General features: G+C 44.5%; 22 protein-coding genes and 2 long non-coding RNA genes across 41 annotated transcripts in view; 14 read left to right on the top strand and 10 right to left on the bottom strand.

Annotated features, from left to right (window-relative positions):
• Nucleotides 1-7,151, bottom strand: part of SLC17A2 (solute carrier family 17 member 2) — a 15,138-nt gene extending 7,987 nt beyond the window's left edge. For both annotated transcript variants that reach the window (XM_045800346.2, XM_087857906.1), the window contains exons 1-3: nucleotides 6,949-7,151; nucleotides 2,305-2,412; nucleotides 1,872-2,083 (exon numbers count right to left, since the gene is read on the bottom strand). In XM_045800346.2, coding sequence (XP_045656302.2) covers nucleotides 1,872-2,083; nucleotides 2,305-2,332 — 240 coding nt within the window. In that variant the 5' untranslated portion in view covers nucleotides 2,333-2,412; nucleotides 6,949-7,151. The remainder of the gene's footprint in view (nucleotides 1-1,871; nucleotides 2,084-2,304; nucleotides 2,413-6,948) is intronic.
• A 12,779-nt stretch (nucleotides 7,152-19,930) lies between these two features.
• Nucleotides 19,931-37,577, top strand: TRIM38 (tripartite motif containing 38). Its single transcript, XM_045800466.2, has 7 exons — nucleotides 19,931-20,131; nucleotides 21,387-21,926; nucleotides 23,829-23,924; nucleotides 25,826-26,056; nucleotides 27,068-27,090; nucleotides 27,187-27,299; nucleotides 34,746-37,577. The coding sequence occupies exons 2-7, from the start codon at nucleotides 21,522-21,524 to the stop codon at nucleotides 35,267-35,269; spliced, it is 1,392 nt and encodes a 463-aa protein (XP_045656422.1). The 5' UTR covers nucleotides 19,931-20,131; nucleotides 21,387-21,521; the 3' UTR covers nucleotides 35,270-37,577.
• A 1,517-nt stretch (nucleotides 37,578-39,094) lies between these two features.
• On the top strand, nucleotides 39,095-60,090 carry LOC123794238 (uncharacterized). 8 transcript variants are annotated; one of them, XR_015722537.1, is made up of 6 exons: nucleotides 39,095-39,340; nucleotides 39,536-39,660; nucleotides 53,293-53,444; nucleotides 57,234-57,309; nucleotides 58,162-58,280; nucleotides 59,300-60,090. It is a non-coding gene; the product is annotated as an uncharacterized LOC123794238 (long non-coding RNA). The 8 variants fall into 8 exon arrangements; XR_015722536.1 differs by having other exon boundaries at nucleotides 53,538-57,309; XR_015722533.1 differs by adding an exon at nucleotides 51,325-51,611 and having other exon boundaries at nucleotides 53,538-58,280.
• Nucleotides 60,091-63,454: 3,364 nt separating this feature from the next.
• On the bottom strand, nucleotides 63,455-64,938 carry H1-1 (H1.1 linker histone, cluster member). The gene has a single exon (XM_045800345.2). It carries the CDS (start codon nucleotides 64,896-64,898, stop codon nucleotides 64,251-64,253), a length of 648 nt encoding a protein of 215 aa, XP_045656301.1. The 5' UTR covers nucleotides 64,899-64,938; the 3' UTR covers nucleotides 63,455-64,250.
• Nucleotides 64,939-67,367: 2,429 nt separating this feature from the next.
• H3C1 (H3 clustered histone 1) lies at nucleotides 67,368-67,855 on the top strand. The gene has a single exon (XM_087858231.1). It carries the CDS (start codon nucleotides 67,388-67,390, stop codon nucleotides 67,796-67,798), a length of 411 nt encoding a protein of 136 aa, XP_087714357.1. The 5' UTR covers nucleotides 67,368-67,387; the 3' UTR covers nucleotides 67,799-67,855.
• A 717-nt stretch (nucleotides 67,856-68,572) lies between these two features.
• Nucleotides 68,573-68,949, top strand: H4C1 (H4 clustered histone 1). The gene has a single exon (XM_087857890.1). It carries the CDS (start codon nucleotides 68,597-68,599, stop codon nucleotides 68,906-68,908), a length of 312 nt encoding a protein of 103 aa, XP_087714016.1. The 5' UTR covers nucleotides 68,573-68,596; the 3' UTR covers nucleotides 68,909-68,949.
• Nucleotides 68,950-73,532: 4,583 nt separating this feature from the next.
• On the bottom strand, nucleotides 73,533-75,058 carry H4C2 (H4 clustered histone 2). The gene has a single exon (XM_045800463.2). The coding sequence runs from the start codon at nucleotides 75,027-75,029 to the stop codon at nucleotides 74,718-74,720; it is 312 nt and encodes a 103-aa protein (XP_045656419.1). The 5' UTR covers nucleotides 75,030-75,058; the 3' UTR covers nucleotides 73,533-74,717.
• A 2,913-nt stretch (nucleotides 75,059-77,971) lies between these two features.
• Nucleotides 77,972-80,493, bottom strand: LOC123794213 (histone H3.1). The gene has a single exon (XM_087858108.1). It carries the CDS (start codon nucleotides 80,344-80,346, stop codon nucleotides 79,936-79,938), a length of 411 nt encoding a protein of 136 aa, XP_087714234.1. The 5' UTR covers nucleotides 80,347-80,493; the 3' UTR covers nucleotides 77,972-79,935.
• Nucleotides 80,494-81,201: 708 nt separating this feature from the next.
• LOC123794219 (histone H2A type 1-B) lies at nucleotides 81,202-81,800 on the bottom strand. The gene has a single exon (XM_045800449.2). It carries the CDS (start codon nucleotides 81,730-81,732, stop codon nucleotides 81,340-81,342), a length of 393 nt encoding a protein of 130 aa, XP_045656405.1. The 5' UTR covers nucleotides 81,733-81,800; the 3' UTR covers nucleotides 81,202-81,339.
• Nucleotides 81,801-81,927: 127 nt separating this feature from the next.
• On the bottom strand, nucleotides 81,928-92,120 carry H2BC3 (H2B clustered histone 3). 2 transcript variants are annotated; one of them, XM_087858107.1, is made up of 2 exons: nucleotides 91,702-92,120; nucleotides 81,928-83,292 (listed from the first exon to the last, which is right to left on the bottom strand). In XM_087858107.1, the coding sequence occupies exons 1-2, from the start codon at nucleotides 92,076-92,078 to the stop codon at nucleotides 83,157-83,159; spliced, it is 513 nt and encodes a 170-aa protein (XP_087714233.1). In that variant the 5' UTR covers nucleotides 92,079-92,120; the 3' UTR covers nucleotides 81,928-83,156. The 2 variants fall into 2 exon arrangements, with proteins under 2 accessions (XP_087714233.1, XP_045656416.1); XM_045800460.2 differs by lacking the exon at nucleotides 81,928-83,292 and having other exon boundaries at nucleotides 90,056-92,120.
• Nucleotides 92,121-92,545: 425 nt separating this feature from the next.
• Nucleotides 92,546-102,152, bottom strand: LOC123794210 (histone H1.4). The gene is made up of 2 exons (XM_045800440.2): nucleotides 101,451-102,152; nucleotides 92,546-92,774 (listed from the first exon to the last, which is right to left on the bottom strand). Exons 1-2 carry the CDS (start codon nucleotides 102,086-102,088, stop codon nucleotides 92,546-92,548), a joined length of 867 nt encoding a protein of 288 aa, XP_045656396.2. The 5' UTR covers nucleotides 102,089-102,152.
• H3C3 (H3 clustered histone 3) lies at nucleotides 93,605-94,446 on the top strand. The gene has a single exon (XM_087858110.1). It carries the CDS (start codon nucleotides 93,767-93,769, stop codon nucleotides 94,175-94,177), a length of 411 nt encoding a protein of 136 aa, XP_087714236.1. The 5' UTR covers nucleotides 93,605-93,766; the 3' UTR covers nucleotides 94,178-94,446.
• A 2,425-nt stretch (nucleotides 102,153-104,577) lies between the features above and the next one.
• Nucleotides 104,578-106,936, top strand: LOC123794237 (uncharacterized). The gene is made up of 2 exons (XR_006780150.2): nucleotides 104,578-104,701; nucleotides 105,445-106,936. It is a non-coding gene; the product is annotated as an uncharacterized LOC123794237 (long non-coding RNA).
• An 11,371-nt stretch (nucleotides 106,937-118,307) lies between these two features.
• HFE (homeostatic iron regulator) lies at nucleotides 118,308-126,404 on the top strand. 3 transcript variants are annotated; one of them, XM_045800431.2, is made up of 6 exons: nucleotides 118,312-118,618; nucleotides 121,387-121,650; nucleotides 121,824-122,123; nucleotides 122,918-123,193; nucleotides 123,322-123,435; nucleotides 124,378-126,404. In XM_045800431.2, the coding sequence occupies exons 1-6, from the start codon at nucleotides 118,546-118,548 to the stop codon at nucleotides 124,416-124,418; spliced, it is 1,068 nt and encodes a 355-aa protein (XP_045656387.1). In that variant the 5' UTR covers nucleotides 118,312-118,545; the 3' UTR covers nucleotides 124,419-126,404. The 3 variants fall into 3 exon arrangements, with proteins under 3 accessions (XP_045656389.1, XP_045656388.1, XP_045656387.1); XM_045800433.2 differs by lacking the exon at nucleotides 121,824-122,123 and having other exon boundaries at nucleotides 118,308-118,618; XM_045800432.2 differs by lacking the exon at nucleotides 123,322-123,435 and having other exon boundaries at nucleotides 118,311-118,618.
• Nucleotides 121,606-156,140, bottom strand: LOC123794222 (histone H2B type 1-C/E/F/G/I). 4 transcript variants are annotated; one of them, XM_045800453.2, is made up of 2 exons: nucleotides 155,705-156,140; nucleotides 121,606-121,745 (listed from the first exon to the last, which is right to left on the bottom strand). In XM_045800453.2, exon 1 carries the CDS (start codon nucleotides 156,092-156,094, stop codon nucleotides 155,714-155,716), a length of 381 nt encoding a protein of 126 aa, XP_045656409.1. In that variant the 5' UTR covers nucleotides 156,095-156,140; the 3' UTR covers nucleotides 121,606-121,745; nucleotides 155,705-155,713. The 4 variants fall into 4 exon arrangements, with proteins under 4 accessions (XP_045656409.1, XP_045656410.1, XP_045656408.1 ...); XM_045800454.2 differs by lacking the exon at nucleotides 121,606-121,745 and adding an exon at nucleotides 135,258-135,276; XM_045800452.2 differs by lacking the exon at nucleotides 121,606-121,745 and adding an exon at nucleotides 140,192-140,425.
• Nucleotides 130,606-131,005, top strand: LOC123794231 (histone H4). The gene has a single exon (XM_045800462.2). The coding sequence runs from the start codon at nucleotides 130,635-130,637 to the stop codon at nucleotides 130,944-130,946; it is 312 nt and encodes a 103-aa protein (XP_045656418.1). The 5' UTR covers nucleotides 130,606-130,634; the 3' UTR covers nucleotides 130,947-131,005.
• H1-6 (H1.6 linker histone, cluster member) lies at nucleotides 131,128-135,131 on the bottom strand. The gene has a single exon (XM_045800441.2). It carries the CDS (start codon nucleotides 133,796-133,798, stop codon nucleotides 133,160-133,162), a length of 639 nt encoding a protein of 212 aa, XP_045656397.2. The 5' UTR covers nucleotides 133,799-135,131; the 3' UTR covers nucleotides 131,128-133,159.
• A 216-nt stretch (nucleotides 156,141-156,356) lies between the features above and the next one.
• On the top strand, nucleotides 156,357-162,118 carry LOC123794217 (histone H2A type 1-C). Its single transcript, XM_045800447.2, has one exon. It carries the CDS (start codon nucleotides 156,434-156,436, stop codon nucleotides 156,824-156,826), a length of 393 nt encoding a protein of 130 aa, XP_045656403.1. The 5' UTR covers nucleotides 156,357-156,433; the 3' UTR covers nucleotides 156,827-162,118.
• A 19,151-nt stretch (nucleotides 162,119-181,269) lies between these two features.
• H1-4 (H1.4 linker histone, cluster member) lies at nucleotides 181,270-182,123 on the top strand. The gene has a single exon (XM_045800438.2). It carries the CDS (start codon nucleotides 181,320-181,322, stop codon nucleotides 181,977-181,979), a length of 660 nt encoding a protein of 219 aa, XP_045656394.2. The 5' UTR covers nucleotides 181,270-181,319; the 3' UTR covers nucleotides 181,980-182,123.
• Nucleotides 182,124-182,746: 623 nt separating this feature from the next.
• On the top strand, nucleotides 182,747-191,370 carry LOC123794225 (histone H2B type 1-M). 2 transcript variants are annotated; one of them, XR_015722670.1, is made up of 3 exons: nucleotides 182,747-183,296; nucleotides 188,782-189,124; nucleotides 191,007-191,370. XR_015722670.1 is itself a non-coding variant. In XM_045800456.2 (2 exons), the coding sequence occupies exon 1, from the start codon at nucleotides 182,907-182,909 to the stop codon at nucleotides 183,285-183,287; it is 381 nt and encodes a 126-aa protein (XP_045656412.2). In that variant the 5' UTR covers nucleotides 182,747-182,906; the 3' UTR covers nucleotides 183,288-183,296; nucleotides 188,782-189,612. The 2 variants fall into 2 exon arrangements, 1 of the variants encoding a protein (XP_045656412.2); XM_045800456.2 differs by lacking the exon at nucleotides 191,007-191,370 and having other exon boundaries at nucleotides 188,782-189,612.
• Nucleotides 191,371-202,210: 10,840 nt separating this feature from the next.
• LOC123794230 (histone H2B type 1-L) lies at nucleotides 202,211-202,651 on the top strand. Its single transcript, XM_045800461.2, has one exon. The coding sequence runs from the start codon at nucleotides 202,225-202,227 to the stop codon at nucleotides 202,603-202,605; it is 381 nt and encodes a 126-aa protein (XP_045656417.1). The 5' UTR covers nucleotides 202,211-202,224; the 3' UTR covers nucleotides 202,606-202,651.
• Nucleotides 202,652-207,568: 4,917 nt separating this feature from the next.
• LOC123794233 (histone H4) lies at nucleotides 207,569-208,135 on the bottom strand. Its single transcript, XM_045800464.2, has one exon. It carries the CDS (start codon nucleotides 208,088-208,090, stop codon nucleotides 207,779-207,781), a length of 312 nt encoding a protein of 103 aa, XP_045656420.1. The 5' UTR covers nucleotides 208,091-208,135; the 3' UTR covers nucleotides 207,569-207,778.
• A 3,582-nt stretch (nucleotides 208,136-211,717) lies between these two features.
• LOC123794209 (histone H1.3-like) lies at nucleotides 211,718-213,195 on the top strand. 2 transcript variants are annotated; one of them, XM_087858037.1, is made up of 2 exons: nucleotides 211,718-212,435; nucleotides 213,012-213,195. In XM_087858037.1, exons 1-2 carry the CDS (start codon nucleotides 211,792-211,794, stop codon nucleotides 213,193-213,195), a joined length of 828 nt encoding a protein of 275 aa, XP_087714163.1. In that variant the 5' UTR covers nucleotides 211,718-211,791. The 2 variants fall into 2 exon arrangements, with proteins under 2 accessions (XP_087714163.1, XP_087714164.1); XM_087858038.1 differs by having other exon boundaries at nucleotides 211,718-212,443; nucleotides 213,012-213,148.
• A 288-nt stretch (nucleotides 213,196-213,483) lies between these two features.
• LOC123794223 (histone H2B type 1-C/E/F/G/I) lies at nucleotides 213,484-221,681 on the top strand. 2 transcript variants are annotated; one of them, XR_006780149.2, is made up of 3 exons: nucleotides 213,484-213,873; nucleotides 219,303-219,645; nucleotides 221,543-221,681. XR_006780149.2 is itself a non-coding variant. In XM_045800455.2 (2 exons), exon 1 carries the CDS (start codon nucleotides 213,484-213,486, stop codon nucleotides 213,862-213,864), a length of 381 nt encoding a protein of 126 aa, XP_045656411.1. In that variant the 3' UTR covers nucleotides 213,865-213,873; nucleotides 219,303-220,073. The 2 variants fall into 2 exon arrangements, 1 of the variants encoding a protein (XP_045656411.1); XM_045800455.2 differs by lacking the exon at nucleotides 221,543-221,681 and having other exon boundaries at nucleotides 219,303-220,073.
• Nucleotides 221,682-225,565: the final 3,884 nt, after the last annotated feature.

The raw sequence follows: 225,565 nt of genomic DNA, 5'->3' as shown, positions 1-225,565 counted from the left end.
TTGCTAAGGAGTTCTGTTATGAAAAGCTACTTTAAAACCAGTGTTGCTTGGGGGTGATGGGATTCTAGTACAAAAATCCATTTTTCTATATTTGTTTTGTTTTTTTAAAGATTTTATTTATTTTCCTTATATTTTTTAATTTAAATTCAATTAAACTAAAAGATACTGTATTATTAGTTTCAGAGATAATATAGTGATTCATCAGTTGTATTTTTTTACCTAACAAATATCCCACCTCTCCCAAACAAACAACCAATTATACTCCTAATCTGCTCCTTTCAAAGGGGGAGTAAAAACAAGAAATAAAGAAGGAAAGAGATAAATAAATGAATACACGATAGGAAGATGAAAATGAAAAAAAGCCATTGAGAGATATTTCATCTGAGAAAGAGCTTCCTTTAACTATCTGCTTCCGGAAAAAGTTGGGTGACATGTTGACTCTCATTTCAAAAATTAGAAAAACACAACTTTACTGAACTCTCATCAAAACCAGTCCTTAAAATCAAGTTTAGGAATTACGGTCTGCCTTGGCCAAGATGACTTCCTAAAACACATACTGCATATTAATAAGGTCACATTCTTCTCATGATGTAAGCCAATAAATAATTTTTGGTAGCCTACTAGATATGTGGCATCATGTTATAAATTGAAGTAAAGAAGCAAAAGAATACATATGAAATATGAACTATTTTTAACCATTTTATGATAACTATAAATAATGCAAGATATATGATTCAGGTCAGAATTCAAGTTTAAGCATAAACATCAGTAAAATGGGGACTTTGAAAAGAGGGAAGAACGATTTGCAAAGGTCCCAGGAAGGAAGCAATACTTGAACCATCCTTTGAAGAATGATGATGATTTGCGCAAAGAGAAATCGGAAAATTCATCTTTATTGAAGAGCAAAAGTGAACTTGTAGCATTTGAAATGATACCAAATGATGAGAAACTAACCAGGACTCTGATTTGCTCAGAGCCTGGGCCACTGACAGCAGATCTGAGCATGCTGAGAAGTGGGGCTGGATTTTGGAGGAACACAGCACGTCAAGAGAAGTTTGGCGACCTGAAGGTATCCTGGAATCTTGAGCACGAGAATGTGAATGCGTAGAATGAATGACGGAGAAAAGACTGGAGGCAGAGAGGTCATTATAAATAAGCTGGGTCCAAGGTAATAAAATCATGAAACACAAGGGTGACATTAGGAATGTACAGTAAATGGTAGTTTAAAGGAAAAATTTAAAAATAGGGTATAATCATGATTTTCATACAATATTGTGATAAAGATTTTATTTAACTCCTTGATTAGTGAGGGAATTGGTAAGATATTACAACTGGTCCAAAGAGAATTCAAAGACCCATAAGTAGGAAGTAATGCTGAATTAGATTTTAAATATATGGCAAAATTGGCTTATTCCACTGAGGGGCAAGCTGAGGAGAGTATCAATTGATTTTCCACAGGACAAATTTCATTTCCAGAACCATGGGCAAAAATCCCTTGCATTACTATTTGTTATATAGAGCTTACAGAGCTGCAGAATGGCCCCAAGACAATGAAAGGTGCAGAGATCTACATAGAATCTGAAAGAAGGATGTGCTCTGTGCCAAGTTTTTCATGGAAGACACCTCGTATTCTGTTCCTTTGTGGAAGTTTTCACAATTTTTTCTATAGTCCCCCCACCTTGTAATAATAACAATCTCAATCAAGGATTATTTTTATCACAGAGGTAAGCAATATCTCAAAAACAAAGTTCCAGTCTTTTTTTCAGTTGGTCATTGAAAATTCATGCTTTTATACTTCACAGAATCAAGATTCTTCCTTTCAAACTGGGTTTTCCCTCTCACCAAAGAGCATCGTTCTCCATGATACTTACCCCTGTATTAAATTCCTTCATGGATCTGCTGGGGTTGTTGAGGGTGTCTGCAAGAGGTCCTTCTGTGGAGGTGTTGGGCAGACCGTGCTGCTGAGTGCTGTTCACCATGGCAATGATTGCAATGCTCAGACTCACGCGCTGGGTTATCATGGTGAAGTTTGAGAAGTGCATGATGAGAGCCAGTCCATAGCGTAACGAACAGAACTCTGGACCTAGAGGGCAATATGGAAGTACGCAATGAGCATCCTGACTGAGGCCACCATCTTTCCACTTCTCCCGCGGCTAAACCTGAAAAAAACATCAGAGACCTCACTCAGCCCCACAGCATGCAGAAGAAACAAAACTCGAAGGAGAAAGCAAGGAAAAGAACAACCTTGGAGAGGAGTGCCCACTCTTCCCTAAAGGAGCCTGTGAACAAGAGGGGAGGGTTTACCTTTCCTGGTGGAAGACTTCTTGTCCATTTGGCTTCTCTGGGACGTGGTGGCACAGTCTGTGGACTTTCCCTCTGTCCCGAGTGTCTTTCACCACCACTGGTTTTTATCTATGGGATAAACAACAATCCAAAACACAAGACACAAGTAACTTTTCATGTGACTGTGGCCTTCTCTCAGCATCAAAGTTTTGATCCGACTCAGCGATGCGATTTACATCTTGCAGGACGCTCTTGTTAGGCTAACAGAGGACTCGGTGTTTATAAGAAAATCGGGCTATATGACTCAGAACTAGTCTTTTAAACTCTGCAACTATGCCTTCCTTCCTCTGTTCATTAAGAATCAGCCTTTTTCCGAGTGCCACAAGAGCTAAATGAGAAAATTACAAACCACGGAGAACTGTGCAAAGGCGAGGGGCACTGTGGCTTGAGGTGGGTCAGAGGACAGGAAAGTTAAATAAGCTCAGGAGCTGAGGAGAAAGTTCCAGAACACCCTTTCTTTCCTTCTGACTGTGTTTCTGTCCCCCAGCCAGAACAGTGCTGCACTGGGTCTTCTCTGAACAGGAAGGATGACACTGCAGAACGCTTACGTGTATTACATTTGAGGCTCGGAAATGTTTATTGCTGTCTTTGCAACACACAACTTGCACACTTTATTGGACTGAATAGTTCTTCAGACCATCTGTAAAACCACACTGAGTGGCGCTTTCTACTACAATTATAAACAAATCCAGTCGTTTTGACAGGAAAAAAGAATTCATGATCCCCAAGAGGACATGTTTAATTTGAAATTTGTATACCAGTCAAACTCTCTTTGCGGATACATAACACTTATTTCTTTTAGGAACCATCCTTTATCCTCAGAATACTGTCAGTTTCGCAGCCATCCCTAAACCGAAGTGTCCATGACTTTACGAATGCATGTATCGTGCTTAGAGTTCCTCACTCTCTTTACGAATGCATGAATCGTGCTTAGAGTTCCTCACTCTTTACGAATGCATGTATCGTGCTTAGAGTTCCTCACTCTTTACGAATGCATGTATCGTGCTTAGAGTTCCTCACTCTTTACGAATGCATGAATCGTGCTTAGAGTTCCTCACTCTTTACGAATGCATGTATCGTGCTTAGAGTTCCTCACTCTTTACGAATGCATGTATCGTGCTTAGAGTTCCTCACTCTTTACGAATGCATGAATCGTGCTTAGAGTTCCTCACTCTTTACGAATGCATGAATCGTGCTTAGAGTTCATCACTCAAAACTTTGCATTCTTTCTGCACATCAATTTTACGAGAATTATCTGCACCCTTAGGGACATTCATATTCTATGACTTTAGGATAGAGACTCATAAGGAACGATAAGATGAAGAGTTTTGTCCAAAAAATTCTTTGCAGTAGTGGTTATTACAGCATAATATTGGAGACAAATTAACCTAACCAAAAGGTTTTTAGTGAGTCAATTTTAATAGATTCTTATGACGGGCTTTATTAAAATAATGTCCCCAAGATATTGACAGGGAATAAGAAAAAGAAGCAGATTCACCCAAGTGCCAGCCGGGGCTAATTCTGGGTTATAAAACATGGTGGTCACACTATTCTTTATGATTTTCCAGATCCATCTAGTGATTTTTTTTTTTTATAAATCATGGATACTCATTTTATACCCAGAGGAAGCTAATTTGAAAGAATGATAATTAAGCTTCATTAATATAGACGGGATAGCCTTCTGCTTGCCAAAGTCTCCAGAATTCTAAGAGTAAGATCTCCCCCTTTAGGGTTTGAAATTTTCTCATTTGTTTACCTGGACCTAAATAGATGCCCAGTGGCTAAACAAGACAAGGTCAGCACCAGGAAACATGTTGTCTTTTGTCCCGCTGTGGAAGGCTTTCGAGTCTTGCTAACATCTGGATGATACCAGGAGCCCCGTTCAGTGCTTTTCACTCAGATCCTAGCTGAAGCACAGTGAAAAGGACACCGAATTTACCTGGAGTTTGGACCACTTTCTAGCTGGTTTCCCTTGTTAGGTACGTTCCCCAGACTTGCCTAAAGGGAACTTCTTCAACATACAGGCAACTACTATCATTCGTACTCCACTGAAAACTTTCCCACCAACCTCGCCAATCAGTCTGAACTCTAGAGCTGAAAGGCGCTTGGAGATCCTCTGACCCAATTACTCATTTTACCGGTGAGAACACTGGTGTGCCAGAAGTCTGAGAGGTTGACACCCAGTCACACAGTTTACAGAGCCAGCACCAGCTCTCCCGAGAGCCAGACTGTTGCTTAGTCTATCTGTTAATACTACTTCCCCTTTATGTTCATATTTTAAGCTCAGCTTAGGACACAATAGAGTAGCTTCCTTTTGAGGTATTCTACAGGGGAATTTGTATGGCTTTAAATGGTTTAATCATTTATCCCAGAAGGAAATTTGAAGACGAAAATACCTTCAAGTGGAGCTTTGAATATTTAAGAGAATAAAAATGACTAGTTTATCTTACCTTTTTTGTTTTTGTTGTTAGTGGAATTATATCACAAACCTGTCACTTCAGCTGTCCTTCCCCTTCCACCTGTTGCCATCCCTACCTTAGTTCTCACCGTTGCACATACTGTTTTGAATTTTGTCTCAACAACTGATTCCACTTGTTAATTTCCTATTCCCTTTGCATGAGACAAAGAGAGAAACTGGGCAGACATCCCAAACTACTCTAAACTAGGGCCTCTCGGTGATGTAATAACGAAAACTATTTTCCCAAAATAATCACAGAAGCATATGAAATGATGGGGTCTGAGCCTTGTCATGACTGATATGCACTCAGAGACAGTGGGTTGAGTCTTAGTCCAGTCGTAAACACTGTTAAGGACCTTCCCATTCAGGGATGACACTTCTAGAAACTAGTAAATCCTAGCACCAAAGCTGTAAGTAAATATAGAAAAATTGAATAGACAGTGAACGAAAATTCTACCTTTTAAAAATAACTTGATGATACAGTATAGAGTTGTAGATAAAAAAAAATAATAAAGTAGACAAGATGGTTTAGGCAGAAGCAAAAGAGTAGTATTTTTTCCGATTTTTCTCAGTCTGGAACCCACTACTTTGTTATAGTCGTCTTTTTATTGCTCTTAGATTTCTGCTAATCCTCAGCCTGTCTTGCATCATCTCTGTTAGTCGAGCCCCCAGTTTACTCAGAGCAAATGTTGCATGTGGGTGAAGAGTATGAAGCGCAGTTCAAAGGGCATCCAGGGACTAAGCCCTTCGGTGCCGTTTACAATCCAAGTAAACCGGAGCAGCTTTCAGAAGCTACCAGAGCTTTAATTGAACAGGAAATAGAATAAAACAGGAAATATGGGGGTGATATTACCTCACAGGACAGTTGTGAGTGGAAAAAAAAGGTATGAGGCGTGCTTTCTAAATGTAAAGTGTGCTTGGTAAACCGTGACCGATCCAACAGCAGCCATAATAATCATGAGTCACAGGATTGGCCCTCGGGCCCTCTCAGCTGAATAAGTACAGATTTAGAGCAAATAAAATACATTTCTGTAGAAGTGCTTTTGATTGGTTGTTAAATTGGTTTTCAACATTTCCTTTTCAAAGAGGGTTCTTCTGAACTAGAAGCCACGAGATGGGAGAAGAAGGGACGCATCTTGCTACAAACATCAGAGAATATGGGAAGAAGCAATGTCTTCTGAGTTAGTAAAACTGAGGCCCCTTTTTATAACCTGTCCACCCTTCTGAAGGCAGTGCTGAAATAAAACTGTTATTCCAATATGTCATGTATGTCATGCTATCAATTTATGTATGGATTTAATCATGAAAACAGAAAAAGAAGACTTGTATCAAGCACCAATAGTGGGAGGCCCTAGAAAGCAGGGTTAAGGCCCAAATCAAGTGCAGTTCGGTCACCACCTTGGGGGACTCCCAGCTCGGCTCACCGGGAGATCCACAGGAGTGGCTGTGCGCCTTTGCTCCAAGTGACAATGTCAGGCTTATCTTCCAGGCCCGTGAGAACCCAGCTGGGCTTGGGACTAGGGACCTTCTCCGGCAGATGGGGAGAAGGCGGCTGCACCGAGCTGTCACCTAGGGCTTCCCGCCAGAGCACCGTAATCACAGTCTCTCTGGGCACCTTTGCTGAGCTGTCCGATGAGGACGACTAACCAGGTGAGCTCTACAAGCATACGTGTTCTTGCCTTTAATCTTATTCACAACTTCGTGTTCTCCTTTTCTTGAGACAATTTCAAATATACATAGAAATCTGAAAAGACTCATTTGCCACAATCCCCAACCCCAAAACCTGGTTAGTTCTGGTCCAGTGTTTTATCCCACAGTGAAACCCACCCACTTCATCGAGGCGTCACAGCTAATACGGAATCCTCAGAGAAGGGATCATTGCCCAGTGTCCATTGGCACTGGAGGGCTCTCAAGCCTTGTTCGATTGAATCGATTGAATTGATCAAATTGATTGAATCGATTGAACCGATTGCATGCTTTAGAAAGTCTCTTCTTCATTCTGGAAGCAGAAACCATTCCCAGGCAGGACTCCTGAGGCTGCTGGTAACAGTTTTCCTCTGACTTCCCCTCAAACTGTTCCCTCCCTTTAATGGATTTCTGATTCATTAGTAATTACCCTCCAACCCAAAAAGAAGAAAAGCACGTACCTTCACCATTAAACCAGTATTTTAAGCCCTAGACTATAAGGCTCCCTGAAGAAGTTTCCATCCTTTCTTCCCTTTCAAATAATTCCACAGAGTTTCACAGGGATAAATAACGAGCCACGTGGCAGTCAGACAGCATCAGGTTTGGCCCTACATTTTCAGAGCAGAGTGCCTGGGTTTGACTCTGCTGCTTAATTTTTAACTTCATTTTCAAGTTCTCACTGATAAAATGAGTATCTCAGAAGTTGACATCATGTTTTTCTGCTTTGAACTGTGCATACAACCAAAAAGTCAACAAGCATTTTTCCTGAAAGGAAGGTGGTGTGGTGTAGATGAAAAACCAAGGCTCCTGGGATGGGAGAGATGAGGTGAAACCCACCTTCACTTCCCACTGTTTTCTGTGGCCTTGGCCAAGTCACTTAACCTCTGTGAATTTCATCAGTAAAGCAAGGATTATAACACCCAACTCATGGGGTTATTATGCAAATTAAATGAAATACCTACACTAACTGGTAGTCGGTCTTCAATAAATGAGGTGTTTCCACTAAGAGCTTCTGCTAAATGGTCTAGACTTTCCTTAAGCTTTTGGTGCCCACATTCTAATAAACTTGGGCTAATCCGAGATCCTTTCATGGAGCTACCCTGTGTTAGGGAACATCATCAAAAACATGTGGCCACGGACTGACCCATGAGCTAGGCATGGGCACTCAGGGGCTCCTCAGCCTCTCCCCTGTCCTGGGAATGTGGGTCCCGCTTGCCTTTTCTGCTCCCAGAGGCTGCTCCAAGGACATCACTTGGAGATGGGGATGTGGTGCTGAGAACACGTGTAGGATATGTGACTGAGCCCAGTTAGGGACTTTTTATAAGCTTTTAAAATCTGGAAGGTGGGTGTGGAGAGCCACTGCTGCCCCCCATGATTACGGTCATTCCCTTTGCTATTACTAAAACGCCACCTGCCAGCCGGGAGTGGCCGTCTGTGTCTTCAGTCTCTCCCTGTCCTCTGAGACCAGGGGACAGTTTCCGATTATACTCCGGATGCTCCCAAGAGGGGGGCAAACCACCCCCCTGTACCCTTCCCTCCTGTTTCTTATCTGAGCATTTCATACTCCAATCTCTGCTTGACTCCTGATTCTTGGATTAAGTCTCATTTAGGAATTTTATTTTTTGGTCTGTGGTTGCTACTGGATATTTCCAGCTTGACTCTGGACCTTTATAGAATGAGGTGGGGCCCGCCCTCTCTCACTTTCTCAGCTTCAAACCGCCTTCACAGAGCTTCCCTGTGGCTCGGCCTCATCACACTCCCCCAGAGAGCCTCCCGGAGCCAGCACCCTCGTTCAGCTACCCCATTTCTTTGTATGAGCTTCCTGTCCCTGCTGTAATAAATTAACACAAACTTAGTCACTTCAAACAACACGTATTTACTCTCGCGGCTCTGGAGGTCAAACGTCCAAAATGGGTTTCACTGGGCCGAAAATCAGGGTCCGCAGGGCCCCACTCTCCCTGGAGGCTCTAGGGGAGAACCCGTTTCCTCACCTTTTCCAGCTGCTAGACGTCACCGGCTTTCCTTGGCTCACAGCCCCTTCCTACATTTTTAAATCTTTCTCCCTAACTCGGACCCTCCTGCCTCCCTCTTTATAAGGACCCTTGTACTTATACTGGACTCACTTGGAAAATCCAGGAGAGTCTTCCCATCTCAAAATCCCTAACTTAATCACACATGGAACGTGCCCTTTGCCACAGAAACTAACATATTCACAGACTCCAGGGACTAGGATAGAGAAGTCTTTGAGCAGCATTATTCAGTCCACTTTTAAATCACGGAGGAGTAGAAGGGAGAATTGAAATGATAGTTCCTTCCTCCCTTTAATGAAAATTCTGGTGATTGAGTTATTGTAAAGTTATCGAGTACCTGATCAGTCAACGAAAATGGTTAAAAGATGACAAATGAGGATTTTTTTTTTTTGGTCTAGTCTGCTGAAGGTGTGATATTTTCTAATTTGCTTGAAGGCACAGCATGACTTGGCAGTAGTCCTGGTAGAAAAAGTAGCCAAGGGGCACCTGTGTGGCTCAGTGGGTTAGGTATCTGCCTTTGGCTCAGGTCATGATCCCAGGGTTCTGGGATCAAGCCCCACAAAAAGCCCTACATGAGCCCTGCATTGAGCCCCACATCAGGCTCCTTGCTCAGCGGGGAGCCTGCTTCTCCCTCTGCCTGCCACTCCCCCTGCTTGTGCTCTCTCTCTCTGTCAAATAAATAAATAAAATCTTAAAAAGGAAAGAAAAGAAAAAAAAAAAAAAAAGAAAAGAAAAAGTAGCCAGGAGCGGATTCCCCCAAAATAGGAGTAAATATACTAAAGGAAAATCCATAGTGTCCAATGCCAAAAGTAAAATTCAAACTATATTCTTTAAGCTGCATATTTTGTTTAAATAGTGTAATCGTGTAGTTGAGTTTTGCAAGCTCCCGTGAAGGGATCCCATGTGTTTTAAAAATTGCTATATTCACAGTTCCTGGCACAGTATTTGTCCTATAGTATGTGTTCATTAAACGTTAATTTATGGGTGGATGAATTCTTGAGTCACACCAATAAGAATCAAGATTTCTTCTGGTCCAAGCCCTTCACCCTCCATCACAATTTTCATGGAACAAAGTGTTGTTAAATCAACTCCGGGAGCTATGTCCGAAAAGAACAGGTATCTGTAACTTACGTATAAATATCGAGAGTAATGTAGCAGGAAAGATCAGAGGTCCTTAGAAAGTTAGGTCTTTCTGGCCTGGTATTAGCTGTTTCCAATCAGAGCAGTTTAATGCCACACTCTTATTGAGAATGTACTGTGTTCCTGACATGGTGCCAGCTTCTGAGAACACCGATTTGTTTAAATCTGACCCAGGACTGCACAGAGGTCAGAGTCCACTGAGAGAGCCTATACACAGACAGACAACTGGGGTGAAAAGTGAAGAAAACAAACAAGACACTCATGAATGGAGATACCAGGAGAGAGCAGCTGAGGACCCCGCCAACACAGGGGTGTCAGGGGAAGGCTTCCAGGAGGAGGCACGGCTGTGGTCAGTCTTCCCAGGAGGTGTGGGTGAGTCAGTGACGTAGGGGAAGGACCTTCCGGAAAGAGCCAAGGCACAGAGGCGTGGTGTGGGGAACTGCAATCGTTCAACACGACCAGGGATTAAAGTGCAAAGGCAGGAAGGGGATTTGGAGACCTGACTGCAAACATGGGAAAGATTTTTTTCTTTTAATCAATTGCTTTCCGCAGTAGTAGAAATAACTGGCCAGGAACTGAAATAGAAAGGCGTATTTAATGTTCTCTAGCAACAAAAACTGGAAAATTTTTCAGAATCGTTTGAACAGGAAAAGTGTGACTCAAAGAAAGAAAACAGTAAAATGTTATTAAAAGACATAAAACAAGACCTGGCTAAATGGAACTATGTACTATATTGCTGGTGGGAGCACTTAATATAAAAATGTTGATCCTCTTGGAATTAATAAATATATTCAGTTAAAATCCAATTCAAAAAAGGAAAACTGGGTCAGGATGCCTGGGTGGCTAGGTCGGTGAAGCGTCTGCCTTCGGCTCAGGTCATGGTCCCCGGGCCCTGGTGTCGAGTCCTGTGTCGGGCTCTCTGCTCATGGGGAGCCTGCTTCTCCCTCTCCTCCCAGCTCAGTGCTCTCTCTCACTATCTCTCTCTCTCTCTCAAATAAATAAATAAATAAAATCTTTAAAAAAAAAAAGCAAACTGGAAAGAGCCTAAAGCCCGTCAATGGGAGACTAACTGAACAGATTGCGATACGTCTTTATACAAAAAACACTGAGCAGCAGCTTAAAAGAATGAGTTGCGTCTGTGCCATTTGACTTGGATGCTTTTGTAGAACGCCATAGAATTTAAGTGAATAAAACAGATGCAGAGGACCCCATTTTTTAAAAAATATTTACACCCAAAAACCCGGCATCTGCGGCGCCTGGGTGGCACAGCGGTTAAGCGTCTGCCTTCGGCTCAGAGCGTGATCCCAGCGATCTGGGATCGAGCCCCACATCAGGCTCCTCCACTGGGAGCCTGCTTCTTCCTCTCCCACTCCTCCTGCTTGTGTTCCCTCTCTCGCTGGCTGTCTCTATCTCTGTCAAATGAATAAATAAAATAAAAAAAAAAAAAACCCGGCATCTATGTATCTTTGTTTGTATGAGATTCTGTGAGTCAGACTTGGCTGTTAACTTTGGTTATCTGGTTCGGGTAACTAAGGAGTTGGTAAAAAAAACTATAAAACTACACAAAAAGGTGACTACAAAAAAATCAGCATTTACAGCCTATGCCTATAGAACTGTGTGTGTGTGTGTGTGTGCATAAATACACGTGTGCATGTATGTGTGTGTGCGTGTGTGTATACAGGTATAGGCATGTGTCTATGCATACATGTACACACACACACACACACACACACACACACACAGACGGAAAGAGAGAGAGTCGCAGACAGTATAATAAGTAAGACGATTAGCTCTGTGGAAAGGGAGAAGCCTGACTTTCTTACTTAGGTTTTTCCTATCTTGTTTAAAGTTTTATACAAAGAGCGTTTATTTATTCTGAAAAAAAGAAAAGCCCATTTTGATTTTAGGAAAACCTGAAGCACCCGGGTCATACACTCCAAGTCAGGGAACGGTGGGAAATCTGGGGGAGAAATCAGCAAGACCAGGTCACAAAGGCCTTTTATGCAGTATTCGGGAGCACGAATTTTATCTTGTGGTTCCTACACTTCCTCAACCCTCAACACAAAAGTATGTGGACACAGAAATAGGAATGCACCAGACAGCGCAGTCAATGAAAATGGTTAAAGAGAAGACGAATGAGGACTTTTTTTTTTTTTTTTGCCTAATCTGCCCAGAAGGCAGGAAAAACACAAAACATTTTTTCTGAAGTGCTAATTTTATGCAATACTTTGAGGAACATGTTTTTATTTGTTTTATTTATTTTATTATTTTTTAAAAAGATTTTATTTATTTATTTATTTGTCAGAGAGAGACAGAGCACGAGCAGGGGAAGCTGCAGGGAGAGGGGGAAGCAGGCTCCCCGCTGGGCAAGGAGCCCGATGCGGGGACTCAGTCCCAGGACCCTGGGATCACGACCTGAGCTGAAGGCAGACACTAAACCGACTGAGCCACCCAGGCACCCGTTTTTATTTGTTTTAAACAATTTCGGTCAAATGTAAAATTTGCATGAATTCTACAAGGAAAAATAAAGAGACATGAAAAAAAACCCATGCCAGCCTTTCTTCTGTTACACACCCAGATCCACTCTGTGGTTGAATATCACCTAGTGAAAAACGCCAAAGTGAGTGGAAATGATTAAAACGTTGTAAGCTAGTGTGGGGCATGATCAGGTTTATACTTTCCGGAAGTCCGGTCGGGTGGTTATGTCTGACGAGTGAGAGTATGGACGTCCCCAACCGAAAAGTACTACTAAGTGAGGAACTTCGAGCGGGAGAAACAGAATGAAACCAGACTTTTGTTTCCAAGCAGGAGGCAGAGGCAGGTACGCAGTGATGAGGACAGACAAGGAGTGGCCCTCAGGAGCTTCGCGTTATGTCATTCCACGTCCCTGCCTTAAGTGCCCATCCTACAACTTACTCCAATTCTGGCTGCAAAATGACACTGAAGTGGAAAGATGTTGATAAATAGAGAGGCCTCCAGATCAAGGTCCCCAAGGATTTGAGCAGTCACCAGCATCAGCCTCAAGTCCACAAAGAAGATATCCCCAGGTGCTCTTCAAGTAAACAAAGATGAATTGTTTCTATAAGGCCATAGGCCTTTGGTGGGGGCCTTGACCTCGAACGTGGTGTGCACCACATGGAAAAGACTGATCTACCTCGTTGTCCCGGGAGAAAAGGGACAAAACCTGCAACCTTTCCCTAAACCTGCAACCAAATCACAGCCTTTAAGACCTACAGCCCCAGATGGCAAGAAGAGACAAAGAGGGATCCACCCAAGGGCACCAAGAAAAGAGCAGCTTTTGCTAGAGTTTTAAGATAAAGAGAGACTCTTAAAAGCTACCATGGAAAGCTAACATATTATCTATGAAAGGAACAACTTTTTTTTCCAAACAACAGATGGGACAGTGGAGGAACAGCTCAATAATAAAGTAGAATTGGGCAAAAGAGAGGCATAAATCACCCGTATTTGTTCTGCTCAGGACCTGTGGTGTACTTATGATCTGAGAAATCCATGTCCTTGATTCTGAAAAGTCTGACTACTGTCTCTCCAGATACTTCTGTTCTGCTCTTCTGGATTGACCTCTTATAGGTCTACCTGACCCCTTGTCCATCTTTGACTCTTAACTGCATCTTCGTATGTTTTTCTTGTCTTTCTGTTCTGTTCTGCATTCTGAGCAAATTCCTCAAAATTTTCTTCTACTGCCCTAAGGCAGCACAGCTGGAATTTAACGTGCCCATGAATTACCTGGGGAGTTTATGAGAATGTAAAGTATCTCCGTGGGTCTGGGGCGGGCCCGAAGTTTCGTGTTTCTCTGAAGCTTCCAGAACGATGCTGATCCTGAAGCTATTAGCCCACTGCTACTTTGTGTAGAAATGCTCTTATACTCTCTTCCACTATATTTTGTCTGTAACTCAGTCTGGGAATAATATTTAGCCTAAGATTTATTTCAGCAATAAGGTTTCTTCTTTCAAGGCCTATATTTTTTTCTAGTATTTCTAAACTTTTAAAATAGTCAATTTTTCTTATTTAATTTTGACCTATTTCAGTTTCATAATTTCCTGGGGTTTTTTTTGTTTTGTTTTGTTTTGTTTTTAGAGATCTTATGTATTTATTTAACAGAGAGACAGCCAGCGAGAGAGGGAACACAGCACGGGGAGTGGGAGAGGAAGAAGCAGGCTCCCAGCGGGGCAGGGAGCCCGACGCGGGGCTCGATCACACCCTGAGCCGAAGGCAGACGCTTAACAACTGAGCCAACCAGGCGCCCCACCTTCCTGGTGTTTTTAAGTAGAAGTGAATCTTTCATTTATTTCCTTGAGCATCCCAAACACAGTTATCTTTGTCTGACTTTAAAATTATTTTCATCTGGAGTAAGTTCGTATGCCATTGGTTGATTTTGATCACTGTCTTTTGGGTTCATGAATTTTGAAATTTTGGTGTGCAGACCAAATTTCAGTGTTATTACTTGTCTGTCTCTGAATCTCTCTCCTCCTTCTTCTCTCTCTCCCTCAGGGCTTACCTTGCTCTGTCTAGGACTTTTTTGTGTTGCCTTCACCTGCATTTTAAGGTTCACATTCCAGAACCATCCCAGGTCTTATCCTATCATTCGAGGTCTCCCACTTTGCGATGACATTCCAGCCGTCACAAATCTGGTCTCTGATCCTGTAGGCAGCTTGCCTGAGATGCTAGCTGCCAGCGTTAGTCTATTTGCCTCCCTGCCTCTTCAGGACTACATCTTGCTAAGGCCCAGAGCCCTGGACGTACGGGACTACAGATTGGTCTGCAGTCTCCTTCATGATGTGATAGACCGAGTCAAAGATGCCTCCATGATCCCTGTCTCCTCAAGTCCATGTCTGTGTTTGTGTCCTTGAGTACGGATGTGACCTGTGATTTGCTTCTAACCAATGGAATATGACAAAGGCTGTCATCTCCACGATTATATTGTATTATGTTATATTAGCCTCTGTCTTGTTAACAGATTTGCCTCCCTGTCTCTCCTTCGCAGGCTCTGAGGAAACCAGTGATTGTATTTAGGAACCCCCACGTGGGACGACACTGCAGGCAACCTCTCCCAAGAAATTTAACCTTTCAGTTCTGCAGCTGTAAGGAACTGGTTTTGGCAACGACCTGAGTGAGCTTGGACGTGCCTATTTCCCCCGTTGTGCTTTCGATGAGACCTCAGCGTCGGTCAATACCTAGATTGCAGTCAGGTGAGGCCCTGAAGCAGAGAACCCAGCTAAGCCATGCCTCAATTTCAGATTTATAGATGCTGGGTAAAAATAAATATTTTAAAGCCCGTTTTAAAGGTTCAACGAATTGTTTGAAGTCAGTAGGACAATTTTGAAAACTCTAACATTTAGGTCATCAGAGCCTTTCAAGTACAGGAGAAATAGCACAGAGTGGAAAAAAAATATTTGAACCAATATTGAGTGAAAACATCTCAAATACATTGAAAGACATAGATGTACAGGGTCAAGATAATCAGAAAACTCCAAACAGGATAAAACAAAACAAAAAAATCCATGCTCAGGATGGACTGGAAGTACAGCAGGTGGGTCTGGAAGTTCTCCTCTCAGTTGCAGAAAGAGAAAAAGATCGAAAATAAACAAGACAACAAAACAAACAAACAAACCATCACAACACAAAGCCATTGGGGTAGAGGGAGGTGTAGACCAGACCAGGGGAGTGACAGTGGGATTTGATTGATAGTGAGATTCAGAGGGGTGTGTGTGTGAGAGAGAGACAGAGTCCTAGTCCCGAAGGGAAGAACCAAGCAGCCTGTCTCCTCCTTAGGATCCCTTCATCTCAAAGCCTAGAAGGCACAGAGTCCCTACTGAACCTGGACCCTGGTGATATGGGTCAAAGGTCATAGGACTTGTGGTTTTTAAAAAATTATTTTGAAACAATTTCAAACTTTTAGAAAAATTGCAAGATAAATGCAAAGAATTCTCCTATACCCTTGACCTAGGTTCAGCAATTGTTAATATCATGTCACGTTTGCTTTCTCTCCACACATGTATCTATTTATAGATCTGTGTCTCTCTCTATACATAATTGCTGAAACATTTGAGGTTAAATTGCAGATATCATCCTCTATGCTTAAATATTTTATCTCTAAATTTGAATTTCACTAGCTGTCTTTTATTATTATTATTATTATTATTATTATTATTATTTGTCAGAGAGAGAAAAAGAGCACAAGTGGGGGGAGCGTCAGGCAGAGGAAGAAGCAGGCTCCCCGCTGAGCAAGGAGCCCTTGGGATCATGGCCTGAGCTGAAGGTAGGTGCTTAACTGACTGAGCCATCCAGGCATCCCATCACTAGCTGTCTTAATGATGTCTCTCCTAACACCCCCCCCCCCAAATCTGGGATCACACATTGCATTTAGTTGTCATGTTTCTTTAGTCTCTTTTACTGTGGAACAGCTCCTCAGCCTCTTACTCTTTCACGACTATGAGTTCTTAAAGGGTATAGCCTAGGTGTTTTGTAGATTCATTGAACTTTTAAACCTTACTGCAAAGTGCCCTTGGGGTCCAAAGATGTCTTGGCAGCAGAGTTCAAAACAGGTGCAAGATCATAGGAGCCAGAGAAAGGGTCTGATCCAAGGGCTATGGCCTTCTCCTCCCTGTGCTGCTGTATCAGGCATAGAGCCGAGGACAGGGCAGCACCTCCATGACCCTGAATGGTGTTGACGATGTTGAGGAGTCTTATGGGTAAGAGACTCATGGAAAGGGAGGCTGGTCTGAGATTGAATTTAGCTGTACTAAGAGTTGGGGGACGGTTTTAGTCCATCTTGAGGTAGAATCCCCCTCAGGGCAGATTCTGTATGCAGGTAATGGGGTCCCTGGGGCCTGAATTTAGACTGTCTGGGCCCCTTCAAAGGGAGAGGATTTGGTGGGGAAGGGGAAGAGCCTAGCTTGGAATGAGCAAACCAAGCAGATTCATTCTCCACCTTCCCCCAGCACCCCAGCTCAGTGGTGGTTATGAATTTCCCCTCCATGTAAACATCCTATAAGGGAATATGCAGGGAAGGGGGAGGAAGGAGATACGAGTTCTGCTAGTTGCCTGCTAGTTGCCACACTATGTTGGTCCCGGATTTATTTGAAACTGATCCTCCTCGTGGGCTCCTTGCTCTTGGTTCTGGAACTTCACTGTATTCACAGACCATGGAATACTTCTAATGACTCGACCTTTTCACATACAGTCTTTCTGTAATTCCTGGCCCCCTCCTTCCCCTGGTGAACTTTCGCTTCTCCTTCAGAATATAACTCAGAGTTATCAATTGTGCAAAAGTATCCAGATTCTGCCAGGACTTACATGCTTCTTTATTTTTTTTCTCAGCTTCGACGCTTTTTATTCCCTTGTATAGCATGTAGGATATAGTTTTTTTTACATGTTTTAGCTTTCTGGAAACTTTCACAGGAAATAAATTATCTCTAATATAATTGGTATATCTCCAGGGTCCAGCCTAGTGTCTGCCATAGAAAAGCTATTCAATAAATGTTTATTGTGTGAATAAATACATTTAAAAATGACCGTTTGGGTGTAAATGCCATTGTTAGCCATTTGAAGTCATCCATAAGAACAGATTAAATTTACAATTGTTTTTAATATTAATTAAAGAAGTAGTTATGCTTTCTTAAAGGCAAAACCATATGGACAGAAGACACCAAAAATGCAAGAGTGCCACCTATTGATCAACATGTCAGCAAAGAGGGCACGAAGGTGCCATGTAAAATACATGTAGTTTCAATAACGTGCCCCTTATGTAGGTTATATAAAATGTGAAAGAAAAATGGAAACAAAATTAAGAGATGTTACTGTGATATTTCCGTGGAAAATGTTTTCTAATAATTCATGCAAAATGTAATAATTTTATTTTTTGTAATGATAGTTTAAAATGCAATAACAATATATCAAGAAACATTATATTTAGTGATAAATTATTAAAAGCTTTTGCACTTCTGCCCTCCCCCCTGGATTAAGAATGAAACTAGAATGCCAGTTCTCACAGCTTATGTTCAATATTGTCTGGGAGATTCCAGCCAGTATAGTATGGGAAGAAAAGTAAAGGTTTATGTTAAATGTTAATGGTCTAAATACTCGAATTAAAAAGCAAAGATTGTTAGAATCCATTAAAAAATAGAAGAACATGTGTTTGCTAGACGAGAACCTTCTGAAATATAAAAAGACAGATAAGTTTAAAATAAATGTATAGAAAAAAATGTACTATGTAACCAGTAACCATAAAAAGACTGGAGTGTCTATATTAATAACAGATAGAGTTGAAGACAGAGAGTATTTCCAGCGATAAAATGATATTTTGTATTGGTAAAAGGGTCAGTTCATCAGGACGATATAACAATCATAAATGTGTCTGAGCTTAACAACAGAGCTCCACGGTACATGGAGTAAAAAATGGAAAGAATTCAAGGGAAAATAAACAACTCTACAATCACAGCTGGGGATTTTAATACCCTTCTTTCAGTAATGATGGATTAACTAGATAAAATATCAGTAAAGACATAGGAAATCTGAAAAAACCCTATCCACCACCTGGAACAAACTGATATTTATAAAACATTATACTGAATATCTGCACCCAAGTTCTTTTCAAGTACACATGGTTATATTCATTATGATAGGCCCTATTCTGCACCATAATACAAGTTAATAAACTTCAAGGGATTTATTTTTTTCTTTTAAGATTTATTTATTTATTTGAGAGAGACAGAGAGTGAGGAGAAAGCACAAGCAGGAGGGGCAGGGAGAGGAAGAGAGATTCTCGGGCTAAGCGTAGAGCCTGACGTGGGGCTCAATCTCACAACCCTGAAATCACGACCTAAACCAAAACCAAGAGCCAGTTGCTAACAATAGAGCACTGTAAGAGGGATCAGGAATGGGGAGGGGTGTAACTATAAATAGTGGTCAGAATGAGCCTGGTTGAGAAGGGATACCTAAAGGAGTTGAGGGAAGGCATTCTGGGGTTGCACCAAGGACAACTATTCCCCAAAGTGGCAACACTCAGAGTGCATGCCTTTTAAAGGAGACTCCAGTCCCTTTTCTGCATTCCTGCATCCCAGACTCACAGGATTAGGCTTAGCCTCACTTATTGGAGGAAATGCATTTCCCCCTGCGGCAGCTCCTATCGGGCTCTCTCTAGGCCTGCATTTAGGGGACCTATCTCTGAAGGCTCATCTGTATCCCCCTTCTCTGCTAAGACTGCAGCTCTCTGCATGAACTAGTCCCTCCTACATGCAACAGGACCACAGATGCAAGTTGGGCAGCTGTCTGTCGCAAGACAGACCCTGCCATGAGTCTGTTGCTTTTCTCTTGCTGTTATTTGTAGTGGTGGCAGTTGGTTTTCTTTTTGGCATTCATTGGCTTCCTTTTCCTGATCCTTTGACAGGACAAGTTTGGGATGAGCTCTGCCTGGGTCCAGAGTCACACCCATGACAGTGAAAGTCCTGGGAATCTGCAAGGATGCATCACCGAATGAGGGGTTCGGGGCCTCATTCTCTGTCTTCTGTCCGTGTGCTGGTTGCCTCAGGAGTAGCTACGTCCTGTGCTGGGCCCAGGGCTTGCCACCACCCGACATGCCAGCAGGGCGCGATGAGCCCCTGGGTGGCAAAATGGCAGAAGTCTCCGCGAGCAGCCCAGAGAGCACAGTCCTTACGCGAGAGCCCTGTCTGGGAAGGGAAGAGAGGCACGCGTTCCTCAGTTGGGACCGGCAGGACCTTGGCTGGGCGAGGTCCCCGGCCCCAGAGCTGGGCTCCATCGCGCGGGCACCGTGACGGCCGCAGCTGAAGCCGCTCGCGGCGGGGCCAGCGCGGGCTCGGGTTTGCAGTCCTGGGCCGCCGCCTGCGGCCGTGGGGAAGCCCCGCGTTTCCGCGGAGGAGGGAAAGGAGCCACAGCGGGGGACAGAGAAGTGGGGCTGGCGTGGGCCGACTTCGGGACACCCCGAACTCTGCTCCTGCCCCCCTTCTCCCCACGCCGTTCAGCAGCCAGAGAAGCGCACCCAGAAACAGCCCAGCACAGCCGTCGGCCCCGAGGGCGACGAGCTCAAAGGGGGTTGGTGGCAAAAGTGGAAAGGTCTTGACTCTCTGCGGGCTTCCGGTTTGGGGATACTCTCCGCTAAGGTCACAAATGGTTGACGGGGCTAGTCATTTGTCCCGTCTCATTACTGCTGTGAGAGAAGGGTACTTCTTCCGCCGTCTCCCCTTCCTTCCGACGAGCTGAGCGCGAAGCGGGCGCCTCCGCCCAGACTTCGCCGTGCTTCCTCCGCGAGCTCGCGGGCGCCTCCTCCCGGGCCCTCGCGCGCCGCCCACCGCAGTTTCGCTTCCGAGTTTGTGGTCGGCGACACAGCCCGGCCGGCCTCGGGACGCGGCGGCGACGGCCCCAAGCGTGCGGGTCCGCGGCGGCGGAGGGCGGTGCGCAAGGCGTCGTCGCGGAGGCCTGAGATGCACGCGTGGCGAGGGTGAGTGTGCGGGTCCGCGCGCGGACGCCCGCGCCGCCGGAACCCTGCCGACCGGCCGGGCTGCTGTTCCGCTTCCTCTGGCCGCGGAGTCCGGGCCGGGCCTGGGGAGCCGCGGGCTGGCGGTGAGGGAGGGCGCACGCCCCGCGCGCCGGGCCTCTGGAGGGGAGCGCCGCAGCCCGGCGCGGGGGAGCGCGCTGTGCGCCCGGGGAGAAGCCACCTGCCGGGGAAGAGAGGGCTCCAGAGGAAATCCTCGGTGACCGCGGGACTCGGAGCCGCAGCCCTGTTTTTATGTTTGGCGCTGTCAGTGCAAAGGAGAGGTCACTCTCTGAGCTGCTCCTGGCACCTCGGCGCCCCTGCCCGCCGAGGCGCAGGCGTGGGGTGGGGGGACAGGGCGAAGTTCCTCAAGCAGCTTCCTGCCTCAGCGGGTGCCTCTGGTCAGGCCTGCCTCCCTGTCACCGGTCGTGGGGTCCTCGCCGCGGCCTGCCCCCTCTGCTTCCCGCCTCCCCCACACCCTGGCTCCTGCAAACCCCCGGTGCTCCTTCACCCCGGGAGCCACGCCCTGGCCTGGAGGAGAGCCGGTCCCCTCGCTCATTCTGCGGGATCTCTGTTCCCAGGGACAACCCTTCTTTTCCCAGCTCTTTCCAGATCTTTCCCTCAGTCTGGGAGGACGACAGCAAAGACAACATTGGTTCTTCTGGTTGCTTTATTTACTTTCATCATCATCATCCGGGTTGGGGCTCCGTTGAGACTTTCTTAAGCTGGTGTCTTTTGCTCCCTGTGGGGTGGGAGTGGGGTCGGAGAGAGCTGGCAGTGGGGTCCCAGCAGAGTCAAATTTGATGATCTCCGCGGAATCCTTCATCGGCCACCCAGTTTCTTCGGGGTTACTAGCAGTCTCGAAGAAACAGTTCTGGTACAAAGGATTCTTGATGTTTATTAGAGGAGGAAAGAGTTTCACACTCCCTCCCTGAGTTCTCTCCTTCTACCACTTGGTGAGGAAGCCTTCCTTGTTCTGTCAGTGCTTGGTCTGAGAAAACTTTCCGCAGCCCTGGAGTGTTGGATATGGGCTGTCATGTGGCCACCAGTGAACGCAGCTATGAAGCAATTGAAATATGGCTAGAGGGATGGAGAAACTGAATTTTAAGTTTTATTTAATTTTAATTAAATATAAGAGGCCACTTGTGATCGTCACTACCATTTTCCACAACACAGCCTCATTTTATGTACCGTCTAAATCCCAGTCCTTTTCTTTCTCTAGAGAGAAGACCCCAAGGCCTGTGGAGGCCAGTGGCAGCCAGTGCATCGCACGGAGGCTCAGGTGAGGTGTATTTCCATACCTGTGGATTTTCACCTCTGCCTCTAGATCCGATATTGGAACTTGTCAGGAAAAGCCATGGCCTCAGCCACCAAGAAGATGAAGGAGGAAGCCACGTGTGCCATCTGCCTGTTCCTAATGACTGAGCCTGTGAGCATCAGCTGTGGACACAGCTACTGCAAACTCTGCATCATGAACTTCCTTGAGAACCTGGGCCCTGCGGAAACACCATCAAATATGTTCGCCTGTCCCCAGTGCCGGGCTCCATTTCAGCTGGCCAGCCTCCGGCCCAACAAGCAGCTGGGAAGTCTCATTGAAGCCATCAAGGAGATGGAGCACGAGATGTCATGTGAGGAGCACGGAGAGCACCTCCACCTATTCTGCGAAGACGAGAGCCAGCTCATCTGCTGGCGCTGTGAGCGGTCACCGCGGCACAAAGGGCACCGCACAGCTCTCATCGAGGAAGTATGCCAAGACTACAAGGTGAGCGTGTGGGTTGGAAGGCTTGGCAAGTACCGGTCCCTTGCTGCTCCTTGGGGACTGAGGTTCTTTAGCCTATAACCTGAGAAAATGGTCCTGAAATACAGCTGTCATCATGTCACCCTTCATGTCACGTCTTTTATGATACGAGAAATAGTTTATCACGGGTCCTCATTGAGTCAAGTCCCGACTGTCCATCCTGACCTTCAACAGATTGGTCACACCCTTGTCCCTCTCCATTCTTGCTACGATGAACATCTCCCTGCTCCAGAATGCAATGTGCTCAAACCCAGACCTGCATGTGTTATTGCTTCGCACCCTGAAACCACAATGTGCAAGACCATATGGTGCACTCTGAAAACACAGGAGATGAAGATACGCCACCTTTTAGGTATCCTACAGTCTAGTGGGAAAGACACATCAGCAAGAGACTGCCCAGAATCAACTGGTTGGGTGGTGGTGAGGAGGGTCACCAAGGGGTGGGGAGTGGCGTCTGAGGAGCCTTCTCAGAAGTGACTCCTGAAGAACACATAACAGTTAACCATAGATAGAGGCATGGAGAAAAGAGAGGGCATTCCAGACAGAGCAGACCATATGTGCAAGGGCATAGCCAGGGCAGGGGTCATAGGGAAAGGCAGGTGATGGTGGGAAAGGAGGTTGGCCCGGAACTGTGGTATCGACTCAGAGTCTAAATCCTAGCCCAGAGTAGTACTGGCCACTGGGGGGGGGGGTTATTTGCAGATTGAAGAATCAGGGTGACATTGAAAGGGGCCTTCTGGCCTTTCACTGAAAGTAAAAGGAGTTTCAAGGAGTAAAATTCAGCTTATTCCTATAAGAAGGGGGAAAGGGGCAGTTTCAACAAGATTCAGGAAGGGGAGCTAAAGGATTTGAAAATGATTGTTTATGGAGGATGAAGTGGAGGGCGAGGCTTGGGGCAACTCCTGTTTCTCACTCCGAAGCAGTGAAGGAAGGCAGCCCTTTGCTGTAGGGAATGAAGAAAAGGGCACAGTCCTGCTACGTTATTCTGTCTCTACCCCGCCTAAATGTCCCCAGCGTGGGACTCCTTGTTCCTGCCCCCATGAGGTGGGGGTGGGCTTCTAGTAAGGTTCTGGGTCCCCTGGATAGCAAGGGCAATACAGTCCTTGTCTGACAAGTTTCATAGAGCCTTTTCTTGAGAGATACTCAGGAATTAATGAGTATCCTTATTGAGTTTATGGAAGACAGGAGCTGATCCTTTTAGCATTGGTCACAAGTAGCAATTCAGGTCAGCTGAAAATTGCTTTCCATGGAAATGTGAGAAACTATTTTGAAAAACAACCTAAAAGCTTGATATAGATACAAAATCATTTTAGATTGGCTTCACGAATTATCACTCTTCAAAGAGACCAGAGCTCCCCTCCTCCATTAACCATGTCTAATAACTTTAGCTGACACCCTGATCTTTCCTTCCCGACTCACCATAATGCATTCAACGTTCCGTGTGTATCACTCTGGCATTGGTTATGTTTGGTTCAACAGATTATTTTATAGAATCTTTTAGATGATGATTAGCTTGTTCTGTGTGAAGTGTTTCCCTGGCAAGACTGTAGCAGTTGAGGTTGGAATCACAGCTGAGCTCAGCCATTCAGAACCATCTATCAGTGGGAACCAGTTATAGCACCTTGGGCTCTTTAATCCCTTCCTAAGCACAGAAATGATGTGAAAAATCCTAGTGACTGCTCAGTGCTGCCGGGGAATCAAATGTGTGATTGCACATACGGCCCTCAGTGTGCTTCCTAAACTACGGTCACGACTCCGTGTATATTCAGTGATATTCCGATAGTCTTGGAGGGCTGGGGTTCCCCTCACGGGCCTAATGAAGACTTAGTAATTGATGACACTTCATTCACCCAATTTTTCCTTCAGGAAAAGCTCCAGAATGCCGTGACAAATCTGAGGCAACTGGAAGAGGAATGTATGAACCTGAAGGTGTTCACCACGAAGCAGATAAGCGAGTGGAATGTAAGAACTTGGCGTTTATTGATCTCAAGCTATCTTCCATCCTAGAGTGTAGGCATAGGAAATGACTGGCAAAACACAGTGATAATTTATTTTTACTAAACCAGACCAAATGAAACCAGAGGAAACCCCAAAAAGAAACCATTATTTGTTTTTTGCCCCTAGTTGTCTACATCTGTGAGAATGTATTTCCAATCCCTTCAACTTTTCAGTGGTAATTGGCTAGGATTCCTGACGCCTCAGGAGAAGCAGAATTGGTATGTCTATTTAAGTTAGAGCCGTCCTTGACTAGCTTTCCAATTTTGAATACCTCAGAGTCCCTTCCTGGTCTGAAGGCCTCACCTTTATTGCTTCGGCACACTCACCACAGCCTCCCAGGTTCAGAAATCAATCTTTGTGAACATTAAGGAAACAGAATCACTCCAGGTTGAGATTCGTATTCCTCAAGCTCATGAGGCTGGTAAAAGAAGTCTATTTGATTTATAAGGAGGGTCATAACTGCGGCAAAAACCTATGCGCTTAAACTGCAGACTTAGAGTCTCTAAGATGATCCCCATGGCTGACGAGCTCCCCATGATCAGAGATGCATTCCTTTATGGAAATATTTGTGTAATCCATCGACTTGTAGCCAAATCTCTCAGGCTGGTGGACCATTTTGCCTCTCTCAGAGGTCTCTTCCATCCTCTGCCCTGATTCTTGGTGTGTGGATGCTAAACTCTCAGAGGACTCCCTCACTTCCCTCTTTTCTGGGATCTTGGGCCGTGGGGAGGGTCTTGATTATAGCTAATATATACAGAAACCCCATCCATGACCCTTCAAGCACATCCTCTCAGTCGTCAAAACACTGTCTGAATTGGGGAAGCATTAGCGCAAATTGCAATTCTGTATCTCCCCAAATGAAAGCTGGGCCCCCAAAGATGTATCACTTGGCTTCTGTCAGTCTTAAACATAAGGATGATTACTTGGACCCCGGGCTGGTGGTGAATATTTCTCAGTTAGCTATGATGAAAGCCTGCCACCCAGACCTCCCCCTGATGAGACCATGGGCTTCCCTACTAGCCTGGTTGTCCTAGAGTCCAGTCTCGGTGATGTTTATTACAAGCTTTTGCTTCAAGAAATTTCCTCAGGCTCAGAAATACCTCCTTACGTCCCACACAAAAACTAAATTTTTTTCTGTGTAACTGATAGAGTGTTTGACCTCAGCCCTAGTTGCATGATTAAATTATCTGGCACTACTGCCCCTCCTTCCTCCTGGATCTTGGCTGAAGAAGAAGGCAATCAATCAGGTGACTATAGAGAATCATGGCGGCTCTTCCACATCTGAGTGCCAGCCTCCTAGGCATGACTCTGTAGCAGAGAATTTGTGACATTCTTCCAGCTCCGATGACTCAGTAGCTGAGAAAACTTTCTTCTGCGTATGTTAAAATACACATAACATAAAATTTACCATTTTAGTCATTTGTAAATACAGTTCATTGGCATTAAGTACTTTCTCATCATTGTACAACCATCACCATATCTATTAGTGAGAACTAATAGTGGGAACTAATCTCAGAACTTTTTCATCATCCCAAACTGAAACTCTGTACCCATTAAACACTAACTCCCCATTCCTTTCTCCTCTCAGCTTCTGGTAACCACTATTCCACTTTCTGTCTCTATGAATCTGACTAGCATAGGAACCGCATATAAGTGGAATCATATGATATTTGTCCTTTTGTTTCTGGCTTATTTCACTTAGCATAATGTCTTCAAGAGTCATCCGTGTGATAGCATACATCAGAATTTCATTCCTTTTTAAGTCTTAATAGTATTCCATTATCTATATAACACATTTTATCAATTCATTCATTGATGGACGTTTGGCTTGTTTCTACCTTCTGAGCATACTTTCTTGACTCTAGGAGAAGATAGAGATTCAGAAACGAAAAATCCAGTCTGACTTTAAGAATCTTCAGAGCTTCCTGCAAGAAGAGGAGAAGTCTCATCTGTGGAGACTGGAGAAAGAGAAAGAGCAGACTCTAAAAAGACTGAGAGCTGATGAGGCCACTCTGGAACAGAAGAGCCAGGAATTCAAGAGTCACATCTTGGAACTAGAGGAGAAATGTCAGGGCTCAGCCCAGAAGTTGCTGCAGGTGGGGCTGTGCACTTGGGGGAAGGAACTCTTGGGCTGCTATTAAGAGAAGAAGGGTGAGGGAACATGGGCAGATTGGTGAGGCCTCCCTGCCTCACTCAAAAGTGGCACATTGCTATGGGGACTTTAAAGAAATGTTTCATTTAGATACACCTCAGTAGAGAGCCTTCACTAGTCTATAGTGAATCACAAAAATCTATTTACCTGAATCATGAAAATATAGCCCTTTTGGTGGATGTGGTTGGGTCCTTGGCTAAATGGAATCATGGGGTAACTTTTGCTACCATTTGCCTCTGTTCCATGTGTACAGAACCCTGACTGTCAAACTGCCTCCTGAAATACTCCACCAGGTGACTGGTGGGTGATAAAATCGGGCAGCCAACATGAGTGACAGTCTTCTCCCTAATTTGCTTGTTGAGCCCTCCACAGCTCTTATGGGGCCTTCTTTCAGCTGTATGAAAGAGCCAGCGCATTAAGATAAACTGTGGCTGGAGCTATTCTAGTTTCCACTAATAGGACTCGGGTAACACCATAAGTGTGAGACTATAGCATGAGGGCTGCACCATCACGTGATACCTGCTACCACCATCTTAGTGGCCCATTCTCAGGGGCTATGCGTGGATTCACCTCTAAGGACCTTAGTGACAGGTGGTCTTTAATATGGGCTCACTGTGAAAGGATTAGGTCACTGAAAGCTAGTCTTGCCAGGGGAAGCATGGGCAAAGCTCCTAGGCCTCTTCCCTAAGCATCCCACAGGCTGTGACTGCAGACACCACAGCTTTCCACAGATCTTGGCAAGAAAGAGAAGAGACTCAGAGGTTGATAAACGTCCTGCCATGCCAAATATACCAGGCGGCTGGGGTGGGAATGATTCTGAGTATCCATCAATATCTAAAGCTACAGTCACTCTCTTAACTTCTTTGGAAGGAGCATTTGTAGAGAACAGCCCCATGTGCCAAGCCTCATGAAATACTGATGTTTCCACTTACCTTTTGTCTTCGTTTTTCTGTAGGATGTGAAAGACACTTTGCGCAGGTAAGTCCTATGTGAATGCACGAGGGAGGGGGTACGGGTATATAAAGGTGAATGGAATGTATCACTGAACAAGTCCTTGGCCTCTGCTTGTTCTAGGAGTTGGGCTATGACGTTGGAAAGACAAGAGGCCCACTCTTTGGAGCTTCATACTGTGTGCAATGTTTCTGAGCTTTATTTTGATGTGAAGAAAATGTTAAGGAGCTATCAAGGTATGTGAAGAATCCTTGAATGCTATGGATGGAAGGGACCTTAAGTCATAACGACATTCACCACCTGTCCCTGGGCCGGCTCCCAGCCAGAGAGGTCGTTTAGTGATTTTCGTTGGCTCTGTCTTGTCCTCCCTTGTTAGCATGCTATAGTGCTTAGACAAGGACATAGCGTACTGGTTATCTGTGCAGACCCTTCACATTCCTTTTTTTTTTTTTTTTTTAAAGATTTTATTTATTTATTTGACAGAGATAGAGACAGCCAGCGAGAGAGGGAACACAAGCAGGGGGAGTGGGAGAGGAAGAAGCAGGCTCACAGCAGAGGAGCCTGATGTGGGGCTCGATCCCATAACGCCGGGATCACGCCCTGAGCTGAAGGCAGACGCTTAACCGCTGTGCCACCCAGGCGCCCTGACCCTTCACATTCCTGATCCCCCATTTATTAGATGTGTTACCCCAGGCAAATAACTTCCTCAGTTTCCCCAGCTGAAAAATGAAGGTATGAACAATTCCCACTTCATTGGGTTGTCATGAAAAGTCAATGTGTCAATGTGTGTGAAGTGCTTACTGCAATGTGTCTGGGACATAGTGTTTGGTCAACATTTTAATCAAATCTCAGAGCAATGTAAGAAAGATCAGTGAGTATTATGGACTTTGATTCAAATGGTTTCAGGACCTTGACCCAGACAACACAGATGGTAAATACTAGAACCGTAATGAAAACCGAATTTTACCAATTGCAAAGCCTGAGCTTCCTGCTTCATTGATTCTCTTAATCAGGGCTTTCTATATTTCCACCATATGTTATTTATAATTATAAAATTTAAAAAGGTCTGAAAGCTGAAAGTTCTTAAAAATTTGTTTGGCTACAAAATCAGACCTAACCTAAAATGATTTGGTGACTGTATTCTCTCTTCCAGTAAACAAATTCAGCAGCTTAAAACAACACACACATACTATCTCACAAGTTTCGTGGGTCAGACATCTGGGCACAGCTTAGTTGGTCCTTTGCTTAGTGTCCCCCAAAGCTGCATATTAAGGTGTTGGCCAGGCTGGGTTTGCATCTGAAGACTAGACAGGGGAAGAACTCTCTTCTAAGCTCACTCAGGTCGTTGGCAGAATTTATTTCTTTATGATTATAGGGCATAGGGCCCTGGCTTTTTGTGAGCTGTTGGCTGGAGGCTGGCCTCAGCTTCTAGAAGGCACCCCTCATCCTCCTGTACATGGACTTCTCAACATGGCCAATTACTTCTTCAAAGTAAGCTCAGGAGAGTGTCTCTAGAGCATGTCTTTTAGTAAGATGGAGTCCCATATAATGAAATGTAATCTTAGGAGTCACATCCCATCATTTTTGCCATATTCTATTGGTCAGAGGTGATCACAGGCCCTGCCCACACTCAATTGGAAGGACTTGCATAAGAGCAAGAATACCAGAAGTCAGGGACTATGGAAGGCCAAACCAAATAGAACAATACATTAAAAAAAAGTCATTCGCCATGATCAAGTGGGCATTCCTGGGATGCAAGGGTGGTTCAATATTGGCAAATCAACAATGTGATACATCACAACAACAAGAGGAAGGCTAAAAACCATATGATCATTTCAATAGATGCAGAAAAAACATTTGACGAATTATAATATCAATTCATGATAAAAACCCTCAACAAAGTATGTTTAGAGGGAAGTTACCTCAACATAATAAAGGCCATATATTAAAAACCCACCACTAATGTACTACTCAATGGTGAAAAACAGAACTTTACCCCTAAGGTCAGGAACAAGACAAGGGTGTCCACTCTCACCACAGTTATTCAACATGTTACTGGAAGTCCTAGCCCTAGCAATCAAACAAGAAAAATAAATAAAAGGCATACAGATTGATAAGGAAGAAGTAAGACTTTCACTATTTGTAGATGACACGATGCCTTATATGGAAAGCCCTAAAGATACCATCAAAAAACTACTAGAACTGGGGCGCCTGCGTGGCACAGCGGTTAAGCGTCTGCCTTCGGCTCAGGGCGTGATCCCGGCAATCTGGGATCGAGCCCCACATCAGGCTCCTCCGCTATGAGCCTGCTTCTTCCTCTCCCACTCCCCCTGCTTGTGTTCCCTCTCTCGCTGGCTGTCTCTATCTCTGTCAAATAAATAAATAAAATCTTAAAAAAAAAAAAAACTACTAGAACTAAATTTAGTAAAGATGCAGGATACAAAATCAATATACAGAAATCTGTTGCATTTCTATATACTAATAACGAAGTAGCAGAAAGAGAAATTAAAGAAACAATCCCATTTACAATTGCACCAAAAATAATAAAATACCTAGGAATAAACTTAATCAGGAGGTGAAAAACCTGTACTCTGAAAACTATAAAACATTGATGAAAGAAACTGAAGACAGTACTAACAAATGGAAACATATTTCAGGCTCATGGATTGGAAGACCAAATATTGTTAAAAATGTCCGTACTACCCAAACAACCTACAGATTTAATGCAATCCTTATCAAAATACCAACTGCATTTTTCACAGAAGTAGAACAACGACAAAAAAATTCTGAATCCAAAACCCATTTTGCCCCCGGGGGCTCAGATAAGGTTTATGGACCTGTATTTATTTTCCCCCCAAGTTAACAACAACAAACAACAATGAGAACAACAACAAAACAAAGTAAGTCTGTATCTGATCCTAGAAAGATTCAGGAAAGGAAAAAATAGGACTCCATGCAAATCACCTCCAGATTTCACTGAGCCGATTGGTCTACTCTTGGCTTTTACAGAAGGATTACAACATTGTGCAAGTCAATCTCTTTCTAAAATGGGCTCATCTTTTAACGAGATAATTCCCTTTCTTTTTTAGAACCCTCATTATTAAAACTTTTCTTACTTCAAAAGTAATACAAATAAATTATAATCAGTTGAATGATAGCGATAGATATGAAGAAAAATTCAAGGTTTCTCCCACCCCTCTCCAATCCTCCTTCTCCAGGTAACAAGCTCTGTTTTTCTCTGTTGTTGTTGTTGTTGTTTAACAAACATTTAGCATATAGAATGTCACTCATCACTTTTTAAAGCTAATATTCCATGAGTATATCATAATTGCACGTAACCATATCCCCACCATTGGAGCTTCAGGCTGCTTCCAGCACTTGGGTATTGCAACACTGATGCAAGAACTGCCTGGGCCATGCAACCTTCCATCCTCCTGTTTCCATACCCGTAGAGCATATACCCAGCACTGGGGTTGCTGGGCTTGTTAATCTTAATGCATATCACGTGTGCCAGTGTGGCAACATACAGCCTCGCCAGCACCGAGAAAAGCAACGTACATATACAAAGCACTCTTTCCATGGCAGATGAGGAAAGCTTCACATGTGTTACCTGTTTTATACCGGCCCTCTCTGTAGGAAGCACTTTTCACTTTATAGATGAAGAAACTAAGACACAGAGAGGCAACCAGTAAGTGGTAACGCATGGTAGCATCTCTCTTAAGAACACTCTCTTAATCAGTCTGCAATGTGGCAAAAAAAATGAATCTGTTGTGTTTTTTTAATCCATTGTTTTATGGAGTGGGCACTGAAGTTTACGCATAGTTGGTTTTGTTTGTTGCTGGGGCACACCACGCCACTGTGACCATTCTCTTCCATGTGTCCTTGTGTGCTGTGAACGGTTTCCTCTGAGGATATGCCTTGAATTGAAAATGCTGCTGTGTAGGGATGCACATCTTAATTTGACCAAATACTGCGGATCGTGAAATTCTATCAGTTTATATCCTGCCGACAACATAAGAGCTCACACTGTTCCGTATGTCCTTGAGTCTTTGCTTATAATTTATAATTTTTGACAATCTGATGGATCTGAAATGCTACCTAATTGTGGACTTGATTTGTGTTCTATGATTTCACTAGAAAGGTTGAGCCTCTTGTAAGTCCATTAGCCTTTTAGTCTTCTTCTGTGATTTACCCATGATTTGCACTTATTGAAGCATTTTTCTATTGGGTTCTTTCTCTTATTGACTCATGGGAGTTTATTATAGCTAGTATCTCTGGTATATGTATGGCCTTTTACATTTTCATTCTATCTTTTAATATATAGGGGTTCAAAACACGTTTTCCTTCAAAGTCTGTGGCTATTATTTCCAAAGACCTCTGTCATCGTCAATGGGCATTGAATTTATCAATGAGTTAGTTGTATGAATTGATAGGATCATGTGGTTTCTCTCCTTCAATCTATTAATGTGGTGATTATGATCATTTATTTTCTAATGTTAAACCATAGTTGCATTCTCAGAAAAAAGCTAAATTTTGATACATATACGGTATATATAACATGGGTTTGATAGCCAAATAGGAATTTGTCACGAAGATCATTATTGTGCTGCACTTACGTTGCTACAGAAAGGTTAGTTGCATAGAGCAGTGAAACAAATAGGCCATTGGGCAAAGAGGAATCCTGACATTAGAAAGTAAAGAAAGTTTAGCTGTTGCCTATACCCTGATAGCATGATGACTATGATGAAGTGCTGATGGAGACAGTTGCTAGGAATGTCAGGAGAGGCTGCTTACACATCAGACCTGCTCACATATAAAGTGAGTCATGTGTTTTCCTGGTAAGTATGCCTCTGCAAACACCTTCCTTCCTCATTACTATAACTAATACTCTACCAGCTCTGTTAATGACAACATTGTATGTTGGCTCCTCACCTTGACTCCTTGACTCTGTCTAGTTGGTAATAAAAACATCCCAGTCTTTTCATACAACTATACACACAAACAGAATAGTATATATCTAATAATATATATTAAAACATTTGACATATAATATATGGAGATTATATTTTTGATGTAATATATATTCTGTGTGACATATAGTATATATTGATATATATCAGATGACTAATAATTATAATGTAATTATATAATTAATATGTATAATTAATAATATAACATAATTATTTAATACTGTAAAAATATATAATATGTATGATAAACACATTAAATACACAAAGTATACATTTATACATATATAAAATGTAAATTAAATATATGTATATATAAAATATAATTATATATATACACATGTAAAATTTGACTTATTATTTATATTATTTTTTTTAGGATTTTTGTGTCTATGTCTGTAAGTTACAGGGCTCTGTAATTCCCTATTCTTTGGAAGATTTGATATGAGATTGTCATTATCTATTCCTTGAGTGGTAGAATTTCTTCAAAAACTGACCAGGTCTCTTTTTATGTGGTGTATGTGCATGTTTTATTATCTGTGGGTAAATTCTAAATTCCTTATTATATTTTTTAATGTTAGGTCTGCTCATGTTTTCTTTTTTCTTTTGAATGAGTTTTACTAAGAACCATTTTTCTAGAAGGTTATTCCTGTTGTTATTTTCAACTTTATTAGTAGCATAAAGTTTATCATAAATTCTCAATTTTTAAATTTCTATATTCATTCCAGTTTTGTCTTCCTTTTTTCTCCTTTGATGAATCTTCTTAGAGGTATGTCTATTGCATTAATCTTTTCATGAAAGCTACTGTTGGCTTTTCCCTCTCCATTGCATTCTTATTTTCTTTCATTTCATTGGTTTATTGTTTAAACATTATTTTCCTTTAAAAAAAAAATCTGAGTTTCTCTGTTCTTTCTCTTTTTTTTTAAAGATCATTTTTTTTATTTAGAAAGCACGTGAGTGGGGGGAGGGGCAGAGGGAGAGGGAGAGAGCATCTCAAGCAGACTCTCCACTGAGTGTGGAGACCCATGTGGGGCTCAATCTCACGACTCTAAGATCATGACCAGAGCCTACACCAAGAGTTGGACCCTCAACCGAATGAGCCACCCAAGCGCCCCATTCTCTGTTCTTTTTGTATTTTAAGCTGGATTGTTCGCTTCTTAATTTCCAGCTTTTTTCTTTTTCTAAAATAAGCACTTAAAGGCTATAAATTTTCCCAAAAATTCCACCTTAGCTTCATTGTATAAATTTTTATTTGTAGCACTTTATTATTACTCAAGTCTGTGTATCATCATATTATAATTTAGAAACATTTACATTTCCTAATATTGAGAATTGTTTTATTGATCTTTTTAAATTAGTTTCTAACCTAATTGTATTGAGGTGAGAGAACATGGTCCAGGCAATATAGATTCATTGGAATTTGTTCAAACTTGCTTTCTGACTAGACTTTACTCAATACATATGCCGTCTATACTGGAGGAAAGTGCATATTCTCTGTTTATTAATTGCTGAGCTTTACATATATTTATTAGATTGGGCTTGTTGGGTTGTTCAAATCTTCCATATCTTCCCTTTTTTGCCTGCTTGATCCATCAATTATGGAAAAAAAGAATGTTAAAATATCTCATGATGATTGTGGAATTGTCAGTTTCTCCTCGTGATTCTGTAGTTCTTACTTCGTATATTTTGAGACTATATTATCAGTGCATGCTTGTTTGGAATTAGGATATCTCCCTAGTGAATTATATATTTTTCTTTGTTAGGTAACCCTTTCCATCCTTAATAATACTTTGACTTAATATCATTTGATATAATTATATAACTGTAGCAGCTATATAACTATATTATCCATCCTTTAACTGTCAACCTATGTCTTTTTGTTGTGTCACCTACAAGCAATATGAGGTAGAATTTTAAAAATTCAATTTGATATCTTCTTCAAGTGGTATTGCCAACCTGTAAGCATTATAATTTAACTTGGGTTTTCCTGAATCATTAAGATAACATAAATTGAAACCCCAAACTTTTTTGAGTCAGGCTCATGATAAGAACTTAATAGAATTTAATAAAGGGGTTAGCTACAAAGATGAGGATTAGGGTCATTAACAAGGAACAGTGAAGCAGCCAGGGCTAGGAATAGGTAGGCAGCCGTCACCTCCCTGGGGCCTCAGTAGCAGGTGGAGGCGTTGTAACTGTGGGAGAGCGTGACCAGAGGCAGAGGAAGGCAGACCCTCCAAGTGATAGGCAGTGGGGAGGGACTGGATGCTAAATACTCTGGACTCCGCTCCTTTGTGCTCTGTGGTCTCCTCTAGTCCTTCCCATTGGCTCTGGAGAGAATAGTAACCATGTCAACTCTGGTTCGTTCTGGTCCTTGGCTCCTCTGAGTCTCTAAGATGGTGATGATGATGAAGATGATAGTATTATTATTACTGCCACTTCCTGGGCACTTACCATATTCCAGGAATTTTACTGAGCACTGAGCATACATTAACTCATTCAATTCTCCCACCATTCTTTGTGACAGTTATGACAATTTCTACTTCATATGTAACAAATCTGAGTCTTGGAGAGTGACTTGCCTAAGCTGTCACAGCTAGTAAGAGACGATGCCTGGGTTTGAGCACAGGCTGGTTTTGTTTAAATTAAACTGTGCTCTTGGCAACAAAAAAAAATGTGCCTTATGTATTTATTTACTTACTTATTTATTTTTTTCAGTCAATGTGACTCTGGATCCAGATACAGCTCACCGTGAGCTGATTCTGTCCGAGGATCGGAGACAAGTGACTCGTGGATGCCTCCAGGAGAATCTGGACAACTCTTCCAAGAGATTTAGTATCTTACCCTGTATTCTGGGCTGTGAGGGCTTCACTTCAGGAAGACATTACTTTGAGGTGGATGTGGGAGAAGGAACTGGGTGGGACTTAGGAGTCTGTCTGGACAACGTTCACAGGGACGTTGGTGTGATACAGAAGCCGCAGTCTGGATTTTGGGCCATTAGACTATGCAAAAAGAAAGGCTACTTAGCACTCACCTCTCCCATAACTTCCCTTTATCTGGGGGAGCAGCCCCTGGTTGTGGGGATTTTTCTGGACTGTGATGTTGGAGTTGTATCGTTTTACAACATGACCACTGGATCCCACATCTTTACCTTCCCAAAGGCCTCCTTCTCTGATACTCTCCGGCCCTATTTCCGGGTTTATCAACATTCTCCTTTGTTCCTGCCTCCCCCAGACGAGTAAGGAAACAAGTAAAATCTCCTTGGTTTAACTGGCATAGAAAATATAATGTCAGTCCCGTGAGGGCAGAAATTTGGTCTGTTTTCTTCACTTCTTGTACTTAGAACAGTGCTGGGCTTTTAGTGCTACTTAATAAATCTGCTTCGAATGAATGGAGAGAAACTGCAAGAATACCACAGATGGTCAGCCTGAGCTGGGGAAAGCCAGACAGTAGCAATGATCATACATTGTTTTCTCCATCCCCCCTCAGTGGGTTCAGAGCCTTGATTTCCAAGAGTCTTTGGGTGACCTGCAGGTGACCCAGAGGTCAGGAGGTCTGAGTTCTCCCAGTTTGTTCGATGCCATAGGAACTCATGGGTGGGGGGTGAGGGAAAGCTGCAATTGTCTCTGCCAGCTGCAAGAAAGAGCAGGAAAACCAACATAGTGACTCTTCTCAGCACTGACATTTGATCATGCATCCGAACCGTACCCCTGGAGGATGCAGTGAGCACAGATGCCTCCCAGACCTAGGGAGCACTGCCTGGGCAGTAACACGTGCAGTATGAACGAAGAGTTAAAATCGGCCTACAGTGATACATTTCAAATGGGAAGGAGATTAAGAATAAAAACAAGTTTTCTTGGGGGACTCAGTACTGGAAAAGAAGTTGATATTTTCCAGACTACTAAGCCAGCTATTTTGAAATAGCTTAAGATCTCAGCAAATAGTTACCACTGGCATGATTGTTGGCAGACTTTGTTATGATTCTTCTATGATCAAATAGACCTTAGCTATACCTGGGTCTGTTTTGAAGAGAACATTCCTTCTCAAACCTAAATTATCATGGCTGAGCTGCCTAATGGCAAAATCACGGAGAAGTCAGCCAAGCCACAAACGACATAAATGACACAGGTGTGATGCCTGGGGCTTTAGAAACTCTTAGATCCTAGGGATGGTGGAAGTGTGGCTAGAAGGAAGCTGCCAGATTTGTGGAGGTGCCATACCGGCCCTGGACTCTCTGGATTTCCTGGACTTTCTACATTTTCTGGACTGTCTACATGGGAGAGACATGAACTTGCTTCAGCCGCTACCATTTCGGGTTTTCTATTCAGTGGAACTTAATTTAATCTTCCAGGGCGCAGTGAGTTGCTGTACCTTTAAAAAAAAAAAAGTGGCCATAAAATCATCTACTCCCTCTATGTTTTGTTTCCATGTATTTAATTGGAATTCTGTAGCTTTCTGAATTTAATTTGTAGCTTTGAGTTTGTTTAGATTTTCATTCCCCTTCTTGAGTCAGTCAGGTCATTTTGCTTTTGAAAAGCAATTTATCAAAGTTTTCTAATGTATTTGCACATAATTCTTCAAATTACTCTCAAAACCATTATTTCCTGTATATGCTCTTTCAGGTTTCCATTTTATTTCTTGTTTTCTTTTTTAAAAACCTTTATTAGGGTAGCTAATGGTTTGTCTAATAGCGTAGCATTTCTTCCCCTTCAGAACTAGCAGAACTTATTTTTTGTTCTATAATTTGCCTGCACCCCAGTTTCTCATTTTATCTTTATTATCCTTATGGTTTCCAAAGGTTTATTTTGTTAATTAAAAAAAAATTTTTTAGTTGAATGTTTATCATCATTCTTTCTTGTTCAGCAATCTAAGTGTTTAAGGGTATAGACTTTTTTTCTGAGCAGGGTACTCAGCTCCAGGAACTGCCAACATTAGGAGGCCATCCTCACCGGGCAAGACCACATTCCAAGCTGTCGGATGGAGAAAGGGACATAGAAGTGAGCAAAGGGCCCACGGGCAACAGCTAATTTTTATGCCCCTTCCTAAAACCTACCGTACGGCTTCCTGCTTGCACTGCATTAGCCAGAACCAACGGGCAGAGGCGGTATCCTGTACGTATTTACTCGGAAAAGAAGAGGGCCCCCCTGGTGCCCCTTCCTCAGACCCTCTAGACAACGTCGCCCACTGCAGTTGCATGCAAGGTCAGGTGCGTGTGGTGTTCGTGGTGCTGCAGCAGGGGACCAGAGACAGAGCACAGCAGGAAGGAGAGGACAGCGACTGAGGGAGCCAGAGGACTGTAGATGATCAACCGACCCGGAGTCCGTGCTGAAGTAAAACCTCGCTCCTCAGCATGGCCTAGAAGGCAAATTCTGGCCCCACAGGCCTTGCCTTCCTGGATTAATAATCTACTTTTCCTGCCTCTGACCTTCCATAAATAGTGGTCTTCTCTTTGGTCCTCGACAGTGCCAAGGTTGTGGATTCCTTTGCTGTTCTGTTTCTATCAGGTTTCTGTAATAATAATAAAGTTTTCTTTCCTTTTTGAAACCGAAACGTGGCTGTTGTGAATCTTTTGTTCAGAACACACGCCCGCTTGTTAACACCAGCCTGAAGTGGGAGTCTGTACTTGTTCTCGGGGCTCCCAGGGAAGGGAAAGAATTACCAGCATCTGGAATTGGAAATGCAGGAAACTCCTCAGGCCCTTCACCCCAAATTCTCTTCTTCACCAGGAATAAAGAAGACAAAGATTGTTGTTCAGGAAGGTGTTTGATTATCATGTTAATGAGCATGTGGCCGCGAGAATCCGCTACACTCCTTGAGCTTATACTGAATTCGTCTGGACAAGTGAAAGTGATCCAACCTGTCTATTCTAGAATCAGGTGTCTCATCACTCCAGTCCAAAGGCAGGGCCTGCAGTCTTCAGAGCTCATTCTCCTCCCCACCTGCCTTGCATCGCAGCCACCCAACCCTCTGTCTTTCTCCAGTGCCTAGTCTCTGTGAGGAGGACAGGACTGCTTTTGTTTGTTTTACATCTTGGTGCCAATCCGAAGTGCCTGCTTTAGTTTGTTGGACACCTGGATCCATTAAAGATCGTACGTGAAGCTTAAAAGTGTTCACCTTTCTATGGTACAGCCAGATCTATGATTTCTGATTTTATTTATAAGTGGGTGACACCACCCTTCTGGGCTGTTTCCTCAAGTGTAACACTGGGGCAGTAATCCCAGGCTCAGGTACAAAGCACCAGGTACGTAACACAATAAATAGGCCTTTTCTGTTAATTGATGTAACGATTGCAAAGCACTTTCATATACATGACCTGCTAAAGAGGACTTCTTGGGCCGCCATCATGTAATCTCTGTGGGATCCTGGGTAATTCAACCCCTTCTCCGGGCCTCCATCACTCCAGAAAAATATTAGCCCAATCTCAGTGATGACAAAGAAAAACATGCACCACTGTGGGACGCGGCCCAGATCAGTGGTACTTAACTTCGGCAGCCCACTGTGGTTATCTGGAGAGCTTCTCACTAACACACCGAGGCCGGCCTGCCCCAGACAAACTAAAAAGGGATGTGAGCCAGGGGAGCCCGGGCAGAAGGGTGACATCCTGAGCTTCTGCAGGGACACTGAAGGGACCTCTCCCCGGGGGCGTCACTTCTTTGGCCTTACCCAGATCCCCCCAGCCCATGAGCGTCAAGAATGACAGGGCACCCCCTTCTCTCCCGAGGCGGGTCCCGGGGGCGTTCAGGGTTCCACCTCCACCGGAGCCTCTCCTCTCGGGCACGGGCCGCCGGGAAGGGACCGAAGGCTGCGCGCCCCCAGGGGCTGCAGGGCTCGTGGGACCTCCCAGTCCACGCCGGGGACCCTCTGCGCAGGCTCCTCCACCGACCGGAGTGGGCGGGGGGCCATGGGCGGGGGGAGGAGGCGACCTCGCGAGACCGGATCTGGCGTCACCGTCCACGGAGCAGCGTCCTCCCTTCCGAGCCCAGCCCCGGAGCCCGGGAACGTTCCGGCGTCTCCGGCCGCAGGAGCCCCGCCCCCAGCGCCGGCCCCGCCCCCCCAGCCTCCAGAAGCCGTGCATGCGCCGCAGCCCCGACTCGTTTTCCCGAGTCTCTGATTGATTGTCCCCTCCTTTCGCGCAGACCCAGCGCCCTTCCACTTAGTACGTCAGCACGCGCTGGGGAGCCCCACTGCTCCCCGCTGAGGATTTTCTCGTTTCCTTCTACGGGCGAGAGCCCTGGCAAAGGAGCTGATCGTGGTGGACTCGGCAGGCCAGGAGGATGGAGACCCCACGTCTGAGTCGGGCAGAAAGGAACGAGGTGAGTCCAGTAGACACCCCGCAGGGTGGGTGGTCCGGAAACCACCGACCCCTCCTAGCCTGGTGCTTGTGTGCTGTAGCTACTGGGCTTTCCTCAGAGAGGCTTCAAATGGAAAAGTACACAAAAATAATGTAATGAAAACCTGCATCTCCAACCCCCAGATCTTTAGTGAACATTTGTCTGTGTTTGCTCCAGATGGTGTTGAGAGAAATGGGGCAAGCGGAAGGAAGAACTCACAGCCTCTCCCTCTGAGAGTCAGCAGTGCTTCTGCAAATGGGGTGTAGTCTCCCAGGAGCCGTTTTTATTAAAAATATCAGAAGGTACTTTCCGAAATACTAGACGCAGTAAGATATCATTTAACTGAATTTTTAAGGAGGGGCAAAACAGCATCACGTGCTGTCTCGCTGCACTGACCATTTGTCTAACCTTTTGTCACTTGTTTTTTTCCCGCGGGGTATTGATTTTTGTTATCTATGTAGATATCTGCAGTGGAGTCCATTCCATGGAAAGAGTAGATCATAATTAATTCCTTTGCTCCTGTCTTGATGAACATTTGGGGATATTGGTGGAGAGCTGGCCGACTCTGACGCTGGGATTTGCTGTTTCTGAGATGCTTCTCTGCCGCTGTGTTTCTCACGTATCTGAATCCTAAACTCTGCAGTGTGTGCATGCTTTTCACCCTACCAGTGAAAGACTCCCAAGTTCCAACAGTTACTAAGTGCTGCCCGATACTCCTCCTAATGGCCTCAGCTCTAGAATCCTGCGTCAGTGCGCGAGTTTTTATGTCCCATGAACTCGTCTGTGTCTAGCTTTCTAGTTTGTGCCAGGCAAACAGGGAGTCAAGTGGCCTCATTGTTTTGTTTGTCCATTTGGGGAGCTGAGTTGTAAATCTCTTTAGATGATTTGTAGCATTGTAGTTTCTCATCTGCGTACTGCCAGATGATATCCTTTGTCGATTTTTCTATCAAGTTAGTTACATTTTTTGTTGATTTTTCAGATGTTGATATAGTTTAGCTATTAATCTTTTGTTGGTTTTTGGTATTTCAAGTATCTCCTCACAAACACGGTAACTTTGTTATAGGTCCTTAATTGAACAGAAAAGCTTAATTCTAACCTAATCAAAATTCTTAATTTAATTATGACTTGTGCCTATGGGATTTACATCAAGTTCTCATTTATTTATTTATTTACTTACTTACTTATTCACAAACTTTAGAGTTTACCCTACGCTCTTAGGCATTTAATTCATTTGGATTCCACCTTTGTAGGCGATGGAGGGTTGGGATCCAGTTTAATTTTCATCATTCAGTGAGCTAGTTTTCAGGGCACCATCTACCAACGATCTGTTCTTTCCCCATGGATGTGCTCTGCCTCATTTTCATATGCTCAATCCCTGTATCACAGGTCAGTCTCTGAACTCTCGGTTATCTTCCAGCGTCTTGTGTTTTCCTCCCTTGCAAACATGCTGCACCTTACATTCTAGTACAGATCTCTGTGCATATGTACGAGAGTTTTTCCAGGGTGTAGACCAAGAAAGAAAATTGTGTGTTAGGGCCTGCACACTTTCAACGCAACTCCAGCCTGCCAAGTTGGCATCCTTTTTTTCCCCTGCATTCCTGCCCCTGAGGGTTTGAAATGGTATCTCACTGTTGTTTTGATTTGCATTTCCTTGCCTTTTGCAAGTTATTGGTCATTTTGTAGTTTCCTCTTCTGCCAGTTGTCTGTTCAGTATTCTTCTGGGTTGTTTTTCTTTGATTGATATTTAAGAGGCGTTTATGAATTTCGGATTCTGATTCTTAGTGACGTAACAAATAGTGTCTACAAGTATATTGTTTGTCCTTTGTGATTCAAATGGATCTTGTTATATAGAAAATGTTAATTTTGGGGGCGCCTGGGTGGCACAGCGGTTAAGCGTCTGCCTTCGGCTCAGGGTGTGATCCCGGCGTTCTGGGATCGAGCCCCACATCAGGCTCTTCTGTTATGAGCCTGCTCCTTTCTCTCCCACTCCCCCTGCTTGTGTTCCCTCTCTCGCTGGCTGTCTCTATCTCTGTCAAATAAACAAATAAAATCTTAAAAAAAAAAAAAAAAAAAAAGAAAATGTTAATTTTGGATTGTTCCAGTTGAATACTATATTCCTTAATCATTTTTGGTTTTGTATCTGATTTAAGAAATTCTGCCCTTCCCTGAGGTCATAAATATTCTCCTTATTTTCTTCTAAAGTTTTAAAAGATTTTCTTTTCTAGTCTCTGTCTTTATTAGATCTGGAACTTCTCGTGAGAGGTAGAACTATAATTTTCTTTTGATTCTGTTTGAAAGGCAGTTACTCAGCCTGAGTTCTCAGCCCTCCTCCCCCAACTTTTAGTACTGCTGCTCCTGTATGGTCTGCATTGGTGCTGTTTCTAGGCTTTCTCTTTTATTGTACTGATTTCCTCATTTATTTCTGAATCAGGGCTCTCCTGTGTTGAGGAAATAAAACAGTTCTGCCAACAAAAGACCCGTCTGATCCTCATAACCACATCATCGACAGGGAAGGCTGATGTGCTATAGCCAGAGATTGGACATCCTGTGACATAACCCAGGACTCAGCTAGTGGAGGGTTTATACCCAGTTGTTCAGCTCCTTGGTGGGAGCCCAGTATGTGTGTGGTGGGGAGAGGGAGGATGTGAAGGGAGAATCCTAATCTCCAGATCTTCCATTCACTTGTTCTAGTATCATTAAGTGTTGATGTTTTTAGTTTTGTTTAATCAGTATCTTCTTTAGAAATTAAAGTGTCATTAAGGCTTAACATGTAGTGTTTATATCGCCATAGGAGTGAGTTTATGTGATACCTTTTTAGTGATAGATAAGCCAGGACCTTTTGAAATAACCAGAATGATGAAATATGGAAGGTTTGAGTGGCAGCTTTTAAAAAACTATAGACTAAAATAAAATTTAGAGGTTTTTAATTTTAATTAATCATGCCATTATTTCTCCTCTTTAATTTCCATATATATTTATGAGTTGATTATAGTGTTTTTAAGTTTTTAATTATCCTGATGATAATTGTCACCTGCCCCCATTCCAGCCAATAATATACTTAATAAAAAATCAGCTTTATTGAGGAATAATTTATACACAACAAAATGCACTTGTATTCATTGTATGATATAATGAATTTTATATATCCATGTAGTTACCACCATAATCAAGATACAGAAGAACATTTCCATCAACTTAGATAGCTTCGCTGTGCCCCTTTGTACAGTCCCGCATCCGCCAGACCCAGACCCTGGGCCCTAGCCAACCACTGATCTGCTATCTGTTATTATATCTTAGTTTCCCCATTCCGCGGATTTCATATGAATGGGATTTATATCACGTATCCTTGAATCCGGTTTATTTTTCTCGAAATGTTTTTGGGATTCACCCATGTCATTGCACGTGTCCCATTTTGTTCCCTTTTATTGCTGTCTTTCATTATATGGATATATTACATTTTGTCTATCCATTCACCTGTTGATGGACTTTGGGCTGTTTCTGACTTATGGCATTGTGAAAAAACTGAAAGAGACATTTGTATACAAGTCATGGTGTGGACATGTTTTCATTTCTCTTGGGTGGAATTGCTGGGCTGTGTAATTGTTTGTTTAATTTTATGAGAAACAACCAAACTCTTTTTCCAGCGTGGTTCTAACATTGTCCACTTCCTTCCACAGCGTGAGAGGACTGGTTCCTCCAGACCCTTGCTAACACCAGGGTTTTAATTTTAGGCATTCTTTTAGATGTGAAGTGGTATCTCATGGTTTTGATTTGCATTTCCGTAATTAATAATGCTTGGTATCTTTTCATGTACTTTCTATTTGTACATCTTTTGTGATATGTCTGTTGAAAACTTAAACTTTTTTTTTTCTGTGTGGTTTTTTATTTTGTTTTGTTTTTTTTATCTGTGGTTTCTCTTTTCATTGTCTTACCTGTTTTTGAAGGACAGAGATTTTTACTTTTGGTGAGCTAATTTGTCATTTTATCATTTATAGTTCATGGTTTTTGTGTATTTTTAATAAATCTTTGCCTGTCCTGAGGTATTGAAGATTTTCTGTGATTTTAGTTTTTTTTAATATTTAAGTTTGTGATCCATTTGGAGTTAATTTTTGTGTAAGACTTGAAGTTCTTTTTTTTCCCCCATGAAGGATATCTAGTTGTTGGAGAACCATCTGTTGAAAAGATTGTTTTCCCTATTGACTAGCTAGCCTTGGCACGTTTCTCAAAATTAATTGACTGTAGATGTTTGGATCTATTTCTGGGTATTCTCTTCTGTTCCATTGATCTTTCTGTCTATCCTTATACCAGTATATACTGACATACAGTCTTGATTACTATAGCTTTTTAATGAAGTCTTAAAATTAGATGGTAATAAGTCCTTTGACTTTTTTTCTTTTTTGAAAGATTGATTTGGCTCTCTCTAGCCCTTCACGTTTCATGTAAATTTAGAGCCAGATTGCCAGGTTTGACACCCCCCCCCCAAAAAAAAGCTCCAGCTGTATGTTTTCACTGGGATTGTATTAAAGCTATTCTATCATTTGGAGAGAATTGACATCTTGACAGTTTTTTAATTTTTATGTTTATTTAAATTCAAGTTAGTTAACATATAATGTATTATTAGTTTCAGGGGTAGAGTTTAGTGATTCATCAGTTGCATATAACACCCAGTGCTCATTACATCACGTGCCCTCCTTAATGCCTGTCACCCAGTTATCCCGTCCCCCCACCCAAACCTCAGTTGTTCCCTCCAGCAACCCTCAGTTTGTTCCCCATAGTTAAAAGTCTCCTATGGTTTGCTTCTCTCTCTGTTCTTATTTTATTTTTCCTTCCCTTTCTCTGTGTTCATCTGTTTTGTTTTTTAAATTCCACAGATGAGTGAAATCATATGGTATTTGTCTTTCTCTGACTGAGTTATTTCACTTAGCATAATATACTCTGATTCCATCCAGGTCATTGCAAATGACAAGATTTCATTCTTTTTGATAGCTGAGTAATATTCCAATTTGTATATATACCACATCTTCTTTATCTGTTCATCAGTTGATGGACATCTGGGCTATTTCCATATTTTGGCTATTGTGGATAATGCTGCTATAAGCATTGGGGTGCAGGTGCCCCTTCGAATCACTATTTTTAAATTTTTTTTTTAAAGATTTCATTTACTTATTTGACAGAGAGAGACAGCCAGCGAGAGAGGGAACACGAGCAGGGGGAGTGGGAGAGGAAGAAGCAGGTTCCCAGCGGAGAAGCCTGATGTGGGGCTCAATCCCAGAACGCCGGGATCACGCCCTGAGCCAAAGGCAGACGCTTAACGACTGCGCCACCCAGGCGCCCCTGAGTACAGATCTTTTACCTTTTTGGGTTGGTTTATTCCTAGGTATCTTACGGGTTTTAGTGCAATTATAAATGGAATCGATTCCTTGAATTTCTCTTTCTGCTGCTTTATTGTCTGTATAGCAATGCAACAGACGGTTTTGCATTGATTTTATATCCTGCAACTTTGCTGAATTCCTGTATCAGTTCTAGCAATTTTTTTGGTGGAATTTTTCAGGTTTTCTATGTAGAGTATCATGTCGTCTATGTAGAGTGAAGGTTTGAGTTCTTCTTTGCTTATTTGGATGCCTTTTATTTCTTTTTGTTGTCGGATTGCTGAGACTAGTACTTCCAGTACTATGTTGAACACCAGTGGTGAGAGTGGACATCCCTGTTGTGCTCCTGAAAAGCTTATAGTTTTTCCCCATTGAGGACGATATTAGCTGTGAGTCTTTCGTATATGGCCTTTATGATGTTGAGGTATGTTCCCTCTGTCCCTACTTTGCTGAGGGTTTTTACCAAGAAAGAGTGCTGCATTTTGTCAAATGCTTTTTCTGCATCTGTGGAGAGGATCATGTAGCTCGTCCCCTTTCTTTTTATTCCTGTAGGTATCATGTTGATTGATTTGCGGATGTGGAACCACACTTGCAGTCCAGGAATAGACCTGACTTGATCGTGGTGAATAATCCTTTTAATGTACTACTGGATCTGATTAGTTAGTAATCTTTTGAGAGTTTTTGCATTCATATTCATCAGGGATATTGGTCTGTAATTCTCCTTTTTAGTGGGGTCCTTGTCTGGTTTTGGGATCAAGGTAATGCTGGCCTCATAGAATGAATTTGGAAGTTTTCCTTCTATTTCTATTTTTTTTTGAAACAGTTTCAAAAGCATAGGTATTAATTCTTTAAGTCTTTGGTAGAATTCCCCTGGGAAGCCATCCAGCCACAGAGTCTTGTTTGTTGGGCAATTTTTTGATTACTGATTCAGTTTCTTTGCTTGTTATGGGTCTGTTCAGATTTTTTATTTCTTCCTCTTTCAATTTTGGTGTTTCTGTGTTTCTGGGAATGCATCCATTTCTTCCAGATTACCTAATTTGTTGGCATATAATTGCACATAATTGTTTGTATTTCTTCAGCGTTGGTTGTGATCTCTCCTCTTTCATTCATGATTTTATTTGTGTCCTTTCTCTTTTCTTTTTGATAAGTCTGGCTAGGGGTTTATCAATCTTGTTAATTCTTTCAAAGAACTAGATCCTAATATTGTTGTGATTTGTTCTACTGTTTTTTTTTTTTTTCTATGTCATTGATTTCTGCTCTAATTATTATTTCCCTTGTGCTGAATTTAGGCTTTATTTGCTATTGTTTTTCCAGGTCCTTTAATTGTAAGGTTAGGTTGTGTATTTGAGACTTTTCTTGCTTTTTGAGAAAGGCCTGTGTTGCTGTATACTTCCCTCTTAGGATTGCTCTTGCTGCATCCCAAAGGTTTTGAACTGTTGTATTTTCATTTTCATCTGCTTCCATGTATTTTTAAAATTTTTTTAATGTCCTGGTTAACCTGCTCATTCTTTAGTAGAATGTGCTTTAACATCCGTGTATTTGTGGTCCTTCTGCATTTTTTCTTGTGGTCGGTACCAAGTTTCATAACACTGTGGTCTGAAAATATGCATGGTATGATCTCAGTCTTTGTACTGGTTGTGTCCTGATGTGTGACCCAGTGTGTGATCTATTCTGGAGAATGTTCCATGTGCACTAGAGAAGAATGTGTATTCTGTTGTTTTAAGGTAGAATGCTCTGCATATATCTGTGAAGTCCATCTGGTCCAGTGTGTTCTTCAAAGCCCTTGGTTCCTTGTTGATCTTCTGCTTAGATGATCTGTCTATTGCTGTGAGTGGGGTGTTAAAGTCCCCTACTATATTTTTTAAAGATTTTATTTGAGAGAGCAAGCACGTGTGAGCGGAGGGAGGGGTAGAGGGACACAGAGAGAGAAAATCTCAGGTGGACTCCCCACTGAGCATGGAGTGGGATGCAGGCTTGATCTCACAACCCTGAAATCATGACCTGAGCTGAAACCAGAAGTTGGGTGCTCACCAGACTGAGCCACCTGGATGCCTTTAAAGTCCCCTACTATTATTGTATTATTATCTATGAGTTTCCTTAAGTTAGTTATTAATTGATTTGTATATTTGGCTCCTCCCAAGTTAGGAGCATTAATATTTACAGTTGTTTGATCTTCTTGTTGGGTAGACCCCTTAATGAGGATATTGTGCCCTTCCTCATCTCTTATTACAGTCTTTGGTTTAAAATCTAGTTTGTCTGATATAAGGATGGCTACTCCAGCTTTCTTTTGATGTCCATTAGAATGGTAGATGGTTCTCCACCCCCTTACTTTCAGTCTGGAGGTGTCTTTGGGTCTAAAGTGAGTCTCTTGTAAGCAGCATATCGATGGGTCTTGTGTTTTTCATCCATTCTGATACCCTGTGTCTTTTGATTGGAGCATTTAGTCCATTTGCACTCAGAGTAATTATTGAAAGATTTGAATTGAGTGCCATTGTCTTACCTATAAAGTCCCTGTTCCTGTAGATTGTCTCTGTTTCTTTCTAGTCTTTGGTACTTTTGGGGTCTTACTCTGCTTAAAGGGTCCGCTTTAATATTTCTTGCAGGCCTGGTTTAGTATTCATCATGAACTCCTTTATTTTTTGTCTTGGAAGCTCTTTGTCTCTCCGTGCATTCTGAATGACAGCCTTGCTGGATAAAGTATTATTGGCTGCATATTTTTTCCATTTAGCCCCTTGAATATATCCTGCCAGTGCTTTCTGGTCTGCCTGGTCTCTATGGACAGGTCTGCTGCCAATCTAATGTGTCTGCCCTTGTACATTACAAACCGCTTGTCCCGAGCTGCTTTCAGAATTGTCTTTACCTTAGTATTTTGCAGTCTTCACTATGGTATGTCATGCTGTTCAACTGTTTTTGTTGATTTTCAGGGGAGTTCTCTGTGCCTCTTGGACTTGAATGCCTGTTTCCTTCCCCAGATTAGGGAAGTTCTCAGCTATAATTTGTTCAAATAAACCTTCTACCCCTTTCTTCCCCACTCTTCTCCTGAGATGCCTGTGCTTTCTTCCCCACTCTTCTCCTGAGATGCCTGTGATATGGATATTATTTCACTTTATGGAATTGCTGAGTTCCCTGAGTCTCCCTTCATGATCTAATAGTTTTCTTTCCCTCTTCTTTTCAGCTTCCTTATTTTCCATAATTTTATCTTCTGTATTACTGATCCACTCCTCTATTTTGTCCATCCTCACCTTTATGGCCTCCACTTGGGGACTGCATCTTGGTTATGGCATTTTTAAATTCAGCCTGACTAGATTTTAGTTCCTTTATCTCTATAGTAAGGGATTCTCTAGTGTCTTCTAGGCTTTTTTCAAGCCCAGCAGGTACCCTTATAATTGTTTTATTATCTTTTAAGATTTTATTTATTTGTTTGTCAGAGAGAGAGAGAGAGAGCACAAGTGAGGGGAGCTGCAGGCAGAGGGACAAGCAGGTTCCCCACTGAGCAGGGAGCCCAATGCAGGACTCAGTCCCAGGACCCTGGAATCATGACCTGAGCCGAAGGCAGATGCTTAAGTGACTGAGCCACTCAGGTGTCCCTTATAATCATTTTAAATTCTAGTTCAGACATCTTACTTATATCAGTATTGATTAAATCCCTGGCAGTGAGTGCTACCTCCTGTTCTTTCTTTTGGGATGAATTTCTCCATCTTGTCATTTTGTCCAGAAAAGAAAAGAGGAAAGAAAAAGATAAAAAACCCAACAATAACAACACCACCACCAAAACAAAACTAGATCCTGAGTGTGTTTTGGTATGCTTGTTAAAAGAAACTAGATCCCAAAATAAGAAAGAAAGAAAAAAAATTATATATATATAAATGAAATAAAATACAATGAAAGGAAAGAAAAATAGATATGTAAAGACAATAATTTAGAAAAATAGGAAACTAAATGAAAAAATTTTATTTATTTATTTATTTTAAGAGAGAGTGAGTGTGAACCAGGGAGAGTCAGAGGGAGAGGGAGGGAAAGAACCTCAAACAGCCTCCATGCCCAGTGCGGAGCCCGATGCGGGGCGTGATCTCATGACCCTGAGAGCATGACCTGAGCTGAAATCAAGCTCAACCGACAGAGTCACCCAGGTGTCTTGACAGTTGTAAGCCTTCCAGTCCATAAATACAGTACGTCTCTCCCATTTATTTAGGTCTTACTAAATTGACCTCAGAGGAGCCTAAAGGAACTTTTTGGAGTGATGGAAATATTCTGTGTCTTGGTTAGGGTGGGAGTAACATGGAAACACAATTGTCAAAACTCACCAAGGTGTACATTTAGATTCTGTGTAGTCGACGGTATATAAGAGACTGCAGTGAAGTTTGTCTAAAAAGTAGTAACAAAAATTACCTCAGTTATTACATTTCTTGCACTGACATGCTTCCTAATCATCAGAATCATTTGACTTGCACATGATTTTAACAGTTGGTTCAATGCTGAAGTTGCTGCATTGGTTCATTACTGTCTTAATAACGCAACACCAACCCAGTCCAGAGATGGATGCTGGCCCCGGAGACATGGCGGGAAGGGGAAATGGGCCAGGCGTAGTGATAGTCAGCAAAGCGTCCGTGTCAGAGACGATTACAGGTTTACTACAATCTCTTTCCTCTTTTCCCTGGAGTCGAGGTCAGACTCTTGGTAAGGTCTGCCGGTCGGTGTGTATGGCCGAGAGACTGAGTTCTGTTTTGTAGAAGGTGAACAAAAGTGTTGTGTGCGCTTCCAGACTTGACGCATAAGCACCGATCACTTCGCAGTACTTCACACCCTTCTCCTCTTCAGACTCTTGATTAGAGACCAACCGCAGGGTGCTGTTGGCAGCTGTAACCTATAGATGGATGAGCCACGGGTTGGAAGGAGCCGTGTCTCCCAGACACCACTGGAGAGCAGTCACCCCGACTGGATTTGGAGAGGAGTCTTCGCTAATATCCTCCTTTCAGTCCCAGTTGTGATCTGCTTCTTCGATTCTCTCGCACTCCGTGTGCTCTAGGGGATATTCTAGATTCTCGTATCCTGGTTGTGGATAATAGGGAAAAGGTCTTTACACACATACACATGAGCAGAGCAGATCAGGACCACAGAGCAGGCCAAGAGCAGTAAGACTCCACGGGGAAAGGAAGGCCTTGCGGAAGGGGGTGGGTAGAGAGGCAGGCAGCTGAGGGAGATGGGTACTGGAGTCAGGATGGGGCCTCGGCATGCCAGCACCCACCAGAGCCTGGCAAAGCTATTTAAAGAAATTGAGAAAAAGCTACACCTACCAGAGGCGCAGAGGATCGGGCTGAGGATGATGGGTAAATCGGGGGTTAACATCTCCATTTTATTGATGAGGAAATTGTTTTATCGAGATTAAAATATTTGTCTTTGTATCTGGTACAGTACTTAGTTCGTAATAGATGCACAGTAAATATTTGTTGAATGAATGAATGATTTACTAGTGTAACACCTTTAATGCCGAAGCCTTCTACCAGGGACTGAGAACTTGTCATTTGGTGGTGTATAGAGGGGTATGGCGCTGGTACCAGGACGGACACGGTTGTGTTTGCACACAGTGTTCGAAAAAATTGGAATGTTAGTGTGCTCCCTGCTTTGCCCTAGGCCCTACCATTCCCAGTTGCCTTATAACTCACCCAGTTTCCACGTTGATGTCACCCATCTGTCCCTGGGGACTTGGTTGCGTGGAATCCCCTCTTCCACGTTCCCGTTCACAAGTATCCTTCTAGACGGAGCTCATCCCTAGCCTGTTGTTTTGCCTTCTCCCATCTCTTTCCTGTCATTGCCTTCCCATCCTTCCTCTCCCCTTCTCTGTCCACATATGTCCTCTGGATTTTCTCATGCTTTTTAATGTTATTAGCAGGAATTCTTAGGCCGCGACATCTAATATGATGAGCTAGGAAACCTAGCATCGAACGGAGTTGTACCAGGTGTACCGTCTGTAAGTTTGTGTTACACGTATTTAAAGATACATAAATATTACTGTACTGTGTGGCTAGCAGGCAAATAAGCAGTGTTTATAAATTATATTTAACGCAGCCTCTATCCACATGTCATATTTTATAGTTTCTCTGCTTTTACTGGCTGCCGCTAGCTACCTGGGCATCGAGTCATTTTATCATATTGTTTTCTTGTCTGCTGAACGTGCAGTTTGAAGGCGTCGAGTCTGTTCTGAACAAAGATTCACGGCAGCTGTACTCTCGGTTTCGAAGGGGAAACACCCCTTCATTGGTGTTATAAAAATACAGTAGAAGCAGAAAGAAGAAAAGGGGAATCTGTGCATAGATGAGAGCATAGTAAGCAGTGAAGGAGAACAAGACAAAGTTATATCAACTCAGGTACTTACAACACCCAGCCTCATCGGGGGAAGCGGGTGGAGACAGCCAGCCTGGAGTCTCGGTGGGAGGCCTGGGCAGGGCGTCCTGCCCTCGGCTGAGACTTCCAGCCGACCGTCCCCATAGGGCCATATTCACAGGGCGAATGACAGGGTCTGAAGTCAAACATTCGTTCGCGTACGTGCGGTTGGGAGCGAGCTGCGTTTCCACGTTACCATGTTTCTGTATTTTCAAGGAGCCCGGGCTGTGTGTCTGCCTCCCCTCCCGGATTCCGTTCCGGGGGGGCCAGCCCCGCCTGCAGCAGGAGGGGACGTGAGACCAGATTTGTAGCTCCTGCTGTTCAGAGCAGAAGGGCCACTTCTGACCCGGAGACCAGCTAATGTCCACTACCAGGCCCCCGAGGTCACTCATGCAGCACGAGTCTCGAACAGCGCCTGAGGCTGCGAACGTGCAGGTCGGGCTGGTCGGTTATGCGGGACGAACCACAGGAACCTCCGTCCGGTGCGGCGTGTGAGCTTTCGGGTACGTCTCCCAGGCTCTGACGCACGATCACGGTCCGGACAGGCCCAGCCTGGAGCACGGGAGCTGGGGGGAGAATGATGTAGTGCAGGTTGCCGGGTGCCAACCAGGCTGAGTTCTCCCAGAAACATCTTCTGCAAAAGCAGCTTCAGAACCTCCATCCCCTGGAGACCGCTGGGACCAGTGTCTCTGGGTCCTCAGAGCAGATAATCGGATAAAGCTTTGCATCCTCATCCTGTGGCTTTCTGGTCACTGTCAAGACTGTCGCCTTCTGACATCCTCTCACAGTCGGCGTGGTGCCTCCTGCGGGCCCGCAGGTGCTGAGGATCGCGTCCACGGTGCCTGGGGAGCCGGGGGGCGTGGGAAGAAAGCTCCCTCTGCCTGACTGCGCCCCAGCCTTCACCCCCTTGGAACTCTCCCGGAGTCTTGCTTCTTGGGGAGGCGTGTCCCGGCACTGGCTAGGGTTGGCAGTCAGTCCTCTCCCCTCTCCTCGCACTGGCGACAGAGTCCTCCCACTCCTCGTTCTGTTTGGCCGCTGTAGCAGATGTTACTTTGACCACAGGACCCTTGCCCTATATATGGAGAAAACCAAAACCACTGGTAGGAACTCCTCCAACATGGAATCAGATTTATTTACCCTTATATCCTGCTGCAGTATGGGAGGCAGGGTGGTGAGAGTTGTGTCTTAACCACGGGGAGGGTTTTGCTTGTTTTAGGAGCTGGAAGATGGAAGCATCAGCTTAATAAGTTTTCTGTGTTCAGCTGAAATGTGAGCTGCCAGCCTAGCTATTGCCTTTGTGAATTATGTAATAATCCAAACAGTATCTCACAGACCTTCAACTCCATTGAAACCTAAATGTGTCATATTTGATAACAAGCAAAAATTACATTTATGACATAAGAGGCCCTTATATTTTCTTTGGATAACAGTAAAGTATAAGGGAGAAATGCATTTGCTTGGGAATTTTTAATATTTAGCCTAGCAAATCTGGCCAACAGGGAAATCTGATTAAACACTAGTTCTATTAAGTAAAAACTTCCAAAACTTTGCATTTTGAAAAAAAAAGAGGGGGTTTGCTCCATTCTTTTGTTTTTTCATACTTGTATAAAATGATAATGTATATAATAAATAAAACTTAAGCTTGAGGGGAGCATTTTATTTCTCATAACCATTTTAAAATTACATGGTAATCTAAGTCATGTCTAATGGCTTCATAAATTAAGAAATTGTGATAAAATAAATACAGTAATATGATGAAAACTTCGTGAATGCCCCTAACCATACATATTTTAAGAAATCAATTCTAAAGGAGCCAGTATCAGGAATATCGTAAAACTAATTAGGACAGCCAAAATATTCTGTATTTCCTTCTGACAAAATAGATGAGTGACTCCGTAAGTTTGATCAGACCAACAAGTTTGAGGAATTGCACAACAGAATCAGTGATTATTATGAACACACAGTTATCTAATAAAAATGTTTGGTTAAGTGAAATAGGCAAAAAACAAAAGCGAAGATGTACTGTGACAAATGATGGAAAATATAGTCACAGATTTATTAAAAATTTATAAAAATTAGAATTTAATGTAGAAAAGTAATTATAGTTTTTCATTTTGTCCTGAATTTAGTTCCTTTTTTTTTTTTTTTTTTTTTTTAAGTGGGTATCCTTTTCTAAACCCTTAGGAACAGGGAACTGAGGGTGGTCAGAAGCCACCCGCTCAGCGCGTTCTGGTTTCTGGCCAACCTGCCGGCAGCTCGAGGCTTCCCTCTGCTGGGCAAGTTTGGGAACACACCGAAAAGTCATTGCCCAGTATTGTCTTCCCTCCTCGCTCCAGGTGAGTAGTTCCCTTTCGGTTTCCATGCTTTGTTCTCTTGAAGCCCTGCAGCCTTAACGTTTTTGTATCACCCCTGTTTCACCTCCATTCTAGAAGAATCAGCTTATTGTCTCTAAGAAGGGTCCCCTTAGCCTCAGATTTCATTCAAAGTCTTACCTTCTGAAAGCATGGCCTGCGTGCGTCCTGGTGTGGGGTTGTCGGTGTTCTGGGTGCTGTTGGGAAGGCCTCTGGAACATCGGTGGAGATCCTGGATGAGAGATGGAGATGCTTCATGAGAGACGAAGTGGGCTGCAGGAACGGGAGAGCCGAGGTGGACGGAAACTGCTGGAAGCTCAGAGGACAGAGGTGGAGAAGAAGGTACTGAATATGCACGAATGGGTTTTAATTGATCCTGTACCGTGGAACGATGAGCTCCTGCAGTGAGTCTCTTTCCCTAGGAGAGGCTCCCTCTTCTTACAGTATGACTTTAGCTCACTTCTGCAGGAAATACTGAACTCCACAGCCTGGAGGAGGGATCTGCCCTCACAACTGCAGGTGGGCTCTGTGCTCAGTGGCATGGACCACAGGGCAAGACCATGAAGAGCTTAGATTACTGATCAGCAAGAATATTAAAACATGGTGAAACTTCAGGAGGAACGTGGATGGCTCCTTTCTGAGGAATATGTTGGCCAGCTGCCCTGGTTCCTAGACTGTTGGGGGAGGAGCGAGCCCTGAGATCCCAGCGGGACCAGCACTCCTCCCCTGTTCCAGAGCAAGGAGCAGTCGCTGTAATGAGGCAGTGGGGCTTCCTGCTTCAGGAGTATCGACCCCTCCATTTCTTCCTTCAGTTGAAAAATTCAAGACGGTTATATTTCACGATGTTGCCAAGGCACAGAGGGAACCCGGATGCTGGCAGTTCAGGGGGGCGGCCATGGATTCTTCACTCTTGGTTCCTTGTGTAATCACTCACAAGAAGTAATACAAATTTAGTGTAAGTATGGAAAAAATGACCACAAAATGAGGAACAATATTTTATTGATAGTTGAAAACTAAGTTAGTTGTGATTTAGTTGGACTGCTTCCGGTGTTCTTTTGTCTGGAGCTCTGGATTCTCTAGATGGCGGGTGTTTCCTTTTCCCAGGGAGCTTTGGGGCTCCCTGATGCTCATGTGTAAATATGCCCTATTATCTTCCAGAGTTGCGACTTGTACTGAAATTCCCAGGCCTGTGGGGAAGAGCGGGCACGAAAATACTTCTGCGTCCTCCCTTTCCCCCACGCCCCAGCCAAACTGTTCTTTAAACCTTTGTTCATATTTTTGAATGGAGTTAAAATCAACATGTGTAGAGAAAGGGATCCCGGCCCTTGGCCTTTATAGAAGCTGGTAAATGACAACATCAAAGCCACTGTGGATTTGAAGTTGGACTCGAATCAAGTGACAAACCTTACAGAGCTGCAAATCACAGTAAACGACAAGGAAGTTTTCTTATGAATCAAACAGAAGCCACATGGTGTTTCAGGGACATTACTACTCGGTAGAGACTCCCTGTGATCCCAGATTGTTTTTACCCGGTAAAGTTCGGTGTGGAGCTCTGAACATGGGGGGAATGACCAAGCAGCCACGCCTGCCCTGATAGTTGTGCCCCCACGCGGGTGAGAGAAAGCCCAGAGGAAAGCATTTATTGAGAACGTTCTCTGAAATTAATGGCACGTCAATAAATGTTTAGTAGTCAGCTCTCAGGAAAACAAACAAGAACCACACACACACACAGAAACAAACAAAACCCCTGTAATTTGTAGTGCTTGCCCCTTTCTGGGTGAAGCTCTTCCCACCACAGTGGGTTTCACACTAGCAGGGACTGAATGTGGAGTCGGTTGTGAAGGGTGCAGTGTAGCCCACGACGTGGTCTTGCCGCCGCCGTACATGAGGTGTGAGCAGCACCCTGAGTAAGGACAGTAGTGAAATACTGAGGAGATGTGGGGTGTCTGTTAACTTATTTTTTTTAAAGATTTTTTTTGAGAGAGACAGCGCCAGCAAGCATGAGTGGTAAAGAAGGGCAGAGGCGGAGGGAGCAGCAGACTCCCCGCCGAGTAGGGAGCCCAATGGGGGGCTCGATCCCTGAATCCTGGGATCATGACCTGAGCCGAAGGCATACGCTTCACCAACTGAGCCACCCAGGTGCCCTTAACTTTATTTTTTATATAAGCTATTTAATTGTAAATTTATATAATTTAATTTTTAATGATCGTTGAGTTTAAACAAGCAGCTCACAAAACGCCTGAAAGCTTAGCAGTTGGCCCTGGCGAGCGCTGGGAGCCGCCCCAGCGCACAGCTGTGTGCAGCCCCCACTCGGCTGGGGACCCTCTTTGTCTTTCTCCTTCCGTGTAAGTGATCTGCTCCCATGAGGTAGGGGATGCTAGGAAATTCTAGCTTGTAGCCAAGAGTTCCAGACCTGTGAGACACAAAGCAGAGTGTCCGAGGTCAGTGGCCAGTGCTAGATCGGCTCTCTGAGCCTCAGTCTCCCTCTCTCTCAGTCCCGGGCAGTCTCGGTCCCCTGCATCCTGTTAGCTGTCAGCAGCTTCTCCCTCGGGGTGTCTGATGCTGTAAGTGGCTGTCCTCTGCTGGTCTTCCAACCCCAGCTCTGTCCTGGAGGAGGATGGCCAGACCAGCCAGGGTGACAAGCCAGGTGTCTTACCAGGGCCCGACACTGAAGGCACTTCTCAGGTCCGATGAGTTCTGGGGAGGGTGGATGCCGTTTCAGCCCTGGTGGATCCTGAGATCTGGACAGTGATGTAGGAGGTAAAGGGAGGCGCCTCACTGAGGACGTTGCCATTAAATCTGAAAGAGGGTGAGGGAACGAGCCCTTCTGATATCCGGGGAAACCGTTCCAGGTAGGCGGAATGTTCGATGCAAAGGCCCCAAGGCAGGCGTGTGCCCCCGGGAACCGCAAGGCCCGTCATTCCCGTGTGGAGCACGCAAGGGGGTGCCCCTGGAGGCACGGTCAGGGTGATAGTGTGAGGTGCTGGGGGGTGGGGGTGCAAAGACATGTCATTATACGGAGTAGTATATTTTGCACTGCTGGGCATGTCCCGTTAAGTATGCATGCAATCAATGTAATGGGCTGCTGCCAGCTGTCTCTTTACATAGAACGTAGAGAAAACAGCACATAAGGCGTGAAGTTAGGGTAAGTATCGTTTAATGAAATACTCGTTTTGCTTTTGTGTGTCTTTGCTGTGACAAATAGTTCTTACCGACTTGAATTTTAAAAATAAATGTTTGAAAGCCCCGGCCGTCAGGCCTTGTAGGAACACTGGGTTTTATACTAAGTGGGAAGGGAAGCTGTTGCAGGATTTGAGTCGGGGGCACAAAAGAACACCCTGGCCGCTGTGTTGGGAGCAGGCTGAAGAGGACAGTGGTGGGAACAGGAAGATGAGTTGGGAGGCTGGTGCCGCGGGTCCAGGGGAGGATGAAGGCGGTGGAGCGACCATCTGAGGACGGGGAGAGCCCCGGTGCAGCAGTTTGGAGAAAGACTGAACAGTTGGTGTTGGACATGCCAGGGTTGGGTTGCCTCCTGGACATCCAAGCGGCAATGCAAGTTGGCAGTTTCTAGAAGTGTGTATGTAGTATTAAATTAACCTTGTCCAAAGAGCGGTCTGGCCTTTGCCCTTGGCTACCAGGACGTGGTCTCTAGGCCCTTGGAGTGTCCTGCCCCATAGAGTGTCTTTGTTTACCTGGTGGCCATGGCCACTGGACAGTCAATAGTGGGATTCATAATGGGGACTTTGGGCCACACAGGATCTGCTCTTCCTCCAGGGGGCTGCGGACGGCAGGTCAGCCATGTGAACAAGCAGTCGTGGAGCTCCAGAACTGTGAGAAAATACATTTCCGTGTAAGCCCCCCGGGCCGTGGTGTCGTGTTGGGGGCAGCGCAAGCAGACGAGCACACAGTGCAATAGAGAAACGGGCAAGAGATGCGGAAGAGAAGCCCAGTGACGAACCGCCACGCGTCTGCCACAGCGGATGACATTTAAAAAGACCAATGGCAATTTTCATTAAAAACAAAAACAACTAGAAGGATGTGAAACAGGAATTTTCATCTAAATTTTACTCAGTTTTAGGTTTGTGAGGTCCATCCAGATGTTTATAACTGTGGCTTCGTTTTTGAATGCAGAGCAGGTAAACTGGTACAACCACCCTGAGAAAGTTTAGGGTTTGACCCGGTGATTTCTGATCCTAGTGATATAAACAGCACACGTGTGTCCACACAGGTACTGAAACACACGTGCGGGAACGTTCATGGCGTCGTTTTAGCCCCTGAAAAAGAGAGACAAGTGTCTAGCCGCAGTGGACTCGGTACCTCAACTGCGGTATATTCATAAAACGGAAGATGCTGCAGTAGAAACGAGTCTCAGCCCCGCGCGGCAACAGACGAATCTGCCGAGCTTGCTTCCTGAGCGGGAGCGACCGGGCCCAGAGACTACGTTCTGCCTGATTTCCATTTTATAAAAGATTCAAAAACAGCCAAACTGAATGACTGTGTCAGAAATCCGGGTAGTGGGTACATTTAGGGAAGACAGAGGGGTTCGTGACTGGGAGCAGGTGTGAGCAGACGCGGTGTGGGGGAGGGGCTGGCAGACATTCTGTTTTTTGACGTGGGCGGGGCTTCAGGGGTGTTCACTCTGATCATTCAGTGACTTTACATTGCTGTTTTGTCATGTTGTGTTATGATTTTCTCTTTATAGGTTATGCTTCCTGACTTAAAAAGTTTAAAGGAGGGCGGGATCTTCTAAGGAATATGTTCTCCATGAGAAGCATTTTCAGCATCCAGAATAAACTTGAAAATCTCTGGTTTGCTCTCTAGGTAGGTTTAGGAGTTGCTTAACTGCTACTCACTGTTTTCATCAAAATACTGAATATTTGCTGCCCACCCAAGGATCGTGTCGTATATTAGCAGCTTTATAAATAAAAGGATAAACTCAACCACAAGATTTGCGGGGAGTTGCTACGGCCATCGACTGAATCCGGTTCCCAGCGGTCCCCTTTCCGTGTGGGACATGCGATAGTGCAGATCTGTGGGTCACTTCCCTCGTCTCTCGGCTTTCCTTCCCAGCAGCCAAGCATCGCTAGCATCTCTGGGGGCAGGGTCTAGGCTGGCGCGCTTAGACCTTGTGCTCTGTCTGAAGAGCTAGCAAATATGTGAGTGACCCTTTAAAACACACAGAAGCCTACGTAAGTGTGGAAGACAGCGGGTGCCTACAAAGCCCACTTCGTCTCCCTCCTTGGCACGGGAATGAGAGTGCTTTACCTGCCTCCTTATCTGTTTCCTCTGCAGTTAGGATTCCCCATGTGGAAAGGGAAGCATGGTGCCCCTCTAAAGAGTTTGGAGCAAAGAATGATAAATTAGTTCAAAGAGAACACCCACTGATTCTAAGATCATAAAATGTTTTCCAATTTCTTCTTGCTCATTCGCCATGAACCTGGCTCCACATACATGTCAGGTGAAAGCACACGGCCCTGAAGATTTGATGGCCCTTCACAGTTGCTCGGGTGCATGAACTCAGCACACTACTCCCTGAGGAACTTTTGCAGACAGAAACAAACACTGACTTGCAAAGCTTGTCTAGCTCCAAGCATTCCACAGTTCTTTGAAAAGCTGGAATTGTCTTTTGATTGCCCTAAAATTGTAAAATAAGAACAGGAAGGATGGGCGATCTTTACCCTATTTTGGAAAGGATCATCCATCCTCAATTAAAACGATGTGGTGCTAGTGCTTGGACAGATGGACTGACGCACAAAACAAAGTCCAACTAGACGACATAGGAATTTTGTATGCCATAAAGACAGAATTATTATTATTATTAATTTTATTATTTTTTTTAGATAAGTTCCATGCCCAGTGCACAGCCTGAACCCATGACCCTGAGATGAAGACCTGATATGAAATCAAGAGTTGGACGCTCAACCGACGGAGCCACCCACGTGCCCCAAAGACAGCCTTTCTCATTAGTGTTGAGACAATAAGATAGTCATTTGTAAAACAGCATATTCTAGGATAAACTCCAAACAGATCAAAGATTGACATGTTAAAAACAAAAAAAAACCAAAAACCCCAGACGAATATATAGGTGAATTCCTTTGATTCTTGAAGTGGGAAAGACCCTTCTTAATATTGCTCAAAATCCAAAAGCCATGAAAGAAAATACTGATACATTCAATTACTTAAAAATAAGGCTGGGTAGCAAATTTTTCAAAGTTAAAAGACAAATGACTATCTGAAAAAACATTTTAAGACTCCTGGTACAAAGGGCTTAGCTCTCTGATATAGACACAGAGCTTCTGGAACCAAAATAAACCATTGTCCTTTACACATGGTAGATCACGTATGTGTGGAAAGGGGTGGAGAGCTCTGTGTCCTGTTAATAGTCACAGATCTGGGACAGACCTCTGAGGGAACAGCCGTAGAGGACTTGGAGGCAGTCTCCTGTAGAAAGGGCGAGAAGGAAAGTATATGTTTTGTTTCTATTTGCGTGAAGAAACACTGGAAGGGGAACTGAGTGGCCAAGGTCAGTGACATGGAACTTGACTTTTCAGTGTGTATCTTTTCATGTAATTTTGATTTTTGTATTAAACTATTTATTACAAAACGAAATAAAATAGATGGTGACCAGGGAGAGTCGAAGTCCAATCACATTTCTGTCTTTAGGCATTTGTATTTACTTGTTTTTAAGATGTTTTTAAGATTATTATTTTACTGTAAACTGCAGCTTGCAAGGTTGCTTGTTACCCTTAGATACAGAAAGCCCACTCTGGAAACCCATTCTGAGACACACTTGAAAATGATGTAGTTTTGTGAAATCAATTTGTAAAATCCAGCAGGCGGCTGGTGAAATAAACAATGGAGCTTACACACAGAATGCTGTGGGTAGGGGCTAGGCCACCATTTCACTGAACAACCATTTAGCAGTTAATACTTCTATTTTAACCCAGTTCTATTTTTGTACGTAGAATAATTTTTCCCCTCAGATTTGCATGTACACATTGTTGAAGATCTGAAAAATAGGCTATGGTGTAAAGAAAAGAACAGACTCAGCCCCTGCCCGTGTTCACCCCTTTTCCTTTGGGCACATAGGACACAATAAGACCTGCAGCATCAAGATGTGAGAGTTCCCCTCCTTTTTCCCATTTATGTGCAATTGTAGGACTTCCAGAGCCAAACTCTGTCATCAGTACTTTAAAGGGCCTACACTGATCTTCCGCCAGTCGAGGAAATCCTGTGACTCCTGTGCTTTGCACCTCTTTTCTTTCTCCCCACAGGCAAAGACAATCAGTTAGTGAATAATAGAATTTGTCTGTCACTTGTTACCCACTTGTCTCTGGAAGATCTCTGGGACAACGAGATGGATTTCAAGTCTCTCTACTGTCTTATGTAGATGTTAGATCTGATTCTGTGGTCAGAACATCAAAACAGTAGGCTCTTGCCACTGGTTTTCAGACTTGATCGTGACCCCAGTAAGATATGCTTCTTCCTGACCCAGCACATACATATATATGCCTAATAATGTAAGTGCCCCAAACCTAAATTCCAGGAAGCCATATATACCTTTACAGTGTGGCATGCTCTAATATGTTCTCATCTATCCTATTCCTGACAGGCCATGAACAACACTGCTCTAATGCAACTTTTAAATTAGCAAATGGAAGCACAAAGAAGAATATTCAGTTTTATTAATGATAAATGGTCAGGACTAGGTCTCCTCTGCCCTTGATGTTTGATGCCTCCGGACTCAGCACTTTCCCTTTTATACTCTTCTCTACCTCAGTCACCCTCTTGGAGACCTCACCCAGGTTCATGGCTTTAAATGCCATCCATTACCCAATGATTCCCACACTTATAGTTCCACCTTCATTCAATTCCATCCTCCCCAGAACTATTTTTCTCGAAGCTACCGGTCACCTCCATACTACTTAACGAAGAGACCGTTCTCAGGCCTGTACTCAGTTTGGTCAATCAGCAGCCTTTGAACCCAGTTGCTAACACCCTCATCCAGTTGGTAACCTCCGGGACTCAGAATTTCTGACTCCCCCTCCTGCAGCCAGCTCTACCACAGCACACCTGCTTCTCTCTTAGATGACCGCCTTAGAAAAACACGTCTTTTTCTCATTCATTCTTCCAGCCACATTGAGTTTGAAGAAAATCATATATCAATATATTAAAATCTAAAAGCTATTGAAAATTTTTCTAAAAGTAAAATAAAATTTGAAGGTATCATTTAAAATAATGGAGATGCCAAAACTTAAATATCCTAAAGGACAAATAGCTTAATTAAAACCAAGAACTGAAAAGGGATTCCTGCTAAGTTATTTAACTTTACTTTGGACATTCTCAGCAAATGCAGTACAAAAAGGAAGTAAAATGCTTGGTATTCATATTGAGGACAAAAAAACAAAAAACGATAAAAGTTATTTTGCTGATGACTAGGAAAAACTCAAGGGGCTCTATTTTAAAAAGTACAAGAAGCGGAATCCCAGAAATTGGTTAAGTTCACTGGATACAACATATCAATCCATTTCCTCCTTCCTAGCAGTAAGACCTAAAGGAAATGAGCCTTCTGTTCACAGTAGAAACAAGCATACAAATTAATAGACGTATATGACTTATATGGAGAGATCAATAGAAAAGAACACAGAAATCCTATTTAAGACTTTAATAACAGAGGACATACAGTGGGGGAATTGGATGGATTATTTGTGTTAGGACAACAGGCCAACTATCTGAGAGAATGTAAACTCAGATTCTATCCTGAAGTGCATAAAATCTTAGATGGATTAGACACTAAAAATTTGTTTAGGAAGCAACAATTTTTAGAAGGAAACCTAGGCTGTTGCATGAATAATGGAGGGGTGGGGTTCAGTTTCTAAACCAAGAATGGAAATCTAGAAGCTTTAAAAGAAAAGCTACGGTTCTAACATTTAATATTTGGGATTTTATATAGATCTCATTTTATATAATACATTTAAATGGAAAATCCACCATAAACAAAATATAGTAAAAAAATGCCAAAATTAGAAAACTTTGCAACAGAGGTGATAAGTTCATTCCTATAGAAATAACACAATGTGACAAGACAAACTGCCCAATGAAGCAAATGAGCAAAGGGATAAGCCTGCATTCTCTCAGAAGTGTATTCAAATGACCAATAAACCTAAAGAAAGGATATACTAGTGACCATGATAATCCACATCAAAGTGACAATGTGAAGTAATTTTACACCCTTTAGACTGGCAAAAATTGAGACCACACCTTAATGGCTGGAATGGATGAAGGGGAGTTATTTTCAGGATATGTCAGCACCAACTGAAATATAAAATGCACTCATCTAGCAATTTCAGTGCTGGAACTCTGTTCCACCACGTCAGCAGTGGTAAATGGAAACAATGTCAATGCTTATCAATAGGAAATGGTTGAATAGCTTATGTTACTTCACGTGAAGAACATTAGAAGAGGATTTGACTTGAAAGGATTTTCGAAAGGTTTTAAGAAGCAGTGTGTATGAAGTCACTGTTTTGTAAATAACTCTAATAGAAAACCAAGATGATCATGCATGTGGATGACAGGTGCTCCTAAAAGACGGAGTTCAAAGAAAGCATGAATAGCTACACGCCAGTTTAAGGAGGCGGGGGGAGCAGACATGTGAAGTGCCTGTATGGCAGTGGGAGCCCAGCAAGACAGTGGGAATAAAGATCTAAAAGAATAGAATATACAGGGGCATGTGTAAAAATAAGCCTTTACAACCAATTGAGCTCGTTCACCATATGCTGTTTTCTCCCTGGAGGTGAAAGACAGGATTAAAATCTGTATCCTGGAATTAAATTTCGAAAGCCTAAAGGGACAGTCCTACGAGAGTCTTTCCTTACTTAATATGGTATAGCGCCGCCAGAATTGAAAGCCCTGCGCGCCATGAAATACGCTCTAGTTAGGTACAGAGTGGATTTTCAAATATCATCCGATCAGGGCAGCTTTGTTTTCTATATGCACCGAAGCTCGGTAAGGGCTTTTGGGCTCGGGCTCCATCGCAACCAAGGCCAGAAACTTGCGGGCAGCCGGCAACCCGACCCACACTAAGGCGCCGCGCCAAGACCACCTGCGCTTCCAGAGCTCAGGCTGAGGACGCTGCGCGGGGCCTGCCAGGTGGGGCTCTTCGAGGACACCAACCTGTGCGCCACCCACGCCAAGCGCGTCACCATCGTGCCTAAGGACACCCAGTTGGCGCGCCGCATCCGCGGAGGGTGTGGCCAAGCATTCGGTTTCACTGGTTACCCCACAAGCACTTCTCAGGGGAGCCCAAATCCGGGAAAGACCGCTTTAAACGCCCATCGTCCCGAAAACACTAGGGCCTTGCTTTAACCTCAGAGAAATCGAACAGCCAGGTGTGCACGTGTCACACGCTTCCAGCTGGGGCCAGGGCGGGGCTCCAGCCCAGCCTCTGGGTATCCTGGGTGACTTTATGAGGCTAGGGCGACGCGGACCCACAGGTAGGCACAAGAGGTTCCCCAGATCTTGCCAATAGTTAACTCCAAGCAAGACGAAGCACTAGGCCAGTGGTTCCCAAACCGCTAAACTGCACCCAAAAAGGTCAGGCACACCGGTGAGAACTTAAGCACCTACGGAACTGCGGTGAGGGGCAGATTGGCCGGACACCGTGATCGCGAGGGAGGTGAAACTCCGCACGGGAGCCAGAATACGTGTACTAAAGCTCTTTCCTCTGAAGTATGTTGGTGGCTCTTAAAAGAGCCGTTGGGTTATTGGAGTTAAGTTCCAACTGCAACGCTTTTACTTTTTCTTGGGCGCCGCCTTTTTGGGCTTGGCAGCGGTCTTTGGCTTGGTCACCTTCGCCTTGGCCGCTTTGGGCTTCACAGCCTTGGCTTTGGCAGGGCTCTTGGCTACTTTCTTAGGCTTCACAACCTTGGGCTTCTTGGGACTCTTGGACGACTTCTTGGTCACAGCCGGCTTTTTAGCCTTTTTCGGAGTCTTGACAGCTTTTCTAACAGCCGCCGTGACCTTCTTAGGCTTCTTAGAAGTGCCTGTCACCTTGGCCTTCGCCACCTTTGTGGGGTTGGCCTTGGCTTCCCCGGAGACCGCCTTCTTGTTGAGCTTGAAGGAGCCCGAGGCGCCGGTGCCCTTGGTCTGCACCAGGGTGCCTTTGCTCACCAGGCTCTTGAGGCCCAGCTTGATGCGGCTGTTGTTCTTCTCCACGTCGTAGCCGGCGGCCGCCAGCGCCTTCTTGAGCGCGGCCAGGGACACGCCGCTGCGCTCCTTGGAGGAGGACACCGCCTGCACGATCAGCTCCGACACGGAGGGGCCCGCGGGCTTCTTCTTGGCAGCGGCCGCAGCCTTGGCCGGGCGCTTGGCTTTCTTGCCAGCCGCGGGCTTCTCGGGGGGAGTGGAGGTGGCTGGAGCGGGCGGCGCGGTCTCGGACATGGTGAGCACAGAGCGGACCGAGCACACTGCAAAGACCTGACTGAGCAGGAAGACGCCGGAGGCTCCGGCGCGGCGTATTTATAGGGCGGGGCCGCGCTGTGATTGGTGCTCGCCGGCGCCCGCCTCTTGGCCCCGAGCGCCCCCTGCGCCGCGACCCTCAGCGCGGCCCCGAGGGGACCCTGCGGCGGCACCCCTGCGGCCTCGCGCAGACCGCACTTCCAGGCAGGGGCGGGGTCGGGCTCCGCAGCGCGTGAAGGTCGGAAGGTGCCACTTCCCTCTACAAAACAAGCGTTTTCATGCCGGGGGGGGGGGGCGGAGGAAGAGCTCTTTGTGCCTGAGGCCGCCCAGTAATCCAGGGATCTGTCGTCAGGGGCACCGTTTCTAATCTGCAGTAAATGTAAAAAGTCTTCTCTCGAATAGCCGGGGAGGGAGGCAGGAAAGCGGGGTGTGTGGGGGGGGGGCGGTGTGCAGGAGCGTAGGCCTGGTCTGCGGGTCTGGGACCAGTCCTCGCCCACGCCATTGCCTTTCCCGGCGACGCTGAAGAAGGACATTCTGGTTGTCACCTTTTATGAATTTCGGTCAAAGGAGTAGCGTGGTAAACACCTCAACTCGCTGACACCGCGATTAACACGCAAGCTGCACGTGTGGAAAACTGAATACACAACGAAACATTCCCGTAAGCGAATAACAAGTTGTTTTTACGGTCCAGCGCACCTTTGTTCCCGAAGCTTTTCCGTCCTTACCACACGCCCCGAGCAGGGGCTGACGTGCCTGCCCCGTTCCCGTCAGCACGCGGCCGGGCGACCAGGCGGCTCCCAAGCCCGCACACGCGGGGCGTTAAAGGGGCGCTGGCCGCACTAAGCGCTCCCCTCACCGGCGCCGTGAGGGGTGAGAGTGCCTCGGGGTGACAGCGAGAGGGCACTAGTCCGGGTAACTTTATAGGGCCATCCTCCTTTAACTTCTTTGCGGCTGGAAGGGGCAATTCAGAGCATCAGCGACGCTCGAGTGACTTCACTGTGCGAAGCACAAACGGGAGAACAAAACGCCTCTCCCAGGGCTGCGCCCGGTCACCAACACGGCTTGTCACAGGCTCGGGGCAGTCGCCCGGCGGCCGGGAGGAGGCAGTGACGTCTCCTTCCCGCGCTGCGCTCCCGAAGTTCTCAAACAAGTCCGCGCGGCCTACGTAACCCGAGCTTCCCGGTTCCCCTCAAACATCGGAGGGGCCTCTTACCGGCTGGCGGCCGATAATGGGATGTTCCCACCAACACCTTCTCCGCCGCTCTCAACTACTTCCCATTTTCCCGAGTCTGTGTTTTCACAACGCAACCTGTAATTTCTACCAATTTGGAAGAGAACAATCCGAAGCTAGGCGTTTAAAGGAGAGACCATTATAATAATAGGCATACGACCTTCTTCCAAATCTGGAAGCTTTTGTTAAGTGAACATCTGCTGGAAAACAAACCGTCCTTAGTGTAATAAACGAGGACTCTAATTAAACGTACCTTTTTAAAAGGAAACACTGGATTCGGGAATTTCTTAACGTTCCGGCCTCCTGTGTATCCATTGGATTAAATAGGCTTCAAATAAAATACGAACGTTCCAACCAAATGAAGGATACTAGATTTCTTACTGGCTGACAGTATAAAAGTACTCAACCAATGAAAAGGTAGAATCTGGCCTACCTACTCTTAGTACAGTACAAAATGGTCACTTTTGATGTTTTTAAGCTTGAAAATTTTTAAGAGCTATAAGGTTAGGTGTTGGCAAAGAGAAGTTTACTCTTCTTGTGGCTCTGAATTCAGTTGATTGGACCGAGTACACGCCTGCTCCGCAAAGGGCGGAGAAGTTGGTACTGGAGAATTTAGTCACTGATATTTTACACCTGGCAAAACGTACTCCAGGCGTGGGAAAATGTAAGTTCCAGAAAGCTCCAAGTTCAGAAGTCAGCATTGACATTTAACAAAAAAGGTGCCCGATTACTGGAAATTCTTCTTTAAACGCCAGTGTAATTTTACTCTGGTTGAGATTGTCCTTTATTTAAGCATTATAAAGGGATCTCATTTGTGAAAAAGTGTTCAGAAACTTGCAATGCGATGTGAGGTTATTGGGGTTATTGAACAGGGGGTATAAAGACTACATTATTGAGGGCAATTTTTCTCAGATTTCTCCCCAAGGACGAAAATATAGAGTTTTGAACTACAATACCAATGAAGTCAACGTTTAGTTTTTTGAAAAGGAAACGTTCGAAGCACTGTATTCAGACTACGAAAATCAGATGTGAAGAAAGAAAAACCTGAAGAGACGAGGATAGAGTGGCAGCCAATGAAACTGCGCCGTTGTTGGAAAGCTCAAAGATAGACCAATCAGAGCCTGTAACCTTACATGCCAGCATTTTCTCATCCAATCACTACACCGTACTCCCTATAAATACTACCAAGTACTCCAAGCGGCGTATTTGTGATAGTGTTTGGTAGGTTGTTTTAGGTGTAATGGCTCGCACTAAGCAGACGGCGCGCAAGTCGACGGGCGGCAAGGCCCCGCGCAAGCAGCTGGCTACCAAGGCGGCCCGCAAGAGCGCGCCGGCCACGGGCGGCGTCAAGAAGCCGCACCGCTACCGGCCCGGCACGGTGGCCCTGCGCGAGATCCGGCGCTACCAGAAGTCCACCGAGCTGCTGATCCGCAAGCTGCCGTTCCAGCGGCTGGTGCGCGAGATCGCGCAGGACTTCAAGACCGACCTGCGCTTCCAGAGCTCGGCCGTCATGGCGCTGCAGGAGGCGTGCGAGGCCTACCTGGTGGGGCTCTTCGAGGACACCAACCTGTGCGCCATCCACGCCAAGCGCGTCACCATCATGCCCAAGGACATCCAGCTGGCGCGCCGCATTCGCGGGGAGAGGGCGTAATACGCTACCGGCTTTTTTTTCTTTGAAACGTCAACCAAAGGCTCTTTTCAGAGCCACCCACGTTTTCAAGTAAAATGGCTGTAAAACTAACTTACCAATGCAACAGGTTAATGTGAATAGCCATGCACTTTGAAACAAGAGAATATGGATTGGCAACACTAATGGGTTACGGATGCTTGCTTTTGTCTAAATATTCCCCGTATATCCGAACAAAATTGGTCCAGTAAAAAGGAAGTACTGTTCACTTAGGCTCTGAGAACAAGCCAGTGAGCGTTTGAAGAGGGGCACGAAACCGTTACCATTTGAAGAGCATTAAATAGGGCCTCCTGAGCATCAGTTTAAAACATGAACACGAATAGTGTAATCAAACGTGCTATTAACAGGTCTAAAAGAAACCTGGTTTATCATAAGCTGCTCAGCTTACATTTTCTTTGATCTTGATATTTTTGGCATTACTGAAATTATTGCGAAGCAAGCTTTTTGCATTAAATATTCTATTTAGAATATTTTTGGAATCACACATGAGTTTACTGTAAGCCCAGTTCCCCCTTAGAACAATGTAGTCCAGTTACTGGAGTAAACACCAACGGTCAAGCCGAGTTCTGATCCCCCGCCCGCCCGGAGCTCCTGGGGCTTGGAGGCGGGATTAAGGGAGGGGACTGCTTGCGTCACATTTCCCGCCTGCGCTCTTTCCATTCTTTACATCTGCAGGGGGTGGGGTGGGGGGGGGACGTCGTTATATAAGGACCAGCTCTCCTTTGCTTTGTTACTTGCTGTTGGTTTGCTCCTCGGAAAGCCATGTCTGGTCGCGGCAAGGGCGGGAAGGGCCTGGGCAAGGGGGGCGCCAAGCGCCACCGCAAGGTGCTGCGCGACAACATCCAGGGCATCACCAAGCCCGCCATCCGGCGGCTGGCCCGGCGCGGCGGCGTCAAGCGCATCTCCGGCCTTATCTACGAGGAGACCCGCGGGGTGCTCAAGGTGTTCCTGGAGAACGTGATCCGGGACGCCGTCACCTACACGGAGCACGCCAAGCGCAAGACGGTCACGGCCATGGACGTGGTCTACGCGCTCAAGCGCCAGGGCCGCACCCTCTACGGCTTCGGGGGCTAAGCTCTGATTTCACCACCAGAAAATTGCATTTCTCAACCAAAGGCCCTTTTCAGGGCCACCCAACTGTTCAAAAAAGGGCTGTCCCCTTATTTAACTGTAGTTAAAACTAAAAACAGATCTAATGACTGAATCCCGTAGGATTGCAGGACTTTTAGAAGTAAAACCGTGGCGATATACGATTAACCCAAAGGAACTCCCTTAGTTGAACCGTATTTAGCCAGCTCCTCTGTCCCCATTCTCTGCACACGAGTAAGGGAGGAAATGATATTCCAACTCAAGTGGGGAAGAACCAAGTAGAGTGAGGAACTTGCAACGATTTCCAGGAACAAAGAAGAACGTTGTCCAATCAGCAGGGCCCATCCGTGGTTGTCAACCAATCAGAACTGATGATCTCATGTGCGCCCTCCCCAACTCCCAGAAGAGCCAGACTGGGGGATGGGAAGGCTGGCCAGAAACCCCAAAGCCCTGGGTTAGGAATTTTTAAATTTTATCATTTTGCGGATTATGAAGTAGACTCAGAGACCTGCAAGTGTCCTTCTGAAAACAGTACTGAAGTTTCACCACTCACAATGATTTGGCTCCAAAAAATAGTCTCTGGAAATGGGTAGGGGAGAAACCAGAAAACCCAGGTCACGGGATTGAGGGGAAAGTGACATATGGTTTATGGGAGGAAAGTGCCTCTCATTGTCAGCAGAGCCCGTACGAGTTCGGCATACTTTTTCTTCCTTCACAGAGAAATGGAAATTAGGGCGGCTAATTCTGGGTGAATTTTATGGTGTATAAACTACATCTCAATAAAATAGAGCGAGGGCGACAGAGCCCACGAGCTGATTACAGGCTCAGGATGTCGGCTTCATCCGGTGTCTCTCCTAGCTTTTTGGGGCCCCCTCTCCACCTGATAACTGTCCTTCAAGATTTCTTGGGGAATGATAAAAATACCTTGCCTTGACTTAATCTAAATTGACAACGGGAAGAATTCAGAGCCGCATCCGGGATGGCCAGAGGAGAAAAATGGGCCTGGTTGCGAGAGTGGTCATTTTATGTTCTCCTTAGCGGGTGTTCCTTCCAGATATTTATTGACCTCATATAATGTGCCAGTTACTCTTGTAGGCATTGGGGTACATCTGTGAGCAAAGCAGACAGAATTCCTTGTCCTGGATCCAGAGTATATGTAGAGGGATGTGTGGATACCGATTTTCTATGTGGGAGGGAAGGGGTAGTTGCCACAACAATAGACATGACCAGTTTCTGTGATGGTTGGCCTGGCTTTGTTATTCATAGCCTTGTAGATAGTACTGTATCCATTTTAGTCATGCTCACTGCCCTGGGGGAAAGCCTCTGAGCCTTCCTCAGTCCTCGCACTCATGAAGGCCTTGCTGAAAACAAAGATAATGCTGCCTGACTTGCCGCTCTGCATCATTCCTCAGATCCAGAGGACAAACTGCCATACTGATTGATGCAGGCAGTGGTAAGTTAAGGATCAGTAGATAATTGTGGCAGCACTCTAGTGGGCCTCGGGTCTTGTGTGGAAACTTCATGAGTACGCTCATTCAACTGATGGGGTTCAAGACATGCTATCCCCTAATATGCTACCTCGGCATATTAAATATGTTGAACGCAAGGAGTTTAAGCTTCAGAAGCAAGAAAATCACCCTGACATCCCCTCCACCCCCACATTACCCCTACTTCTTTCTTTCTTTCTCCCTGAAAGCAGAAGATAAAACTTTTATGTGAAAAGCACCCTCTTGAACCACGGGGAAGGAAAACATCCTTATCACCAGGGATGAGGAATTCAGGGCTGAGAAGGCTCAATGAACAAACCTTGTTACTTCTTTACCATTTACTACTTCTAGCCCAAAGCACTTTGTCTTTTCACTTCTCCAGAAAGGTATTCTTTCTTTGTCTAACAGATATAAAAGCTGCCTCCTCTGTTCACTTCCTTGAATCTTATATCTTTGTGGGGCTCCTGTACATATGTGCATAATTAAATTTTATTTTCTCCTGTTAATCTATCCTTTTATTACAGGGAGTTCTCGGTCAAGAATTTAGAAGGGTAGAAGGAAAAATATTTTTCCTCTCCCCACACAACAAACCTTCATAGACTACCTATTAGCTGTCAGCCCTGTTTTGGTGCTAGGGACACTGGAGGGACAAAATCAAGTCCCTGCTCTCTAAGAATTATATTCTAGTTGGGAAAGACAGAACAATCAAACGTATTGATTATGCTATTTTAAAGAATGAGCAGAAAGGGGTATTATTTTACATACGGTAGTCAGGAAAGTTCTCTTTCCTAAGAGGGTGTTTGAGCAGAGGCCTGAATGAAATGAAGTCTGCAGCCATCCAGTGACATAAAGATTAAAGGCACTTGAAAAACAATGTAGTTTCTATTCCTAAAAGCAGGAGAGAAGTTCCCGATATAAGATGTCATCCTTATATGACGAGGAAAGTAACATTTTTATCGCCTGGGTAAGGAGCTGAGGACAGGAGAAATCTGTACAAACAAACCTTGTAAACTAACTCTTATCTTCCTACTTTCCCACAGTTCACTACCCTAACCCCAGCCTCCTTGCCTTGTTGTGTTTTCAGTTTACTACTCTTTGTCCAGCTCAGTATATAAGTGTTAAACTCTAACTGCTTCTTTAGGTCTTCATTTCCTTATGAGAGCACCTTGGTCATGGAAAACACATTGGTGTACCCCAATGTCTATATATAAAAATATATATGTACTTATATAAATGTAAACGAATTGTATGCTTTTCTCCTGTTAACCTGTTTTCTGTCGATTTAATTCTTAGGCTTGTCAAAAGACCCTAAGAGGGCAGAAGTAAAATCCTCCCCTGTACCAGGATAAGATACTTCTAGGAGGACAGAAAAATAAGTACAAGGGCTCTGAGACTGGAACATGCTTGGTCTGTTCCACAAACAGCCAAAAGGTCAGTGAAGACAAAGAAATGTGATAGCAAATGAGATCAGAGGGTGACCAGGGCCCAGAGCATGGAAAGCCATCTAGGTAGGGTGACAAACTCATCCTGTGCCTGGGACTTTCTCCAAGTTTTAGGGCTGAAAAGTCCCACATCCCCAGAAACCCCTCAAATTCAGACAAACTGGAATTATTGGCTACCCTCCATGTAGGCTGGGATAAAGACACTGGCTTTTATTATGAAGATGGAAAGTTCTGAGGGTGGACATGACATCTTTTGAAATGATCACTCTTGTTGCCGGGTTGAGAAAAAAACTAGCTATTAAAAGTGGAAACAGAAAGACTAGTTAGGAGTCATTATGGTCGTCTGAACAAAAGATGATTGTGGCTTTTCCAGGAGTAAGTAGCTGCATGGGATGTAGTGAAAGGTGCTCTGACTGATCTGTAACATAGAGATGACTGGGTTGGATGAAAGTTGTAAGAGAAAGAGCTCAAACAGAACTGCGAGTGTTCTGAGCCGAGCCCCTGGAAGAATGGAGTTCCGTTTATTGAGGTGGGGAATACTGGAGGAAGAACAGATTTGGTGTTTATGTGTTAAGGTATCTAATTTGGACAAGTCAGGTTTGAGATGTCCATTAGATACTCAGGTAGGCTTGTCAAATATGCAGTTGGATATGTGGCAAGTTTCATTATGAAGCTTGAAGTGGGTGGAAGGAAACTGATAAAAGTTTAGAGGTGATTAAAGCCTCCCTCCTAAAAACAGCCATTGGGATTGAGAAACATACAGAAGCTGACACAATCATAGGCATTGTCACTACAACCTGACCTGACGCTTAGGGCTAGGCCATGGGGTTTTCCTGTTGAGTAAAACTATTTCATAGAACACAGAACATACCAATAGTGAGACCAAGATCAGAGAAGGGGCCCCAGAAATAAGCCATAGGTATTCCAGAGTACATACTGGAGTAGAGTTTCTCTCTTCTTTAGTAGGGCTGTATAGCATTCCATTTGTTATGAACTGTTTGTATCCCTCATAAATTCATATGTTGAAATTTTAATCCCCTATATGATGGTATTAGGAGGTTGGGCCCTTGGGTAGTGATTAGGCCATAAGGATGGAGCACTCATGAATGGGATTAGTGCCCTTTATAAACAAGAGACTTCAGAAAGCTCTCTGGCCCTTCCCTCTGCCCTGTGAAGACAGAACAAGTCTATGAACCAGGAACTGGGGTCTCCCCAGACACCAAATTTTGTCTGAAACTGTCCCTGTCCAGTGCCTTGAGCTTGGACTCCCAGCCTTGAGAAATCAGTTTGTTGTTTAAGCCATAGTCTGTGGCATTTTCATTATAGCAGCTTGAACTAAGACACAATTTCATAGATAGAGATAATACCCAGTTCCCTTCTGGTGACAATGTACATTTCTACTCATTTACTGTTACAATGTATAGCAGTAAATGGTGTTTAAGTTCTTATTGTTCTGATCCAGACTCACCATTTATAGTTTGGCGATTCCCAAATTTTCCCCTAAACCAGACCTCTCACTTGAACTCGAGAATCTTTTCCAACTGCCTATTCAGTACCTTCTTGTGTCAGAGACACATTAGGAGTGACTTGCTTTCTTAAGCACCCGTCGATAGATTTCTCAAATATTAAATCAAAGATGCCTCAGTTGTCTCATTTATCAGAGGACGTACTTCAAAAGACTTAAGTTTTTGTTTTAATTTTATTTGACAGCACAAGCAGGGGGAGAGGCAGAGAGGGAGAAGCAGGCGCCCGCTGAGCAGAGGCCGACGTGGGGCTCGATCCCAGGACCCCAGGACCATGACCGGCGCCAAAGGCAGACGCTTCACCGACGGAGCCACCCAGGCGCCCCTCAAATCACTTTTCGCCCATGCGTGAAAGGTTCATTTAAAAACCTAAAACCTTACGATTTACAGGAGGCGGAAGAAAGAGGGAGAGGAGCTGGGCATGGAGACGAAGGCGGAAGTTGCGGGACAGTTGCCAGAGAGCCAGTTACCTCCGAGGACGGAGATCCCCCCTCAAACCCTCGAGGTCGGACCCTGCCAGAGGCCTTAGGGTTCCGCGTCCTCCGAGGCCCGAGGCCGCACACACCCCCTTCGTCTAAGTCGGATTTTCCAAACTCTGCTTAGCCAGGGGCTAAGGGAAGGCCCGGAGCCGGAGAAGGGAAACGCTAAGTCGCCTTGAAAGCGAAGAGCAGCGGCTCAGCCTTCCAGAGTCCGACTCCAGGGGAACCGGCGGCGGCCACCAGCGCGGTCGGGAGAGCGGATCATGCTCCTCTCCAGGCGTCGCTGGGGGGGGGGGGGGGGGCGACACGCCAGGAGTGACGACTCAGCAGCGTCTCTCCGGCAGAGCAGTTTAATCCACCTGGCTTGTGAGGCGGGGAGCGGCCTCTCGCAAATTCAAGTGTTCATCGAACCCACCTCTCCCAGGTGAACGGGTCTGGCGGCGACTGCCACCCGAGTGCCTCCTGGCAAAAGCACGGAGTTTACTCCTTCCACAGGCGACAAGCGGCAGGCAGCAGCTTTGCTGGTGGAGGGCTGCGGCGGTCAGGTTCGCGCGCTCCCAGAGAGCGTCCACGCGCGTTCCCATTGGCCTTCCTCAGACAACACCGGCCCCTGATTGGTGGAAAGCCACCGCCCCGCACGGAGCGGCTAGCTCATTGGTTGAGTGAGGTATCCGGCGGCCGGTATGTAACTCAGAATGCTTCTGACGAAACTTGGGAAAAAAAAAAAACACGTAGCAAGAACACCAAATAAACCCCTCCACCAAAACCGTAATCCAAGACATATACAGCCCTTTTGGAGAGAAAGTGGGCGGCCCTGAAAAGGGCCTTTAGGGAACTTTGGAGAATAGGGACGACGAACTTCTTTAGCCCCCAAAGCCGTAAAGAGTGCGGCCCTGGCGCTTGAGCGCGTAGACCACGTCCATAGCCGTGACCGTCTTGCGCTTGGCGTGCTCCGTGTAGGTGACGGCGTCCCGGATCACGTTCTCCAGGAACACCTTGAGCACCCCGCGGGTCTCCTCGTAGATGAGGCCGGAGATGCGCTTGACGCCGCCGCGCCGGGCCAGCCGCCGGATGGCGGGCTTGGTGATGCCTTGGATGTTGTCGCGCAGCACCTTGCGGTGGCGCTTAGCGCCCCCCTTGCCTAGGCCCTTCCCACCCTTGCCGCGACCTGACATGACTGCTCAAACGCTCGGCCGAACGCCACACAGCGACGGCCCTGTGCGTCCGTCGGGAGTAATTATAAGCAGACTGCGGACCTGGTTGAGGACTGAAAGCGCGGGCGGCACCCGCGGCCCCACCCCCGGCTCCGCCCCTCTCTGGGCAGAGCCCCGCTCTCTGCCCGGCAGGGAGCAGGGCGGTTTCCCGTGGAAGCTCTGGATTTTCCTGAGCCCGGGATATCTGTATCCGCAGCTGTCTTTTCCTATGAGATTGTTCACAGCGGCTTCTAGTTTACAAGGAAGTACTGTCCTTTCTCCTTCAGAAGGGATCGTTAGCTGGGAACGGTACCTAAGATGCCGCCCCAAAATACGCCTCTTTTCGTGAGAACTATTTTTGAGCAGATTATTTTTAAGAAACACCAGGCAGAAGAATCTCTAAAATCAGAGACCTCTTTAAGGAACATTTTACATTTATAAAGGAGATCTCCATCTGTCTCCCTCTCTGTACCAGAAAGAGAAGGATGACTACATCACCAGAGAATCTTGTCCATGGAGAAGGCCCAGACTTAATGCCGCATCACAAGCTGGTCACCATCCTTTTCCTGGTCACCCATTCCTGGCTCCCCCCGTGTGCTCCCCTCCCACCCCAACCTCTCTCAGCTGGAGATGGTATTTAAGGTGGTGGTTTGGGCCTTTCCAGGGAGTTTTACTCAGTTCTTCAGAGTATCTCCCATGTATACAGGAGGTAAACATGTTATTAAACTGCTGTTTGTCTTTCTCGTTGATCTTTTATCATAGGGTTCTCAGCTATGAACTCAGAAGGGTAGGGGAAAATCATTTTCCCTCTTCTACAGCTGTGTGACCTTGTAACCTTGCCTTCGTTTTCTTCATGTGTGAAGTGAGTGATGATACTGCTCATGGAGCTTTTGTGAAGATTTAAATTAGCTAATGTAAGCAAAGGGCTAGAACAGAGATTGGCACAAAGAAGTCCTACCTAAATGTGCCTGGGTTTAGCTGGTATTATTACTTAAAGAATCTATCTGGAGTTGGAACATTGCCCTGAGCTCTCATTTTCAAACTTTTACTCCAAAAACAACATAGACAACACAGATACATATATAATAGTGAAGGGTTTTGGGTTTTTTTTGTTCTTTGTATTTTTAAATGACAGCATTTAATATAGTACAAGACATTGATGAATTCTGTTTTTTTGGCTTTGTCTTCAATTGAAGTATAGCTAACATACAATATTATCCTAGTTTTAGGTGTGCAACATAGTGAATTGACAGTTATATACATTATGAAATTCTCATCACGGTGTGTTACCATCTGTTACCATACGAAGGCATTACGATATGATTATATTCCCTATGTTGTACTTTGCATCCCTGTGACTTATTTATTGTATAACGGGACATTGTATATCATCTTCACCTATTTTGCCTATTATCCCCCACCCCCACAACTACTAATTTGTTCTCTGTATTTGTCTTTGTTTTTTTAGATTCCACGTATAAGTGAAATCATATGGTATTTGACTTTCTCTGTCTGACTTATTTCATTTAGCCTATACCCTCTAAGTCCATTCATATGAATAATAAGATTTCATCCTTTTTTTATGCTAATATTCCATTGTATATACAGTTGACCCTTGAAAAACGCAGCGGTTGAGGTACTGACCACTACACAGTTGAAAATCTGCATATAAGTTTTGACGCCCCCCCCAAAACTACCAATATCGTACTGTTGATTAGAAGCCTTGCTGATAACATAAAGTCTATTAACACATATTTTGTATGTTATATGTACTATGTGCTCTATTCTTATTATAAAGTAAACTAGAGAAAAGAAAATGTTATCAAGAAAATCATAAGAAAGAGGGGCGCCTGGGTGGCACAGTGGTTAAGCGTCTGCCTTCGGCTCAGGGCGTGATCCTGGCGTTATGGGATCGAGCCCCACATCAGGCTCCTTTGCTATGAGCCTGCTTCTTCCTCTCCCACTCCCCCTGCTCGTGTTCCCTCTCTCGCTGGCTGTCTCTATCTCTGTCAAATAAATAAATAAAATCTTTTAAAAAAATCATAAGGAAGAGGAAAACATTTACAGTACTGTATCATTTAGTGGAAAAAAAAGTGGGCTCACACAGTTCAAACCCGCATTGTTAAAGGGTCAACTCTATATACCACATCTTCTTTATCTATTCATCTATTGATTGACAGACTCTGTCTTGTTTTTTCATATGTGACATGTTAAATATGGTTGTCTGAAAATATTCCTTTGTGTACTCTCTAAGGGTGCATTGACAATGTCAGCTTTCTGGCTGCCCTGCAGCCAAGTCTGGAATGCAGTTCAAATCTCTAAACTGACTTCCCACTGTTGTGTTAAGTCTCCCTAAAACACTCCTTGATTAGTAAGCCACTTCTCCTGGGATGACTGGAAGTGCTACTACTAAACTTTTTAGTCTGAAAAATGCACCCTGACCCTGGCTTCCTCCTCTCTTCTGAAAGTCTGTAACAAAGCAAAAGTGGTTCTAGACACCACGAGCATTAGCTGCAAACTTTAGCCTTTGTGGTAATATCACTCCGTGGTGCCTGGGAGAGAAAAACCCTGTGTGACCGAGGACCTTGCAACAACAATTTAAAAGATACGATCTGTAAATTAAACACCCGTTTTTTTCTCCACATGACCATATCACTCTGCTAATATAAAGTAATAAATGCTTAACGCATTGATATTAAAATGCTGCCACAACCTTGGGTCCAATATGTTCAGTAAATTTTCTTTTACAAATGTGAATTTCTTCCACTCTTTGGTTTTAAAATACCTGCTGAGTTTTTATTTCCAAACTTGAGCAACAAAGTAATGCCAAATGAAAAGGAAGTTTAGAAGCTAAAGTTTGCATTTTTATTTCAATTTTTAAAAAAATCTGAGACTATAAGGGAAAATAATACAGAGGTCAGGAAAATTAAAAGCATTTATACAATGCTCTGTGTCCCAAAATCAACTCATATTATCCCAATAACAGTTCTGAGGTGGGAAATATTACCCCCATTTCTCTGATAATGGAGAAGTCAATTGTGTAAAAGGGCACAGTAAGGAGAAAAGCTGGAATTTGAACAGCGGCAATCTATCATCTAAATGCTGCTCTGTGCTCCCAGCTTCCAGAAGACTCCTGGAGAAAGATTAGCAAGATTATGAATTCTAAGATGGTGCTAACCTTACTTTCCTACACACTGGGCAATTATTCTGTTGAGGAGCTCAAGTAAATGCAGACTTATAGCCAAATCGTTGATCCTTGGCTGGGAAAGGGGTGGCAGGCGGTGGGGAGGAGCACAGTCTGAGCCACCGTCCCCTGGCCATCAAACCCTCAGACAGCAATGGGTACTTTTACTTTTTTAAAGCCATCCTCTCAGGCCCTGTAACTAAAACACCCTTTTTCTAACAGAGACATAGAATATTAGGGGGAAAAGCCAAACAATGTACATAAGAGTCAGCACAGCTGTAAGAAAAACCAAGATACTTGGACTTCAGCAAGTCTCTCTGGTTCAAGCCAAGGGCATTGATTGCCTCTGACTGACCCTTTATATGGGTGGCAAAGGTCTGTGCCAGAGTTGTATGTATGAGTCTGGAAAAATGAAATGTTAAAAATATCACATGGTGACACATACACGTCCATAGAAATGTCTAACCTTATCATTTTAAAAAATGCAAATATGTTGTAAGGCAAAAGTTGTTTTATTAAAATCCTGGAATGTAAATAAATCCAAGTAAACCACACAATGCAAATGTAATTTTCTGTTTTGTGTTTCTGGTTGTTAAGTGTTGTCCACATGATTTAGTACTGTGCATCAACTGACATCTCAGATGTAGGCCCAAAATTTTAGGTATTAAGATCTAAGGTGTGGAAAATGAAACAAGCAAAGACTTTGGAATTTGGTGGCTATTATCTTCTACAGCATTATGTATTGTTCTGTTAAAGGTAGTTTGTAAGTATAGTGTAAATGCTATAAATTTTTTAAATAATTGTTTCCTGAAATAATTGGGTGAAATATGGGAATTTTTTAAATGTTAAAGTAAATGTTATTTTTCTTCTCAACAATCAACCACAATTCTTATATGGATCATCTTCCTTCCAGTACTGAATCCCAACTCCAGAGAGCAAGATTAACAACAAAGAAGTTAAACTCCTAAACTTGAATGGAAATTACAGCCGAGAATCGTGGAAAACTTGTGGCATAGCCCTAGAAGAAATAAAACAATGCAACCAATCACAAGCAGGGCCACAAATAAAAAATAATGCATTTAAGCAATGAAGGGTCTTGATAAATGATGCTTGATCAACTGATCAACTAGTATAAAGAATGGGTAGGTAGCTATAAAGAAATATGCAAGCAGTTGGAGCCTTACCTCAGTTGAAATTTTGGGTTATCTTAAAAATTAACAAAGATGTAGGAATGTTATGAGAAAATTACATTGGGATGAGGAATTTTATAAGAAACCTTAAATATCTGTAGTCATTACTGCAACTTTGATTCGTAATCACCTATGAATAGGCTAGGCTAGATTGTATTCTTAGAGGGGAGATCACGGACCTCAACTGTCTAATAAAAATAGGAGGATCATAGCAGTCGCCAGTTAAAGTGGGCAGTTCACGGTCCCTGCTGTTTAAAATGACTACTTACGGTCACGGTACACTAACTTACCTGGGGAAATTCCCAGGAAAGTATTATTTTTCCAGTTCCTTTGTCGGTCTTGGTCACTCCATCAGCTAGGATGCCAATGATTGGGTTACCGCAGGTGCCCAGTAACCTTTACAAAGGTCAAGGTCACAGATGAGAACACCGAATCGATCACAGCCACTTTTATGGAAGTAATTGGGTGGCTCTGAAAAGAGCCTTTGGGTTTAAAGTTGGCGCTCCCTAAAAACTTACGCCCTCTCTCCGCGGATACGGCGCGCCAGCTGGATGTCCTTGGGCATGATGGTGACGCGCTTGGCGTGGATGGCGCACAGGTTGGTGTCCTCGAAGAGCCCCACCAGGTAGGCCTCGCACGCCTCCTGCAGCGCCATGACGGCCGAGCTCTGGAAGCGCAGGTCGGTCTTGAAGTCCTGCGCGATCTCGCGCACCAGCCGCTGGAACGGCAGCTTGCGGATCAGCAGCTCGGTGGACTTCTGGTAGCGCCGGATCTCGCGCAGGGCCACCGTGCCGGGCCGGTAGCGGTGCGGCTTCTTGACGCCGCCCGTGGCCGGCGCGCTCTTGCGGGCCGCCTTGGTGGCCAGCTGCTTGCGCGGGGCCTTACCGCCCGTCGACTTGCGCGCCGTCTGCTTTGTGCGAGCCATTGCCAAAGCGGACAGAGAGTGTCTTCACCGAAACCGGTAAAAGGCATACAGCCCTCCTTCTTTTATACAGCCAGACCAACAACCATTGGGCCCTGGAATATTCAAAAGTTCCCGCGCCCTCCGCGGATTGGCCCAGCTCCGTGAGCGGTGCCCGGATTAAGAGTTGCTTTCAGGTTGGTGAATGAATCCTAAACCCTGCCCCTCACTGTAGCTACTCTGACGTCATTTATTTACCCTTGCCTTTCTTATCTCCGCTGTGGACAAAATCTTGCACCGAGAACTTCAAATATTTTGAAATGTAAGGTAATCACGCAAAGCAGCATAGGAATTTCCAATGAATCTTTTTTTAAAAGAGAAACTGTCAATTTCCAGGTGCCTAGGGAAATATACAAATGGGCTCCATCTAAAATGAAATTCAAAATTTTCTTGGGTGTGGCACAAATATTGTGGAGAATTAGGAAAATAGTCTTTATTCACAAGCATGAATCATCAAGGACCTGTGACTTATTCTCAATTGCTTCAGCAAATGTGCGTTTTCATCAACTTAGATCTAGACGGAGAATGCGGGTATTCAACATCTTTAGCAGAAAATACTGAAAAATTTAAGATCCCAGCGCCTTTCACTATTATTTTCATTTTCCGAAATGTGAAGCTACTCTCCGTGCGAAAAACTTTCAAACTTCATCTGTAGAATAGAGCCTTCCTGCTTAACTAGAAACTAGCCCACCGAATATGGCCAGATATGGTCAATACTGTTATCCACACTCACCTAAATCCACATATGGCTTTTGCCTCAAAGCAAATATTACGGTTTTTATGGGGAACGGTAAAGCTTTCTGGGGGTTGTGACATTTCCACTTTTTAAGCGCTAGTTATAGTTCAAAGCAGGACAGCTCTTTCAATAGAGAAAGTGGGTGGCTCTTAAAAGAGCCTTTGTAAGCTGGTAAGTTAACTTTTATCAGGAAAAACCCATTGCAAGGAAAGGTCGGTATTTTACTTCCCCTTGGCCTTGTGGTGGCTCTCAGTCTTCTTGGGCAGCAGCACGGCCTGGATGTTGGGCAAGACGCCGCCTTGCGCGATGGTCACGCGGCCCAGCAGCTTGTTGAGCTCCTCGTCGTTGCGGATGGCCAGCTGCAGGTGGCGCGGGATGATGCGCGTCTTCTTGTTGTCGCGGGCCGCGTTGCCCGCCAGCTCCAAGATCTCAGCGGTCAGGTACTCCAGCACGGCTGCCAGATACACGGGCGCGCCTGCCCCAACTCGCTCCGAATAGTTGCCCTTCCGGAGCAGGCGGTGCACACGGCCCACCGGGAACTGAAGACCGGCCCGCGAGGAGCGCGTTTTGGCCTTGGCGCGAGCCTTCCCTCCCTGCTTGCCGCGACCTGACATGATTAATAGAGTAGAAAGCAAACGCCCTCAGAAAAAACGCGAGCAATATAGAGCAAAAGGGACCGCAGGAGAAGTATTTATACTAACAGGAGGTAGGCTGTTTGCAAGTCTCCCATTGGCTATTTTCAAATAACCAATGGAATATCAGAATCAGCATCCCTCATTTGCATACACGCCCTCCATCTAGCGGGAGGTTTTCGAATGCTCCTGCGTAATCCGGTATGAAGAACTTTTATTTTAATACTAGTAACTGAAGCAATTTGGTTCTTTCAATAATACTATTTCAAAATGCAATCAGAAGCAGAAGTGATTGTCCTCATTGCTCTGTCTTTTGGCTGTTTGTCTTTTTCCAGGATGGTGACTGATTGTGGAAAGGAATAAACAGAAAAATTGTTAAATAAATAACATTTAAAAAGTCTATCTATGTCAGCAGTTGCTTTAACGCTTTGAACCTCACAACAGAAAAGAAAGAAAGGAACAAAATAATTCTTCGGGGTCACCTGGGTGGCGCAGTCGGTTAAGCATGGGACTCTTTTAGGCTCTGGTCCTGATCTCAGGGTTGTGAAATTGAGCCCCAGGGAGCCCCATCGTGGGCCTCTGCTCTTATGTCGGAGTCCTCCTAAGATTCTCTCTCCACCTGCCCTCCCCACCCCTCGCTTGCTTGCGTCAAATAAATAAATAAATAAATCTTTTTTAGAAATTCCTTTGTCAGAGCCCAAGTCTTAAAACATCTGAACAATGAAAACTGAAGGCAAGAACTGGACCATCCAGCCCCTGACCTAGGACAGCAAGTTTTCTGCCTCAGTCTTTATCTTACATATGAGGCCTGATGGGACCACCCTCAAAGTATATAGAGTACTGTTCACTTTAGAGACTGAAAAACTTAGAGACTGAAATTGTCTGTTTGTTTGACCCGGTGCGGGTCACGCTGAGTTAGTTCAGGAGAGCAAGGACTCCAAACTCCTGACTGGGGAAGTCATCATTCCCAGCGCCATTCCCCATTGTCCTGCCTTCTCTCTTTTCTCATTTGGTACAACACAAAGGATTCTAGTTGGTTCAGGAAATTCCGTCATCACGAGAGACTGCCAGGAGAAATGTTGCTGTTTTTCCTTTTACAGTCCATGAGATAGAACTGGATGGGCCCCAGATAGAGGTGAATAATTATTTCAGGAATTTTTGCAGGCTCAAGCCTAAAAGTCTCCTGATTCCCAAACAGGATGGTAAAAGGAACAAGAGCCTATGTGTGAGAAAATCTACTCATAAGCCAACTGTGTCAGAGAACCAGCCTTCGATCCAGGGAACCTGGCAGGAGAGTAAAGATGCTCTTCTTCTGTTTCTTTTTTGCCTTCTCTTAAGTCTTCTGACTCTTTTGTCTTCTTCTCTTAACCATATTCAACTTCCTGGGGTGCCTGGTGGCTCAGCGGTTAAGCGTCTGCCTTTGGCTCAGGGCGTGATCCTGGCGTTCCGGGATCGAACCCCATATCGGGCTCCTCCGCTGGGAGCCTGCTTCTTCCTCTCCCACTCCCCCTGCTTGTGTTCCCTCTCTCGTTGGCTGTATCTCTGTCAAAATAAATAAGTAAAAACTTTAAAAAATATATGAAAAGAAAAGTAGTTGTCCCCAATAACACCTTTCTGTCAGAAGCAGGACACTTTGATGCATATGGGTTTGTATAAGCAATGAAAGAAAGTAAATAACTGTTCTTTGCTCAATAGAAATCAAAACAGTGTAATGTCACTTGAACACATTTGAGAAAAACTAACTGGCCTTGAGGTTATTGCTGAAGTTGTCCAGAACATGCCCTCCCCAAATAGACTATTTGGCATATTGACTAGTTTGAATTAAAAGAACTTGCAAAAGAACAGCTGCGAGGACAATCTCATTTTCTACCTTTTTTTCCTTAAAAGCAGGAGTTGAAACTCCCATGCGAAAGCTGTCCTTCCTATACCAGAAGGAAAGGGATTCTTCTCACCATGGACAGGAAGTTAAGGCCAAGAGAAATCTGTGCAAACATTGTTAAACTAACCCTTATCTTCCTAGTCTCTTCACCCAATTCACTATCCTTGCCCCAGCCCCTTTGCCTGTCACATTGTCATAATTTACTGTTCTTTGTCCAACACAGTGTATAAGCATTAAATTCTAACTGCTTCTTTGGATCTTCATTTTTCTTTTGAAAACTCCCATGTGCATGTAGACGAAAAGTAATAATTAATACTTGTATGCTTTTATCCCATTAATCTATGTAAGTTGAATTCTTAGACACAGTTGGAGATCCTGTGAGTGTAGAGAGAAGTTGTTCCTCCCTAATAGAAGCATTTGGAAGAGTCTGGGTTTGAGTATGTTCATCTGAACACTGCAAGAGTTACAGTTATAAATGCTTTTAACTCATTAATTTATTCTGAGGGCCACTTACTGTGTGTGTGTGTGTGTGTGTGTGTGTGTGTGTGTGTGTATATTTTTTTTTAAATAGGTTCCAAACCCAAAGTGGGACTTGAACTCTCAACCCTGAGATCAAGAGTTGCATGCTCAACTGACTGAGTCAGCCAGGAGCCCCTGTTATTTACCTTAAACACATTATAGAACACTGGTTAAAGACAGGAGACAAAAGAATCCCTCATTTTAAAATAAAAGTTAACAATAAGAACACATCTTGAAAGGCAGCTCGAGTTGATTTGATCTAGATCTGTACATCGTATTCATCTGACAAAAATTTTTAAAGATTTTATTTATTTATAAGAGAGAGAGAGTGAGCCAGCATAAGCGGGGGAGGAGTGGGGGGAGGAAGGACAAGCAGACTCCACAAGGAGCCCAACGTGGGGCTCAATCCCAGGACCCCGAGATCATGACCTGAGCCGAAACCAGGAGTTGGATGCTCAACCAACAGAGTCACCCAGGCGCCCCTCACCTGACAGAATTCTAATAAAGTCAGTTATTCAAAAAGTTACCCCAAAAACCACTTAAAAAAAAAGTTACTTCAAAAGCCACTTAAAAAAAAAAAAAGAATGATCATATCCAATTATGTTTCTTATCTATTAAGTATAAATGTCTATTTAATTCCCAGGATGTGTTCTTTGTGGCAATATGTTTGAAAATAGTAGCTGGAAACCTCTCTTACATCACATAGAAACAATGTATAAAAATTACTTCAAAAGCATAAAAACTTCTGTTTCTGGACCACAATGAAGTAAATACACTTATCTCTATTCTTTCTGCTAGGTACAACTAGAAATTCCGGACATTACCTATAAATTAAATAATAGACTGCCAAAGGTGGAGAGAAGGCAGGTTGGCTAACTAAACTTGAGAGCTGAGGAACAAGACAGTTCTGTGTTCTCTGGGTTTTCTTTTTACCTCATATATCCTGGATTTGGTGCTGAAGAAGTTGGCAATCTAGAAATGGCAAGGAGAGCAAATGAACAACAACAATAAAGACACAAAACAAGAAAAGCCTGATATTTCTAGCCAAAAGACCAAAGTTGACCTAGAAAGTAGAAAACTTAAGAAATAACCACTGTACTCCAGTGAAACACTGTGGAAAAAATTCTGCCTCTGCCTCCCCATCTCCCCAGGTATGAGGTTTCCGTGGAGGCCACATGGGGATCCTGGACTTCACTTTGTCATAAATAATGAGGCCCTTCTCCCCTCTCAGCATGTGGGAATCATTCAACTAGGATTTTAAAGCAGCCATCATAAAAATACTTCAATGAGCAATTGCAGACATACTTGAAACAAATAAAAAGCTGGAAAATCTCAGGGAAAAAAAATAAAAGTTGTAAAGAAGAACCAAATTCAAATTTTAGAACTGAAAAATACAATGACTGAAATAAAAATCTCCACAGATGGGCTCAACAGCAGAATGGAGAAGACAGAGGAAAAAATCTGTGAATCTGAAGATAGAAAAATAGAAATTACCCAATTTGAACAACAGAGAGAGAATAGACTGGGGAGAAAAATCATCATCAGAGACGTGTGGGAGAATGAAGATCTAACATTCTTGTCTTTGGAGAATCAAAAGGAGAGGAGAGAAGAGTGTGGTATTGGAGAAGTATTTGAAGAAATAATGCCCAAGAATTCCTAAATTTGACAAAAGATGTAAACTTACAGATTCCAGAAGCTACACAAACCCCCAGGTAGAGTAAACCCAAACCCATTCTTGCCATAAAACATCATAATCAAACCTACACAAACTAAACACGAAAAAATCTTGAAAGCAGCGAGAAAAACAAAGCCTACATAATAGGGAAAAAACCAACTCAAATGACAGCAGATTTCTCATCAGAAACCACATACCAAATGGCAATGTCACATTTTTTAAGAGCTAAAAGTAGGGAACTGGTACTATCACTCTGAGTTTCATGTCGTTTAGGAATTGGTGCGGAAATAAAGACATTCTCAGATGAAGTAAAGTGGTATTTGTTGCTGGCATATCTCTCCATAGAAGAATGGCAGAAGGAAGTTCTTGAAAAAGAAAGGACATGATATGAGATTTTGGGAACATTAGGAAGGAAGAAAGATAAGAAAGAAATATGGGTAAATACAATTCTCTTGATTTCTAAATTATGTTTAGAAGCAAAATTTCTTACATTATCTGATGTGGTTCTTGCTGTATATAAAGGAACTATTTCAGATAATTATATTACAAACAAGAAAGGGTAAAAAGATTTAAAAGGAGACAAGCTTTGTAAGGTTGAACTGGTAACATGTAGATACCACTGGACGGTGATGTCCTGTGTGGGTAGTATCTAGGGCAACCACTAAGAAACTACCAAAGACGACAGATGAATCAGATTCAAACTCTCTCAAGAAAATATTCAAGTAGCCCACAGGAAAGCTGGAGCTAGAAAACAGAGGAATTGAACAACAGCGAGGGAAAAATTAAAAACAAACAAAAAAACCCACCAGAAAACAAAAAATAAAATGGCAAAGTTGAGGACTAACACGTATGGGAGAAAAATGTTTCCTAAAGCTTTTTAGAATCCTGGCTGGGTCTGATAATTAAACTGACAAAGATAAACTAGCAGGAGAAAAGCATACAAATTTTATGGGAATTTTTACATGTATTTCGAAGCCTTCCTAAAAAAATGAAGACCTAAAGAAGAGACCAAAGCAGGAAGCTTTTATACCTTTAGACAATGAAACAGATTTCTAAAGAACCAAAAAGGCAAAGGGGTTTGGACAATAGGGAGTAAATGGTGAAGAAGTAACAAGGTTTGTTCATATAGTCTTCTCAGCCCTAAATTCCCTGTTCCTGATAATGGTTTTCTAATCCTGCCTTTAGGTAAGAAGGGTGAGGGAGAGGAGGCCAAAGTAACCTTGCTTTGCTGTTTTCCCAGACATCTCTAGCTTAAGATATTCAGTATATCAAAGGGCCACCTTTTGGGGTAGTATGTCCTGAACCCCATCAATATCAATAATTGCATTAAATGTATACGGTCTAAATACATCCATTAAATAACAGAGATCGGCTGAGGGGATAAAAGTACATGCTCCAAATGTGGTAGGGGAGGAAAAATAATTTTCCCTCTACCCTTCTAGATTGTTAGCTGAGACTACCCTGTAATACAAGACAGACTAACAGGAGGAAACAGAGCTTTTTGAAAAAACAAAAAAACAAAAGTTTAATAACATGTGTACTTCCTGTATACAAGGGGGAGACCCAGGAAATACTGAGTAACACCTCAAACGGCCCAAGCCACCACCTTAAATACCATCTCCAGCTAAAGGCAAAAGATGTTTGGGGTGGAGGGTGGGGACGCCAGTTTTGGGAGGTTACTAGGCAAACCACAGTAAACAAGGCTATGGTTGTCAGGCAGATTTGTCTTCGCCTTCTCCAATGTGTTCCTACAGTTTTAGTCATCCTTCCTTTCCTGGCACAGACAAGAAAACACTCTTAGAAATGCAGATTTCCCTTGTATATGTAAATTTCTCTTACGAAAGGCTAACTCCTACTAGGTTTTCAAAGCTTATTTAATGTCTGCTATTTAAAAAAAAAAAAAAATCAGTTTAGGTAATCCTTACGCCAAAGAGGCATATTTTAGGGTGGCAAATAATGTTCCCTTTCAGTGTCTACAGGAACTCGCTTCAAATATAACTATATACACAAGTTGAAATTACAGGGTAGAGGAAGAGAAACCATGCAAATCCCAACAAAAGGAATCAGGGGTGCCTGTATTAATATCAGGTAAGTAAACCGGAGCAAAGAAAATTACCAAAGATAGAAAAGGACATTACAGAATGATAAAATGGTCAAACTAAAAAGAAAACCAAGCAATTCTTTTTTTTTTTTGTTTAAGAGTTTATTTATTTACTTGACAGAGAGAGGGAGAGAGCCCAAGCAGGAGGAGTGGCAGGCAGAGGGAGAAGCAGCTTACCCACTGAGCAGGGAGCCTGATATGGGGCTCCAACCCAGGACTCTGGGATCATGACCTGGGCTGAAGGCAGACGCTTAACCGACTGAGCCACCCAGGCGCCCCAAACCAAGCAATTCTAACTGTGTAAGCACCAAATAACAGCCTTACAAAATATGTGAGGCAAAAACTGGTAGAACTGCAAGGAGTGACCGGCAAATCCACAATTACAGGTAGACGGGTCAACACCCCTCTCAACAACTGATAGGACAGCTATACAAAAAGTTAGCAAATATACAGAGCTCAACATGTGGCTTGTTTTCATCCGTAAACCAGCAATGGTAATGTAGAGATGGGAAAATGTTCCCTTCCTCCCTTCCAGGTTCTTTGGCTGGTTTAATAATTACATTTCAACACAGGGCAGACTAACAGGAGGAAAGCAAATATAATTTCTTATGTCTGGGAGCCCCACAAAGACATGAGACTCAAACGCAGTGAGGCAATTGGGGCTTGTATGCCATCCTGAGCTAAGGAATAGGGTAGGGACCTGGGGCTTCGAAGGAGAAGTTGGCAATTCACAGGAAGGTAATTAAGAGTAGATGTTTGGTTAATCAGATGTTTGCCCCGCCTTGCAGTAAGTCTTTCAGATTAAAAAAAAAAAAAAAAAAAAGTTATCCCTGACAATTGCTCTCTTTCTGTACTGTTAGTTAGGCAGCTAAGCGAGGCTCTAATGAGATGCCCGGAGACCAGCAAGGAGGAGGCCACGGCCGGCTGTGGGGAAGGTCGGTTGCCTGTCCTGGCCGCATCCACGAGCAGCCGGATCCCACCAGACAGGCCCAAGATGGCGGCGCCTCAACAGGAAACCCCTGAGCGAGTGAGGAAGAAAAAGCAGGGGGAGGCAGCTCTTTCTCTCTCATATCTCAAGAGTATACTTTTAACTTTAATAAACTTTCCCGCTTGTGTCCCTTGTCCTCTGTGTTGCATATCTGCCCTTGAATTCTTTCGTGTGACAAGACCAAGAATGTTTCGTCAAACTCTTTGGGATAGGCTGAGTGGAGGCTCCAGGGCCCAGGGTTTCCCTGTTCACCTGGCAATTCTCTATTAATTTTAAAAGAGAAGAGGAAATATGATCTCATATGACATTTATATTTCTATACGTATATAGACTTGCACAAAGTAAAATTTCCAGAAGATTGATGGCAAAAATGTCCTGGATAATTGAATTTCAGTTGCTTTTCATGTGTTTAAAATTATTTGTGGTGTTTATTATTTTAAAATAACGGGCAGGTATTGTTTTGCAAGGAAGTTAAAAAGATTTGACTTAAATGTGTATATTGTTTAACAGAAATGAAAAGCCAAGAAGAAAGACATCAAATGTGCAGATGTTGAAGACAGAACTGAGAAGTCTGTGTCCTCTCATCTGCCAGGAAGCAGGGCCAGGGCATTCCACTTCTAACTGTGCCCCCTTTCCCAAATCATAACCACTTTCTGGACTCCCTGTTATCTGTCTGTGGATCTTTCTTCTCTTTTCCAAATTCTCAACCTCCCTTCAAATTAAAAGTCTCTCCAACCCGTCTGTCTTGTTCCTGGCACCCAGAACTTAACCCAGAGCAGCTCCTCTTTCCCTCCCCCACAGATCAAGCTCTCCCTGTCTTGTGGTCATCTTTGTGGGATAGGAAGACAGGCAAAACTTCCCTTGGCTGCAAGGAGAATCAGGGAAGTAATACACGTTATTATTTTTTCTCATTTGCTTTTTTACTCAGAAACTGCCTCTCTGGAGAAAACGTGGGTGCTTTATTAGGGAAGAGGGTGTATAAACCCTGGTAGAATCTCGCTTGGATGGCTTGCCTGCTGGCTCTGCTGTGTCCAAAGTCCGTGCCTCATCAGGTGCAGCTGGAGAGAGAGTATGAGGTTTTTTCTGCTTTCTCACCACATCCCACTAGAAATCTGGAGTCTACCACAGAGTCCAGGCATCTGATTTTTCTTTTCTTTTCTTTTTTTTTTTTTTTTTCAAATTCTCCGTTCACTTACTAGAGGTATTTAGTACGGATGGCAAAAAGGCCTAGGTCTGAGTTTACAAACCCCAGTTTAGTTTGAACTTGTCGGTTAGGGGTAAAGTTTTAGGTAAAGCATCAAATACTAGGAAGGAAGGGGAGCAGGGAGGGAGAGAGGACAGAGAGAGAAGAAAGGTAGAAAGCAAGCAGGCAGGTGAAAGTTTTGAAGGACAAGGTAATCCCTACCTCGGATCATTTTGAACAGCATAAGAAATATTACCACTCAGATCTCACCTCTCCAGGGGAAGAACATAAGGGTCAGCGATTCTTAAACCGTATCCTGAGTTTGATAATAAAAAAGGGGGGGTATGTCTTTTTATAATTATTAATTTTTAATCCCGGGGTCTCCTTCACAATGATAAATTCTGTGTTGCTGAGACTCGAAGTACTCGTACAGATACAGAGGTCGGCTGACATGTGGGATCTGGGAAAACATCATTTGAATTTGCTTTGTAAAGGTGTCCTTTTAAAGAAATTCTACTGTACATTTAATTTCTTAATCTAAAGACACCGTCGTGTCAACTACATAAAATGCTCATAAATCGATGAAAACTAGTTTTCCTGCTTTTCATTGGCAGTCAGCAGCTACCCATTCTCCTCCCCTCCCCCAGTCCCGGACCTCGAACTGCCCCATTACCTCCTAGTCCTCCACTAAGGCCACTTTCTGTCTTTGGGAGATTATTTTTGGAGTCCGGGGTTCCTTGAAAAAGGTTTGCCGAGAAAAACCAGCACATCTTCCTCTCCGACCCGGGCCCTCCCCGCAAGCCAGTGAGGTGACACGAGAGGGAAGAGCGGGAAATTCAAACCTTTTGTCCCTCCGAGAGCTGGAGGGACATCCTTCCCGCCCTTCTAGTGGCATTCCCCAAAAGACAAGGACACTCAAAAAGGGAAGTGGAAGATCAGACTGCTGGGACGCAAGAAGAATTGAAACGGATTTAGAATAGCTATCGCCATCGGTGAACAATTCTAATGCGAAATTTCCTTTAATCTGTGAGCAAAGAGCTTGAGGTATACCCCAGAGGTGCCCACCGGAACCACAGGCGACGGTTTACTGTTTACCCAATGCTTTAGGCCAGGGAACTTGAGTCCAGGTATATAAGCCTCTACGTGCTCTTTCCGCCGCCCAGACGTAGCCTCCTCCCAATAAAAAATCAACTGTCTTATCCCCTGGGGGTCCCTATTCTGAAAACCTTCAACCACTACTTTACCCAACAGGAAAATACTTTTTTTAGAAACGCAGACACTGGGAAGGGATGAGTGAGCACTTACAAGCATCCGGAGACTTAGGGGAAAACTTGAAACCTGGGCTGAAAAAAAGAGGTGAACTAGCGCTTTTGGGCATTACACCGCAGGACTATATTGCGCTTAAAAGCTACGGATCTTCCAAATCCATTCTTGGCTCTAGAATTGCTTCAACGACCGTCTTTTGCTTGGCTTTCTTAGGACTCAAGCTAGAGTAACGCACGCCTGCACTTACACCGCTACAAAGTGGTATTATAGCTCTCTTTCGATAAAATGGGTGGCTCTGAAAAGAGCCTTTGGGGTTGATTATGCCTCGGAGCGCACTCACTTGGAGCTGGTGTACTTGGTGACGGCCTTGGTGCCCTCGGACACGGCGTGCTTGGCCAGCTCCCCGGGCAGCAGCAGGCGCACGGCCGTCTGGATCTCCCTGGACGTGATGGTCGAGCGCTTGTTGTAATGCGCCAGGCGCGACGCCTCGCCCGCGATGCGCTCGAAGATGTCGTTGACGAACGAGTTCATGATGCCCATGGCCTTGGACGAAATCCCGGTGTCGGGGTGCACCTGTTTCAGCACCTTGTACACGTAGATGGAATAGCTCTCCTTACGGCTGCGCTTGCGCTTCTTTCCGTCCTTCTTCTGCGCTTTAGTAATGGCCTTCTTGGAACCCTTCTTCGGGGCCGGAGCAGATTTCGAAGGCTCAGGCATGGTTTTTTTCCTAAGAACTGAAAAAACGCTAACCGCACTCACCAGAACAAAGGTTAGTGTCGTGAGGGGTCCGGAGCCCATTCTTTTATAGTTCTTCAATGCAAATGAAGTTTCAAGAATTGTTACTTCTGATTGGATAAAATCAGAACCACTTCGCTAAAGGGAGGGGTTTATGCAAATAAGGAATACACAGTCTCTCTTCCTATTGGATACATGGACTAACCTATTTAGACCAATGGAATAGCTTGTTAGCTCATCCCCTCGTTGCCTATAAAAAGACTTTGTTTTGCAGGAGGCACGTATATTTCTTAGTATTTCACAGCTTACGTGGTGGGATTAAGTTGTTTTAGTATGTCTGGCCGTGGAAAGCAGGGGGGTAAAACCCGAGCCAAGGCTAAGACGCGCTCCTCGCGGGCCGGCCTTCAGTTCCCGGTGGGCCGTGTGCACCGTCTGCTCCGCAAAGGCAACTATTCGGAGCGGGTCGGGGCCGGCGCGCCCGTGTACCTGGCGGCCGTGCTGGAGTACCTGACGGCCGAGATCCTGGAGCTGGCGGGCAACGCGGCCCGCGACAACAAGAAGACGCGCATCATCCCGCGCCACCTGCAGCTGGCCATCCGCAACGACGAGGAGCTCAACAAGCTGCTGGGCAAAGTCACCATCGCGCAGGGGGGCGTCCTGCCCAACATCCAGGCCGTGCTGCTGCCCAAGAAGACTGAGAGCCACCACAAGGCCAAGGGGAAGTAAGGTCTAGCATAGACAGCACGTATCTTCTATTCTAATAGAGCAAATAAAAGGCTCTTTTCAGAGCCATCCATATATTCACAAGAAAAGCTGGTAACCAGTTAAGTTGGTAGAATCCGTCCTCAATATATTTGTAAAAGACAAAATAGTGAAGACGTTGGGATCCAAAAAAACAGGCCGTCTACTGTAAACTTGGTACATACTACGCCTAACTTCGCTACAAGAAGGTAAAGGGGCTGAAATGTACAAGCAGGAAGGAAATTCGCTTTTGACCAATAGTAAAGCCACAAGAGCTTTTCAGATTGTCCGTTTAAAGGAAAAACCGTTTTATTCAACAAAAGTCTGCGGTCATTTGTGGTCTAGTGTGTGTAACTAGCATTATCAGACCCAGTGCTCTACGTGTGATATTCCAAATCTACCCAGGGACGCTGCCATGTAGTTTTATAGGACAAAACTCCGTATTAGGGGAGTTATAATGATCAGAGATCCAGGAAGTGGCAGTCCAAGCTACCCGAGATTTACTTCTAAATAACTAACCCAACTTAACTTCTAGAGAAGTTAAGACAAAAGTGTACTCAATGAAGTGTGCAGACCAGGATTGATAACCTCCGAGCCTGTAAAGATGGGGGACTCTCAGGTCCCATTTAGGTTTACAAAACCACACAAATTACATTTAACATACTTCTTAAATGACTGGTTAGGCCTACTGTACGTAGTGAAAGCATAAAACAATCTTTGAATATTAACACTGTAAAGAGGGAGAGACGTGGAGTAATTCATCCAATCAGATTCTCCAGTAATTAATCAACGTGGCTACAGTTCGACCAATGGTTTTATCGCGCGGTTCTTTTGAAAAATTACAAGACCAATCAGAATGCTTCTTACTGTATATAAAGGAATCTTCGCCTTTGCCCGCCAGGCTTTAGGTGTGTTTACAGTTTTTCCAAATGGCTCGCACAAAGCAGACGGCGCGCAAGTCGACGGGCGGCAAGGCCCCGCGCAAGCAGCTGGCCACCAAGGCGGCCCGCAAGAGCGCGCCGGCCACGGGCGGCGTCAAGAAGCCGCACCGCTACCGGCCCGGCACGGTGGCCCTGCGCGAGATCCGGCGCTACCAGAAGTCCACCGAGCTGCTGATCCGCAAGCTGCCGTTCCAGCGGCTGGTGCGCGAGATCGCGCAGGACTTCAAGACCGACCTGCGCTTCCAGAGCTCGGCCGTCATGGCGCTGCAGGAGGCGTGCGAGGCCTACCTGGTGGGGCTCTTCGAGGACACCAACCTGTGCGCCATCCACGCCAAGCGCGTCACCATCATGCCCAAGGACATCCAGCTGGCGCGCCGCATCCGCGGGGAGAGGGCATAAGACAAGCTTCTGGTTGCAAAAGGCTCTTTTCAGAGCCACCCACAATCTTTTAAAACAGCTGTAATTTCTAGTTCTAACTACCGAAACGCAATTTCGTTGCTATGAAAGGAACTTCTGACGTGGAATGTTTTAGGTATGAGATATTCGAATGTTAAAGTACATTTTATCATTTCTGGGGTGACTTGAAGAATGCAGTTCTAATTTCTTGGAGCAGTTAGACAAGTTTTTTTCACAAGTACACAAGAAATAGAGGGCAAAATAAGCTCTTAGTTGGACTGACGTGTGCAGTTCCTTGAAACCCCTTATATTGATTACTTTTGCCTGTTCAGTTGGACTTCATCAAAGAGAACAACGTTTAGTCACGTGGGTTTGTAGAGGGTCCAGACCATCCCCTGTAACAACTTTTATTCCATTTGGCATAATAGAAGTATATCTAATAGCATTATCAGTATCCATAACGTTTTCAGTAGTCCACAAAACATTTCATGTATCCTGACTCCAGAAATCTTGTATTGGTCTACCTGAGAAGGGCAGGTGATAGAGTGATAGAAACTGACTTCTGTACTCACCAGCGGAGACCCACTAAATACATATATGCAATAAGAAAGATTTGCCAATCATTATCCAAAGCTTGCCTATGCATCCTAAAATCAATGGGATTTGAGACTCTGACAGGTTGCTACCTAGAGTGTCTCTCCTACCCACGTCCCCTTTTAATAAATACAAAATCATTAACTAAAGTTAATTTCTTTAATTTTCTAAGTATAAATCATGCTAAACTGCTGGTAGCTCAAGGTTTTCTGAGGCCTAAAACTTACACAACTTGGCAACTCTTAACAATTACAATTCAAAATTTAAAATACAAAACCAGACTGAATATTAATTTACATTGAAAGAAGAGCCAAATTCCAATTTTACAAAAATAAAACCATAGCCATCACAAAGTTCAGAAAAATAGCACATTTTATTAACTCTCAAATACACTATAATGTGCGTGGTTTCCTTTTCTTAGAATATTTTTGACTGCATATTGATTCCATTTTCACTTGAAAATTATTTTGGAAGGCAACCCTCTCAGGTCACCTCCCTCCTTGGGAACTTTGTGCTATCACTCAATAAACCTTGCTTTGCTGCCCACCCAAAAAAAAAAATTATATATATATATATATGGTATATTTTCTATATATACAGTGGGAAGAGAATTCAGTATTTCCTCCAGGGTAAATTGATCACAATTTGTTTTGTTCTCTTGATACCTTAGAACTGAGTTTCATCTTCAAAACATATCATTGGTAGCGTCATTTTTAAGATTGTTTTCGAATTTGGGAAATCCTTTGTCAAGCTTCTTTCATATGTGAGTTGTAAAATTTGGAAGGATTCTTCATGGACAGGCTTTCAGTTCTCTACACTGCCAATCTTGATTCATCCATGCTAGACACCTTTACTCTTACTGCGGTTGCTACAAAGACATAGATGTCGTTATCTAGTCCTACATCTCCTTGCCTGAAATCCAGGTAAGTTTGTCCGTGAGCAGTAGGAGTACGTTCCTTGAAACCATTCTTACATCCGATTGGCTAGAACTGAACTCTATGTGAGCACATCTGCAAATTGTATACCTCGCTAACACTAAACTAAACATATATGAAGTAAAATTTCTCTTACACAAATCCAAATGTGTTCATCAACATCCCAGCATAATAAGGCAAAAGGTGAATTGTATTACGAAAGAGAAGATTGAGTGGCAATAAACAACAGGTTTAACCAGCTGTGAATAAAATATCTTAACATTGAAATTTTAAAAAAGAGAGAGAGACCAAGTGAACATACTCCAAAGAGGCCCTCTCAGGGCTTTGGAAGTACTGGGCTTAACATTTGAGTTTCATTAGCTAAAGGGTAAATGTGCTTCTGAGCAGTGGCTATGCTTTTCTAAATGATACAAGACCTTTCCCTGTCCCCCTACCACTCTAACACATCTCAGCAGAGAGCCCTAGGAGTGGAGAATCGCTGGTTTGGGATGACTCGTAGGCCTCTGGGATAATCCGAGCTTTGCTTTGCATGCTGCTTCGGATGGTGGTACCATTCTCAGAGATACCAGAAAGACAAAACTTCGTGGGGAGGATATAAAGTCAACTTCAAGCAATTTGAACACTTTCAGTGTAAATGTGAGTTCCCTGGGACAATATTGCCAGGTGTTATAGATCTATTCTGGACTGAATATCATCTTCCTTTAGAGAGGTCCCCATAGGAAGAGCAATAAAACCATGTTTTCACTGGAATCAGTCTAATAGCTAACATTCATAGTTTTCCATGGGTCAAGTACCATGTGAACTGATTGGCCTGAATTGTTCTCTATCATTCTATACCTTTTTTTTTTTTTAAAGTGGGCTTCACACCCAGCATGGGGCCCAATGCAGGGCTCAAATTCACGATGACTAGATTAAGACCTGAGCCAAAATCAAGATTCAGATGCTCAATTGACTGAGCCACCCAGGTGCCCCTATACCATTCTTAATACAACACGGAAAGTCAAGTTCTCTCACTGTGTCCATTTTATAGAGGAAGAATATTAGCCTAAGAGATTTTAGTTAATTGGCTAAATTCATACTACTAATAAGTATTATTGACAGGCAATCTCACAGGAAACCCACACTCTAAATATCTTCTGATCAATAAGATTGCCCAGAAAGGGATTCTTAGATTTAGTTGCTCCTCGAGGGTAACATCTCACAGATTAGGCTGGATGGGTAGGAGATGCAGTGGGCTAACTTCTGTTGTCAGAGTCCTCTGCTCAATGACATGAAGTGGGTAGGATGAGTAGAACCATCATGTCTTAGGGATGCTCTCTGGCCTTCAGGACCAGCTCAGAATAATCATTTCCTTGGAAACATCTGGATTCTGCTACAGAGCAAGTATTTGCTTGTGTCTTCCCCACAGTATTTACTATGGAGCTATATCGTCCAAGACAGTCGCCACTAGCCATGGATGGCTATTATGCATTTGAAATGTGACTAGTCCAAATTGGGATGAGCTTTCAGGGTAAACTACATAGCAGGTTTCAAAGAGCTGTCTGAAAAATAGAATTTAAAAATCTCCTTAATATTTTTTGTATTAGATAACTAGTTGAAATAATATTTTTATCATTGTGAGTTAAAATAATACGAAAATAGATTTTACTTGTTTCTTTTTTACTTTTTTAAATGTGGCTACTAGAAAATGTCAAATAACCTATATAGCTCTTATTGTACTTCTGAGGAAAAACACTAGCGTACAGAGGATAATTACACTGGCTCACTGATCGGAAACTAACTAGGTACATTCTTAATATCACCAAGCCCCAGGATTAATGACACTTACCTCAAAGTGCTGTGACAAAGTGATAATAAGTGGAGAGTGCTGAGCAGCAATGCTTGGCACATTGTACATTAGAGCTCAGGAAATGCGAGCTCTCAAAGCTATTGTTTCCACTGTGCCCTAAATCCCTGCTCCACTGTGAAATCCTCTAATGATGTAATCTTGCATCTCCTGGACCTGTTCATCTCTGGCATGAATTTCAACCCAAAGTTACTGTCTACGTTTCCCTTAGGCAAAGAATGATACCTAGAACTTTGCCTGTGAGAAGGAATAGGATATTTAATTTTTCAGCCATGAGAGCACTGTGTATGGGCAGGAAAAAAAAAAAAAGTTTGGTATAATGTGTTACAAGTAGCCTTTAATTTCTGCGTTACTCATGCTTTTGTCATACACGGACATGAGATCATGAATTTCATTGCTGAATTATCAATCACAGTTTAGTTTATGCAGTACTCATTGACAGTTTTATCCAATCAGCTGTGTTTGGGCAATTATTTGAATATATTATTGCTATTATCAATATGATAATAATGAGTATTGAAAATAATATTAATAATGTCAAAATAAAATATAGACTTCATAAAATAGAAATCAAGACAAGGACCTTTTTCTTAGAGTGGCCAAATTAGAGTCTAATGAATGGCTTATGGAATGAGGCTTAAGCCAGTCAACTTTGTGAACACTGGTGAGGGAATGGAACAAAATCAAAGAAACATTGATGAAGATTGTATCCAAAGTCTGGGCAAAATTAGAGATTTTTATTACAACTTTTAGCTCTCTGTGAATGAACTCTCCCTTTACCCTTACTAGAAAAGGGCGATATTTGTTTTTGAGGAATACATTTCATTTGAAAGTAAAGGACACCCGTTACCTGTGCAGATCTGTTTGCAAGAGACAGTCAATGTTAGGAACGATTGCAAGTATATAAACTCAAAAGGTGTGTGGACTTGAAAGCATTTGAAGGAGAAAGGGAGCACAGATATGCAGTATGCTATAACCATAAGCACTAACTGTGATTATATTTGCAGTGTCTTAATTAAGTCTCCTGGTTGCTAAAACTTGACCCGACCTGAGCCAAGCAAGGTGACCCCAGCGGCAGGAGTTCAGATGGGCAGGAGAACCAAGAAGTCCAATGTCAGGAACCCAGAGAACACCCCTCTATGCATCTCTCCTCTCTGCTCTGTACTTGGTTCCGTTCTGCTCTTTTTATTCACCAGACTTCTTGGTTTCTCCTACAGAGTGTCTAAGAAGGCAATTCCCTGGACATCAGGTCATCTCAGTTTCTGACTCAATTCCAGTTTTTGGACAGAAAATTTTTGATGGTTCATATTGGCCCAATGCCCTTTGGACCAGTCAACCATCCTTTAAGGTCAGGCACTTCAACAAAAGTTTAGGCCACAGAGGACAGTATATACTAACACACTGACATGCAAGCTTTAAGCCAAAGGTGAGGTTAGAGAAGACCAGGATATTTGGGACCAGAGGGCATTCTAGAGTTTTATTGTCCATATGGTTGCCACAAGCCACACATAGTTAACTGAGCTCTTCAAACAGGCTAGTAGGAATTCAGATATGCTGTCTGCATAGTTTACAAAGACATATGAGAAACAAAAAAATGTGAAATGTCTCATAAATATTTTTACATTGCTTTTAAGTTGAACGAGAATATTTTGGATGTATTAGCTTAAATAAATTATGTTATTAAAATTTATTTCACTTGTTTCTTTTTTCTTTTATTTGGCTATAGACAGCACTGTTCTAGAGGTTGTTAATTCACACAGGCATAGATCTCTTCCATAACTGGGTATCTTCTTGAATGTGCACTTTATAGGATGCTGGTCCTCAAGGAATCTCAAATCTCATAGGTTGCCATTTCAACAGCAACAAAGACCACAAAATACCTGGGAGTAAAGGTAATGGGAAATATGAAGATAATATTTGGAGAAAATTTGCAACATTCTCCTCAGGCACAAAATATTTGGGGGGAAAAAGTGGAAAAACATAAAATGTTCTTGAATAGGAAAACTCATCGTCTCCCCCAAATTAATTTGTAAATTTAACAACAACCCAAAGAAACTACTGAGGGCTTTTTATGCCTAATGGAGGGATGAAGAGGTGGGAGGGAGCAAGCATCTTAAATTCATTTGGAAAAACAAAATCAACAAAAAGAGAATAACCAGGAAATTCTGAGAAAGAAGAGCAACGAGAGGGAATGAGCTTTACAGCTATTAGTCACAACATCTCAGTTTATTAAACATTCCATTTTTATTTTAATACCTTCTATAGATCATATATGCTCAGCATTGAAAATAGTTCTGTGAACAATACTTAACAGTGTGATCACACTTGAGGTATGGCCAAGAAAGATCAAGGGAACAAAGTAGAAAACCAACAATTACTCCACCTACCCACGGTATTTAGCCTACAGAAAGGCGGCCTCTCAAAATGGGGGAGGGAGGCAGACACGGAAGGGTTGTATACATTTACTAAACCTTACAACAAAATAGAGGCTCAATTGTTTTAAATGTGAAATTAACAGCACAAAAATTACTGGAAGAAACCATGGGAAAATTGTCTTGGTGGGTGCGCGCGCGCTCTGCGCCCTCAAAGCGGAGGTCTTTCTATTCACAAGGGACTTTGGAAGCGTCCCCACTGTGCTGGGAGGGGCGGTGCGGGCAGGGATGACACTCGTGGTCACTACCAGTAAGGGGGGAACGAATCCAGATTAACGACTAGATCCGTCATCTTGGCAACGGACGAAGAGCTGAGCTGCAGGTCCCAGAAGCCCCTATTCCGGGAACTCGTCTCAAGAAAATATGTGTGCGCCAGAGTAAAAACAGGACTAGGACTTTCTCTGTCCAGAAGAAACGCCGCGAATATAAAAGAACCCCCAGAGAACACTGTGACTATAAACGAAAGCCCCTCATCAGAGAGACCGCCCCCAGACACGCCTACGTTTCCAACAGTTTACCCGTATTTTGTCCTCGCGTCCAAACTGTTGGAGTGGGGACCGCACCGCAATGCCTTCAAACGTCTCCGGTCTTTAGATGTTGACGTGTGCCTGAAACGACGCTCGTGACCCGCTGCCAGGACAAAATGGCCGACGAAAAGTTGTTTTTGATGCGCTCGAATCCGTCACGCCTCCGTCCAAAGACGCACGAGGCGAGGAACAGGAGGCGCCGGTCCAGCCGTGCGCCTGGGCAGAGTCGCCGCTGCGCGTCTTTTCAGACGCGGTACTTGGTGGCCGCGGCGCACGGGCTTGCGCACGAGAGCGCGGGGCACGGGCGCCTGCCCCCTCTCCTCCCGGGCCGGTGCTGCCCCGGACACACCGGCTTGATTTTCCAAAACATGGGAAGTGTCCGAAAGGCCAGATACACGCTCCCTTATCAACCGGAAAAGCCAAGATCAACCCACTAGAAGCCAAACATACATAGAATACACAGGAGGCCGGACGCCACCCAATAAAACGCACGACGAAAATCATGGGCTGGAGGAGCGGGCCAACCCGCGAGCAGGGCGGGACTTTTGAATGACTTTCCAACCCAATCGAGGTATCCCTGCAGACAGACTGGCTGGCTGGGTTTGAGCTTGTTTTCGATGCACCCGGCACGGGGCGGGGCTGGCGGACGAGCGCGCGCCTCGGGACAGCGCTTCCGCACTGCCGCCGGGGAAGCTACCCCCGCCACCGCAGGGCAGGGGACGGGCCCACGGACGCGCACAGGGACCCCTCCGCCCCCCTCGCTCTCTTCCGGTTGGCGCGAGCCCTTAATTGCCAACCACACCCCCCGCAACCCTCTTCCAGAGCTAAAGGTAAAGAGGAAAAGAGAAGGGTGAGTAAACAATGTTCAGCTCTTTCTCGGAGATAGTGGTGGCTCTGAAAAGAGCCTTTTTGGGGTTTAGAAGCAGACGTTCAACCACCTACTTCTTTTTGGGTGCAGCCTTCTTGGGCTTGGCCACCTTGGGCTTGGCAGTCTTGGGCTTCACAGCCTTCCCTGCGCTCTTGCTGGCCTTCTTGGGCTTGGCAGCCTTCGCTTTCTTCGGACTCTTGGCCACTTTCTTGGCGACAGCCGCCGCCGCGGGCTTTTTCGCCTTCTTGGGGGTCTTCTTGGCGCTCTTCTTGGGGGCGCTCGCCCCCGCGGCCTTCTTGGGTTTCTTGGCCGCCGCAGCCGCCTTCTTGGGCTTGGCCGCGCTCGCCTTCTTGGCTTTGGGCTTGGCTTCCCCGGAGGCCGCCTTCTTGTTGAGCTTGAAGGAGCCCGAGGCGCCGGTGCCCTTGGTCTGCACCAGGGTGCCCTTGCTCACCAGGCTCTTGAGACCCAGCTTGATGCGGCTGTTGTTCTTCTCCACGTCGTAGCCGGCGGCCGCCAGCGCCTTCTTGAGCGCGGCCAGGGACACGCCGCTGCGCTCCTTGGAGGCGGCGACGGCCTTGGTGATGAGCTCGGACACCGGGGGCCCGGACGCCTTGCGGCGCGCCCCTGCAGGCTTTTTGGCCGCCTTCTTCTTCACTGGGGCCTTCTCCACAGGGGGGGCGGCGGCGGGAGCGGCGGGAGCGGTCTCCGACATGCTGAGGCTCTCAGACTGGGGACAAGTGGCAGAGCGCTGTGGGTGCGCCGGGGCCGGAACGCCGTATATATAGAGCGCAGGCGCGCGCTGATTGGTGCTCCGCTTGCCCGCCCGGCTGGCAGGCTCCGAGCAGCCGCCGTGCGCCCAAGTTGTGTTTGTTCCACTTCACAAAAGGGGGAAAATGTTAAAATGCCCCGCACCAAATCTCCCGGCTTTGGTCGGGAAAGGATCCGAGAAGCCTCAGGCTTCGTGCTCTCCATTTATTTTTTCCTCAAGCCCAAAGACAACGCGTCCAGGCGCCCCCAACTCCCCCAACTCCGAGGGAAGTCCAGGACAGTCGGAGACTACTTTCTGTTTTTCTTCTAAATTACCTGTTCGCTCCTTTGCCCCTGAAAGTTCTTTTTCTCAGAGGTGGTTGGGCACATGCTTCCCTTCTTCGGGAGACAAAAACGAAATGGTTTCCAGCTAAGTTTTCACGATAATTCTGTTTCTTCGCAAGGGAAGTAACACAGGTCCTCTGTGAATTCTGCGCACAGACCCACAGGAACCGCGGACTGGGACAAGGATTCCCGGGCCAGTCCAAAGCCATTAGGGTTGGATGAAAGGGGGTCCATAAGCCTTAGGGGGTGTCCAGGATCGTGGGGGGTTAGAGACTTAAATCTTAGACTTGAAGACATTGAAATTCTTTATCAAATCCGTCTTTTCACAGATGGGGGCGGGGCACTCTTCACTTCTCCAAAGGCGAGAAATCGGGCAGTTTTTAAAAAGGTTCTAGGTTCCCCTCTGGGTTGTGCAAGGCAGGGGGTCTGACCCTCAAGAATAGGGATAATGAGGGAAGAAGGGAGACCCCCTAAGTCTCCAAAAAAAAAAAAAAATCCTCAATAGACTTGGCAGCTATAGACATTGAGATTATCTGTTTTCAAAGAGAACAAACATTTATTTATTTATTTATTTTTATATGCTCCAGTAAAGGGATGAATTTCAGCACATGAAAATTCTCGGTTATATCCAGTAACAATATCTAACACATGTTATGCTGTGGAAGGACTCTAACTGGGGATTCAAAGATCTGGATGGAAGTAAAACCGCTGACTTTGATGTGATACGCTTTTACCAGATGAGCTATGTATTTGAAGTCAGCAAAATAGATGGCAAAATTCTAAATATAGAGGGAAAGTACTGGGGCATATAAATTATTACACCATTTTTTGTTGTTGATAAGAACACCTCTTCTCATCCCCCCTAAAGTGGGTCTTACATATTCTGTTCTCAAGTTTGCTTTACTTCCTTAAGGTTTGTTAACTTCATATTTCAGCCTTTGGTTGCAAGCAGCTTCAATTTTTTCTTGAGAGAAAAAGCTGAATAAACTTACTACTCATGTATGTAATGTAATTATAAACTTATATTTAGGGACAAAGGAAGTGTTACAACTTACTAGAAAGTCCCATTCAAATATACAGCGACATGAAAATATGTATGAAAGATGTCTGCCTTCGCTTGTGATCAAGTTGTACAACTTAAGTTCAGTGATGAATAAAAAATGAGGCATCTGTTAGACTAAAGATAACTCCATGGTTTTATTGAACAGCATTTGTTCAACATTTGGAAATTGTCTGTACTACTGATCATGTCCTCTGGGAATTAGCAGCCTAATAAGATTAGTGATGGATGAATTAGCAGCCATAGAAAACTACTTTAGACCTGCCATCCCTCACTGTGACTTAGGGTATAGGAATTGTAAGAAGTTATTGAAAGTGTTTGAACAACTAAAGCACTTTTATCATACTAATATACTTTGGTAACAAAATAAGAGCGTGCCACTTTGCTCTGATTCTCTGTGCAATGAGATCCCCTCCTTTGCCCCGCCCCGCCCCCACAGGCATCTGAAATTCAGTAAAGTGTGCTTTACCACCAGGAAAGTAGCAGTGGAAAGTCTCGATTACCAGGTCACTGGACTTCCCTTCACCATAAACTGATGTCCTGATTTATAAAACAGTAGCATGTAAATTTGATTACTGTGATTCAGTTCTCTAATATGATCACTCAGGTTGAATCAACCAAAACACATCTCCCTACGTGCAAATCTGATGTCCAGATCTCAAGTCAGAGAAACAAGTAACCCGTCTCCAGATCCCAGTAACTTGTGTTGAGAAAAAGTATCCAAAACTTAAAAACAAGGGAAAACTCTTTCTTCGTGTCCTTCCCATCCTTCCCATCCTTCCAAGCTGTATTCGAAAATTGTCTAGGTTCGTTTGTGGGTCATTCGATGCTCTAGGGCAATGCTCTGCGATAAAATAGAACGTGAATCATGTGTAATTTTAAGTTTTCTAGTAGTTGCATTGACGAAAGTAAAAAGAAACAGGTGAATTTAATTTTAATAATATATTCTACTTCTCTCAATCTATCCAAATTATGACCATTTCAACATGTAATCAATATTTTAAAAAATAAGATAGTTTATATTCCTTTTTTTTTTTTTTCACATGGCAAGTCTGCAAATCTAGTGTATTTTACGTTCGTGGAACATTCCATTTCAGACTAGCCACCTTACAGGCGCTCATTGGCCACATGGGATTACTAGTTACCATTCTGGACGGCCCGGCTTTCTAGAAGGTAACTGACTTCATATTTACTCTTTGATTAGGTCCAGAATATGTAAAATTAGGCATTCACTTGTAGAAGATCGATACACTAATAAGGGTTTTGTCCAGTCTAGAGGCAAATGAACTCTCTCCAGTAGAAAAGATAGCCCTAAAAGTGATGACTGCTCTGCCTCATAGAACATTAACCAGTTTCGTACCTTCCCGCATTCTTTCTTTTCCTGACTGAACGCGTTATTTCATTCTCCTGTACCCTGCCTCGACCTAACTTTGTCATCCGGGTACTCCCTCGTTAATGACTTACAACATTCTTTGTCCCGTGCATGAGCCTGCTGTAAGCAGTACTTGTAGGACATGTCTGTTTTTAACTTCTTGAAGATTATACTTTGACACCTGGTTAGTTGGTTTGTTCCAAGTGCTCCACATCGGAATCTTTAGAAACCATTCTAGAAATCAGAAGACACAAAACTTTTTGGCCATCGACTTTAAAGTAACCTTAGATCTGGTAGGTGTGTCATGGAGTCTCGGGCTTTGAAATAAGATTGAACAAGCCTGTGAGCAACAGAAAGCCTAATAAAATTAGCCCCAAGGGAAAATTCAGGTCAAGGTTGTGGTCTTCCCATTCAAGACTGCTGACCACAAGGTAGCCAACAATAAACTTAGAACACAAATATTGCAATGCGATAAATTGTGTATTCTTGTATTTACACACATTCTGAATATTACGGATTGGCTAATTGTTTTCATGTTCTTCAGGTCTGGAAAGCTGGTAAACAAAATTAAATATGCAGAGCCAAACGTCAAGTCCAGAAGACCGTAATGGCAGCTGGACAGAGCGCGCGGGGGAGAGAGACTTGAACAGCAAGAAATACACAAGGACAATGAGAGGAGTTGCTGGGGCAGGTGTATGGATCCTCTTCACCATGACAGACGAGGGTTCTGTCTGCTTCTGAAGGTAGCTAACCTGATATTCGTGAACCTTGTTACAGGCCCCAACTGGGAGATTAAAACCTGCTTCTTCCTGACTCACCAATGGATGAGGCCAATAATAGCAGCCACTCCCCTGGCCTGCCGGCTCAAGAGTATAAATGGTCAGTGCTTTGTTCCGCTGTGAGGTTGATGATACAGGGCAGCCGGAGAAAAAGTACACAGGAAAGAGTTTCAGGAGATCCGCAGCCTAAAGAAGTAGGCTCTCCAGTCTGTTTGCTTGTTTCAGCCCCACAAACCATTCCGACGAACAATCCAGTCTCTGCAGGCAAATAGCCAACATTTAGGTCATCAGACCTGAGCCAAAATGTTTCCCGCACCAGCCTGTGGGCACCTTAAGGGCTGAGACTACTGTTTCTGTATGTTTATTTCCTGACACATCCTTAAAAGACATTGGGGAAGCAGACGGAGAACGTAATGTTAAAGCACAGAATAACAAATACACGGAGAGTATCACCAAGGGAACGAGCCCTAACATTTTGGAATTGCTCCTACGACCACGTAAGTGACGCAGGAAACGAGGTCATCCATAGCCCCCTTACTCTGAAAGCTTGTTTTCAAATGACTTTAAACTGTTCTGAAAGTCAAATCTCCCCTCAAAAGGAAAGGATTTATCAATAGTGAGAATATATACGTTGTTACAGCTTCCCAGTCTACACCCATGATAAAGGTGATCAGAATGCAGGAGATGCAGACATATTTTAGGCAGTAGCCTGAATGAACATAGTAATGAGCATAGAGCCTTACATAGTGACTATTTTGGAGGAAACGTGGACACACAGGTTTTGATAGATTTGTTAGGATATATTACTGCTTTTTTATTCCTAGCCCATCACGATGCCACGCGTGAGCTCTGCACACGCAAGGCTCTTGTCAAGCAGAAGACTCAGAAGAGATCATAGAAACAAAGATCAGCCCAGCAAGTGCCTCCTCTCAAGGAATGATAACTGGCGTGACTAACACACAGCGTCATTATCGTACAATGCGATATGTCTGATCAGAAAGACCCAAACCACGGAGAGAACAGAAGAATAAAAAATTAAAATATTCATGCGCTGGTTACACCTTTGCCTTCCAGTCCTTACCAATCCGGTTGGGAAAATAAGACATCAGAGTTCAGCCTAGAGCAGTGGTTCCCAAACTTCTAGATTTCAGGACCCCTTCACACTCCTAAAAGTCAGTAGGGCCCCCCAGATTTCATTAATGAAGGTTACACGTATAGACATATGAACTACTTTAGAAATAAAAACTGAGTGTTAAATTAATTTAATAATGTGTATCTATATTTATTGGTAGTATTTATTAAGTACAAAATTTATTACGTTTATAATGATGTATAATTAACATATAACAGATATCACAGATTCATTTTTACATATTATGATTTGTATGTATAACGTATGCTACAGAATACCATATATCATATTACAGTACATTATATTTTATGTATTTTATTGCATATATAAATGATGGAAGGTCACCTCAAAAAGCTTCCACATTCCCTAGCCAGCTGGAAATCCTGGCAGCCCCAGGCTAACCCGAAACTTGTCGGGCTGCCATCAGGTAGAGATCACAGCTGAGCTCCTGGTGCAAAAGGCTGGGAAGATAGCGGCGCTGGAAAAAGCACACTGTTTCCGGTCCCGATTCCTGCACGCGGCAGGGGGACCCTGCTAAGTCCTCAAACTTTCCACTTACATTTCCTCCTTTGGGACAGGGGAATAGCACCTCCCCCCCAGGCATATAGTGAGGATTAAATTAGATCCCATGCATACAGTTCCTGAGACGGGGCTGAACACACCGTTGCCTCTTATTTGAGCTTTCTTTCCATGAGCTCCAGCCACCATGGGATTGTGCTGTTTTGGAGTGACCCTGAGAAAGTTGGTACTCTCCTTAATTTGGAGAGGGTGAGAAGAGACCATCCAACAAGCTTGTTCACTCTTTCCAATGATGTGTGCTGTTCCTGGAAGCCTCTGAAAGGTAACATGACTGCTAGGTGCTAACCCAAGGAAGACTTTAAGAAGAGACCCTAACAGGAGATGCAGCCAGACCATCGGAGAAGGGAGATGAGTGTGGGTGTGTGCACATGCCTGTAAGTGTGTGTGTGTGTGTGTGTGTGTTGGGGTGTGGTAGGTGAGCATATAACCCAGGACCATCACTGTCACTCAGAATCTACCCCCGCATTGCTGTTCTTGGAGCTCACTCCTTGCCTAAAACTTGGGAAGAGGTGGTGATGACACCCACATAGTCACCCCATCCCCACCTTCTGCATCTCAGGTCTGTGCACATTTTCCATGGCAGGCAGGTATGGCTAGGAACTCCATCACCCTGAGTTTTTTACTAAACTCACCTAAACCTGCTGGAGTTAAACAGAAATCCTTGTTGGGACCAAATTCTTACTACATTAGCCTACCTACAGATTTGTAGCTATGCTTCAGTTAGTACATAGATTTCTTATACTTTTCATGGTTAATAGTAGTGGCATTTATATTTCCTCTTAATTTTATAAAATAATCCAAGAAAAATACAGAGATGGCATAGTATATTTATCAAACTGACTGCCTCAGAGGCTGGAATGCCTGGGTTCAAGTTCAACTTTACCATTGGACAAGTTAATTTCTCTATGTTTCAGTCTTCTCACCTACAAATGTCAGTAATACTACCTGTTTCATAGGTTGTTATGTGAGTTGATGAGTTAATATTTATATAGCTCTTAGAATAGTACCTGCTATATTATAAGTACAAAATGTATACATACATATTAAAGAAAAATTATTGTTAAAAGCACACATATATTACTATAACCACAACACAGGACAATCCTGCAACTGTTGGTTTAACAGTGTCAATAATACTAATAAAGATAACAGGTAACTGCACACGGTACGGACCAGGCATTACATGCACTGTTTTCATTCCCTCTTCACCACCATCCTCTACTCCCTCACATTCATTATCATTTCATCAGTAAGAAAATGGAGATTGAGAATTTAGATTTCTCCCGGCTCAGCCCTGAAGATAGTACAATCCACGTCCCTAACACTTGCGCACACACAAATACCAATTGAACTACAGTCGAAGATAAGACTTGTTTTTAATCTATAAAGTGCTATAAATTAAAATACACCCCAGCTATTGCTAGGTAGAAGGCCTTTCCACACGCGGCTCAAGGACATCCTATTTGGGCCTCACACCTCCCCGGCCTAAGCCATTTACGATACATCTGCTGTTTGACCTGACTGACACTAGGTGGCGCTCCGAACCAACCAAAGCTTATTTTAGAGGCAGGTATGTTCCAATTTCTCCAGGCCTTTCTGTAATTATTAACGTCTCATTATACACGTAACCGTTTCCTGTCCTTTTTGGTGAACAGAAATTACTATCCCCATTTGACAGGGGCCACTGGGAAGCTCTAACGCTGCAGGACGTCCACGGGCAGGAAAGAACGTGAGAGGAACAAACCGAGTGACTTGGACTCACGTCTACGTGGTGCAGAGAAATCCGGATCATTCATTCATTCATTCATTCCACGAAGACTCATCAGCACCTTCGAGAAGCCCTGCACTGCACTGGGTTCGGGGAATAAGAAAGTAAGGAGGGCGGGCTCTCCCCTGTTGGTGGAAAGGTTTGGAGAAGGGGACGCTAGGAAAAAGGAGGTCACAGTGGTTGCTCAGAAGACGTCAGAGGGGCCCTGAAAGAGGGGAGCAGTCAATTTTCCCCGGGGAGGAGGTTAGGGCTCGAATCTTATAAGGGCAACTTTTAAAATACTCAGTTCTTCTTTTCGTTCTCAAAGTGCAACGACCACAGAGAGAAGGAGGAAGCTCTCGCACAGAGATGGACACCGGAATCGGCTCTTCTACTGCCTAGTGGGAGCAGAATTCTGAGATTCCTGGCTAAGTGTATCAGTTACGACCATGGCAACGGTCCTAATGAGAATAATAGTAAATGTATTAAGCGGTGCGTATTGAAAGGGCTAGTGACTTCGCAATGTGCCAATGTGCGGAAGATCAACTCAGCGCCTTGACTGGAGCACGCACCCTCAGGCAAAGCCCCCGAAGGACACTGCGCTGAAGTGTAGGTTTCTCCCAGTTGGACGGAAGAGGCCCTTGAGAGGCAGAACGCCCGGTTGCTAACTAGTAACTTTAAAAGAGTTTTAGATAAAGCATTGCCTTTAAAGAGTTTTAGATAAAGCATTGCCTGTTTTTAACCTTTGAAGTGTTCAGGGCTAGTCGAGTTGTTGAAGGACAACTGAGTAATACACAGGTTGGCTTTGGCCTCAACCCTTTCCTGCCCAAGGGAATGTACGAGGCGGGATGCTGGTGCACGACTGGCCACTAGAAGGCGCACCAGATCAAACCACCCTCGGCTGGACGGCTGCCTCTCCAGCGGCCTGCCTGGCAGAGTCCTCAGTCATTAACCTTGGGTTGACATTGTACTGCCCAGATTTCAAACCTCATTCACATACAGTCTTGACAGACAGAAATGATTCTTACTTACAAGTGACGCTGACAGTATTGAGAACGGTCGAGTAGGGAGGCCAGCTGCCAGGACCTTTGGGGTCAGCCCTCCTCATGAAGAGATTCATTGTCGTGGACCAGAGACCCACGCTGCTTGATCCTCTCACTTCCCCCAACAGTTACTAAGGAGGAGAACTACAGATGACTAGCCTCGCCCTGCCTACAGTTTAAAGAAGAAAACGCGTAGGAAGAGAATGGACAGGGGTGCAGAGCGGGGAACCAGGGAGGAACGGGCCTAAAAACAATCTCGGAGAAGCCACGTCAACTGTGTCTTACATGTGAGCAGCAAATTAAGCATAAGAACCCCGAAGACCTGGAGAGACTGCATATGCTCTATCTTTTAAAAATTATTATTATTATTTTTTAAGATTTTATTTATTTATTCGACAGAGATAGAGACAGCCAGCGAGAGAGGGAACACAAACAGGGGGAGTGGGAGAGGAAGAAGCAGGCTCACAACGGAGGAGCCTGATGTAGGGCTCGATCCCATAACGCCAGGATTACGCCCTGAGCCGAAGGCAGACGCTTAACCGCTGCACCACCCAGGCGCCCCCAAAATTATTATTATTTTAATAGAAAAACCACAGTATAGGCAATGTGTAGGAGGGTCTGACCTGTTTGTTACGTGGTAGGAAATGACATCCTTAGGTCAGCAATGTCATTGACAATATTATTATTATCATATAGTATCATATAATAATATTATTTTAGAATATACAATAATATATGGTATTTATTATATAGTTATATTATATTAGAATATATAATAGTATATTATATAATATATGTTTTAGAATATATCATCATCGTCATCTTGGCTTAACCTTGATTATATACCAGACATTGTACTAAGGGCTTCATTTATTAATTTTTGCTTTTTAAAAATTTAATTCTAAATACCATTTTATCAAACAGCTGTTGTTATCACCTCTTTACAAATGAGAAAATTGAGACCTAGAGAGTTTAAGTGGCTTCGCAATATAACTTTGCCTGGCGGACTGATTATAGTTCATGTGCGTTTAAAGCACACACAAATGCTCATCAGGAATGATATACGACAGGGAAGTTTACAAAAACTTGGGTTGTACCAAAGTGAACAAGTGTCGGTTCTGTTGCTTTTCTCATCAGTCATGAAAAAAATGTATGGACAGTTTCTGTTGGAAGATATTAAATATCAAAGACGTTTCCTCCCTCAAAGTTTCTAGGGCTGCCAAAGGAGCCCGAAGAGAACACTTAACAGGACTGGTCACTGCAGTGACCTCCAACTCTTCGCAGCTGAGCTAGACCTTTACACCATGATCTGTCGTTAGTTCTGAGGACACGCTAAACCAAAATGTATTGCATACAGTTCATTCCTAAGCTGCTGGGTAATTATTACCTTCTACTGGTGTCTACATCTGTTAACAGCTGTAAGAGGTCATTCACGTAAAGAATCGATTGGTGATCAGAAAATATTACCCACATTGAACATCAGATGAGCAGATTGGGGTTCAGAGCGGCTGGAGAAAGTCCATAGAGTAGTACAATAAAAATACCAGTAACCAGTACAGTAAACGGCCAGGACTAAGCAACCAGGTCTTTGGACTCAGAGTTAGATAACATCTGCACTAAGAAATGGAGTTGTCATTGCGCTTATGGACCTTTACACCGTCACCTATCTCTCCTACTGGTTTGAGATCCAGCACAAGTCCAGGGCACTGCTATCTGGCTAGTGAATGCCATAGGCATATCTTTTCAATCTGACTGTAAACTCCTTGAGAGAGGGCAAGAGATTTTTGAAAATGAAATGAGATTATATATACAGAAGGTTCACACATGGTTCTTAGCAAATAGAGTTCATCCTACCACTATTACATTGCATTATTTTTTTAAAGATTTTATTTATTTATTTGACAGAGAGAAAGCACGAGAGAGAGGGAGAAGCAGACTTACCATTGAGCAGGAAGCGTCATGTGGGGCTTGATCCCAGAACCCCAGTATCGAGATCTGAGCCGAAGGCAGACACTTCACCGACAGAGCCACCCAGGCGCCCCACATCGCATCATTTTTTATTTAAAGGAACCAACTGTGCTAACCAGGCTGTTGGACACAGGTCAGTCTCTGCTCCTTCTCCAAACCCCACCCTTTTACGGTAAAGGACTTTACAAAGAAGGCATAAACCCTCAAAGATGAAGAGAATGTGAGACGAAACAACCCATGAGAGAGGTCAACAGAATTTTGCAAGCTGGAGAGCAGATGGATGAACGCCTTGCCAGACCAGAGAAATCCGTGTTCAACACCTGCAAGGGGACAAGACCAGTAAGAAACAAACAAACTCCCCACCATAGAAGCCTAGAGAGATGTAAGTCTTTGAGACATCAGGTATCTCTGAGGTCAGGGTTGTGAGCGGGACTGGAAAAGGTAGATTGGTTAGAAACCTGTGGAAGAGGCACTCTGATGCCCAGATTACATCCCCACACTAACAGCCAGGCAACTTCTGGAGCCCAGCTCGGCAGGAGACTGAGGGTTTTCCTTGGGTGATACTCAATCAGAGGGACTTTCAGGCACAGCTGGCTACAAGGATGCAGCACCAAACTGAAAATAGGGTTTTGAAAGAGAATCTGCATCTCAAGTTGTCCCAGCTCCTTCCCGTTTTGTCTCCTAGAACACAGATACCCAGGCTTGTGTTTCCTACAATTTCTTACTTCAACCAATTTTTTTACTGAGTGTCTACTGTGTGTAAGCACTGAGCCAGGTACTGTAAATGTTTTAACTTATGTTCGTTTGTTGCCATAGCGAAGTACCACAGACTGGGTGGCTTGGCCAACAGAAGCGTATTGTCCCACATTCTGGAGCCGAGATAGCTAGAACCAGGGTGTTGAGAGGGTTGGTCCTTTCTGAGGGCTTAGAAAGAGAATCCGCCGCGGGTCTCTCTTCTGGCAGCCTCAGGCATTCCTAGACTTGTAGACAACCATCTTCGTCCCTCTATGCATGGATGTCTCTGTCCAAATTTCCCCTCTTTTGTAAGGACACCAGTCATATTGGTTTAGGGCCCACCCTAATGACCTCATTTTAACCTGATGACCGCCATGAAGACCCTATCTCCGAATAAGGTCGCATTCAGAGGTGCTAGGAATTAGGACTCAAACATAGCTTTTTTTTGACTGGGCACAATTCAACCCATAATAATAACTGTACGTACGAATCAAACAAAGGCTTGCATAGATCTTATGTTCCAGTGGCAGAGACACTGAGAGTGAGCTTGGCTATCTTGGCCTTAACCATGGAGTGAATGGCAGAGACATTTCCTGAGATGGGAAATGCAAATTTGATTGACAGAGAAGAAATTAAGATTCTAGGTTTTTTTTTCAGCCACTCTGCCAATTTCTGTTTTTAATTTAGGTATTTAGACCATCTACATTTAAGATGATTTTTGACGTGTGAGGGTTTAGGTCTGCCACATTATTATTTGTTTTCTGTGTTTTTCCTGTTTTTTTTTCCCCCTCGTCTTTCTGTAGGTTATTTGAACAGGTTTTTTTAAAATAATTCCATCTTAATTTATTTATAATATTTTTGAGTGTACTCTTTGTACAGTTCTGTCAGTGGTTACTCTTAGGTCTTACAATGTATGCGATCTTTCACAGTCTACTGGGATCGGGTTTTATCACCTCAAGTGAATCATGGACCCTTCATTTTTATCCTTTTTATTTAAAAACATTGTCTTGAGTATTAAACTATGTTATAATTTTTGTATCAATCACCAACCATGATTTAGAAAACTCAGGAGAAAGGCAATCTAATGTTTGCCTATGTGTTCACCCATATTTCTGGCCTTGCCATTGTAAATTCTTCCTTCCTGGTACTCTAAGATGCCTTCTTTTATCATTTCTTTGTTGTTCCAAGAACTTTGTCTAGTCACTCTTTAAAGATAGGTATGTTAGCAAAAAATTCTTTCAGGTTTCCTGCATCTGAGAATGTCTTTATCTCCCTTTCATTTGTGAAGGTAGTTTTACTTAAAGGATGTAGAACTTGCAGTTAACAACTCCTTCCTTTCACTGCCCCAAAAGCATGTGCCCTTTCCTTCTGGCACCCATTCCTTCAGAGGAACAACCCACTTTCCTCTGAGTTGTCGTCCCCACATCGCTTGTTTCTTTCTGGACGCTTTTAAGGTTTTTCAATCTGTCTTTAGTCTCTAGAATTGTAATCACAAAGTGATTGGCATGAGTTCCTTTGGTTATATTTTACTTGGGGTTTACTCAGTTTATATCTTTTCACCAAAGTTTGAAATTTTCAAACATTATTTCTTCAAATAGTCTGTCAGCCCCACACTCTTTCTCTTGTCCTGGGAGTTGATGTTAGGAATGTTAGGTCATGGGTGTAGAACCACTCAAAGTGGCAAAAGTAAACATGCTCATTAACAAACCCAAAGGCACAGTCTCTCTAGGGCATACAAAATAAAAAGCAAAAGCATATGAACTTGGGGCATACAAAATAAAAAGCAAAAGCATATGAACTTGGGGCATACAAAATAAAAAGCAAAAGCATATGAACTTGGGGCATACAAAATAAAAAGCAAAAGCATATGAACTTGGGGCATACAAAATAAAAAGCAAAAGCATATGAACTTGGGGCATATAAAAATAAAAAGCAAAAGCATATGAACTTGGGGCATACAAAAATAAAAAGCAAGAGCATATGAACTTAAAGCAATGCTTAAGCAGTGTCTCGGTGTTTTATTTTACTTAGAAATGTATTTACGTGGGGGCACCTGGGTGGCTCAGTCGGTTAAGTGCCTTTGGCTCAGGCTCAGGTCATGACCTCAGGGTCCTGGGATGAAGACCCACCCTGGGCTCCCTGCTCAGCCAGGAGTCTGCTTCTCCCTCTGGTCCCCCTGCTTATGCACTCTCTCTTTCTCTTTCCTTCTTTTTTTTTTTTTTTAGTTTAAAAAAAATGTATTTATTTGAAAGAGAAAGAGAGCACAAGCGGGAGGGGGGTGGGAAGAGGGGCGGGGGGAGGAAGAAGCAGACTCCGTGCTGAACAGGGAGCCCAACAGACACTGGGCTCGATCCCAGGACCCCGAGATCGTGACCTGAGCAGAAGGTGGATGCCTAACCGACTGAACCACCCAAGCGTCCCCCTCTCTCTTTTTCTCACACAGGCTCACACACTCTCTTTCTCTCTAAAATAAATAAATAAACCTTCCCAAAAAAGAAATGTATCGAAGTGTCTATCTAATGATCATCCATCAGTTAACTCAACCGAGCATCGGTGCAAGGTTCTGAGTTAACAGAAGATCCACCCTGAGCATATGGGGGGAAAGCAGTTGCTTCTTCCTTTTGCACACCTGCGAGAGAGTTTTGAGTTGTCTGCCCCGTCCTAGTTTTCCATGACCCCTGTTGAATGTGACTGTATTTTTTTTTAAGACTATGTGGTTTTTCAGGAGAGTATATACTGGGTTACGGTAGAAGCAACTGTGTAGCCCTGTGCCGGGTACTCTGCAAAGCATTAGGATTATCAAGAAGAAAAGAGACGGTGTCAGGCGGTGACAAATGCAGCAGAGAGGCAATATATCCATATATATGCGAGAGTTCATGCAGTGTATTCGCTCGCGGTCAGGAGTCCCAGGGGCCCCACGAATACAGAGAGCCAGGAAGTCTTCCCCGGTGGGTTTCTGTTGGCTTCACAGTCTGATCTTGGATATTCATTCACTTGCTCATTTATTTACTCAGTCCTCGCGTATTTATGGAGTCCTGAGCCTAGGCAACAGTGCTGAACAACACAGAGCAAGGCCACTGCGCTCACTGTGTAGCAGGAGCTCAAAGGAAAGGAATGAACATTCTTGGCCTGGAAAGGGACCGTCCCTATGGACGGAGCTTGAAGGGGTGGGGGGAGGGGGGCCCCCAGGTGGAAGGGCACCTAGACGGGCCCAAGACGCGCTTGCGTGTGTGAAAGCATAGAGGAAGGCAGGAAGACAAGCTTTCCTAACAAATCTCGGCGCTCCTAGGAATTCGTCCTGGCTGTAGGCCACCTGCTTCAGAGGAAGACGAAGAAACTATCAGGAGCCAGGTGGAATAAAACACAGCTTCTGTTGAACCTGGCCTGGTTCCTCTATGATTCTACTGAAGTCCTTAAGGCAAAAAATTATTCATTTCTGTGAGTTCACAGAGATAGTGACCTCTGTGAACTTGGGCAGGACCCTCAACTCCCCATTTGCAAATAGGGGTAATATACATATTAAAGACTTTACTTATTTATTTATTTATTTGATAGAGAGAGTGGGGGAGGGGCAGAGAGAGAGGGACAAGGGGACTCTGCACTGAGCATGGAGCCTGACACAGGGCTCAATATCACGACCCTGAGGTCATGACCTGAGCCAAAATCAAGAGTTGGACGCCTAACCGACTGCGCCACCCGGGCGCCCTGCTCTTCACCGACATTAGCAGTATCTGTGCCCCAAGGCACACCACTGAGAAACTAAAAAGATAACGCACTGAATTGGAAATTCCAAATCATATATCTGGTACAGGACTTCTATCTAGAATACATAAGGGACATTTACAACTCAACGAGGAAAATAAATAACCCAGATTTTAAAATGGCAAAGGATCTGAATAGACATTTCTCCAAAGAAGGTTTACAGATGGCCAATAATCGGATTAAAAAAAAAAAAAAAAGATGTCCAATGTCACCAGTTATCAGGGGAATGCAAATCCAAAGCCCGGTGAGGCAGTACTTCTCACTGACTAGGATGATAGAGACGAACCATAAGAAGTGTCAGCAAAGGTGTAGAGAAATCGGAACTGTCCTTCTCTGCTGCTGAGAGCGCGAAACCGTGTGGCCACTTTGGAAGACAGTCTAGCCGTTCCTCAAAAGGTTAATTAAACATAGAGTCATCATATGACCCAGCAATTCTGCCCGTAGGTGTACGCCCAAAAGAAAATAAAATATAAGCCCACACAAAATGGGTACACAAGTGTTCAGAGCAGCATTATTCCTAATAGGCACAAAGTTGAAATAATCTAGTTTCCAACAACTGACAAATGGATAAATAAAATGGGGTATAATGGAATATTATTTATCCATGAAAAAGAAATGTGAAAACATTATGCTAAATAAAAGGAGCCAGTCATGAAGAAATACATATTCTAGGATTCCATGTGCATGAAATGTTCAGAAGAGGTAACTTTATTGAGACAGAAGGTAGATTAGTGACTGCCTGGGGTGGGGTTGAGGGGCGGGGGTGGAGGTAGTGTCTAAAAGGCACAAAGTTTCTTTGTGGAGAGGATGAAAAATGTTCTAAAACTGCGGTAAAATACGAAAATTTTGTGAAAATACGAAAACTCACTGAATTTTGCACCTTAAGTGGATGAATCGTATGGTATGTAAATTAAATCTCAATAATCAAGCTGTTACCAGGAAAAAAGAATATTACAGCCAACCCCAATGTACTCATCAACTGTATTCAACATTTTTCCAGTTGCATCTCATGTCCCCCTACAGTTAGGCCCCAATTTCCAAGTTTGATTTTTTCTTAGATGGCCAAAATTGGCACACATGCTTAAAAAGGCATTGTTCATTGGATTTATTTGTTATTTAAAGCTTTTTAGGAAAACCAAATGTATTAAATTTGTTAATATGTTTTGAAATATCTAAAGCAGGAGTTCCCAAACTTTGTGGGGGGGAGCTTGGGGGGGGTGTTAAAATTCCAATCCCCAGGTAGCACTGCACGCCAATTAAATGAGTAGCTGAGAGTAAAAGCAGGGCATCAGCAGGTGAAATGATTTTCTAGGGGATTCCAATGTGTTGTAAAGTTTGTGAAATTTAATTTAACTATGTAAATTGTGAGAGATGTTTCAGTAGTCTCTAATTTATTAAACTTATTTAATTATTTCTAGTGTGGGAATAAAATGAAAGTCTTACACAAAAACCATATTTTTAAGTTGAATAACAAGATTGGCAAGCTGAACTTAAGATAAAAATTTCGAAAAATGTATCGTTGAATTTTTAAATTACTTACTATTTAAATACTGACTATCAGAAATTGAACTGTTTAGGTCAGAATATTGTTAAGCATACCTTCCCCCATCAACAACGTCCCCTGAGGCCTGAAAACCCCCAGGGACAGCTGGGTCACTGAGTGTTTCACAAGCCAGTGCTCCAGGCCGCAGGAGAGTTCAAGTTCAGGAGGCGCTTTTCTGTTCAGCCCCGGCCCGGAAAAGGATCGCACTGGCCAGGAAGTTTTGTCTGGCGTCCCCGCAGCCCGGGCAGCGACTCCAGGGTGACTCGTTGGCCATGCCCGCGTCGCCGCCGCTCGGAGGCAGGTGAAGCTCCGGGACGCGCAGAGCGAGCCGGGGAGACGCGCGGCCGCAGCGCCGAGATGGGCCCGGGAGCGTGGCGCGCGCTGCTCCTGCTGCTCCTGCTGCGGACCGTGGCCGCGCACCGGCCGCCGCGTGAGTCCGGGCCGCGGGGCGACGAGATCGAAACCAGCTCTGCGGAGCCCTTGGGGTCGCCAAGTGCGGGGGGGGGGAGCATGGCTCGGGCCCGAGCGCAGCCTGTCTCCGACTCTCCCGGGAGGGGCTCCACCGCCGGCTGCGGGCGGGTTTGCGTGGCCCCTCGCCCAGGACCCGTGCGCCCCCCACGCCCGTCGCAACTCCCCAGGGTGGCGCTCGGAGCCACCCGCCCCCTCCGCCGGCTGTGACGCTTTTAACTACTTTTAACTCCAAATCTGTGCGTTTCTCATCCAAGCTGAGCTGAGATCCCCGGGTCCGCGGACTCGCATCTGGGGGCTCTTGTTCTGCTTGGGCCATGTCGTGTTTTCCCGGCCGTCCCCGAACAGGAAGTTCTTCTCCCCAAAGACGGCGTGGGCCCGGCCGGGCGTTGACGCGCAGGGCTGGCGAGGGCAGCGGGCCTCGGCTCAGCGGGGTCCCCCCATCCAGCCTCGCGGGCGCGTGGGGCGCGTGGGGCGCGAGAGCGAGCCAGGGCTGGGCTTCCCGCACCCCCACCCGCAGCCCTTTCGAACCCGGGATGAGGGGAGGCTCCCGAGACAGATCTGACCCCGGCCCTTTGACTCTTGGCGGTTATTCTTTTGCCTGGAAAAATAACCTACCTGTGATTGCTGGACTTTTGAACTGAACGAAAAAGTTCTCATTTTCAGCGGGGGCGGGGGTTGATTTGCAACGTTCTTCATAGTATATGTAACTAACGGCCTTTACTGAAGGATGCCACAGTGATGATAACTGACCTTTAACTCGGTTTAATCGCCCTCCTCTCTGGGGTCTGGCGTGACTCCACTAAGCGTTGGGAGGTGGGAGCCCGTCATAGGGCGATTTTACTAGTGTTCCCTGGCCCTCGGGTTATATTCCTTCCCCGGGTCAGAAAGAGCTTAGGCGACCGGTTCTCGGATGTCAAATGAAGCACTGCCACCGTTCCCAATCTCAGGTGACAGTGACTCTTCACACACCTTTTTACACAGTCTCGGAACAACACTTGGAGGGTAGGTCGTGTGTGTACCCACGCTTACAGGTGACGAGAATGAGGCATGACCTACTCGTGGGTAATTTTGTTCAGCGTTACCTTGGGCTTTTGAGGCAGAACCCACACTGCAGAAGGGGTGGAGACTTAAATTTGATGTGAACAGAAATATTTGTTGTTCACATGTATAAAGGAAGTATTGGAGCGTGAGTTGCCCTGTTCTAGACCCCAGGAAGTAGCGGGGAGCCAAGTCCTTGCTCTCTGGTATTTTGCATTCTCATGGGGGGTGATAATAAAGCAACAAGCAAGAGGATCCAAAGCCCGGGTAGCAGCGGGAGCTGTGAAGGAGGCGAGGTAGGGAGGCTCCGGCAGCCTCCTCTCAGGCTGGCGGTAGAGCAGAGAGCTGAGGGAAACGGGGAGGGGGGGTGGTGCCAGCCGGAAGCATCGCTTCCCAGATGAGTGGAGTGGACCCCGAAAGTTGAGTTGAGTCAGGGACTGCACCCTCGGGGAAACGGGCACTTTCCTGTTGTGTGCATGGTCGGACGTCCTCTACTCACTGGATGTTAGTAGCATTCTCCCAGTTACGACGGTCAGAGGTGTCTCCAGACATTGCCAAGTGTCTGCTGGGAGACCCGGCTTCCCAGTTAGGGGTGGCTCGGGTGCGGCAGGAGCGCAGGGACTCGTCAGGGACTCAGCCGCAGGCCACAGGCAGGGTCTCCTAGGACCTCGCGGGCTGCCGTGTGTGTCCTAGCTGCGGAGGGACGTGTCCTGTCAGAGCTTTTGGCAAGACTGTTCTGGCTGCTCGGTAGGTCGAGGCAGGGATGAGCAGAGGAGAGGTGGGCGGCAGGTGCATTGCGGACGCATGGAGAAGGAAGTTGCCGAAGGATCTCAGGATCTCCGTGCTGTGTGAGAGAAAAAGTCAAAGGCGACTCTGTTATGTAAAAATTATTTTATTGTTTTAAATGTTTTATTGGCCTGATGGGGTGATAGGTGATGCCATTTCTGAGATGGTGAAGGCAGAAGAAAGAGCAGTTGGGGAGAAATCAAGAGCTAGACTTAAGTTAGGTTTTTCCAATTAGTCATTCAACTGGTGGTGTCCTGCCGGCTGTGGGGTGTAAGAATCTGGAGCTCAGGGCCAGGAGTGGTCATTGATTCATCTAGCAAGGATGTACGGAGCCCCTACTACATGCCAGGCGCTGTTCTAGGCATTGGGCAATCGTCCCGGACTCCCTCGTTCCAGAGCGGAGGGAAGGGGAGCTCTCACCTGCTCTTACTGAGGCTTCCTCTGGGTTTGCTCTGGAAGTTTTAGCTATGGATCAGCAGATCTGCAAGCATTTCACAGCAAACATTTACACAGGAAAGGGCTTAGCGACGGGAGTCATGGAAAAAACCCACAGCAAATTCCTCTGCACCCGGATCTAATTTGCCCTGAGCCTCAACTCCTGAGCTCCGCTGCCCCAGCTAGAGAGCTTTGGGATCTTGGAGAATTTCTGGGCTGCACGGGAGGTTGCCCTAAATGTGGGAAGCAGGTCAGAGGCTAGGAGCTCGAGGGGGTGGTGGCAGCTTCCTGGGGGGCGAGAGCACCTGGGCCTGTGGCGGGGGGCGGGGAGGCCCTGCCACTCACATGTCATGGGGTGGTGGGCTCAGACGCAGCTGGTGCTGTGAGTTTGATCCAGCAGGGCTGTGGCCCCCCCGCCTCCCACTCCTGCTTGGGGCCTGCAGAGATGTCCTCCTGCCTTCTCCCCAGGGTCCCATTCTCTGCGCTACCTCTTCATGGGTGCCTCAGTGCCGGACCTCGGGCTGCCCCTGTTTGAGGCCTTGGGCTACGTGGACGACCAGCTGTTCGTGTCCTACAGTCACGAGAGTCGCCGTGCAGAGCCCCGCGCCCCGTGGGTCTGGGGCGGGGCCGCCAGCCAGCTGTGGCTGCAGCTGAGTCAGAGCCTGAAAGGGTGGGATCACATGTTCATCGTCGACTTCTGGACCATCATGGACAATCACAACCGCAGCAAGGGTACGTGGAGAGGGCGCTCAGCCTTCCAAGGTGGGCAGAGAGCAGTCCTCTAGCTTGAAGATGCATCTGGAGGAGCAGGCCGGGAGTCTGAGGTCCTGCGGGAGGAGGGAAGGAGTCTGAGGTCCGGGGGTCCCCGGGGATGGTGAGACAGGGACTTACTCCTTCGGTTTCAGTAACGAAGCTCGGGGTGTCGTCAGAGTCCCACACCCTGCAAGTGATCCTGGGCTGTGAGGTGCAAGAGGACAACAGCACCAGGGGGTTCTGGAAGTACGGGTACGATGGGCAGAACCATCTGGAATTCTGCCCTGAGACGCTGGACTGGAGAGCAGCAGAGCCCAAGGCCCAGGCCACCAAGCTGGAGTGGGAAGTGAACAAGATTCGGGCCAAACAGAACAGAGCCTACCTCGAGAGGGACTGCCCCGAGCAGCTGCAGCGCTTGCTGGAGCTGGGGAGGGGCATCCTGGACCGGCAAGGTATGGTGGGAGCGCCTATGTACACCCACACTCTCCTGATGCAGTGGAGAGAAATGCAGCGCAGGGCAGGACCCCGGCTGGGGTCCCAGGTGGCCAGGGTCATGTGACTCTCAGGGAAGGCGCTGAGGTCTGGGGTCTCCACCTTATAGCTGAGATGTAGGACACAGCCAAGGGTCATGGTTTTAGGTGTTCTTCTCCTTACATGTGGCCAAAGAAGAAGTATCTGTGATCTTCTGATTTAACCAAGAACTGTGTATATTTATACCTTTTAGGAATTTCAGAGATGTCAATTTTCACATGAAAGCCAAGTCAAGAAATTACCAATGGAGGCAACCAATCAGAGTAGCAGAATCGTTTGGAGGTTAAAGTTACTTTCACAGAACAGAGAGAGAGTCCCTGAAGGCTGCCAATCTTCCGGGGCCCCTTCTTACAGGAATACTTCCTGGGTTGAGCCGGGTAGAACTGGCCAATAGGGCTTATTCAGTCAAATCTGCATACAGGGCAACTTCATCCGATTCCATTGACTATACTGACAAAGGACAGAGGCCACGAGCAGCAAGTATGTGTATTTATATACAGGACCGGAAGATGGGCTTGACCGTCCTCCCTGTAGCACCCCATCCCAGCTGACTCCCGCGACACGGTTTAGGACACAAACGGTGACCCTCCTGCAGCTGTGTCTGAATAGGGTTAGCTTCTGCCTCTAACCCACAGAGGAAGGGAAGTGAAAGCTCCAGGCTTCCTGGCTGGGGTAGAGAGCTCCCCTCTCCAGATCCTTCCTCCTTCCTGTCCAGTGCCCCCCTCGGTGAAGGTGACTCATCACGTGGCCTCGGCAGTGAGCACCCTGCGGTGTCAGGCTCTGAGCTTCTACCCCCGGAGCATCACCATGAAGTGGCTGAAGGACAGGCAGCCACTGGACGCCAAGGACGTCGAGCCGGAGGACGTGCTGCCCAACGGGGATGGGACGTTCCAGGGCCGGGTGGCGCTGGCCGTGGCCCCTGGGGAAGAGCGGCGCTACGCCTGCCAGGTGGAGCACTCAGGCCTGGACCAGCCGCTCACTGCCACCTGGGGTATGGATGAGAGAGGTGGCGGGGGAAGTCCGCTGTGGGGGGACCCGGAGGGGTGGGCATGGAGGGAGGGGAGGCTCTGAGCCGGGCTGGGCCGCAATCGCGGCTTTCACGTGCTCCTGCTGTTTTAGAGGCCCCGGTGCCCGGCACCGTGCTCATCGGAGTCGTCAGCGGGATCGCCGTGTGCATCACCCTCTTTTTCACGGGAATTCTATTCAGAATCTTAAGGAAAAGGCAGGCTTCAAGTGAGTAGGAAGAAGGAGGACGTCTCTCAGTTCCTCTGACCCCAGGACACACTAACGCATCAGGAAGTGGGGTGAGGGAGAGCGGAGGGCATTGGGTGTCCATCCACAACAAGCCCGTTCCTCTTTTTCTCTTTGGGAACATGCCCCCCCCGCCCCCCCCCCCCCGGAGCAGGAATTAATGGCTTTCCTCAGAATGAAAGCTCCAAATTCAACACACTCCTTTTGAGCACCTACTCTTTTGCAAGATGCTGTTTAAAGCAGTGCACGGGCTTTGAAGTTGAGTTCCTCGCTGCTCTTCTCAGATCCCACATCTAGAACGGGACGAAATCTGTGGGACCAGTAAACACAGTTAAAGGAGAGCCCTGAAGGTCCTAAGACAGACACGAAGAAAATTCTCTGGGGCGTCAAGGGAAAGAATGGCCATGACCTGCTGGGGATCGACCAAGAGTTGTGGGCCTTGAGGTAGATCCCTTTAGGAGAGGTTGAGGCCAGGGGGAGGCCTACCCAGATGGATCAGCCATGCACGCGGCGGAGCACGGGGCGTAGCGGGCGGTGAGGAAGGATTGTGTCTCAGCCTGTCCGTCACCGGGGTGTCTTCCTGCCTCACTGGGCATCTGTGCTGACGGAAGGCAGCCACGCGGAGCTCTGGGGGCCTCGAAGATGCAAGTCAGCGAACCCTGGGAAGTCAGTGCAGGGACAGTAGGGGGGACACAGTCTCAGCGGTTGGAGAATGCGTGTCAGGAGGTGAGATGGGAGGCAAGGAGGCCAGCTAGAGAGCCGGTAAGCAGCTCCAGGTGAGAGATGGCGGTGCGCGAGCCCGAGAGGTCTCCGGGCAGGGCCCGGTCTCAGTTGAGGTGAATGGATGAGGGGGGTGAGGGCTGGGGACGAGGCAGCAGGGTGCTCGGGTCTGCGATGCCCCTTTCCTGTCTCTTGTCTCTGCAGGAGGAGCCATGGGGGACTATGTCTTGGCCGAATGTAAGTGAGGGACAGCCCGCAGACCCCCGTGGGGAGGAGACGCGGAGACTCACAGAGAGGGCGCCCCGGGCCCTTCTTCGTGCGCCAGGGCAGATTTGGACCAAACGAACAGGAACTGCCACAGGAACTCTCTGCTTGTGGCCTGCCTTGTTCCTTTTTGAGAAGTTTCTCCCGTTTCGGTGTTTGAGTTCCTGCGTGCCAATGAGCCCCAGCGCAGGCCTCTGGGCAGAACCGGCTGTCTTGAATCTCGAGCTGCCTCTAGAGCTTGCCTTCGTTTCTGTATCACTTCCGACTCCACATGCTTATGTCATCTCATCTCTTACCTCTGGAATAGCGATCCTGAAATTTGGGGGACTCACAGTTCCTTTCAACATCTGAGAAAAGCGATGAACTTTCTGCTTAGGGCATAACACTCTCATGCCCTTACCAGAATTTTGCACCCACATCCAGGCATTTCCTAGGCCCATCCAGGTTTCCTTTTGATCCTCTCTCCGTTAGCCAGTAATTCACCTCTCACCAAGCCCTCTGGTCTCTTCCATCAGAGGGTGAAGTGGGTCATCGTACGGCGCTGAAGGCCGTGCACTGCACAACCCAAGGAAGCACCTTTCCCAGAAGAGCCACTGTGGATGCCTGTGTTTATTTATGATGGTTTTCCAGAAAGTGGGTGGGAAATGTCTTGAGGAGGGGTATCTTTTTCTCATTGGCAGCGAGGTGTCACGTAGGGTTCCTCGGAGTCGTGATTTACATTAATGCATTCACAGTGCCTCTCCATCGGCCAGGCTGGCCAGACTCGAAGTAACGCAGTCGTTTCCCGCTTGGTCTCTGCTAATGAAGTGATAACGACAATGATCCTCAGGATGAAGATGGTGATAAGGCGGCCGGCACTTACATAGATATATGAAAAAGGCACGTACTTGCCACCAGACTGAGTTCTGAGCCCCTGCTTACGTATGATTCTTACAATAATTCTCTGATATGAGTACAACTAGGCTCGTTCTTTTTTTAGGTGAGCGAAGTGAAGTACAGAGTATGTCGCAGGCTGCCCGGGCTAGAGACAGGGGCGCGGCTCCGTCAGTCTGACTCCCAGCCACTGGGGCGTACAGACGCTTTACATGTGCCAGGAAATGAAGGAGGGAGGGGCACGGTCCTCTGTCCCCCAGCATCTTCATTCTCAGCGAGCTTGACCCAAACGAAAGGAAAACAGCAGAAAATAACCACAGCCATTACCTTGCAAAGTCGCTGGGGAAAGACCAGCGTGTGGCTGCCTTAGTCCACGGCTACCTGGTCCCCTCTGTCTGGCACATCTCTCGGGCCCCTAGGTCAGGACGGGGATCGGCGGTGTCTGTCAGTGGTTGTGTTGGACCTCAAGACGTTTTCGCTCTGCCGGCGCCTCCCGAGTCAGAACCCTGGTGGCATTTCTCTCCAGGAACCAGAGCGATGTCTGTCGTATTAGAGACGGTAAACCTGGTATGTTCCTGGGGCTCCTGGGAGTCTGGTTCTCTTCCCCCACTGTGTACATTAAGAAAAGAAACTCATCTCACCAGGCTGTTCAGGAATTACTCCATTCTGGGAAGGTAATTCATCTGACCATGTTCAAAAGAATACTAACCTAGACTCCCAGATGGTTCACGTTTCCTTTCTGCTGCTATGTACGTTTGGCCGCATAACTGCTCAACAAGGCATTCTGTCTGCGACGGCAGGTGCCTCAAAGACCAAATAAAGCTCAATGGTTTGTTTGTTAGGTATTGAATTTGGGCAAAGATATTGCAACAATTTTTTTAAAGCTTTTCTTTGTTTTCTGGTTATGAAAGTTAAGTGGATAAAAGTACATGTAATTTGTGCTTACTGCCGAAAAGTTGAAAATGAGTTAAATTGAAACTCTCATTCCATTAGCTAGTGATAGACCCTATCATTGATCTGTGTATTTCCTCTCACAATTGCTATATTAAAATATATAAAATCAACAAATACACTTTAATAAACATACAATTAATTGTGCTGTGTACTGCATGTTATTTTAGGGGGCAGAGGGGTAGAGGGAGAGAGAAAGAGAATCTTAAGCAGACTCCATGCCCAGTGCAGAGCCCAGCTCGGTCCTCAATCCTGCGACCCCGAGATCACGACCTCAGCCAAAATCCAGAGTCAGAAGCTTAACTGACTGACCCACCCAGGAGCCCCTGCATGATTTTTCCTATGTACTTAACGATGTTATAGATTAATCAACTTAATCATTGGGTCATTTGTGGGACACTGATATGCTTCCAATTTTTTTTACATTTTCTTTGATGGAAATCTTCATGGAACTCTGGTAGCTAATTTAATTGTTTTTCCTCACTCTAGAAACATTATCATCTAAGCTGTTATGTGTTGGTTATTTTACCTCCAAACCATACTGAACACACACTGACAGATTCTTTCTCTTTAGATGTCATTCTGTACTCAGAGCAGACTGCCCAAAAGCTTCCCTGGCTCTTCTAGCTCATTAAGGATATGTTACAACTAATTAGGCAATAGTGTGTGTTTTATTGGTTTTCTTTCACACAGACTGAGATTTCAAGAAACACCTGTTTTCACAGTGGCACATTCTGTAACCCTTGGCAACTGTGGCCTGTTACTTTTCTATATATATATATGTATTTTAAGATTTTATTTATTTATTTATTTATTTGAGAGAGAGCATAAGCAGGGAAGAGGCAGAGGGTGAGGGAGAAGCCGGGTCCCCGCTGAGCAAGGAGCCTGATGTGGGGCTCGATCCCAGGACCCCAGGGTCATGACCTGAGGCGAAGGCAGACGCTTAATCCACTGAGCCACCCGTTCTTTTCATAATGGAAGTTATAAACCTCTATTATCTGTCAGTGTTTCTTAGCTTAATTTTTCTGCTCTTGTTCATCAAGATCAACTACATTTATAAAAATCAAAGACCTACCTTTTAAATTCTGGATCCTGTGTGGCCTCTGGCAAAACCACCCGCGAAGTGCAGGAGTGTGGGAAAGGGTGTCACCTGGTGGCTATGGTGGAAAGTGTCACAGTGGTCGTGTGACTGTATAGCCCGCGGGCGGGGGCGGGGGGGGGGGGGAGTTCCTGCAGGGATGGGGATAGAGAAGAGGTGGCCCTGGAGGTCTTCTGTGGAGAAAAGCCCCTGAGACTTTGAGGAAATAAGAACCAAGTCCCCAGCTGGTTTGATCACGGGCACTGCTGAGCTGCCTGAGCTGAGAAGGGAACAGAAGAAAAGCTGGGTGCTGTTTGCTGTTTCGGGCAGCAGTGGGTTCAGAACCGCCGGGCGGTGCTTGAGTAGTAGGGTCTTACAGGGCTGCGTGGGCTCCACGCACCGTGAAGCATTGTCCGTGTACGCACGCCTCTCCGAAAGCATAAAATGCTGGAGAATTCTTACAAGCCACCGTTTTTAAACTATGGTTTTCTAATCACACTCTAATAATGACGAGAACTCAAGAATGACTTTAAACATTTAAGATTCTCACATCGATGGGCGGGTATTTGAGGTTTTGATCTCTTTCTGCAGACTTTGGGCCACCATTTTTCCGTTTCTCTTTTGGGATCAGTGTTAACAGGGAGAATGTCATTTCATTATTAATGATTTTGTGTGACGAGTTCGTTACAAAGCCGGGGTTGACTTGACACCCTACACGCATGCCTCCCACGGCATGAATATTTTCTAAAACTTTTTTTTTTAGGTACTAATGATTATGTACTTACTAGATGCCAGGCCTTGTTTGAGATACTGTTTCTGAAGAATCCAGTGAAGCAGGAACCATTATTTCATTACCCTTATTTTGTTGTATGGAAACCAAAGCACAGAGAGGTTCCGTAACTTGCTGAAGATTAACACAGCTAGAAAATTATTGTGATTTTTATTCTAGCTCGTCTGACTCGGAGTCAAGCTTATCACCACTATACAAGAAACCACTGTTTCTGTGTCAAGAAAACATGTCATGTGGCATTGTTACTGTCTCTTTGGGACGCTCCTGATGACAACACCTCTGATGTTTGCTGCAGTGAGGAGGGAATCTGTTGTAGCATTTCAGAATTTGCCGTATCCCTGTAGCTTTTTTACAAATATTTGGAAACATTTTCTTTGGATGTATTTTTTTAATTTAAGGATTTTTTTTCTGTTAATAAATTTCTAATGAATGAATTCACATTTCTATTTATTCTCTTTATCATTAAGGGAGAAATTTGGGCATGAGTAGCCTTGAAACACCTGTGAATCATTTTATTCACGGATTTGGGTAGAAACCATTGTTGCCAGTTCGTGTTTGGTTTTTTTTTTTTTCAAGTATTGTTATTTTTTAAATATAAAATTCTAGCTTTTGATCCAAAGAGTCTAAAAAAGAGTTTTGGAGTCTTCTGTGTATTCATGGTGGGACCAGGTGGCCCACGCCACAGATTTTTGCATGAAATTACCATATTATATACATGCTATTTCTATTTATGTCCATGAATTAAAAAGCATGTTGAGATTTCAATTTTACTTATAACCTCAGACCCTGCACTTTTTCTCTGTAGTGTTTGACATTTCTTCCTAGCTAAGTCCCCCTTATAAATATGTGTTCGCGGTGGGGGAGGGAGGAGTAAAAGTTAGGAAACTAAAAACCCTCAATTTGGGGCAGAAGAACGTAACTACTTAATAATTCCAGAAGTGTCACAAATCATATGCCACTCAGAACTTTCCTACCCTCTCCTGGGACTCTTCTCTCTTTTCACCTGAGAAAGTATGAGGTTATGTATAATATGTGATCTCTCTCCGGCCATTGTCGCATTTTAAATATCCCGAATAGGCAGTTATTTACTAACCAGGATGGAAAGAGGGTGTGCACTTCCCTCCCCGGTTTTAAGCAGAGTAAGAATGATCATGGAAATTTTCAAAAGCTGCAGCAGGAGGCTAAGCAGAAATTTTTGATTTGAAAAGGCTCTCTCCCAACCACATTCAGATCCAGTTCTGCTCTCTTCTGCTTTTTCTTTCTTTTTTCCTTAATGGGATTAGCCTTGTTTAAAACACCAATAATCTCATCAAAAGCCCTCCAGGGGAGGGCCCTGTAGGCTTTGTAATGACCTTAATCAAGTATTAGCCCTGCCCTACAATTAATCCCCAACTCAACAAAACGTTTGTTCTTGTAAACCTGGAGAAGGTTGAAAAGGCATCAGTTAAGGAGGAAAGGGGAGCTTATTAGGAATTGCAGGCAGATCAGACAGGCCCAGCAGGCCAGGAAGAGGAGGGTCCAGGGGCAAGTGATCCTCCAAGCTTAGCTTTAGGTTCCCTAACTCTTGCACAGACTTTTATAGAAACAGGAGTCACTCAATAAATGTTTGAAAGAGAACAAGAAGTTTTAATTTGCAATTGTTGGGATTTTGCTGTTCCCAAACATAGGGCCAGACCTTTTAGATGGCCAGGCTTACACTGTCCAGCATAAAAAAGGCCTTCTAAATGTGTCAGTTTAATAGGAATATTAAAAGAACCGGAGGGAAAGTCCCTTGATGTATAAATCCACCGTTCTTCACATACTACCTTTACATTCTCCCCCAAGGAATCATTACATAATTTATTAGTTATTAAGTGGAAATAAAAAGAAACGTTGAGTGGTTCTCTTTGCTCAGAAGCTTTATCCGGTAAAAAAGAAAGAAGAAAGAAAGAAAGAAAGAAAGAAAGAAAGAAAGAAAGAAAGAAAGAAAGAAAGAAAGAAAGAAAGAAAGAAAGAAAGAAAGAAAGAAAGAAAGAAAGAGAGAGAGAGAGAGAGAGAGAAAGAAAGAAAGAAAGAAAGAGAAAGAAAGAAAGAAAGAAAGAAAAGAAAATAGAAAGAAAAGAAAAAAGAAAGAAAGAAAGAAAGAAAGAAAATAGAAAGAAAAGAAAAAAGAAAGAAAGAAAAGAAAAGAAAAGAAAAGAAAAGAAAAGAAAAGAAAAGAAAAAGAAACACACAAAAAAACACAAAACCACATTTCATCTGCAAACGCGCCCAGAAAAAACAACGCAGGAAAAAAGAGAAACAAGCATTTCAGTTGAATGAGAGCCATACCTCCCCCTCCAGGCCGGAGACAAGCGAGGTTTCACTGGCCAATCAAAACATCGAAATGTTAATAAGGTTTCCTTGCCACACCCCCTTGCTGACTTAATTTGGAAAGAACGCCAGCGCACCTTGTTCTCAATCAGGTCCGCACAAATGCTATTTAAAGACCTGCTTGCAAAAGAGACCTTCACTTCGCTAACAACAATGTCTGGTCGCGGCAAAGGAGGAAAAGGCCTTGGCAAAGGGGGCGCTAAGCGCCACCGCAAGGTGCTGCGCGACAACATCCAGGGCATCACCAAGCCCGCCATCCGGCGGCTGGCCCGGCGCGGCGGCGTCAAGCGCATCTCCGGCCTCATCTACGAGGAGACCCGCGGAGTGCTCAAGGTGTTCCTGGAGAACGTGATCCGGGATGCCGTCACCTACACGGAGCACGCCAAGCGCAAGACGGTGACGGCCATGGACGTGGTCTACGCGCTCAAGCGCCAGGGCCGCACCCTCTATGGCTTCGGGGGCTGAGCACCCACGACCCACCGTATTTCCAAACACAAAGGCCCTTTTCAGGGCCGCCCACAAAATCACTTTAAAGGGCTGTTGTGCTTGGTAGAAATAAGTTTGGGGTAGCGAAAGGTTAGTCTAAAGTATATTACCGTTAACGCAGCGATGTAATCCAGATCACGGGATATTTACACTCCAGCATGCTTAAGAGTTTTGCGGAAAACCCATTTTTTAAAAAAGGTCAGTTACGCGGTGGCAATGAAATGGTTTCAGGACAGAAATGAGTGTATTTTATGCAATCGGGAGCATCCCGACTTAAGTCGTTTTTAGGTCGTTTGGATGAGGGCAGAGCTGGCAGCACCCAGGGCGTAAAGCTCGGGTCACACCAGCTTTTATGTAAAAGAAGGTCCTTTGGGGACAAGCTCTGATTGGATGATACTCGCTGTATTGCAGGAAAAAAATGCGGAGGGTGGGATTTCAGCACCATTTTCCTGTTGGCTAAAAGGGTGTAATATCTGTCCCCGGGACTGGCGGAAAAAGCTTGGTTGGTTAGCTTTGTTTTTAACCCGCTGTATGCCAGGCGCTTAAGTGGCGCGAGGAACAAAGGTGCCCAGCATCGTGGGGGCCAGTTCTCGACGGATTCGAGCAGTGCCGGGGACCTGCCGGCTGCCAGGCGGAGGTCTGGGGTCGGTGCACTGCTGGGCGCGGTAGTCGGACAAAGGACTCACGGCCTTGCCAGGCAAGTGAAGCGTATTCCTGCGCTATGGTTCCAACCTGAAAGGGCAACTGTCTGCCATGTGGAAGCCAGACTCGGGCTGCGGCTGATTGTATACAACTTTAAACCGTTGTTTATTCGTTTTCCATTACATAAAAGAACTGTCAGAGACCCAGTTACAGAAATGAGTTTAGAAAGGCTAGGCCCTAGTGAGTTATCTGTAGTACAAGCTTGTACATGAAAATGTGTTAGTTTTGCATTGGACGTTGTTAAAGGTTGCCCCAAATACCAAGGCCCAAAATAAGATTAACAGTATGAATTTAATATTTATAATAATATTTAAGAATGCTAAATCCCAAATTAAGTGAAAGCTGAAAAACTGATTTTGCTTAAAATGAAAGAGATGGCTTCACTCAGACTGTGAGAATTTCCCAAATAGTTTTTGTAATGTAGTTCAGTTTGGAACCTAAAAACTTTGTAGCCCCTATGTTTCCATAAACGTTTAGTGTTTTTAAGTCTGTAGAACACAATCTGGACAAGCCTATCCACTCTCTTCAGAAAACACATAAAATTACATTAGACTAATCATATTATCAAATGAATTTCTTTAATGGGACAATACAGTATTTTGGAAATGAGGATAAACTATTCTTTCAACTGTAAACTTAAGATACTTATTTCCATTTATTAAATGGCAAACTCAGGGCGCCGGGGTGGCTCTGTCAGTTAAGTATCTCTTTGGCTCAGGTCATGACCTCAGGGTCTTGGGATGGAGCCCCTGGTCAATCTCTGCGTTCAGCAAGGAGTCTGTTTCTCCCTCTGCCTCTTCCAATGCTGGTGCTGTTGCTTAAATAAATCTTTTTAAAAAATGGAAAACTCCAAACATTTAAAATTCCTCCAACCCAAATTTTGTTACAATTGGATTCCTATATCCTGACCCCCAGAAAGCTGTGGACAGGGAGTTCTGAAATCGTAGTTACAACGGCACCATGTAACAGGGTCAATGGGAATCTAAGCCCTTGGAAATTAGCTAGGTTTGCGCATAGATATCTCTCCATTGACCTACACGTTGGTCTTTCCAGGAGTATGGCGGCTACACAAGGCCACGTGCCCTATTGGAACGGTAGTGTGCAACCTATTTTTGGATAAGGCAACAGGATTTGCAAATACTGAAACCCTTGGGCGCCTGACTGGCTCAGTCGTTAAGCGTCTGCCTTCCGCTCAGATCATGATCCCAGAGTCCTGCGATCTTGTCCCGCATTGGCCTCTCTGCGCAGGGGGGAGCCTACTTCCCCCTCTCGCTGTCAAGTAATCTTAAAAAAAAAAAAAAAGGAAACCCTTGTAAGATCAGTAACTTGTCTGACGAGACCCTTTGTACTTCCTAAAGTAGAATTTACCTAGAAGACCGCTCCGTTTACCCATCTACAGGCTTCTATAAGTTTTCAGTGTCACGCCATTTTTCAAGTACGTGAGTGGCTCTTAAAAGAGCCTTTGGGTTGAGAATGGAGCTTTTGTCCGCTTACTTCTTGGACCCCACCTTCCTCGGGTTAGTCTTCTGCTGGCTCAGCTTGGGCTTCCCGGCCTTGGGCTTCCCTGCTCTGGCCTTCCCCGGGCTCTTCCGTGCTTGCTTGCCCTTGGCTCCCTTGGCCTTCCTGCCGCTCTTGGCAGATTTCTGCGCCACCGTGGCCCTTGGCTTCTTGGCTTTCTTGTTGGTCTTCGCACCTTTCGGGGACTTCGAATCCCTGGATAAGACCAGCTTCTTTGCCTTGGTCGAAGACGGCCTCTTGACCTTGCTCCTGGTGGGCTCAGGAAGGGCCTTCTTGTTGAGCTTGAAGGAGCCCGAGGCACCGGTGCCCTTGGTCTGCACCAGAGTGCCCTTGCTCACCAGGCTTTTGAGGCCCAGCTTGATGCGGCTGTTGTTCTTCTCCACGTCGTAGCCGGCGGCCGCCAACGCCTTCTTGAGCGCGGCCAGGGACATGCCTGCCCGCTCCTGGGACACGGAGAGAGCCTCCGTGATCAACTTGGACACGGACAGGTTCGGGGCCTTCCAACTAGCGCCCGGCACGCCCACCGGCTTCTTCCCTCTCTTCTTCGCGGGGGTGCTCTCCATAGACGCCAAGACAGTGTCAGCTGGGGCTGCTGGGGCCGTCTCAGACATCGCACGAGGACAAGCTGCAGGCGACCACCATAGAACGCCGCGGGCGCCTCAAGGCCTTATATAGGGCAGGGCGCGCTGTGATTGGTGCATCACCCGGGCACTGCCCGCCCCTCGAGGGAGGAGCATTTGTGTTTGTTTTACCCGCAAAAGTTGGATCCCACACAAATCCTCGGAACAGAATCGTCCACGCTTTATTGCTGGGTAGTCCGTGGAGACTCGGATTTCACGTGCCTTTTAACCTTTTGATGAAAAGTGACCCCGAATGCCAACACTATTAGACAAAGCTCCCTATTTTCAGCAAAATTCAGGGAGAAGAAGAAAACTTCCTCTTTTCCTTGTAAATTTTAAAAGTAATTTTGAGCGAGCGGTTTACCTCAGCTCTTCTGAGTGCTTTTCCAAGCAGTTGACTTCCAATCGGTGGAGAAAATAAATTATTCACATATTGATTTTTATTGAAAATTATTTATGTATATGAAGGAAGTAACACATCCCTTAAATGTCTCACTGCGTGCTTAGGAGATGCTTACAGAATTGTCTAAAAACTGCAGAGTACGACTTTATTTGGGCAAACACAAGCTAAGGAACCGTAATCTCTGAGGTGTGTGGGTTGTGACTTAAACCAGTCCTCAGTCCCTGTGTCTTGATGCATCGCGCTCACGAAAGCAGTAAGTCACGCGGAGCTAGCACGTGATATGCGTGCACCCCAATCAGGTCACCTCCGTGGCTGGTGTCCTCAACTGAATCTTGCTTCTGGTTTCATTAAGTCAAACCCCACCCTCACCGCAACCCCCTCTGCCTCCTAAACGCCAAGCACGTACACAGAGAAAAAGACACAGTCCCTAGTCTCAATTAACTCGAAAATGGGAGGCAGAGGAGCTCGGTGGGAACCAGAGCCCCAGATCTCCAGCGGGACTGGGCTGGCCCAGGAGCCTGCAAAGCTGCGGGAAAGGAGTCATTGGAAGGAGTCATTGGTCCTGCGTGCTTTTTTGGGCTTGTCCTCGGACTTGCCTTCGTAAGAGGTCCAGATAGGAGTTTGTTCATCAAGACCAGACCTTCCAGGAGGATGCTGAGAGAGCAGAGCAGTGTGGCTGAAGCCCAGGCTTCAGCAGAGGAAAGCCCTGAAAGGACCGTCTTGTGGCAATTCCCCCAGTGACTGCCAGAGAAGTTTGTTGTGCTGCAGGCTGGGGAACGACCTGAAGTGTTTAAGTAGAGGCTTGTGTATTGTTCTTGTAGCTGTCTTGGTTTTAGATTTTTCACATGAAAATAATTATTGGAAAGGGCCCGATGTCAGAGGTTGGTAGTCTGTAACAACAGTCTCAAAAGACAAGGGCTTCATGTAAGGAAACAGTATGAGAAAGGAGAGAGTCTACCTTTGAAATATTTCTGAAGCAGAAATCAAATGATGAGACTTCCCAATTTTGGGTTTCAAAGTGAGGTAGCAAAGTCTCTGCCTCTCTCTGTCTCATGAGCACACACTCCTGAAACAAAAATTCAGAAAACAAGACCAACTTAAGTGCTTGCATTCTGATACATTCTAATCTAGTTCATTTTTTTAATGCTGGTTGCAAATGGTGGGATTGATTTCACAAGGCAATAATGCACTAATGTGACCCTCAGTTTGAAAAATCTTTCTTCTAAGGGAGATTACAGGTGCATCTTACCAAGGACCCTATGTTTTAACATGTGTTTAGTTTTTCTGACCCTCTATGACCCCCGAGTACTTGCACTTAGGGGTCAGGTTGTGAAGTGGATTGATCCTTATAATTATAGGTTGACAGAACATATCATTCTATTGCTTTAAAAGTAACAAAGAATTGGAGAATTTAAAAAATTCTTACATTCCATAATTTAAGATCCAGAGAAAGAACCATGATTCATATTTTCATTGGAAATATAAAAGCTACCATACACACACACACACACACACACACACGCACACACAGTGCTTATTACTCTGTGTCAGTCATCATCCCAAGTTTCCCTATTCAAAAAAATGAGAAAGTATTGGGGCACCTGGGTGGCTCAGTCGGTTAAGCGGCTGCCTTTGGCTCTGGTCATGATCCCAGGGTCCTGGGATGGAGCCCCATGTTAGGCTCCCTGCTCGTGAAGAGTCTTGCTTCTCCCTCTCCCTCTGCCCCTCCACTTATACTCTCACTTTCTCAAATAAATAAATTTTTTAAAAAATGAGAAAGTATAGAAACTAATTTTGTAGTTAAGAAACCGAGTCACAGAAAAATCATAAAATGAGCCCACGTTCTTAGAGCTAGTAAGCAAGAGGCTGGCTTCAAAAGGCTCTGGCTAGTTATGGACATCACCTGTGTTGGGTCATTTCTTTTTCTTCTTAATATGTCAAGAACTGCTGTTCATGTTTAATTATATTTTTATAGCATTTTTTTGTGGCGCAATACTGTAATTTTATTTTGGCAAATTTTCTGTTGTGGGAAAGTTAACCTTCTGAACTTTCCTTATTGAAATAATACTGCTGTTAACATTTCCTTAGATCGACTTTCGCTGGCCTAACTTCTGCATAGTAAAGCAAGGGAAACAGTCGCAAAGAAAATAAAAGAACGTTTTCCTCAAAAAATATGATAAATTTATTCTCTCATGATATGGAAACCGTATAGCCCATTTTTAATATTATTTTAACATTCTAGTCTGTTGTTTTAAAAACTGTTTGCGCTATATTTCTCTATATATGGGTGTGTGTGAATAAAATAAAGGCATCTACAGATTTTGACTATGTTCAGTGAGATTAGCAGACTGTACCAGCATGTCTGTCCTACACGCTTCTTGGATTTTCCTAGGATCTAAGATTTAAACCTACCTTTTAAAACTGTTATCCTTTTTTCATATATTTCTTCTTTTTTCAATAGCTATTTTTGAACTCCATTTCAAAGATAGTTTCATCTATCTTTAACAAACATTATTTCATATTTAACTTTACCTCCTTTTCAACTGATCTCCTTGTTTTTTGAATCACTCTATTTGATTGATTGCTTGCTCGGCTATTGAGTAATTATTTTGTTTGCTCTGTAGAAAGGGCATGTGTATAATTCCATGGTTTGTAAACATTGTCTCTAAAATCATCAAGTATTAAATATCAAATGCAGGTATGATGCTGGTGCAGGGCTGAGAGACATAAAAATGACATTTTTTTAAATTAAGAAAAAAGTCCTACTTGGTCTCCAAACTAAAGAAATCACCATTTCCCTTATTTGGGAGATAAGATTTAAATATATGCAATGACAGTTATTTGGTGCTGAAACGAATGCCCAAAACAATAATCTGCCCAGAGTTCCAAGATGGAGAAATCCCTGTGAGAGAGGGTGGCAGGAAGCTGTCCTCGGTTGGGTCAGATGGACCTGAATGACTTGTTCAGCCTGTTTCTGCTCCTCCTTAGGAAAGAGCACATCTTCTGAAGGAGTTCTAGAAACTTCTCAGAGGACAGAGGACTGAAACCCACCACTATCTAATTAGAAAGCACTGGAAGAGCCTGCCCTTGAAGAAAAAGCTGTCTGTGGAACTGGAAAACTGCTGGAGGAACCATTCAGGTCATCTCATTTCTGTTCTTCCTGACATTCCGACCTCTCTTATTAGCTATTTAAATGTAAACAAGGACACATATCACGCTGCTTCTTAATTTCTGACTCATACGTATACTGCTAACCACATAGACTGATATCCTAGACCTTTCTGTGAACAGCTCATTGCTAGGTAACTGAAATGATTTTCCCAAGCTCCCCGGATGCTAATGAGCCAGTCTTTGAAAGTAAAGAGACACAAGCATTAGAATTTGGGGTGAATTTTCTGTCGAACTTTAATACAGAATATGGAATCACCAGGAAAAAGCAAGAACTCTTTTTTTTAACTTCCCAATAATAATTCGGTAGACTCAGATGGTGCATGCCTATTTCCCCTTGATCTTACCCTTCTTCCAGTCTGGAGCATACATTCGCCCTCCAGAGGAGCTAAAGAGGACCATGAGGTTGAAAATTACATGGAGGGTGAAAACTGCACGGTCGAGAGCACAGGATGCTAGAAGAAACCTGGACACTTGGGCAGCATTGGCCGCTCCCCACGCCCCCTGACAAACCAGCCGAGCTTTCCTGCCGATGGGGAAAAACAAATCTCTTTCTAGCTAACCCAGTATATATGGATTTCTGTGAAATGCAGCCCAGTGCATTTGTAACTGATTCAGGGGCTAATACCTTTCCACGAGCATGCCAACTTCATGGACCCAGGATTTTCGTCTGCCGTGCACGGTACTGAATCCTTCCACAACAGTGTCTGGTGTGTGGGAGGGGCTTATTTCTGTGCAGACCCGTTGAATGGATGGATGGACACATAGTCAATCTAATTTCCACCTTTATGTCCTATATTTTCTTTATTTTTTTAAAAAAATAAACATTTTAGGGGCGCCTGAGTGGCTCAGTCAGTTAATCGCTCAACTCTTGGTTTCGGCTCTGGTGGTGATCTCAGGGTCATGAGATCGAACCCCGAGGAGGGCCTCCACGCTCAGTGCGGAGTTTGCTTGCGACTATCCCTCCATCTCCCTCTGCCCCACTGCCCACCCCCCCCCAAGTAAATGAATACATTTTTAAAAAATATATTAAAAAATAAATAAACAGTTTACAGTCTATGTCTTTCCAGTTTATTTACCTGAGGCCCTACTCTAGGACCAAACGGAGAGCCTGCTTCACCACACATACACACCCCAACGCTCGAAGGGTATCATTAGGCTTTATGTCATTTTCCACTGGGTAGGCAAAAATGGTTTTGCACACAATTTGCATTTTAGTTTTGCATGAAGTTCAACATTTTTCATAAGTGAGCTGTCAGAGCATATTTATTTAAGATTAAACTTCCATCTTCTGGTGACAAGACTTAGTCTAATACTGATTCTGGAAACTCATGGCTCTTGACCCTCTGAGGCTACTGTGTGCGGGTGGAATGGGGGAGCCCTGGTCTGGGAATAAGCAGAAATGGGTGGACTTCCAACCTTGCCTGTGTCTGGCTCTTGTGATCGTGGCCAGACGTCACTTTATTTCTTCTTGTCGTATTCACTTCTCTTGCCTGTAAGTCACGGTGATGATGCTGTCTTAATCTGCTCAGGCTACCAGAATGAAATACTACAGGTTGGGTGGCTTTAACAATAGAAATGTATTTCCTCGTAGCTCTGGAGACTTGAAATCTGAGATCAGGGTGCCAGCGTGGTCAGATTCTGGTGCGAGCTCTTTCCCTAGCTTCTACATGGCTGCCTTCTCGATCTGACCTCAGATGACCTTTCTCTGCAGCATGCATGTCAGAACTATCTTTCCCTCTCCCTCTTCTTACAAGCCCACCAATCTAATTCGATTAGGACCTCACTTTTATAACTTCTTAAGCCTTGAATGCCTACTAAAGCCCAGCTCCAGCTAGAGTCGCATTGGGTGTTAGGGCTTCAACATATGAACTCTGGGGGGGGAGAATTCAATCCACATTAGACACCTTTCTCATGGAGTCATCAGGAGGCTTGTAAGAAACGATGTACATAAAAGCATGTTCAGTTACGCACACAGCCCAATGCGGTTTATTAATCCAGCAGCCTTCTGGGCAGAGGAGAACCGCTAAATACTAGTTTCCGGTCTTAACCTAAGAGCCTGCTTATTCTCCATATGGTACCTTCCATGGAATGACTGCGATCGTGGGCAGCGGTTCGTTTCTTACGGGATCATGGCTCAGGAAAACATGGGGGAAATCCCCTCACTAATCATGAGGGAAATGACATTTCAAAAAAATTTTTTTTGGCCTGTCAGGTTAACGATGCTTTATAAAAATTCTCAGTGTAAATATGCATGCTATAAACCAGGGATTTTCATAAAATGTCGGGATTATAAATGGGCATGGTCCTTCTGGATGGCAATTTGGCAATGTCTATATTAAGAGTCTTACAAAATGTGGTGAACTTGTGATTTAGTATTTCTACTTACAGAAGTCTATCTTAAGAGATAATCACATATTTAAGCAAAGCTATGTGATCTGTTTGATCTCAAATGCATACAAATGAAACTCAGGGGGCGCCCGGCTTGCTCAGTTGAGGGGCATGCGACTCTTGATCTCAGGGTCATGAGTTCAAGCCCCACGCTGGGTGTAGAGATTATTTTAAAACTTTGAAAAAAATGTAAAAACAAATAGAACTCAATCTAAATAGCTAATAACAGAGGACTATTTACGTAAGTAATGGTACATCCATCAAAAATTGGGTTTCTAAGCATATTACCTAGAAAATTATATATGTGCGTATATGGCATGGTACTTAACCACGCTTTGTGTAGGCATCATAGGTGTGTCGTATGTATTCACATTCACCTGTACCATATTTGTCACATACATATTAAAAGGAGATACTAAGAGTTATTTTAATTCTCTTCTTTATATATTTCTCTTTTTATAAAATTCTACAATAAACATTTAATATTTTTATACTCAGAAAAAAATATTTTAGCCAGGTTCTTACTGATCCTTCCGTGATTATTAAAAATATTTCCATTTATCTTCTTGTAGCGTCACTTGTTTTATGTATGAGATGCAATGGCGTTTAGCAGTGACCAGTGGTGGGTGAAGATATCTAAAACCCGGCTGCTCCTTCTGTGAAAAGAGAGAGATTGACTGATCAATTCACTTCTATAATTCATCAGATACCTGATACTGGACTGGACTCTGAGAACAACAGCAATAATGGAGATGGCCAAGTTCACTGGGAGCTTGTTCTATGCCAGACGGTGTTCTAAGCACTTTATAGACACCAATGCATTTAATCTTGCGGCAACCTTATGAGGTGCCTACAATGATCATTCTCTCCGCTGCGTAGATGAGAAAATAAAGGATGAGTTTCCCGGTGACGCAGCTGTTGGATAGTGACCCTCCGTAGTAAAGTCACACCCTCCAGCCCTGGGGCCTATGTACGCTCGTAAATAAAGGATGACTGCGTCTAGCCAGTGTCCTTTAAGTTACGTTTGAGCTAAGTCTTTTTTTTTTTAAGATTTTATTTATTAATTTGAGAGACAGAGCATCGCGCCCACAGAGCACAGGGAAGGGTAGCGGGAGGGAGAAGCAGAGTCACCATTGGGCAGGGAGCCCTACTCGGGGCCTCAAACCCAAAACCCTGGGATCACGACATGAGCCGAAGGCAGACGCTTCACCGACTGAGCCACCCAGGCGCCCCTGAGCTAAGTCTTGAAGGGCGAGCAGGAATTCATTAGGTTAGGGCTTTTCACGTAGGAGACACAGTGACAAAGGCCAGGGAGCGGGCATTGTCTAAGGTGGGGTGCTTGGGGTGAGCCACGGCTGGAACCACCTGTGGGGGGCGAGGAAAGTCCTTATATGACCACAGTTTAGAGTTCAAGCTTGTTATTCCCACATGGAGCAGTTGAAACGGTTCCCAGAAGCCACCTTTCTCCCAGCTGCTCGTCCCTCTGGGCTGCTAACAGCCCCCATGAGCTTTTAAATAAGTTAAATGAAACATATCTGATGGAAATGTACCCAAATAAATGCTTAGTCTGTTTCTGGGGGTGTTGTAAAATGCACTTTTCCTCCTCCTCTTGTCAGGCGAAGGCAAACCTGATTTTATCCCCTGCAGGTGTCCGAATCCCATGCAGGAAAAGGTACCAGGGTTTGCCTATTAGGGAATCCCCTTTCCTACCTGTGGACTGATAGGTTACTTGGGCGGGAAGATACGGGGTTCTCAGGCAAGTGTTCGCTGGCCTGGCGAATTTCTAAGGACCCAGCTAACACCCAGGTGATCATTTCACTTCACAAAGACAAAGATTTGTGCTGCCTGTTTTGTATGTACTTGTAAAAGTGCAATTGCAGTCACATTTGGGCAGGTTTGTGTTTTTTGTTTTGTTTTGTTTTGTTTTTTTATTTGACAGAGAGAGAGACAGCCAGTGAGAGAGGGAACACAAGCAGGGGGAGTGGGAGAGGAAGAAGCAGGCTCATAGCAGAGGAGCCTGATATGGGGCTCGATCCCAGGACCCCGGGATCACGCCCTGAGCCAAAGGCAGACGCTTAAGGACTGAGACACCCGGGCGCCCACCCCCACTCCCCCCCCTCCCCCGGCAGGTTTTAATCAAGATTTGCCTGAAGCCGAGCCCGGTGGTAGTGGTGGGGCAGGCAAGGGGAAGGCGGTCCTCTCTCTTGAGCTGGCGAGGGGCAGTCTCCCCCACAAACCACCGACCACCTCTGCGGACTCGAGATGTGAGCCCCGATGTTCCCATAGCGCGTTTGGCAGACTTACTGTCACTTCAAATGTAAGAGTCTTAACAATGACTCATGCCACAGTGTGTCTTAAACGCCCGAATTTAAGGCCTGCGCTAGAAGGAACCACAGCTCTCCCTCCGGGTGCTCACGCTCACACGTGACCTCACAAGCTCACGCCCGAGGGAAGACACTGACTGTGGTAGCAGAGAAGGAGTGACAGCTATTCCGAAAGGTCGGCAGGTGGGACAGCAGGGCGTTGATTTCTCCTCATTCCTTCCTTACTGGTTCTTCTTCCAAGCGCTTCCCGATCTGCTTTCTGGCTAACATGTTATGGTTTGGGAATTCGCTGAGTTGGTAGAGTAAGCATGTAGAATGGTGCCTGGCACACACGTTGTGCTACCCCAGTGTTAGCAACTGTTGTGATAGTGTTTTCATTAGTGAAAATATAAAAATCACATTTACTGCCACCCCCGATCTGCCTTTCCCTGCTGTACTTTGTCCCTCCCCAGTGTTTATTCCTTTCTCGCGTTCTATGTAATTACATGTGGTAACTACTGTTTGCTGTCCGTCTTCACCAGCAGAGATGTAAGCTCCACGATGGCGGCGAGTCGCCCCTTTCCGAAGGGACAGTCACTGAAGGTGGAGGAACAGAGCCAGACGACGGACCTTCAGGGCTGGGGGAGAAAAGGAAAACTTCCCCTCCTTATGCCACCCCAAGACTCTGTCCTCATTCTCTCTGTGCTGGCCATTGTCACTGGCTGATGAAAAGCTATTGTGGGGCCTCTAGAAGGGACAGAAGGGCAAGAGGAAGTGGGGCGGGGGTGGAAGAGAGGGCACGGAAAGGGAACCGGATCTTAGGATTCCCAAGAGCTTGCTTTCCCTGCATTCACCGGCTCTTTCTCTGCTGGCCCCGCCTGTGTTTCCCTCTTTCCCTGGCAGCTCAGTGCTGCGGAGACTGAGTCCTGGTCAAAACACTGTGGACAGGATCATGTGTGCCCCTTCCAGGCCGGCCCACGAAACCCTCGTTCCTCTCCCTGCTGGCCGGATGCCGACACTCCCGCAGAGAGCTCCGAGACCCGAGGATACCCGAGGCAAAAGCTGGAAGGAACCGTCCCTGAAAGACATGGAGCCACGTGCTACTGCCTCGTTGTGACCGGACATTAAATGACATTGTGTAACAGACTGAGAGCCTTCTGTCGTGGCTAGCAACTAAGTTTGGGGGATCTGTTCCATAGAACAGAAAGTAGCAGAGACCTTACTTTGACCTGAGGCTTGTCTAGTGACGCGGACTCCACATTGCCCTTCACAGTAGCCCTTGATCCTAGATCTGGTCTCCTAGTCAATGATCAGCAATGTTCTCCCCCAGCAAATGCCGGACACCAGAGCTCCCACCCCACACGCTGGCTCCTTCAAGCCGGGAGCTCACTGGGGCGGCCTGCCCAGAATTTCATTCCTGGGCTCATCATCGTGGCCCCTCCTCATTGTCCTCACTGCTTTAATCCTGCTTTCTTCTGTTTTGGGGTTTTTTCCCCACCACACTTGCCTTCCAACAGACCAGAGATTTTCATTATCCATAATGTTTTCCAGTCTTACCCTCCTAGAGTCCTAGCTCCCTGAGGGAAGGGATTTTGTGATTCTGCACACGTGAACTTGGCACACAGTAGGCATTCAAAACCGTTATTGAATGAATTGATTCATTCAATCATTTATGTGTACTGACTATGTGCCAGGCCCAGTAACAGCCCCTGGGGATACCCTGTGACCAAATCAGAGCTCAGAGCCTATTGGACATGACAAGTAGACGAGTAGTAACAATTAATTGCAAACGGAGCAAGGAGCACACTGAACATTTGTGTGGGAGGGGTCCCAGGGGAGGCGAGGGGTCAGGAGATGTCTGCAGGGTGATGATGAGTAGGACTTTGCTGGGCAAGAAGGAGGGAGAAAAGATCAAAAGATAGAGGTCCAGCATATGTGGGGGCAGGGAACCAGGAAAGCCAGCGGGGGGGGGGGGGGTGCGCTGCAATCCGGAGCACAAAAAGTGGGGGGAGAAGGAGGTCCCAGACACCGGGCAGGGAAAGCGCCTGTCAAACTGTTACATGGAGTCAGAGAATCCTGAAGGCAAGAGGGGTAGCTCCTTCAGGCCCGTTCCAGACCAGCCATGATGTCCCAGCTCCCATGCTAGCAAGACGGAGCTCCCCTCACCCCTTCCCCTCATTTCCGGTTGATTAAAATTTCTGCTCTTTTTAGGGCAGTGAAAAAACACTGCGTGCTATTATGATGCTGGATATCTGTCATTATACATTTGTCCAAACCCAGAGAACGTTCAACACCAAGAGTGACCACGATGGCAAACTCTGGTCTTTGGGTGATTGTGATGTGTCAGTGCAGGTTCATTCTTGGTACAAAAAACAAAAAACAAACAAACAAAAAAAAAAACCATTTGGGTGAGTGATGTTGCTAATGTGGGAGGCTCTGCAGGTGTGGGGAAGGAGTATATGGGAAATCTGTGCCTCCCTCTCAATTTTGTTGTACACCTAGAACTACTCTAAAATATATGCACATTTTAGAATATAGGAAAAAAATATCCAATCCACTCAGGCTTATTTATGTCTAGAACAGACTGGGCCAAATTCTGTCTCTGACCCTTAGAGTCAAGACCCCTGAGCATTGTCCCCAAACCTTCCCCAAAGCCCTGACCTTGATGCCTGCCAGCCATCACTGACCTTCCATTCGTGAGCTGAGAACCTGCATCAGCTCTGTCCAATTTTTTTTTTGTTTTTTAAAGATTTATTTGTTTGTTTTAGGGAGGGCAGGGGGAAGGGCAGAGGGAGAGGGAGAGAGTCCCAGCTGACTCAGACCTAAGCATGGAGCCTGACACAGGGCTCGATCCCACGACTCCGAGATCATGACCTGAGCCAAAACCAAGAGTTGGTAGCTTGACTGACTGAGCCGCCTAGGTGCCCCTCTGTCCAATTCTTAAACACACAATTGTATTCATTTTTTCAACTTTAAAAAATATTTATTTCAGTGCATTAAAGCCCAGATGTATGTGTGTATTTTTCAACCTAGCACCCAATATCTATCACCCCGACATTTAAGCAAGTCCAACAGTAAAAGGAGCACATTTTAATTTTCAATATTTGTATATATTTAAAAAAAAAATCTTTTTAAGTAGGCTCCACATCCAGCATGGAGCCCAACGTGGGGCTTGAATTCACAACCCTGAGATCAAGACCTGAACTGAGATCAGGAATGGGACACTTAACTGACTGAGCCACCCAGAAACCCCAATTTATATTTTATACACTGTCCTACGGCTGAGTTTGGGCCAGTAATAAATAATAGAGGAAAAAAAGTGTAAAGAAAAATGAAGGAAAAGAAAATAAAGGTGAAAGTGAGGGGAGGAGGAAGAAAAGAGAAACAAAAACAAAGTTTTATCCTTGTTTTTGAAGCCAATTCTTTTACCTGGAGAACCTGTTATGGTTGGAAAACAAGCTGAGGCCTATTAAGTGCTGAGGTCAAGGTTTCACCCCAGCACGGCCTCGTCTAGGTACGCGGAAGGAGACAACGCCCGCCATTGCTATCCCTTCCTCCCAGTAGAGCCTACAGTCGGGAGGTCTAATACCGCAAGAACCAGAGCAAGATGGCACAGGCCTTCCTCATGAGGACCATACAGATTGCTCATATTCGGAATGATAAAGCCACGTAAGTCTTCAACTGAGCCAACCAAAGCCTTACGTTTCCCCCCTCAGAACTGAGGTGGGAGAGTAAGAAAGTAGCTCCTTTTCCAGATTTACTCTCTCTTTCCTAAATTGTAATGAACCCAGAGCACTTGAAGACATGTCAAGTTGATTGTCAGAGTCCAGAAAATTTCATCAGAGCCAGAATGTTTTGCAGGAAAGGTCACAGGCAGATGTGTATTTGGCCCAATTTATTTTTACGCTTAGTCATCCAGGATGGCACAGGATGAAAGTTTGCAAAAGCTAATATTTAATGCCTTTTAATTGAGGACTGCTGGGACTGCTTAGCAAAGCGCTGAATCCATGCACCCTTCCAGACCTGGAAGACTCGAGACAAATGGAGCTATGGTTCTTTATGACCTTAGGAATATGCCTAGAGAGATAATTAAGTATGTTGGGGAAAAGATGCATTTTCTTTCAACCTGTTGGACCAAGATAAACACAGTGGAATCACTTGGCATTCTTTTCTTTTTTTTTTAAGTTGTATATGTCTATTTTAGAGAAAGACACACACACACACACACACACACACACACATGTGGGGTGAGGCATAGAGGGAGAGAACGTCAAGCAGACTCCCTGCTGAGTGCAGGGGTGAGGGGGGCGGGCTGGATCCCACCACCCATGAGATCACAACCTAAGCCAAAACCAAGAGTCGTTGCTTAACTGACTGAGCCACCCAGGTGCCCCCGTCAGCATTCTTTTTATATCAAATCACTTGTGAAATTCCTGTGACTCAGGAAAAATCAGCTTTTACCAAGATCTTCAGTCATCAGCTGCCTTAGGGGCTAAGGCCAGAAAGAAGTTTATAAATGAAACTTGTCAAATATCAGCAGACACTGAGTACCTATCATGTACCCGTCACTCTTCAAAGTGCTTTTTATGCATTAAAGATCTTTAATCTTCAGAAAGATCTAGAAGGTAGGTGCTATTACCATCATCCTCAAGACACAAATGAGGACACTGAGGCACCCAGAGATGAAATGTGGACTTGCCTCAGGCTCACGCCTAAGAAGTAGTGAGCTGGGGGTCGAACTTGGAGGCTCCATCTCTAGAGACAACACTTTTTTCATCATGGAGCCATTTTACTGGCATGATACCGTTTCTGGGACAAGTATTTTATATTTGCGGTTTCATTTAATCCTCACCCCATTTTCATGAGTAAGTAATTATTACCACCCCACAGGCTCAGAGTGGTTAAGTTTGTCAAACAGTGACTCAAAGACATTTAGTTAATCATTAGCACACTGTTTCCCTGTGTCCAGGTATGCCGAGCAATAGATAGATTTCATCCAACAAAGTCAAAAAAGGTGATTGTGTAACAGAGGAGGGGGAAAAGCCTGTAGAATAAGAACGGGATGTCATGTGTGCGCATTAGTTTCCGTATGGACAGTCTGTTCTAACGTAGACTAAAGAGGACGGTCAAAGAAAACAATGAGTGATTCTTTAGAAACTCTCAAGCTTGTCTGTGGAGCATGTGACAGGCTGCCTCTGCATGGTATGTTCTTCCAACGCCCAGTCAGCGCCTCCATCTTGGGTAGGCCGTACCTTCCCCGTCTCTGGCGCTGGAATTTCTCAACTCCCCCACTTTGGCCAAGAAAGTTATGAGGGCAATCACAAATATAATAAGTATTTGAAGTCCCTATGTTCTCCGAGTATTTGACTGGCATGTCTTATTCAGAAGAATAGTTCTCAAAGGTCATTTTGATATATTTTAGTTAAACAAGTATCATTTTTCCTAATTATTGTTTCAATTGTAATTTGAGCCATGGTCAGAGATAAACCATGTAGCACCATTCTTGTTTAGGAAATTTTAGTCGAGGTGTAGAGGTCTAGGCTCTGAGGAATTTTCTTTTCTTTTCTTTTCTTTTCTTTTCTTTTCTTTTCTTTTCTTTTCTTTTCTTTCTTTTCTTTCCTTTCCTTTCCTTTCCTTTCCTTTCCTTTCCTTTTCTTTTCTTTTCTTTTCTTTTCTTTTCTTCTCTTCTCTTTTCTTTTCTTTTCTTTTCTTTTCTTTTCTTTTCTTTTCAATACTGGGGAAGACCAAATCCAAAATCTAATCGTTGGAAAGACTGATAATGGAGAAAAAGACAAAGCAGCAATACAGGAGGAAAAAGAAGAGAGAAGTGGCCTACTCTAGATCTCATCTTGATCTGTAGAACCTTAGGAGAAAGCTTCTTACTTCCAGAACTCTGGAGAACTTTTAATGAGTCTCAGGATTGTGTTTCCAATGACAATGTATATCCAAGTGGTGAGATTCTACATGTGTTTGCAGTGGGAATCAAATATCCATCTGTTCTGGAGTGTAAAAGCAATATTTTTAGTTAAAAGTACTGGAAATCGCCCTTTCCACCATTGTTATAAAGTTGACTTTTCTCTTCTTTATTTAATTTTTGCTTCTGGAGTCTTGGAAGGTTGACTACCCTACGTTCTCCTACAAATGGGCCTTGAGAGCTTGTTTGGCGATTCTAGCAGGGGAGCCCAGTTACTCCTGCACCCTTGACAGAAGAACAGTGCTCCTCTGTCCAGCAGTCATCCTCCTCCACGGAGCGCACAGCTGCAGGAGGACGCACTTGGAACAGTGAGGGAGGAGGGGGACACCCGCCGACCCAGCCAGATCAGCCGGATGAACCCTGGTGATCAGTGCAGTGACAGATGTCACAATCCGATCACCCTCACATCCTAAAGTTGACACTTCTTGGAAGTCTTTTTTAATATAGTCTTTAATTGTAGATATTTAGAAGTGTGTCTGGTGACATCTTCTCTCCAAATGTAGCTTCCATTTGTTCAATCGTGATAGTGTGGCTAACAATAGTTATTGATAATATCTGACAATATCTGAACACCCCAAAGCCAAACAAGTCAGAAGAGAAGGAAAACCAAGTCCCATGGCTCTTTTGGCACAATTTCAAATGATAAGGATTTATGAGAATCTTTAGGTATGGACACATTATCAGGATCATTAGGATAAAGAGTAAAATACTGGCACAGTCAGTTTAAGTTATTTTGGGCGAATTTTACTTTAAAGTCTCTTGTATTATCTTCTCAACAGGTAGGTCACTGATGTGATCTGTCCAGTAAGGATACTTTGATACAGATTTTTAAAAGTATTTCACCTACAATCTTGGTTTTATCACTTACAAGTAGTAAAGTTATCACCAGGTGGGGGGAAAGATCCGTACGTTTTAACAATAACATGACGTTGATCTGTTCACGTGGTTCTTGAGGCGTGCTTTAAAGCACTGCCCCACCTTTATAGTTTTGAAATTCATATTAATAATAGATAACGCAAGATTCGATCACTTGTCTAGTCTTCGGGCTAATCAACATATTTGTAAAATTGGAACTGGTTGGCGTTTATCGTTGGAGTTATTTTTGTTACATGATTATAAAGTCTGGAGACGGTTAACCTACAGGAGCGGTATGAGAGATTTGTGACGGTCAATTTGATCGAAGGGCTGGTTATATTTGATTTTATTTTTAGAAATCAGACTGGACAATTGTTATAGTACTGATGGTGAGGAAACCTTGAAAGGCTGTTTTTCGCATTGCAGCTGCGGTATTTTCTTTAACGTTAGGTTTAATTTTAACTACTCAGTTTTTCTTTCGTTGCTACTTTTCCTCTCATGAGTAATTACCCTCCCCTGACTCCTGCCCCAATATTGGCTGAGCCGTCTGAACAAGTTAGAAAACTCCTTTGTTTTCACACAAGTGAAAAAACAAATGAACAACCAGCAGGCATACCAACTATAAGTACATTTGTCAACTCTTGAACCTTGAGCAAAGTGACATTCTCATAATTGACCTACTACGTAGACTGAGTTATTGGTTATAGAGAATGAAGTTAAAACGTAACAGTAAAAATCTACTTGGATTATTCTTCAGGGACAATTAATTACCAAATAATATGTCAAGGTTGCAATTACGGTGGAACATCAAACTGGCACAAAACAAGTTTAGTGTGAGAACAGTTGTTTAAAAGGTATGGGATTTAATTTGCAATGACGTGGATAGGACTAGAGGGTATTATGCTAAGCAAACTAAGTCAATCAGAGAAAGACAACTATCATATGATATCACTTACATGTGGAATTTAAGAAACAAAACAGAGAATCATAGGGGAAGAGAGGAAAAAATAAAACAAGATGAGATCAGAGAGGGAGACAAACCATAAGAGACTCTTAATTATAGGGAAAAAACTGAGGGTTGCTGGAGGGGAGGGGACAACTGGCTGATGGGCATTAAGGGGGGCACGTGATGGAATGAGCACTGGGTGTGATATAACACTGATGAATCACTGACCTCTACCTCTGAAAGCAGTAATGCATTATGTGATAATTAATTGGATTTATATTTTTTAAAAATTTATGGGATTTACTCTTATCTGAAGGAAGCTGGATTTAAATTGGAAAATTTGAGAATTATATAACAGAAGACTGCACAGTGATTTGGCAAATCAGTATTTGAAAATACCAAATGCACCTAATGAATTTATCATTCCTCCTTTCTTCAAGTTGTGGGAATAAGTTGTTGGTTACCCAGTGACTATCAAGAGAGGCCCGGAGATATTTTTTGGTGTAAAAGATATCTTAACGGTTTTACTATTTTGTATTTAGAGCTGAATCTAGGATAGGGAAAAAAAGAGAAAAAGTCAGAGAAAGCTGGTTATTACATTAAGATGTAAACATAAATCATAGATATATAAAAACAAGAAAATGGTCGCAGTCCTATCGCAGAGGGAAATGTAAAACAGCCTAAAGTGACGGCAGCAAACGCTTTGAGGCGAGATAAAGCACGTGTTAGAAATTATTTTAAACTTGGCAAAGGCACAAAAATATATTGAAAGTTCCATTTGACCCCTGAATTTTTCTCTTCCTTCCTTATAGTGTTTTTTTTTAACCAACCCTAGTTAGCTTTTCTGTGCCTGTGTTTAGATATGCACAAGCAAAACCGCAGATAAATCAAATGATAAATTCATAGAATGATTTCTTCGAAGCCTTTGACTTCACTTCTAAAGTGTATTTAACTAATCAGCATAAATAAAGTAACACCTATTAAACTGAATTTACTACATTAACAAACTGTAACAACTTCCTAATAAATGAACAAACTGAACATAGCCATTATCTTGTATGCACAGCCGTGTGTCTCTGGAGCTGTAATAATTAAAAGGATCAGAACCGTACGTGTTAACAGCAGCCCTTAAACGAAGCAGGCGACTGTGGTCCCTCATAGGCCTGAGGAAACTGGGAGCAGTCCCAGCCCGCCAGGGCCTCTGGGCCAAGCATACACATTACATTCGCTTTTACCAATTTAAAGTGGCAAAAACAAACATTTCGAATTCCATTCTCCTAAGACATCTACATGTTCTCTAACTTGTTAATCAAGCATCATTCTGAACTGCAAAAGTATGCGCCTTGCATAGATCAACTTGTTTCTAGGGAAGTATATTTTGCACCCTCTAATTGAGAAATTCTCCAGGTATCCAAAGATTAGACATTAATGTACTCAATTTAATAGACATCAAAATTCTTAGAGTTATCTGTAGATTATGAATCAGCATTTAAGTTGACACATTGAATTTTTGTGATTTGTATGCGACGTTATAAACATCAGCTGTTTTAAAAATGACATCTGTTGTGATTTAATTTACCTCAATGCATAATTTACAGATGTATAATTTTATATAAAATGATTTGAACTCTTCTAACCAGTAAACCTAGTGGAAGAAGTTTAGTAAATTCAAATTAAATAGGGTTCTTTTCTTCTTTTTTTAAGAAAATAAACCCCAGAATCGTGTGAACTAGAATACCAAGCTAACCTTCTCCTTACGTCACGACAGTAACAAAGGAGAAGACAGAAGGCCATTTTTAAAGCAAGATTAGCAAGCCAGTGAATTTACCCAAAAAGTTATCTTAATTAAAAATATGTGGGTTTTTTTCCTATAAAACTACGTATCATGAGCTAAAAGTTTGAAGTTTTTCAAAAATAATAGAGAAGTTGTTTTGTTTCTTATCCTATAACCTGTTAACTAAAACCACTAAGTACCCAGCTAAACTTTCTTGTTTTAAAGAGGAAGCACATTTAAAGCATCAGGAGAATTTTTATTTTGATTTGCGTTTCTTTTTTTTTATTTTTATTTAAGTTCCAGTTAGTTAACATACAGTGTAGTATTAGTTTCAGGGGCACAAATGGTGATTCACCACTTGCACACATCACCCGGTGCTCCTCCGAGCAAGTGTCCTCCTGCGTCCCGTCACCTGTCTCCCCCATCCCCCCGCCCACCTCCCCTCTGGTGACCATCAGTGTGTTCTCTAGAGTTAAGAGGCTTTCCTCTCTCTGTTTTTCATCTATGAACCTTCGTTTTGTTTCTTCAATTCCACATATGAGTGAAATCATAGGATATCTGTCTTTCTCTGACTTATATCGCTTAGCATGATATTCTTTGGCTCCTAGTTTCTTTTACTTTAAATTGTGTTTTTTAGTCTTTATATAAGCCATTTAAAATTTAAGTTTACATTATAACTTATTAATTTCCTGCTGAGGTTAAGTGGATGACTTGCTCAAAATTATTTGTTGTCATAAAACAGAAAATATTCTCAATCATTGTGCAAGTTAGAGGAGCTAAGTGTGAAACCGGAATAAAATTTAAAGTAGATAGGGGCGCCTGGGTGGCACAGTGGTTAAGCGTCTGCCTTCGGCTCAGGGCGTGATCCCGGCGTTATGGGATCGAGCCCCACATTAGGCTCCTCTGCTATGAGCCTGCTTCTTCCTCTCCCACTCCCCCTGCTTGTGTTCCTTCTCTCACTGGCCGTCTCTATCTCTGTCGAATAAATAAATAAAATCTTAAAAAAAAAAATTTAAAGTAGGTAAAACTAATATGGGAAACAAAGGCAGAAGAAAAATTATGAAATTTCCTGACTACCGACAGCCCATTGACAATTCCTTGAAACAGGCAGAGTGACCTTCCTCTAGGGACTCAGCTGCCTCGATGTTGAGGCTTTGCTGGGGGCAAAAGGCAGTCCTAGCCTGACCTCCCACCCCAGGATCCTGTAAGTCTACTTTAACATTTAAAAATTCTTTTGGAAACTTCCTTTATCTCTAAAACCCCCAAGATACGTGTTGGCAATCGCCCCCCAAGCATATGGCCCACCGATATACACCTGAAGGGTCTCGTGACTAAGGTTTTATTACACAGTAATAAATGACCTTTCCCCAAAATAGCTAGCCCCCTCAAGTTTCCGGAAACCTTGCTTCCAAAATTCCTTAGAGACTTACCCTATCCCTCACCCCCTCCCAACTTAAAAGTATATAACAGGCCACTCCTCATGACCCCATTGCAGCTTTTTCTGCCCACGGGTTCTAAAATCACCTTGCTATACCGAAGATGTCTCAAGAATTCTTTCCTGGCCCTCAGTTTCGAACCCTAATGTCTTTCCTACAACAAAACCAGAGCTACAGATTTACGTATGTTGATCAGTTAAGAAGAAACAAAAGAAAGAAAGAAAGAAAGAAAGAAAGAAAGAAAGAAAGAAAGAAAGAAAGAAAGAAAGAAAGAAAGAAAGTTTAAGAAACAAACTGGGTGCCTGGGTTGATCAGTTAAGCGTCTGCCTTCAGCTCAGGTCATGATCTCAGGGTCCTAAGATCGAGTCCCATGCCAGGCGTCCTGCTCAACGGGGTGTCTACTTCTACCTCTGCCCCTGCTCATACTCTCTTTCTCTCTCTCACTCTCTCTCTCAAATAAATAAATAAAAATCTTTTAAAAAATTTTTAATTAAGATCAGAGATCTCTCAGCAATGGTGTAAATTCTGATACCCTTCTAAGTTTTGTTGGAAATCCTACTCTTCAGTGCCCTAGCTCTTACAATAAACACATTGAGATTTAGTAACTATTAAATGTTTGTTTTATAAGGGTACCAGAAGCCTTCTCTTTTTGTCTGACTCAGTAATCTGACTTATAATACCATGTTTCTTCTCTCTTCTCTTTAAACTTACTTGGAGAGACTGAAGGGACAATAAGTTGGAATTATTGAATCATACACTTTAGAGACTTCTGCAGAGCAAGGGACAGGCCTCTGCCTGCTGGAGATTTGGTTAACTCGTTTTCTTTCTTGTCATTAGTCTCCTGTAAGGCCTAAGCACTTGCTTACAGTCAAAAGTTATTACAGATTTCCCTTTTACATTTGTATTATCTTTGAGGCAGGAATCCCATTTCTGCAGATGTTGACAACTATTTGGACACATAATAAGTCAACACAAGAAAAGACCGTTTTGAAAGGAGGAAAGAGACTCTTATTTTTAATTTCAGGAATCCACAGCATACAAACACAAAACACCAAACCCAGTGGATCACATTAAAGGCCAGAAAGAAAAACATCAACTTCCTGTTCATGTGTTTTCAAATGCCAGAGAATACCAGAATCCCCAGACAAACACAAACAACCCAGAAAAGATTAACAAATACCCTAGGCTTCAAATTGTCTGTCCTCTGCCACCAACTAATCACTTCATGATCTGACATAAAACCACTAATGTGTAACCAATTGACAGACTGCACTCAGAATAAGAGCCAAAATAAAAACAAATGTGGGCAAGAATACATTTCAGCACGCAAGAGCCAAAGGCAGACAAGCACAAAACTCAAGCTGCCCGGGGCTGGACAAGGAACTTCTCCAGGTCACACATTTCTATTGATTCCTAGGGCAGTACTTAGGTAAACAACGTCTTGGTGAAATCTTCAGAAATAAATGGTCAAGTAGTTAATGATTAGCCTGCCCTTCGCTTGTATAGAAGGGAGAACAAGCTGTAGAATTATTCCATCCAACGGGTAACCAGAATTTATGTAAGAGAAAAGGGGGAGAAGAAAAGGAAAACAAAAACAAACAAACCAACCAAAAACCTTGTAGACAGCCTGGTAATAGTGAATCTGCGCATTTTGGGGGGTAACCTGATTAGTTGGCAGTTAAGAGGTCAGTCTGAAGTGGACCATCAGTCCTTGAGCAGGTTCACTAGGCACATAGGGACAAAAATTTAAAAAAATCCAATTTCAGTTGTTGAAGGACTCCGAAAACCTTAGTTTGGCTGAAGAGCTAGTGTGACAAACATTTGCAACAGTCCTGCATTTGCACTTCCGCCTTAACTAGGTCAGATCGCTTCCCAGTTAGGCAGCCGGAGCTGTGCTCCAATGAAGTCTGTCTGGGGCCAGGCAAGCCTTTAGCATTCTTCCCAAGTGTTAATGAAAACTACAGGCTTTAGATCAGCAGGACTTCTGTTAAGTAACTTGGTAATCTACATCACATAGTTTTATCCAAAACTGTACAAGTCTTTGTGTTCTTTTGTAACAAAACTTATTCCCTGTACTTCCCCATGTTTTCAATGGGAAAAGCAAACTTCACTAAGAACTGAAATGTGTTCCAGACCTGGGTAAGACAAATAGAGAAAGTGTTCCTTCCACTTTAAAATCTTGGCTTGGAGCAAAGTTCATGAGTAAAGAGCTTCAACTGTAATTTCCCAGCCTGCAGTATCTGTTAAGTGAAAGTTCTCTATTTTGAGTATGCAAAGTTCAAAGGTGTCCTTCCTATCCTCCCACCTCGTTCCTCCACCCATAGTACCTGCCTTCAGTTCGTCCTCCCCTAAAGTTAACCAGCAATTTTGAGCAGGAGTCTTCTAAAGCAGATCAATCCTGACTGCTTATCATAAGCCTCCTAAAAATATCAAAAATCTCTATGCTCAGATAACTTCCGCCCCCTACTGCCATAGTACCGTTGAGAAGCTAAAAATGATTCCCCATGTAAATGACTCTCTAATTAAGGTAGAATACTTTGCTCCAATTCCATCATGCAAAATTTTTAAGTGTTGTTTTACAGCTCTCTTAGTGGACATGTGGGTGGCTCTGAAAAGAGCCTTTGGGGGTGGATCACAAAACGCTTACTTGGCAAGTTTACTTGGAGCTGGTGTACTTGGTGACGGCCTTGGTGCCCTCGGACACGGCGTGCTTGGCCAGCTCCCCGGGCAGCAGCAGGCGCACGGCCGTCTGGATCTCCCTGGACGTGATGGTCGAGCGCTTGTTGTAATGCGCCAGGCGCGACGCCTCGCCCGCGATGCGCTCGAAGATGTCGTTGACGAACGAATTCATGATGCCCATGGCCTTGGACGAGATGCCGGTGTCGGGGTGCACCTGCTTCAGCACCTTGTACACGTACACCGAGTAGCTCTCCTTGCGGCTGCGCTTGCGCTTCTTGCCGTCCTTCTTCTGCGCCTTGGTCACCGCCTTCTTGGAACCCTTCTTCGGGGCGGGCGCGGACTTGGCTGGCTCAGGCATCTTAAAATCTGAGAACACCCGAAATGAAATGAAAGTAGAAAGCGAATCTCTGCTACTTATAGGGCTTTTATGCTAATGAAGGATGCAGACAGCGTCTTAGTTCATTGGAAGACAAGCAGCAAGGCTGTCATCCATGGGCAGAACTATGCAAATAAGGTATGGAAATAAACCTTTTCTATTGGCTACTTGACCGAGTCTTGTTAGTAGCCAATCAGAAAACCGGACTTACTCCCCAGGAAATGCCTATAAAAGCAGCGGTGTTTCTACCAACTTCACTGCTAGGTCTCTCTTGGCAAGCGAGTAGGTTTTTTGTCTTCGCGTTTTCTTTCCGTGTCTGCAATGTCCGGACGTGGCAAGCAGGGAGGCAAGGCTCGGGCTAAAGCGAAGTCCCGCTCTTCTCGCGCTGGCTTGCAGTTTCCAGTCGGCCGTGTGCACCGCCTGCTCCGTAAGGGCAACTACGCCGAGCGGGTCGGGGCCGGCGCGCCCGTGTACCTGGCGGCCGTGCTAGAGTATCTGACGGCCGAGATCCTGGAGCTGGCGGGCAACGCGGCCCGCGACAACAAGAAGACGCGCATCATCCCGCGCCACCTGCAGCTGGCCATCCGCAACGACGAGGAGCTCAACAAGCTGCTGGGCCGCGTGACCATCGCGCAGGGCGGCGTCCTGCCCAACATCCAGGCCGTGCTGCTGCCCAAGAAGACCGAGAGCCACCACAAGGCCAAGGGCAAGTGATTTGGCAAAGATCTTTGACTTTGTTTCCGGAAGCGTTTTCAAACCCAAAGGCTCTTTTCAGAGCCCCCCCCCAATTCAATAGAAGAGCTAATACCACTCTTTAAGGTTAAGGGGAAAAATAGGCAAAGGTAAGTTTACTTTTTCTGAGAATAGGATATGAGGCTTCTCAGGTTGCGAAGAGGTTCAGGATATTGGTCTCAATGGGAAATTGCAAATTGGGATCTAATGATTGCATGTGCTTTATAACTTCACTAATCCATGCAAATCGGCGGTCGAGTAAGGCCCAACTTAAACGGCTTAACTGCAGAACTCTACCGTCGCCTCTGAAGTTTGTCTTGCAAACTTAGCTCCGATGTTTTTGCAGGCAAAGCCCGCTCGCACGGTAACCTCCCTGGCCAAATCCTCTTCGACGCTTCATCTCAGGCTGCCAGCAACCCGTCTTAACTAGTCATATGAAGGAGTTAGGTGCTGTTCCGTTAGTTTTCAAAGTATCACTTGAAACTCAGGCTTTGAAAGGGGCCTCTGAAAAATGGATTTCTCTGCGGTAATTAAAGGTGGCTTACAATACTGACTGAATCCAGGTTCGATCTGCAGCTAATTCCTGTTTACAAGTTAATTGTTATCTGGGGCTAGTTTCTAATTTTTGTCATCTGTAAATGGGAGGTAGATTGGTGGTGGCATCATTAGAGTCTTGTACCAACTAAACCACTTAAAGCCCCTAGCCGAGGTTAGTGCCTGGCATTCAACGAACTGGAATTAGTACATTTCAAGAAGCTCCAATGCCTGGATTCCTAAGGCAGCCCGGAAAAAAGAGTGGCCACAGGCCTCCCCAAAGCAGTCGCTACTAAGGATCTGGTAACTTAGTTGCTCCAGCCCCAAAAGTGGCAAATCCGGGACCGTGCAAAAATTCCTACGATCTTAGTTTCTAGGGTCGAGTCTCACCCGAGTGTTTCTTCAGGATGACTCGGTTTAGGCTTTGAAGAATGAACGGGCCATGGTTTGCCCACGCCTCTGCGCGCAGAGACGGGCGGCCCAAGCAAAACCACCTCTTTCCCCAAACGCTCCTAGAGCTCCTACCGAAGCATTTTCTGGGATCGTTCGCTTGGAGCATTCAAAGGCGAATGTGCGCGGTGGGGAGACGGTCTAAACAAGCTGGTTCCCGCGGACGCGCCTCCCACTGGCGAACCGTCGACGCTTTCGGAGTGGTGGGGAGGCAGCCTCCACCCTCTCCCCGCCTTCCTGCTCCTCCCCCCGCTTCCTTCCCCAAGCTCCGCCTCCCCTCCTTTGGCCTTGCTGTCACCAGCGGAAAAAAGTGGCTACTGTCCGGGAGTTTGGGGAAGGCAAAGTGGCAGAAAAAGAAGCAAGCACCTCAATGGCCACACGTTAGAATTTCCAGAGGAGCTGCTAACGATTCCAATGGGTAACGAGACAGAATCTTCACTCGGGGGAGGTCTGGCCTCACAGCGGCACGGCGTTCCAGACGGGTCCGCTCAGGGGACAGGGATCTTTCCAGCCAGAATTTCTTGTATGCTGGAGAACTCGGATCCTTAGCTCCGATTGCTTTATTTGAGCCTAGCAATCCTCCTCATTAACCTTCCAGGTTGCTTTGGACCCCGCTCCAGCACTGACTGGGTGCGTGACCTTGGGCTTGGTGCTCAACCTCCCCCTGCTTCCGTTACTCCGTGTTCACCTTCGCTCACCTCCTGCTGAAATGAGTAGGCTCAGCAGTGTGGGTTCTGAAACTAGAGCACAGGCACTCAAGGGTAATGGCTAACACTAAGCATTACTGTGTCCGACACAGTTCTACGTGCTTCTAGAAAATTCATTAAACCCAACAGCCCAGCGGTAAATGCTATCCGTATCCTGATTTTAAAAAGGAGGAAGCAGGAACAGAGCATAAATGGTTCGTCTAAGTCCCAAGGTCAGGAAGCTAGTACTTTGACCGCTGGCTGTTTTGTGAACACTACCCCCTAGAAGATTATTGTCAGAGCAAAGAAACCAGTGAAAACTCAAGACATAATGGGTTAACTTTGTCAACATACCAGAATGTTACCAATTGCATCCTAAACTGAAGAATTTAAGGGAAGGAGGAGAGGTGTTCTCCCTGGAATCTACATAAAGGGAGGAAGCAAGGGGAATCTTGGCCCTGTATTAGCACTGCAAACCCAGGGGGGAAGTAAATACACTTTTGAAACAAGGGGACAAATCGGGAGATGGTTCAGTAAAGAGCTACGGGACTAGAGAAACTAATTTCTTGTGGTGAAGGAAGAAGGAGTTAGAGAAGATGTGACTTTGAATTCTCCCCTCTGGGCTCCAGCAACAAGACCTTGTATGTGGTTGGTGAATAATACATTGTGCTAATGTTTCATCTTCAGCAAGACCTCCTTAAAGTCAAAGACCCCATCTTGTTAAGTTGTTAATAGTCAGCATAGACCCTGCCATGCCACAAACGCTTGAAAATAGGGCATTGTGTAAATGTTGAGCTGAGTCAGTGGCTGGGCCATCAGGAAGCACTTTGTTCTAGAGGGTTGGTTTACTACCAGAGGAGACGTTAATTAGACATCAGACTAACAGGTTGCTAATAACATCTTTTCTTTCCAGTAGAAAATCCCTTCAGAAAATCTAATTTGCGCTGGCATCTTATTTAGAGAGCTTCAAAGAAATACCGAAGGTGCCAACTGACCAGCTCTTACCTAAGAGCTACTGCCAGAAGGCTCTCTGGAGGACATTCCTCAAAGATCCGTCCTAGCTCCCCCCTCCAACATGCTTCTTTTTTCCTTTTACTTTGAAGCATCACTGTTTATATCCAAAAGCCCTAGTTACGTCTTTGGAAAATTCTCCAGTGAGCAATAAATTCTCAGTAGCTTCAGTTGGTTTCCAGCTGTTGAGCAGGTCTCCATCCGCCATGCCTCAAGGGTCCCGGGGAGGACCATTTCAACTGGGACAAGTTCATGAGAGCAATAAAGCCAGGCCTTCCAATTACTGAGGCCCCTGGACACCAGGGACAGAAGTTGATCTCAGGGATTTACTGAGGCGTGAGGCTAAGACGGAATCATTATTTGGTTATATAGGGCATTCCCAACAAAGCAGATCAGTACGACACAATATCGCCAATTAGAAAATCCCTTTTTATATTTCCAAATCACCTATGCAGCTTTTCTTTCTTCCGTCCCCCATACAGTCACTTACCAGTTTATGTATCATTGGAACTCTTTTTTTATGAGGATGATACATTTTATAATTAGTTATAAAAATTGTATGTATTTTCAAGTCAATTACATTACCGTCTAAGGGTTTGTCATCTTTTGATCGTAAGTTATAATTATAAATGTAAATATTCCTGTTAAATATAATGCATGTGTATTATTAGAAGATGGTAGGAATTTAACTGAGGATTCCCCATGCATGCTGAAATCAAGAATAAGGCCTCATATGTAGACTATGACGTGCAAACTTGAAAATAAAGTGAAGTTGCAGGCATGGGATTGGTGTAGTCTGCTTAAAAATATCAGCACTTCATTGGACTGCGGTACATTGCCCCTGTTGGCTTGAGTTGTACTCTGGGCAGGGCGGCGGAACCAGCATCCCTTGGGGCTTAAGACTAATGCACGTCAATAGAGTTGGGGCTCCTGGTGAAAGAAGCAAGTTGCTAAGCTCAGACTCTGCTGTAGGTTGTCTGCCACCTGGAGCTTCAACCTTGAGCACATTCCTCATCGACAGAAACACCAGGCGGTGGCCGGTGAGCAAGTCCATTCCCTCCTGCCTTTGGTGATAGCCAGAGCCGGGAGCACTGGGCTTGACCTGACACCACGACAAGCTGTCTTTGCATTAAAGATGGATCTCAAGGAGGCCAGACCATCAAATCACGTGCTCTAGATTTTAGAACCTTGGAGCTTGGTACTAGCTCCTATTCTTGATGGTTTCATCAATAGTGCAGTTTTAAAGGCTACCTAGTAAACTTCCAAGTTTACGTCTCCAGCCCTGCCCTCTCCCCCAACGTGCAGATGTGTGTACACACATTTCTCCTTAACACCTTCACTTGGAACTCTCTTCTCAACTGAAAGATGTTTAAGATACAGGAATTGACACTGTATACCCTAAACCTGTTATTTCCTCCTGTCCTTCCAACTCAGGAAGTGACACAGCCTTGAATCCATTTGCTCCAGCCAAAATTTTAGGATTGAGCCTTGCTCCCTTCCCTTCATCTCCACAAATCCAAACTATCTGTAGGTCACGTCACCTACACCCCAACACGTGTCTTGATGTATTCTCCACGTGTCTCTACCGTGACCTGAGGGGCCCCCCATGACCACCTCTGGCCTCTGCCCACCTCCTGGATTTCATCTCCATCTCTCTGTTGCAGCCACACTGGTCTCTTTCCTCTGTCCTCCTGACAAGCTCTTTGCTGCTTCAAGACACTTTCATTGGTGCTCTTTTTCTCTGAAATACCTGTTCTCTGACGTGTCTTCCGACAAGCTCCTTCTCCCCCTCCCGGCCTCAGCTCTTCATCAGACAGGCACATCTGAAATAGACCTACCCAGACAGATTACAGATCTCAATACAAAACACTAACAGTAGACGAAATTTCAGGAAACACTTTAACCCCAGTTCTATACATGTGTGTGTGTTTCTGTGTGTGTGCGCACGCGCGTGTGTGTGTGTGTGTGTGTGTGTGTTGAGGGGGAGGTGTCATTATCTAGCAAGGCAGGAAACACAAAACCATATAAGAAAGGACATAAACCACAAAGGCCAAAAGGAAATTTAAGACACAATATAATAGACAAAAATGACTTAACAGGATATTTTCTATCTTTTATTGAATTCAAATGGCCAATACATATGAGGGGGAAAGATGTTCATCTTTCTAGTAGTTCAGTTTTGTATATAACGGTACAAACGGGATACCAAAACTAGTAATACACGGGACTACTGAGGATGAGGAAGAACTGCCACTGCCTATAATCTTTTGAAAAATTCTCCTGGTAACATCTATTTAAATGTACTATTAGACACTTGGCCTTTTATACAACAAACTAGTACCAGATAAATAAAGAAGTGAACCAAACAGGGGGAAAAAAAATTAGACACTTGGAAAAAGAGAGTGTCTGCCATCTAGAAACAAAGGCCCCGTGGTGTCAGGTTACATGAGGAGAGATGGTTAACCTTTATGAACATCTGAGTGTAAAGAGCTAAAATGAGCAGGTATTATGTCTTAAAGTATAAAAAGTAAAATAAAAGAGTAACCTCTCTCTGCTCATTTCTCACTTCAGATCACTTTCTATCAATCGCCCTTTTTAGATCCTTTAAAATAGAGCCCAAGATTTTGTTGATTGGCTCCCTTGCTGTGTGCCTCTCCCCGTTACACCCTCTGCTCCGTGAGACAGGGAGCTGGTCTGTCTACTCACCGTGACTTCCCAGCATCCGGCAGCGGTGGCCGCTCGGCTCTGCCAGATGATCAGGGAATGGATGTTGTGGCCCAAACGCCCTCTCCGAGCCCAGCGCACCGTCATCTGGATTTCCGCGGACGGACGTCTGCCCCCTGACCGCTGTGCACACCTCACCTGCCCGCCCTCTGCAGCTGCCCAGGCATGTGGTGACATGGGACGTGTGCCCACCTGCGTCCCGCACCCTACCTTTCCCCAGCTCTGGGCACTCACCTCTCCGGACTCGATGTCTCACGAGAACCCTCAGGAAGCCCTTAGTTCTTTTACGGGCCTGTTCGTGGTGGCTGGTATCAGGCATAAGAGAATCCTCTTTAATATGTTACTGGGTCTGTGGTTACTAAACGTTTGCTTAGAATCAAGGGAAGAAAAGAGTCCCCCAGCTGGTGCGTGTGACAAAATCAATGCTTTTTCATCCACTCACCATGTCCGCTCTGCCCAGAAGGCCACCCCCCTGGTTTTTATATTCTAATGCCAGGATTATCCAGCTAACACGCTCATCTCCAGGGTGTTTGTCGAAGAATTCTAACTCCTTGTCCCTATACCCTAGCACTTCACCTCCTCCCCCTATAATAGATCTTCAGTAACTACTCAGAATGAATGTGTTGACAACGAAACTTATATCTGCACAGAAATGGACTAGTCACCAAGCCGCAGGGACTTGAGGGCTGACTCCTGGGTTATCTGCCATGTTAGCCGATACTCTGTCTTCACTTCCGGTGGCTCAGTTTGGAGGGAGATACACGACTGGTTCCAAAGCTGCTCTGCCCGGTACAGGAGCCACCGGCCACAGGTGACATTTTAAATTTAAATAAGATAGTTAAGTGAAAAATTCAGACCTCACTTGCACGAAGTACATTTCAAGTTGCCGGTGGCTCCTGTATTGGGTAACAAAGATAGAGGACACCTCTGTCGTCCCAGAAAGTTCTATCGGTAGCACTGGGCTAGGTACGCCTTGTCCTTCAGGGCTAACGTGTTCAGGAGCACTTAATCAGCTTCCTCCAGGTGGCACCTGACGATGTAGGGTTGCCAGATGAAATACGGGATGTCTGGGGCACCTGGGTGACCCAGTCAGTTGTGTGTCCGACTCTTGGTTTTGGCTCAGGTCTTGATCTCAGGGTCAGCGCTCAGTGCAGAGATTCTCTGCCTCTCCTTTGCTCACTCGCTTTCTAAAATAATTAAACTTTTAAAATAATAAAATAAAATATAGACTGATGGGTTAAATTTGAATGTCAGATAAGCAACAAATTGTTTTAGACTAAATACGTTCCACGATATTGCATGAAACATACTATACTAAATGAAAAATGGCTATTTATCTGAAATTCAGAATTAACTAAGCGTCTTGCATTTTTATTCGCCACATCTGGCAACCCAACCTCAAGAGCGAACTGAGAACATCTTCCCTGGGAGCCTGGTCTTCTGACCCTGGGGAGTTTCACTGGGAGGAACTGAGAAGTGCTGGTACCAGAAATGAGTCTGCACATTTTTCTGCACATGTTGAGGATGAAAGAAGTTCCAAACTACATTTACTTTGGTTTCTACTCTTTCCTTAGGTTTCAAAGCTTCTCCCTCCCAAGATGTCTGGGTCCAGAGTGTCTGTCGAACTCTTCAGTTCTCAGAAATAAATGGGTGGATGCCAGTGTTCTGACCTCATGGATTGATTCTGCCCCTGCAAATGGTTTCCTTTTGGAAACTTACTCTGGGCCTCTTTCTTTGTCGTGTCCATGTCTGCCTTGGGGATAAGGAGAGTAAAGGGGGAGAAAACATTATTGAAGGGAAGCTCTCTTTAGTGCAGAATATGTCTAATGTCTTGAATAAGTAATACATTCCGAGGGTTCAAACAAATCAAGATACCAAGGTATATATTGGGAGTCTGCTCCTCTGCCCGCTTACCCACTAGGTCGTCTTGCACTTTCTTATGCGTGTTCCCACTGTTAGTTCGTGCGGATGGGAGTCCAGCCCCCGCCTTCATCGGTAAAAGAGGGCAGACTGTAGACACTCTTCTGCACTTCCTCTTTTCCATCACAAGTATGTTGGAGAACTTTCCAGATGTGAAAACAGGGAGGTTCCTGTACACTGTCCTATGGTATCGTCCTGTGTCGACATGCACCTTGGTTCTGTACCCCATCCCCTGTTGGGGGCCCATAAAGCAATTCTAGAGCGATGAACCCTGATTTATGGCACAATTGGAAGTGTCCTCCTATTCCGCTGGGACTGTGGAAAGTGGACAGCAAACAGTCACTCCCGGGTTGGATTCTGGTTCTTTGCCTTGGAAACGATATGGCTTTGGCCAAGTTAGTCATTTTGAGCCTCAGTTTCTTCATCTGGAGGGAATACTTAGCTAAGTGACTATGAGAATGAAAAAAGATCCCGTGTATGAACTGTTTGAAGCTCAAAAGGACAACACAAATAAGACTGTTTAACCTACACCACCATTTCTTTAGTGAGAGTTACAGATAATATATTGTAATAGCAGCAGATTTCCCAAGTTCCAGCCTGCTGCAAAGAAGTGAAAGATGGTGCATGGTGGCAGGAAGCCAGTTTCATCAGTTACCTGCTTCAGACACCTCCCCGGTGACGTGGCGATTTGCTGCCCTCCTCGCAGGAGTCAGAAGGCACCCTCTCCCAATTTCCCCGCCCTCGTCCCCTTATTGATCTTTTTCTTCTATCAAGGTCAAGTTTTGTCTATATCACAAGTCTCGACCGAGTGGTTGGTGCATGGGCACACACCCCAATACATCCACGCACAGCGGCCGTGCAGGGAGACCTTCTGGAAAGGCAGGGGAGGCTAGAGTGGAATTCCTTGGGCTCCTGTTCCAGCTGTGCGGTTTAGGGGGGTTTCTGCCTGGGGCTAAGTCCCCTGCCCTCCCTGAAGGTTAGACTTCTCATTTGTGAAATGGAACAGCACCTCCCAGAGTCTTGAGAATGAATCAAATGAGGTGGCACAGGAGAAAGTACCTTGTTCTGGGGACCCGGGGGGCACAGTCCGTGAAACGACTGACTCTTGATTTGGGCTCCAGTCTGAGCTCAGGGTCATGGAATCTGCCATGTGAGAGATTCTCCCTCCCCCTCTGCCCCTCCCGCCTCACTTGCCTGGACGCATGCGGGCGGGCGAGTGCTTGCTCTCTCTCTCACTCTCTCAAATAAATAAATCTTAAAAAAAAAACAAAAAAAAAAGCGCATTGTTCCCGGTAAAGCCTAATATAAACATGTGCACAACTAGGTCAGTAAAGATGCATCTATCTACCTATCATCTAGGGATCCATCTGTCCATCTCCAAATTCAGGAAAGCAAATGTAGGAGAGGGTATTGGGATTCCCGTCAGGGGTTTGCTGGCTTCTCCTGCAGGACTGAAGTCACTGGGTTATGCTAAGCTGGAACACCACCCGTTCCTGGTGGCAGCTGGCCGATGGCAGGAGGAAGCTCCTCGAGGAGAGAGTCCGGCAGACACGCGGTGTTAAGCTCGGTGGACACCCCCACCCCTTCCCACCAGGACTCTCCCACCTACTGAAGCAGCAGCCCTGGGGGCCTGGGTGGGCCCTCCAAACCCAGCTGAGCTGCCTTCCAAGAGCACAGACGCCCAAGACAGGAACGCCCCACACGCTGCACACTCTGTTTGGGCTCAACTCGACTCCCTGGATATGGAGAACTCACCCTGACTATCTGAGCAGCCTGGACAGAGAACAGAAAAATGCAGGAGGCTATTAAGAAGAAAGGTTCAGGGGCTCCTGGGTGGCTCAGTCCGCTAAGCGTCTGACTCTTGGTTGTTGCTCAGGTCATGATCTCGGGGTCCTGGGACCGAGTCCCGCATCAGGCTCGGTGCTTGGCGGGGAGTCTGCTTCTCCCTCTCCCTCTGCTCCTCCCCCTGCTTGTTTTCTCTCTCTCTTCCAAATAAATAAATAAATAAATAAATAAATAAAATCTTTTTAAAAAAAAGAAGAAGGGTGTTGGGTAGTTATGCCCTGTGGGAGGACAGGATACACTAGGGAGGCGCACAGAGGAACTTTCTATTCCCTGTAGCTGAGTCCCTTCAGGTTGCGGATGAAGAGACGAGGGCCCCCTCAGTTGGTCTGGAGCGCGGTTGCTGAGGAGCTCATGGTTTGCATGCCCGCACGCTGAGTTCTATTTCTGCCCTTGACATCTTCACTCTCTCAAGCTTTCCATGGACCATCTGCCTGCCGTTTGGAATCCTCCCTTCCCTTCGTTCTACTCTGCGTTGAGCGTAGCCCTGGTAGCCTGCAGGTGGCCACAGGGCACTATTTACTAAGGGGAATTAGTAAATGCTCCCAATCAGGGTGTTTTGTTTCCTCTGGGAGCGCCAGCTGTTCAACACTGACCAGCACACCACTGCCTTGAACACTCGGTGCTCCTGCCCAGGAAGGAATGGGAGTTGGCTCACTCTCTATTCCTACCTGGGAGGGTCCTGCCTCACCTGCCGTGCTTCTGGGCTGATTTCAGTCCCTCTCTCCTACGATCTGTACCTACCATGTATATTCCTGTATTGTTTCTCATCTGCTGTGTTTTCATAGCTACCTTCCAAATTCTATGAGGAAACCTAGAACACTCTTCAGACAGACACTCACCTGCCTCATCCCTCACTTCCTTCACACTTTTTGCTCCCTCATCATTCTACCTCTGGAGCGGGAGAGTGGCCGTGGTCTGGCAGGTAGTGGCGCCTGGAGCATGGACTGGCAGCACAGAGGCCCAGAAATGCCATGAGTGAGGCACTGCGAGGACGAGGACAATGCAGCAGGGCCGTGTAGCCGGTCACCCCAGGGACCTCTTCTGGGTTGCCTGGCGATGAACCGAGAACAATGGCTGTTTCTCTCCCCGTGGGAGGATCAGCCAATGTTCCCGAGTGCTGGGAGGCTGGCGTTCCCAGCGGACACCCACACAAAATGCTTCTTCTCCAGATTCAAGTCTGCTTGCTTGCTTTCTCTGTGGAGGGAACAGGGCAGGCAGTGGGCGCCCTTCTGGAGCACGGCCCCCTGGGCATCCGGGGCCGCCTTCCTGGGGAATGAGCCCCTCCTCCCCTCCCCCAGTGTGGCAGAACAAACCCTGCAGGCAGCCTTCTGTCCCCCAGTTCCAGGGACCCAGGACCAACGGAAACCCCAGATTGGAAGGCCTGGTAGGAGTCACCTGACCTCTAGGGGTGTTAGTGGCAGGAGTGGAGAGCTTTCACAAAGGGGCTGGTATCTAACTTTTTAAACATTATTTAAATCTCCTTATGTCCGTCTTCTCAAATGTTATTCATGAAAGCTGCACTCCAACAGCTGTTTCTACAAGTTTCCATTTCTCTTCTGCCGGCCCCCTTTCTATTGCCCCCCCTCCCCCCCGCCCACAATCTTTCCTCTCCACTCAGCATCCACTGTTTTTCAAGGAGCACTTTTGAAAAGGACCTTTTTGTTTTGGCACCGGCTGGTCTGTGTTGAAATATGCGGAGACGACCCCCCCTCCCTGCCTCCGCTGCCTCCGTGGGTGCTCCAGGGGGACCGGTCTCGAAGGAGCTCAGCCTGGGCTCCGGTCACCCGGCATCCGGCATCCGTGTCGTGGGGCAGCAGCGCAGAGCGGTCCTCTGGCTCCATCATCAGGAGCCCCGCTGCTGGGCTCTATCCTGGAGCTCAGAAGTGCGCCTCAGAGTCGGACGCAGGCACGGGTCACCCACATTTCCTGCTCTCCAAGCTAGAGTGGGATGGTGGGGAGGTGGCTCCTACCTCACTTCATTAATTAGCTTATAATGTTCACGAGGGCCCGAGCACTACCTTATTTTATCTTCGTAAGGAGTTTATGAGGTGGGTGTTATTATTCTCCCACTTGTAGGCTAGGTGACCGAGACGCAGAGACAGAGGTAACTTGCCCAGGTCGTATGATTTTATTGCACGACGATACCAGCGGTGTAGCAGCCCAAGGAGCTGAGAACCGTCTCTGTGGAGGTTTCTTTGATTTGACTCGGTTATGACTCCACTTTCATAATGTCCTCTGTAGCTGTGTCTTTAACTAAGAAGCACCAGAAACAAGGCCCTGCTCATTTTTTATTCTTTGGTGATTTTCATCATTCTGAGAGAGAGAGAATTTCTGAGAGAGGCGTTCAATTTTAAGAAAGCAAGAAGATGGGGCACCTGGGTGGCTCAGTCGTGAAGCGTCTGCCTTCGGCTCAGGGCGTGATCCCGGCGTTCCGGGATCAAGCCCCACATCAGGCTCCTCTGCTGAGAGCCTGCTTCTTCCTCTCCTGCTCCCCCTGCTTGTGTTCCCTCTCTCGCTGCCTGTCTCTCTCTCCATCAAATAAATAAATAAAAATTCTTAAAAAAAAAAAAAAAAGAAAAGAAAAGAAAGCAAGAAGATATTTGATTTTAAGCAATTTGTTCTTTTTCTTTGTACCCAAGCCAAACAGGATGACAGCAACCATGAGGGACGGGTCACCATGATTTCTGGGACACTGTGGGATAACGGAAGTGAAAAACACAGGTGTGGCCATCCATCAGGCCCCACTTTTTGCAACCTATGTGACCTTGAGCAAATTATTTTCGCTTCTTATCCTCAGTCGCCTTGCCTGGAAAATGGAACCAGTCGTATCACCCACCTCGGAGATTAAGTGAGGATAATATACTTGGTCCACAGTAGACACTGAAAACCATGCCCTCTTCTCCCTTATCTATGTGTTTGGTTCATCTCCGGATGTATCTATAATCTACTGCCCCGTCACAAACTATCCCCAAATTTGGCAGCTTCAGGATGGGAGCTCGGCCATGCTGGGCCCTCTGGCTTTTCCACAGGCTGCTTTTAAGGTGTGGCTGGGACTGCAGCCATCTCGAGGCCCAGTGTGGGGTCAATGCACTTCCCAACCCATGCCCATGGCTGTCGGCAGGATTCAGTTCCTCAAGGGTTGTTAGACTGAGGGCCTCAGTCCTTGTTGGTTGTTTCTCATCTTGTGGGCCTTCCGACAGGCAGCTAACTCCATGGCTTTCTTCTGAGGGAGTGAGCATGAGTAAGAGTGCACGTCAGGGCCCAAGGCAGAAGCCACAGATTGTAACCTAATCTGAGAAGTGACTGCCGTGTGTTCTGATATGTTCTACTTGTTGGAAGCAAGTCACTAAGAGTAGCGCACACTCAGGGAAAAGATAACCAAGGGTACGCACCTTCAGAGGCAAGGATCACTGGGGTCATCTTAGAGGATGCCTACAGCAAGGAATATGTCACGACCTGTTTGAAACGAGGGGAAACTGTCTTCGTGACCCCGCATCTTTAAAAATGGAAGTGTATCTCTGTGTTTTCGCGCACAGGGGGCCTGGTTGGGTGCAGTTTGGGTCATATGCTCGGGCATCGAAAATTGCAGAAGTATTTGGATTTCTGCCTGTCTTCTGCGGCAGCTGAGTGTCACTGGAAACTACATTTCCCAGGCTCCTTTGATCTCCAGTTTCCAGTAGATTTGAGCAGTGGGAGATGCTGGCGGGACATGTTGGTGGGACCAGGGCACTTCTCCCCTTCCCTCTTCCTGGGGTTTCTCCAGCCTCGTTGGTGCTCTGGCTTGGTCTCATCGGATGGCCCTTCTCTCGGTGGTCTCAGCTCTACCTACACTGGGCATTCAAGCCCCAGCTCCTCCCTAGATGATAGTTACCCCCTTCTTCCCTTTGTCCCCGTAGCCCTCAGAGAGGTGGCACCTTCCTGCCGGTGCTTATCTTTGGGGTACTCCTCACCCCTTTTTTGTGTCTCAACTCTTTCAACATCTGTTTATATGTGTATCTCAATTAAATTCCTTCCATATGAAATCCCTAGAGCGGTGTTTCTCCTTTTTAACTGGACTGTACTAATACCCTGATAAACCATGGGACCAAACACAGCCGATGGACAAACTCGTTCTTGAACAACTAACATACAGAGCAGTGTTTCCAGCATTTTCCGGTGCTGAATACCTGCCCGGGGCCTTATGCTGCTGCAAGTCCAGAGGGCGGCTGCTTCCTGAGAAGAGAGTCTCACTACTCTGCGCTCATGTTTTCTATTGGAGACCGCGGGAGGCTTTGCAACATCTGTGACCTCTTAAATCTCTGAATATTGGGGGCTCCAGAATTTCTGTATAGGGGAAGTTTAGGAACCACATTCTAATTGGGAAATGAATTGGAAGCACTTTCTGTGAAGCCAAAGTGTGTGTTTCATTGTGTAGGAGGGGAAGAAAACAAACAAAACCCCCAACCCTGAGCTGTCCACATCACAGAAGGGGATGTTCCCGGTGGAGACCACGAGGGAAGATGACAAGGATTACGCTAAGGTTTCATAAACGAGGTATGTTGTCCTACCAACTGTTTTCTGTTTCCTACTCCACCCCATGCTTTCGGCCCCACCCCTAAATCAAAGAAGACGGGTCAGGAATAAATTTTAAAAATATAAAAATAATATTTTGCTGAACTAGGAATAATAATAACAATTTTTAAAAGGTGGTGGAGTTAGTCACTGGAAAAATTTTACCAGAAAGAGAGACAGTACAGGTAAACTCTTGTAGCTTAAGACCCTGGGTTACTATAAGTTATGTAAGTTACTTATATGGTTACTGTAAGCAGAGAGTTCATGTAAGAGCAACTATGAGAAAAGGAAGGTTGGTGGTCAGCTAGAAAAAGAAGAGTTCAAGAATGATAACTTGTTCAACATATATTTTCCACAGATAAGAATGCAGTACACAGGTGTCCCCAGGCTGGAGATTCTGATTGATTCGGAGACCATCGTATGATAAAAGGATCCCTTATTATAACTCTATGCTCAAAAAATATCCTCTAATCTGTATCTTGGTCTCCTAACAAGAAAGTAAGCACACATCTGATATTTATTTTTTTTTAAGATTTTATTTCTTCATTTGACAGAGATAGAGACAGCCAGCGAGAGAGGGAACACAAGCACGGGGAGTGGGAGAGAAAGAAGCAGGCTCCTAGTGGAGGAGCCTGATGTGGGGCTTGATCCCAGAATGCTGGGATCACACCCTGAGCCAAAGGCAGACGCTTAACGACTGAGCCACCCAGGTGCCCCTGATATTTATTTTTAATATCAAGTGTATCTCATTATAAATTAATGGCATGACTTATAAACTCAGTTCATGTGAATTTAGGATTGTATAATCATAGTAATAAGTAACACATATGGTTGCTTACTATGTGTCAAACAGGGTGAAAGCGCTTCAAGAAAATCATCGCATCTAATCCTAGCAACACTCCACCCAAGTAGGTAATAGTTGTATCGATTAGATTTTTGCCGAATTATACAATAAGCAACCCCCAAATCTTAGTTAATAACAGCAAAGGTTATTTCAGACTCACCTTGCATTGCTTTGTGGATCAGTCACGGCTCTGTTCCACGTTTTCTTCATAGAGGGACCCAGGCTGAGCATGATGTAAAGGGATCTTATTGGTATTAATGATTCTGCTGGTAGGTGGGCACATGTCACTTCTGATATTGTATCAGCCAAAGCAACTCATGTGGTAATGACTGATGTCAATGTGGTGGGGAAGTGTACTCCTCACACGGGAGGTGTATTCTCTCTTTTTATTTTTAAGATTTTATTTATTTATTTGACAGAGAGAGACAGCCAGCGAGAGAGGGAACACAAGCAGGGGGAGTGGGAGAGGAAGAAGCAGGCTCACAGTGGAGGAGCCCAATGCAGGGCTCGATCCCAGGACCCTGTGATCACGCCCTGAGCCGAAGGTAGACGCCCAATGACTGAGCCACCCCGGTGCCCCGGGAGGTGTATTCTCAATCCATGCTGATGGGCAGGGATGTATAACCCTCCCTAATGTGCTGCAAAAATTTGGGAGTAATAGTACAATCTACCATACTATTCTCATCCCAAGTTTAAATATGAGGAAGTTGAGAAATAGAGTCTAATAAATTTCTCTTTTTTTAAAGATTTTACTTATTGGGGCGCCTGGGTGGCACAGCGGTTAAGTGTCTGCCTTCGGCTCAGGGCGTGATCCCAGCGTTATGGGATCGAGCCCCACATCAGGCTCCTCCGCTATGAGCCTGCTTCTTCCTCTCCCACTCCCCCTGTTTTGTGTTCCCTCTCTCGCTGGCTGTCTCTATCTCTGTCGAATAAATAAATAAAAATTTTTAAAAATTTTTAAAGATTTTACTTATTTATTTGAGAGAGAGAAAGTGAGCGAGAGAGCGAGCACAAGCTTGGTGGGGGGGGGGGTGCAGAGGGAAAGGAAGTACCCCATGCCCTGCTGAGTAGGGAGCTGGTTTCTGGGCTTGATCTCAGGACCCCGGGATCATGATCTAAGCCAAAGGCAGATGCTTAACTGTCTGAGCCACCCAGGTGCCCCAAGTCTAATAAATGTCTTAAAGTCATAAACCTTAGTAAGTGATAGGACTGGGATTTGAAATGGAGTCCTCCATCTCCAGAACTGTGATAGTCAGATTCCAAGATGACCCTGGTAATCTCACCTTCTGGTGGGCACACACTTGGATAGTTCCCTCCCCAAACTGGAAAGACTGACCTATGTAACTAATATAATATTGTGACTAGTAAAGTTAGGTCATGAAAGATCTTGTGACTTCAGTTTTGCTCCCTTGGATCCCTCATTCTTGGGGAGGTCAGGTGCAATGTCGACAGTTCCAGAGTAGCCCCACAAGAGGCCAAGGAACCAAGGCCTTCTACCAACAGCCAGCACTGACTTGACAGCCATGTGAGCCATATGGACCATCTGGGAATTAGGTCTTCCAGCCCCAGTCAAGTCTTCAGATGACTCCACTCCCAGGTAATATCTTGACTCCAATCTCATCAGATATCCAAATCCAAACTACCCAGTTAAGTCACCCCCAAATTCCTGACTCGTGGAAACTCTGTGAGATAATAAATGCTTATCATTATTTTAAGCCACTAAGTGTCGGGATAATTTGTTATGCAGCAGTAGACAACTATGTAAGAGTCTGTCTCTTTAACCATTATGCCAAACTGCCCCCATGTATGAGTTAACTATCTGTGTAAATGCATAGATTTTAAATTTACAAACAGCAAATAACATATAATTCAGAGGGAGTGAAGAGGGAAAATAAAGGAATGCTGAGGAAATAATAATCAAAAGTATCATGGATAGAGAGAGAAAGTGAAGAACAAAGTAGAGATACACAAGGAGGCCAAATGCAATCTGTTCTTGTTCATTGAACCATCTCTTCCAAAGACACCAGCAACATCAAGGAATAAATAGATGCTGAAGAGATTGACATGGAAAATGATTATGAGTTTAATAATTAAAGGTTAATGAAGAGGTAGCTAATATCTCTGAAGTCATTGCTTCTCTAGAGGCTTTCTTTCCAGACAGAAAAGAGTATTTGCTGGGTTCTTGCCATGATTAAGGGATCTGTGTCTTGACTCTTAAGAGTGTGCATGTAGACACGTAAGTTTCATATTCTTCAGCTCTTCTAGGCCAAGGAAGGACATCCCAATCCTCCATCTCATCCCCAGATCCAAACTGCTCTCCGCCTGTACCTTTTGCAAGGATCCTTCCTTCAACCAGATTCTGTAAGATTCCCTTGCTGGCAACCTGGAGGCTAAATCACTAACCTCTCTCAGCCTTTCATCTTGAAACAAGATGGATTCTTGGAGTCTTGATACGCTTCAACATCCAAATTAAGTTTAGATTTATTAGATTTACTCTTTCCACTTTATTTTATTGGTTTATTTAGCTTTGGGCCAATGTAGAACAATGTGACTGAGTTTAGAACTTAAAATATGTGTGTGTGTGTATAGTAAACATATAAGATATAGAAATATGCACATAATATATACATACTCTATAAGGTATAAAAATGAGTGGAAGATCCCCTCTTAAACGGCAGCCTCTAACACAGGTTTCCTTCAGTCTGCTGATTGAGACACATTATTTATAAAAACAGTTTAGTTGGTTGTCATCAGCTTTGTTGAAATTGAATAGAGAGAAGAAAGAAGGGAAGGGAAGAGAAGGGGAGGGGAGGGTAAGGAAGAAGAGAAGGTAGCAGAGAAATAACTCACAAAGGCACCCCTCCCGCTTTGTTTAGTTTTACAGTTAGGGCGTTCGAAGGCACGCGAGTGTGAGCATATGATGTAGAATGTGTTTCTCAATGCAGATTATGGCCAGAAAGGGTTTTAAAAAAACGGATCAGCTAATAAACATATGAACATAAACTGAAGCCTTTACTGTTTAGATTACAAAGTACCCCAAACTTAATTGCTTAAAACAACCACCATTTTATTATGCCCACAGATTCTTTGGATCAGGAATTTAGACAGAGCAGAATGGAGTTGGCTTGTCGCTATGCCCCGATGTCTGGGACTTCAGCTGAAAAGACTTGACCACTGCCAGTTGGAATAACCTGGAGACGCCTCTCATATTTCTGGTCCTTGAACTAGGAGGTCTCCAGTATTAGGACAGGAAACCAGGGCACCCAGACAAGGTTTCCAACACAGCTGGACTTTCTCACGGCCTGGTGGTTGCAGAATCACCAAAATTCTCATGAGAGAGCCGAGAGATGGAAGCCTGAGGGCTCCAGAAAATAAGGCACAAGCTGCGTTGTTCTAAAGAGTAGGGGCAGGGCCTTGCAAGACCCACAGCCTCACCCCCCGCCCCCCCGCGCTCTCTTAGTGCAAGCTGCTACAAGCTCGCCCAGATTCCGTGCGACAAGAATCAGATCTGATGAGAGCACAAGCGGCAAGACAGGGAGAAGGGAGTGGGGGTCAGGGGAAATTGCTGCCACCATCTTTGGAAAATTAAATTTGCGTCATCATACAACCAGGAGAATGTCCCTGAGCAGTAAACTAGATAAGTAAATACATCGGGCCACATTTATAAGATGAAATATAAAACAGTGCAAATCAACAAACGAAAGCTCTCTGTCCCAACATAATACATAGGGATGGTTCTTATTGAGGGAAAACAGCAGGACACAAAGGAATACGTATACTATGATCTCGCACATATACATTTCAAAACCAGGACAAACTAAACCATAATGTTCATGGACATATATAGGCGATAAATCTTAGATTAAAAAAAGAAAGAAAGAATTTCCGTGAAAGTCCAGATAAAGAGCAGAAAGAGGCCACGGACTATACTACTCGGGTGTCTAGGGAAAATTGGTACACATTTTTTAAAAAAAGTCTTATCATATTTTTAAGAGAAGCATGCTGTTTGCTAACAACAAAGTAATCCATGCTTATGGTAGAAACTTTGAAAAACATAAAAGCTCGGACATGAGAATACAAATCGTCTACATTTCCACCGCTATGGAGAATCTCTGTCACGTGTAGGTATATTTTCCCTTCCTATGAAAAGTGTTACATCGTGGTGAGATGTGAAGAGAAACTTTTTTTAGAAAACTTTTCATTTTGAACTAATTTTAGATTTACAAGAAAGTTGCAAAACTAGTACAAAAATCCCCTTGTATCCCTCAACTGGCTCCCCTCACGCTAATGTCTTCCATAACCATTGTACAAACGACAATTCAGGAAATGCAACCAAACAAAAGAAAACAAACAAAAGAGCAGGAAATGGACATTAGTACAATAGTATTTACTAAACTTTAGACTCTTTTCAAATTTGACAAACTGTCCCACCACCGCCCTTTTTCTGCTCCACGATCCGATTCAGGATCCCTAACTGGATTAACTTACTGTTTTCTCAGTATTTCCAGGTCTGTAGTAGTGTTGTCGTCTGTCCTTGTCTTTCATGAACTTCACACTTTTGAGGAGCACTGACCAGTTATTTTAAAGAATGCCACTCGATTTGAATTTGTCTGATGTTTCCTTATCAATGGAATGCATTTATGCATTTCTGCCAGGAAATATCACAACAATGAGGAAGTGTCTTCTCGATACAAGGAGTTCACCATGTCAATATGTCCTGTTACGTGTCATGTTTACGTGCTCACTTACTGAAGATGGTGTCTGCTGAGATTAGCCGCTGTATGCTTCCTACCTTTGCTTTGTAGTTGATAGGTGTCTTAGGGAAGATGGGAAGATGTTCCGAGACTGAAACCCTGCTGCTCCTTAAACTCTCACCAAGCGATGTTAGCATCCACATGTGGATTGTATCAGCAATAGGGCAGAATTGTCCCTTCTTTTTATATATGTATTTGTGGATACATATTTTATTGGAGTTAAAAAATCCAATATTATCCATTTTTATTTTGTTGCTCAAATGGCACCAGCTTTGGCCATTAGACATTCCTTGAGACTGGCTGGCATGTTTTTTCAATGTTTCCATCTTTTTAAAAACATTTCCTTATCTTCTGGTACCACGAGATGTTTCAGACCCATCCTGTATTCTCCCTGCTCCATCCTTGGAATCAACCACTTGTCTAAGGAACCCTGGTTCTTTTTATTGGAGAATGATGCTTAAAAAACAAAGGTTGTGTGCCAAGTGTGCTCATTGCTGTGAGGGTGTCACAACTGGTAGGCCCTCTCACCTGACAGAGCAAGGAAATATATGGGTATATTAATCCATGCACACACACACACACACACACACACACACACACACATCTATGTCTCCATACCTATATAACTGTAGATACACTTCTGGTTCTAATCCAGACCCACAAGTTTCATTTCAACCAAATACTTCTTTTTCCACCTGTAAGAACACTACATGTCATTGTCTACAATGCATTTACTTCGTTGGTCAAGTCTAAGAGACACATCAGCAGTTTCCGAATGGTTAAGCCATTACCCTGAAATACTTTTATTAGATTATTATATTATTCAGTTAATATAGCTTGGTTCATTTGTTAGTGCTTGTATTCCATGATGGGTTCCTCCCCCAAACCTATCGCTTTTGATAGTTTCTTTTGCCAGTACATGAAACCTTACCGTAGTTGTAAGAGTCAGAGCTACACAAACAGACATACTCGATAAACCGATCCTCCCTCCTCACCCTGGCCACTCTGTTCCCCTTTCTCCCTACTTTCTACTCCTTTCTAACCTTCCCCCCCATAGATAACTCATCTCCTTTGTTTTGGGTTTATCCTTTCTGTATATCTTCTGCATAAATAAGCAGAAAATGTGTTTTCTTATAGCCCCTTCTTTCTTGTATGGAAGGTAGCGAACTATGGATACTCTTTTGCACTTGGCTTTTTCCCTTAGTCATATATTCTGGAATTTACTCCTTACTTCCTAGAGGTCTTTCTGACTATTTTTGGAGCTGCGTACTCCTCAATTCCGCAAGTGTGTCCTCGTGTGCTCGACCACTCTCCCAGGTGTGGGTATTAAAGTTCTTCCCAATTGCGTACATTTCCAAACAAGGCGGCAACAGACAGCTACGGGATGCAACCACACTTTTGATGGCTGAATTCCATAAAAAAGAACAACAATTTTTAAAGGAACTAACAGCTCCTTTTAAGAAAGATTCTTCCGAAATGTTCTATACCAAAAGCTAAGATAGAGTACCTATTAAGAGTCCACAAAGGGGAAGTCTGTCCCAACAGATAGAGTTCTATCTGTGGTCTTCACGGTGCCGCCATGTCCCCACGCACACGGCACATCGCCCGTGAAGAAGCCGGGCAGGGGCACTCACTGTCTTACAAAAAAACACCTCTTCCCCAATCTCTGTTTTCAATAAAGCAATCATGGTAACATTAAAATAACCAAGTCCAGAATTAAGTGCTTGGAACCCAGAATTGTAGAGTAAAAGGAACCAGGTACAAGCCTCCCATTCCTTTCAATTTTTCTGCAAATCATACTGCTGACCCTCTAAGCACAGTCGCTACTGTGTCCAGAACGGAAAGGCTCACCGACTGTCCCCACTTCCCATCGCTCAGGGTTTTTCTTAGAGGCTGACGAGAGGTGAATACGAGGAAATTACTTTTTTAGCTCAGTAGAGATTAACACACTTGAGAATATTTCATGAGTTCAAGAAATTACATGAGGAAGACTCCTCCCACTCTGACCCTAAGAAGAAATACATTTCACAGAAGAAATACATTTCACATCAGGGGGCGTCAGCACACAGTCAAAGAACTAAGTAAATAATTGGAACCAAATGAATTGGGCTCTGGTATTTGATATCCTATTCTGCTTCATTAAAAAAAAGAAAGAAAGAAACATTTGGCCTGTGTTACTCAATGGATTTTGCAACTGCTAATGATTATTCAGACCTGCAATCTGGAACACACTTTCAGGACACATGCTTTGAAGCCAGACAGATGTGAACTGGAATCCTAGATGTACCTCATAGCGGACTCAGGAGCCCCTAGCCTGTGAAGCCATGTTCTCTTATGTAAAATAGGGACAATATCTCAAACTAGGGATTGTTGCATTGACGAAGCCAGAATGTAGGTAGCACAGAGTACAATAACCAGTAAATGGAAAGGTTGGTTTTTATTAAGAATGATAAAATGGGATGAGAAGTGGAGATACTGTGCTAGGTGATTCGGGGAGTCCCCAGGCAGCTGAGACCCAGTCCACCCTATGTGGGTGGAAAATCATGCAGCATCGGAGCCTTTGCCATAGCTCTCCTTTCTCCTTCAAGAGGCCACTCTCAAGCCCAGTCGGGTGAGAATCCAAGGAAGTCAGGATTGGACCACTGCTGGCCCCATCCTCTCAATCCGAAGTCATGTCCAGCATGGGCATTCTTATTCCACAAGAACACTCGCATGAGGGAAAACAGCTTTGTCCTGTTGGTCACCTCCAGTGAGAGTGGTAGTTCCCAGACTCAGCTGGGCATCAGAGGGAACTGAGGACTTGTTAAATATTCAGATTCTGCGACTCACTAGAGTTATTAGTCAGAATCATCTGGAGCAAGACTTTGGAATCTATATTTAAAATATAAGCACACATGCTCACACACATACACTACTTAGGTGGATACCATATAGCCAGCCAAGCTGGCAGATCAATAGTATAAAGTAGAGCCTTTTGGCGTTTCTCGGATTCATCGTAGAAGACTGTCAAATAAATATTTGCTTAAATAGTGGGAGATCGTCCGTGTGTTATTTGAATCCATCACTTAATTTTATTTATAGGAAAACACAGCGTACCATAGGACGGAAGCAAACGTGAGTTGAAAGATCACAGAATTTGGAGAGGTTAAGTCCCTCCGAGTCAGAAATAGTAAGGGATATATAGATTCAAGTCAGACATTTAAGAGAAAACTTCCATGGGTTGCATAAATTTCAGCCATTTACAAGAGGTATCGTCACTAAAAATGAATATAACATACTGTTCTGAGATTGAGTACCCATAAATCAGTTTCCCTAAAACTATCAACTAGTCTGTTTTGGAACCTTATCCTCTCCCTCTTTATTTTTATATATACCAAAGGGCATATTTGTTTTTCACTAGCATGCACTAATTACATTGAAATGTTTATACATTAAGGCTTTTAAAATACTGATAATTTACATCACTTTTATACCAGCATTAATTTAAATAACATTAATTTGAAACATTTAAATAATGTTGTATCAAAGATACGTATTCTCTTTGATTTCAGTAGGAGGGTCTGTTATGTGTGGAGATGATTAATAAAACTAAAAATTGATGTTATGTCCAGTGCAGTATTACAACCATCTGCCCCCACAGAATAGTGTCATATCACTTTATAGCACTGGCCAAAATTGTACTTCGTCTCTCACGTACACGGCTTATAAGTTTTTAAAGACAATTCCATCCAGACCATTTTCCAGGAATAATTCCTTGAGTCCACGTCCATTCTTTAGTACATGTCCATTGCCAACGTATACTCTTCACTGAGTGGGCAGCTACCTAAACAAACCCATCTTTCAGAGACCTTGCAAAGGAGGTCTTCAGAGGGCAATGACTTAACTTGCATAGCCCCTCAAAGATCTGCCTCTGAGATGGAAATCTGAACTTGTAATTCAATCCGACATGTAATTTGTTTTCTTTTTTATGAAACGCTGGGTAACATAGGGCCATAATCTTCATGGCTGAAGCCGTCCGTATTTGGTGTGTGTGCACTAGCTATTCATCAACTATTGAGTAATCACAGGGTCCGGGATTCTCTAATAATGGGGGTAGAGATGTTATCATTTACACTTCTTATTTCTTTCCCCTCATGATCGACACTTGAATTTCAATTCTACCTCTTTTATTAGTTTAATCCTGAAGGATATGTGAAAAGAACTCAGCAACACTGCAAATTCTTCAGAGTGCCCCTCCACTTCCAGTGATTTTATGGCTTCATCTCCGTGTCGTGTGAAAATTAATCCTTTTCCATCTGTATACCCTGACTATATTTTGGGATCCCCTTACCGTCCCAAATATCCAGAATTCAAGGTATCTAAACTCATGGAGCAGTTGTCCAGGGAAAAGAGAAGCAACAGCCCCGCCCCCAACCCTTGGGAGCAGAAAGGAAAAGAATTATCCTAAAGAATTATTTAAAAACCCAGATGCAGCAAACAGAAATACAATCATGACTGCATAGATTGATGTCCCAGGGGTCCAAAATCTAACCCCAAATGGGCAATAATTTGTTTGGCATTAAACTAAACCAGTTTGATGAACTCAAATGCCCTCGGCTCAATAGGCAGGACTCTCCGAGGAGCCTGTGTTACTTCCCTCACTTAAGCGCAGATTTGTAATAAAAATCTTAGTGCCAGTGGCATGGTTTTTGGACATATAAGAAGCTAACCACTTGGAGAATCCTATTTGAGAGGTCAGAAAACTCCACAGTTAAAGATCGGTTTATAATTTACGAAGAAAATAGAAAGTTTTGTTTCTCTGAGTTGAAATTTGAAGAGCACGGCGGGAAATATTGCAAGTTTTTGGCATAAAGCTTTGTGCTTTCTTCATAATTTGAGACCAGCGTGAAGCCTGAGGCTTCAGGGATCATTTTCTGAGAAAAACCGGGCGATTCGATGTAGAGAATTTTGATATTTTTGGCATTTTTTGAGGTGTAACAAACACAACTCGGGATCCGAGAGGACACTCTGCGGCTGCCAGCGAGGCGGGCTGGACAGCGCACCAATCACGGCGCAGCTCCGCCCTATATAAACGGGAGGGCGCAGCGGCGCGGCCCGAGTCCCGGCCAGTGCCTCTGCTTCCGGCTCGAATTGCTCTCCCCGCGCCCGCCTTCAACATGTCCGAGACTGCGCCCGCCGCGCCCGCCGCTCCGGCCCCTGCTGAGAAGACGCCAGTGAAAAAGAAGGCCCGCAAGACTGCAGGTGCCGCCAAGCGCAAGGCGTCCGGGCCCCCGGTGTCCGAGCTCATCACCAAGGCTGTTGCTGCCTCCAAGGAGCGCAGCGGCGTGTCTCTGGCTGCGCTCAAGAAGGCGCTGGCGGCCGCCGGCTACGACGTGGAGAAGAACAACAGCCGCATCAAGCTGGGTCTCAAGAGCCTGGTGAGCAAGGGCACCTTGGTGCAGACCAAGGGCACCGGCGCCTCGGGCTCCTTCAAGCTCAACAAGAAGGCAGCCTCCGGGGAAGCCAAGCCCAAAGCCAAGAAGGCGGGTGCAGCCAAGCCCAAGAGGGCCGCAGGAGGGGCCAAGAAACCCAAGAAGGCCACAGGGGCGAGCACCCCTAAGAAAAGCGCCAAGAAGACCCCAAAGAAGGCGAAAAAGCCCGCCGCGGCTGCAGGAGCCAAAAAGGCGAAGAGCCCGAAAAAAGCGAAAGCAGCCAAGCCCAAGAAGGCGCCCAAGAGCCCTGCGAAGGCCAAAGCGGTGAAACCTAAGGCGGCTAAGCCAAAGACCGCCAAGCCCAAGGCAGCCAAGCCAAAGAAGGCGGCAGCTAAGAAGAAATAAGTTTCTTTGGCCAACTGCTTAGAAGCTCAACACAACCCAAAGGCTCTTTTCAGAGCCACCCCAGACCTCAGGAAAAGAGCTGTTGCACACTATTCGTAGGGGGCGTGGCGGGAGGGAAGGCGCACCGCAGAGGGGCGGGTACCTCCAGCACAGAGGGTGGTTCCCAGCGCAACTCCAGTTGCATACACCCGACCGTTTCAGGAACTTGGTAGCGTAGGGGGCTAAGATAGTCCGGAGAAGAAAACATCGCCGATGTCCGTGTACGGACACCAGAGCGCCCGATGCTATTTCCCACCTATTTCCTTTCTTCACTTACCTGGAACGCAGTTCCTGCGAACTGACACAGTGCGAGACGGGAGAATAAATTAGTTTTGGCACGCACTTCTTTTTAAGGAGGTAAAGACTTGGTATCCGCCCAGCACCCTACAGAGCTGCTCGTAAATAAATTAGGCTAGCTAGCAAGGGGTAAGATGTGCTTGTCAAAGACTTAGCCCGAGAATCCCCTCTAGGACCTCAGAACGGCCACCAGGCGTGCCCTATTGCAGGGGCCAGACTGAACACAGGAAGCCCTACTGTAAGCCAGCAAGGAGCTGTCTACAATAAAAAACCCGAAAGCTAACCTAATCACAAAAGTTTCATTGGTTTTCTGAAATTACAGTGCAATTGTTTGAGGCTTATTTATAGTAGCTTTGGGCAGCCTACTCTAGGCCTTCTGATTGGGTCGAAGCAAAGTAACTAAGCAGCCAATGAAAATCTAGACTTCCAATGATCTTTTACATTCGCATTTGTGACGACACACTAAAATTAATCCAATCAGGAACGAAATCTTGCTAACCTCATTTGAATACCGCATCTATAAATAAACGGGGGCTTTGGCGCTCCTGATTATTTGCCCAGCTCTTAGTTATATTCCAACTTAACATTAGGATGCCTGAACCTACCAAGTCGGCTCCGGCCCCGAAGAAGGGCTCCAAGAAGGCGGTGACCAAGGCGCAGAAGAAGGACGGCAAGAAGCGCAAGCGCAGCCGCAAGGAGAGCTACTCGGTGTACGTGTACAAGGTGCTGAAGCAGGTGCACCCCGACACCGGCATCTCGTCCAAGGCCATGGGCATCATGAATTCGTTCGTCAACGACATCTTCGAGCGCATCGCGGGCGAGGCGTCGCGCCTGGCGCATTACAACAAGCGCTCGACCATCACATCCAGGGAGATCCAGACGGCCGTGCGCCTGCTGCTGCCCGGGGAGCTGGCCAAGCACGCCGTGTCCGAGGGCACCAAGGCCGTCACCAAGTACACCAGCTCCAAGTAAACTTGCCAAGTAAGCGTCTTGATACCCAACCCTAAAGGCTCTTTTCAGAGCCACGCATGCTTTCAATAAATGAGCTGTAATCCTCTCATTCTGAGTGCTATTCTTGGATGTCTCCTAAATTGAAATCTGGCTAGGACTTTAATTTCAATTAGGGCTAGGTAACAAGTATGTCCACGTTTCCTGGTCAATTACAATACCTACCAAAAATTGAGCGCTCACAACAAAAACGGTTCCATACAACCATTATTCCTTTAGTTTCACAAAATTAAATATCAATTTTAAATGAAAATGCCATTTCAAGGGTAGAGCTCTCCTTTCCCTGTGCAGGGCTGCAAATTCATCGTGACATTGTTCAGGAACTTGGTAAGGTCCTCTTACCCAGAGCACAATGACCAGGCTCTGAAAACTTTGTCCTGTTCAGAGCTTTTCTTTCTCTATTTAGCATATAATACTGAGTAAAAGCTGAAAATATGAGTTTTCACAGAAATCTTACATAGGCTTTTCTGATGTAATACTGAAAAAAAAAGCTGAAAATAAGAGTTTTCACGTAAATCTTAATAGACTTTTCTGGTTTATTTGATTTGGAATTGCTCCCATTTCTGCTGGGGGGGGAGGAGGTGGTGGCTGCAGAGCTGGCTCTGTGCTGTATCCTAAAGGCACAAAGGGACAGGAAAGGCAACCTGTCCTGTCTTAGGCCTTCAAAACCTCTCACCTACTATAGCTTCTCTGCTAGAAAGTCCTATTTCATTTACAGTCTTCTTCCAGCAGCATTTAGCTCTAAAGCCCTCTGGGTCACAAGCGAAAAGCCCACTACTCAATCCCATAAGGTGTCTGACTGGCAATAGTTACCCCAGAACCAAGGCCCCCTTCTCAGTACCCTGGACTCCTTCCCCATGTCCTGGGGAGGCAAGGACTGAGAGGAGGGAGAAAGGGAAGGGAAGCCCTTCCTGGCAGGATGTTGCTTCTGCTGCACAAGTGGGATGGCATGAAGGGTTCCTGCTGCTGGGGAATGATTATTGTGGGGAAAAGAAATCTGGGGAAAGAAGCTGGGAGCTGGAAGGAACTGGCCAGGAGGTAAGCAGTCAATGGTTCAGAAGAGTTCACCAAGAAAACTGTTGAGAAATCTTTCCTGCTGTAGCTGACAACCTGACCGGTTACATCCTCACAGTAGAAAGATGAGCTAGAAATGAACACACATGCGCACCCACCCATGCCCACACTCCCCACGGAGGATTGCAACAAGCGTGTGCCCTGAGCCTCGGTGCCGAGCAAGATGGATTCTGCCACAAAGAATTGGGCTACAACGCACTTGTTTCTGGCACTGATATCACAGGGATTCAGAATACACCCAGGCTGAGAATTAATTTAGGCATATCCCAAGCTGGTGCCCCCCAGCACCTGGTAGATGCAAATACAAATCCTCTGTGGAGGAATAAGCTTCATTTTGGGTCTCAACAAATCCCCACAGATAAGATACCAAAGACAATGAAGGAGCAGCTTCACAACCAAAATCCACACACAATTCAACAAGACACTGTGACCAAGAATAAGACGAGCACACGATGGAAACAAAAGGAATAAGAAGAAAATTAACAGATACGGACTTCAAATTGCTACCTTTAATGATTTAAAAAGAAAACAAAAAAAAGGACTATTTGAAATGCTGAGGGGCTAAGAATACAAAGAATTTTCCAAAAACATCTGAAAGAACCAGATACAAATTTTAGAAATGAATCTCTCTAGATACACAATTAATTATAAGAAAATTAAAATGAAAGACTGGCTGGTTAGTCCAAATAGTCAATTGATCCCAGATGAAGAATTTCATGAACTCTGTAAGCAGAGTTAATCCAAAATGCAGGGAGAGAAATGTAACAGTGAATTTAAGAGATCTGGAATTAGTAGTAAAATTGTCTGCCATACGTCTGATCACAATACCACAAAGACAACCAGAGAACAGTGCAGGTGTGTGCTTCAAAGATCATGGCCGAGAATTTTTTAGAGTGGATGGATTACTCATGGAATTAAAAATAAATGAAATAGGTTGACACTCATACAACAAAAGGAGGAACACTCTGTCACACTGTGAACTAAGCCCCATAAATTCTCACAACAAATGTAAGGCTGATTTTCACAAGGTTCCCCTTTCTAGTCTGTTCTGACAGATGGCATCAGACTGAAACACTGTTATAAATTCTTGGGGGCAGGGGAAGGATCATTGAGAAATTGATCATTTACATGGACTTTATATCTATCGGATTACTAAACTTTGTCAGTTCTAATCAATATTAAACGGACTGTCTTTTCATTGCATGTAATACCATCATTAACAAACCAAAAACTTGTATACTCTTTCCAATGTCTATTTCTGTTAGTTACTTTTATCATGTTACTGTGTTAGCTAAAATCACAAACATGCCATGTCAGGTATCCTAGCACACATCACTGTCTTCTTCCTTCTCATTGAAGTGGCTTTGGTAGTTCAGGCTTAATGAAAAACTTGTTTGCCTGCGTGCACACGTATGTGAGTGTGAAATCTGTATGTGTTGATCAGTTTCCTTCTAAATATATTTTAAGTGGTTTTTTTAGGAATGATATGTGAATTTTTGGCATTTGATAGAATCATATGCTTTTCCTCCTTTATCCTGCTACAATGAAATACAGGTAGATTTCCTAATGTTATTCCATACTTGCATTCCAAGGCCAAATCTTTTTTGGTCATGTAATATTATTATCTTAAATACTGGCTGCACACATTTTAATATTTCAGAGGGATTTTTCCTCCTCGATTCATACATGACATCATTCTGGGATTTTCTCTTTGGGAGTTCATCCATATAGATGGTGTCATTAAGATTATGGTAATGTCAAAAACGTAACTGTGGCCTTTCCTCTATTATCTACTGCTAGGTAACAAACTACCTAAAAACCCAGCAGCTTAAATCAATGAACATTTCTTATCTCATTTTGTGTCTGGGTTGTCAGGAATCCAGAAGTGACTTGCTGGGAGGTTCTGACCAGGGTCTCTCATGAGGTTGAAGTCAAGATGTAAACATGGGCTGCAGTCACCTGAAGGCTTGACTGTGTGGCTGGAGGGTTCACGTCCAAGGTTGGCTCACTCCCATGCTACCCAAGGTCCTGTTGGCTCTTGGCAGGAGGACCTCAGTAGGACCTCTGTGCTTGCCATATAGACCTCTCAGGGGGGCTCATTGACTCTCTTCCACAAAGACAAATCATGGAGAGAATGGGGGAGGAATTAACTACAAAGTCTCTGTGACCTAGTTTCAAATGTCACACGCTGTCACTTCTGCCACTGTCTATTAGAAGCAAGTCACTTAAATGTGGCCTATATTTGGAAGGGGACTGGGCTCCACCTTTCAGGGGAAGGATAGTGCATTTGTCAACATACTGTGGGATCACCACACTGTCTCTTTTATGTTTGAAATACTTGATTGTAAAAAGTATTTGTGCCTTAAAGAGTAGACGGAAACCAGCTGTGTAATCACCTGGACCTAATACTTTTTCAGTGGTAGCTCATCAAGAATTCTGGAAAGTAAGACTACAGTATCACTGTCCACAGAGGCAAAAACCAAAAACACTCCCACGTAATGTCCACATGGACTTTTCCCAGAGATTGTAAGGGACCAGACAGTGGTCTCTGCAGTTACATAAAACCAGCACGTTGCAGGTACTTATAGAAAACATTGAACGAACTCAATGGATTCATCTGAGAACTGCTAACCAGCCATCTGTAGAGCAAATCTCTAGCTCATGATGGTTGTAGGAATGTCCAACAAAACTGATAGATATGAAAAAAAAAAATTAAAAGTGAAAATAAATACCATAAAAACGAAAAACCCCAGAAAATACTTTGGCTTATGAAAATATAAGAATTAACAATGTGGAAAAAGACAGATTAATAAAATTTGCAATTGGACAGGAAGTGAAAGCTAAATTAATAGATTTCAAAGGTAGAATTTGAATTGATGATTGAGTCAGACTTAAAATCACCTACCATGTTTAAAGTGTAAGGTAACAGATTAAGAGGTAGCAAAAGGACGTGAAAAAAGAAATTAAAGAGCATAGTTTAGTCGTGATGGCTCACGAGGAGATCCTTGACATGTGTCAAAATTCCCTACTCAGTTGAACCAAGGCAAGAGCTCCACATATTTCTTGTAAATCAGTCACTCAAGAGATAGTCATTGAATATCTTTGGGCCAGACACAGGTGTGGACACTGGAGATACAGAGAGATGAGGTTGTTCTTGACCTTCTGGAGCCCTCAGGTTCGTGGACCATCGAGGAAAAATTACAGCTAATTGCTTCCTTTTTTTCTTTTTTTTAATAATCATTCACTAGGACGTAAAAAAGTGTTTATCACTTTTTGGAAATCTGCTGGCAGATGAAGAGACTTGGGCTCATATGAGAACTACAAAATTCATTAAGTTAAGGCAAAATATTCATCCAAATATTTGAGTAATAAACAGAATACTAATATCAGTGTGACATAGTGCAAAGTTAAGGAACATCCCATTAGACTGCCCTCATGTCTGACATCAACTGCAAAGTTGAGGGGTCTCCAAAACCAGCCTCAGATTTGGTACTTCTTTAAAAGACTCACAGAATTCACTAAAAGTTACTATACTCAAGGTTGGGGTTTATTATATCAAGAGGATACAGATTAAACATAAGCCAGGGTCGGGGCACCTGGGTGGTGCAGTCGTTCAGCGTCTGCCTTCGGCTCAGGGTGTGATCCCAGCGTTCTGGGATCGAGCCCCACATCAGGCTTCTCTGCTAGGAGCCTGCTTCTTCCTCTCCCACTCCCCGGGCTTGTGTTCCCTCTCTCCCTGGCTGTCTCTCTCTGTCAAATAAATAAATAAAATCTTCAAAATAATAATAAGCCAGGGTAAGAGGCACGTGAGCAGAATCTCAGAGGGGTCCCAACTCAGAGCTTCTAATAGTGCTTTCCCATTGTGGGGGTGAGGAGTGTTAATGCCTTCCTGCAACATAACACTATTTTAACAACAAAATACACATCGCCAACCACGGGGCTTTACCACATAAATATGGTTGACTGTCCACGTGGCTGATCTTTTAGTCAGCAGTCCCTCTGGAGGTCGTCCGGACACCACATGGCCCATAGCCCCCAACATAAATGACATTACACTCTCCTGTGCAGCCCAAGGCCTCTTGGTAAACAAAGATACTCTTATCCTGCAGGACATTCCAAGGGCCCAGGCATCACCTCCCAGCAAAGGGCAAAGGCCACACCTCCCTCTGGATAACATTAGTTCTTCACTACACACAGAGTCATAAGAAAAGCCATATTTTTACAGTTTTGAATTAGATATCTGTCATTGACCATAACTTGAATTCACCCAACTATTTGCTTTTTTGATAGTTCTGTGTCACATTTTTGGCTATTTACATCGACTGTGGACCCACAAGTTATACGGAGATTTCTTATTGAAGGCTATTTTTTGTACTTTATTCAGATGAACGACTTCAGCGGTCTCCTCCTTGACTTGTACTCCCAACTGCCTTCCAAACCCTGGCTGCAGGAAAGAAGACTGGGGAGAGCTGGAGATCACGTTGGCGGAAGTTCCGAGTCTTGGGCCTCATTTGGGTGGCGTGGGCCCGCGGTGCTACGCAGGAAGAAAGGCTCCCTTTGCTTTACTTGAACAGCAGCATTTGAGGGACTTTTCCTTTCATAACCATGACATTGGCTGCCACGGACAGGGAACAGGAATTGTGGGAAAGTGAAGGACTAACGTGTAAGACTTTGGTCTAAAAATTTAACCCTGAAGGTTCAGCTGGATTTCAGAAGTACAAAACAATGTAAGTATCACAACCAAATTATGGCTATTTTTTAGGAAAGACAGAGGAGCATGGGGGAAGAAGAAAGGTGAGAGAAACTGAGAGGGACTCAGAAAAACAATGGAAGAAACAAATGGCTAGTACAATAGGAGAGACAGAGCCTGAAGACCAAAGAGAAGCCACAGAGCACGCTACTTGGAGGAAGCAGAAGGGAAAAGAGGGAGAGGAGGGGATAGGACTTCTTATGTTTTTGGCACTTCAGCTGAGTTATACCACCTGTTACATACTTGAAATACTCCCCACAAATTCTTGGGTGTTTGCCTGAGTGATGGATTACAATGTTACCACATCTGGGAGATACTCTCTGACCAGCAAAAGTAAAATGGCGCCCTTCTACCCCATTCTTAACTGATTCTGTTCATTCTTCTTCATTACACTTAGCAAAACTGACATGAATTTGTGTATTGTTTGTTTCCTCTTCCCATTCTCCAGACAGTAAGCTCCACTTGGTAGGGTTAGTCTTTTTTGCTGCTGACTCGCTAATGCCTAAGGCTGTTCCAGGCACACAGTGGGCTCTCAATGAGGATGTGCAGCAATCAGAACTAATTAAAGTACCCGTATATCTACAACAACAGGAATACAGACCAGAGCTGAGTTGTTGTGATGGCTTAGTACAATGACCCCATTTGTGAGTCTCACTTTCCCCATCTATAGAACAGAAATAAGAATAGTATACTACATTTTAGAATTATTTTAAGGAGTGAGATAATTCATGCAAAGCTCTTACATCAGTCCTGGATACTTTGTAAGCACTTAACAATTGTTAGCAAGTATTACATTTTCCTTAGTTTGAATTAAAATGAAAATCAGAGTAGTCTATTCTCTTCCAGTCAAAAACTAAAGGAAGAAAGTATAAGCCTTTGAACTACTTGAATGCCAAGTAGTTGAATCCTCAAGAAGGATAGCTAGAAGGATAGCTTTTGGAACAAAGATCATATTGTTTAGGAATATCTCTTGACTGAGCATGATTTGATTCATTATGTGTTCATGCTAAAGTTGACTGAAGTGTTGGTAATACTGAAAGAGAGTTATTATATGAGCACATACATGTAAAAACAACCATCTGTCATGTACACCAAATATTAATGCTGATGGCAAAATGGCGCCTAATGAACCCCTTTTACTTCTTCAATTAGGGGAGAAATATGAATGCAGAGAAGAAATTAATGCAAATAATAAATGAATCAGCTCATAGAAGTTATGAAGTATAAAAGTGATCTGAGAATGATTGATTAATGTGAATATTCTGCCCAAATCCAACCCATCCTGGTTTACTATACATTGATTCATCAGGAGAGCCTTAGCTAAGTGAAGAGCCTAAACAGTGTTTTAGCATTTTCATTTTATTTTTTGCTTTTATTATAAAAATAGAATTTACCTCCTTACAGGCCCAGCGACTGGGAATTCATTATTTACCATGGAGTACCTTTGATGGAAAAGACTAAATGGGGGCAAAACATCTGTAAATTAGATGTTATGATTAATAAAATCTGAGGCGATGGAATTCTGCATTGTTGATTCAAATCCTTCTCCTAGATCTCGCCTTTCTAGACATACAACCTATTTTCCACTTATACTCTGGCATCAAAGTCTGAGCGGGTAAGGCCTAAGCCCTGTTCTGGCTTTGGTAACGAACTTGAAGGTAGAACAGCTCGGTTTAGCTCAGCTGACATTTGAGGAATCACCTCCAGCATATGAATTAAAGAAAACACAATACTTCAAAGCAGTCCCAAACTTCAGCGTGCACCAAAATCACCTGAAGTGTTTTTAAAGCACGGATTGCTGGGCCCCACCTCACAGATCTCGAGCAGGATCCGATTATTTGCATTTCTCTATTATCCAGGTGCTGCTGATGCTGCTGGTCCCGGGACTCCCACCAGAGAACTGTGCTTTCAACCAGAAGACGGGATTTCCTTGAAATACTAGCGCCAAACAGCAACACAATTACACTCAGGTTTGAACTGCAAAGTCCTAAAACTTGGCAGCCGGCTCACGCCACCCTCCGCGACCCTGCGGCCAGGCAAGCCCCGCCCCCTCACCCCGGTCTCCTGGCCACGCCCTCCACGCCGGCGACCTCGGTGGCCCGTCCTGCCACGCCCTCCACGCCGCCGTCTCATTGGGCCGTTCCGCGCACACGTCCCTCCCACTGCCCCAACGAGCCTCACGTCACGTTACGTTCTGCCGGCTCCACCGTGCGACCGCGCGTCTTCTTTCTTCTTCCCGTTGCGTTCGCCGGGGCGGGTTCCCGTGGCGCCCCCTGCTGGTGCGCAGGCCCCGGTGACCCGGCCTCGCGGAGCTGCGTCTGGACCTTCGCCATGAGGCCCTGGGCGTCCGCGGAGAAGAACGCAGAGCCGAGCGCTGTGCCCGCGGAGCAGCTGGGCGGCGGTGTCCCCGGTGTCCCTCCTGTCGGGCTGTGGGCGAGGCGGTCCTGTGCCTGCTCTGCTGCGGCCGAGGGCCCCTTAACATTGCCTCCGCGGGACAGTTGGCTTGCACAACCCCTGCTCGCTGCCCTCAGATTTCTAGGGAATTTCGTGTGTGCGTACGTATGTGTGAATAGTTATTTCCTACTCGGTAACTTTTTCTACTTCATATTCACGGGCACGCAGCCCTTCGTCCAGTAGGCACAGCCCCAGGCCCCGGGGTAATTTTTGAGGCGCTTCAAAATTTTAATGTGTTCTGAAGTCAGAAGATAAGTATCAACTTAGAGGCTGACCGAAACGCTCTAATATATAATGTTCATAAATTAACCTTCATGTAATTCTAATAATGCTATTAATTGTTATTATTTTAATGGAGGAAGAGGCTCAAGAAGTCAGAAGTCCCTAGGTCCACAAAAAAACCTTGAAGCCTTGGGAGCAGGTAACACACAATCCTTCCCAGTTGTTTTTATTTACCTTAAAAATATCTTTGTCGTTGTACAAATATCCAGCTACATTTCCAAGTTCTTTTCAGATGTGAATCGTGTAATCCTCATAACACACCTGTGAACTATTATTCCAATTGCCCGCATATATATTGAGTCATCTCAGTCTTAAAATTATACTTACCCAATGTCATACCGTTAGTAAGCGGCAGAGGGGATTCTGTTCTGACCCAGGCAGGGTAGGTCCAGTACGCTAAAGACATCTCTCGTTAACCATACGCAATTAGTTCAAATGACAGTAGGTGACGTTTAGACCAAACTCTAGTCGGGCTACTCTGAACCCTCTTCGCAACTTATAAACACTTGAACAAACATTAAAACAGTTTTAACAGATCAAGGCTATATCCCTAGGATGACCGTAGCCTCTCTTAAAGGCTTGTGCTAAATCAAAACCCACCATTCTTTACTTGTTTTTTCTTTTTCTCTCTCCTTTTTCTTTCTTTTCTTTCTTTTTTAGAATCGTCTTCACTATTTTTGCTCATGATGTTACCAAATGTTACCGATGTTACCAAAAATCCAGTGCATTTTTGTGGCATCAAAAACTAGTTTATTTGGGAATTTATGAACATTTTAGCATGTTGAGTCATCACAAAACATAAACAGTACAGTGTAGGTCTGTCTCTTTACTGAAATCAATCCTATCCTTCAGTGACATTTTATAGTTTATTCGTATAGATTTGGAATTTTTTTTCTTGGACTTAGAATCCTTAGAATATGAAGTACTGTTGTGAATGATGTCTGGTTTTCCTACTTCCAGCGAGGGTATTGCTAATGTATGCAAAGGCCATGAATGTTGTGTGGTGATCATATGTCCACTAACCCTATAGCTCAAATTGTTCGTAGAGTCTTGTGGATTTCTTAAATGACATTATTTTCAAAAAATAAAGATAACAGATTTTTCCTTATTGAATTTTTCTCTATCCTTATTTATACTTCCCCTCGTCTCATGGTGCTGTCCAGGTCTTGGTGCCATGTGGAATGGGAGTAGGACCACAGACCTTTTGTCTTTTATTTTTTTTCTTTTCAGGAATCCTAAAATTGTGCCATTATATGTTATGCTCACTGTAGCTACGCCTTATAAAATAAGCAGCTACTCCCTCCTGTTCTGGTTTGTTGAAAACGTTTACGATGAGAGAGTGTTATATTCTAGCAAATAATTCCTCAGTATCTATGGAGATGACCACAGTTTTACACTATTAATATCTTACACTGGCAGATTTATGATGTGAAAATTTTCTACCATTCTTGGAATAAACTCTGCACAATATACTATTATTTGTTAAATAATATGGCTTCTTGGTTTCCATTTGCTTGCTTTTTAAATAGAGCTTTTCTTAAAATGAATGTTCATAGGTAAGACAAAACTATAATTTTCTGTCTTTTTTCGTATTGTTCCTGTTCAGTTCTGATAATAGGTTATAGATTTTCAAAAGAAAAAAGGGAAGAGCTCTATTTCCTACTGAAACAGCTTTTGTAAAATTGGGATTATTGATTACTTCAATTTCACTTTAACCTGTAAGACCCAGCTGTGCTTGGCATCATTTGGTTTGGAAGGCATAGAAGAGATTTTTTTTTAAACTGTCCATCCTATTCCTTATGATCATAATAATACTTACCTTGTTCATCACTTAATATTTTTTCTTGAAAATTATCTTTTTCTTTTTAGTATCTTTTTTTTTTTCCATTTGTAAAACTTATTCATAGCATTCTCATGTTTCTTAATACCTCCTTTTTGGCAGTGACAGTCCCTTCTTTATTCCCATATCTATCCCTCTACCTCCCCACCCCCCCCCCCCACCCCACATGCACACACACTTTTTTTTTTTTCCTAATTAGTTTTGCTAGAGGCTTGTCTATTAGGTTTTTCAAAGAACAAGCTTTTGGTTTATAAATCATCCCCAGTTTTTCTATTAATTTTTCTTTTTAAATTTTAAAATTGACATATTGAAAATAATGTCAATGTAAAAATCCATGGGAATTTATAAATAAACAGTTAGATCTAATAAGAGCTCAACAGGGTTGGTGGGTATGTGAGTACCACATAACAATTCATGACCTTCCTATACATGAGCAATGACCTATCTGGAATTGAAATAGAAAAGCCAGACATCATTCACAACAGTACAACAGATTCTAAAGATTCTAAGTTCAATTCTCAATCTACTCCCATTTTTATACTAGCTTTTTTAGTTGAATATCTAGTTTACATATCTTTGGTGTTTCTTGTTCCTTAACATATGCATTTGATATTATATATTTCCCTTTTAGTTCCACTACAAATACATTCTACAAGTTTTGTATGTATTATTCTTATACATATTTATCTCAAAATATTACATAGCTTCCCTTGTGATATCCATTCTAATCCATGTGTTTAGAACTGTGCTTTTAGTTTCCAAGCATTTGAGAAGATTGTTTCGTTTTTACTTTTTTTTCTTAACAACATAGTGATTTGACAAGTCTATACATTATGCTATGTTTACTTCAAGTGTAGCTACCATCTGCCACCGTATAATGCTACTACATTACAGTACCACTGGCTATATTCCCTGTGCTGTACCTTTCATCCGCCTGACTTACCTATTGCACAACCCGAAGCCTGTTTCTCCCCCTCCCCTTTACCCATTTTGCCCATCCCCCCACTTTTCTCCCCTCTGGCAAACATCAGTTTGTTCTCTGTATTTATGGGTCTGTTCCTGCTTTTTTGTTTCATTGTTTGTACATTTGCTATGTTGTTTAGATTCGCATATAAGTAAAATCATATGATATTTGTCTTTTTCTGTCTGGTTTATTTCACTTAGCATAATACCCCCTAGGTCCATGCATCCATCATATTGTCACAAATGGCAAGATCTCATTCTTCTTTACGGCTAATATTATGTTCTATATATGGACACACTCCACACACACACACACACACACACACACACATATGTATATACACACTCCACATCTTCTTCATCCATTCGTCTATTGATGGACACTTAGGTTGCTTCCATAGCTTGGCTACTGTAAATAATGCTAAAATAAATATAAGGGTGTATACATCTTTTCTAATCAGTATTTTTGTTTTCTTGGCTAAATAGTAGTGAAATTACTATACCATATAGTATTTCTATTTTTCAGTTTTTGAGGAAACTCCATGCTGTTTTTCACAGTGGCTGTAACAATTTACATTCCCACCAACAGAGCATGAGGTTCATTCTTCTCCACATCTTCAGCACCAGTTATTTTCCTTTTTTATTTTAGGCATTCTGACAGGTGTAAGGCAATATCTCATTCTGGTTTTGATTTGCATTTCCCTGATCATTAGTGATTTGAGCATCTTTTCACGTGTCTGTTGTCCATTTGTATGTCTCTTATGGAAAATGTCTATACCTGTCATCTGCCCATTTTCAATCTTATTTTTATTATTGGTGTTGAGTTGTATAAGTTCTTTATGTAATTTGGATATTAACACTTTATCAGACATACCATTTGCAAGTATCTTCTCCCATTCAACAGGTTGCCTTTTCATTCTGTTGTTGGTTACCTTCTCTGTGCGAGAGCCTTTTATTTAGGTATAGTCCCAATAGTTTATTTTTATTTTTGTTTTCCTGACCTGAGGAAGCATGTCTAGAAAAATGTTGCTAAGACAAGCAGAGATTGTCAAAGAGATTACTGCCTATGATTTCTTCTAAGAGTTTTAAGGTTTCAGGTCTCACATTTAGGTCTATAATCCATTTTGAGTTTATTTTGGTATATGGTGTAAGAAAGTGGTCCCCTTTCATTCTTTTGTATGTAGCTCCCCAGTTTTCCCAGCATCATTCATTGAAGAGTCATTTTCCCATTGTTTATTCTTGCCTCCTTTTCTTAGATTAATTGACCATAAAAGTTTGGTTTATTTCTGAGCTCTTTATCCAGTTCCATTGATCTATTTTTGTGCCAAGACCTCACTGTTTTGATTATAGCTTTGTAGTATTTCTTGAAATCTGAAATTTTGATACTTCCAGCTTTGTGCTTCTTTCTCAAGAATGAGGCTATTTGAGGTCTTTTGTGGTTCCACACAAATTTTGAGATTGTTTATCCTAGTTCTGTGAAAAATACTGTTAGTACTTTGTCAAGAATTGCAGTGACTCCATAGATTGCTTTGACTAGTATGGACATTTAAACAATATTAATGCCTCCAATCCATGAACATGGAATGTATTTCCATTTGTGTGTGTCATCTTCAATTTCCTGCATCAGTGATTTATAGTTTTTAGAGTATAGGTCTTTCACCTCCTTGGTTAAGTCTATTCATTGGTATTTCTATTACATACTTTCTTTAATGATGTCCATTCTAATCCATGTATTTAAAAGTGTGCTCTTAGTTTCCAAGCATATGAGAAAACCGTTTTATTTTTACTATCTTTTAAAAAGTCCTTTCTATTGCTCTTTAGTTAGATTATGATAAAAGAGCACAGTGTATGTGAAACTGATTTTTTGGTATGTATTGTTACTGTTTCTGAAGCCAGTGTTGAAAATTTGAATTTAAGTGTGTACTTTGAAAAACTCAGATATTCTCTATGTGTTAAGTGAAAGAATCACAGATTGATGAAGTTAATTCATCGTGGTATTCAATCTTCCATAACCATAAGCATTTTCCTTGGTTATTATATGAATTTCTGAAAGTAGTGTATTAAAAGCTTGCCCTACAATTGTAAACTTGGAGTTCTTCTACTAATTCTGGAAGTTACTGCCATACATAGTGGCTATGTGGTCAGGTGCCTCAAGGCCCTAAGTATTACACCTTATCAGTGGATATTTGGGTTTTTATTGTGGAGTACAGCTCTTTTTCAGTTTTAGAAGTTCTCTTTTGTAATTTTTTTAATACGCCTAGTTTTGATTGTCTCTTGCTCCTTGACCGATTATTTCATTTTTGTTTCCTTAAACTTTCAGTAAATATTTTATAGTCTCTATCTGATAACTTCAGTATCTGAAATTCTTTGTCTGAGGGAGACGAGGAGGAAACCTGACTCTTCAAAGTGTTTTCCTCCTAGATTAGGTCACATTTATTATGAGTTTATATTTGGACACCCCAAATTCCTAGGAGGTGCCTGACATGTAATATGTGCTCAAGAAAAAATTTCTGAATTAAAAAATAAATCTATATACAGAACTTGGGTTCAAGATGCTTCCCTCCTGAAGGGGTTTAAGTTTGCCTTCCGGAGGCCCTAGAGGGCGCACAAATCCACAGCACTCTAATTTTAGGATGCTTTCCGGGGAAACTCTAGGCTCTAAGTAGGTCTGTGGTGAAATCCTTGTGGCAAATTTCCTCTGCCCTCCTCCACAGAGCCCTGCAGAGACCAACAGGTTTTCTTGTTAGGGATCCTTGCGATTCTCTCCGCCCCCTCAAGCTTGTGTTTTCTCAAAGAGCCCTGGCTCTATGCTAGGTGTTCCAGTTCAGCTGAAAGGCCTAGAATCCTCTTTTCCCCAAGAGGCTGCCATTAATTGACAAAGTGCAGAATCTTAATGACATTTGTACCCAGGGAACCCAATCTGGTATGTTTATTAGTCAGGCTTCAGCTCCTAGGGGTTTATTGTTCTGGAAGATTCGGGGAGTTTTCCTTGGCTTCTTGTTTGTTTGCAGTTTATCAAGTCCTTAGCTATTTCGTTTCAGGGCGGCTTTCCAGAATATCTTGTTGTCCACATTGGAACCAAAAGTCCTGACAGTGTACCTCCCTATCCCCACTAACACTTGGAGCCTTAAAATTTGTTTAATATTAATATTGCTATACTTGCTGTTGCCCTCATCCTCATTTTCTCTTTATTATTATTTTTTAAATCCATGCGTGATTTTTTTCAGGCTCAAATAAGATAATTTTTATCATGAAAATATAAAATATTGTACATATTCCAGAACACTAACATAATGCTTTTCTGAGAAAGGCAAAGGAAAACTTGTAAAACTTCCATGAGACCACAATCATATAGCGAAACAACTAAAAAATATTACATGTAAGTTAATATCTACCATTATTTTGGAGTTACATTTTATGTAAACCTAAAAAAAAAAAATCACTCTTCTGGGATCTGGAGAGAATTTTTATGGGGAATAAGTCCACCAGAGAAATCCACTTATTTAAAAGCATACATGTCAATTTTGCTTTTAATCTAGTGGTCTGTGGCCCAAGTAATGCCTCATTGTCAAATGATTACCGCCTCAGAGGGGTTTAGAACAATTGGGACTCAGGAGCCCTATGGGGACAATTTTCATGTTATCCAACATATATTTCTATCATAATATTTATATTTCAGTAATTTCATTTCAGATTACATTAAAATAAAATGAAGCGTATTTAATATTTTTACATTTTTAATTTCTTTTTTAAACTTCAGAACCAGCAAGATTTAAATGAGATGTCATTGATTGTAACTGATAATATTGACCTTTATCTGAGACTTGTCGATCTTGGAAAACAGCAATGGTTAGAGGAATACCCCTGAACCTTTGTGCTCCAAAACAACTTACTGCAAGGAACCACATTTTCCCCTTACGACTTAGATAACATTCAAGGACGAACTTTGTGTTTCCCTATGACAAGGCCAGACACAGACCCTCAAATTCCCATTCTTTGCCTCATAAACAGTTTGCTGAACTGCTTGTCCTCCCCATTCACTAATCAGAACAATACGCCTGTCCACAAAACCTCAGTGACATTTTCCCATCCCCCAGGACCCTGAGCTTTGACCCACCTTCGGCCTCCTAAGGGTCCTCCTGAGAACTGGCTAGCCTCAGGGTAAAACATTCCCTGATTTGCTCTCTGATCTCACATTCTCTATCAAGGCACTTTTTCAACCCACCTTCTTATACTTGGGTTCTTTCTAGTCTTGTTTACTCTTCCCTATCAAGAAAATCCCTTTTGCTTAACCTTGCAGAAGTTTGCAGATCTGATGCAATGGTCACCATTTCCCTATTTCAGTTACCCCTTTCACCCATCAGTAATCCTTTCCCCAAAAGTCTTTCCTTACAAAATTTCCATCTTTTTTCAACACAACTCTTGGATTATTTTGTTTGCATTATATGCTGTTTGTGTTTCATTAAATTCATGTAGGCATGGAATGAAGATGGCAGTTTGAGTCAATCCTTACTACTTTTCAATATCATAGAGGCCAAGCTTATCTGTTCAGGTTCACACATTTAATTTAGTGGCTTGGTCCATGAGTCGCATGATTTAAATCCTGTAAACCCAATGGTTACACTTGTGGGGCAAATGGTCCAGAGCTATTGACTTGCTGCTCTTATTTTGTTATTCACCTTTGTCCTGAATTGGAAATAAATCAGACCACAAAGGTCTTGTGTTTCCAGGAAATGTGTCAAAAACGACCACATATTTGTAGAAAGAGACGCCCTTTTCAGAGTGAAATCTTATGGGGAAGAAGAAATTTGAGTAAAGTTAGAGAAATCATCATTCCTAAAATGATCGCATATTGTAGATGACGCTACAGCTTTGGCTCTCAGTCTGCGGCTTTCAACTTTACCCATAATGAAAATATATATAAAATTTTCAAATAGTAAGTTAATAAAGAGGTAGAATTGGTGTTGCAGGATTTTTTTCTCCTTCAGTGCCCATGGTTCTTGTTCACACAGCTTCGAAGAGGTAGACCAGACAGAGTGGTGGGCAGCAAAGCAAGGTTTACTGAAGGATCCAAAGTGATAGTACAAAGCTCCTGAGGAGGGAGGCCACCCGAAGGGGTTGCCATGGGAGTTTCTAAGTCTAGGGGGTTTTATGTTGGCCGGCTGTCTGATTGACCCTCCCTGCGCCTGTCATCCCATCAGATTTTTGTCACCTATCTATTGTATGGGAAAGGGTGTAGGGCTTCTTCCAGGGTGGGGTAAAATTCTTTTTTTTTTTTTTTAAGATTTTATTTATTTATTTATTTATTTATTTGACAGGGACAGCCAGCAGAGAGGGAACACAAGCAGGGGGAGTGGGAGAGGAAGAAGCAGGGTCCTAGTGGAGGAGCCTGATGTGGGGCTCGATCCCAGAACGCTGGGATCATGCCCTGAGCCAAAGGCAGACGCTTAACGACTGTGCCACCCAGGCACCCCAGGGTAAAATCCTTTTAAGGGTGGTTTCGTCTTAGGAAGGGTCTGTGCCCGCCTTCCAATTATCCCTCATCATTGGTAAGACTAACTCAAACTAACAAGTAAAACTAATGTCAAAGCTAAGCTGATAAATAACAAGTGATCCTAGACAAAGAATTGACAAGGGTGAATGTTTTTTAAAAATATGGGAAAGAAAAGGAAATCTAGTAATATATGGCCGTTTGTGCCCTTTGTTTTATGGGGCCACTCCACGTGGGTGAAGATACAAGCAACCATATGGACAGCTCCCTGGAATAGTGCTTCCCACACTGTACTGTGTGCCCAGATTACCTGGGGATTTGGTTAAGATTCTATCTGATTTGTAGTTCTGGGGTGGAGCTCCCACATCACTTGTTGCTGGTGGTTCAGTGACCATAATGTGAGTAGCCAGGCCTCACTGGAAAAAAAAACACACACACAACTGATTAAATTAACTGGAGACCAAGGGTCAATGGGAAATGAGACTATTCCAGGATCCAGGCCAGCAAAGGAAAGTGCGGCTATAATTAAGAAAACTCAAGGGTTGCCTGGATGGCTTAGTCAGTTAAGCATCTGACTCTTGAATTCGGCTCAGGTCAAGATCTCAGGGTCTTGAGATCCAGCCCTGGGTGGGGCTCTGCACTCAGCACGGAGTCCACTTGAGATTTTCTCCCTCCATCTCCCTTTGCCTGTTACCCCGCTCTCTCCCTCAATAAATAAGTCTTTCAAAAAAAAAAACACAATTCAAGAATATCTCAGAGGAAGTACTGTATAAAAAAGGTAGCATTGGAACAACTGGGCAGTGGCAAGGATAGTAACAAAGCATGTTTAAAAGTTTGCAGCTCTAAAGAGAATCCAAGTGCTCACGAACTAACTTCAGGGGCTGAAAAAGAAATAGCTAAAGATATCTAATCATTAGAAAGAGGAGGTAAACTTGTTTTTTTAATTGTACAAAGTCTCAATCTCTGCTACTTTAGATACGGACCTTAAAAGGCTAAGGATGTTTTGTGACCTGACTTGTGCATGGCATCAACCATGTTTCTTACTCTCTGGTTTCTGGGAGGAACCAACCAGACATCTGACGGTGGGGGGATAAATGAGACTAAAGTATTTATTCTGCTTGGTTCCCCTCCTACAAAACTGGGCAGAGACTGCCTTTCTCTCACAAAAGCCACAGCTCCTGTTGGGCAGCCATCTCCTATACTCACTGCACTCTTCAAAGCCTACTCTTGCCTCTTCTGAACTGGGAGTAGCAGCACAGAGTCCTCCACCATTCCTTGGTGATATCCCTTAACCCTGCCCAGAACATTGTAAATAGTCCCTTTATTGTTTACTTGTCTTCAGTAATGCTGAGGCAGACGGGGAGCTGAGGGCTTCCTTCAAGAAAGGACTCGCTGGTCAACTGGAAGGTCTGTGGTTATCCAGTAGCCTCCAGGGATGAGCTTCTTCAGAGTCCAGTTCAGGGGTCCACCTGAGGTCACTCTTGTCTTAGAACACCTCCTGTTCTATCACTGAGCAAGCAGTAGTCAGGACTTGGTCATTTCCCCTCAATTCAGAACTTTTCTGATGGACAGTGTGTCTAGAGTTCCCAGATGGGCCCAGTGCGATTTCATCACATCTCTCTCCCTGGTCTGGAACCCAGATTCAAATGTAAAGATACAGCTTTTCCAGCAGCTGTACAGGGGACTTGCAAACCGAGACGTGACCTAGACCTGAGCGTGGCCTCTTTGGCAATTCAAAACACAAGGGAGAGAAACTTTTAGTTTCTAAAATTAATCACCAAAGTAATCTGAAATGTTAATAAAGTAACCTGAACTTGTTACAAGAAGGTTAACTGAAGAAATCGCCCTACAGGGCGGAAAACTGTTCTCAGTACATAACCAATGGGAGAGTAGAACTCGAGCCAATCATAAGGCTGCAGGCCGCACCAATAGTCGACGAATCAACGGCCGCAAAACGCATTCCTCATTTGCATAACGTTGGCTACAAATAGGCAGGATCCTGACGCTGACTTCATTTTCTGTTCAGTCAGAAAAAATCGGAGTCAGGATGCCTGAGCTAGCGAAGTCCGCGCCCGCCCCGAAGAAGGGCTCTAAAAAGGCGGTGACCAAGGCGCAGAAGAAGGACGGCAAGAAGCGCAAGCGCAGCCGCAAGGAGAGCTACTCGGTGTACGTGTACAAGGTGCTGAAGCAGGTGCACCCCGACACCGGCATCTCGTCCAAGGCCATGGGCATCATGAACTCGTTCGTCAACGACATCTTCGAGCGCATCGCGGGCGAGGCGTCGCGCCTGGCGCATTACAACAAGCGCTCGACCATCACGTCCAGGGAGATCCAGACGGCCGTGCGCCTGCTGCTGCCCGGGGAGCTGGCCAAGCACGCCGTGTCCGAGGGCACCAAGGCCGTCACCAAGTACACCAGCTCCAAGTGAGTGCGTTCCGAGGCACAATCAACCCCAAAGGCTCTTTTCAGAGCCACATATTTTCACCAGCAGAGCTACGCACTGGCATGCGCTGTGGTCTTAGTTTACGTTCGCTTGGGTCAATGGGAACAACTTCACACGATCGCCTATCACCCGTTGTCGGGGGATGGGCTCGCTGCCTGTGGCTGTGAAAGCTGTCGCTTGTATGTACAGAGGGCCCCGGCTGCGTAAACCAGCGCGCACCGAAACGGCTAGCGCTCACTCCCCAGCCCGTGGAGCTGATGATCGGCTTCTTAACAGTACCCGGGCGCGGTGGCTGCTGGCGCCACGTTTCGAAGCTCCTAAACCGGCCAGGGGACCTCCGGCCTCCGCTTTTTTCAAGTGTCACCCTGCAGGGTGTTCGCAGCCTCAATGACATTTGAAAAACCCGCCGTCGGAAGGCGGGACTTCCTCTTCCGGTGCTGCCGGGCTCGCGCCCGGGTTCTTTGTGTGGCCTGGGTTCCTCGCTTCTCCCTCCCCCGCCTTCTCCCCGGGGCTTTTCGAGTCCTGGCTGAGCGTGTTACAGGTCTTTAAAGTGAGCAGTGGGCGGCTGCAGCTCTCCAGGAAGGACACTAAGGTGCTTACCAGTTTTTAGTCGGGCTTCGCCGCTTTCCTTCTTAAGCTGCCCTGAAAAGGCGATCGTCATTACATTTGATTTTTAGGGTGTCGTGGAGAAGAATGCATTCGTCTCCCACTCTCCTTCCCGACTCCCCGATGACCCGCCACAGTCTCCTCCTCCCTAGTGCAGCCCCAGAATAAGGGCTGGCTGGCTCAGCGGCCCCCAGTCCGTCCTTTCCTGTCACTTGCGAGTTCCCTTCCAAGCCGTCCACCTGTCTTGTCTCCAGCTCTGGTTTCCCAGCTCCGCTGAGCAGCTGTGGGTGGGGAGGTCCGGGAGAAAAAGACAGGGACCCAGGACGGTCAGCGGGTGGAGAGCTAAAAATGTGGACTCGGGCCATGCCTTTTAACATTCAGATGCTGGACACCAAAGTCTGGAAGGCTTGGCTTCGGATCAGGTGATGCCAAAGGGCCTAAACCCTGAAAATTAAAAGCAGGATGTGTCTCCTTCCCTCATTTCTCCAGGCATTGTGACATTACAACCTTCCTTCTGGAATTTCAGTGAGAAAGATTGACTGCCAGCACCTCACCTGTAAACAGAAATACCAAATGCACCCAGGAATAGCTAACCTGTCCTCCAGACACTCCCAGCCAGCCTTCCCAGCCAGTCTGTCTGGTCTCCCTTTATTCTCTCAAAAAGGCAAAATCAGCACAAAGAAACAAGAATTTGCGCTTAGGCTGCCAAATTACAACTACACTTCAACTTTTTCTGATCATCTTGATTTCAGTTTGAGATGATCCGAAAACTCCTCTGTCCATAGTGAATGTACTTTTCATTCCAGAGGGTAGTTGTGTGAGAAAGCATACCTGATTCTGTGCCGTTCCTCGCAGTGCCTTTCAGTGATCCCCCTACTGCACGAAATCAGAAATCAAGCCCTCTAGCCTACCCCTCACCTAAAACCCAAACCAAAACTCAGAGGATTGTTTTTCTCTTTTTTGTTTCTCCAATGTGTTTTGTTTTTTTTTTTTTTTTTTCATGTTTTGCTTTTTCACACTTTGGAATTCCGAGACCTCTCCAGCCTCCAGGCCTTTGCAAATATTCTCTTCCTGAAATGCCCCTGATTCCACCTTTGTCCCCAGCACACACACACACACACACACACACACACACACACACACACACACACACGGGCACACCCACATAGGGTTTTTTTCATCAACGACTCGCTTTTCAGCTCAATCAAAACATTATTGGGGCAGCAGATCTGCACTGTTAGACTCTCGCAGCCACAAAGAACTGGCTGTATTCCCAGCCCCAAACCAATCATCACTACCTGTCTGGGACCTTCAGGACTAGTGTGGTTGAATCAGAACCTGATCCCTGATACTACAGAGACACTCTGTCTTCCCTGGAGCACAAGGCAGTGAGTAGGGGGAGACCAGAACAAAACTGAGGCTGTGTTAGGAAGGAGGGGAAATGGCAGTGTCTGATACAAAGGCCTTCTAGGCCGAAAGAAGGAACAACCATTTGGTTCATTCACACCGGAGTGCCAGCACGGAATTATGTCCTGAGGATACAGAGCAGTGCTTCTAACCTTGATGGCCCATCGAAATCACCTGGAGGCTTCTTAGAGGACAGATTGTTGGCCCCACTCCCAGAGTTTGTTTCATTAGCTCTGGGGGAAATCTGGGAACTTGGCTTTCTTATTTATTTGTTTGTTTATTTTTAGAGAGAGCACAAGCTGGGGAGCGGCAGGCAGGCTCTCCCGTAGCAGGGAGCCTGATGCTGGACTCTCTCCCAGGACCCTGGGATCATGACCTGAGCCAAAGGCAGACGCTTTACCGACTGAGCCACCAAGTTCCCACAGATACGAATGCTGCTTCCAGCTGCTATGGTTTGAGAACATCTAATACTTGGATAAGAAGCTAACCAAACCCACTCCAGTGTGGAGGTTTCTGTTATGGGATATGAGGAAGGAAAATCAGGTGCACCAGGGTGGTTCAGTCAGTTAAATGTCTGCCGTAGTCTCGTCATGATCACAGGGTCCTGGGATCAAGACCAGCCCCCCACCCCCCACTCCTTCATTGGGCTCCCTGCTCAGAGGGGAATAGGCTTCTCCCTCTCCCTGGACCCCTCCCCCCATTTTTGCTCTCTCTTAAATAAATAAATAAATAAATAAATAAATAAATAAATAAATAAAAGAAGGTGGAAGCAGTTGTGATTTGCCACAGACAAGAAAGATAGAAAAATGGCAATTTGGGACTTCAAAACTATGTCTTCATGGTTCAAAAGTCACCTTCTTTTTCTCTGGGCCTCTCTAATTTCATGAGGAATAGGATAATAGTGATAGTCATAATAATGAAAGAGAAAACATAAAGCTTTTACCATGTGCCATGCACGGGACAAAATGCTTTGATTTTATTCACCCCAAACCTATAAGGTAGATTCTACTGTTATCCCATTTTACAGATGGGAAAACAGAGACACAGAGAGGTTAAGGGACCTGATCAAAGACAACACAGACACAACACAGACACAACACAACACAGACACAAAGACTGAGCATCCCTCCGTACAAGGTTTCCAGTTTTTCTTTCTTTCTTTCTTTCTTTCTTTCTTTCTTTCTTTCTTTCTTTCTTTCTTTCTTTCTTTCTTTCTTTCTTTTAATCTGTGAGGGGATATTGGGAACTTGTAAACTTAATCTATGATTTGCTCAATGACATAGACTACATACTTAGAACTTGTTAGTATATTTATCAAGACTGGTGATGGAAGAGAGGTTCAATGGGCCTGAAGAAAAATTCATGGACTTCTTCCAGAATCAGGCTGAAAATAAACTCCTTGTTGTTTTTATTTACTCCCAAATCATGTGAGACGGAGTCAGTTTGTACTTTCAGGTCTCTGAGAATCAAAATTTTTCAAATTGGGCTGTTTATCATGCATTTCGAATTACAAACTGTTAAGACCTGATATAACTTCTCAAGAATATATAGGTCTACAGCCCACAGTAAATAAACAATGACATTATTCTTGTTCAAACTGTTCTTTATGCAAATATGCCTGCCTTTTCCTCTCTTACATTTTGGATGTCTAGAACTCAGACCCTGAAATCCTAGACTCCAGGTTATTGACAGGAATCAGTAGAGTCCTGAGTGTTCCTGGAATGAGCAGCAGGGGAACATGTGCCCCATGAAATGTCTATGTCCACAGGCAGATTTTCTAACACATTCTCAAAGGAGTTTGTGATCTACTTATTGTTAAGATCGGCTCTACTAAAAAGAGACAATACTTTGAAATATCCACATTACAACTGCTTAAGACATATGGATGGTCCACGCATTTGTTTCTAACATGCAATGGGCCCCCTACTCTGTGTTCTGTCGAGAATGGAACATGGCAGAACAGATATGAAGGGAAAAGGACCATTTGGAATCATCTTTCCTTAAAAGCAGTTTCAGGTCAACAAAGGGACTGTCCACACTGCTACGTAAATTGAGAAAACAAAACCGTATTTGGTTTGTAAAGTTGCTGTAACAGACATTCAACAATAAATTAGCCTAAAGACAGCTATTCGTGTCACACAGGACAGATCCACTGTGATTAATCCAGCTCCGGGGGGGCAAGATCCACTGTGATTAATCCAGCTCCGAGGGGGCAACTGTGCTCCCCCTGACCAGGGAGGACGCTGTCCTTCAATCATCGTTCTGCTGTCCCCTAGACCTGCTGTCCCTGTTAGATCAAACAAGATCACCTTCTTATCAGGTGGGAAAAGGGAAGATTTTAAAGCCCAGACCTGGGAGTGACTTCTGATGACTTCCTGTTGATCTTAGCTACATTCTTCCCTCTGCTGCCAGACAAAGCAGGACATGTTGCCTGCCTGAGGCTAGAGACCCATCTATCTAGCTATGCCTTTATGGTCCAGTGAGCACATTTTATTGGAAAATGGCCAGGCTACAGAGAAAAGATTCCCCCAGATTCTTCACAAAATCAAACCCATTGTGAGCACACGAAAGTGTACAATGGCAAAACTGCCAGTCCTCTAAGACTAAATTGACAGAACAATGGGCAACCCATTTAAGACCTTAGCCTTTTTTTCCTGATCCTTAGAGGTGGGATTTGAATCGTGAAGACGTGAGTTTGAAACACCAGTCTCGCACTCCTAGATGTGTGGAATGCAATCAGCAGTATCCTCATCTATTATCTGAAAACTACATGACCTTGTAAGAAGTCCCAAATTACTCGCCATTACGAACCAACGGACACTGGAAACAAGTGGAGCTGCATGTGGAAACGTCCTGCCGGGTTCAAAGTATAAACAGCGCTGGAGGCGATCGCTTCCACGCAAAAATAACATACGCTCTCCCCGTTAGAACAAACTGCTTTGGAACAATTTTAATCTAAGAGAAACAATCTAGGAAACGCAGTAGCAAATTATATCAATTGGGTCCAAAACTTGCAAACGCTTGCAAACAAACATTATGAATTACTCAATAGTAAGCAGTAAACAGCTCTTCGTATGAGTGGATAGGTGGCCCTGAAAAGGGCCTTTGGTTGAGAAACGCAGCGTTCCGCTAGGAGTGGGCGTGCTCAGCCCCCGAAGCCATAGAGGGTGCGGCCCTGGCGCTTCAGCGCGTAGACCACATCCATGGCCGTGACCGTCTTGCGCTTGGCGTGCTCCGTGTAGGTGACGGCGTCCCGGATCACGTTCTCCAGGAACACCTTGAGCACCCCGCGGGTCTCCTCGTAGATGAGGCCGGAGATGCGCTTGACGCCGCCGCGCCGGGCCAGCCGCCGGATGGCGGGCTTGGTGATGCCCTGGATGTTGTCGCGCAGCACCTTGCGGTGGCGCTTGGCGCCCCCCTTGCCCAGGCCCTTCCCGCCTTTGCCGCGACCAGACATGATAAAGAAAAACTTTCCAAGTCTGACAAACACTACAGGCCTCACCGCCGCTCAGCCCTTTTATAGCAACGTGACGGACCTGTTTGAAAACCGCAAGCGCAGGGGCGGAAACCACACGCAGTTCCCGCCCATCGCCTGCTTCTCCTTTGCTCCGTGCTGTGCAGACCCGGCAGGCGGGGCCCCTGAAGCCAGAGTCTGGCCGGGGTGGGGGCGGGGGTGTAGGTCAACAAATCCTCTCCTATATAGTTATCAGTGTACGCGTGTGCCCGCAACACTTGCAGCCGCTGTGCCGGGCACCAACGCACACGCTTCCCACAGAGACGCCGCATACTTGCCCTTCACGTTTCCCAGACTAAGCCAGAAGTGTTTAGTTGCTGCTCGCTGTTGCCCCTAGAAGTTTGAAGCTCCTCAGAGCCGGATTGCTAAGTTTCTGTTTGTCTTATCCATTGACAGATGCCTGGTTCACTAAGGCAGGCTCGCCGGGATGCAGCTGGAGAGCCCTACGCGGGAACTAAGCAGAACGTTACACCTTTCAAAGTCAAATCAGGGGCAACATCATCGAAGTTTGTGCTGAAGGTTTGTAAATGTGTGCATCCCAACGTGATGAGGGCCTTGTTCTGCTCAGGCCCGAGTTTGTGGTTTGAGTGTGTACTTAGTTATGCAGAGCTGACAGCTAGCGCGGTTTCCGCCACCACATTCTATGCTCCGGCCCATGGGCATCCAAGCTCTGGAGACAGCCTGCTGCCCCGCGAGCTGTGGCACCTTGGGCAGTCTGCGCTCGGTTTTTTTTTCTTTGCAACTGTGTAAGAAAGTCTAAATTACAGAGCACTGAAGTTTAAAAGGGATAATCCATGTCAAGTCTTTACTCTCTGCAAATAAGCACTCATTCAACATTATTATGATATATTGTCGTGGATGCTTTCCGCTTCCCCCCTCCGTATTCACCCCTGTAAAGTGGTGAGCCTAACAGAGAATCCTACTTGGCTACACCTTTCTTTCCAGAGCTCCTTAAAATAATAAACACTGAAAGATTGAATTCATCACCAATTCCTTTGAGGAGTTCCAGTTGAAGTGCAGAGACTTGGCTTCTCCTCCAGGGTCTGTGAGGAGGACCTAGCTCCTCAAAGCTGTTTTCCGAGTTTATGGTGCGCGGGGACAAATGCCAGATTGGGGTTCTTACCCTCGGATACAGTGACAGGATGCAGGGCATCTAGGAACTTGTATAGATGAAAAATTCCATTTTTATCTGTACTATCCCCCAACTGAACCTCAGCATTTCTTGTAATTGTGAATACAGGCAGCAAACAGCAGGATGGGCCAGACCTGTGCTGAGGGCATGTCACCAGCAGCTGAAGCTCTTGGTGTTTCCAACCCATTTACACCCGTCATTCCTTCTACACTCTGGTAATTCTTGCTCACAAGGGCAATCTTGTGACTAATGGATTAATACAGAAACACATCTGTTAACACATCAACAGGTTGGGGTTTTGATAAATTTGATAATGATATTGTAATATAATTCTTTTCCTATGGAATCCTATGTATATTCTCTTCAGTACTTGAAAGCATTGTCCTGGGAAGGGGCCATAAGCTTCATCAGATATACAAGGAAGTCCATGACCCAAAATGATCAAGAACCCTTCTTTGGGATCTTCAGATCCTTGAAAGATTCTGGGTTTTGAAAATGTGCAGAGAGGAACATTGGGAAATGGCATGAATGTTGGCACGAAAACAATATGTTAGTTACAATGGTCTGATGGGGGTGTGTAAGGGTAAATGGCAATGATTTTCTTCACTTATCAACAGCAAAGATATTGTAGTGAGATGTAGTCTGGTGTCAAAGGTGCAAAGGCAAATACCAAGTAAGCGCCCAGAAATACAAGTTTGATGGTTAAGCGAGAGGACAGACCTGAAGGGAGAGACCGGGAAGTTAGCCACATCAAGGAAACTCAGAGCCCATGAAGGTGACTGGGGCAGTACCTTGGAGACTCCCTGCATTGACACGGACTAGAGACAGCTCTTCTCTCCTGGGACTGCACCTCTTTTATTTCCCCCACCATGGTTGTCATTCTGGCTCTTCTGTTTCTTATGTGGACTGACTACTGTCACAGCCTTCTTTGGCTCGGCCTCGCTGTAATTCATACTCCTCGTTGCTATCAATGAATAATCTTCAGGCGAGCTTCAAAACCAACTACAATGAGTCAAAAGCACGTTAAGAGGATTAGGAATACATAAACTCCGGAACAAGGGAATACACAAAGTAAGAAGGATTTATACTGAGTGGATTGCTCATCTCATCTCAGCCATCTGAATCACGTTAATATTTAACTGTTAGACTAATTCTCATGTTCCAGTTGGATGGACTGGAGGCGGTAATCAGTCATTTCTTGATTTTGAGGGGATCAGAAAGTAGGGTGAAACCCTCACCTCTTGGGCTTTGCTCTGTGTATTCCCAGCATTTCTTTCTTTCACCATCATAGCGGAACACGGATTGCTACATGTTTCAAAATAAAGATACTATGTTACAGACAGAGTGAATTTAAGGAGTGAAGAAAATCACATTAAATCACTTTCTGCAGTAAATCTATTTCCTATTCGACATTAAGCATAAGTTGTAATGTGTTTCCTTCCATAAATAAAAAATGTAGTAGTGAATATAAAACATACTTTTTACAAAATGTCCTTCTCTCAAGGTAATTCCATAAGTGTGTGAATATCTGTGTCTGTCTCTGTGTGTATAATCTTTGATTCTGTTACTTTAATATGTTCCATATTTCTCTTTCTCAAGCCTGGCGGATATCTGTACCCACACTTGTTAACATTTTAGTAACTGATCCCGCAAATAAAATCAATGTAAATAAGATAATATTTTCAAACAATAAAGGGACCCAACTCTTTCTTATGCCTTTTCTAAATCTCCTGTCATCATCTATAGCAAACATAAGCCCAACAACCATGTCAGAAGGATTGTACATTGCTGCATTCCCCATACTCCCTGACAAACCTTGAACGCCTGAAACCCCCAAACTGACCCTGCGAATTGTCACTAAAAGCTATGATAAAGGTTTTTCAGACAAAATAATGACTGATCCTGTCAGAATTAGCTGTTATTTCAAGCACCCTTTACTATCATTCTTGTAGAGAAATAGGGAAAGAGCCTGTGTTATTTCTCTTCATATGAAACAGATTTTCCGGGGAAATCTCCATGAGAACTACGCCGTTGTTGGATGTGTGAGAAGCCAAGAATGTGTAGAATACCCCTGGAGAGCCAGCTACTGAAAGCACGGAGGGAAGAATTTATATTTTAAACGAAAATCAAGAAGTTGTCTCTCTGACCTGTGAATCTCTCGAAGTGTCAGGGGCTTTTGAAAAAAGCTGAGACTAACGTGATAACGACTGGAAGAAGAAAACATGAAGAAGTCAAAGCATGAGGTGTCCCGCTTCGCTATAGAATAAAATTAGTGTGATTCCTCCGCAGGAAATTTTATTTTTTTTACTTTCCTCAATTGTAACAAACACAATTCCGGGACAGAGCGGAGACTAGGTTGCTGTCAAGTTGGAGGACTGAGCTGGGAACCAATCAGCGCGCAGCGTGGCTGTTGTATATATACACACTCGCACGCCAGGGCCAGGCAGCTCAACTCCGAGACTTTATTATTATTATTCTTTTCTGCATTTACCTTCAGGAATCCAAACGCACAATGTCTGAAACCGCACCTGCCGTGCCTGCAGCTCCTTCTCCCGCGGAGAAAACGCCGGTCAAGAAAAAGGCCCGCAAGTCCGCCGGGGCGGCCAAGCGCAAGGCGTCCGGGCCCCCGGTGTCCGAGCTCATCACCAAGGCCGTCGCCGCCTCCAAGGAGCGCAGCGGCGTGTCCCTGGCCGCGCTCAAGAAGGCGCTGGCGGCCGCCGGCTACGACGTGGAGAAGAACAACAGCCGCATCAAGCTGGGCCTCAAGAGCCTGGTGAGCAAGGGCACCCTGGTACAGACCAAGGGCACCGGCGCCTCGGGCTCCTTCAAGCTCAACAAGAAGGCGGCCTCCGGGGAAGCCAAGCCCAAAGCCAAGAAGGCGGGTGCAGCCAAGCCCAAGAAGGCGGCCGGGGCGGCCAAGAAACCCAAGAAGGCTGCGGGGGCGAGCGCCCCCAAGAAGAGCGCCAAGAAGACCCCCAAGAAGGCGAAGAAGCCCGTGGCGGCGGCTGTCGCCAAGAAAGTGGCCAAGAGTCCGAAGAAGGCGAAGGCTGCCAAGCCCAAGAAGGCGACCAAGAGTCCGGCCAAGGCCAAAGCCCCGAAGCCCAAGGCAGCCAAGCCTAAAGCGGCCAAGCCCAAGAAGGTGGCCGCCAAGAAGAAGTAAGCGAGTATGTAATAGTTTAGAATCTTTAAAGGCTCTTTTCAGAGCCACCCCAGAGCTCAGGAAAAGAGCTGTTGCACTGCGCAGTGCAAGGGGGCGTGGCGGGAAGAGCCGCTCCGCGTATCCGGGCGGCACCTACCGGGACTCCAGTTAAGTGCACTCGGGCCTTTGAAAACTGTTCTCGGTAGGTTTAGCCTCTGGGATACTATTTTGAGCACCAATTTCCCCTCTACTCTCTTAAGTGCGCTGTTTGGACATAAATTGGCCTTGGGGCACACTCCACACGTTTCAATAAGGGGGCCATAAGTTGGGGGGGCGGGAACCCACAACACTTATAAAGCACTATGTGCTTGGGGGACGCTAGTGTTAGGTACTATATACCCACCTTAAAGATTTCTTATTTAATGGAACACTGGCATTCCTCTTAGACTTAAAAGGTACCTAAGCTTATGGTGGGGTTTCGTGGCCTCGTACCAAGTCTTTTGGTAGAAAACCAAGACACTAGGGAATAAAGAAGACATTTCAAAGGTCTCTCTAACCCAGCATATTGCAGAAATCCTGGTTCTTTCCTTTAGGCTAGCTGTTGCAGAATGCCCATTTCATCAAGAACCACTTGCCCACCAGCTCCAGCAGCTGGGACGGCAGAGGGAGATGCGAGACCCCTCCCAATGCAGGAGATTGTACCAGCCACTAGAAGCCATCCACACACAAACCCAAAGCTACCGCTCCTCCTCGAAACTTCCACCTACTCAAGGTTAAAAAAAAAAAAAAAAAAAAGACTTCTGCTTGAAGAGGATTATTTATAGTAGCTTCTGGTAGCCTGCTCTAGACCTTCTGATTGGGTCGAAGCAAAGTACCCAAGCAGCCAATGAAAGCTAGACCTGCAACTATCTCTTACAATCGCATTTGTGACGATACAGCAAAATTTATCCAATCGTAAATGATCTTACTAACTTCATTGGAATAGCGCATCTATAAATAAGCGTGGCCTTGCCAAGGTAGATTATTTTCCCAAGTCTTAGTAATAGTGTATTTTTTAACGTCAGAATGCCTGAGCCAGCCAAGTCGGCTCCGGCCCCGAAGAAGGGCTCCAAGAAGGCGGTGACCAAGGCGCAGAAGAAGGACGGCAAGAAGCGCAAGCGCAGCCGCAAGGAGAGCTACTCGGTGTACGTGTACAAGGTGCTGAAGCAGGTGCACCCCGACACCGGCATCTCGTCCAAGGCCATGGGCATCATGAACTCGTTCGTCAACGACATCTTCGAGCGCATCGCGGGCGAGGCGTCGCGCCTGGCGCATTACAACAAGCGCTCGACCATCACGTCCAGGGAGATCCAGACGGCCGTGCGCCTGCTGCTGCCCGGGGAGCTGGCCAAGCACGCCGTGTCCGAGGGCACCAAGGCCGTCACCAAGTACACCAGCTCCAAGTAAACTTGCCAAGTAAGCGTCTTGATACCCAACCCTAAAGGCTCTTTTCAGAGCCACGCATGCCTTCAATAAATGAGCTATAATTCTCTCTCTAAGCTATTCTCAGATCTTTCCTGCCAAGCTTAAAGCTAACTGCAACTTTTAACTTTCAAATAAGGCTGCGTAACAAGTATGTCCACGCTTCCCAGTAAATTTCAATACTTCTCCAAAATTGAGCACTCAGTATGAACAAAAACCGTTCTATACAACTATTATTCCTTTAGTTTCACAAAAAGTAATAATTTTAAATGAAAATGCCATTTAAAGCGTAGAGCTCTTGTTTCCGTGTGCAGGGCTCCAAATCCATCCTGACATTGTTCAGGAACTTGGTAAGGATTGCTTACCCAGAGCACAGAATGGCATGCTCTGAAAAGTGTTCTTGGAGTTTTTCTCTTTTTCTTTTTAGCATATAGATATGTAATACTAAAAAAAAGCTGAAGACTATGTTGACTTTTCAACAAAATCTTAATAGGCGTTTCTGCTTTACTAGCTTTGCAACTGCTCCCATTTCCTCAGGCTGGGCATGGTGGGGCGGGAGGGGGGTGGGAAGTGTGTGGGGTGGGGGGAGGGAGTCTGTACTGTTTGTATCCTGAAGGAAACCTGTCCTGCCTTAGAGACCTTCAAATCCTGTCACCTCTATAGCTTCTCTGCTAGAAAGTCCTATTTCATTTACAGTCTTCTTCCAGCAGCATTTAGCTCTAAAGCCCTCTGGGTCACAAGCAAAAAGCCCACTACTCAATCCCATAAGGTGTCTCACTGGCAATAGTTACCCCAGAACCAAGGCCCCCTTCTTAGTACCCTGGACTCCTTCCCCATGTCCTGGGGAGGCAAGGACTGAGAGGAGGGAGAAAGGGAAGGGAAGCCCTTCCTGGCAGGATGTCGCTTCTGCTGCACAAGTGGGATGGCATGAAGGGTTCCTGCTGCTGGGGAATGATTATTGTGGGGAAAAGAAGCTGGGAGCTGGAAGGAACTGGCCAGGAGGTAAGCAGTCAATGGTTCAGAAGAGTTCACCAAGAAAACTGTTGAGAAATCTTTCCTGCTGTAGCTGACAACCTGACCGGTTACATCCTCACAGTAGAAAGATGAGCTAGAAATGAACACACATGCGCACCCACCCATGCCCACACTCCCCACGGAGGATTGCAACAAGCGTGTGCCCTGAGCCTCGGTGCCGAGCAAGATGGATTCTGCCACAAAGAATTGGGCTACAACGCACTTGTTTCTGGCACTGATATCACAGGGATTCAGAATACACCCAGGCTGAGAATTAATTTAGGCATATCCCAAGCTGGTGCCCCCCAGCACCTGGTAGATGCAAATACAAATCCTCTGTGGAGGAATAAGCTTCATTTTGGGTCTCAACAAATCCCCACAGATAAGATACCAAAGACAATGAAGGAGCAGCTTCACAACCAAAATCCACACACAATTCAACAAGACACTGTGACCAAGAATAAGACGAGCACACGATGGAAACAAAAGGAATAAGAAGAAAATTAACAGATACGGACTTCAAATTGCTACCTTTAATGATTTAAAAAGAAAACAAAAAAAAGGACTATTTGAAATGCTGAGGGGCTAAGAATACAAAGAATTTTCCAAAAACATCTGAAAGAACCAGATACAAATTTTAGAAATGAATCTCTCTAGATACACAATTAATTATAAGAAAATTAAAATGAAAGACTGGCTGGTTAGTCCAAATAGTCAATTGATCCCAGATGAAGAATTTCATGAACTCTGTAAGCAGAGTTAATCCAAAATGCAGGGAGAGAAATGTAACAGTGAATTTAAGAGATCTGGAATTAGTAAAATTGTCTGCCATACGTCTGATCACAATACCACAAAGACAACCAGAGAACAGTGCAGGTGTGAGCTTCAAAGATCATGGCCGAGAATTTTTTAGTGGATGGATTACTCATGGAATTAAAAATAAATGAAATAGGTTGACACTCATACAACAAAAGGAGGAACACTCTGTCACACTGTGAACTAAGCCCCATAAATTCTCACAACAAATGTAAGGCTGATTTTCACAAGGTTCCCCTTTCTAGTCTGTTCTGACAGATGGCATCAGACTGAAACACTGTTATAAATTCTTGGGGGCAGGGGAAGGATCATTGAGAAATTGATCATTTACATGGACTTTATATCTATCGGATTACTAAACTTTGTCAGTTCTAATCAATATTAAACGGACTGTCTTTTCATTGCATGTAATACCATCATTAACAAACCAAAAACTTGTATACTCTTTCCAATGTCTATTTCTGTTAGTTACTTTTATCATGTTACTGTGTTAGCTAAAATCACAAACATGCCATGTCAGGTATCCTAGCACACATCACTGTCTTCTTCCTTCTCATTGAAGTGGCTTTGGTAGTTCAGGCTTAATGAAAAACTTGTTTGCCTGCGTGCACACGTATGTGAGTGTGAAATCTGTATGTGTTGATCAGTTTCCTTCTAAATATATTTTACGTGGTTTTTTTAGGAATGATATGTGAATTTTTGGCATTTGATAGAATCATATGCTTTTCCTCCTTTATCCTGCTACAATGAAATACAGGTAGATTTCCTAATGTTATTCCATACTTGCATTCCAAGGCCAAATCTTTTTTGGTCATGTAATATTATTATCTTAAATACTGGCTGCACACATTTTAATATTTCAGAGGGATTTTTCCTCCTCGATTCATACATGACATCATTCTGGGATTTTCTCTTTGGGAGTTCATCCATATAGATGGTGTCATTAAGATTATGGTAATGTCAAAAACGTAACTGTGGCCTTTCCTCTATTATCTACTGCTAGGTAACAAACTACCTAAAAACCCAGCAGCTTAAATCAATGAACATTTCTTATCTCATTTTGTGTCTGGGTTGTCAGGAATCCAGAAGTGACTTGCTGGGAGGTTCTGACCAGGGTCTCTCATGAGGTTGAAGTCAAGATGTAAACATGGGCTGCAGTCACCTGAAGGCTTGACTGTGTGGCTGGAGGGTTCACGTCCAAGGTTGGCTCACTCCCATGCTACCCAAGGTCCTGTTGGCTCTTGGCAGGAGGACCTCAGTAGGACCTCTGTGCTTGCCATATAGACCTCTCAGGGGGGCTCATTGACTCTCTTCCACAAAGACAAATCATGGAGAGAGTGGGGGAGGAATTAGCTACAAAGTCTCTGTGACCTAGTTTCAAATGTCACATGCTGTCACTTCTGCCACTGTCTATTAATCAGAAGCAAGTCACTTAAATGTGGCCTATATTTGGAAGGGGACTGGGCTCCACCTTTCAGGGGAAGGATAGTGCATTTGTCAACATACTGTGGGATCACCACACTGTCTCTTTTATGTTTGAAATACTTGATTGTAAAAAGTATTTGTGCCTTAAAGAGTAGACGGAAACCAGCTGTGTAATCACCTGGACCTAATACTTTTTCAGTGGTAGCTCATCAAGAATTCTGGAAAGTAAGACTACAGTATCACTGTCCACAGAGGCAAAAACCAAAAACACTCCCACGTAATGTCCACATGGACTTTTCCCAGAGATTGTAAGGGACCAGACAGTGGTCTCTGCAGTTACATAAAACCAGCACGTTGCAGGTACTTATAGAAAACATTGAATGAACTCAATGGATTCATCTGAGAACTGCTAACCAGCCATCTGTAGAGCAAATCTCTGGCTCATGATGGTTGTAGGAATGTCCAACAAAACTGATAGATATGAAAAAAAAAAATTAAAAGTGAAAATAAAAACCATAAAAACGAAAAACCCTAGAAAATACTTTGGCTTATGAAAATAAAAGAATTAACAATGTGGAAAAAGATTAATAAAATCTGCAATTGGACAGGAAGTGAAAGCTAAATTAATAGATTTGAAAGGTAGAATTTGAATTGATGATTGAGTCAGACTTAAAATCACCTACCATGTTTAAAGTGTAAGGTAACAGATTAAGAGGTAGCAAAAGGACGTGAAAAAAGAAATTAAAGAGCATAGTTTAGTCGTGATGGCTCACGAGGAGATCCTTGACATGTGTCAAAATTCCCTACTCAGTTGAACCAAGGCAAGAGCTCCACATATTTCTTGTAAATCAGTCACTCAAGAGATAGTCATTGAATATCTTTGGGCCAGACACAGGCGTGGACACTGGAGATACAGAGAGATGAGGTTGTTCTTGACCTTCTGGAGCCCTCAGGTTTGTGGACCATCGAGGAGAAATTACAGCTAATTGCTTCCTTTTTTTCTTTTTTTTAATAATCATTCACTAGGACGTAAAAAAGTGTTTATCACTTTTTGGAAATCTGCTGGCAGATGAAGAGACTTGGGCTCATATGAGAACTACAAAATTCATTAAGTTAAGGCAAAATATTCATCCAAATATTTGAGTAATAAACAGAATACTAATATCAGTGTGACATAGTGCAAAGTTAAGGAACATCCCATTAGACTGCCCTCATGTCTGACATCAACTGCAAAGTTGAGGGGTCTCCAAAACCAGCCTCAGATTTGGTACTTCTTTAAAAGACTCACAGAATTCACTAAAAGTTACTATACTCAAGGTTGGGGTTTATTATATCAAGAGGATACAGATTAAACATAAGCCAGGGTCGGGGCGCCTGGGTGGTGCAGTGGTTCAGCGTCTGCCTTCGGCTCAGGGTGTGATCCCAGCGTTCTGGGATCGAGCCCCACATCAGGCTTCTCTGCTAGGAGCCTGCTTCTTCCTCTCCCACTCCCCGGGCTTGTGTTCCCTCTCTCCCTGGCTGTCTCTCTCTGTCAAATAAATAAATAAAATCTTTAAAATAATAATAATAATAAGCCAGGGTAAGAGGCACGTGAGCAGAGTCTCAGAGGGGTCCCAACTCAGAGCTTCTAATAGTGCTTTCCCATTGTGGGGGTGAGGAGTGTTAATGCCTTCCTGCAACATAACACTATTGTAACAACAAAATACACATCGCCAACCACGGGGCTTTACCACATAAATATGGTTGACTGTCCACGTGGCTGATCTTTTAGTCAGCAGTCCCTCTGGAGGTCATCCGGACACCACATGGCCCATAGCCCCCAACATAAATGACATTACACTCTCCTGTGCAGCCCAAGGCCTCTTGGTAAACAAAGATACTCTTATCCTGCAGGACATTCCAAGGGCCCAGGCATCACCTCCCAGCAAAGGGCAAAGGCCACACCTCCCTCTGGATAATGTTAGTTCTTCACTACACACAGAGTCATAAGAAAAGCCATATTTTTACAGTTTTGAATTAGATATCTGTCATTGACCATAACTTGAATTCTCCCAACTATTTGCTTTTTTGATGGTTCTGTGTCACATTTTTGGCTATTTACATCGACTGTGGACCCACAAGTTATACGGAGATTTCTTATTGAAGGCTATTTTTTGTACTTTATTCAGATGAACGACTTCAGCGGTCTCCTCCTTGACTTGTACTCCCAACTGCCTTCCAAACCCTGGCTGCAGGAAAGAAGACTGAGGAGAGCTGGAGATCACGTTGGCGGAAGTTCCGAGTCTTGGGCCTCATTTGGGTGGCGTGGGCCCGCGGTGCTACGCAGGAAGAAAGGCTCCCTTTGCTTTACTTGAACAGCAGCATTTGAGGGACTTTTCCTTTCATAACCATGACATTGGCTACCACGGACAGGGAACAGGAATTGTGGGAAAGTGAAGGACTAACGTGTAAGACTTTTGTCTAAAAATTTAACCCTGAAGGTTCAGCTGGATTTCAGAAGTACAAAACAATGTAAGTATCACAACCAAATTATGGCTATTTTTTAGGAAAGACAGAGGAGCATGGGGGAAGAAGAAAGGTGAGAGAAACTGAGAGGGACTCAGAAAAACAATGGAAGAAACAAATGGCTAGTACAATAGGAGAGAGAGCCTGAAGACCAAAGAGAAGCCACAGAGCACGCTACTTGGAGGAAGCAGAAGGGAAAAGAGGGAGAGGAGGGGATAGGACTTCTTATGTTTTTGGCACTTCAGCTGAGTTATACCACCTGTTACATACTTGAAATACTCCCCACAAATTCTTGGGTGTTTGCCTGAGTGGATGGATTACAATGTTACCACATCTGGGAGATACTCTCTGACCAGCAAAAGTAAAATGGCGCCCTTCTACCCCATTCTTAACTGATTCTGTTCATTCTTCTTCATTACACTTAGCAAAACTGACATGAATTTGTGTATTGTTTGTTTCCTCTTCCCATTCTCCAGATAGTAAGCTCCACTGGTAGGGTTAGTCTTTTTTGCTGTTGACTCGCTAATGCCTAAGGCTGTTCCAGGCACACAGTGGGCTCTCAATGAGGATGTGCAGCAATCAGAACTAATTAAAGTACCCGTATATCTACAACAACAGGAATACAGACCAGAGCTGAGTTGTTGCACTGGTTCAATAAACTTTGTGACTCCGCCTTTTGGGGCTTATTTTCCACATCTATACAACAATAATAAAATAATTCTAAGTAGTGTACTATTAAGGATTAAGTGAGATAAATAATGTAAAGTTCTTAAGATCCTAATGAATATTTAGTAAACACTTAATAATTGTTAGCAACTACTATATTTTCTTTAGTCAATGAATTAAAAGGACAATCAGAGTAGCCAATTTTCTTCATGTCAAAAACTAAAGAGAAAATAGAAGCCTTTGAACTACTCAAATCCCACCTCAAGAAGTATATTTGGGGGATTTGGAACAAAGATCGTCTTGTTAAGAACATCTCTTGACTAAGCATGGTTTGACACATTATCTGTTCATGCTAAAAATGAGTAAGGCATAGGTAATACTGTAGTAAGGATGTCTCGTAGGACATTATAGGAACATATGTTAAAAGAACTCTCTTCCTTGTACATCAAATAGCAATACTGATGGCAAAATAACACCGAAGAAATAAAACTTTTTATTTCTTCAATTATAGGAGAGAGACAAATGCAGAGCAGAAAATGAATGCAGCAGTAACTGAAAATATGAATGAGCTCATAGAATTTATGAAGCATAAAAGTCTGATCTGCCTGATAATGATTGATAAGGGTGCATACCCTGCTCAAATCTAACCCGTCCTGGTTTGTTGTACACTGATTCATCAGGAGAGCATTACCTCAGTAAAAGCCTAAATAAACTACATTTTCATTGTAGTTTTCCTAATTATAAAAATAGAATTTACTTCCTTACAGGCCCAGCGACTGGGAATTCATTATTTACCATGGAGTACCTTTGATGGAAAAGACTAAATGGGGGCAAAACATCTGTAAATTAGATGTTATGATTAATAAAATCTGAGGCGATGGAATTCTGCATTGTTGATTCAAATCCTTCTCCTAGATCTCGCCTTTCTAGACATACAACCTATTTTCCACTTATACTCTGGCATCGAAGTCTGAGCGGGTAAGGCCTAAGCCCTGTTCTGGCTTTGGTAACGAACTTGAAGGTAGAACAGCTCGGTTTAGCTCAGCTGACATTTGAGGAATCACCTCCAGCATCTGAATTAAAGAAAACACAATACTTCAAAGCAGTCCCAAACTTCAGCGTGCACCAAAATCACCTGAAGTGTTTTTAAAGCACGGATTGCTGGGCCCCACCTCACAGATTCTGATGCACTGGATCTCGAGCAGGATCCGATTATTTGCATTTCTCTATTATCCAGGTGCTGCTGATGCTGCTGGTCCCGGGACTCCCACCAGAGAACTGTGCTTTCAACCAGAAGACGGGATTTCCTTGAAATACTAGCGCCAAACAGCAACACAATTACACTCAGGTTTGAACTGCAAAGTCCTAAAACTTGGCAGCCGGCTCACGCCACCCTCCGCGACCCTGCGGCCAGGCAAGCCCCGCCCCCTCACCCCGGTCTCCTGGCCACGCCCTCCACGCCGGCGACCTCGGTGGCCCGTCCTGCCACGCCCTCCACGCCGCCGTCTCATTGGGCCGTTCCGCGCACACGTCCCTCCCACTGCCCCAACGAGCCTCACGTCACGTTACGCTCTGCCGGCTCCACCGTGCGACCGCGCGTCTTCTTTCTCCTTCCCGTTGCGTTCGCCGGGGCGGTTCCCGTGGCGCCCCCTGCTGGTGCGCAGGCCCCGGTGACCCGGCCTCGCGGAGCTGCGTCTGGACCTTCGCCATGAGGCCCTGGGCGTCCGCGGAGAAGAACGCAGAGCCGAGCGCTGTGCCCGCGGAGCAGCTGGGCGGCGGTGTCCCCGGTGTCCCTCCTGTCGGGCTGTGGGTGAGGCGGTCCTGTGCCTGCTCTGCTGCGGCCGAGGGCCCCTTAACATTGCCTCCGCGGGACAGTTGGCTTGCACAACCCCTGCTCGCTGCCCTCAGATTTCTAGCACACTTCATGCGAATATTTGAATCTTACATAGTTTCTTTTATGATATTCATTCTAATTCGTGTCTTTAGAACTGCTGCTAGTTTGCAGGCATGTGAGAAGATTTGTATTTTTACTATATTAGAAAAATCCTTCCTATGACTCTAGTTAGATGATGATGAAAGAGTGCAGTATATATGAAACTGGTTTCTTGATATCTATTGTTACTTTTCTGAAGCCAGAGTTGAAATTTTGAAATTATTAAATGTGTACCTTGTAATAAATCAGATATTCTGTATGCGTTAAGTGCAGAAGTCACAAATGAAGTATGTTTATCGTGTTGTTCAGTTTTCTACGCCCACATTTTCCTTGGTTGGTGTATGAAATTCTAAAAGTGGGATCCTGGAACCTTGCCCTACAATTGTAAACATGAAGTTCTAATTCCGGCAGGTCCTGCCCTACATAGTGGCTGTGAGGTCAGGTGCTTCAGGGCCCTGAATGTTACATCGTATCAGTGGATTTTTATTTTGTCATTATGGATTATAGTTCTTCCTCATCTCCAGAAGTTCTATTTTTTCATTAGTTTTAAAAATGGGCCTCGTTTTGAATGTCCCTTGCTTTTTTGCCTAGATTATTCCATTTTTACTCCTTTAAAGTTTCAGTAAGTATTTTATAGTCTATCTAATAATTTCTATATCTGAAATTGTTTGTCTGAGGGAGAGGAGGGGATCTCTTTTATTTGGAAGCCTAAGTCTTCATAGCGTGGTTTCTTCCTCGATTAGGTCACATTTATTATGAGTTTATATTTGGACACCCCAAATTGCTAGGAGAATGCCCGGCAGGTAATATGTGCTTCATAAATAATGAATACATGAATAGTTAGGTAGATGATAGATAGATAGATAGATAGATAGATAGATAGATAGATAGATAGATAATAAGTAATTGGTGTGTAACCCAATAACGGGTTAAAGTTGCTTCCTTCCTGAAGAGGTTTAAGTTTGCTTCCATAAGGCACTAGAGGGCGCCCCCAGCTCTTTAATTTCAGGAAGCTTTCGCTGAAAGTAGACTCCAGATCTTTGGAGAAATCCTTGTAAATTTCCACTGCCCTCTCCTCAGCACCATTTCTGAGACAAACAGGTTTCCTTCTCAGAAATCTTTGCTAGATTTTTTTTTTCTCAAGCCTAAGCTTTCCGAAGAGCCCTGGCTCTATGCTAGGTGTCTCCAGTTCAGGTGAAAGGCCTAGAATCCTCTTTTCCCCAAGAGGCTGCCATTAATTGACAAAGTGCAGAATCTTCATGACATTTGTACCCAGGGAACCCAGTCTAGTATGTTTATTAGTCAGGCTTCAGCTCCTAGGAGTTTATTATTCTGGGAGATTTGGGGAGTTTTCCTTGGCTTCTTGTTATCTGGGCCATGATGGGCTGGTGTGTGTTTGTAGTTTATCAAGTCCTTAGCTATTTCGTTTCAGGGCGGCTTTCCAGAATATCTTGTTGTCCACATTGGAACCAAAAGTCCTGACAGTGTACCTCCCTATCCCCACTAATACTTTGAGCCTTAAAATTTGTTTAATATTAATATTGCTATACTTGCTGTCTCTTGGTAACATTTTCCAGGTATATCTTCCCCTCATCCTTATTTTTTCTTTATTATTATTTTTTAAATCCATGCATGATCTGTTTTCAGACTCAAGAGGAACTATCTAATACATTCTGTATTATACACACTTTTTTGATTTATAGAAAAATAATAAGCATCATAAAACGATAAAATATTGTACATATTCCAGAATTCTTATGTGGGGAGGAAGAATTCCTCTGCACTTCAAGGTCCTTTTAGCTGGACTAAGAATCAAATTGATATGGGACAGATTAACAGTTGAAAATTAAATTTAATACTGTACATACAGGGAACCCACATAAACATGGACATTTCAAAGACAGGCAGAATAAGGTACATATGTTATTCTGAACTAAGGAGGTAGGGCGAAATGTCTTGGACTTCAGAGAGAGGGAAGGTAATTCACAGGGGGATAAGGAGAGCAGATGTTTGGTAATTAGATGTTTGCCCTACCATATAAATGGGCCACTCAGATAAAATTTATCTCTGTTAATAACCCTTATTCTAGGAAAGACCACCAATTTAGATTCTTCTGTTTGGTTAAGGGAGGGACAAAAGTTTTCTTGAGATTGCTGGGTAGTAAGTGCCTTTAGCTCAAAATAATATACGTGCCAAAGTGGCATATTGGGAGACATGGGGCGGGGCCTGTCCTGAGCCCCTTTGGTTTCCCCATCTGAAACTTCCTTGGGAGTTTCACATGTTAAAAGTTGAACGGGTAGGTTGTTTCATCTCATTGATCTAGTCTCTTAGTCCTGACAATAGTTCGGTTTAGTCAAACTCATTTCAGGAGGCACTGATCCAGGTGTATTCTCCAAGTTAGGCCTGTGGTTCAAGTAATTGGGTATTAAATAAGAGACATTTCTGTGGAAACAAAAGAAAAGCAATGGTTAATGATTGGATCAAATGTTAACCCAGTTTTTGAGTCTCAAGATAGCCAGTTGAGAAGATTTCTAGATGTCAGACTTGAAGTATCTTCAACTAGAATGAGGGCAGGTACTGGCAATCTGACAGATCTTCCTAGATTATAGTTCAGATGTCTCTGGTGATCTTTTGAGTGGCCCATAGGGCAACAGGATAAAGAGTGTCTATGTGTGAACTTTTATGGCAGTTTCTTTACAACAAATCATTTCTTGATGAAGTTTGCCAGGGCTGCAGGAGAAAGGGAAGCTTCAGTTCTTAAAGGATTCAAAGTCAGAAATATGGAAGAAAAATCAAAATGTTAGTTTGGAGACTTGTAGCCAGATGTTGGAGGACACTAGAAGAAATTCCGAGCTAGTTCAGCTTATAAAGAATAGTATTAAAATCTTGTATCTGCAAAGATGTGTTATTGAAACATATTTTCTCTCTATACTCATTCTCATTCTTACCAAGGATAGCTATATTAACAGTATTTTGTTTGCAAAATAAGTTTTTTAATTTCAAAAAATCTTGGCCTGATTATAAGTGCAGCAAGAACGTGGTTGAGCTATAGACTTTTTAAAACCTGTGTTGCTGGAACTTTTCCAAGGAATCTCTAGATCGAACTTTGAATAGCCTCTCAAGGCCAGAAGCCAAGCCAAATCCTTGCCATCAGACTTGACCGGCAATACCTACACATTTGGGGGAGTTCTTCTTGAGGTTCCCAAAATATCCTGAGGTTCCTGTACCTGCCAGGAAGTAACCTCTACTCACCTAGTAAGGTTGTTTGGAATTCTGAAAGCAAGGTATCAGAGTGATAGTTCCAAGGGGCTTTCTTGGCTCCAGAAC

The sequence above is a fragment of the Ursus americanus genome, chromosome 32, assembly GCF_024610735.1.
Source record: "Ursus americanus isolate L20-20 chromosome 32, mUrsAme1.1.p, whole genome shotgun sequence".
Lineage (NCBI taxonomy): Eukaryota > Metazoa > Chordata > Mammalia > Carnivora > Ursidae > Ursus > Ursus americanus.
Note: the sequence above shows the minus strand (reverse complement) of the source record. Positions and strands in the feature narration are given on the sequence as shown.

Excerpts from the sequence above, each read along its gene's own strand:
- LOC123794217 (XM_045800447.2), top strand. The coding sequence starts at position 156,434 with ATGTCCGGACGTGGCAAGCAGGGAGGCAAGGCTCGGGCTAAAGCGAAG.
- H4C1 (XM_087857890.1), top strand. The coding sequence starts at position 68,597 with ATGTCTGGTCGCGGCAAGGGCGGGAAGGGCCTGGGCAAGGGGGGCGCC.
- LOC123794223 (XM_045800455.2), top strand. The coding sequence starts at position 213,484 with ATGCCTGAGCCAGCCAAGTCGGCTCCGGCCCCGAAGAAGGGCTCCAAG.
- LOC123794210 (XM_045800440.2), bottom strand. The coding sequence starts at position 102,088 with ATGTCGGAGACCGCTCCCGCCGCTCCCGCCGCCGCCCCCCCTGTGGAG. Across the intron at positions 92,775-101,450 it reads AAGGCTGCACCCAAAAAGAA|CACGGCCTGGATGTTGGGCA; the intron begins GTAGGTGGTTGA and ends CTTGGGCAGCAG.
- LOC123794233 (XM_045800464.2), bottom strand. The coding sequence starts at position 208,090 with ATGTCTGGTCGCGGCAAAGGCGGGAAGGGCCTGGGCAAGGGGGGCGCC.
- H1-4 (XM_045800438.2), top strand. The coding sequence starts at position 181,320 with ATGTCCGAGACTGCGCCCGCCGCGCCCGCCGCTCCGGCCCCTGCTGAG.
- LOC123794230 (XM_045800461.2), top strand. The coding sequence starts at position 202,225 with ATGCCTGAGCTAGCGAAGTCCGCGCCCGCCCCGAAGAAGGGCTCTAAA.
- LOC123794222 (XM_045800453.2), bottom strand. The coding sequence starts at position 156,094 with ATGCCTGAGCCAGCCAAGTCCGCGCCCGCCCCGAAGAAGGGTTCCAAG.
- H1-1 (XM_045800345.2), bottom strand. The coding sequence starts at position 64,898 with ATGTCCGAGACCGCGCCGCCCGCTCCAGCCACCTCCACTCCCCCCGAG.
- LOC123794213 (XM_087858108.1), bottom strand. The coding sequence starts at position 80,346 with ATGGCTCGCACAAAGCAGACGGCGCGCAAGTCGACGGGCGGTAAGGCC.
- H3C1 (XM_087858231.1), top strand. The coding sequence starts at position 67,388 with ATGGCTCGCACTAAGCAGACGGCGCGCAAGTCGACGGGCGGCAAGGCC.
- HFE (XM_045800431.2), top strand. The coding sequence starts at position 118,546 with ATGGGCCCGGGAGCGTGGCGCGCGCTGCTCCTGCTGCTCCTGCTGCGG. Across the intron at positions 122,124-122,917 it reads GGGCATCCTGGACCGGCAAG|TGCCCCCCTCGGTGAAGGTG; the intron begins GTATGGTGGGAG and ends CTTCCTGTCCAG. Across the intron at positions 123,436-124,377 it reads AAGGAAAAGGCAGGCTTCAA|GAGGAGCCATGGGGGACTAT; the intron begins GTGAGTAGGAAG and ends TTGTCTCTGCAG.
- LOC123794225 (XM_045800456.2), top strand. The coding sequence starts at position 182,907 with ATGCCTGAACCTACCAAGTCGGCTCCGGCCCCGAAGAAGGGCTCCAAG.
- H4C2 (XM_045800463.2), bottom strand. The coding sequence starts at position 75,029 with ATGTCAGGTCGCGGCAAGGGTGGGAAGGGCCTAGGCAAGGGGGGCGCT.
- H3C3 (XM_087858110.1), top strand. The coding sequence starts at position 93,767 with ATGGCTCGCACAAAGCAGACGGCGCGCAAGTCGACGGGCGGCAAGGCC.
- TRIM38 (XM_045800466.2), top strand. The coding sequence starts at position 21,522 with ATGGCCTCAGCCACCAAGAAGATGAAGGAGGAAGCCACGTGTGCCATC. Across the intron at positions 21,927-23,828 it reads AAGTATGCCAAGACTACAAG|GAAAAGCTCCAGAATGCCGT; the intron begins GTGAGCGTGTGG and ends TTTTTCCTTCAG. Across the intron at positions 23,925-25,825 it reads AGCAGATAAGCGAGTGGAAT|GAGAAGATAGAGATTCAGAA; the intron begins GTAAGAACTTGG and ends TCTTGACTCTAG.
- LOC123794219 (XM_045800449.2), bottom strand. The coding sequence starts at position 81,732 with ATGTCAGGTCGCGGCAAGCAGGGAGGGAAGGCTCGCGCCAAGGCCAAA.
- H1-6 (XM_045800441.2), bottom strand. The coding sequence starts at position 133,798 with ATGTCTGAGACGGCCCCAGCAGCCCCAGCTGACACTGTCTTGGCGTCT.
- H2BC3 (XM_087858107.1), bottom strand. The coding sequence starts at position 92,078 with ATGCCTGAGCCTTCGAAATCTGCTCCGGCCCCGAAGAAGGGTTCCAAG. Across the intron at positions 83,293-91,701 it reads ACCAAGTACACCAGCTCCAA|AGATACAGCCAACGAGAGAG; the intron begins GTGAGTGCGCTC and ends TTATTTTGACAG.
- LOC123794231 (XM_045800462.2), top strand. The coding sequence starts at position 130,635 with ATGTCTGGTCGCGGCAAAGGAGGAAAAGGCCTTGGCAAAGGGGGCGCT.
- LOC123794209 (XM_087858037.1), top strand. The coding sequence starts at position 211,792 with ATGTCTGAAACCGCACCTGCCGTGCCTGCAGCTCCTTCTCCCGCGGAG. Across the intron at positions 212,436-213,011 it reads AAGGTGGCCGCCAAGAAGAA|GCTAGCTGTTGCAGAATGCC; the intron begins GTAAGCGAGTAT and ends TCTTTCCTTTAG.